This window comes from Macaca mulatta, chromosome 20 (assembly GCF_049350105.2).
Source record: "Macaca mulatta isolate MMU2019108-1 chromosome 20, T2T-MMU8v2.0, whole genome shotgun sequence".
NCBI classification, from domain to species: Eukaryota; Metazoa; Chordata; class Mammalia; order Primates; family Cercopithecidae; genus Macaca; species Macaca mulatta.
The window spans coordinates 70,311,544-70,532,623 of NC_133425.1; the positions used below are offsets into that span (position 1 = coordinate 70,311,544).

The following is a 221,080-nucleotide window of genomic DNA, read 5'->3' on the forward strand; positions in this document are numbered from 1 at the left end:
CAACACCAGGATATAGTAGGTGCACAATAAAAACCTGCTGAATAACGATGACATGATTGTATATTTAGAAAACACCATCGTCTCAGCCTAAAATCTCCTTAAGCTGACAAGCAACTTCACCGAAGTCTCAGGATAAAATCAATGTGCAAAAATCACAAGCATTCCTATACACCAATAACAGACAAACAGAGAGCCCAATCATGAGTGAACTACCATTACAATTGCTTCAAAGAGAGTAAAATACCTAGGAATCCAACTTACAAGGGATGTGAAGGACCTCTTCAAGGAGAACTACAAACCACTGCTCAGCGAAATAAAAGAGGACACAAACAAATGGAAGAACATTCCATACTCATGGAGAGGAAGAATCAATATCGTGAAAATGGCCACACTGCCCAAGGTAATTTATAGATTCAATGCCATCCCCATCAAGTTACCAATGACTTTCTTCACAGAATTGGAAAAAACTACTTTAAAGTTCATATGGAACCCAAAAAGAGCCCGCATTGCCAAGACAATCCTAAGCCAAAAGAACAAAGCTGGAGGCATCATGCTACCTGACTTCAAACTATACTACAAAGCTACAGTAACCAAAACAGCATGGTACTGGTACCAAAACAGAGATATAGACCAGTGGAACAGAATAGAGCCCTTGGAAATAATACCACACATCTACAACCATCTGATCTTTGACAAACCTGACAAAAACAAGAAATGGGGAAAGGATACCCTAGTTAATAAATGGTGCTGGGAAAACTGGCTAGCCATATGTAGAGAGCTGAAACTGGATCCCTTCCTTACACCTTATACAAAAATCAATTCAAGATGGATTAGAGACTTAAATGTTAGACCTAAAACCATAAAGACCCTAGAAGAAAACCTAGGCAATACCATTCAGGCTATAGGCATGGGCAAGGACTTTATAACTAAAACACCAAAAGCAATGGCAACAAAAGCCAAAATTGACAAATGGGATCTAATTAAACTGAAGAGCTTCTGCACAGCAAAAGAAACTACCATCAGAGTGAACAGGCAACCTACAGAATGGGAGAAAATTTTTACAATCTACCCATCTGACAAAGGGCTAATATTCAGAATCTACAAAAAAGCTTTAACAAATTTACAAGAAAAAATCAAATAACCCCACCAAAAAGTGGGCAAAAGATACGAACAGACACTTCTCAAAAGAAGACATTTATGCAGCCAACAGACACATGAAAAAAAGCTCATCATCACTGGCCATCAGAGAAATGCAAATCAAAACCACAATGAGATACCATCTCACACCAGTTAGAATGGCGATCATTAAAAAGTCAGGAAACAACAGGTGCTGGAGAGGATATGGATAAATAGCTTTTACACTGTTGGTGGGACTGTCAACTGCTTCAACCATTGAGGACGACAGTGTGGCAATTCCTCAAGGATCTAGAACTAGAAATACCACTTGACCCAGCCATCCCATTACTGGGCATATACCCAAAGGATTATAAATCATGCTGCTATAAAGACACATGCACATGTATGTTTATTGTGGCACTATTCACAATAGCAAAGACTTGGAACCAACCCAAATGTCCATCAATGATAGACTGGATTAAGAAAATGTGGCACATATACACCATGGAATACTATGCAGCCATAAAAAACGATGAGTTCATGTCCTTTATAGGGACATGGATGAAGCTGGAAACCATCATTCTGAGCAAACTATCACAAGGACAGAAAACCACATACCTCATGTTCTCACTCATAGATGGGAATTGAACAATGAGAACACATGGACACAGACAGGGCGGGGAACATCACACACTGGGGCCTGCCAGGGAGTGGGGGCAGGGAGGAGGGGGGGAGGGATAGCATTAGGATATATACCTAATGTAAATAATGAGTTAATGGGTGCAGCACACCAACATGGCACGTGTAGACATAGGTAACAAACCTGCACGTTGTGCACATGTACCCTAGAACTTAAAGTAAAATAATAAATAAATAAATATCTGTTGAATAACTCACTAACAGGCCAGGTACTGTGGTTTACACCTGTAATCCCAGAACTTTTGGAAGTCAAGCAGGGAGGATTGTTTGAGGCTAGAAGTTCAAGGCCAGCCTGGGCAAAATGGTGGAACCTGGTCTTTTTTTTTTTTTTTTTTTAATAAAACATTAAAAAGAAACAAAGAAGAAGAACAAGTGGAAAAGTTGAAAAGGGCTGACTAAGAAGAGCCCTGCTGGCCAGGTGCCATGGCTCACACCTGTAATCCCAGCACTTTGAGAGCCCCAGGCCAGCTGATGACTTGAGGTCAGGAGTTCGAGATCAGCCTGGCCAACATGGAGAAACCCTATCTCTACTAAAAATACAAAAATAGCCGGGTGTGGTGGCAGGTGCCCTGTAATCCCAACTACTTGGGAGGCTGAGGCAGGAGAATCTCTTGAACCTGGGACGCAGAGGTTGCAGTGAGCCAAGATCAAGCCACTGCACTCCAGCCTGGGCAACAGAGCAAGACTTTGTCTCAAAAAAAAAAAAAAAAAAATATATATATATATATATAGACACACACATACATATATATATACACAAAAATTAGCCCCGCATGGTGGCGGGCGCCTGTAATCCCAGCTACTCGGGAGGCTGAGGCAGGAGAATCACTTGAACCCAGGAGGTGGAGTTTGTAGTGAGCAGATATAGGAGATATAGGGTCACTGCACTCCAGCCTGGGCAATAGAGTAAGACTCTGTCTCAAAAAAAAAAGAGTCCTGCTTAGGCGTTTGAGTTTTACTTTGGACATAGATACAGATAGAGACACAGCTCTTCTAAAGCTCTCTGTCTGTGTATACATAGCTTGGTAATTTGCTTCCCACCAAAATGAGTGGGATCTAAGATCATCGTGCCTGAGCATTTCTGCAACCCTCCCCCACTCCCACCTCTTTAGTTCATATTTATCTAGTTCTCAAAATCTGCCTGTCATGGTTCATAGGCAAAGATAGTACTTTGGTTTTCAAGTCCTTGGTGCACTCTGTTCTTCCAATTTTTTTTTTTTCTTTTCTTAAGTAGGAAAAAGGCCCAGCATAATTTTGGGGAGAGGGAACAGGAGAACCTTTCCAATTGCCCCCTTGGGTCCTGCTTTGGAGTCTCCCACCCATATGTCATGACACTGTCATGAAATAGTGGGGACTTGGCCAGGTGCAGTGGCTCATGCCTGTAATCCCAGCACTTTGGGAGGCTAAGGCGGGTGGATTACCTGAGGTCAGGAGTTTGAGACCAGCCTGGCCAACATGGAGAAACCCCATCTCGAGTAAAAATACAAAAATAGCCAGGTGTGGTGGCAGGTGCCCTGTAATCCCAACTACTCGGGAGGCTGAGGCAGGAGAATCACTTGAACCCAGGAGGCAGAGGTTGCAGTGAGCCAAGATCGAGCCACGGCACTCCAGCCTGGGCGACGGAGTGAGACTCTGTCTCAAAAAAAAAAAAAAAAAAAAAGGGAAAAGAGAAAAGAAAAAAACAAAGTGGGGACTCTGGAGCAACATTCAGAGCTCTCTGGCTGCTTCTTCATTGCTATTCACCCCTGAGTTCCCCATGTAAATGTTCCTTCCATGTTGACAAAAAAAATCAAACAAAATCAAAATCAAACTTTTTGTATGTGTTTTGGAGACTGAATTTCAGGCTGGAGTGCAGTAGCAATGGTGCCATCTCGGTTTACTGCCACCTCAACTTTCCAGGCTTAAGCAATCCTCCCTCATCTTAACTGAAACATTTCTACTGACTTCAAATCTTTAGACACAGTTGAACTCTTTTAACCAATTGCCAATGAGAAAATCTTAGAATCCACCTATGACCTGTAACCACCCCCTTCAAGATACCTTGTCTCTTTAGGCTGAACCAATGTGTACATTCCATGTGTTGGCTTATGATTTTACCTACAATTCCTGTCTCCCTAAAATGTGCAAAACCAATGTATACCCTCACCGCCCTGGGCACACTTTCTCAGGATCTCTTGAGACTGTCCCCCAGGCCATGGTCACTCATGTGGCATGCATATGGGCTCAGAATAAACCTCTTTAAATATTTTACAGATCAGCACTTTGGGAGGCCAAGGTGAGTGGATCACTTGAGCTCAATAGTTTGAGACCAGCCTGGGCAACACGGCCAAACCCAATCTCTATAAAAAATACAAAAATTAGCCAGGTGTGGTTGTATGCACCTGTGGTCCCAGCTACTCGAGAGGCTGAGGCAGGAGAATCGCTGGAACCCGGGAGGCAGAGGTTGCAATGAGCCAAGATGGTGCCGCTGCACTCCAGCCTGGGTGACAGAGCGAGACCTTGTCTCAAGAAAAAAAGTTAAGATGGGGTTTCACTACGTTGCCCAGGCTGATCTCTAACTCTTAGGCTCAAGCGATCCTCCTGCCCCCTTGGCCTCCCAAAGTATTGGGATTGCAGGTATGAGCCACCACACCTGACCTCTTAATCTGTTTTAAATCCAGGAAAGTCCCAGTTGCATTCTCTATAGATGCAAAATTTCCCCCACAACAGAATGCTTTGAAGAGTCATTTCAAAATATGTCAAAGAAATATATTTTGGGGTAAAATACTTTTAATTTCTTCAGGGTCTACTATCTGTTATACGATGCTATACCAGTCCGGTTGGAATTTGGTATTTTATTGCCACAAAGCGTCTGTTCTGTCAGTCTTATGATCTCTAGTTTTACCTTAATGCGGGTCAGTTGTGCCTAAACTCCAAAAGGTAGGGGGTAGAATGACCTTCTTTCTCATGATGGCCAGAAATTCAGTTTTTCAGGTTTCTCTGGGGTCCCCTTGGCCCGGGGGGGTGGCCGGGGTGGTCCATTCTGTCAGTTGGGGGACTTAGGATTTTGCATCTGAATCAGAGGCTGGGGACTACTGAGGGTCCTTTGTCAAGTAGATCCCACTTTGCTGACCAGGCCACAGGGGATTTATCATGAAACCGTGTTTATTCAGTACACTTGCTAGCCAAGCCACAGGAAAGCAGGGTACAGAGCAAACCCAGAAATCCAGGGCCTGGGCTGGGCTCTTATCAGCAACGAGCCATGCAATTTGAACATGATCCTTTATCTTTCTATTCTTCTGTTTGCTCTTCTGCAGAATTTGGAGCTAGCTGACTACTCAGTTCGTTTACATCTGGGAACCTTGGACCCCTGCCCTGAGCCCCAGTAATAATTTCACTGTCTTCATCAATCAACAAATATTTATGAACATGGTCCCGTGCTCAGCCTCCCGGCCATGTGTATTTGGTTACTCATTATCTTGATTTCTCTAAGCTGTCTCTTTTCAAGCAAAACAATAAAATTTAAAGAGCTCCGAGAGGTCCTAGGAGGAAGTTTCTCACTGAAAGGCATTTGTCCACCCCCAGTGGGGGTGATGGGGGTGCTGGGGACGCCCTCCAAAGCTGTGGGAAACCCTCGCCTTCCTCTGGCTTGGAGAGACAGGGAGGTGGACGGGAGTTCCCCATTACTTCTCTGGAGTAGGCCCTAACAAGCCATTTCCCCTATTTTCTGAACAGTGCAAGTCCCAGACTTTCTATAATAGAACAGATATGCACTCGCATTTGCAAAGGGCTTTGGCAGCAGCAATTTTATCAGCTCTTCCCCCTGACTGTTGTGGTAAGTGGATCAGTGGTTTATTGTGAGTAAGTACAAAACAAGATAACAGGACATTTTCTTTTCTTTTTTTTTTTTTTTTTTTTTTTTTTGGAGACAGAGTCTCGCTTTGTTGCCCAGGCTGGAGTGCAGTTGCACGATCTCAGTTTGCTGCAACCACCGCCTCCCGGGTTCAAGCGATTCTCCTGCCTCAGCCTCCCGAGTAGCTGGGATGACAGGCACCTGACACCATGCCTGGCTAATTTTTGTATTTTTACTGGAGACAGGGTTTCACCATGTTGGTCAGGCTGGTCTTAAACTCCTGTCCTCAAGCAATCCACCCGGTTCAGCCTCCCAAAGTGCTAGGATTACAGTCATGAGCCGCTGCGCCCGTTCATAACAGGGCGTTTTCTGAGAAAGGCTACCATTCGGGGTCCCACAGGGCATCTAAGCTGAGTGTAATCACATTCCAGAGGGCAGGGGCTTCACCTTTGCAGTGCAAGATCTCAGCTGTTCAGTGGTGCCAGCTATGAGAGAGGTGGACTTATAATAATTAGCACACTGGAATATAAACCTTAAGGCCAAATAATTCATAAAAAGAAATACAGTTGTTAAGTAGATCTAGTCTTTTTTACCCCTTTGGAAAGTATACAGAGAAAACAAAATTGTCATTTGAAGAATTCCTCAGTTGGGTGCAGTGGCTCACACCTGTAATCCCAACACTTTGAGAGGCTGAGACGGGAAGATTGCTTGAGCCCAAGAGTTCAAGACCAGTCTGGGCAACATGGCAAAACCCTGTCTCTAAAAATATAGGAAACTTAGCCAGGCATGGTGGCACGCACCTGTGGTCCCAGCTACTCAGGAGGGTGAGGGGGGAGGTTCCCTTGAGCCTGGGAGGCAGAGGTTGCAATAAGCCCAGATTGTACCACTGCGCTTCAGCCTGGGTGACAGAGTGAGACCCTGTCTCAAGAAAAAAAAAAATTCCTTGATGGGCATGTTCATTGTGAAACTTAAGAGCCCAGCTCTGCTCTTACTAGCTGTGTGACCATTAATGTGCATGTGGTATGTTTTATCTATCATCTATCAAAATTTTTTTCCTTTTATTTATTTTATTTTTGAGATCATGGCTTTCTGCAGCCTCAATCTCCCTGGGCTCAGGCGATCTTCCCACCTCAGCCTCCCAAGTAGCTGGGACCAGAGGCATGCGCCAAAACACCTGGCTAATTGCTGTACTGTTTATCGAACAGGGTCTTGCTGTTACCCAAGCTGGTCTTGAACTCTTAGGCTCAAGTAATCTGCCTGCCTTGGCCTCCCAAAGTACTGGGAGGCCATTCCTATTGGTGCTAATGATAGTACCAATGATGCTGGTGCTAGACAGACAGTTTCTAATGATACCGAAAAAGGCTTTCCAGCTCCCCATGCCCTTGGGATGTGGTCCACACTCCTTGCCTACTCCTGAGGACCAGATTCATCTTTGGCTCTTGCCCCTTGTATTGCAGCACTATAGCCTCTTTCAGTTCCTTGAATATACCATGTTCTCTCACATCTGGGCTGTTCCCTTTGCCTGGAACAGTATTCTCATCTCAAAACACAGTTTTTTTCCCGCCCTGCCTCCTTGCCTGGCTGATCTCCAACTCACGTTTCAGGCATCGGCTTGGAATGGTCTATTCCTGTCTCTTGCCTTTCTTTCAGCACCGTGTTCTTTCTCTCTCATACCACTTAGTCATTCATTCGTTCATTAGTTCAACAATATTTACTGAGTGCCTACTACAAGTCAGGCACCATTCTAGGCTTACCTATCATACTGTATTGTTATTACCTGCTTCAGTACTTTTTTTTTTTTTAAAGACGGAGTTTCACTCTGTTGCCCAGGCAGGAGTGCAGTGGTTTGATCTCGGCTCACTGCAACCTCTGCCTCTCTGGTTCAAGCGATTCTCATGCCTCCGCCTCCCGAGTAGCTGAGATTACATGCGTGCACCACCATGCCCGGCTAATTTTTGTATTTTTAGTAGAGAGGGGTTTCACCATGTTGGCCAGGCTGGTCTCAAACTCCTGACCTCAAGTGATCCACCTGCCTCAGCCTCCCTAAATGCTGGGATTACAGGCTTAAGTCACTGCACCCCACCAATACTTATTGATCTATATGGTATGGTAGTGTAATTCAGATGCCCTAAAATTCACCCTTTTAAGTGTATAATTCAGCGGTTCTTAGTATATCTACAAGTCTGTGCAAGCATCACCATTACCCAATTCCCAAACATTTTTATCACTTCAAAAAGAAATTCATTCAATTACCAAAAAAAAAAAAAGTGATTTAAAAAAACAAGACCAGGTGTAGTGGCTCATGCCTGTAATCCCAGCACTTTGAAAGGCCAAGGCGGGTGGATCACTTGAGGCCAGTAGTTCGAGACCAGCCTGGCCAGCGTGGCGAAACCTCATCTTTACAAAAAAAAAAAAAAAATTAGCCGGGTATGGTGGCACACACCTGTAATCGCAGCTACTCAGGGGGCTGAGGCGTGAGAATTGTTTGAACCCAGGAGGCAGAGGTCGCAGTGAGCTGAGATTACACCACTGCACTCCAGCCTGGGTGACAAAGTGAGACTCTGTCTCTAAATAAATAAATGAATAAAACAGAAAGACACCTACTTTGCAACCACAAAAATCAAAAATTAAAAAATTTAAAAAACAAAAAAAAACAAAAAAAAACAGAAAGAGGCCGGGTGCAGTGGCTCATGTCTGTAATCCCAGCTACTCTGGGAGGCTGGGGCAAGTGGATCATGTGAGGAAGACTTGTCTCAAAAAAAAGAATTAGCGGCCAGGCACGGTGGCTCACGCCTGTAATCCCAGCACTTTGGGAGGCCAAGGTGGGCAGATCACAAGGTCAGGAGTTTGATACCAGTCTGACAAAACATGGTGAAACCCGGTCTCTACTAAAAATACGAAAATTAGCTGGGTGTGGTGGCACGCGCCTGTAATCCCAGCTACTCAGGAGGCTGAGGCATGAGAATCGCTTGAACCTGGGAGGCGGAAGTTGCAGTGAGCTGAGATTGCACCACTGCACTCCACCCTGGGTGACAACAGAGCAAGACTCCGTCTCAAAAAAAAAAAAAAAAATTAGTGTCACGTGGTGGCATGTGCCTGTAATCCCAGCTACTTGGGAGGTTGAGGCAGAAGAATCACTTGAACCTGGGAGGTGGAGGTTGCAGTGAGCCAAGATCATGCCACTGTGCACCAGCTTGGGTAATGGAGCAAGACTCCATCTCAAAAAATAAATAAATAAATAAAAATAAAAAAAAAGAAAGAAACCTATTAGTAGTCATTTTCCATTCTCCCCTCCCTGAAGCCATGGCAATCACTAATCTTTCTGTCTCCATGGATTTGCCTATTCTGGACATTTCATATAAGTGAAATCATACAATATATGGTCTTTTATGGCTGGCTTCCATATAGATCAATAAGTATTGATCAATATAGATCAATAAGTATTGGTGGGGTGCCGTGACTTAAGCCTGTAATGTGATTTTACAAGATTCATCCATGTTGTAGTATGAATCAGTACTTTATTCCTTTTTATGGCTGAATACTATTTCATTGTATAGATACACCACCTTTGGTTTACCTCTTTATCAACTGATGGGCATTTGGGTTGTTTCCACCTTTTGGCTCTTTTGAATAATGCTGCTATGAACATTTATGTACACATTTTTCTGTAGACATATGTTTTGCTTTCTCTCGGAACTATACCTAGGTAGGAGTGGAATTGCTGGGTCGTGTAACTCCATATTTAATCTTTTTGAGGAACTGATAGACTATTTTCCAAAGCAGCTGCACCATTTTACATTTCCACCAGCAAGGTACAAGGGTTCCAATTTTTCCACCTCTCATCAATACTTACTATTGCCCTTCTCTTTGATTATAGCCATTCAAGTGGGTGTGAAATGTTTCTTCTGAAGTTCTATGAGAACAGGGACTCCATCTGTCTGGTTCAGCACTGTATCCCACAACCTACTACAGTGCCTGGAATTTATTACATACTAAATATTTTGTTAAATACACTAAAAAACTGTTGAGTGAATGGATAAATCAAAAGCTATTTGGATAGTTACAATGGGTATCATGTATTTATCTCTCTAATAGGGATCTTCCAAGGGGTCTAATACCTTTTCTTTTGTTGTTAGTATAGTACTGAACCACTCTTCTGATACCATAGTCTTTCTTCTACAAGCAAATTGGATTAAATTTAAGCTTTCTTGTTTTGCCTCTTTAGGTATACACATACTCATATAGGCACCTACAGATAATTTATTAGATGTTGGCACATTTTGTTTCTTCCTATTTTTATTTCTCTAGCAAACAACTCTTACTTCTTTTTTTTTTTTTTTTGAGACGGAGTCTCACTTTGTGGTCCAGGCTGGAGTACAGTGGCCGGATCTCAGCTCACTGCAAGCTCCGCCTCCTGGGTTTACGCCATTCTCCTGCCTCAGCCTCCCGAGTAGCTGGGACTACAGGCACCTGCCACCTCGCCCGGCTAGTTTTTTGTATTTTTTAGTAGAGACGGGGTTTCACCATGTTAGCCAGGATGGTCTCGATCTCCTGACCTCGTGATCTGCCCGTCTCAGCCTCCCAAAGTGCTGGGATTACAGGCTTGAGCCACCGCGCCCGGCCAACAACTCTTACTTCTATAAGGCTGTTTGCTCACCTCCAGGTATTTCGTGCTTGCAAATAGCTTTCCTCCTGTTTCCAGGCTGGCGACACTGGAACAATCAATATCTGTGACAGGCTAGCCTTGCTCTTTTGGTTTTCTTTTAATATTTCTCTACACCCTGTTTTGGCCCCCCAGTTTAGAAGTATCTGGGGTCATTTAATAGGTAGAAGTCAGTTAAGCCAGGGACTGTGTGATCCTCACAGCCAGCACCTAGCACTTGATAAACAGTTGTTTAGCTGTCACAGTGGCTCATGATGTAATCCCAGCACTTTGTGAGGCTGAAGTGGGAGGACTGCTTGAGGCCAGGAGTTCCGGCCTGGGCAACATAGGGAAACTCCCATCTCTACTATATATTAATGTATGTACGTATATATATTTTTTGAGACAGTCTCTTTCTGTTGCCCAGTCTGGAGTGCAGTGATGTGATGTCAGTTCATTGTAACCTCTGCCTCCCGGGTTCGAGCCATTTTTCTGCCTCAGCTACCCAAGTACCTGGGACCATAGGCGTGAGCTACCACACCTGGCTAATGTATTTATTTTCTATTTTTAGTTTTTTAGTAGAAACAGGGTTTCACCATGTTGGCCAGGCTGGTCTCAAACTCCTGACCCCAGGTGATCCCCCCCGCCCCCCGCCCCACTCCGTCTCCTAGAGTGCTGGGATTACAAGCGAGTCACCATGTCCTGGCCTGATTTTCAAATTTTTAACAGACTTTTACTCAGGAGGCTGAGGCAGGAGAATTGCTTGAACCTGGAAGGCGGAGGTTGTCCAGCCTGGGCTACAGAGCAAGACTCCATCTCAAAAAAAAAAAAAGAAAGAAAGAAAGAAAGGAAAAGAAAAACAGGCCAGGTGTGGTGGCTCACGCCTGTAATTCTAACACTTCGGGAGGCCAAGGCGGGCGGATTACCTGAGGTCAGGAGTTCAAGACCAGCCTGGCCAATATGGTGAAACCCTGTCTCTACTAAAAATACAAAAAATTAGCCGGGTGCAGTGACACGCGCCTGTAATCCCAGCTACTCAGGAGGCTGAGGCAGGAGAATCGCTTGAACCTGGGAGGCGGAGGTTGCGATGAGCCGAGATTAGGCCACTCCACTCCAGCCTGGGTGACAGAGTGAGATTACGTCTCAAAAAAAAAAAAAAAAAAAAGAAAAAAAAAGAAAGAAAAAAAAGAAAAAGAAAAACAATTGTTCGCTGAATGAATGTGAATATAGGAGAGAAAGACGGACTGAGGTATCAAAGGAACCCTCCCTTGCAAAATGATGCAGGCTTGGTCAACAATACACCTATTGAGTACCCACCGTGTCCTTGGCCGTGGTGTAGGCCGAAACACAGAACATGGTAAACAAAACAGGGCTCCAACCTTGGACAGAAGGTTTCTATAATCACTTCTAGCTACGTAGTTCTATTTCCATATCCATATCTATTCACATTTTATGGTACCTCTATTGGTTCTGAAAATTACATTTTAGCTAAGGAATCTACTCATTTGCTTAAGCCCAAAATAGGAAGTTCTGACCTAGTGTCAGCAACACTCCGGATTCACAAGTGTCCCCATGGCGCTGTTTACCCCCAAATAGCTAAACCCCGCCAAATGTTGAGATTCCGGACCTGAGGGGTGCTTGGATGGGGAACCCCCGAAAGAATGGACATCACGTCCACCAGAGGGTGCTGTGGGGGCAAATTTGTGCCAGGAGGGGAGCTCGACTGGTGACCCTCAGAGCCAGGTAGGCGTAAGGAGTAAATCTCCTTCTTCCCGGTGTTTCCTTCCCACCCCCTCGAACCATTGCTGCCCCTCCCCCATACGTGGTTCCCCCTGAATAATTTGCCATTTTCGGGGACTTAAGAAGTGTTTGCTTTTCAAAGACATCTGGTTTCTGTGGCTAACGCCCAGTGGCTCAGGCCGCCCAGGTCACAGGCCGGCCGGGGGCGGGCGGTGGGTGGGGACTGCTGGGGCGTCAGCTGCCCGGGCGCCGCAGGGGCCGCGAAAGGGTTAACCCGACGGGGGGAGGGGGAGGGGGCGCAGGCCGCGCCTGCGCTCTGCCGCCCTCCATTGTCTCCACGGCGGCCAGGAGCGCCGGCAAGCGCTGCCCGGGACCGAGCGGGGTGGCGCGGCTGGCGGGGCCGGCGGCGACTGAAGCGAGAGCGCGACACGACGCGACCGCGGCTTCCCGAGCTGCGCCTGGCCGCCCAGCGCCGCGGCCCGCCCGAGGCCTGGAGAGGTCCGGGCCGCCGTCCATGGTCGCGGCGTCCTGAGGCGGGGGACGCGCCTGGCGCCCCCGGTCCTCCTCCTCCTCCCGCGGGGCGGGCGGCCTCCTCCGGCGCCTCCCCGCGCCCGCCTGCCTCTCGCCGCCGCCTCCCTCCCTCCTTCCCTGCGGCTCCCCCGGCTTTCGGAGCCCGGGGGCGGCCTGTGGCGCGCGGAGCCCGCGCCGGACTGCGCCTCTTTGGACCTTGAGGGGAAACATGCGTTTGGCTTGGATCGTTTGAAATTCTGAGTTTGGGATCCCCGCCCGCCCGCCTGCCTCTTCCGCCCCGCGGGTTTTTTCCTTTTTTCTTTTGCTTTTTTCTTTTCTCCCTTCGGGTCTCCTTTTTGACTCCCTCCCTCTTTATGCTCGCCCAGCCCTCCCCCCGCTGCTGAGAAGTGGGGGAGGGTCTCGGCCTCCAGGTTCCCGCCCCACCGGGGCCCGGGCGAGCATGGGGGGCAAGCAGAGCACGGCGACCCGCTCCCGGGGCCCCTTCCCGGGGGTCTCCACCGATGACAGCGCCGTGCCGCCGCCGGGAGGGGCGCCCCATTTCGGGCACTACCGGACGGGCGGCGGGGCCATGGGGCTGCGCAGCCGCTCGGTCAGCTCGGTGGCAGGCATGGGCATGGACCCCAGCACAGCAGGGGGGGTGCCCTTTGGCCTCTACACCCCCGCCTCCCGGGGCACCGGCGACTCTGAGAGGGCGCCCGGCGGCGGAGGGTCCGCGTCCGACTCCACCTATGCCCATGGCAATGGTTACCAGGAGACGGGCGGCAGTCACCATAGAGACGGGATGCTGTACCTGGGCTCCCGAGCCTCGCTGGCGGATGCTCTACCTCTGCACATCGCACCCAGGTGGTTCAGCTCGCACAGTGGTGAGTCCACGGTGGTGGAGGCCTCGGAGGGAGGGCGCGCCGGGGCGCCCCAAGCCTTCGCGCGCGTGCCAAGGTTTGGGAATATAGTGCACGACCGGGATCTGTCTGCCTTCCCTTTGGTTCCCGATGCCAAGGGATGAATGGGATACCTACCCTCTGGGAACTAGGCTTTCTGCAAGGTTGCGGAGCCTGGCGATGTAGGACTCCCGGCGTGTGTTCACTTGTGGAAGGGCAGAGCGAAGCCTACCTATTGGAGTCCCATTTATTGGCATCTCCCTCCTCAGAGAAGCGGTCTTCTCTGGCTGAGAGCAAGTCAGCCTGGGTGCTTCCATTCTGCCACTGCAGCACTGTGCCTGCCTCACCAGTAACGGAGAGATGGAGCCAGTTGGAGCAAGCAGTGTCTCCAAAACAGAGAGTATGAAAATGAAATAAAATTAGGGGCGAGTGATGCCTGGATTAGGGCTCTCACTCTTGCTGGGAGAGAGAGGTGCCCAGTTGTGCCACCCTGCTGGAGATCTGTTTGAAATGTTTAAAATGGAGCAGCCGGCAGGCGGCTGGCATAGACAGGTGTGGCTGCTGTACGGAGGGCCCAGCCGGCGAGTCTCGCGGGGGCTTTGCAGGACCAGGGCTCTGGTCACCCGTACTGCATGCAGCAGACTTGGCTCCACGACTCTCACCTCCCTCCATCTTTTTTCTTCTGCTCCATGCTAAGTGCTTGGTCTTCCCGTGAATCTGCATCTTTTTGTAACAGGGAGCCTGTCAAGGTGGGGCATTATTGCCTGACTGTTGGCACATGACTGGGGGAAAGGAGGATTCAGAGAATCTGGATGAATTCATTTTATGAACTTCTGGTGACAGGCCAGCAAAAGGTTGGAGGGGGATTTCCCAGGCTCCTACTGGGAGGGCTAAAAAGGCCTGGCAGGAGGAAAACAGGTCTGTCTGCTAGGTCAGGCTTCTAGAAAATTGGCCAAAAGGTGTGTGGGGCCGCTGTTTGCTAATTGGCAAGTTGAGTGAATAAGTTACATCTTAAGTTTCTTTTGGGTGAGTTGGGAAAATTTAGATATTGTGTAGGGGAAAGATTGCTCCTGCCTTTAGGGTACTTTATGGAGGGTAATATCTCGTGGATCACTGTTTTACCTACTGTGAAATAGAGTTGACTTTTGGGGTATCGCTTTCCCCCTCCCTGCAAATATCCTGGGGTTTGTTTTCATTTGGTTCGGTTTTTTGTCAATTCTATAAACTATGTGAAATAGAGTTGGGGGACGAACTGTTAGTGACTAATTTAGGGTAACCCTTAGAAGTAGCTTGTGAATTGTTAGGATGATATTTTAATCTCTGAACAGACCTCCGGATATCATTGGAGCTTTTCTGACCTCATCGAACTCTGACCTGAATGAGATGCAAAACATGATTGCCTTTGGCTCTTTCAGGCATTTGATCAAAATTAGGCATTTTGAAATTAATAATCTTTCCTATGAAATTTAGTTCAGAGAGTTAGCCATATTTTTGAGATGACTGGTTAGGTGTTTAAAAGAACTGTAATGAGCATCTGGTTTTGAACTTAAAAGCACTATACGAAGTTTCTCTAAAATCACAGAATTTTGTGTGTTGAAAAACATGAGATATGTAGGGAGGAAGAAAGGGAGTTTTTTTTTTTTTTTTTTTTTCTGAAATTTCTTCAGTCTGTCTCTTACTAAAAATTTATTTATTATGCTACTGCCAGGTTCCATGCTAAAGTTATGAGCTTATAATTGGATTCCAGAATTTCAGTCCTAAGCTGTGAAAGCTTATTTTTTTTCATCCTGTTATGGTGAGAGTAGGGAGAGCCACTGAACTGTGGGGACAGGAAAGTTGGAGCACATTAATCCTTTGGGGAAGGGTGTCAAAAGCGTGTATGGGAGGCTGCTATTAATATTGTAGGTAATCTGTTCCTTACTGTGTAGGACCATCATGTCCTTCTGCAAGACATTGAGCATGCCTGGCCCCACCTACTAAATGCTGATAGCATCCAGCAGTTCAGTGTGTCACCCCAAAATGTCCCCAAGAACTCCCAAATGCCCTCTGGGGTGTGGGTGGTATCACTCTGGTTGAGAACCACTGCTTTAGGGATTTATTCTTTTATTTACATAAAGTCATTAACTTTTCCTGTGCAGTTCATTTGAGATGAACCTTCGTGTGCAGCATCGGTTCCATCTCACCTGAAACAGACCATGGGATCTTCCAGGACATGTTTCCTCTGTTGCTCATTGCTGCAAGAAGCAAAACTTGTTTCTGCTTTGGAGCCTTTGAGTAAGGTCTAAGCGGCTTTTGCTGTTGTGTTGTAAGATTAGAAGGGTAAAGATTTTGGTGCACAATTGATTAGATGCCTGGAAGTTGATATGATGCGTTTCCTTGTGTTTTCAAGGTGCTCTTGCAACTCTTCATGGGTACAGAAAACAGTTGTCAGTGAAATACATGGGGGAGTTCAGTGTATCCGAGGCCATCTCAGAGAGCGTGGGCTCAGGCTGAGTCTAGAGGTAGAATACGGAAGAGCCCTGGTCCCAGCTCCTCCTCTGAGCAGCTGTGACCTTGGGCAAGATATATCCCCTCTCTGGAGCCTCATCTTTGTCGTTTTTAAGATAGTTGTGGTCATCCTCATGAGCTCCAGCCTTGCTCCGCAAATCCCGGGAGAGGAAGCGCTGTGGTCACGTTTGTCTTCTCTAGGTTCCTGGCTTCCCTGTGCTGTGACCCCCACGTATCCCATTCCCTATGCCTGGAGTGCTTTTCTGTCCATTCTTCACACGCAATCCTCTTTCTGATCTCTTAGGGCTTAGAGACCACTCTTAAAAATTGGCCCCTCCTGTTATTCTCTCCAGTCACTCACTTGTTACCTTCATCATTCTTTTTTTTTTTTTTTTTTTTTTGAGACGGAGTTTCACTCTTGTTGCCCAGGCTGGAGTGCAGTGGCATGACTTCAGCTTACCGCAGCCTCCGCCTCCCGGGTTCAAGCAATTCTCCTGCCTCAGCCTCCGGAGTAGTTGGGATTACTGGCATGCGCCACCACGCCTAATAAGCTTGGGGCTAATTTTGCATTTTTAGTAGAGATGGGGGTTTCTCCATGTTTATCAGGCTGGTCTCAAACTACCGACCTCAGGTGATCTGCCTGACCCGGCCTCCCAAAGTGCTGGGATTACAGGCGTGAGCTACTGCGCCCTGCACCTTAATCATTCTTAACATACTTTGTAAACATTTTATCTTTTACATTTTTTGCGTACAGTTTGCCTAAAGTCTAAGCTCCATGAGAGCAGGACTGTGTTCCTTGATCTCTGCTGTGGGTCCTGCACTGTGCCTTCCTCTCACATTTTTTGAGTACCTGAATTTGAGTGCTTTATGTTCATCATCTCACTTAATCATCACTATAACTCTATGAAGTAAGACTGTTCTCCCCTACCCCCATGGTACAGGTAAGGAAGCAGGTTTGGGGGAGATTAAGGAACTCACACAAGATCAGGCAGTTAGTAGGTGGTGGAGATGGGATCGGAATGCAGGTTGGCTGGTGCCAGAACCTGGGCTCTTAACCAGTACCCTCTTCTGCCTCTTATCTGAAAACATTAGGAAGTCGCGTGGTGTCCTGGAGATTGTGCTGGCCTGCGAGTCAGAGTGCTGGGCCCATTTCCTGGTTAGACAGCTGATTAGCTGCATGACCTGTGACCTTGGGCAAGCGAGTCATTTAACCTCAGTCACAATTTATTCATCAGTAAAATGGAGAAGACACCTGTCCTGCTTACCTCTCAGAGTCATGGTGAGGGTCTCATGAGATAATGTGCACAAAAGCCAAAGGACATCTAAATGGAGAGTGGTGGAGTTCCAATGGGGGCACTCTCTTATAGTTGTCTGCCTTCAGTCACCTCAGATTTTTTTTTTTGAGACGGAGTCTCGCTGTGTCACCCAGGCTGGAGTGCAGTGGCGCGATCTCGGCTCACTGCAAGCTCCGCCTCCCGGGTTTACGCCATTCTCCTGCCTCAGCCTCCGAGTAGCTGGGACTACAGGCGCCCGCCACCACGCCCGGCTAGTTTTTTGTATTTTTAGTAGAGACGGGGTTTCACCATGTTAGCCAGGATGGTCTCGATCTCCTGACTTCGTGATCCACCCGCCTCGGCCTCCCAAAGTACTGGGATTACAGGCTTGAGCCACCGCGCCCGGCCTAGATTTTTTTTTTTTCTTTTGAGACAGGGTCTTATTCTGTTACCCAGGCTGGAGTGCAGTGGCAAGATTGTAGCTCACTGCAGTCTCAGACTCCTGGGCTCAGATGATCCTCCCAGCTTGGCTTCCCAAAGTGCTGGGACTACAGGCATGAGCCACCATGCCTGGCCTAATCGTCTCAGAATTTGATGGGTGGAGAGGTTTACAGCTGTGCTAGCTGTAGTCCCCAAATGGAATCTGGTTCTGTGTCCTAAAGTCTGACCTGCATTGGTGGGCTGCTTTTACTCATAATGCCGCCGATAAGGGCTGCTTTCTAGAAGCAGAGTGAGTCCCTTCCATTCCACGTTAAAATGTAAGTTTTGATGTAACTCCTGATGGCTGCCTCGGTACTATTCTGGAGGTCTGGTCATTCTCTTTCAGTAGTTCTGTTTGTCTCAGAGTATGGATTTCCAAATGTGGGATACAAAACATGCAGGATTCACCATGTTGAAAGAAGTTGCTGTTTTCTAGGTTCTACTATAAAAGGGCTGGCCATTGAGGGCTTCACTTCAACTTCTTAGTCATATGTGTGTGTGTGTGTATATATATATGTATATATACACACACATTCAGAAAAGTCTAAACTGTTCTTTATTGTCATGAAGCCATCAACTGAGACTGATACAAGGTGAATGTGTTTTGTTTTTGTTATTTTATTTTTTTTTTGAGACAGGGTCTTGCTCTGTCACCCAGGCTGGAGTGCCATGGTGTAATCATGGCTCACTGTAGCCTCAAACTCCTGGGCTCAAGCCATCTTCCCACCTCAGCTTCCAGAGTAGTTGCGACTTAGGTGCACACCACCACGCCTGGCTAATTTTTATACAATCTTTTGTAGAGATGAGGTCTCACTGTGTTGCCTAGGCTGGTCTCAAACTCTGGGCTTTAAGCAATCCTCCCACCTCAACCTCCCAAGGTATTAGGATTATAGGCATAAGCCACCATGCCTGGCCCAAGGTGCCTTTTAATAAGTCTTTGAACATGCTAGCAGGATATCTCTTGGGTTCTATTTTGCTGCCACTGTAGGGTTCTCAAGTGATTTAATTTTCTTTTATTGTTAGCTAATGGGGGAGAGTTGCCAGCTCCCTTGGAGTGGATCAGAAAGCCTTTGTGCCCTGCCATAGGTGTGCCTGAAGTAATGGGCCTTCACCTGGTTTCTGGAGAAGGAAAAGCATTCTGTGGTCTCCAGAGAGCATGATGGGTCTCCTGCCCTACAAAACTTGTATTGTTAATGAAAACTTTTTTAAAAAAGCAGAATTTTTAGCTCTTTATTACCATGAGGGCTTATTTGCTTAAAATAGAAGTTACCCCGAGGCAAAGATACTTTCTTGAAGGTCATAGTTAACTCTTGCTTACTGAGGTTTGAATGGTGTTGTAAGAAACAGTGGCTTAGCTCTTAAAGCATTTGTTTTATGGGATATGTACATTTTGATCTTAAACAAGGATGTACCTCAATATGTCATGTCACAAGGAATACTTTGAGTTAGGCCACTCTTAGCCAAAGAAAGGAAGCAAGCTCTAGTTCCTTTCGGGAAAAGGAACATGCTTTGTATTTTACATATGTGGTATTCACCCCAAGCATATTGGGCACAGAAATTTGAGTGTAGTAGTTCCTCCTTATCCAAAGGGGATTCGTTCCAATACCCCCAGTGGATGCCTGAAACTGTGGATAGTACCTAACCTGAACCCTATATCTACTGTGTCTTTTCCTGTATATACATACTTTTGATAAAGTTTTATTTATAAATCAGGCACAATAAAAACTCAATAGCTGTAACTAATAATAGAACAATTATAACAATATGCTATGATAAAAGTTATATGAATGTGTTTTCTCTCTCCCTGTCTCAAAGTACAGTCATGCATTGCTTAATGATAGGGATACTTTCTGAGAAATGGGTCATTAAGGGATTTTGTCACTGGGCAAACATCTTAGGGCGTACTTAACACGGACCTAGGTAGTATAGCCTGCTACATACCTAGATTATATGATGCTCCTAGTGCTCCTAGGCTACCAACCTGTGCAACATGTAATTGTGCTGAACACTGTTGGCAATTGTGATACAGTTGTAAGTATTTGTGTGTCTAAACATAGAAAAGGTGCAGTATATAGTCTTACGGGACCACCATCACGTATGCAGTTGGTTGTTGACCCATGCATGTTGGGCGGTGCATGAAGGTATCTTAATATTTCAGACCTCTGTTGACCACTGGTAACTAAAACTATGTAAAGTGAAGCCTTGGACAAGGGGTACTGCTCTATACCCAATTATAAAACTAAGCTTCAATTTTGACAGTTTCAAAATTGGAAAAACTTCGTAGGGAAATGGTGGTAACTTAAATGGGATATTGATTCTGCTCCTCCTCATCCTCAGGTAGGGGTGTTTTTAATGACAGTGGATCACTGAGGTTGTGGTTCTAGAATCTTGAAGTTAGCTCAAAACCTAAATCTTAACCTCAGTCAGTCAGTTATTGACTGATTGATTGATTGATTGAGACAGAGTCTCACTCTGTCACCCAGGCTGGAGTGCAGTGGCGCGATCTCAGCTCACTGCAACATCCGCCTTCCAGGTTCAAGTGATTCTTCTGCCCCAGCCTCGCAAGTAGCTGGGATTACAGGCATGCACCACCATGCCTGACTAAGTTTTGTATTTTTAGTAGAGACAGGGTTTCACCATGTTGGCCAGGCTGGTCTCAAACTCCTGACCTCGGGTGATCTGCCTGCCTCGGCCTCCCAGAGTGCTGGCATTATTATAGGCATGAGCTATTGCGCCTGGCCACCTCAGTGTTTTAGGATGATGGTTACAAATAAATTTCAGTCTGTTTCTTTTCCAGGCTTTCTCATGGCCTAGTCTGAATCAGATGGTTCATAGTAATTACCATGGATTTAGTCTTGAGTGTGAGAAGGGGATTCTTAGAGACCTAGCAGTTTCACTTCTGAATCTTAGGTTCTCACTTGAACACAGGTTTATCCTTGAATCCAGCAGTTGGGTTTCTGTCCTTTATATATATATATATTTTAGACAGGGTCTCGCTCAGTTCAGGCCGGAGTGCAGTGGCACAATCATGGCTCACTGCAGCCTCAGCCTGTAGGGCTGAAGCGTTCCTCCTTCCTCAGCCTCCTGAGTAGCTGGGACTACAGGCATATGCTGCTATACCTGGTTAATTTTTAATTTTGTGTAAATGGGGTCTCCATTTGTTGCCCAGGCTGGTCTTAAACTCCTGGGCTCCAGCGATCCTCCTGCCTCAGCCTCCTAAAGTGCTGGGATTACAGGTGTGAGCCACCATGCCAGACCCCAAATTTAATCCTAAAACAGCAGCTGAAATAGTTTCTAGACTGATGAGACTGTTTACCTTGAGACCTCCCTAGAACTGTTAGTCTCGAACACACAGCTTTCCTCTGTTGGGAGAAAGGGGGAAGGAAGAGTTCACTGGATCCCTGTAAACTCCAAGTTAGGGGAGGCATGATGAGAATTTATAGTGCACTCGTGGATCTATAACAAGAAGGAGGCAGATACAGCAAGAGCTCTCCTGATTTCTGTGAATGATTCGAAAGGGTTCTTAAACTTAATGGTGCCCAGTATTCTCTAGGGAGGTAGTTAACAATGCAGATGACTGGACCCCACTCCCAGAATTCACTAGAGCTGGAGACCCGAGAATCTAAGTTTTTAACAAATGAACCTGAAAGCAAGTGAGAAGAACTTCTGCATCTGAAACTCAACTCCACCAAGCATTTAGTTTTTCTCTCCCCAAACACAGAAATAAACTCTGAATCCTTTTTTGATGTATTCATTGGCTTTCTTTTTATTTATTTTTTCTTCTTATTTTTCTTTAGAGAAAGGTTTTTCTTCTCTTGCCCAGGCTGGAGTGCAATAGCAAGATCACGCTCTCTGCAGCCTGGAACTCCTGGTCTCAAGCAATTCTCACGCCTTAGCCTTTGGAGTACTGGGACTACAGATGCTATGCTACCATGCCCAGATAACTTTTTTCCTTTTTTTTTTTTTTTTTTGGTAGAGAAGTTGGTCTCACCATGTTGCCCAGGCTGCTCTTGAACTCCTGGCCTCAAGTGAGCCTTCCGCCTCAGCTTCCCAAAGTACTGGGATTATAAGTGTGAAGCCACTGTGCCTGGCCTTTATTTTCAGAATTTCTAGTCAGATATTTGCTAAGCAATCTCTACAGCTCCCAGAGGGTAGGTTCAACCAGGAACAACATTGTTGGCTATTTGATGGTTTTCTTTTACATGGGACTAAGCATTATTGCCTGCATATAGGCCCAAGCCAATTCGCCTTGGTCTGAGAATTGAATTTGCTCTGAACAGAAGGTAATTGTGTCAGTGTCCGCTTTCCTTCTGGACTTTTCTTCCTCCTGACTTTTCTTCTTTGGCTGCTGGTGCTACAGAAGGGCTTCCTGAGTTACCCTCTTTCCTACATCCCCAGCCAGGCAGCTAGACAAGTCAAGAGCTTAGGATGAATCCAGGCTTTAAAGAGGTTGGAAGACCTATTTTTCCTTTTCTCTGACTGACCTAAAAATATAAGACTTTTTTTTCTTTGTGTGTGACGATCTGTTGAACAAAAACATTCATTTATTCCATTGATAGCCTCTGGGATACCAGGACCTATGGTAGGTGCTGAGAATATATACATTTATTATAGAGCGATTAACTTATTGTTTCCAAGAATCTTTGCTTCCTCACTCCTTAAGAGTCTGTATATTTTAGCTTCTGGGAGATTTCACCTTTTCATCAGCTCCTCTGTTGAATAAACAGATAAAAGTAGGTGTTTGTCCATGAGGCTGCAGCGAGGGTATATACTTCTTCTCTTCACTCATTTTTTTCCAAAGCCCTAATTCTGGGTTGGGGCAGGTGATCTTTTCTTTGTGGTTCCAGCCAAGAACCCACCAAGAAATTCCTCATATGTCTTAGTACAAGGGATCCTCTGTCCTCTCAGTGAGAATATCGAAAGAAAAAGTGATTTTCAAACTCTTCATCTGCATTTTTGATTTCAGTATCTTTGTCATCCCTAGAGCCACTTTTCTTTCTGGTCATTGAACACTATTTTCTAGAAGCATGATTCACCACTTTTTAAATCTGTCTCTGTAAAATTTATCCCAAGCCACAAATACCCAGAAGGAAATTTCCTCCTTGGTATTATAAGTCTATGTCTCTGAGCTTCATAACATCTACACTTCTGTGCTGGCTCCCCTCTCCCCCACCTCCCCAGTTTTTTTTTTTTTTAAACTGTCATAAAATATATGTAACAATTTACTATCTTAACCGTTTTTAAGTGTACAGTTTAGTGATACTCTAAATACTGCATGTAAGTGGACTCATACAGTGTTTGTCTTTTTGTGGCTGTCCTATTTCACTTAGCATAATGTCCTCAAGGTTCATCCACATTGTAGCATGTTTCAGAATTTCCTTTCTTGTAAAGGTTGAATCGTATTCCATTGTCTGTCTCCCACATTTCACTTTCCATTCATCTGTTGCTGGACACTTGGGTTGCTTCCACATTTTAGCTGTTGTAAATAGCTGTAATTCATTGTTAGAAATGTGAATTTCTTAATATCTCTTCAGGACCCTGCTTTCAGTCCTTCGGAGGATATACCCGGAAGTGGAATTGCTCCATCATTTGGTGATTCTATTTTTAATGTTTTGAGGAACCACCATACTGTTTTCTACAGCAGCTGCACCATTTTATATTCCTACCAACAGTGCACAGGCTTCCAGTTTCTCCACATCCTTGCTAATACTTGTTATTTTCTTTTTCTTTTTTTTTTTTTTTAATAGTAGCCATCTTAATGGATGTGAGGTAGTATCCCATAGTTTTCATTTGCATTTCTCTAATGATTAGTGATGTTGAGGATCTTTTCATGTGTTTATTGGCCATTTGTATGTCTTTTTTGGAGAAATACCTATTTGTATATGCACGTTTGAATCAGGTTGCTTTTTTCTTTCTTTCTTTTTTTTTTGATACGGAGTTTTGCCCTGTTGCCCAGGCTGAAGTGCAGTGGTGCAGTCTCAGCTCACTGCAACCTTCACCCCCCAGGTTCAAGTGATTCTCCGCCTCAGCCTCCAGAGTAGCTGGGATTATAGGCGCCTGCCATCATGCCCGGCTAATTTTTGTATTTTTAGTAGAGACTGGTTTTCATCATATTGGCTAGGCTGGTCTGGAACTCCTGGCCTCAGGTGATACACCCGCCTTAGTCTCCCAAAGTGCTGGGATTACAGGTGTGAGCCACCGCCCCCAGCCTGGGTGGTTTTTTTCTTTATTGTTGATTTTAGTGTAGTTTTAAGAAACTTTTTAAAGCCTTGTTTATGATAGCCAACACTGTAATGTATTCCCCTCGGGAATAAGTAATAAATCTGTGTTATATTTGAGTACATTTTGCTCAAAATAAAGAATTTAATGAATTGTTTCATGCCGAGAGATTTTATGAGTACTTTGGCTCTTGGTAGTGCCTTACTTTCAGAAGGATAATTTTTGGAGAAATTTCACCTCGTATTTAGGTATGTATGGTCTCTCATCTTGGTCTTGGTGAATCAGACTTGTCATAGCAGTGCTCCAGCTTTCTTGTTGGTAGTAGCTTGAGCCCTCTGAAAAGTAATTAATCCATACTTCATGAAGAGTTGTTCTGAAATTAGTCACCTCTGTACTTTTTTTTTTTTTTTTTTTTTTTTTTTTTGAGGAGTCTCGCTCTGTCATCAGGCTGGAGTGCAGTGGCACGATCTCCACTCACTGCAACCTCTGCCTCCCAGGCTCAAGCAGTTCTCTTGCTTCAGCCTCCCAAGTAGCTGGAATTACAAGCATGTGCCACTACAGCCGGCTAATTTTGTATTTTTGTATTTTTAGTAGAGATGGGGTTTCGCCATTTGGCCAGGCTGGTCTTGAATTCCTGACCTCAAGTGATCCGCCTGCCTTGGCCTCCCAAAGTGCTGGGATTGCAGGCGTGAGCCACCATGCCCGGCTAGGAGAAGCTTTTTTTTTTTTTTTTTTTTTGTGACGGAGTCTTGCTCTGTCGCCCAGGCTGGAGTGCGGTGGCCGGATCTCAGCTCACTGCAAGCTCCGCCTCCCGGGTTCACGCCATTCTCCTGCCTCAGCCTCCCGAGTAGCTGGGACTACAGGCGCCCGCCACCTCACCCGGCTAGTTTTTTGTATTTTTTAGTAGAGACGGGGTTTCACCGTGTTAGCCAGGATGGTCTCGATCTCCTGACCTCGTGATCCGCCCGTCTCGGCCTCCTAAAGTGCTGGGATTACAGGCTTGAGCCACCGCGCCCAGCCCAGGAGAAGCTTTAACCTGGATTCAGGAACAGAGGTAGGAAAACCCAAGATCACAGGCCTCATCATCTGACATGGTCATTTTGCCCATACTTCTTAGCTTTTTGGAGATCTTTTCATTTGTTTCCATCTTAAATAACTTTTTCCCTGTGGAGAAGGTGCCTTTTTTGGAGAGAACCATTAAGATTCTTTTATCCTGCTGCCTGCCTGAGTATTCTGGGAATTCTACAAGGATTTGGGGGAGCCCTTGGGATTCCAACCTAACAAATTAGTTTTCTGTAATATTGTTCTAGTCCATTTATATTGTGTAAACGATCTAAATGGTGTAACACCATTTAGGATCAAAAATATAACAGCAATTTAAGTCAGCTTTTCAAAGAAACTTTTATTTTTTAATTAAAAACAAACTTTTTTCAGAGACAGGGTCTCACTGTGTTGTCCAGGCTGGACATGAACTCCTGGGCTTAAGACATCCTCCCACCCTAGCCTCCTGAGTAGCTAGGACTGTGGGCACACATTACCACGCCTGGCCAAAGACACTTTTTTATAGCTCTGCCTGCTGCTATAACAAGTGTCCCTAAATACCCATGTACATCATATATTATTAGATTTCCTCAACTCTGGTTAGCTATGACTGAAACATTCATGCCATTGTAGCCAGTGCCCTGGAAAGCTATAAGCAAGTCTTAAGACCTGTGATGAGGGCTGACTTGCAAGCTAGCTGCCGTCCATCTTAATATCTGACGAGCCCAGTCATGTTGGCTGTGTTTAATTCATCCATTTCCTTCCTACTTTCTCAACCCAGAGGCCAAGTGCAGCACAAAAGGATAGTGAATCTAAATGTCTCCAGTATTTTGAGATATAGGAATCTCCTATGAAGTGGCAGACCTTTGAGAAATAGTATTATGAGCTGTTCTGTTTTGCTGTGGCTTTGGAAAACCTTTGGATTCCTCTACTGAAAATTTGTTTGAAAAAAAAAAATCTTTTTAATGAAACAGTGTGAGTCACAAAGCAGCCACCCCTTCTCATAATAGCATTTCTCACCAGGGGAATTTTTGGTAGCTGTTGGGGGAGGGATTTGAGTAGGTTGTGGATGATAAATCCCTTGGGGGGAACATAACCAAAGGCTGCCATATCAGAACACTGGTGCTTTCCATGCTGACACCAAGCCCTGAATTCAAAGTGCAGGACAGCAGAATAGAACAGAGAAGGCTGTGCCCAGTGAATTGCTGCAGTAGCATGACCAGTGAGACTGGAGTTTCAATTAAAACACCGTTGTAGTGTAAAAGGATCATGAGATGGAGGGAGGCCTTGAGTTAGAGAGCCAGAAGCCATTTATAGGCAGAACATCAGCTTTCTGGATTAAAGAATGGCTGTGGACCTAATGATGAGCATCTAGAGGTCATGGGGAATTTCTTTACTGTCTGTGCCCCCCTTTTCTATGTGGTCAGCTTGGTGCTTGGCAGTGATCGTGGCACACTTTACAGAGAGTGGATTCATGTAAGGTCATCTGTGCTCTTCTAAGATTTTAGGTCTAAAGCATTTAGAGTGCCTCCCAGAGGAAACGCCACCCAGTCAGCCTCCTTGTGGGATAGTGAAAAGGAAACATTTAGGGATACTGAGAGCTTAGAACAAGCCAGGATTATGATATAAAATCTCAGCTGCCTGTCTTAAACTTTTCTGCCAACCTAGCCTGAGTTTTAACTGTTTTTAACTTCATTGATTTACAGTTTCTCGGGACTCATGTCTGAACCAGTATCTTACGTAAGCTACAGACAGGGGGAAAGGCTGAAAGGTTATTAGAAATGTGTTAAGATTTGCTTTCCTTTGGAAAGTCATGGCTGTCTTCTGTGTTTTCCTGGCTTTGTACTTTTCTTCAAAGCCTGTTACCGGTTCCAGGTCTCCAGAGCTCAATAAAGGGGAAACAGGAAGTGAGCATTTGATGCATAAGAGCCAGCAAAACATAATAAAGGGCACAGGCATGGAACCAGGAGAGAGAATTGTGGGAGAGAATTTTCTTGAAGGCATCAGGTCTGTAGGATTACAGGCATATCCTTCAACAATGACTTTTAACTCCTTCAAACAAGGAAAAAGCAATTAGGAACCTCTGTTCAGAAAGGACCAATTTTTCTTAGGTTATGTAGTAGAGGTTCAACACTTTTATATGATGGCATACAAGTAATTATAAAGTATCTTTTGACTAAGGAGTTCAGAACACTTACAGAGAAAAGTGATGATCACCTTTACAAAGGAGTAACAATTACTTCTCTGTCTCTTTACTTGAGGGCCCACAGGGTAAGTCTTATCATGAGTTCTAGCCTGGAGCCCTGACTCTTACTTTTTCTGTCCATTCACTTTGTTTTTGTTTTGTTTTTTTGTTTTTTGTTTTTTTCGAGACAGAGTCTTGCTCTGTCACCCAGGCTGGAGTGCAGTGGCATGATCTCAGGTCACAGCAACCTCCGCCTCCCAGGTTCAAGCGATTCTCCTGCCTCAGTCTCCTGAGTAGCTGAGACTACAGGTGCATACTACCATGCCCAGCTAATTTTTGTATTTTTAGTAGAGACGGGGTTTTACCATGTTAGCCAGGTTGGTCTCAATCTCTCGACCTCATGATCCGCCCACCTTGGCCTCCCATAGTGCTGGGATTACAGGCGTGAGCCACCGAGCCCAGCCTGTCCATTCACTTTTAGTAATGAACTCTGAGTTTTAGTCCTGCGATTACTAAATGGAAAAGTCACAGAGGTTTGTGCTGTTTCAATTTTGGTTTCACTTGCACATTTCAGGAACTCAAATAGTGGTGTGACTCTGAATGGGAACTCTTTGGTGTCTTGGAATTATTATTTTTTTTTTAATTTTTTTTTTTTTGAGATGGAGTCTCACTGTATTGCCCAGGCTAAGGGGCAGTGGTATGGTTTTGGCTCACTGCAACCTCTGCCTCCCAGGTTCGAGTAATTCTCCTGCCTCAGCCTCCCGAGTAGTTGGGAGTATAGGACACGCCACCACACCTGACTAATTTTTTGTATTTTTAGTAGAGATGGAGTTTGAACTCCTGACCTCAGATGATCCACCTGCCTTAGCCTCCCAAAGTGCTGGGATTAGAGGCGTGAGCTGCCACGCCACGCATTCAAGAGAGATAATACACTCACCTTACCAAGCAGATTATAATAACTAAAACATTACAGATATAATTGTATGTACCCTGGCCTATTCCCATTTTCTCCTTCCCTTTCCAAAGGAAACGACTGCCCTCACTCCTGTTTCTCCCGCCATATGTGTTCATGCTTTTGCTCCTTGTAGCTATCCAAAACAGCATTTGTTTTCCATAAACTTTACGTAAACTGTACAGACATGGAAGGAGAAAGATATTATGAGGTATATACTACCTCAAAATGGAGGTAGTATATAAATTCATTTTACTACTTATTGCTATAGCGCATTTATTTTCACAGCGGTACTCTATTGATCTATTTATTGATCTCTTGATCTGTTATGAATGGATATTAAAGTTATTTTTAGTTTTTGAAAATTTTGTTTCCTTACATACGTGAATGAGTTTTTCTAGGGTACATCCTTAATCATGAAATAGTGGGGTTACAGGGTGTGTGTGTGCGTGCACGTGTGTGTATATATCTTTAACTCATACATAAATATTGCCCAGTAAATCCCCAATGTACTTATACCAATTTACACTCCTGAAATAACATATTTTTGCTTGTTCTGTGTCCTTGCCAAAATTTGATATTGTCATACCTTAAGTTGTGGCAAGCTCTCGTGGGTGTAAATGGTATATTGTTGTGATTTTATTTGTTATATATTTGATAATATATATTTATCTATAATTAATGTATTAATATTGTATGTTTAATCATTGTTTCTTCTGTGAAATACTTGTTCATGTCTGACTCATGTTCATATTGGGTGGTTTAACTGTTTCTTACTGGTTTTGTTTTGTCTGTGGATAATAATTTCTTTATTGTCATATGTAATGTAGATGTGTCTTCTCTCAGTTTGTGGCTTATCTCTTTATTCTTTTTGTGATTTCTTATGGTTACTTAATTTTAATATGACTGAATGTTCAAGTATTTTCTCTTATGGCTTATACATTTTATGTATTAAGAAATATTTTATTTACCTGAGGTCATAAAGATGTTATGTTTTCTTCTAAAAGTTTTAAAAATTTGCCTTTTGTATTTAAATCCTTAATCCATGGGTAATTTAAAACCAATGTTTATTGGCTGGGCACGGCAGCTCACGCCTGTAATCCCAGCACTTTGAGAGGACGGGGGTGGGGGGTGGATCACCTGAGGTCAGGAGTTCAAGACCAGCCTGACCAACATGGAGAAACCTCGTCTCTACTAAAAAAACAAAATTAGCTGGGCATGGTGGTGCATGCCTATGATCCCAGCTATTCGGGAGGCTGAGGCAGGAGAATCGTTTGAACTTGGGAGGTGGAGGTTGCAGTGAGCCGAGATTGTGCCGTTGCACTCCAGCCTGGGCAATAAGAGTGAAACTCCATCTCAAAAAAAAAAAAAAAAAATTATTTATTTCTTTAGTTTCAAGACAGGATCTCACTCTGTTGCCCAGGCTGGATTGTAGTGGCGCGATCTGCAGCCTGAAACTCCTGGACTCAGGTGATCCTCCCACCTCAGTCTCCTGGGTAGCTGGGACTACAGGTGCGCAACCGCCATATCCAACTAATTCATAGTACTGGGGTGATAGGTATGAGCCACAGCTCCCAGCCTATAATTAAATTTGCATGGGGCAAGATAGGGATATATTTTTCTTTTTCCATATACTAATAACCAGCTCTCTCAGCAGCATTTGAGGAGTAGTAAAGTCATCTATCCTTGTACTAATACTCTTTTATTTTTATTTATTTATTTTTGAGGTAGAGTCTTGCTCTGTTGCCCAGGCTGGAGTGCAGTGGTGCTATCTCAGCTCACTGCAACCTCCGCCTCCCGGGTACAAGCAATTTTCCCACCTCAGCCTCCTGAGTAGCTGGGGTTACAGGCTCACGCCACCACACCCTACTAATTTTTTGTAGTGTTAGTAGAGATGTGGTCTCACCATGTCGGCCAGGCTGGTCCTGTACTCCTGACCTCAAGTGATCTGCCTGCCTTGGCCTTCCAAAGTGCTGGGATTACAGGCGTGAGCCACTGCACCCAGCCTGTTTTTATTTTTTGAGACAGAGTCTCGCTCTGTCACCCAGGCTGGAGTGCAGTGGCGTGATCTCGACTCACTGCATCCTCTGCCTCCCGGGTTCAAGCAATTCTCCTGCCTCAGCCTCCTGAGTAGGTGGGACTACAAGCGTCTGTCACCACACCCGGCTTTTTTTTTTTTGTATTTTTAGTAGAGATGGGATTTCACCATATTGGTCAGGCTGGTCTCGAACTCCTGACCTCAGGTGATTCACTTGCCTCGGCCTCCCAAAGTGCTGGGATTACAGGCGTGAGCCACTGTGGCCAGCCTACTCTTTTATTTACTATGGTTTTGTAATAGGTCTTGCTACGTGGAAGGGCAAAACTGTGTTGGCTAACTGAATCTTTCTAAGGGACAAATAAGGGAATCCAGATAGAATCAACACAATGAAGTACAGAGTAGCAGGAACTGCTCTGTTTAAAGCGGGTATTCTTTTTTAATGACAGGACATCTGGCAAACCCACCCTAATGGGCAGTTTCAATTTTTTTCCCTACTATATTGCACAAACAATAACATTTCCTGATGTCTTTGTATTGCAAACAGCAGAATAAACAGTTCTGTATGTTACAGGCAACAACAGTAAAAGCAACAAAAACTGGTTAGCTATTTTTGGCACTCTGTGCTTCCAGATAAATTTTAGAATCAGCTTTGTTAACTTTCTGTGAGGAGAAAAAACTGTTAGGATATTTATTAGAATTAAATTGAGTTTATCAGTAAGCCATTTTTGTAAATTTGGGCTTATCCATGAATCTGATAGAATTGATTTACAGATATAAAAATAAAAATTTTAAACATTTTATTTACATTTAAACTTTTTAGAAATAATTTCAGACTTACAGAAAAGTTGCAGAACTTATACAAATAAATATTACATATCCATCTCTCAGAATTCTCAAAGGTTATCAGAAAGAGAAATCGTTGACATCCATTGCATTCTTGACTCTGGAAAGCAGCTTAAGATCTTAATAAATACAACTTCTCAAGTTTAAGAAATCTATATTGATCTTCTCCTGGGAATTGGAGAGCCATGTGATCTTAAAAGTGACATGGTGTCACTTAGGCTAGGCGTAAGACCGAGATCTCCTTTAATCATTGTTGGTCTGTATCCTTATGTGAACAGAAATAAATCCACTGCCACCCTCTGCTCCCAGGGTGCTTGAAAGATCCAGTCTGTTGAAAGAGGGGCTTCTTAGATAGTTGTAGGCTAGATAATTCAAATCAAGTCGGCATCAGGATGACATAAGAATGACTTCTGGAAGTTTGGCTCAGCTGAGCCAGAGATGCCTTTATTGCAGGAATGGGACACCCTCTCTTGGGAGAGACAGTATAGGGTAGTAATTAAGGTCACAGGCTTGGCACCAGACTGTCTTCAGTGTGAATCCCAGTGTTGCTAATTTTTAGTTTTGGAACCTTGGGCAAGTGACCTCACAACCTATGCCTTAATTTCTTTACCTCTAAAGTGAAGCTAACAATAATAACAGTATCTATCATATAGGACTCTTATATGAATCAAATGAGTTTGTAGCATATCCACATCACTCAGAACAGTGCCCAGCAGGTAGTAAGTGATCAGTAATGTAAGCTGTTAATATTTAATGTCACTGGATAAAGCTTTGTGGTTTTTTGAAGATCTTGAATTTCTTTTGTTAGGTTTATCACTAGATACTCTATAGTTTTTTGGTCCTTACTGTCAATAGTAGCTTTTAAAATTTTTTATAATTGTTTTGGGTTTCTTGTTATATTCAGCAGACTTGCTAAACTCTTGTAGGTTTCATGGTTTTAATGAGAAATATCGACAGAAAATTCAGAGAATCACACCCTTTGCAAATAATGACTGTTTTATTTCCTCTTTTGTAATCCTCTTTTGTGTCACTTCTCTTTCTTATTTTAAGGATTGCTGGCTAGTTCCTCCAGTAAAAACCGTATTAGAATCTGTGATCATGGAAATCCTTATTTTTCTCCTGCTTTTAAAAGGAATGTTTCCTGCTTTTGGAAGCATCACATATGTTTTTGGTAGATTGCCTTTATTCTGTTTTATTCCTACTTTGCTAAATTATCACAAACAGCAATTTTATCAAGTTTTCCTTGTATTTATTCAGATGATCATCTGGTCTTTCTCCTTTCAGTTGTAAAAGATTTGAATTATGTTAATAGATTTTCTAATGTTAAATTATCCTTATATTCTTGAAATGAATCTACTTGGTTATGATGTATTCTTTTTTTATACATTTCCAGATTTAATACGTTAATATTCTCCCTTGGATTTTTGCACGTGATAAAATTTCACTCATAATTTTGTTATACTGTCTTTTTCTTCTCTTACTAAGATTAATAAGGCAAAGCGTGGTGGCTCACGCCTGTAATTCCAGCACTTTGGAAGGCCGAGGCGGGCAGATCACTTGAGATCAGAAGTTTGAAACCAGCCTGGTCAACATGATGAAACACCTGTCTCTACTAAAAATATAAAAATTAGCTGGACATGGTGGCGCATGACTGTAATCCCAGCTACTCGGGAGGTTGAGGCAGGATAACCACTTGAACCCTGGAGGCGGAGGTTGCAGTGAGCTGAGATGGCACCGCTGCACTCCAGCCTGGGAGACAGAGTGAGACATCTCAAAAAACAAAACAAACAAAAAGATTAATATAGCTTTTTTTTTGGTAGAGTCTACTATGGGTTTTTTTGTATAGACTACTATGTTGCTCAGGCTGGTCGTGAACTCCCAGTCTCTAGTGATCTTCTCACCTTGGCCTCCCAAAGTGCTGAGGTTACAAGCATGAGCTACCATGCCTGGCCAAAATAGAGCCTTTTATTTATTTTCTTGAGACAGGGTCTTCCCCTGTTGCCCATGCTGGAGTGCAAAGGCGTAATCGTAATATTTTCAATTTTTTTTTTAAGTTGGCCTCTAACTTAATTGCATTATAGTCACAGAACAGTCTGTATGATACTGATTGTTTGGTTTTTATTGATACTTAATTTGTGGCATACTACACAGTCAGTTTTCATAAATATTTCATTTGTGCTTGAGAAGTTTGTATAACAACTGTTGGGTGAGGGGGTCAGGGAGCACAGAAAAATAAAAATGTTGGGTGAAGTTTTATTCTGTATATCCTTATATCAAGCTTATCAGTTATGTTGTCCAAAAATCTTCCATATCTTACCCACTTTTGATTTTTTTGTTTTTTGTTTTGTTTGTTTGTTGAAACAGGGTCTTGCTTTGTTGCCCAGGCTGGAGTGCAGTGGCGCAGTTACAGCTCACTGCAGCCTCAAACTCTTGGACTCAAGTGATCCTCCTGCCTCAGCCTCCCGAGTAGCTAGAACCACAGGCACACACCACCACACCCAGCTAATTTTTGTATTTTTTATAGAGATGGGGGTTCACCATGTTGCCCAGGCTGGGCTCAGGCGATCCTCCCACCTTGGCCTCCCAAAGTGCTGGGATTACAGGTGTGAGGCACAGCGCCCGGCTGGGTGTTCTTGATCTAACGATTCCAGAGAGAACTATGTTAACGTTTTTTTTAAATGACTGAATTTGTCAACTTTTCTTCATAATTTTGTCAAACGTGTCTGCATATAATTTGAAGTTCTCTTAAGTGAATAGTTGCTTAGAATTGTTTCCTGGAGAACTGTAGAGAGCATCTTTATCCCTAACGATACTTTTTCTCTTGGTCTTTTTTTGTCTGATATTAATGTTATCTTTCTTTTTGTAAATATTTGCCTGGTACATCTTTTCCTATCCCTTTTCTTTTTCTCTATGTCCTAATGTCTTAGGTGTATCTCCTGTAAATGACATATAGTTAGATTTTTTTCCAGCCTATTCTGAGACTGTCTATTGATTAGCATGTTTAACCCATTTAAAAGTATTATGATTACAATTGTATATTATCTTAATATCTCATTTAATACCTTATGTAATTTATTATTTAATATCATTAAATACATTGTTATTTCATATCTTACTTTGTGCTATTGACCATGTTTTGTTTGCATTTTTCTCCTTTTCAGTCTTTTCTTAGAAAGAGTTTCTTTATTGTACCATTTGGAAACTTTCAGTTCTGTTACAGGCTACTCTTAAATTTTTGGCTTGCATACTTCAATAAAATCTTAAAGTTAAATCAATGTCTCTATTCTCTCCCCAAATAGAAACCCAGTTTGTCTTACACATTGCCGTGGATCAGTATTACAATTCCACCTTGTTTTGTCTGGTTTTTTTTTTTTTTTTTTTTTTTTTTTTTGAGATGAAGTTTCGCTCTTGTTGCTCAGGGTGGAGTGCAGTGGGGCGGTCTCAGCTCACTTCAACGTCCGCCTTCCAGGTTCAAGTGATTCTCCTGCCTCAGCCTCGCAAGTAGCTGGGATCACAAGTGTGCGCCACCATGCCCAGCTAATTTTTGTGTTTTTAGTAGAGACCGGGTTTTACCACATTGGCCAGGCTGATCTCGAACTCCTGACCTCAGGTCATTCACCCACCTCGACCTCCCACAGTGCTGGGATTACAGGCGTGAGCCAGGCGCCTGGCCTTCCACTTTGTTTTTTTTTTTTTGTTTTTTTTTTTTTTGAGACGGAGTCTCGCTCTGTCACCCAGGCTGGAGTGCTGTGGCCGGATCTCAGCTCACTGCAAGCTCCGCCTCCCGGGTTCCCGCCATTCTCCTGCCTCAGCCTCCCGAGTAGCTGGGACTACAGGCGCCCGCCACCTCGCCCGGCTAGTTTTTTGTATTTTTTAGTAGAGATGGGGTTTCACTGTGTTAGCCAGGATGGTCTCGATCTTCTGACCTCGTGATCCACCCGTCTCGGCCTCCCAAAGTGCTGGGATTACAGGCTTGAGCCACCGCGCCCGGCCCCACTTTGTTTTTATACCCTGGAATTAGTTGTTGCTATTCTTATTTGATGAAATCTGCTTATTTGAATTCACTCACCTGCTTGCCAACTTCTTTGCCTTCCCTTCCTTCTTTTATCATACTTCATCCTTTCGAGTTAAATTTCCTTCTTCCAGAGGTAGGCTTTAACGCTGTTTTTTAGTGAGAGTCTATTAGTGCTAAACTCTTTCGTTTCTGTTTGTCATAAGCATTGAATAATTTCGCTGGATATAAAAGTCTGGGTTGGCAGTTACTTTGTCTCAGCAATTAGATGATGTTATTGTGTTTCATTATCTTCTAGCTTTTGATATTATTGCATTTGAAAAGTCTTCTCAACTCTTAGAGTTAACATTTTTTTCTCTTGGCTGCTTTATCTTCTCTTTACTCATGGTGCTCTCCAAATTTACTGTCATATGTTCCAGATTTAATTTATTTATATATATATATTTGCTATTTGTTCTTGAATATCAAATTTCATGTGTTTCAGGGCACCTAAGAAATTATCATCTAGTTATCTCTTCAGATTTTAGCTTTTATTGTCTTCCATCCCTCCATTTGAAAATCCTAGAAGTCATGTATTGGGCCTTCTTTCTACCTTCCTATTTCTTAAACTCTTCTATGTTTTCCAGTTCTTTATATGCTTTACTATGGGTAATTCCTTATCTCTGTTTTCAGTACACTACTCCGTCCGTCCGTCCATCCATCTGTCTCTCTCTGTTGCTGACACTGGAGTGGGCTGGTGTGGTGGTGGGCACCTGTAATCCCAGATACTCGGGAGGCTGAGGCAGGAGAATCGCTTGAACCCAGGAGGCGGAGGTTGCAGTGAGACGAGATTGTGCCACTGCACTCCAGCCTGGGCGACAGAGTTAGACTCCGTCTCGAAAAATTTTTTAAAAACTAATTAATTGGCTGGGCGCGGTGGCTCACGCCTGTAGTCCCAGCACTTTGGGAGGCCGAGGCGGGCGGATCACGAGGTCAGGAGCTCGAGACAATCCTGGCTAACATGGTTACACCCCGTCTCCACTAAAAATACAAAAAAAATTGGCCGGGCGTGGTGGCGGGCACCTGTAGTCCCAGCTACTGGGGAGGCTGAGGCGGGAGAATGGCGTGAACCTGGGAGGCGGAGCTTGCAGTGAGCCGAGATAGCGCCACTGCACTCCAGCCTGGGCGACAGAGCGAGTCTCCATCTCAAAAAAAAAAAAAAAAAAGAAAGAAAAAAAATTAATTAAAATAAATAAATTTAAATTAGTGAAAATTAATGAACAAAATTTAAATTAAATTTCTGAGTTACTCTAGCCACATTTTCAGTGTTCAGTAACCACAAATGGTTAGTGACTGCTATAATTGGACAGCATACACGAAGAACATTTCCATCATTGCAGAAAGTCCTGTTGGACAGTGCTGCTCGAAACTCTTCCCTAGTGGTCTTATAGTATAGAGAGAATCGGCAAATGTTTAATTTCAAAAAATGGATCAAAGAACTTGCCCTAGTGCTGAGAGTCTAGGAGGCTCTCTTTAGCATCACACCATTCTGCATCATCTATGTTTAGGAAAAATTCAGAGAGGGTGTTGCATTCTTAAGATGATTTATGGGATCATTGGTGATCCCAAGCTTACTAGTCTTGCCTGTAATTTGGTACCATGGGAAGAGGAGAAACCAGGTAAGCAGGAACCCCCAAGGTTGAATAAGCTTTGAGGAAAATGGAGAAAAATTTCTAAATTGATTTTATGCAGCTGTGTTTAATCTGAGACTAGAGAGGATGGGTTTGTGGGGTGACTGGAGAAAAACAGCTTAAGTTCTTACGACTTGAAATTTGACTCAAGTTGGAAATTCCTTGTAATTAAGTCATCTTTTCTCTCCACCCCCTTAAATTGCCATCTCATTCTCCTTTGTGTTGCTATAGAACAGTTAAAGATTCTCAAGAAAAGATACCTTCCCCTACCCCACTCCCCACATTCACATACCCACGCCTTCTTTACATAAAGCATCATTTTACAGTGACTGGACTCCAGATACACCAAGGTTAAGAAGGGCCGGACGCAGTGGCTCACGCCTATAACCCTAGCACTTTGGGAGGCCAAGGTGGGTAGATCATCTGAGGTCAGGAGTTCGAGACCAGCCTGACTGACATGGCCAAACCCCGTCTCTACTATACAAAAATTAGCTGGGTGTGGTGGCGGGCACCTATAATCCCAGCTACTCAGGAGGCTGAGGCAGGAGAATCTCTTGAACCCCGGAGGTGGAGATTGCAGTGACCTGAGATTGTGCCACTTCACTCCAGCCTGGGTGAAAGAACGAAACTCCGTCAAAAAAAAAAAAAAAAAAGATCATATTAGCCTGGGCCCCAACAGGCTATGTAGGAGGGAAGAGTCACAGACCCCCAACCTTGTTCTTTGCCCATGGCTGACACTGTTATAATTTACCTCATTGTTTATTATGGAGCCCTACAGGGACTCAGAATCCTTTTCTTTTTTTTTTTTTTTTTTTTGAGACAGAGTCTCACTCTGTCACCCAGGCTGGAGTGCAGTGGTGTGATCTTGGCTCACTGCAGCCTCCATCTCCTGGGTTCAAGTGATTCTCCTGACTCAGCCTCCCCAGTAGCTAGGCCTACAGATGCGTGCCACCACACCTGGCTAATTTTTTACTTTTAGTAGAGATGGGGTTTCACCATGTTGGCCAGGCTGGTCTTGAACTCCTGACCTCAGGTGATCCACCAGCCTCAGCCTCTCAAAGTGCTGAGATTACAGGCGTGAGCCACCATGCCCATCCCAGAATCCTTCTTAATACAGTACTCCAAGTGCCCACAGTCCATACTAACTGCTGGAGTTCTTGGCCTAGGGAATTGAGGCTCGGAGTTTGCTATTAAGAGAAGGCATATTGTTGCTGATTGCAGAGTACTTGTTATGAGCCAAATGTGTTAGTTGAGAATGTTTTTTTAAAAAGTCTATTGTGAGTGTTTATTACCTATGATATGAAATTAGGTGCCTAATAAAAGTTCAGTAAATATACACATGAAGAAGTACAGTTATCACAGGAGTAAAGATAAAGGTAGTTCGTGTTGGAAAAGAGTTGGGTTACTTCTTTCTGGTGATTTTTGTAGAGTTGGCAGCAGTGGCTTGGGATTGACTTTCTGCAGGAAATTAATCTCAAACAAAAAAGATGGCTTGCAAGATGACAGGAAGGGGTTTAGAAAGAGGCAGCATTTGTGGAAGGAAGAGGAAGAAGTTACAAAAGACAAAAAGCCCTGGAGCAGGTGAGGGAGTTGGAAAGGCTGAACTCGCACGCACTGTGCAGAAACAGACCTTTGTGGTTTCCAAACCAGTATTTTCTGTCTTTTAAGCAAATCTGGAAACGAAAGTTCTTCCTACTTCTTTCCTGGTCACAAAAATAATCAGAATATTCACTGTAAAGATTTTAAACATTAATGTAGAAAGCAGAAGTTTACCCCATGATCCCTTTGGTGTATATGTCTCCAGATTTTTGCCTCTAGATGAACGGGTGTGTGTAAAGCAGTGGAAAGCACATTATGCTTGTTTCACAACTTCTGTTTCTTATTTAATGTCCTCTTCATTGTTTCATGTTGTTCCATGTACATGTGTGGATTTTATTATTTTATTTTATTTATTTATTTATTTTTGAGACAGAGTCACGCTCTGTCGCCCAGGCTGGAGTGCAGTGGTGACATCTCCACTCACTGCAAGCTCCGCCTCCCGGGTTCACGCCATTCTCCTGGCTCAGCCTCCCGAGTAGCTGGGACTACAGGCACCCGCCACCGCACCCGGCTAATTTGTTTGTATTTTTAGTAGAGACGGAGTTTCACCGTGTTAGCCAGGATGGTCTCCATCTCCTGACCTTGTGATCCACCCGCCTCAGCCTCCCAAAGTGCTGGGATTACAGGTGTGAGCCACCGCGCCCGGCCTATTTTATTTTGTTTTTGTTTCTGTTGTAATTTCTGGAAACTTGTACCTGGAAGTGAAACCTATTCACAGCACACCTCTGTCTGACCATCCCCCCAAAATTGTGCCCCCAAATGCTTATACCAGTTTAGCTCTTTGCTAGAGACCATATCTACCATTTGGCCAAAATTTCTCCATAAGTTGTTATAAGACTACCACAGGAAAGATCATATAGCCCCTCCGGTAAGCTTAGTTCGTTCTTAGGGACAAATTAAATTATAAGCCAGCCAAGAGCTCGGCACCCACTGCAGAGGACATTTCGTAAGAGGGGATTCGTAGGAGCCCCACTTTCTCTTTCCCAGCCCTCTGTTCTGAAGAATCTGAATGTGTCTAACTTGTTCCAGAGTTCACTGTTTCTTTCCATTTTTCTTTCCGACGGGGTGATTGTTTCTGCCAATGGCTAGACTAGACTGTAAGAAATTTTTATCTTGGATCCACATCTGAGCAGCTCTGAAAGAAAACACCAGGCAGTGGGGGGATGGGGTGGGTGGGATTTCAAGTCAGGCCTGCAAGAGGCAGCTAGTCATGGGTCTGCACTCAGCCTGGTGCTTTTGCTTCCTTGGGGTGCTGCCAACAGAAACGGTCAAATAGGCAGCATGCTGGTGAGGCCTATACATCTGTCTGGGATAGGATCCCACAGAGAGGTCTTGTGTGGGATTGATCCAATAACCCCATGGTTTGAGTCAGGTGACAGGTCAGCAAGGACCCGAATTTTCCTCCCTCCTCCAGTGATCTGCAGAATAATCCAGTGACCAATAACTAAGCATCTTATTTGAGTTGTAAAAGAACTCTCATCTGTGTTTAAATAAACATTTAAAATATTCCTAAATAAGAAAAACATTCTAAGGTTATTTTGTTTTTGTTTTTTAAGCTGTTGCTAGTACATGTGACTGAGCAACTGTGTGGGCACAAGTAAAGGAACTGGCATAGAACCTGGAAACAGAGTTTAGAATGAAGTTGAACCCATTACCCAACAGCAAGGTCAATGTTTATGGCGCTCCCCTGAGCTCAGAGTCCTTTTGGATGACATGTGTCATTTCCCCCATGCCTCTAGAAAGTGGAGAAACAGGAACGGATTAGGAAAAGTACTTGGAAAAATTCTGTAATGATTTGAGCCTTAGCCAGGCTTAATACTTCAGTGTTTGAATTCTTCCCTACTGAGACTCTTGCTTTCATGGCAGTTTTTGTTGGTTATTGCATTAAAAACAATATACAACAAAGTAGATTGTAACAGTAGTATGTAATAAGAATATTGCTGGCCAGACGCAGTGGCTCCTAGCACTTTGGGAGGTTGAGGCAGGTAGATCACTTGAGGCCAGGAGTTTGAGACCAGCCTGGCCGACATGGTGAAACCCTGTCTCTACTAAAAATACAAATATTAGCCAGGTGTGGTGGAGCGTGCCTGTAATCCCAGCTACTCAGGAGGCTGAGGCACGAGAATCGCTTGAACCCGGAGGTGGCACTCCAGCCTGGGCAACAGAGCGAGACTGTCTCAAAAAAAGAAAGAAAAAGAATATCACTAATAGCAGACATTTATTTCATCTTACTAAGTGCCTGGCACAGTTCTAAATGCTTAACATTCAATTATTGAATCCTCACTCCTTGAGGTGATTACTGTTAACATTCCTATTTCACAGATAAGGAAACTAAGACCCAGTGGTTAGGGAACTCAGCCAGTATTACATAACTAGAAAGTGGTGTGGTTCTAGCCATGTATAGTGGCTCATTCCTGTAATCCCAGAATTTTGGGAGGCTGAGGTGGGAGGATTGCATGAGCGCAAGAAGTCAAGGCTGCAATGAGCTGTGATCACACCACTGCACTCCAGCCTGGGCAACATAGCAAGACCCTGTCTCTTAAAAAAAGAAAAGAAAAAAAAGAAGTGCTATGGCTCTAATAATGGTATCTCTTGTTGTTATTAAATTGCAATCAGTTTGGCCATCAAAAATTGAATTGTGGGAATCCTTTTTAGCCCTATAGCTGGGCCTATGACATTCTTTGTAGTTTCGTAAAATGGTGGAGGAATAAAATACGTTTTCTTACCATGTCAGCCGTAAGAGTTGCCTCCGTGTCTGCATTTATCTGCTGTTTATAATATCAGTCCTTTCAGCCATCTTTGACTCCAGCAGGAACTACAGCTCATTGATCCTGTTTTCTTCTCCCTTTCCCTCACGCCCTCATGCCTGTACTTTTCTCCTTAAATAACTTAAATTCCATGGTCAGTCATCATAATCACTGCCTTATGTACTACACTTTTCACTCCTCTTCCGCTCTTTTGCCTTGTCACACTTGCTTGGCTAAGTCACACCTCTGGTTAAATCCAAATCTCTGCCTACTTTGTGGGTGTGCTCCTGGGTTAGAAGAAACACTGAGCACGTTTGCTGGCCTCACTCTTAATTCATGATTACTAACCTTAAACAGGCCCCTAATGCTGTCTGGGAATCCTGCTGTATTTCCATAGTTCCTTCATTCTCCAACCTCCTAGAGGACTCTTCCACACTTTCTCCTCTCTTTTCAAAACTCCCTTCTTAGCCTTTGTTGATGACCTTCCTAGTTCATTGAGAAAACAGTGGCACTCTCCACCATATCCACCCATGTGCTTTTTTATCTGCCTTTTCCCCCTTTCCTGTAACTAGGTATAAGCTGTACACGCTCACTGCAAGGGCCAGTGCCTCCATTTGCAAGCAAAATTTCATTCCCACTTCCTGAGTCCATCCAGAGCACTGCTTCAACCTTCTTCTGCTCTCTGCTAAATATTACTGCTCTAGTGGTACATTCCTATCAGCATACTAACTAACTGCTGCTGTTGCTTCCATCTTGAAAACAGGAATAACAAATTAACTTACCGTGATTCTACTTCCCCTAGAGATACTAGCCTATTCTGGTTTTGTCTGTTTGTTTATTTGTTTGAGACAGAGTTTCACTGTTGTCGCCCAGGCTAGAGTGCAATGGCGCGATCTCGGCTCACTGCAACCTGTCTCCTGGGTTCAAGTGATTCTCCTGCCTCAGCCTCCCAAGTAGCTGGGATTACAACCATGTGCCATCACGCCTGGCTAATTTTTGGTATTTTCAGTAGAGATGGGGTTTCACAATGTTGGCCAGGCTAGTCTCAAACTTCTGACCTCAAGTGATCCACCGGCTTTGGGCTCCCAAAGTGCTAGGATTGTAGGCATGAGCCACCGTGCCCAGCCCCTGCTACTTCTTTTAACAGCAAAAGTTCTCAATAATTCTCTTTTCTTGGTTTTCTGATTTTTCTTCTTCCATCCTTCTTAAATCTACTCCACTCAGGTATTTGCCCTCATCACTCAATTGAAACCGCTCTTATCAAGGTCACTGAGGACCTTTGTATTACTAAATCCAGTAGCCTATTGTCAGTTCTCAGTTTGGGAAAAATGGCTGCATTTTACCCAACTGGTCATTCCCTTCCCCTTGAAACACTGTCTTCACTGCTTCTAGAATACCGTGCTCACTTAGTTTTCTTCCTACCTCTCTCATTAGTTTTATCTCCTTTCTCTCTATCTCAAATGTTGAAAGGCATGAAAACTTAGTCCTTGAACCAATGCTCATCTTTTTATATATCACAAACTTGGTGAAGTCATTAATATTAGTGGTTGTAGGCCGGGCGCGGTGGCTCAAGCCTGTAATCCCAGCACTTTGGGAGGCCGAGGCGGGCGGATCACAAGGTCAGGAGATTGAGACCATCCTGGCTAACACGGTGAAACCCCGTCTCTACTAAAAACACAAAAAACTAGCCGGGCGAGATGGCGGGCGCCTGTAGTCCCAGCTACTCGGGAGGCTGAGCCAGGAGAATGGCGTGAACCCGGCAGGCGGAGCTTGCAGTGAGCCGAGATCGCGCCACTGCACTCCAGCCTGGGGGACAGAGCAAGACTCCGTCTCAAAAAAAAAAAAATATATATATATATATATATATATTAGTGGTTGTAAATACAGTGTGTATGCTACATGTCCAACTTGACTGCAATCGTGACCTTTTTTTTTTTTTTTTTTGCTACATCTCCAGCTTAACTGCAATCTTAGCATTTTTTTTTTTTTTTTTTTTTTTTGTGAGAGACAGAGTCTTGGTGTGTTGCCCAGGCTGGAGTGCAATGGCGCAATCTCAGTTCACTGCAAGCTCCGCCTTCTGGGTTCACACCATTCTCTTGCCTCAGCCTCCTGAGTCCCCTGGGACGACAGGTGCCCACCACGCCCGGCTAATTTTTTTTGTATTTTTAATGGAGACAGTGTTTCACTGTGTTAGCCAGGATGGTCTCGATCTCCTGACCTTGTGATCCGCCTGCCTCGGCCTCCCAAAGTGTTGGGATTACAGGCATGAGCCACCATGCCTAGCTGACCTTTTTCTAAAAAACAGAACAAAAAAACTATTATTGGCTGGACACAGTGGCTCACGCTTATAATCCCAGCATTTTGGGAGGCTGAGGTGGGCAGATCACTTGAGGTCAGGAGTTCAAGACCAGCCTGGCCAACATGTTGAAACTCCATCTCTACAAAAAAATACAAAGATTAGTCGCGCATGGTGGCATGTGCCTGTAGCCCCAGCTGAGACTGAGGCTGAGCTTGGAGAATCACTTGAACCTAGGAAGTGGAGGTTGCAGTGAGCCGAGATCGCGCCACTGCACTCCAGCCTAGGTAACAGAGCGAGACTCCATCTCAAAACAAACAAACAAAAAAAACTATTATTGAGACTGGGTGCAGGCCAATCACTTGAGGTCAGGAGTTCGAGACCAGCCTGGCCAACATTGTGAAACCCCATTTCTACTAAATGTACAAAAATTAGCCAGGTGAAGAAAAAAAAAATTAGCCAGGTGTTGTGGTGAATGCTTGTAATCCCAGCTACTCGGGAGGCCAAGGATCGCTTGAACCCAGGAGGCAGAGGTTGCAGTGACCTGAGAGGGCACCACTGTATTCTAGCCTTGGTGACAGAGCAAGATGCTGTCTCAAAAAAAAAAAAAAAAGGCCGGGCGCGGTGGCTCAAGCCTGTAATCCCAGCACTTTGGGAGGCCGAGATGGGTGGATCACGAGGTCAGGAGATCGAGACCATCCTGGCTAACACGGTGAAACCCCATCTCTACTAAAAAATACAAAAAACTAGCCGGGCGAGGTGGCGGGCGCCTGTAGTCCCAGCTACTCAGGAGGCTGAGGCAGGAGAATGGCGTGAACCCAGGAGGCGGAGCTTGCAGTGAGCCGAGATCCGGCCACTGCACTCCAGCCTGGGCGACAGAGGGAGACTCCGTCTCAAAAAAAAAAAAAAAAAAAACTGTTACTGAAACATTCACATACAATATGATTCACTCATTCAAAGTAAACAGTTGAATGTTTTTTAGTATATTCTGAGAATTGTATAACCATCACCACACTTACCACACTCTTGACAGTACAGAAATAAACACATACACCTATGGTCAACTGATTTTCAACAAGGGTGTCAAGACCATTCGATAGAGAAAGAATAGTGTTTTCAATAAATGCTACTGGGAGAACTGAATATCCACATGGAAAAGAATGTGATTTGGACCCCTACCTCACACCACATACACAAAAATTAATTCCAAATGCATCAAAGACCCAAATATAAGAACTAAAACTTTGATCTGCGGTAGCTGGGAAAAAAAAAAAGAAATATTTAAAGAAAAAGAGAAAAAACTATAAAACTCTTAGAAGGAAATATAGTTGGAAATCTTACTGACCTTGGATTGGGCAGTCGTTTCTTAAATATGACACCAATAGCACAAGCAACACAGAAGAAAAATAATTAATTTTAGAACCTTTTTAAATTATTCCAAAAAGTAACCCCATAACGATTGGTAGGAGCTCTATTTTCCTCCATCTTCCCCTACCCAAGACAACCACTAATCCACTTTCTGCCTATGTAAACTTGCCTATTCTGGACATTTTATATAAATGGAATAATATATAATGCATAGCTAGCATCTGGTTTCTTTAAGTTACCATGATGTTTTTAGGGTTCACTCATATTGTAGCATGCAGTACTTTATTCCTTTTTTTTTTTCTTTTGAGACGGAGCCCTGCTCTGTCACCCAGGGTGGAGTGCAGTGGCACAATTTCGGCTCACTGCAACCTCCGCTTCCCAGGTTCAAGCAGTTCTTCCTCACCCTTCCAAGTGCTGGCACTACAGGTGCATGCCACCATGCCCAGCTAATTTTTGTATTTTTAGTAGAGATAGGATTTCACCATGTTGGCCGGGCTGGTCTCAAACTCCTGACCTCATGATCTGCCTGCCTCGGCCTTCCAAAGTGCTGGGATTACAGGTGTGAGCCACTGTGCCTGACCGGTTTTTTTTTTTTTTTTTGAGACGGAGTCTTACTGTTGCCCAGGCTGGAGTGCACTGGCGCAGTCTTGGCTCTCTGCAATCTCCGCCTCCTGGGTTCAAGCCATTCTCCTGCCTCAGCCTCCCAAGTAACTGGGATTACACACCCAGCTAATTTTTGTATTTTTAGTAGAGACAGAGTTTCACCATGTTGGTCAGGATAGTCTCGATCTCCGGACCTCGTGACCTGCCTGCCTCAGCCTCCCAAAGCACTGGGATTACAGGTGAGCCACCGTGCCCAGCCATATCCAAGTTTTTGTGTAGACATTTTCTTGTTTTACTTAAGAAAAAATGTTTTTTCTCTAAGATTTTTTATTTGTTTGTTTTGAGAAAGGGTCTCACTTTGTCCCCCAGGCTGGAGAGCAGTGGTGCTATCTTGGCTCACTGCAGCCTGACCTCCAAAGCTCAAGTGATCCTCCCACCTTAGCCTCCCAAGTAACTGGGACTACATGTGCGTGCCACCATGCCTGGCTAATTTTTTGTATTTTCCGTAGAGACAGGGTTTTTCCATGTTGCACAGGCCGTTCTCTAACTGCTGAACTCAAGCATTCTCCCCATCTCGGCCTCTCAAAGTGTTGGGATTACAGACATGAGCCACTGCACCCAGCTGTATATACCTACAAGTTGAATTGCTTGGTCAGTTCTACTGGGTCGGGTCCATTCTACCGGATCTACCTAGTAGAATTGCTGGGTAACTTTAATTGGATCTTTTTGAGGAATTGCCAGACTATTTCCCAAAGCAGTGGCACCATTTTACATTCCCACCAACAGTATGTAAGGGTTCTGATTCTCCACATCTTTTCCAACACTTATTATTACCTGTCTTATTTGATAGTAGCCATCTTAGTGATTCTCAAGTAGTATCTCGTTACAGTTTTGATTTGCAAAGGATGTTGGGCATCTTTTCGTGTGTGTGTGTGTGTGTGTGTGTTTTGTTTGTTTGTTTGAGATGGAGTCTTGCTCTGTCGCCCAGTCTGGAGTGCAGGGATACAATCTCGACTTACTATACCCTCCGTCTCCTGGGTTCAAGCAATTCTCCTGCCTTAGCTTCCCAAGTAGCTGGGATTATGGGCGCCCGCCATCATGCCTGGCTAAGTTTTGTATTTTTGTAGAGTTGGGGTTTCACCATGTTGGGCAGGCTGGTCTTGAACTCCTGACCTCAGGTGATCTGCCCACCTCAGCCGCCCAAAGTGCTGGGATTAGAGGCATGAGCTGCCGCACCTGGCTTTTTCTTGCGTTTATTGGCTCTTCATATATAGTCCTTGGAGAAATGTCTATGCAAGTCCTTTGTCAATTTTTTTATTTTTTTAAACAGTCTTGTTCTGTCACTCAGGTGGAGTGCAGCGGCATGCTTATAGCTCACTACAGCCTTGAACACCTTGGCTCAAGTGATCCTCCTGCCTCAGCCTCCTGAGTAACTGGGACTACAGGCATACACCACCATGCCCAGCTAATTTTTAATTTTTGTAAAGGCAGGGTCTTGCTGTGTTGCCCAGGCTGGTCTGGGTCTCAAGTGATCCTCCTGACTTGGCCTCCCAAAGTGCTGGTATTATAGGCGTGAGCTACTGCACCTTGTCCTTTGTAAATTTTTTAGTTGAATTGTTTGTCTTTTGGTTGTTAAGACATTTTTATACATTTCAGATATACTAATTCCTTATCAGAACATGATTTGCAAACTTTTTCTCCCATTCTGTAAGTTGTCTTATTATGTTCTTGATAGTATCCTTTGCAGCACAAAAGTCTTTAATTTTTTTGTGTTGTTTGTTTGTTTGTTTTTCGAGACAGAGTTTCACTCTTGTTGCCCAGGCTGGGTGCAATGGCGGGATCTCAGCTCACTGCAACCTCCACCTCCCAGGTTCAGGCGATTCTCATGCCTCAGCCTCCCGAGTAGTTGGGACTACAGGAGCGTGCCACAATGCCCAGCTAATTTTTTTTGTATTTTTGTAGTAGAGACAGGGTTTCACCGTGTTAGCCAGGGTGGTCTTGATCTCCTGACCTTGTGATCCGTCCGCCTCGGCCTCCCAAAGTGCTAGGATTACAGATGTGAGCCACTGCGCCCAGCCCTAAAAGTCTTTAATTTTGTTGAAAGCTAATATGATATCTGTTTTAAGTCTCTTGTTGCTTTTGGTGTCATATTTAAGAATTTGTTGTTTAATGCAAGGTCAAGAAGATTTCCACCTATGTTTCCTTCTAAGAGTTTTATACTTTCAGTTCTTATATTTAGGTCTTTGATCCATTTGGAATTAACTTTTGTATGTGGTATGAGGTTGGGGGTTCAAGCCACATTCTTTTGCATGTAGATAATTCAGTTGTCCCAGTAGCATTTATTGAAAACACTGTTCATTCTCCTTTGAATGGCCTTGACACCCTTGTTGAAAATCAGTTGACTATAGATGTATGTGATTATTTCCTTACTCTCAATTTCTTTTAATATTGCACTAGTCTATATGTTTATCTTATGCCAGTACTACACTATGTGGATAACCATAGCATTGTAGTAAATATCAAAACCAGGAAGTATGCGTCTTTTATCTTTGATTTTCTTTTTGGAGATTGTTTGGCTATTTCGGGTCCCTTGCAGTTGCATATGAATTTTGGAACGGGATCAGCTTATATCTATCTATCTCTGAAAAAGACAATTGGGATTTTGATGGGGATTGTGTTGAGTCTCTAGATCAATTAGGAGAGTATTGCCATCTTAACAGTATTAAAATGGGATGCCATGAACATGGAAGTCTTCTATGTGTGTGTTTGTTTGTTTAGAGCCAGGGTCTCGCTCTGTTACCCAGGCTAGAGTGCAATGGCTGGATCTCAGCTCATTGCAAACTGCCTCCCAGACTCAAGCAATCCTCCTGCCTCAGCCACCCAAGCATCTGTAACTATAGGCGTTGGCCACCGTGCCCAGCTAATTTTTGTAATTTTTGTAGGGAGGGGGTATTCGCCACGTTGCCCAGGCTGGTCAACTCCTGGGCTCAAGCGATCTGCCTGCCTCAGCACCCCAAAGTGTTGACATTACAGGTGTGAGCCACTGCGCCCAGCTGCTTCCGTTTATTAGGTTTTTTTTCTTTTTTTTTTTTTTTTTTTGAGACGGAGTCTCGTCCTGTCACCCAGGCTGGAGTGCAGTGGCGTGATCTTAGCTCACTGCAACCTCTGCCTCCTGGGTTCAATCAGTTCTCCTGCCTAAGCCTCCCAAGTAGCTGGGATTACACCATACCCGGCTAATTTTTTTGTATTTTTAGTAGAAACGGGGTTTCACTTGTTGGCCAGGCTGGTTTCAAAGTCCTGACGTCAAATGATCCGCCCAACTCGGCCTCCCAAAGTGCTAGGATTACAGGTGTGCCACTTACTGATTTTCTTTAATTTTTTCAGTGATATTTTGTAGTTTTCAGTGCTGCAAGTCTTGCACTTCCTTGTAAAGTTCATTATTCCCCCGGTTGTTCCAGTGTCACATATTGAAAAGACTGTCCTTTCCTCCACTGAATTACCATGGAAGCTTTAAGGGTACTATTGGCAATACATGTAAAGTCTATTTCTGGACTTCATTCTGTTTTTCTTTAATGTCTGTCCTTATGCCAATACCATGTTCCTTTGATTACTGTGGTGTTATAATAAGTCTTGAAGTCAAATATTATTTGATTTCTTTATTCTTTTTTTAAATTCTTAATTATTTAGCGTATTCTCAGGCTTTCAAATTTCCATATAAAATTTAGAATCAGCTTGTCTCTTTCTACAAAAAAAAAAAAAAAGGAATGCTTGCAGGAATTTTGATTGGGATTGTGTTGAATTTAAGGATAAATTTTTTTTTTTTTTTTTTTTTTTTTTGAGACAGAGTCTCGCTCTGTCGCCCAGGCTGGAGTGCTGTGGCCGGATCTCAGCTCACTGCAAGCTCCGCCTCCCGGGTTCACGCCATTCTCCTGCCTCAGCCTCCCGAGTAGCTGGGACTACAGGCGCCCGCCACCTCGCCCGGCTAGTTTTTTGTATTTTTTAGTAGAGACGGGGTTTCACCGTGTTAGCCAGGATGGTCTCGATCTCCTGACCTCCTGATCCGCCCGTCTCGGCCTCCCAAAGTGCTGGGATTACAGGCTTGAGCCACTGCGCCCGGCCGAGCCACCACGCCCGGCCGAAATCTCTGTTTTTAATGACTGGTCCTGGAGCTTTTAGGAATGCAGATTTATGGGCCACACCCCAGACCTACTAAATCCACATGGGAGGAGAGGGGCTGGTCTGTCAACAGGTTTTCCAGGTGATTCTTACATGTGCTGACTTTGAAGAAGCACCGTTAATGGAGAAATCCCTTTCATAGTTCTTTGCCAGAAAACCACAGTTCTACCAGAAAGTTTCCCGAAAGGTTTTCACTGTATATAGGAACCTGCAGTTAGGGATCCTCCAGATATTGTGGGATATTGGTGGTTACTGTTTTGAAACTGAGGTATAGTTGACATACCATAATATCCATACATTATAAATGTACAGTGATATTTAGTAAACATAGAGAGTTATGCAACCATCACTAAAATCTTTTTTTTTTTTTTTCTTTTCTTTTTTTTGAGATAGAGTCTTACTCTGTCACTCAGGCTACAGTGCAGTGGCATTGTCATAGCTCACCACAGCCTTGACCTTCTAGGCTCAAGCAATCCTCCTTCCTCAGCCTTCCACGTAACCGGCACTGCAGGCGAGCACCACCACGCATGGCTTAAAATCCAATTTTATAACACTTCTATCTCTCAAAAAGTTCTTTTTTATTGTTATTTTTTTTAAAAAGAGGATCTCATTCTACCACCTAGGCTGGAGTACAGTGGTGAGACTGTAGCTCACTGCAGCCTCAAACTCTTGGGCTCAAGCGATCCCCTCACCTTGGCCTCCCAAAGTGCTGGGATTATGGATGTGAACCACCACATCCGGCCCTTCTGTTTTTAGTCGATCTCTGCTCCCCACCAGGCAACTGGCCACTGCTATCTCTCTAGATTTGCCTTTTCTGGGAATTTCATATACATGAAATCATACAGTATGTATTATTTTCCATTTGGTGTCCTTCACTCACCATGTTTTTGTTTTTGTTTTTGTTTTGTGTGTGTGTGTGTGTGTTTTTTTTTTTTTTTTTTTTTGAGTCGGAGTTTTGCTCTTGTTGCCCAGGCTGGAGTGCAGTGGTGCGATCTTGGCTCACTGCAACCTCAGCCTCCCGGGTTCAAGCGATTCTTCTGCCTCAGCCTCCTGAGTAGCTGGGATTACAGGCGTGTGCCACCATTCCCAGCTCATTTTTTGTATTTTTAGTAGAGAGGGGGTTTCATCATGTTGGCCAGGCTGGTCTTGAACTCCTGACCTCAGGTGATCCACCTGCCTTGGCCTCCCAAAGTGCAGGGATTACAGGCGTGAGCCACCACACCCGGCCCACTCACCATGTTTTTAAGTTCATATGTGTTGAGTATGTATCAGTAATTTGTGCTGATATCAGTAGTTTTTATTGCTAAATAGTATTCCATTATATGAATTTACCATACTCAGTCTATCCATTCACCAGCTGATAGACTTTTGGGTTGTTTCTAGCTTAAGACAATTATGAATGATGCTGCTGTGAACGAACATTCATGTTCATGATTTCATGTGGACATAAGATTCCATATGAGAAGTTTGTTTTTAAACATTTGAGAAACTGACAGCCTTTTCCAAAGTGGCTGTACATTTCACATTTTCATGGGCAATGGTTGAGAATTCCAGTTTTGCCACATCCTTGCCAACACCGTGTATTGTTGACTTATGGATTATAGTCATTCTAGTAGGTATATAGTGGTACCACATTGTGATTTTAATTAATTTATTTATTTATTTTTGAGACAGGGTCTCACCCTGTCGCCCAGGCTGGAGTGCAACGGCGCGATCTTGGCTCACTGCAGCCTCTGCCTCCTGGCAGAGTAATTCTCCCACTTCAGCCTCCAGAGTAGCTGGCACTACAAGTGCATGCCACCATATCCGGCTAATTTTTGTATTTTTTGTTAGAGATGGCGTTTCACCATGTTGACCAGGCTGGTCTCCAACTCTTGTCCCAAGTGGTACGCCCGCCTCAGCCTCTCAAAGTTCTGGGATTACAGGCGTGAGCCACCACGCCCAGTCCTCACTGTGATTTTAATTGGTATTTCCTTAGCTAGCGATGATCCCTTTTCATGTATTTATTAACAATTCACTTATCTTCTTTGGTGAAATGTCGATTCAAATCTTTGCTTGCTTGTTGTTTTTTGTTTTTAAGACTTAATTCTTGGGCCGGATGTGATGGCTCATGCCTGTAATCCGCACTTTGGGAGGCTGAGGTGGGTGGATCACCCGAGGTCAGGAGTTCGAGACCAGCCTGGCCAACATAGTGAAACCCCATCTCTACTAAAAGAAGTATTAAAAAAAAAAATTAGCTGGGCATGGTGGCGGACACCTCTAATCCCAGCTACTCGGGAGCCAGAGGCAGGAGAATCTCTTGAACCTGGGAGACGGAGGTTGCAGTGAGCTGAGATGATGCCACTGTGCTCCAGCCTGGGCAACAAGAGCAAAACTCCGTCTAAAAAAAAAAAAGACTTAATTATTTTAATAGAGCAGTTTTAGGTTCACAGCAAATTTAAGAGGAAGGTCCAATGATTTTCTGTATATCCTCATTTTTAAAAATTGAGTTGTCCTCTTACTAAGTTGTAAGAGTTTATATATTATGAATATGTCTTTTGTCAGATATGATTTGCAACTATTTTCTCCCAGTGTGTGACTTGTGGTTTTATTTGCTTATATGGTATCTTTGGAAGAGCAAACATTTTTAATGTTGATTGTCTAATTTATCAATTTTTGCTTTTATGGATGATGCTTTTGGTATCATATGTAAAAAAAAGTGTCTAGTCCAAATTTACAAAAATTTCTCCTATTTTCATCTAGAAGTTTTATAGTTTTAGCTCTTACATATGTCTGTGTTCCATTTTGAGTTAATTTTGAATATGGTATGAGGGAGGGAGTGTCTATTTCTTTTTTCTTTTTTTTTTTGTAAATGCATGTATGTCTAGTTGTACCAGCATCATTTGTTGAAAAGACCATCCATTCTCCCTGAATTCCCTTGGCAAAATCAACTGGTCATAAATGTAGTGGTTTATTTCTCGACTTTCAATTCTGTTCCATTGATTTATGTGTCTCTTGCTCTTGTGGTTACTTGTAACTTTATGGTAAGTTTTGAAATTGGGTGGTGTACAGTCTCCATTTTTTTCCTCTTTTTCAAAATAATGTTGGGTTTTGACTATTCTAGGTTCTTTGCATTTCCATGTATGTTTTAGGATCAGCCTGTTAATTTCTGCAGAATGGTTTTTGAATCCTGATATTTTTTCATTCAAGGGTTCTTGTGACCTTTCACAGAGGGCCTGAAATTGGCTCACTGCTCTTTGAGAGGTTATAATAAGCGAAGGCCTGCTGTACGTCAATGCATGATGTGTCGGTGTTCTTCCGGGTGTGGCATGTTGGGTTTAACAGCCAGTGGGAACGCAGGCCAAGGCCAGCTCCAGAACGGTAAAGATGACCCTCGAGTGCTTCCCTTGGTGTTATACTTGGTGTCATCCCACCACTGGTAGTTGGCACTCCAAAAATACTTCAATAGAAGTGGGAGACTGTCTACAATAAAGAACAAGTTGAGACTGATGCTTTTATCATCCCTCCTCTTTTTGAGCCTCCCTTGTTTTAAAGCCATATTTATACCAGTGAGTTTTTAAGCAGCCTGGCCGAGTCTGGTTCCCTCAGCCCTGAGCTGTGGCCAGCTTCGTGGTTGATTGCATTTATCAGATTTTTTTCACCTGTTCTTGCCTAAGCCTGTAACACATTATCACTGAAACCAGACATGCTTTTATCGTTTCAGAAGCTTGTGAGAGGAAACTGGTGCTTCCCTTCCTCAGTTTTACTTTGAGGGAACATTTTATCTCTTTCTTGCAAAATTTGGCATGTTCTTTAGACATGTGTTTCTTTTGAACAGGCTGCCTTCCAAAACTGTACAGTTCTTATCTTGCTTCTACCTCACCAGGCCTTTTTGTGCTGGATTCACTTAAACCCAGCTAATACTTACTGAACATTTAACTATAGTATATGCGGCCGGGTGCAGTGGCTCACGCCTGTAATCCCAGCACTTTGGGAGGCTGAGGCGGGCGGATCACAAGGTCAGGAGATCAAGACCACGGTGAAACCCCGTCTCTACTAAAAATACAAAAAATTAGCCGGGCGCGGTGGCGGGCGCCTGTAGTCCCAGCTACTCAGGAGGCTGAGGCAGGAGAATGGCGTGAACCCGGGAGGCGGAGCTTGCAGTGAGCCGAGATCGCGCCACTGCACTCCAGCCTGGGCGACAGAGCGAGACTCTGTCTCAAAAAATAATAATAATAATAAAATAAACTATAGTATATGCAAGGAATCATTTTCAGTCCTGATAGATACACAGAAATGGATAAGACATGGTTATTGCCCTCATAGAGCTCACAATCTGATAAAATTTGATAAAATAGACAGTGTATGGTATATATACACAGATAGGTATAGAAGATAGCATCTAAGAGACATGGAGGATCCCTGGCTGGGTGGAGTACTGGTTTTCCAAGAAACCTGTTGCAAATCAGGAACCAGCCATTCTTGCTTTATACCTTTTTTTTTTTTTTTTTTTTTTTTTTTTTGAGGCAGAGTTTTGTTCTTGTTGCCCAGGCTGGAGTGTAATGACACAATCTCCGCTCACTGCAACCTCTGCTTCCCAGGTTCAAGCAATTCTCCTGCCTCGGCCTCCCAGGTAGCTGGGATTACAGGCATGCACCACCACACCCAGCTAATTTTGTATTTGTAGTACAGATGTGGTTTCACTGTGTTGGCCAGGCTGGTCTTGAACTCCTGGCCTCAGGTGATCCACCCACCTCGGCCTCCCAAAGCGCTGGGATTATGGGCGTGAGCCACCATGCCCAGCTGCTTTGTACTTTTAAAATGTGATCTTGACTTTCAGAATTTAAACTTTGGAATTTCTTACAGTGGTTTAGATGTCACCTTTACTAGGTGTAGGACAGGTAGAGCTTTTGACTTTCTTTAAAATTTATTTTATTTTTTGAGGCGGTGTCTTTCTCTGTTGCCTAGTCTAGAGTTGCACAGCTCACTGCAAGCTCTGCCTCCCGGGCTCAAGTGATCCTCCCACTTCAACCTCCCAAATATCTGGGACTACAGGCATACAGGCAGGCACCACCATGCCCAGCTAATTTTTGTATTTTTAGTAGAGACTGGGTTTTACCGTGTTGGCCGGGCTGGTCTCAAACTCCTGACCTCAAGTGATCCGCCCACCTCAGCCTCCAAAAGTGCTGGGATTACAGGCGTGAGCCATTGCACCCTACCTTTTTTTTTTTTTTTAAATAGAGATGGGGGTCTTGCTATATTGCCCAGGCTGGTCTCAAACTCCTGGCCTTAAACGATCCTGCCTCCTAAAGTGCTGGGATTACAGGTGTGAGCCACCATACCCGGCCCAAGCTCTTGACTTTTAGGCTTCCTCGTCCTGTTGACTTTTCTCTCACTAATTTCACAAGGCAGTATGGCCATGTTTTTAATTAAGTTATTTGATGGGCATACCCCTTTGCCTTGGAAAAGGGACTGCATTTATAACAAATGAACCAAATGAACCATGAGTGACATACTTAAAAGTGAAGTAACATAGTATTTTAAGCAGCTTACCTGTTATTTAATATAATTCCCTAAGGAGAGCTTAGTATGGTGCTGTGTCACCCATGGGCCTATTAAAAATGGAATTCCTTTCTCTAATGTTGCGTAATACTTCCACCAGAAGAAGAAGGTGGTAGAGTATTTGAAATAATGATGATGTTAGCTGCTGCCCCTGTCCCTTTTCTGTAATATGGGAAACAAACTTCTGGCAGGCATCCTGGTTGGATCGTGGGTGGTGCTTGTCCGGCTGCCTCAAGGATCCGGCCTAGGGACATGTTCTTTGAGCACTTGATGTGAGAGTTTTATTTGTTTGTTTGTTTTTAATTTAACCCACACCCATGCAAACCATGTTCTCTATGCCAGGACCAGAATAACCCTGGCCAGGGCTCAAGAAAAACCTGGTAACAGACCTAAAATTAAATGCATGAACTCTGCCTGCCCTTTTGCATTTGCATTATGGTTTTTTGTTAGATACTCTTGACCATTTTTTTTCTCTTAGGAAAAGGCTGGGAAGGAGAAGCTTAAGTCATTACCTTAGGCACAGAGAGGGGATGGATGAGCTGTGAAGATTACTGTTAATAAGTGGAGGTAGGACCAGTGCAAATTGTGCTGGGTGCGAGATTTTTTTTTTTTTTTTTTTTAACTTAGCAATAAAGATGCTATGACAGTATCAATCACTGGCTTTATTTGAGCTATCCATAGTAATAGTCTTTTTTTTTTTTTTTTTTTTAAGAGATAGGGTCTTGCTGTGTTGCCCAGGCCGGACTGGAACTCCTGGGCTCAAGTGATCCTCCTGCCATGGCCATAGCATGGTCTTGACTTTGAGTGTGAACCTTCATCTGGTGCCAGTAAACGTGGCTTGCTCAGCTGAATCTTCTTTTTTGTTGTTGTTTTTTTGTTTTTTTCAAGAGACAGGGCCAGCTCACCCAGGCTGGAGTGCAGTGGCATGGTCACGGCTCACTGCAGTCTTGAATTCCTGGGCTCAAGTGATCCTCCCACCTCAGCCTCCCAAATAGCTGGCACTGCAGGCCTCTGTGTCCAGCTGTCATTTAGAATTTAATGTTTGCTTTTTTTTTTGAGATGGAGTTTCATTCTTGTTGCCCAAGCTAGAGTGCAATGGCGCGACCTCAGCTCATTGCAGTCTCCATCTCCTGGGTTCAAGCAGTTCTCCTGCCTCAGCCTCCCGAGCAGCTGGGATTACAGGCACGCACCACCACGCCTGTCTAATTTTTTTTATTTTTAGTAGAAATGGGGTCTCATCATGTTAACCAGGTTGTTCTCAAACTCCTGACCTCAGGTGATCCACCTGCCCCGGCCTCCCTAAGTGCTGGGATTACAAGTGTGAGCCACCCGCCCAGCCAAGTGTTTGCATTTATATAGGCCTCAATGAGTTGGGGGGTTTGTTTTGTTTTGTTTTGTTTTGTTTGAGGCAGAGTTTTGCTCTGTCACCCAGGCTGGAGTGCAGTGGCATGATCTCAGCTCACTGTAACCTCTGCCTCCTGGGTTCAAGTGATTCTCATACCTCAGCCTCCCAAGTAGCTGGGATTACAGGCATGCGCCACCAGTCCCAGCTAAGTTTTGTATTTTTAGTGGAGACAGGGTTTCACCATGTTGCCCAGGTTGATCACAAACTCCTGATCTCAGGTGATCTGCCTGCCTCGGCCTCCCAAAATGCTGAGATTATAGGCGTGCGCCACCACACCCAGCTGTTTTATTATTATTATTATTATTATTATTATTATTACTTTGAGACTGAGTCTCGCTCTGTCACCCAGGCTGGAGTGCAGTGGCGCGATCTTGGCTCACTGCAAGCTCCACCTCCTGGGTTCACCCCATTCTCCTGCCTCAGCCTCTCGAGTAGCTGAGACTACAGGCACCCGCCACCACGCCCGGCTAATTTTTTTGTTTTTTTGTATTTTTGGTAGAGATGGGGTTTCACCGTGTTAGCCAGGATGGTCTCCATCTCCTGACCTGGTGATCCGCCTGCCCCGGCCTCCCAAAGTGCTGAGATTACAGGTGTGAGCCACCGTGCCCAGAATGAAGTATTTCAAGTATACAGGACAGTACAGAAAAATAATATAGCAAACATCTATGTGTTATCACCAAAATGAAATGTTTATATTTTATTATTTCTGTGGATTTCTCTGCATTTGTACCACTTATATGAATCCCCACAATTTTGTGTGTGTTAAAAATGGATATAATGTATCTGTCTATTGCCATTAAACAAAAATTAAGCATTATGTTTTTGAGATGTTTTCATACAGATCCACCCCATTCATTTGAACTGCTTTATAGTGTTCCTTTAATATGTGGATAAATATACCTCAACAGATGTATTTATTTATTTTACAAGATGGGGTCCCACTCTGTTACCCCGGCTGGTGTGCAGTGGCATGATCACAGCTGACTGTAACCCTGAACTCCTGGGCTCAAGCAGTCTTCCTGCTTCAGCCTCCCAAGTAGCTAGGACTACAGGTGCATGTCACCATGCCCAGCTAATTCTTAAATTTTTTGTAGAGATGGAGTCTGGCTATGTTGCCCAGGCTGGTCTCGAACTCCTGGCCCCAAGCAGGCCTCCCAGAGAGTGGAATTACAAGCATGAGCCACTGTGCCTGGCTCAATTTATTTATTTGTATTCATAGTGAGGGGCAGTTAATTGAATTCCACATTTTAGCAGTTAGAAATAGAGTCACAATGAACACTTTTGTGTCTGTTTTCTAATTGTTAGTGGCATGTGGAGGAGTGCTGTTGACTTTCGTGCGTGTAGATCTTGTGTCTAGCAACTTTGCTGAACTTGTTTTAGTTATTGCTGTTTGTAGATTTTCTTGCCTTTCCTAATATAGTCATATCACAGCTGTTTCCTCCTTTTTAGCCCTTACATCTTTTGCCTACCATGTTAGTTTGCTAAGGCTGCTCTGCTACCAACAGGGTAGCTTAAACAACAGAAATTTATTTTCTCACAGTTCTAGAGGCATGACGGCCGAGATCAAGGTATCATTGGGGTTGTTTCTTCTGAGGCCTCTTTCCTTGGCTTACAGATGGTGGTCTCTGTCCTCACATGGTCTTCCCTTTGTATGTGTCTGTGTCCTAATCATTCTTTTTTTTTTTTTAAGACAGAGGTCTGGCTTTGTTGCCCATGCTAGCATGCAGTGGCGTGATCATGGCTCACTATAGCCTCAACCTCCCCAGGCTCAGGGGATCCTCCTGCCTCAGCCTCCCAAGTAGCTGGAACTACAGGCACGCCGCCACGTCTGGCTGATTTTTGTATTTTCTGTAGAGATGGGGTTTTGCCCTGTTGCCCAGGCCCATCTCAAACTCCTGGACTCAAGTGATTCGCCTGCCTTGGCTTCCCAAAGTGCTGGGATTACAGACATGAGCCAGCCCCAGTCCCTCATCTCCTATTCTTATATGAACACCAGTTATATTGAATTAGGGCCCACCCTAATTAACTTAGGCCCACCTAAGTTAAAATGATGACTTCATTTTAACTTAATTACCTCTTTAAAGGCCTTATTTTCAAATATAGTCACATTCTGAGGTATTGGAGGTTGGGACTTCAAAATATAAATTTGGGAGGGGACGCTATTCAGCCCCTAACATTGAATAATGCTGACTTGGCTCTCTAATTCACCATTGAATTAAAGCAATGAAAGTGGGCATCCTTGTTTTGTTCCTGACCATAGAGAGATTTTAAAGAGAATGCTCTTAAAATTTCGCCATTACAAGTGGCAGTTGATGTCAGTTTCTAGATACTTTCACCGAGTTAAAGAAATTCCCGGCCGGGCGCGGTGGCTCAAGCCTGTAATCCCAGCACTTTGGGAGGCCGAGGCGGGCGGATCACGAGGTCAGGAGATCGAGACCATCCTGGCTAACACGGTGAAACCCCGTCTCTACTAAAAATACAAAAAGAAATTAGCCGGGCGTGGTGGCGGGTGCCTGTAGTCCCAGCTACTCCGGAGGCTGAGGCAGGAGAATGGCGTGAACCCGGGAGGCGGAGCTTGCAGTGAGCCGAGATCGCGCCACTGCACTCCAGTCTGGGCGACAGAGCTAGACTCCGTCTCAAAAAAAAAAAAAAAGAAATTCCCTTTTGTAACTTGTCGGCTCTCAAGAATAGAACCGTTAGGGCCTGCCTTTGCCAGTTAAGCATTTTTGGCAGAAGGACTGCACAGATGATGATGTGTCCTTCCCACTGCATCCTATCAGGAAGCTCATGATGTCCGTCTGTCCGTGGCTTGGTTCAGGTGGTCTCTGCTGGCAAAGGTGATCTGCAGCTGCCAAGTCTGAAATGGTGTGCAGCTCTCGTTTCCCAGTAACCTTTGACCAGTGGTTTTTAAAACCCATGGATAATCCTTTTTTTTTTTTTTAATTATACTTTAAGTTCTAGGGTACATGTGCATAATGTGCAGGTTTGTTACATATGTGTACATGTGCCATGTTGGTGTGCTGCACCCATCAACTCATCATTTACATCAGGTATAACTCCCAATGCAATCCCTTCCCCCTCCCCCCTCCCCATAATAGGCCCTGGTGTGTGATGTTCCCCTTCCCGAGTCCAAGTGATCTCATGTTCAGTTCCCACCTATGAGTGAGAACATGCGGTGTTTGGTTTTCTGTTCTTGCGATAGTTTGCTGAGAATGATGGCTTCTAGATGCATCCATGTCCCTACAAAGGACACAGACTCATCCTTTTTTATGGCTGCATAGTATTCCATGGTGTATATGTGCCACATTTTCTTAATCCAGTCTGTCACTGATGGACATTTGGGCTGATTCCAAGTCTTTGCTATTGTGAATGGTGCCGCAATGAACATACGTGTGCATGTGTCTTTATAGCAGCATGATTTATAATCCTTTGGGTATATCCCCAGTAATGGGATGGCTGGGTCATATGGTACTTCTAGTTCTAGATCCTTGAGGAATCGCCATACTGTTTTCCATAATGGTTGAACTAGTTTACAGTTCCACCAACAGTGTAAAAGTGTTCCTATTTCTCCACGTCCTCTCCAGCACCTGTTGTTTCCTGACTTTTTAATGATTGCCATTCTAAGTGGTGTGAGATGGTATCTCATTGTGGTTTTGATTTGCATTTCTCTGATGGCCAGTGATGACGAGAATTTTTTCATGTGTCTGTTGGCTGTATGCATATCTTCTTTTGAGAAATGTCTGTTCATATCCTTTGCCCACTTTTTGATGGGATTGTTTGTTTTTTTCTTGTAAATTTGTTTGAGTTCTTTGTAGGTTCTGGATATTAGCCCTTTGATGAGTAGATTGCAAAATTTTTCTCCCATTCTATAGGTTGCCTGTTCACTCTGATGGTAGTTTCTTTTGCTGTGCAGAAGCTCTTTAGTTTAATTAGATCCCATTTGTCAATTTTGGCTTTTGTTGCCATTGCTTTTGGTGTTTTAGACATGAAGTCCTTGCCCATGCCTATGTCCTAAATGGTATTACCTAGGTTTTCTTCTAGGGTTTTTATGGTATTAGGTCTAACATTTAAGTCTCTAATCCATCTTGAATTAATTTTCGTATAAGGAGTAAGGAAAGGATCCAGTTTCAGCTTTCTACTTATGGCTAGCCAATTTTCCCAGCACCATTTATTAAATAGGGAATCCTTTCCCCATTTCTTGTTTTTCTCAGGTTTGTCAAAGATCAGATGGCTGTAGATGTGTGGTATTATTTCTGAGGACTCTGTTCTGTTCCATTGGTCTGTATCTCCGTTTTGGTACCAGTACCATGCTGTTTTGGTTACTGTAGTCTTGTAGTATAGTTTGAAGTCAGCTAGTGTGATGCCTCCAGCTTTGTTCTTTTGATTTAGGATTGTCTTGGCAATGCGGGTCTTTTTTGGTTCCATATGAACTTTAAAGCAGTTTTTTCCAATTCTGTAAAGAAAGTCATTGGTAGCTTGATGGGGATGGCAGTGAATCTGTAAAATACCTTGGGCAGTATGGCCATTTTCACGATACTGATTCTTCCTATCCAACCCATGGATAATCCTTACATTCATTGAATTAAAAAAAATTTAATGACTATTCTTTTCATTTCTAGAAATTGTTTAGTTATTTTTCTTGTCTATTTTGTCCTTCCCTCCTTCCATTCTTTATTAGTATTTTATTTGCTGGAATTCGGAATCCTTTTTTTTTTTTTTTTTTTTTTTTTTGAGACAGTCTCACTCTGTCGCCCAGGCTGGAATGCAATGGTGTGATCTCAGCTCACTGCGAACTCCGCCTCCAGGGTTCAAGCAATTCTCCTGCCTCAGTCTCCCGAATAGCTGGGACTCCAGGTGTGTACCACCACACTCAGCTTCTTTTTGTATTTTTAGTAGAGACAGGGTTTCACCATCTTGGCCTGGCTGGTCTCAAACTCCTGACCTTAGGTGATCTGCCCGCCTTGGCCCCCCAAGATGCTGGGATTACAGGCGTGAGCACCACACCCGGCCTGGAATCCTTTTTCTTATGTCTTTAATCTTTAAAAAATTTTTTAGACCAGGTCTCGCTCTGTTGCCCAGGCTGGGTGCAGTAGCACGATCGTGGCTCACTGCAGCTTCAGCCTGCCAGGCTCAGGCAATTCTCCTGCCTCAGCCTCCTGAGCAGCTGGGACCACAGGTGTGCACCACGACACCTGGATAATTTTTAAAAATACTTGTAGGGGCTGGGTGCAGTGGCTCATACCTGTAATCCTAACACTTGGGGAGGCCAAGATATGGGCAGATCACTTGAGCTCCAGAATTAGAGACCAGCCTGGGCAATATGGTGAAACTCCATCTCTACAAAAAATACAAAAAAAATTTTTTGCTGTTTCTACTTACTTCTGTACAGTAAGACTAGACCACAGAGGGGTCCTTTGTACCTTCGCCCAGTTTTCTTCAGTGGTACATCCTACATAATTATGGTGCAATAGCAAAATGAGGAAATGGGCATGGGTGCTGTTAGTACAATCCATAGACCATATTCAGATCTCATTACTTTCATATGCACCCATTTGTGGGTGCGTGTGTGTGGTTTAGTGCAGTTTTATCACATACATGGGTTATATATCCAACATCACAATCAGGATAAAGAACTGTTCCACTACCTCACAGATCCGTAATGCTGCCCATTATAGTCATACTCATTTCTCTTCCCTCCTCCCCATCCCTAATACCAGTCAGCCACTAGTCTCTTCACCAGCTGTAGAATTTCATCATTTCAGTAATGCTATATAAATGGAATCATGTGGCATGTAATTCTTGGGATTGGCTTTCTTCACTTAGCGTAATTCTCCAAACTCTTGTGTATTTCAATAGTCAATTCCTTTTTATTGCTAAGTAGTAGTCCACGGTATGGATGGACCACAGTTTGTTTAATCCATCCGAGGATCTTTTTAAAATACTTGTGGCTGGATGCAGTGGCTCACTTCTGTAATCCCAGCATTTGGTGAGGTCAAGGCGGGAGGATCACTTGACCCCAGGAATTCAAGACCAGACTGGGCAACATGGCAAAACCCTGTCTCTACCAAAAATACAAAAATTAGCTGGGCTTGGTGGTACACACCTGTAGTTCCAGCTACTTGGGAGACTGAGATCAGAGAATGGTTTGAGCCTGGGAGGCAGAGGTTGCAGTGAGCTGAGATTGTGCCACTGCACTCCAGCCTGGACGAGAGAGCCAGGCCTTGTCTCAACAGTCAATCAATCAATCAATAGTGTATTCCTGATATTAAAAAAATAAATAAAAATACTTGTAGCCAGGTATTGTGGCTCACACCTGTAATCCTAGCACTTTGGGAGGCTGAAGCAGGAGGATTGCTTGAGCTCAGGAGTTCAACACCAGCCTGGGCAACATGGTGAGACCTCGTCTCTACAAAAAGGAAAAAAAAAACCTGGGTGTCATGGCACATGCCTATAGTCCCAGCTACTCAGGAGGCTGAGGCAGTAGGCCCACTTGAACCTGGGAGTTCAAGGCTGCAGTGAGCTATGATTGCACCGTATGGATGACAGACCACCCCCTCCACTACTACCCACCTCCAAATACATTTTTTTTTTTGAGATGGAGTCTCACTCTGTCGCCCAGTCTGGAGTGCAGTGGCAAGATCTCAGCTCACTGCAACCTCCACCTCCAGGTTTCAAGCAGTTCTCCTGCCTCAGCATCTCGAGTAGCTGGGATTACAGGTGTATGTCACCACACCTGGCTAATTTTTTATGTTTTTGGTAGAGAAGGGGTTTCATCATGTTGGCCAGGGTGGTCTCGAACTCCTGACCTCAAGTGATTGACCTGCCTTGGCCTCCCAAAGTGTTGGGATTACAGGCGTGAGCCACCGCATCCAGCCTACATCTTTCCCTTTTTTTTCTGAGACGGAGTTTTGCTCTGTCTCCCAGGCTAGAGTGCAGTGGCGCAATCTTGGCTCACTGCACTCTCCGCCTCCCGGGTTCAAGCGATTATGCTGCCTCAGCCTCCTGAGTAGCTGGCACTACAGGCGTGTGCCACCACACCCGGTTAATTTTTGTATTTTTAGTAGAGATGGGGTTTCACCATGTTAGTCAGGCTAGTCTTGAACTCCTGACCTCATGATCCACCCGCCTCGGCTTCCCAAAGTGTTGGGATTACAGGCTTGAGCCACAGCGCACAGCCCATCTTTTTTTAAACTATGTTTGTTTAATCATCACATATCTATTCATCTATCCACTTCTTTATGTATCTATCCACCTCTTATTTTGTACACATTTCAAAGTAAACTGCAGACATCTGTATACTTATCTTTAAATATTTCGATATGTATATCATTCACTGGTGTTAAATATTTCTTTATAGCTTTTCCTCTCGATGGTAAGTTTACATACAATGAGATGTACACATTTTAAGTACATGTTCACTGGGTTTTGACAAGTGCATGCATCAGCAAAACCCAAAACCCTATCAAGATAGAGAACGTGCCCGGGCGTGGTGGCTCACGCCTATTATCCCAGCACTTTGGGAAGCCAAGGCTGGAGGATTGCTCGAACCCAGGAGTTCCAGATCAACCTGGGCAACATGGTGAAACCCCATCTCTACCAAAAACACAAAAAAATTAGCTGGGTGTGGTGGTGTGTACCTCTAGTCTCAGCTGCTTGGGACGCTGAAGTGGGAGGATTGCTTGAGCCCAGGAGGCAAAGGTTGCAGTGAGCCAGCATGGCACCACTGCATTCCAGCCTGGGTGACAGAGCCAGACCCTGTCTCAAAAAAAAAAAAAAAAGATAATGTTATGTTACCCCACCTGCCTCACATTTGTCAGTAGACTTGCAGTTGGGCCCAAACATAAGACATTTGTAAAAAGGTCCCTGATTTTGACCACCACCCTTTTAAGTAAAGAACCTTGGGGATGCGAAAGTCCTCCTCCAGGTCAGCAGGCTTGTTTAAGGTGAGGCCATGTCCTCCGACCTCAGGGCTATGACTGCCGTTCTTACTTCTTCAAGGCCACCTCCATTTCCAGCAGGCAGGTGTGTCAGACAGTAAAATGGAAAGAACTGCTCAGTGAACACCCATGTAACCACCACCTTGACCTCAGCCAACATTATCTATATTGCTTTATCACAAACTGTCTATACAACCTTCCCTCCATCCGTCTGTCTGTCCAGCTTACTGTTGTGATGCATTTCACCAAATGCACTCTTAATCATTGCATGATCTCTTTTGTGATTTTGCTCTGAGGAACACAGACTTACAGAGTTAAAGCAGGGCTGGCAACCCATGTGAAAATGAGGAGAATCTGAGCCTTTTCATTTGCTGCCATTGGGGACATGATGTGAATCGGCACCCTCTGACTTAGCTCCATGGGGCCTCTGGATTGAAAGTGAGGGAGGAGCCTCCTGAGGAAATGGACTGAAATTCCTGCCCTAGGTAGGCTGATTGCCTTCCCGAAGCTCTATTTATAGACCGCAGAGGAAATCTAGGGGGGTTGATCTCACTTCCCACCCCACTTAATAAAATTGGTTCAGGTGGGTGGCTAGAACCTTAAACACCAATTATCTAAATATACATATGAGGTAGGAATAGAGGGTCAGAAAAGCATTTCTGTTCTCTAACTTGAGGACTCCAGCTAAAAACATAAAAATCGCCAATGGCTGGGCGCGGTGGCTCATGCCTGTAATCCCACCACTTTGGGAGGCCAAGGCAGGTGGATCACCTGAGGTCAGGAGTTCAAGACCAGCCTGGCCAACATGGTGAAACCCCGTCTGTACTAAAAATACAAAAATTAGCCAGCCCTGGTGGCACACGCCTGTAGTCCCAGCTACCCAGGAGACTGGGGCAAGAGAATCACTTGAACCCGGGAGGCAGAAGTTGTAGTGAGCCAAGATCACACCACTGCACTCCAGCTATCTGCGACAGCGCGAAACTCCATCTCAAAAAAAAAAAGAAAAAAGAAAGAAATTCGCCAGTGTCCAGGGGCTGTCACCATCAGGAGCTATTTGTGAGCTTCCCTGATGCCCATGATAGATGTGCTCCATGCTGTAAAACACATCCACCTATTCAATAAGCAGAGTGGACTCATGTAAGTAGTAATTTCCTCACAAGCTCGGAAAATGTCTCTTCATTTGTACTTTGGTATGTACACATCACATTTTGGAGAAAGTCTAGACTTTAGAAAAGAGCCTTTAGGGTATTCCCAGGTTGTTCCTGGGCTCCTGTACTCCCCGTTCAGGTCACGTCTGCTGGCTTTGGCTCATTGTGGCCACACAGGTTCTTCGTTACATATTCCCTTTGGTGATGGGAGTCCTCCCAAGCCCTGGTCAAAACTTTACTTTTCGTATGAACTGTGTATCTTATCCTTCAGGGAATAGGACTGATCCCATTTGAGATTAGTTCTTCCTTCCTTGTTGACAATTGCCTTTGTACTCCTACAAGGCCCTAAGCAAGGACCCTTAGTTCCCTCTGGTTTCGTGGTTCCTGTGGAAAAGGCAGAAGCCCGTGTGGAAAATCCTCATCCTGCTGTGTTTCAGCAAAGCAGAGCGGCTTTGTCTTCCAGAGTGGGAAGGACCTTAACTGTGTTGACCAGAAGTGCAGTTCCTGGCTTCAGCCGTTTTGCTCTGGAAAAGGAAAATACATGCAGTGACCTTTGTTGTGAGTGTAGGGTACTCTTGTTCTAAAAGTCCATTTGTGGTAAGGGGTGGCCCTGCTGGGAGAAGCTGACGCCACTTTGCCTCCCTGGCACCCTGCCTGTTCTGTCTGCTTTGTTGACTTTGATGGCTCAAGGGACAAGCTAGGCACTGGCTCATCTTTTCCTGCCTGATTCTCTGGGCAAATTTCTCCGTAGGGTCTGCAGGGAAGTGGGGGAAAGCTGGGCGTGGCCAGAGGGGAGATCACTATGTGGGCTTCTCAGTTCTCATGCTGGTCTGTGTCAGGTGCCTTTAATTCAGGGTCTAAGGAATCATTGCTTTTTACCCTAAGCAGCAATTTAATAATTTAGCCATCAGGTAATACTGGCACTTTGTGCTCCCCTGGCTGTTTTCTCAAGCTCAGTTCTGTGGTGGCGTTACTTGATTTCTCCCCTGATACTAATCCAGCCCTGGGAATTGGCCTTGCCTCTTCACGTGGAGTGTGACGTTTCTAGGAATGTGGGAACTGCTCCATGGTGATGGTGCTTTGGCCTTCACTGCCCACATCACTGGGACCATCCCAGGCCTCCTTGTCTCTGTGTAACCTTTTTTACAGGTCAAGTCCAGACAGGAGGATCTGACTCTCTTCTTGGTCTTTTCTCCTGTATAGCTTTCTTGTTTTAGAGCAGAAATTAAAGGAGCAGGGTGTCTTGATGAAACTGTTACTGTGATCATATCAGCTTTCCAGAGCAAATTCAGAAAGAAGGCCCTTTGTAACAGGCAGAGTGGGTGGGCAGGCGTTCGTTTGTAAAGAGATGGCTTTCCTCTCCCAACAAGCAGAGCCAGGCATCACCCCATGCTGCATTGATGGAGGAAGTGAATTGAGAAGTGTGGGAACGTCATTTGGACTCTTCCTATTGCTCCCATTTTAATGCTTTCTAAAGGAACTGTTTCTCATGTTTAAATAAAGTGGCAACACTGGCTAACTAGAACTTATTTATTTTTATTTATTTATTTTTGAGGCGGAGTCTTGCTCTATCGCCCAGGCTTACTAGAATTTAGAACCACTCCTTCATTTGTACGTATTCGTTCTGTCTTTCCAGTCCCCAACATATGATTTAGAATCTCACCTTCTTGCAGCAGAACCAGTGCCTTGATTTAAGTTATTGGATGTCTTTGTTGTGAAGAACTTCGTTCCAGCACTTTCCATACTACCAGCCCAGGAGTAGGTTGTGTTCTGTCCTCGAACATTGGAGTCTTGGGTAGACTGCAGGCCTGATGACAGACATTGCTCGTCTCCCTGTGAGAGGCCTTTTCCTTCCTTTGCCCACAGATCATTGTGGACACACCAGCTGCCTGCCTGGAGGAAGGAGCTCCTGCCTACCAGCCTGTGGAGTCTCATTTCTGCTGGAAAGGCATAAGAATGCTGCAGACTTGACCTCGGGACCCTACCATGCTTTCCAAGTCACCTTAGAGATTAAAGGTCTTTGATTTTACAGAAGAAAAACAGCATAAATACTCAGTCTTATGGGGGTAATTATTGCCTTTCCTACTAAAAGTAGCATTACCTGGGAAAGCCGGCCTTGTCTCCAACTGGGCACATCCTTGAAGGACCAAGAGGGTCTTCTAAGAAAACCATCAATGTTTCTGTTCCAGTATTTCCTCAATAAAGACATTTGCCAACCAGTGACCCAAGCGTGACCTAAGCTGCTCAGAATATAGCTCATTTCCTTTGCTGAGCAGGCATGTTACATTTCTATGTAATCGGGCATATTTGCCAATGGAGACAATTCTGAGGACGGTAATCATTTTAGCCATTAATAGCTGATGGTCAGTTCTGCAGGTGCCCCTCCCCCTATCACATTAAGACTCCTTTTTATATACAGTTCGAAGTTTAAGGATACATAAAGATGAATTGGAATCTTCTTTTTAAGAGTTATGGGCTTAAGGAAGTTGAACTGTAAAAGGATCACTTTCATTCTATACAGCCCAGCTTGCAAGCCAAGTGACAGTGTGTTCACTCACATTTTCATCAGGCAGCTCTGGCCAGAGGCCCTGAAAGGGTTGAGTATGGTGGAGGAGTCCATCGTTTTCAGTGACAGTACTGCTCATAAGTTCTAGTGGTTCTGAAAAGAATAGGTTTGAAAGTTAAGTATAATATTATGTATGATGTTGATGTTATGTGTGATGTTGATCTGGTATTGGTCCTCTGACAAGAATGGAAACTATATGTTTGGACAAAGATACTGAAGTTACAGATACTGAAGTTTACAAGTATCATGATGTGAGAGGATAGATCTTCATTTTCATTCTGAGGACCTGGCTCATGGGCAATAATTTTTTTTTTTTTTTTTTTTCCTTTGAGATGGAGTTTTCCTCTTGTCGCCCAGGCTGGAGTGCAATGTCATGATCTCAGCTCACTGCAACCTCCGCCTCCTGGGTTCAAGTGATTATCCTGCCTCAGCCTCCCAAGTAGCTGGGATTACAGGTGTGTGCCACTACGCCTGGCTAATTTTTGTATTTTTAGTAGAGATGGGGTTTTACCATGTTGGCCAGGTTGGTTTTGAACTTAGGACCTCCTGTGATCCACCCGCCTTGGCCTCCCAAAGTGCTGGGATTACAGGCCTAAGCCACCGTGCCCGGCCAGGAAAAGACTTTTTAATGCCACTAGATTCCTCTCCTGATGCATTCAGGCCTGTGGCATCCTCCAGTTCAGTGTCTTGGATAGCTGGTATTACAGATTTAGATTCTTGTTTTGATGGACATTTCTCCATACAGAGTGCCGTGATGCTGTTGCATTTTCTTTCAGATTTGTTCAGAATCTCCTGGGGGTTTCTCTCATTCAGAATCAGGTACCACCAGGGCATCTTGGAATACCGCCACCCTGCCATCCTGCTGCATGTCCCTGCTCCTTTGACTGCAGTGTAGTTCACGTGCTTGTTTCTTGCTTATTCATGCCAGATTTCTAATCTAAATGGAATTTAGTAAGGTTATTCTAATACAAATACAGATGGCAACACAGTTTTGTTTTCTTCTTTGCTCTGCTGGAATCACCAGGTTTGATTAACACTTGGAGATTTTTTTTTAACGTTTTGATTTGGTCCTGGATGAAGAGGTGCTAGATTAAGAAAAGCTTCTTAAGGAGCAGTTTATTCCTTAGCCAGGGGCTTGGCCTGTTTGGTATGGCAGAGTGACCAGATTCATTCTGGTCTTTCAGGTGCTTTCTTGACCTCTTTCATTTTTATAAATAAGGGATTCATCTTCCCTGGCCTCAGTATCGTCATAACAGCTGCTTTGCAAGGAAGTCGATGGAATTGGTTCTTTCCTTCTGCCTTGGAAACTGCTATTTATTTTTCATTTTTATTTTTTTGAGAGTTTCGCTCTGTCACCCCAGCTGGAGTGCAGTGGTACAATCTCAGCTTACTGCAACTTCTATCTCCCGGGTTCAGGCGAGTCTCTTGCCTCAGCCTCCTGAGTAGAGTAGCCAGGATTACAGGTGTGCACCACCATACCACACCTGGCTAATTTTTGTATTTTTAGTAGAGATAGGGTTTTACCATGTTGGCCAGGCTGGTCGTGAACTCCTGACCTTAGGTGATCCACCTGCCTCAGCCTCCCAAAGTGCTGGGATTACAGGTGTGAGCCACCATGTCCGGCCAGAAAGTGCTATTTAGACATGGGCTGTGTGTGGAGAAAAGTAGGGACCACTGCTATTGTAAACCTTCTCAACAAATAAGAGGCCTGAGACAGAACCCTATTCCATCCTTTCTGGTCCTCTAAATACACTGATACTTGACCTGCCCTTTTTCTTTTGCTTTCTTTCTTGTTTGCTTGCTTGCTTGCTTTTTTAAATTTTATTTTATTTTATTTTATTTTATTTTATTTTATTTTATTTTATTTTATTCTTTTAGAGATAGGGGTCTCACTCTATTGTCCAGGCTGATCTCGAACTCCTGGTCCCATGCAGTCCTCCCACCTCAGCCTCCCTGGGACTACAAGCATGTGCCACAATGGCCGCTCCTTTGCTTTCTGTGTGGGAGCATTTAGATCTGAGGAGTGCTGTGGCTGGTCCCTTGAGGTGGGCTGTTCTCATCCATTATGTGCAGCTTTTTCTACTTTGGCTTTCAGTAGCTTTGCTTGCAAGGAGCCCTCTAAGAATAACAATAACTGTTAGACCCGAGGATTATTTCCCTAAACCTGCTGGCCCAACACTGTTGTAGGCAGCAGGAACTAAGGGGAAGAACAGAGTGGCCAAGGCCTCTCGAAAGAATGAGATAAATTGTTAAAGATGGGACAACTACTCTAGACCAGAAATGACTGCCATAGTGGGGATCAATTAAAGGGGAATCAGAGCCCTACTGGACAATAGGGCTCCCAGCACTTGGGCAGAAAGTAAGCAGCAAACCTCATCGTGCTGCTTTGGAAAAGGGGTTTGGGTTGAATTTGGTAACCTGATGACAGACGAGGCAGAGGGTACATGGCAGTGGGTGTTGGTACTCATCTTGCTCTGCTGGTTGGACTCAGGAGAGTTGTTTCACATCCTCGTGGTTCCTTTCCATTTCTCCTTTAAATAAATCGGTCTTACGCCCCAGGATATGAGCTGGGCTTTTTGTGTGCCTTAGTTGAGAGTGTTTGACCACCTTGTGTTTTCCTTGGACTGTTGATGAGCTGCTGCCAAACGTTTCCCCTCCAAGGGGCTGCTACCCGCTAGGCTTTTCATACTTGAGTATAAACAACTAGATACTGGCCTTGATCCCCAGCTGTGTGAGCATCTGGGAGCAGTGAAGGAAGCCTCAGAATGTGTCAGGTCTGCCTGCTCTAGGAAGAGCCCGAGAAACTGCCCACCGTTAGGACTGTTTCCAGAGTAGCTCTCAGGACTTTGCAGCTACCCTTCACCCTTGTAGGCTTGGCCCCAGATATCTTGGATTTTCTTTTTTCTTCTCTTTACCTTTCTTTTCTTTTCTTTTCTTTTTTTTTTTTTTTTTTTTTTTTTTTTTTTGAGAAAGAGTCTCACTTTGTCCCCCAGGCAAGCTGGAATGCGGTGGCGCAATCTTGGCTCACTGCAATCTCCACCTCCTCGGTTCAAGCGATTCTCCCGCCTCAGCCTCCCAAGTAGCTGGGACTACAGGCATGCACCACCACACCTGGCTAAGTTTTGTATTTTTTGTAGAGACAGGGTTTCACCATGTTGGCCAGGTTGGATTTTCAAAAAGAACAGCATGATGAATTCTGATCAAGCATAAGAAATCTCAGATGCAGTGGGGGTATCAGAGAAAACTACCCATTTTCTTACTTTTGTTTGTGGTGAAATGGCTCATATCTCCTAGGAACCGGTTTTTCAACCCTCAAAAAGACTCCCATCTATCTCTTGAAGTTTGTTCTCAGGTCTTATCTGATCCTTCCATTTCTGAATGTGAGCAGAGTTTGGAGCCAAAAGTTCGAAGTTTTTACTCTACCTGTAATGTTTGGAAATTGTATAAATCAATTTAAACGTGGACTAAAGGTCTTAGGCTGATGGATTTGACTGCTCCTTTCTCTCCTTCAGGCTGGCTTTGTTTCATTTGACCCTTGAAGTCACATTCTTTATGTTCCTTCATCTCATTTCTCTCTTCACTCCTTTGCAAAGTCTAGGGGATGAGACAGACAGTTTGGCTGGATTTTATGACTAGGCCTGGTTTGATTATTTGGTACAGCCCAGGATATTAGGAGCTTCTCTCAGTTGTAGGAAACCCAGCAGCACTTGGACTTGCTGTTATAAACCAAGGTGATGTGACAGTTTTCTTTTCTTTTCTTTTCTTTTCTTTTTTTTTTTTTTTTTTTTTTTGAGACGAGTCTCACTCTATCACCCAGGCTGGAGTGCAGTGACACAATCTCGGCTCACTGCAGCCTCCGCCTCCCGGGTTCAAGAGATTCTCCTGCTTCAGCCTCCCGAGTATCTGGGACTACAGGCGCATGCCACCACAACCAGCTAATTTTTGTATTTTTAGTAGAGACGGGATTTCACCATATTGACCAGTCTGGTCTCAAACTCCTGACCTCGTGATCCACCTACCTCGGCCTCCCAAAGTGCTGGGGTTATAGGCGTGAGCCTCTGTGCCCGGCTGACAGTTTTCTGAATTAGGGTAGTCCCACCTTGCCTGTGGCAGGAGCAGGGAAATATATCCTATCTCTACATTTGAGCACCATGACCGTGAAATCGACCCTAGCATATCAGACTCAGAAAATACATATATATATTTTTAAGACAGTTTCACTCTGTCACCTAGGCTTGGAGTGCAGTGGTACGATATCGGCTCACTGCAATGTCTGCCTCCCGGGTTCAAGTGATTCTCCTACCTCAGCCTCCCAAGTAGCTGGTAGTACAGGCACACACCACCATGCCCGGCTAATTTTTGTAATTTTAGTAGAGATGAGGTTTCGCCATGTTGGCCAGGCTGGTCTTGAACTCCTTGACCTCAAGTGATCCACTTGTCTTGACCTGCCAAAGTTCTGAGATTACAGGCGTGAGCCACTGCAACCGGCCAGAAACTTGGATTTTAATCTTGGCTGCACCTTTGATTTTAATGGTAGACTTCTGAGGTCATCTCTGTTTTTCCCCTGTACTATCAGGGTACTAGAGTTTTATAACTGCATGAGGAGGAGGAGGAGGCTAAGAAAATGGGGAAGGAAGTTCTCAAGAAGGCTGTGCAGTGGCGACTCCCCTTCATGGGACACTAACGAAGTCAGACCCTAATATGAAGCTCTGATTTAAAAAAAATTTTTTTTTAATTTTTGTGGGTACATAGTAGGTATACATTTTTATGGGGTACATGAAATGTTTTGATACAGGCGTTCAATGTGAAATAATAAGCAGGTCATGGAGAATAGGGTATCCATCCCCTCAAGCATTTATCCTTTGAGTTACAAAACAATTACACTCTTTATTTTAAAATATGCCATTAAGTTATTAACTGGCTATAGTCACCCTGTTGTGCTATCAAATAGTAGGTCTTATTCATTTTTTCTATTATTTTGCACCCATTAACCATCCCCGCCTCCCCCTACACCCCTACTACCCTTACCAACCTTTGGTAACCATCCTTCTACTCTCTGTGTCCATAAATTCAATTGTTTTGGTTTTTAGATCCCACCAGTAAGTGAGAACATACAATGTTTGTCTTTCTTTTCCTGGCTTATTTCACTTAACATAATGATCTCCGGTTCCATTCATGTTGTTGCAGATGACTGTATCTCACTCTTTTTTATGGGTGAATCGTACTTCATAGTGTATATGTACCATGTTTTCTTTATCCATTCATCTGTTGATGGACAGCTCTGATATTTTTGCCAGCATGTGTGTGTGATGGCGAAGTTACCTAGGGAAGAAGACATAAGAAGTATGGGACTTCTTAATTCATCCCTGCACCACAGTATGACTTTCACTCCTCCAGGTTTCTTAACACGAGTCGTCTTGCCACCAGCTTGGTTTAAGGTGCTCATCTGAGGAACCAGGTGCTTTGCGTCAGCTTCTGACCTGGCCGAGACCTTTTACTGACAGTTGGGCCAGGTGTAGTAGAGTTGGGAGAGGCTCCCTTGCCCAAGAACCTGCTGCCGAGACAGTAGAAGATGGTGGTTTATATTGTATTTCCCTCAAGGTAATCTGTGAGAGAAGCTTAAAATTAGGTTACACTTTTGACTTGACAAAGTGTCAATGAAAAAATATTCATGTTCTCGTTGTTATGCTGCAAGATCTAAGCCAAGTGAGAAATCTAAGCAAATAGTTGTTCAATCACTTCAGAAGAATTGAGACAACTTACAGAACTTGCTTTGACAGAGCTGTTCCAGCTTATTTGTAATAACATGCTTAGAACCTTCTGCGTTCAAGAGCATGTCAGAAGAAGGGAACGCCTGGTCGTTGTCTCCCTGGGAAGCAGCGTGGAGCATAGCCCCGGGAGATGAAGGTAGCAGAGGCCCATGCCCATCGAGCACCAGCCTCTCAAGGCATCTCTGAAGGCAGCTGAGAAGTTTCCATCGACAGTGGCTCATGGCCAGTGCTCTGACCTTTTGCTAAAGTTGGCAGTTGCTGAAGTGAAATGAATTCTTTATCAGAAAGAGTCAATTAAAAGAGCTAAGTCAGGCCGGGCGCGGTGGCTCAACCCTGTAATCCCAGCACTTTGGGAGGCCGAGACGGGCGGATCACGAGGTCAGGAGATCGAGACCATCCTGGCTAACATGGTGAAACCCTGTCTCTACTAAAAAAGTACAAAAAACTAGCCAGGCGAGGTGGCGGGCGCCTGTAGTCCCAGCTACTCGGGAGGCTGAGGCAGGAGAATGGTGTGAACCCGGGAGGCGGAGCTTGCAGTGAGCTGAGATCTGGCCACTGCACTCCAGCCTGGGCGACAGAGCGAGACTCCGTCTCAAAAAAAAAAAAAGAGCTAAGTTAAAGAGAGTGCAAATGTGGACTGTCTTTACCTTTCCACAGCAGCTTTGGCCGCATGCCCCCAAGCTCCCTTTGTCATCTATGTGTATAGCAGGGTTACCCAGGAGGAGCAGGGATGCTCCCTTATCAGGCTTCTCTTGGCCGCCTGCAGCAAGATGAATGTTCCTGCGGTCTTCAGTCTTTCATGTCTTTGTGAGAGCCTCCGTACGTCACGCCACTGTGGGTGATGGAGGCTCATACCGGGTGGGGCTAGTGCTTGCTAGGAGAGACGTCTGGAGGGCCTGGCCGTATGCCACACATGGGAGGAAAGAGGAGGAATCTTCTAAGTTATAGGCTGTGTGTGAATAGCAAGTACCCCCTTGCCTTTTCTAAAACAGACTTTTTTTAAGTGAGGTGTCAGTTCTGACAATATTATAGAACATTTACCACGTGGGAGGCCTTGGGGCTTCCCAGCTTCTTGTGCTCACCTGGAGATAGTGCCCCCTTTCTTCAGAGCGGAAGAACCCAGGGTTCTTCCGGAACTTCCCCTTGAGGAGACCTGTGGTAGGAAAGAAACATGACAATAATCTCTAACTTTCCAGAGGCTTTATAATGGGAAGGAAACTTAGAGGCATAAGCCTCACTTTACAAGTGAAAACAGGAGACAAAGCTAAGATTTGTGCAGAGTCATGCGAGTGGTTAGGGACAGGCCTGGATGAAAACGTACCTGCTCTCAGCTCCCCACGTAGCCCCGCTTGCCCTGCGCCACGCCAGCAGCAAGCTGGGTGTTCACAGCTGGACACTGGAAAGCCCCAGGTCATTCCTCCCACCCTGATCTTCAGGGAGTGCCTTCAGCGAGGCCCGAGCAGACCCTCTAGCCTGCCTGTGGTGTGTGCACATTCCTGGAGGTGAGGGTTTAATTCCAGCCTAGATTTGGGGTGGGCGCCACCAGCCAGGCCCCACCTGTTTTATCTCCCTTCATCTCTGACATCTTCCACCTCCATCCTGCTTGGCATCCTGGGCGCTGCATTCAGTGTTTGCTGTGGATAGGTGTGCATGGCATTTAGCTTTGGAAAAATACATGGTGATATTTTGTTGGCGTGTTTTTAATTTTAGCCCAAAGACCTTGATCTACTCTTAAAAGTATTTGAATTAATAAATCAAGGAAGACACTGCTGGTAGTTTCTAGAGTGAGTGATGATGTTTGTGAAGTTACTGTGTGAACTCTGAAATTCAGTGGCTGTCAAGGGAGGTGAATGCTTGCTAGCACCTTGCAGACGTGCACCCGCCACTAAGCTCTGTGAGTGGAAGACTCAGAGAAGGAATGAGAGGAGGGAAAACTCCAGGCACAGCACAGTCGCTGCCTTTGTTCAGCAACGAGGAGAGAAAAGTGGCCTTTTGGGTTGGCTGTGACCTCCCTGTGTGTGTCTGCCCCCGTCATGCTAGGCGGCCCTAGAGAATTATTGGAGATAGTCTCCTGGCTTAGGATTTTTGTTAAAATACAGGGCTCCATTCTTGATATTTCTTTTCTTTTTAAAGAGACAGGGTTTTGGCCTGGTGCAGTGGCTCACGCCTGTAAATCCCAGCACTATGGGAGACTGAGGCAGGCGGATCACTTGAGCTCAGGAGTTCAAGACCAGCCTGGGGAACATGGTGAAACCCCATCTGTACCAAAAATACAAAAAACAGCCGGGGTGGTGGTGTGTGTCTGTAGTCCCAGCTACTCGAAAGGCTGAGTTGGGAGGATCACTTGAGCCGGGGAGGTTGCGATTGTGGTAAGCTGAGATTGTGCCACTATATTCTAGCCTGGGTGACAGAGTGAGACCCCATCTCAAAAAAAATAATAATAATTAGATACATAAGAAAACTCCTGAGGTCAGGCCAACCTGGGTGACAGAGTGAGACTCCGTCTCAAAAAAAAAAAAAAAAAAAAAAAAAAAAAAAAAAAGATGCTTAGAGCCAGAGGTTCATGGGATTAAATGCAACAATGTAAATAAATCTCCCAGAAACCTGCCTGGCACATAGGAGTGGCTCTAGAAATGTGGCCTGCGGCTCTGGTCTTTTCTTCCTCCTACTCACCCGCCCCACTCCATGGAAGAGCTAAATGAGCAGTGGACTCAGAGCTGCTGTGGAGAGAATAGAGACCTTTTCAGGCTGCCCCTGGCCCTTCTTGTAATACCTGACACCCTGTGTGTCTTGTATCAAGGAAAGCCAGAGAGGGCTTTTCGGAAGAACCGACTGCTGGGCCCTGCCCCAGCTCTCCCTGCTGCTCCCTCAGCAGCGGGTGTGCCGTCCTTTGCCCCTCACAGGGCCCAGCAAACCAGCAGGTGCATGGGGTTGCAAACCTGGTCCTGCAGGAATGTAGAGTAGGCCTATCTCGCCCCACTTCACTTGAGAGATAGGCCGTGTCCCTGTGATCCTTGCTAAGTAACTCTTGTGTGTTCAAATAAGGAAAAACGGGAATGTGTTTTCATGGCACGAGAAATTATACTAATTCCATTGCCTTGGTAATTGTAGTATTATAAGTGATATCTGGCAGCCAGAGCTGAAGACGATGAAAAGCAAAAATGATAAGAAAGCTTGGGGGAGGCTGTTCACGTCTTACTCTAGTATAGTCACCCAACCCAGAGGCACCTGCGGCTGAGGCTCCTGCACTGGGGTTGGCAGGTCAGCCCTGCGTGTCGCAGAGTTGGACGTGTTAGCACCTCCCTGAGACGGGGATACCTTAGACCACTGCTGTGGACAGCAGCGCCTCAACTCCTCCAGGGTTTTGTTGTTTTGTTCTGGCCAGAGCCACGCTCTAGCCGTTTGTTACTTATGCCTTTGTAGTAGCAGTGCCAACTATTGTGACGTTTAGCTGAGATCCAGGGATAATTAGGGTAGGGATTAGGGTGTGGGGCGACTTGTTTTTAATTAATTATAAAAGTAATTTGAATTCATCGTCACAAAATCAAACAATATAGAGAGCTTAAAGCTAAAGGTGTTATCCCTTCTTCTGCCCTGGTCTCCCTGCTCTTGGGTGACCAGGTAGCCCTTGTGAAAACATGGGTGTGTATGCTCAGAAGTGTATCCTTCCTTATGCGTATGCAAGCAGGAATGGGTTTTGTTTGCTAAGGGTGTCACATTCTTCGTGTCTGTAACTTGCTTTTTTTCCCTTTAATTCAATTTGTGGACAAGTCAGTATATGGAAGTTTCACCCTTTTGGGGGCTCCCGGTAGCCCCTCCTGTGGACACTCTACCAATTATTAGCCAGATCACGATTAACCTTAGAGACAAGAGGACTGTTGGAAAGTCCTGCATGTGGAAGCCACTGCTGCTCCTCTTGTCAGGTGACTTTTTCCGAGTCCTGCACCTGTTGGGAGAGCTCCTCTGGAGAGCAGGAGTGTGTGGACTTGGCCAAGCACCAGGAAGGGAAGGTAGTAGTGCAATGCCAAACCGCAGGGTCAGAAGGCATCTCTGCAGCTGGGCTCCAAACTTGTTTCCCATTCAATTCCAGAAGTTCAGGGGTAGAGACAAGAGTTTGGAGGCTTGCCCTTTGAAGAAACTGAACACTACAGAAAAAAGACTAAAGATATACTAATGTTTAATCACAAATGAAACAGCCCCCTGTTACCTCTGTTACAAAAACCCCAAATAAAGTCAGATAACTGACCTAATAGTGTATTGAGGACATATATTACAAATACTGTTTTCCCCCAAAATACAAGACTGGTTCAACATCAGAGACCCTGTTACATCAATAGACCAAAGGAGGGGAAGATATGATTATCTCATTTGATGCAGAAAACAAATTTGATGAGTTCAGTACCATTTTATGTTTAACATTCTCAATAAAATATTGACTAAGGAACATTTAATTTGATTTTAAAATCCTGTACCAGAAATCTACAGCAAACATTGCATTCAATGGAAGATTTTTTTTTTTTTTTTGAGACAGAGTTTTGTTCTGTCACCCAGGCTGCAGTGCCTTGGTGCGATCTCGGGTCAACGCAACCTCCACTTTCCGGGTTCAAGCAATTCTCCTGTCTCAGCCTCCCGAGTAACTGTAAGGCATGTGCCACCACACTTGGCTAATTTTTGTATTTTTAGTGGAGATGGGGTTTCACTGTGTTGGCCAGGCTGGTCTCGAACTCCCAGCCTCAGGTAATCCACCCGCCTCGGCCTCCGAAAGTGCTAGGATTACAGGCGTCAGGCGTGAGCCACCACGCCCAGCCTAGATCTAGTATTATAAAATGAATCTTCCTTTCTCATTTACTTAGAAATTCAATGCTATTTCAGTAACTGGGGGGTAACAAATTACCCCAAAACTTAATAGCTTAAAACAGTAATAATCATTCTCTCTCACAGTTTTTGTGAACCAAGCACTTGAGAGCAGCTCTGCCAGGCATTTTTTGGCTGTCGAAGCCTCTCTTGAGGTTGCAGTCAGATGGTGGCTGTGGCTGCGACCATCTCAAAGGCTTTTCACTCACATGCCTAATGCCTGGTCTGGGAAGACTCAAGCAGTTTGAGGCTGGGACAGCTGCAGTTCTCCGTCATCTGTTTATGTGTACGTTTTCCATGTGATCTCTCCAATGTGGTGCCTTCTGGGTCACTGCACTAAGTACATGTTGACTCAGGGCTCCCACAGCCCTTGGCCCAAAAGAGAACCAAGTAGAAGCCATTTTGCCTTTCTGACTGCCCCTTGGAAGTCACACAGCATCTGCCACATTCCGTTGGTTGAGGCAGGTGGGAAGGTCACTCTAGGTACAAGGGAACATAGACCCCATGTCTTGATAGAGGAGTGTTAATATCACTTTGTAAGAAGGTCATGTGGGATGAGATATATATTGGTGCAGCTATCTTTGGAAAATACAGTCTGCTACAAGTAAAACCCATTCAGAATTCTAATTGGATTTTTTTGAAGAAATCTTATTTTTAAATGCATTTGGATTACCTAAGTTAAACTTCAGAAAGAAGAGAAAAGGAAACTTTAACCTTCCAAGCCATCTGCGCAAAAACAGGTAATAGACAAATGAAATAGAATAATGATCTCAGAGGAAGACCCATATATATACGGGAATTTAATATATGATAAAGGGGGGCACCAGGAATCAATGGGAAAAGGATGGACTGCTTAATAGAAAATGTTAGGAGAATTGACTAATTAAAATGGAGAAACATAACTGGATCTGCACAGAATATTATACACAATGGTATACTCTAGAAGGCGTTAAAGACCTAAATGAGAATGGTAACACCACAAAGTTAATACATCTCTTACCTACAAATCTGAAATCCAGAAAGCTCTGAAAACTAAATGCTTTTTCTTAACCCACATGGCAGCAAAACTTGAGCTGAGGTGAAGCTATTTATAATTATTTATTTATCCTGCTTAATGTGAATATCATATAATTCACTGCAGTTTTTTAAAAAAACTATTATTATAAAAACTTTCATTCGGAAAAATTTTAAAATAGTATGAAAGGGCCAGGCACAGTGGCTCATGCCTGTAATCCAAGCATTTGGGGAGGCTTAGGTGGCAATATCACTTGAGGCCAGGAATTCAAGACCAGCCTGGCCAGGAAGAGCGAGACCTTGTCTCTATGGAAAAAAAAAAAAAAAAAAAAAAAAAAGCTGGGCATGCTTGCATGCACCTGTAGTCTCAGCTACTCCGGAGTCTGAGGTGGGAGGATTGCTTAAGCCTTGGAGGTCAAAGCTGCAGTGAGCTGTGATCACGCCACTATACTCCATCTTTGTTGACGGAGCAAGACCCTGTCTCAAAAAAATCATGAACCAATTAACCCTGGACCGGCCAGGGTCTCAGTTTGCGGGGGGAGCACAAGCAGTGGAGCAGCTGTGCTGCTGTGGCCAATCCCTTCCTCCGGCAGCAGAGTGGGGAGTGGGTTCTGATCCATACCTACCGCTCCTTTTTTGTGGATTGTCTAGTTAATTGGTTTTGCCTATTAAAGCCAAACTCAAATATTTGTCCAAAAAGCTACACACCCAGTGATCCTGCTGTATAGCAGGACCTTTGGAGGAAGACTACCCCAGGTGTGTGTGAGGGCCTCTGAGACCAGCTGCCACAGTGGATGGGCAGGGCTGGAGCTGGCCCTGGGGTCTAGCATCTGTGCAACAAGCTCCTCACCACTTCTGTAGACACGCAGCCCACCACCTCTAAGGCACGAAATGAAATCGCCCTGATCCACACTTAAAATTTGGCCCTAGTAGCCAAGGCCAGAGAACACACTTCCCTTTTCACCCAACATCTATTCCTTTACTTGTCTGAGTCTTTTTTTTTTTTCCTCTTCTGTGAAATGGGCCAGAAGTTCCTCACTCAATTATTTTGAGTGCATTAAAAAATATGAGGGTCCCAACCCGTCGTCCCTTGCTTCATTCAGAAAATGAATGGAATCAAGTTGATGCCCGAGGAACATCAAAGGGACCCAAGAAAGTCAGAAAAATGGTACTTTCTGCTGCTTTTTAGCCAAACGGGTGAACAGGGTTAATTGGCTCATCATTGTAAAGATCTGAGTTGTTCAACCAAAGTTAGGAGGTAATCTTTTAGTAGCACTATTGCCTTTTCAGAAAAGGAAAAAAAAAAAAAAAAAAGGAAGGCAAGAAGAGTTGCTTTGCACATAGACATCTCCAGTTTGGGAACATCATTTGTTTGGTGGGGGGGTTATTTTTTCCTCTGACCCTGCTGTAAATATTCTTCACTGCTCTCTTCTATTTCGTGTATCCACCATCTTTGCCCAAGTGTTTAACTCTGTTCCCTTAAATGGTTTCCCTTCAGACTTAGTCTTGGATCTTTGTACATTCTCCTGGAGTGGGCTCATCTGGGCTTTTGTTTTTTGAGACAGAGTCTCGCTCTGTTGCCCAGGCTGGAGTACAGTGGTGTCATCTAGGCTCACTGCAACCTCCACCTCCCGGGTTCAAGCAATTGTCCTGCCTTAGCCTCCCGAGTAGCTGGAACTACAGGCGGGCACCACCACGCCCAGCTAATTTTTGTATTTTTAGTAGAGATGGGGTTTTGCCCTATTGGCCAGGCTGTCCTCGAACTCCTGACCTCATGATCCACCCGCCTCAGCCTCCCAAAGTACTGGGATTACAGGTGTGAGCCATTGTGCACAGCCTCATCCAGGCTTTTTAAAACTGTTTGTATCCTAATCCATATCTCCAGTCCAGATCTTCCCTCTGGGCCTCAGCCCCTCACACCAGATAAACCAGCTATCTCCACTTACATGTTTTTCACATTCCTAGAACTTGGTATGCCCCAAACTGTACCATCATTTTCACCCCTGCCCCCTTTCTAGCAGCCCATTCCCCTTGTAGAGTTCATGTCTCCACGAAAACCACCATTTACCCAATTGCCCAAGCAAGCCGCTTGAATATCATTAACTTCTACACCCCTAATTCTCTGACTTCTAAGCTAATAACATGTCCAAGAGAGTAAACCCTTTAAAAATCTTTTTAATCCATACACTTTCTGCCAGACTCAGGCAGAAAATATAAGGGGATGCCAAAAAACTCAGTAATCAAGACAAATAATTGTTCAGAGTCGAGTTGACCAGATGTCCCTTCTGGATTCTAAGTCCAGCAGATGGCCCATTGGGCAGCTAGCCCAGGGGCCCCAGGAGCATAGGGACCTTCATGTTTGGCAGGGCAGCAGGGCCGCCTAGCCCAGGCTGGCCTCTCCATTCACACCACCAATAGCCTGAATGACTGCAGTAACTCCCCATTGCTCTGCAAGCTTTTCAACCCCTCCCAATCCATTTACTGCACTGTGGCCAAAGTAATATTTCTGAAATAGAAGCCACCTCTGAACTGTTCGATAGTTCTGCAGTGTTTCTGGAATGATGCACCTAAACCCTCAATGGGCCTTGCCCACTGATCCTGCTTTCCTCTTTAGCATCCACGTGCACATTTTTTTGCCACTCTGTCAGCATTTTTTAAAAGGAAACCTATTTATTGCCGTTTACTCTCCATACAAAGGAGTGCTTATATTACATCATAAGCATACATCCTGATGCGTTCACAAACTAAACACCTCTGTGTACTGGCATCCTAGGAACCCTCCCCCCACCCCGCCCGCCATACCCCTTCCCAGTTGCAGCTCCCATGGCGGGTACTGCTTTCCTGACTTGTAACAGCATGGACTTGCCTTGCCTGTTTTGTATCTTAAGTAGATTGGATCAGATAGTGATCCCCGTGCACTCATATGTCTGCTTCCTTCATTCACATCGTGTGTGAGAGCCGCCCATCTTGTTCTGTATGGTTGTAGAGTTTTCAACACCTTGCTATAATAGTTTTCCATTGTGTGAATAAAATATGCTTTATCCATTTATTCTCGTACTGGTGCTGCGTAACAAAATACCCCCGAACTTGATCACCTACAGCAACTATTTATTATGCTCATGGACTCCGTGGGTCAGGTACTGTATTTGCATAGGGCACAGCAGAAGCAGCTAGTCTCTGCTAGCCTATGATGTCTGGGGCCTCAGCTGAAAACTAGAAGGCCAGGCACAGGTGTCTTTTTTTTTTTTTTTTTTTTTTTTGAGACGGAGTCTCGCTCTGTCACCCAGGCTGGAGTGCAGTGGCCGGATCTCAGCTCACTGCAAGCTCCACCTCCCGGGTTTACGCCATTCTCCTGCCTCAGCCTCCCGAGTAGCTGGGACTACGGGTGCCCGCCACCTCGCCCAGCTAGTTTTTTGTATTTTTTAGTAGAGACGGGGTTTCACCTTGTCAGCCAGGATGGTTTCGATCTCCTGACCTCCATGATCCGCCCGTCTCGGCCTCCCAAAGTGCTGGGATTACAGGCTTGAGCCACCGCGCCCGGCCTTTTTTTATTTTTTTGGGACAGAATCTGGCTCTGTCACGTAGGCTGGAGTGCAGTGGTGCGATCTTGGCTTACTGCAACCTCCGCCTCCCAGGTTCAAGCGATTCTCCTGCCTCAGCCTCAGAAGTAGCTAGGATTACAGGAGGATTACCCACCACCACACCTGGCTAATTTTTATATTTTCAGTAGAGATAGGGTTTCGCCATGTTGGCCAGACTGCTCTTGAACTCCTGACCTCAAGTGATCCGCCCGCCTTGGCCTCCCCATTACTGTTGTGAACCACCATACCCGGCCACAGGTATCTTTTGATGGCTCATTCCCTCACATGTCTGGTTCTCCACTGAGACCTCAGCAAGGGCCATCAATCCAAATACTGACGGTGGCCTCTCCATGTGGCCTGGGCTTCCTCACAGCATGGTGGCAAGCTTTCAAGGGTGAGGGTCCTGAAAGCTAGGCAGAGGCTGCATCTTTTGTGTGACTTAGCCTTACAAGTCATAGCATTTTGGTTGTACTCTGGGTCAGAATAGTCCCAGGCCCACCCAGGTTCAAGGGGAGGGAAAACAGACCCCAGCGATTGATGAAGGGTGGCAAGGTTCTGGAAGTGCGTGTGGGACAGGAAATAGTCCTGGGACTGTTTGGGGAAAATACAGTCTACTGTACCCCCAGCTGCTGAGGTGTCTACCTTTCTGATCCAACCACATCATTACTCTTCCAGTGCTTGGAAAGAACAATCTCCCTGTCACCCCGGGGCTTTGCACAGGATGCCCCCTCGACCGGGAACTCTTTCCTTTTCACCCCTGACTCCTGCACCTGGGGTATCCCTTGTCTGCCTGGCTAGCTGTTGCTTATCTTTTATTTTTTATTATTTTTGAGATAAGGTCTTTCCAGCTTGAGTGCAGTGGCACGATCATGGCTTACTTCAGCCTCAATCTCCTGAGCTCAGTCGCTCCTCCCACCTCAGCCTCCCGAGTAGCTGGGACTACAAAGTGCATGCCACCATGCCCAGTTAATTTTTTTTTTTTTAATTATCAGATACATGGTATGCAGTCAGATTTTCTGTATTTTTTGTAGAGATGGGGTTTCACCATGTTGGCCTGGCTGGTCTCGAACCCCTGGACTCAAACAGTCCTCCTGCCTCAGCCTCCCAAATTTGCTGGGATTACAGGTATGAGCCACCATGCCTGGCCTGCTTGTCTTTTAGTCTCAGCCTAAACTTCCCTTCTTAAAAGAATGCTTTCCTCACATCACTGTCACCTGAACCCACTGGCCCCAAAATGGCAGTGCAGGCCCCACTCCTCGTTCCTTTTGGGACCTTGTCCTGTCCCTGTCATAATGCTGATCACAAGGTAGTACTCTGGCTTGTTTACTTGTCTGGATCCCTCATTAGGTTTAAGCTCCAGAAAGGAGCTGAAACTGCCCCTTGTACTGTTCAGTGTCCAGTCCAGTGCCCGACACAGAGTAACCTGCAGTTAAATGGAGAAAGTGGATTCAGCCTTCAGTGTCCACCCGCTAGAGACAGTAACATATGCACAAAATTAAGCATTAACACAGTTTAGAACATAGGATTAGCTATGTTGTAGTATACACAAACACATGTACACTTGTGCAAGTGTCAAGTGTTAGAGCAGGAAGCAATTTTAGGTGTAGATTGTCCCATTGAACCCCTCCTTTTGCAAGTAAGAAATGTAAACAGAGCTGTGACATGGCTCACCCAATTGGAAGCAGGTGGCCCTGTGACCAGCAATCCCAGGCCCTCACTGCGAGGGAGGCATTACAGTGAAGGCCTCCATTTGAGCCCCTCCATCTTCACCTTTGAGATGCAGGTACTGTGTTGGTGTAGTGATGGGCCCCAGTGCTACTGTTCTCTAGTTGGTGAAAGAAAACATTTAAAAAATTGAGGGGCCAGGCAGGTACGGTAGGTCATGCCTGTAATCCCATACTTTGGGAGGCCAAGGTGGGAGGAATGCTTGAGCCTAAGAGTTAAGAGACCAGCTGGGGTAACAAAGTGAGACCCCATCTCCCCCCTACCTTTCTCTCTCTCTCTCAGTATATACACATACGCACACACACACAATGTATATATATATACACACTATATACGTGTATTTATGTATATTTATGTATTACATAAATATAAAATTGAGGCAAGTTTTTTTTTGCACAATCGTTGATTGCTTGCTAGTTTTTATTAATAGCTCTTATTTTTCCTTTCTTTTTAGACCTCCCTCCAGTGCATGGTGTTGAGTTAATGCTATTACATGTGTGACACACTATTGCTGGTCTCACTGGTCTTGACAAGGCTGCTGTCTTGGTTTTATTCATTCATACATTGATCTGTTCTTTGATTCCTGTTGTCCATTCCCCTCCCTGCCATAGCCAATTGAATATGTTTGGTGTATTGGTTTATTATTAATTGCTGATTTCTGTGCATACATGGGTTTTGTGTGTATGGTTTTGTTAATCTAGGGTTTTCGTTGTGTGCATATGTTTTTAACATAGGTAAAATGGCACAAATGGCCTGGTGCTACAGATTCTTTTGTTTCTTTTTTTCTCTCAGCACTATTTTTGGATCTGTCCAGTGTGCACATTGAATCCATTGCTTGTGGCTGCTGCATAGTATTCATCGTGTATATGCTCTGCAGGGACCTTGCCCATTCCCGTGGGGCTCATCTGCTACCTGACATGGTTCCGTGGCCAACATCCTTGTGCTGTCTTCTGATTGACCTGTGTGAGGATTTTGCTAGGAAATATACCCAGAAATAGAGTTGCCAGATCATAGACCAGTGAACTTTGCGGTTCACTTCTGAGGACTCAGAAAACATGATTATGTCCCTTTTCTCTCACTGTTTTCTCGTAAATGTCAGGAAGGTAGGTTGCTTAAAATACCCTGTCATCCTAGCTCTAGAATCTTACAGTGATACCACCCAGAGAGCAAAGATAAAGATTGGGATTTTATTCTCTGTGGGTCGGTTTGAGGTTTGCATTTTTTCACTCTGAATGATTGAAACTCGTGCTGCTCCTTCTGTGTGCATGTGTAAAATGAGCCACAGACTGCTGGTCTGTTCTGCTCTCCTGCTGTCCGTGACCATTTCTAGACCTCCTGTATGGAGGCAGCGTGGTGCCATGGAAGGAGGCGATGCAGTGGAGTCAGGCTGGCATAAGTCTCTTCTCTGCATGTGTGTCAGCCCCATCCCTAAGCTGGGGTCTTGCCACCCGGTGGGGCTCCATGTGCCAGCATGTGGCACAGAGCCTAGTGGGTGACCCTTCCAACAGCCCCTTGAGAGGAGAGGGCACAGTGCTGCATAAGTGGGTTCTAAAGGGTGTGGAGCTGTATTTAAGCCTTTACTACCACATTGTGAAATATTCATGGGTGGATTTATTTAGTGTCTGGAATTTTCTTCAAAATAATCTGGATCAGGGAGAGTGAGTTGGGATAAAGATGTAATTTATCATTGTAATTTATCATTCAGTCCCAGGCATGTCTGAAACTGAAAGAGGGAGCTATTACACCAAGACGACAAGCTTGAACGGGGGTTGTTCCAGCAAACGAAGACGTGGACACCTCAGGGGAAAATCAGATAGGACTGACCCTGATTTGATCATTGTTGAAGCTGGGTGATGAGTACCTGGGAGCTCACTTTATTCTATTTTTTTGTTCGTCTGAAAATTTCCATAATAAAGTTTTTTTAGGCCCATTGCAGTGGCTCATGCCTATAATCCCAGTACTTCGGGAGGCCTAGGCAAGAGGATCACTTGAAGCCAGGAGTTGGAGGCCAGCCTGGGTAACATAGCAAGGCCCTGTCTCTATAAAAAGTAATAATTAAAAAATATTGAATAAATGTATTAAGGAAATGTTTCTATCAGAGTGCAGAAGTTCCCGCTGTCCGGGAAATGGCTGTTGGGTCCTTTGCCAACCCCTGCCTGGGGTCATAAGCCCAGGTCACCGTGCTGGCTGCTTTTCCCCCCTGGAAGTGTCTCTGGGCACTGTCAGGACCTGTCCAGGTGGCAGCCGAAGCAGCTCCCTTCATGCCCACTGCACACCACAGCATGGTGGCAGGGGCACCCGCAGTCTGTGCACATGCACACATGATTGTTATCTGCACCCCTTATCAGAACCGCGGGTTGGGCAGGAAGCAGCATGACCGCAGTGGGTTCCTAACCGACATTCTGTCTCACACATGCTTCACTGTCCTACTTAACCCTCGCTGTGGTATGGCAGTTACTGGAACCTTGACTGGTAGAAGGTAGCCTCTGCTGGGAATGGACTCAGACAGCAGACTGACTGCCCTTAATTTGTTATCTCTTTCCGGTTGTACAGCTGGGCCTTTTTCACACATTTCCATGAAGTGTGATGTTCATTCATCCAACACATATTTTCAAGAGCCCATCATATGCCAGGCTCTGGGGCTACAGCAGTAAAATAAACAGACTCTGCCTTCAAGGGGCTTATATTGTAAGGGGGCCACAGACAGCAGGTGCAGCAAAGGTGGAAGAGGAGGGCCGCCTTTCTCACATGGCTGCCGAGTGCTCAGGAATCGATGTTAGGATGCTATCATGTGGAGGTCGTTGGCAACTGTGGAAAGGACGGTTTTAGAGATTGGAGCAGGTTCAAGAGGAGCTGGGAGAGGAAGTGAAGATGGCCATTGGAGATGCTTCATTGGAACTGGGGCAGTTGCTGCAGGTGTAGGTGGGATTGAGAGAGCGTTGTGTGAGGTAGAGAATAGCTTACATATGCGAACGCAGGAGAGAGGAAAAATATGCTTAACGGAACTTGTTCTGAATGACCCTTTTGTATGCCCTAGCAGATATCAAAACAACCCTGATCATGAGATGTAGAGCTGTGGAGGGGCTGATTCAGTTTTTCTCTTCCTTCAGAGTCCCATCTTCTCCATACTAAAAGTAAATCACAAATATTTGGATTGTTACTGAAATATCTATTATGTGTTTTAATCTTCTGTCTATAATCTTTCTCTTGTTATATAAATGGTTCTGAACTTTCGGGTTCTGAGCCCAAACACTTTTGACATCTAACTCTATGAATCTCCCTTAGAATGTGGCATCTTATTTCAGGAGGCTGATGGATCTGCTGATGTCCATCCCCGTAGGTTTCAGAGCCTGTGTGTGGGACACATTCACTAGACAGCCACTTTGGGATGTGAAAGAAATGAGAACTCTGTGGCCTTGTCTTTTCTCCTCTCCCCTAATGGGTCATCAGTTCACTGAAGGGAGAAATTGTATTTGTTTTGCCATTTTCCTTACAACTTAATAACTAGAATACATATGAATGGATAGACTGATTGATTTGGCTGCTTATCCTATTAAGTGTGGCACATTCAGTCCATAGCCCGTGGCATCCTCTCTTGGGGCACAGTTTTCAATGGTTTCCCAAGAGAGGATGCCATGTGCTATGGACTGAATGTGTTTTATCCCCCTACTCCCCCAAAATTCATGTGTTGAAGCTTAATCCCCAATGTGATGGTATTTGAAGGAGGACTTTGGGAGATAAGTGAGTTTAGAAGAGGTCGTGAGTGTGGTGCCTTTGTGATGGAATTACTAGTGCCCCCAAAAGAAGAAGAGACACCAGCGCTTTCTCTCCAGCATGTGAGACACAGCAAGATGGTGGCCATTCGCAAATCAGGGAGAGGCCCTTCACAAGACATCAGACCTGGCAGCACCTTGATCTTGGGCTTCTCAATCTCCAGAACCGTGAGAGAGAAATGTTTATTGTTTAAGCTACCAGCCTTCAGTATTTTGTTACAGCAGCTCAAATTGACTAAGATATCCTGCTTCATAATTTTCAGCAGAGCCAGGGAACCCCAGCTACTCTCCTTTAAGAGTTGATCCAGGCTGGGCATGGTGGCTTGAGCGGGTAATCCCAGCACTTTGGGAGGCTGAGGTGGGTGGATCACGAGGTCAGGAGATCAAGACCATCCTGGCCAACATGGTGAAACCCCATCTGTGCTAAAAACACAAAAAAGTAGCTGGGGCCGGGGGCGGTGGCTTATGCCTGCAATCCCAGCTCTTCGGGAGGCCGAGGCGGGCTAATCACCTGAGGTCAGGAGTTTGAGACCAGCCTGACCAACATGTACAAACCCTGTCTCTACTAAAAATACAAAATTAGCCAGGCGTGGTTGCGCATGCCTGTAATGCCAGCTGTTCGGGAGGCTGAGGCAGGAGAAATTGCTCGAATCTGGGAGGTGGAGGTTGTGGTGAGCCAGGATCACTCCACTGCATTCCAGCCTGGCAACACAGCGAGACTCCGTCTCAAAAAAAAAAAAAAAAAAAGTTGTTGAAGAACAGCCATTTCTCTTAGAAGGTTTTACATTCATTTCCTATTGTTGCTGTAGCAAATATCCACAAATTTGACAACACAAATGTATTTTCTTGCATTTTTGGAGATGAGAAATCTGCAGTGGTCTCGCTGGGCTGAAATCAAGGTGTCTGCAGCCAGTGCTGTGCTGCTTCTGGAGGCTCTGGGGGAGAATCCATTTCCTTGTCTTTCCCAGCTCCTGGAGGCCACGCTTTCCTTGGCTCATGGTCCCTTCCTCTAACTTCAAAGCTAGCAGCAAAGCATCTTCAAATCTCTGTCTGTCTGCTTCCATAGTCATATCTTCTTCTCTGCCTCTCTCTTTCCGTAATAAAGACCCTGTGATTCATCGGACCCACCTGAATAAGGTCCTGTATTCATCACATCTGCCAAGTTATTTTCGCCACATAAGATAAACATTCACAGGTTCTGGGGCTTTGGAGGTGGACTTGTTTAGGGAGCCATTATTCTGCCTACCACATCTTTGTACAGCTGGTTACACACATGTTCCCATGTCATGGCTGGGGTGGTAAAATGATTCCTGTTTTATGGAAGTTCAGGGAGGTTCAGGGACTTGCCCTTGGTCACATAACTTGTGCGTGGAGAAGTCAGCACTTGAATGCTGGAGTTCTGAGCCCAGATCCATGTTTTTCCATTATATTTGGCTGCTTGTTTTTTAAATTATCTTCCATACATTTCTTTCTTTCTTCCCTCCCCTCCCCTCCCCTCCCCTTCCCTTCCACCACTGTGCCTGGCCGAGCTGATTGTTTTAATGAAATGAATACAGCAGCACACGCATTCTGCATCCCAGGATTATACTGGGAGCCGTGCAAGGAGCCTTCTTACAGACCTCCAGTGACAGAAAGGCTGGGCTGTTGGCATCAACTGTTATAAGTTACATAGTGCAAGGCAAATGGTTTCATTCCATATGAGCAGTCACTTAGATGTGAGTGTCTTGTTCGTTCGCTGGTGAGTCAGATGCTGTGCTGAAGATGATCTAATAGCGTGTTCCGGCATTTCCTTTCTTGTTGGCGAAAAATTCCTATCAGCCAGTAGGGTGGACAGTAGGGTAGACAATGCCTTTAGGAGCCCAGAAATCAACTATTGGTCCCGTATAGATTCTCTGTGAAAGTTTCCTTCATTGTCCTTTTCCCTTCCCTAACTCTTTTTTCCCTTTTGCCCTCTAAACACCTCCCCTGACCCCACACACACTCCACAAAAAAAGGAAAGTTAGTTGAAGGTTGGGATTTCTAATGACATCAATAAAGACTCCAGCTGGGCGCGGTGGCGCCCTCACTTGTAGTCCCAGCTACTTGAGAGGCTGAGGTGGGAGGACTGCTTGAGCCCGGCAGGTGGAGGTTGCAGTGAGCCAAGATCCCATCACTGCACTCCAGCCTGGGCAACAGAGGGAGACCCTGTCTCTTAAAAAAAAAATCAGGGCCGAGTGTGGTGGCTTACGCCTGTAATCCCAGCACTTTGGTAGGCTGAGGTGGGTGGATCACAAGGTCAGGAGTTTGAGACCAGCCTGGCCAATATGGTGAAACCCCCGTCTCTACTAAAAATACAAAAATTGGCCGGGCGTGGTAGCGGGCGCCTGTAGTCCCAGCTACTCGGGAGGCTGAGGCAGGAGAATGGCGTGAACCCGGGAGACGGAGCTTGCAGTGAGCCGAGATTGCGCCACTGCACTCCAGCCTGGGGGACAGAGCAAGACTCCGTCTCAAAAATAAACAAATAAAAATAAGGACTCCAGGACTTGGAAAACAGTCTATATCCAGGGAAGAAGCAAGCTGCAAATGGGCAGTTCCAAGGCCAGTCCTGTTTTTCTAGGAAGATCTTCTGAGGGCATCTGCCAAGAGTGAAGCCTGACCTGCATGGCTGGTCCTACTTGGACAGAGAGTTCCTTCTGAAGGTGGAGGAAGTGACACTTTCTTCTGCTGTATAGACAGCCCACAAATCCCTTGGGAGTGGTAACTGCCGTTTTTACCTAGAGAGCAGTTTTTGTTGTTGCCTTTGTTTTTGTTTCTTGAGGGAAGGTGGTCCTTGGCTCCAGTTGTTGCTGATTTTATGAGGAACAGGCAGGGGAATTCATCCCACTCTTAGGAGTGTTCTCTGGCATTGCCCAAATGCTGGAAAGTCCACACCACAGCAGCAGTGGGTTTTGGGTCCAAGAGATGTAGGTGTGCAGTGTGTCGGCCGTGGAAACAGAGGTAGAGCAGCCATGTGCAAGGAGAGCGTGATGTTCATTTGAATGACCAGGCATTTCCTGACCAGACCTGTCTATCCTACTGCCTAGCTTGTAGGTAATCCCTAATGTCTAAGAACTAGAAGAAATTCTTGGGCTACTGCACCAAGAGGAAGAGGATCTCCTTTTTCAACAGATGGTCCATCCTTTAAATAAGACATCTCCAAAATACAAGCCAAGTGTTTCCCTGGAGACTTTACATCCACACTGTTTGAGTCATAATTGAATGCCCCTAAATTTGCCCAGGCTTGGTAGCCAGGTGACAAGGAGTTATAAATCGATATTCATCTTTCTTAGACAGTAGTTAGAGACTTGATTCACATTTCACACTTATGCTGACATTTTCAGCTGCTGCTACTACTGCTGCTGCTGCCTTTTTTTTTTTTTTTTTGGTAGAGATGGGGGTCTCACTATGTTGCCCAGGCTGGCAGTCTTGAACTCCTGACTTAAAGCAATCCTCCTGCCTCAGCCTCCCAAAGTGTTGGACTTACAAGTGTGAGCCACTGCACCTGGTCAATTTTCAGCTTCTTGTATCTGCTCAGACTCAGGTCATTGGACCATCATGTCCCTGCCCTTACTTCCCCGTCATTTCCCTCCTAAGTAGCCCTTTAAGGGCCTCTCTTTGGAAGAAATGGGCTAGAGGGTCAAAGGGAAGAGGACCAATGAATGGCCGTAGCTCCTGCTCCTGGTAGGTGCTTTCCCCATTCTTCATGTGACTGGAATGCTGTTGCTGAGGCTCCACCTGGCAGGCTGTAGCCTGGACTTACTGTACAGCAGGGTGGGTTTGATGTCCTCATGCTCACTTCCATGCACACACTGTGCAGTCCTTCCTTTTGTTCCTAGCTGTAGACAAATGTCTTCACTCAGGCTCTTTTGGTTTGCAGTAAGTGGAAAGGAATAAGTTTGAGACAGGGTCCTGCTGTGTCACCCAGGTTGGAGTGCAATGACCCAATCAAGGCTGACTGCTGCCTCAACTTACAGGCTCCAGCCATCCTCCCGCCTCAGTCTCCCAAGTAGCTGGGGCCACAGGCACGTGCCACCATGCCTGGCTAATTTTTATACTTTTGGTAGAGACAGGGTTTCACCGTGTTGCCCACGGTGGTCCTGAATACCTGAGCTCAAGTGATCCACCCGCCTTGGCCTCCTAAAGTGCTGGGATTAGAGGCATGGAATAAATGCACCCGGCCAGGAATAAATTTATTGGGTCTATTATTGGAATTCAGTCTGTATGATTTTTCAAATATTCATATATGTATTTTCATATGTTCGTTGATTCTAAGGCACAGACACTTCACAATTTAACAACTTTAAAATCGAGATTTGTCATATAATCACATCTTAAAATTATAAATATCTGTGGAATACCATATCGAAAAAAATTGTTGGCAGTTTTTCTTCCCTTTCTTGGAGTTTTATAATGGTGCCTCTTACAATTGATGGCATCTTGGAGTCCACAAAATACATTATGTAAGTTCAGCTCATTTTTCACTTTTTTTGCCTGAAGAATTTGTGAATTTCCTCGAATGGACAGATTTACCAGCAAGCTTCAGTATATTTGAGCAGTACCAGATGCAGCCGATAAAATGGTTTACTCTGCACAGAGCATTCACACATCCATCCTTGGTTGGACTTTAAAACAATTCTGGAATAGGAAGGGCACTACTTGACTATTACTAAGTATCTCGTACAAGGCCATCTGGCTAGTGACTGGGAAAGCCTGTTTTCTTCTGATGCCTAGTCTGATTCTCTTTCTTCCATACCAGTCAGTGTAGAATTCAGAAACAGCAGAAATATGTTGGAGTGGAATATACCATGCTTAGAGTAGAAAATGAAGATCACTACTAAGAGGATCTTTATAGTTGGTAAAAATTGAGAATCCTAACACCCAACAGAAGAAAGTGGCTAGGCACAATATTACTAGATTATCATATGGAATACAAATATTGAAAATGACAAGTACCTAGATTGTAGTTGATACAAGGAAGCCTATATTTGTAAAGAGCAGAGTATAAATATCCTAACTCCTTGACTCCCAGTGCCAACCATTTACCTCCTTGAGCCAAGCATGGGGGAGGCAGTTGAGGGCCAGGCAAAGTTAGAAAGGCTGAGCTCCAGAGAAAATGCAAAGAGAAGTTAGGAGAAAGAGATAAGAGACCTGGAAGATAGAACCAAGAGATTTGACATACAAGCAGCAGGAGTTCTAGAAAGAAGAAGGTTAGAGGAAGGGTGCCTGAGGCAGGACTGGCCAGGACTAGCTTATGCTGTCATAATACACGGTCCCAGAAGCTCGCTGGCTCAGTTCGGCACATTGATTTCTTCCCGATGCTGCCGCAGACAGTGCAGATCCAGAGTGGGGACTCTGCTCACTGTTGTTACTCAGGGACCTGAGCCAGCAGGGGCTTCTTCACAACACCTGCTCCCCGGTCCCTGCAGCAGTCAGGTAGAATGGCGGGTCATGCCCTGGCCCTTTTTTTTTTTTTTTTTTTTTGAGACGGAGTCTAGCTCTGTTGCCCGGGCTGGAGTGCAATGGCCGGATCTCAGCTCACTGCAAGCCCCGCCTCCCGGGTTCACGCCATTCTCCTGCCTCAGCCTCCCGAGTAGCTGGGAGTACAGGCACCCGCCACCTCGCCCGGCTAATTTTTTTTTTTTTTTTTTTTTTTTTTTTTTTAGTAGAGACGGGGTTTCACCGTGTTAGCCAGGATGGTCTCGATCTCCTGAACTCGTGATCCGCCCGTCTCGGCCTCCCAAAGTGCTGGGATTACAGGCTTGAGCCACCGCGCCCGGCCTGCCCTGGCTCTTAAAGTCCGCTTGGGTGTGTGCACGTTCTTCCACTCACATTTCATTGGCCAAAGCAAATCACAGACCCACTCTTAACTTCGAAGAGAGCGGGCACATACAGTCATTATATATGGATGAAAGGAGGAAGGCTAGAAATATTTGGTGAACAGCATTGATGACTTACCACCAGGGGAAGTAATGAAACATATAGAAGAACATTTCCCTAAAGAAGGAAGACTTGAGTCTGCATAATGAAAGGTAAAACTGATAAGAGAAGACACTCTAAGCATGTCCTGGTAACATTTCTGAACTCTTAGGATGAAGAGAAAAATCTTCAAGCTTTCAGAAGCCAAAGGAACAAATTATTAAGGAAAAAGAGTCACACTGGCACCAGATTTCCTATTTGCAACACCAAGAAGCTAGAAGATGCTGGAATTTCATCTACAGACCACGGGGATAAAAGGAATGCAACTCAAGCATCCTGTACCCAGGCAAGCTATCCATTCAGCTGTCAGAATGAAAGAAAGGTATTTGAGCATATACAAGGATTGAGAGTGAGAGTGTGCCCCCAGCTGTCACCCACTGCCCTTGTCCTTGCGGTGCCTGGATGCTCTGCCCTCACTGTTCTTCTAATACCTCAAGGGCTCTGCACACCTGTCACCTCCTCAGAGGCTGTCCCTGACCGCTGTATCCAAATTAGCACCCCCACCCACTCTGCTTGGCTTTTTCTTCACAACACAGCTCACTGCTTGACACTTTGTTCAATGTTTATTAAAATTTCAAACGTTTGGAAAAGTTGGAAGAAGTTTAACTTATGCATCTTATTTTTTTGTTCATTTTATTGCAGACATCAGTGTACTTCCCTGATATAGATCGTTAACTACAGTTCCACACTTGTTTACAGGTTTTTTTTCTGGTTGAGGTAAAATTTGCAAACAACGAAATCTCAAATCTTAAGTGTGTATTTGGTCGATTTTGACAAACACATACACGTGTGTAACACAGACCCTCCTCATGATATAGAATATTTTTGTCATCCCAGAAAGTTCTCTCATTACCTTCTCAGTGAATCTCCATCCCCACCCTGACCCCTAGAGACAACCACTGTTCTGATTTCTTCCACAGTAGATTAATTTTGCCTTTTCTGGAACTTCATATAATTAGAATCATGTGTGCACTTTTGTGTCCCTCACTTGGCATGTTTTAATTCATCCATGTTGTTGCGTGTATCCGTAATTCATTGCTTTTTATAGCTGAGTAGTGTTTCATTTTATTCCATGGATGTACCACAGTTTCTATATCCATTCTGTTGACCGACATTTGGATTGTTTCCAGTTTTTGCTTGTTAGGAATAAAACTGTGATGAGCATTCTTGTAAATGACTATTTGTAGGCATATGTTGACATTTCTTTTGGGTAAATACATAGATGAGAAATTGCTTGGGTCATAGGCTAGGTGTATGTTTGTTTTGTAAGAAACTACTAGACCTTTCCCCAAAGTGGTTGTGTCATTTTATATTCCCTCAAACACATGTGAGAGTTCCGATTGCTACACATCTTCACCAGCATTACCAACATATGATGTTGCTAGTCCTTTAAAATTTTTGTTTGGTATTTTAATAGACAGATTTATTGGTCAGTGTTTTCTGGAGAAACAGGTCCAACAGAGTGAGTGAGTGAGAGTGTGTGTGTGTGTGTGTGTGTGTGTGTGTGTGTGTAGAGATGTATTATAAGAAATTGGCTCACATGATTATGGAAGCTGAGAAATCCTATGATCTCCCAGCACTTTGGGAGGCCGAGGCGGGTGGATCACGAGGTCAGGAGATCGAGACCATCCTGGCTAACATGGTGAAACCCCGTCTCTACTAAAAATACAAAAAACTAGCCGGGCGTGGTGGCAGGCGCCTGTAGTCCCAGCTACTCGGAGGCTGAGGCAGGAGAATGGCGTGAACCTGGGAGGCGGAGCTTGCAGTGAGCCGAGATCGCACCACTGCACTCCAGCCTGGGTGACACAGCCAGACTCCGTCTCCAAAAAAAAAAGAAAGAAATCCTATGATCTGCCATCTGCACCCTGGAGACCTGGGAAAACTCGTGGAGTATGTAGTTGCAGTTCGAGTTTGAAGGCCTGAGAACCAGGAGAGCTGATGGTGTACGTCCTAGTTCAAGGGCAGGAGAAGACCTGTGTCCCACCTGAAGCAGTTAGGCAGAGAGAGAGTGAAATTTCTCCTCTTTGCCTTTTGATCCTATTCAGGTCCTCAGTGGATTGGATGAGGCCTGCTCACCTTGGGGAGGGCGGTCCGCTTCACTCAGTCTATGGTTTCAAATGCTGATCTCATCTGGAACCACCCTCACAGACACATCAGAAATAATGTTGAGCCAAATAATCTGGGCACCCCATGACCCAGTCAAATTGACGTATCACAACAGGTATGTAAACACACACACACAGATACATTAAACTTTAATTGTCAGTATGGCTTCTTCTGATGTCTGCTTATGAGAAATTTCTGGGGAAACAGGTGAACCTCCAGGCCCCAGAACAGAACTGCAGAGGTTGAGTCCAGAAGAGAGGTTTTGGAAGAGGCAAAAGCCAGAATTCCTGGGCCTTTCCCAGTCGAGAACGTTCTCTAGGAGAGACTGACTCACACCTCAGCAACTGATAAATTGTGCATTGGCTTTCACTTATTTCTGTGTTGACAGAGAGGGAGTCTGTGTCTTTGAGGGTGAAGAATGTAATACCTACAGCTTAGAAATGTAAAAGAAAATCATCAGGGTTACCCCTTGATCTTTATTTGTAATAAATCCCATTTATTAAAATTAGTTTCTTCAAGTCCCATTTTATTGACACTAAGCACCATGAGGATGTGACAGAAAGATTGAGGCTGGAAACTAAGAACTGAATGCTAAGGACAAAGTCAAGGAGTGGGCGCTCTCTGAGCTCCTCGGCCAAGAGGCACCCTCATCTGCCCGTCTGCCCCAGGACCTCCCATCTGCGTGGCGTGGCTTTCTTTACCCTGGTTGCTTCCTTTGGTTCTTCTACCTTTAGGTGATCCCAGAGACAGGCAGAACTGGGGCAGCCTTTAAAATAGCGCATCAGCATGGGGAGGGGGAGAAGGGAGGGCTGGGGAGGGAAACTGGAGCAACACGCCGCCAGCACATGGTCCCGCCCTGAGAAATCAGGTCTTAAAGGAAAAGGTTGCAGCTTTGGAAAATGAGAAGTGTATCGGTCTCCAGAGCACAAAAACGCGAGTTGATATTGCATGATAAATGTTGTAGTGGATTGGGAGAGTTCTTGTAGCTTGAACCAGTTGCCCCCATCCTTCCTCGGCTGCTCTGTCAAATGGAAGGGCCTGGGTGAAGGGACACCCAGTTACCCTGGTCCAGGAACATGCTTGATGCACATGACCACATCAGCATTCCTGGGATCACTGTTGGTTCACCTAGCAGTGGGCTTACCCAGACATTGTGAGTGTCCCTTTGACCTGACAGTAAGAGGTCATAGATGGCAAGTGCAGTCTTGTCTTCTCTCAAGAGCTTTGTCTCTGGTACAGCCAACCAAATGGCAAAGGATTCCCCACTTAAGGAACTTTTTGAAAGACAGGAAGCAGCTGGACTCTGGCTGATCCAGCTCTCTGCTCAGCTCTTCTGGCTGTGTAAACAGTGAGCTGATCTAATGACAAGAGAAAGAAAGGAAACCAGGTCTCCATTAGAAGGACTCTCTTTGCTTCTCTTGATCGGAAGTGGAGGGATCCTATAGACGCATTTGCTTGGCAGAACCCACCCAGAGCAGAACTGGGTGATTAAGGACACATTCCCCACAGTGCTCTGTCATTCGTTCCTTCCTCATTTGAAGATACTGGCAGAAAAGGACAAGGAACCAGGGGTACGTTCTCTGCCTCTGCCTCTGCCTCTGCCTCTGCTCTGTCTGGTGGGAGGAGATGACAGCCTACAGTGAACCAGTGTCAGGCTTGGCCAGCAAGCCTGACCAAACTGTGACATCTCCCTTCACTGACGGTCGCAAACTTTTGGCAGACACAGCCCCTGTGCAGGGAGCTGCTGGAGCGCTGGCTGGCTGCCCCCCTGGCCTCCAGGGTGTGACGCGCAGAGCCTGGTCTCAGAGGCTTAGGGAGTGTCCTGTAGCTTTCTCCTGAAGGAAAATAAAAAGCATCTCTTACCTGCTCTGAGTGCTGATGAAAGTCTCCTAGGAAATTTGACAAAATCATGCGAGCTGGATGACTTTGCAGACCTTTGGTTTACTTTTGTTTTGCAGGGCTGATTTTAATTTGGTGAGAGCTTTTTTCCAAAATGGACTCAACATTTCCTGGATATTTTAACCTTCAGGTAGCTCATAAATGTCACAGGATTTATCATTCTGTAGGGCTGTAGTGGACGCTTATGGGAAAAGATTTGGGCAGCAGAGTGGGAGAATCCATCTTGGTCATCGGATGACCTTTCAGGAAAGAAAGTGGAGATATTAGTCTTTTCTAGCTGTCTGTGGTTTTCTGTCCTTCTTACCTTTTACCCTTTATTTTCCGTTTAAAAGGTAATCTGCAGATTCAGCATCTTACAACCAGTGCTATAGGCTCAGTGCCAAACGGAAAGCAGAACTCCAGATTAACAGAGTTCCTAAGGAAAAAAGTGTCCATTGTTTCAGGCTACGAGGTTAGTCAGGACCATAGGGCACTTAAGGAGAAATTGCTGGGACAATGTAGAAGGTTCATAAATGAGTATTCGGTAATAGCTGGTAGTATTTTTGTTCTTTCTGCCATGTAACTCTTCTGTGCTAGTCAGTCAGTAGCACAGCATATGAGCAAGATTGCAGACTCTTGGTGTCCTGGGCCAGCTCTAGCTCTTTCTGGCCATGTGAATCTTGATCAGGTTATGTACTCTTCTGAGCCTTGATGTCCTCATCTGTAAAATGACATTAATGGTAGATAGTACCTACCTACCGTATATGAGAAGACACGTAAAGCACCATGGTTGTCCATAGTAATGACTCAATAAACATAAACTATTATTATCATATGCAAGAGTAGGTGCTGCAGAGGTTAAAGAGAGACTGTTGGTTTCCAGTTGGCAGTGTGGCAAGTGCCAGTCACAGTGCACAGTGCTCGAGAAGTTCAAAGGAAACGCTGATGGCACCCAGCAGAGATGGGGCTGCTGGCCACCCCCTAGTGGACTCTGCATAGCCCGTGGCCAGTGTGCCCTTGCCATGGTCTCGAGGATGGCAAAGCCAGGTCGTCATGCAATTTCCCACTCGTGTAATAGACACCAACTTATTCATTTTTGTTTTTTGTTAAGACAAGGTCTCACTGTGTTGGCCAGGCTGGAGTGTAGTGGCATGATCATGGCTCACTGCAGCCTCAACCTCCTAGGCTCAAGCAATCCTCCTGCCTCAGCCTCCCAAGTAGCTGGGACTAGAGGCGTTGCACCATCACACCCAGCTAATTTTAAAAAAAATTTTTTTTTTAATAGAGACAGAGTCTCCCTATGTTGCCCAGGCAGATCTCAAACCCCTGGGCTAAAGTGATCCTTCCACCATGGCCTCCCACAATGCTGGTATTACAGGTGTGAACTACCATGCCCAACCCAGAGTTATTTCTTGAGCTATGCCAAAATAAAACAAAACAGAAACACCAGAGGTAGTAGATACTGGTGTTACTAACCCTGTTTTAGTTAAAGTGTAGGCCTCTTCCTACACCAGTGGTGCTTCCTCTCCAGCTAATATTTCCCAACCTACCTCATTCTTAAAACCCTATGACCAACTCTCCCTACCCTGATGGAAAGGACTTTAGATTTGAAGCACAGAACCCTGAGGCTAGTCTCAGCTGCACCTCCTCAGTTGTGTGACAGTGTGCTACTCAGAGGCCTTCACCAGGGCCCCTTCCCTCACCTGGGCAGTGAGGGGATTACTCTAAACATGTGAGTCTCAGCCCTTTTTTTCTAGGACATGAGTGTCTGGTGACATTCCTTTATAGACCTTCTTGTTGGGTGGCCTACTTCCTAGCACCTTAGCTGTAACTTAACCCCGCTCCTGCACTCAAGGAATCACGCTGGAATACAGGGGAGTAAATGATGCTATTATAGGGATAACCTTGAATCTGTTCTGAGTTCTCAGAAATGTGAGTACCCGTGAGGTGTAGTTTTGTTCTTAGTCACAGGTCACTTGAACGCTACGCAGTGAGAGTGTCAGGGCCTGGAGGCAGAGGGCCTGTCCTAGACCACATCCCTCCTCTCCTCCCACAGCCTCAGCCTGCAGGCAGGTGCCACCTTCCCAGGGTAAAGTGCAGGTATCCTTTAGTTATTTAACGGGTTGCAAAACCTTGGTCTTTGGGGTTGACAAAAACCCCGTGTGACTGTAGAGGGACTTAGGCTGGATCGGAAAAGCATCTTCCGTCTGTGAGACCACCCCATCGAGCTGTGACCCTGGATCTGCATATTTCTAAACTGAGTTAGAAAATAATCAGCCTGGTGTGTTTAGATCCAGCTGTGCAAGAAAACTGGATGGAATTCCCCTCCTTTCTTTACTTTCTTCTGGGGTTTGTTGTTGTTGTTGTGTCCTTTTTGTGGAGAACGGGGTCTCACTGTGTAGCCCGAGCAGGTCTCAAACTCCTGAGTTTAAGCGATCCTCCCATCACAGTCTCTCAAAATGCTGGGATTACAGGCATGAGCCACCACACTAGGCCTGGTCTTCTAGCTTTGTTACTGATGGATTTGTAACCACCCAGAGGTTAGAAATACAGCCCTTTCCCAGAGGTCCGCCAAAGTCCTTGGATTGGTAGCATTTCCAAGACTTTTTAGCTGAGATGCTTATATGCTAAGAATCTCTGAGGAAAGAGGTGTGCCATGGAGTCAAGTGTCCACTTTGTAGTTAACCAGGCCCTGAATTTTCTGCCTGGTCGCATAGTTCAAAGCACTGCCAATGAAGGGGAAAAAAAAAAAAAGATTTGGAGAGGACTCTAAGCAAAGTGGTGCATCAGTTAGCCTCCCGTCTCTTAGCACCCTGGGCCACCAGAGTCACGGCTTTTCATGCAGAGTTAGGCACCCAATTAAATAAAAATTTATTATTTTATTATTTTTTTTAATTGTAGAGGCAGGGTTTCACTATGTTGCTCAGTCTAGTCTTGAACTCCTGAGCTCAAGTGATCTCCCCGCCTTGCCCTCCTAAAGTGCTGGGATTACAGGCGTGAGACACCGTGCCCGGCCACATTCAGCCTTTTATCTGTTTCATAAGAAACGTTGGATGGGCCGGGCGCGGTGGCTCAAGCCTGTAATCCCAGCACTTTGGGAGGCCGAGACGGGTGGATCACAAGGTCAGGAGATCGAGACCATCCTGGCTAACCCGGTGAAACCCCGTCTCTACTAAAAAATACAAAAAAACTAGCCGGGCAAGGTGGCGGGTGCCTGTAGTCCCAGCTACTTGGGAGGCTGAGGCAGGAGAATGGCGTAAACCCGGGAGGCGGAGCTTGCAGTGAGCTGAGATCCGGCCACTGCACTCCAGCCTGGGCGACAGAGCAAGACTCCATCGCAAAAAAAAAAAAAAAAAAAAGAAACGTTGGATGACTCATGCCTGTAATCCTAGCACTTTGGGAAGCTCAGGCAAGTAGATCACCTGAGGTCAGGCGTTTGAGATCAGTCTAGCCAATGCGGCGAAACCCCATCTCTGCTAAAAATACAAAAATTAGCCGGGCATGGTGGCACTCACCTGTAATCCCAGCTACTTGGGAGGCTGAGGTGAGAGAATCTCTTGAACCCTGCAGGCAGAGGTTGCAGTGAGTGGAGATCGTGCCACTGCACTCCAACCTGGGCTGCAGAGTGAGACTCCATCTCAAAAAAAAAGAAAAGAAAAGAAAAGAAGAGAAATGTTGTAGATGGTTATCACTAGTGTGAATTAAAACTGCATATGGAGGGCCGGGCGCGGTGGCTCAAGCCTGTAATCCCAGCACTTTGGGAGGCCGAGGCGGGTGGATCACGAGGTCAGGAGATCGAGACTATCCTGGCTAACATGGTGAAACCCCGTCTCTACTAAAAATACAAAAAACTAGCCGGGCGTGGTGGCGGGCGCCTGTAGTCTCAGCAACTTGGGAGGCTGAGGCGGGAGAATGGCGTGAACCCGGGAGGTGGAGCTTGCAGTGAGCCGAGATCACGCCACTGCACTCCAGCCTGGGAGACACAGCGAGACTCCGTCTCAAAAAAAAAAAAAAAAAAAAAAAAAAAAACTGCATATGGAAAATTTGACGAAAAATGAACACACAAGTCCAGTCTTTACGACAGTACAGTGAACTCTTGAACTACGTGGGGGGCTCTGACTCCTACACAGTCAAAAATCTGCATATAACTTTTTCTTTTTTGTTTTTTTTTTTTTTTTTTTTTTTTGAGGCAGGGTCTTGCTCTGTCCCCTAGGCTGGAGTGCAGTGGCAAGAACATGGCTCACTGCAGCTTTGACCTCCTGGGCTCAAGCAATTCTCCCACCTCAGCCTTCCAAGTACCTAGGATTACAGGTACACACCACCACTCCCGGCTAATTTTTTTTTTTTTGTAATTTTTGTAGAGACAGGCTTTCGCCATGTTGCCTAGGCTAGTCTCAAACTCCTAAGCTGAAGCAGTCTGCCCGCCTCAGCCTCCCAGAGTACTGGAATTACAGGCGTGCACCACCACACCCAGCCCTGTGTATAACTTTGGACTCCCCCACAACTTAACTACTAATAGCCTGCTGTTGACCAGAAGCCTTACCAATAACATAAACAGTCGATGAAGATGGATTTTGTATGTTATAAATGTATTATATACTGTATTACAATAAAGAGAGTGAAAATAAAATGTTATTAAGGAAATGATAAGGAAGTGGCCAGGCACGGTGGCTAACACCTGTTGTAATCCTAGCACTTTGGAAGGCTGAGGCCAGGAGACTGTTTGAGCCCAGGGGTTCAAGACCAGCCTAGGCAACACAGCGAGACCCCATCTGTAATATTTAAAAAATTTTAATAACATTTAAAAATATATATAAGGAAGAGAAAATATATTTACTGTTCGTTAACTGGAAGTGGATCATCATAAAGGTCTTCATCGTCTTCACATTGAGTAGGCTGAGGAATAGGAGGAGGAGGAGGGGTTGGTCTTGTGTCTCAGGGTGGCAGAGGCGATAGAGAATCCACATGGAAGTGGAGCCCCGCCATTCTAGCCCATGTTGTTCAAGGGTCAGCTATTGTTAGATGTGCCACATAAGGAAGTCCAGGCTGGGCGGTCAGGAATCACAGTCACAAAAGAGAGAAGCTGTGATGTGCACAATTTAATGCAGACAAATAATATTTCAGTGGCAACAGATCTTTTTGATAGAATTTATATGGAAAAGAATTGATCCATTTGAAAATCATTTCAATGAAAGTAGAATGGAAAATATTAGAAATAATTCATCTGTGTTGTATGGAAAAATGGATCAAGGGATTAGGTTTGCTTAACAGAGTTCAACTCAGAAGATTCTCAACCAAAATTCTCCAGTATGGGTACAATTCTGTATCATTTGAAACTCTTTGGATGTGTAAGCAGTTCATACTGCCTTGGGAATGAAACGGCAGGATCACAATACCCGATACTGGCCTGGTACCATGAAATAGCTGTTACTCTTGGTGGCATTTGGCTAAGGCTCGTGTGGCATCTGGGAGCACTTTGGAGGGCCACCCCTCAGCTCACACACATCTCAAAGGACAGTGGCCTTAAGCCACAAGGGAGGCAGAGGGGGCTGTGAGTGAGGGAGAGAGGTGCTACCTGGCATGGGCGGCCGAGGCTGGGAGCTGGGTGAGGGATGAGATTCCTCCCAGGGTGATCCAACCAAGTGGCTGAAAGGCTGTGAGGCAGAAGGATGTTAAACTGTTATGCAAAGGCTGAGTTTCCAGGTGCCTTAGTTTGATGCCTCCCTACCCCATTGTCCACCAGACCCCTCTGAGAAAGGGTCTAAAGCAAATAAAATTCAAGTCAGGTGTCAGTGACCTTGGTTAAACCTTAATGAGGGACATAAGGCAGGGAGAGCCCTAGTGAAAGCTGGTAGTCAGTCAAAGGCTGCAATCAAAACGGCAAATGCCACTGGGCACGGTGGTTCACGCCTGTAATCTCAGCACTTTGGGAGGCTGAGGCAGGCGAATCACCTGATGTCAGGAGTTCAAGACTAGCCTGGCCGACATAGCGAAACCCCATCTCTACTAAAAATATAAAAATTAGCCAGGCATCGTGGCGGACACCTGTAATCCCAGCTACTTGGGAGGCTGAGGCAGGAGAATCACTTGAACCCGGGAGGCGGAGGTTGCAGTGAACTGAGATTGTGCCACTGCACTCCAGCCTGGGCGACAGAGTGAGACTTCGTCTCAAAAAAAAACAAAAAAAGGCAAATGCTCAAATGAGTCCTTGAAGGAGGACAGATCTAGGGTCTGTTCCAATGGTCATCCTCTACATTGACCCTGAGCCCACACAGCTGTCATTCGAGAGTGTCCACATGTACTGTGGATGTACTGGATCTGGAGAAAACATTTCATCCCGTTCTCCTCTCTTGCAGGTTTCAAGTGCCCCATTTGCTCCAAGTCTGTGGCTTCTGACGAGATGGAAATGCACTTTATAATGTGTTTGAGCAAACCTCGCCTCTCCTACAACGGTAAGGGCTTGGCTTGCCTCACCAGCCTCCAGAGCATCCATCGGGGGAGCCGGCCAGTTCTGGGGGGAGCCTCCAGTCGAGGGTGGCTCTGGGCCGTATTTTCACCCTGCCCTCTGGCAGGTGTCCTTGAGTGGTGGTGAGGAAGTGGACTGTTCAGGGAGCCTTGCTGCTCAAGTCAGAGAGGAAGAGGAGCAGGACAAGGAAGGAAGGCCCAGGGGTCAGGTCCGAGGCCTGGGAAGGCTCTCAGGTTGCTCAGTTAGTCCCCTGCCTCTCTGCAACTCAGTTCTGAGGACTTTGGCTGGGAGATGCAGCCATTCCTTCACCCGTCACACACTTGACTGTGGAAGGCCCCAAGACAGCCAGATGTCCTCCACGGCTCAGAGGAGGGGCCCAGAGCAAGCACCCACCCTCCTTGGGGAGGTGGGTGCTATGTGCTGGTGGCATGTACAGAGTGCCGGGAGGCTGGTCATCTCATTGTCATGTTCGAACTCAGACGAACACCTGATTTAGTCCTATGACTCCACACCAGAGAGCTTGACGGGGAGTATGTGTGACGTAGAGATGTTCTGGGGATTGAAAATGCGGATGGGCCACCTTGCTGCTCCACCCCGGCCATGTTGCCTCCTACCTTGGAGGCTGCCTCAGAGCTGAACAGCGAATACCGCAGTGGGTAGGATCCTGAGGGCAGGGGATTTCAAAACACCCAAGTTAACCTAACAGGACGCCTCTGGGGAACAAAATGACTGTCAACATCTGCCTAGCATGCTGTGCATAAGACTTTGGAGTTCAGCTGATGTGAGTTCGAATCTCCCTCTACCACTCACTGTCTACAGTCTTGCAGTGTACACTCACTGTCTACAATCTCAGCTTAGCGGAGCCTCAGTTTTCTGGTCTGTAAAATGTGGATAGCAATACTTGGTTCATAGGATTGTCAGAACTGGGTAAGAGATGGCACATGAAGCTCTTTGGTACAGAGTCTGGCACATGGTCAGTGCTTGGGAAGTTATAGCTGCCATGAAAGATGTGAGACCTTCTATAGGTTTCTTTTTGCAGTTTTCCAGAGCCCACAGACTTCTGCTCAGTGCTGCTCAGCCCATGCCATGGCTGACCCTTGGTTTTCCATGCTTAGTGTTTAGTCTGGTCTCCAAACCATGTTCATCAGAAAACGGCGTCTTCCACTAGAACAGGCAGTGGACCTGAGTGCGCTCCAACCCCGGTCCTGGCCCACCTTCCCAGATTCAAGTCATAGTAGTGGTTGGAAAAAGAGTTCTTGGATTTCCGAGAGCATCTGAGGACTGGATGACTTGCAACCAGCCCGGCAAGAATGTTTCCTGGGGAGACTCTTCTCTGCCCTGCAGCCTCTTCACTCCCAGAAGGCTCTTTCCCCTACAAAGCATGAGCCTAGGAGGGATCATGGTCTCAGAGCATCTCCTGGGAGGTAACTGACTAATGGCATCCACTCGGGTCTCCTGAAAACTTCTCTTTTAATTACTTGTTCAGCCAAAAGACTCTGGATGCAGGTGGGCATATTACCCACGTGGCTCAGCTCTATGCGTCTGTTAGCCCATGCTCAGGTGGGAGGACCAGCACGGCCCTCCCCTGGGCATCATAGCTGTGGTCTGGGAAACCCCTTTCCTCCCCAGGGGACAGCCCCTCCTTTCTCCTGGGCTGACTGCTGCTGAGCCTCTAAGTCTGTTGTCACATGTGCTTCAGGCTTCGCGTCAGTCCTGTCGCGTGCATGCTGTCAGGACGCTCAGGCTCGGCTTTGTCCCTGTTTGCCGTCTCCGCCTGGGACCAGGGAGGGAGAGGAGCCTTCCCTGCGTCTCACAGCCCTCCCCAGCCACGGCCTCAAAAACCCTATTCACTTCTTTCCCACATGTGTGGAGACCTCATGAAGTCCTCCGTTTGTCCTGTGGGTTGCTAGGGCGTTCTCTGTAGACACTGCGTTTGTTGTAGGAAGAATACAAAGAAGCCTCAGAGGGGCTCAGCCTGAGAAAACCTGGTTCTCAGCAAGAACTTTGCAAGAGCAGCCGTGGAGGACAGAGTGCTCTTGGGCCCCCATGCCCCAAATGCAGAGTTACCCCCACTGCCCTGTAGAGAACAGGGAAGGTGAGCCTCTCCAGCTCCTCTGCCAGAGAACTGCCTGGGACGCCACCATGTGTCCCCATGTCCCCCTCTGTATCAGCACTTGAGTGCCTGGTGCTGTTGGTTCACCCCCCTACACCCCACCACCGGCAGCCTCACCCAAGGCTACAGAAACCACACTGGGAGCCGGGGCCCCCTTAGAGGAAGGGGAGGTTGGCCAGCCAGCCTGAGGCATGACCACTGCTCCTCTGGTTCTGGTTCTAGTTTTTCCTTTGTCCTGGAATTGAGAAGCAGGCCACCTCCTCAAGGGTGTGTGTGTCTCTGTATGTGTACGTGTGTGTGTGTGTGTGTGTGTGTGCGTGTAAACTAGAGGCTTTAAACCTAAGGATCTTTTTTGCAAAAGCCAGTCCTTTACCACTGAAGGCAAAGAGAGGCCGGTTGTCTCCAGTCCTTCCAGTGGACTTTGTCTCAAGGTGGTGAAGTGCTTTGTTCAGAAACAATGGTCCGGCCCTCTGTGGACACTGTTCATGTGGTATGGACTCCTCATGTTCAGTCTTTGTCTTCTCTGAAGACCCTAAACCTTCCAGGTAAGAAGAGAGCATTTGCTTCCGGGGGTGTGTGTGGAGTGGGCATCCCCAGGCACGCCCAGGGCCTGCTCCAGCTCAGAGGGAGCACAGACCGTGGGCCAAGGTTCAGGAGCTCCGATGTTTTCTCCGTGATTTGTCATCATCCCACCCTCACCTGCTGCATGTTACCTTTTCTAATTTAAAAAAAGACTTCAGAGTCAGAGGTGTGAGTTCTTGGAATCTTTCTGGAAAGGAGGTGAGGTGGGGCTTTCTTAGAGAGTGAAGAGATTTCTTATGAAGATTCACTAGAACTCCTGGTCACTCCCCTGAAGACTTCCCATTTACACACACACTTTCTGTGGTTGTTGGCACCAATTGCGGAAATTTTTAGAAAATTTATGATGGTTATATAAGATGAAATTTAGTTAACCACCAAAGGAAAAAAGTAGAAACCTCCTAAATGAGGCAGATAGAAAGTAGTATTTTTCTTATTATGAGGGTTGGCCTGAGTGGTGGGTTGGAAGGCCTCCAGTAGCTGCCTGCCAGCTTAGAAAAAACACAACTTACGAAAGGCAAGACTAGTTTAACTGGTTTAGCCAGTGCCTGATGCTCTGAGGACAGGCACCTGGCTGGGGAGGTTTGGGAATGTGCTGAGCCCCTGCTGGAGGGGCAGGGAAGGGCAGTGCTCTGGGGTCAGTGCTCGACCCCAGAGCACTGAACGTTAAACCCCCGTCCTCCTAAGTGCCTTCCTGGAAGGTGAGGATAATGTATAGAAGGGAGGGAGTTTGTTGGTTCTTTTTTGTGGGTAAGATGGATCAACCCGAATGGGTCTTTTAATTTCTCTCCCTTTCTAACATCTCTGTTTGTGACTCTGAGAGTGAGGGACCGTGCCCTAAAGAATACGCACTCACATTTTTACCCTGAGTCTCTGGGCTAGCAGAACAAGCGTGGAGATGGGGGTCTGACTGACGATGCTCTGAATGGAAGAGCATCGTAATCCTGTGGAGTCGTGCAGATGACCTGCTGTTAACTGAAAGCTTAGGGGTCCTCGGCCTAGGGAGAATCTGGGGGGCGGCAGGTTCATTTGCCAGCAGCACCAAGGAGAGCTCCCTTCAGCTGTGTTCTGGGGGGGCGGAAGCCCATGCCCAGCTTCTTAAGTCATGATGCCCTCTTCCTCCCCTCTGCCAAAGGCCATTGCCCCCATCTTCAAGGCTCTTGAGATGCTAAATGTCACACAAGCTATCTTTTAAAGTCAAAGGAGGCCGGGTGCAGTGGCTCACGCCTGTCATCCCAACACTTTGGGAAGCCAAGATTGCTTGAGCTCAGGAATTTGAAACCAGCCTGGGCAACATAGTGAGACCCCATTTACTAAAAATAAAAATTTTGTCTGACATGGTGGCAAGCGCCTATAGTCCCAGCTACTCAGGAGGCCGAGGTGAGAGGACCACTTGAGCCCAGGAGATCGAGGCAGCAGCGGGCTTGATCACGCCACTGCACTCCAGCCTAGGCAGCAGAGTTTGACCCTGTCTCAAAAAATAAAATATAAAATAAAAATGTGAGAGGATCTGGCTTCCTGGAAAAGCAGAAATGGCTCCGGCTGTAGCCTGCCCTGTGCCTGCAGGCACTTCTTTGTCCCATGTCTCCTCCTCTCAGAGACCCTGTGGTCAGGATGAAAGCACCCTACCCTTTCCCTGCCTGGGGAAACTGGGTGCTGGCTGAGGAGTTTGCCCAGCCTTGCTTGGGGCACTGCCCAGAGCCATTGTTAGATGCTATAGGGGCTGGAATCAGGCTGGACAGGCTGGAGTCAGACCGCGGAGGTGTCTGTCCTGTTACTCCTCCTACAGGAGGGCAGGGAGGGGCAGGCGACCGCTCACCCAAGGTGTCCAGTTGTTGCTGACCAGCTGCACCAACCGCCAGACTGGCCACTGCTGGGTGCATGAGGAGCGAAAGCGATGAGGGCAGGCCTGCGGGGCCCTGACACAAGTGGGGAAACCAGAAACAGGTGGCTACAGGAAAGGGGACTGTGGGAGGGAGCTGTGGCGGCCTCAGTAGGAAAGTATGAAGCACTCCAGGCCTGAGCTTTAGTTGGCTGTCCCCACTATCCTCATTGCAGGTGACCTAGCTCACCAAAACAATTGTATTGCACTTCAAAGGCCTGGGGAGTTGGATGGGCCGCTGCTAGTAGGCCATGCTCTCTGCTCAAGGTCACCCCGTTGCCTGAAGAGCACAGCCCCCCAGATTTCCCAAAAGGGGAGCTGACAAGGCCTGGCATGGGTGGCACTGCCCTGTCCTGTCCTTGGCAGACTGGGCCAGCAGCTCTGCATGCTGAAGAGGCGGCAGGACCAGGCACTCCACCGAACCTAGGCTGGAAATGAGGCCAGAGGGCGGAACCTGAGCCTCTGCGTCATTTGCTAGGGGTTTCCCCTCTGACTCCCACCTACCTTCTCTGTGGGCCCGTAATGTCCACCAGGCCCAAGTGGAGATGGAGAGGTATGTTCCTGCATTCAGCTGCTGCCTCGGAGCTGCACGAGCTTTCCCTCCCAGCCAGGCGCAGACCTGTGTCTGCAGCTGTGTGAGCCTCATCCCTCCATACTTCTAGCAGCTCCAGGGTCTCTTGAGGATGTGTTGCCAGAGCTCTCCGCAGGACACTCAAGCCTGGCGTGGTGGAGGGCAGGTGTGTGTCTGTCCTGTCTGGTCTGTTCACTCAGTGACCAGGTTCCTGCATCCACCTTGGGCCCCCTGCACACACTTCACAGAAAGGGGGAGATGTGAGTGAAGTGCCTGTGAGATGGGTGGTGTTTTCCAGCCCTGAGGGAAGACACCCTTATGGACTGGTCTTTTAAGGAAAAGGGGCCGGTCACTGGGTGGCAGAAACTTGGGCTTGGGAGTCATCAACACTTAGCAGCTGCATGAGCTTATCCGGAGATCCCCACAGGGGTTTTAGGAGTCATGATCTGTGTGTCTGGGGAGTTACCTGCATATAGCTGGCTCAGAGAAGTAAGGCTGTTTTTCTCCTCCTCCTGGATATCTTTGCTTTGACAAATAGCAGCTGTCAGAAGCACCGTGCCTGGATCCCAAGGAGGGAGCAGAAGATGCCACCGCCTCCCACCCCCAGCCCATCACAGGCATCATCCCTCCCTCCTGTTTTGGCTCTAGGGCTGTGCCTGCCATTCTGGTTTGGTTCCCTGGTCTGGTTAGAGGGACAGGCACTGGCACCATCCCCGGCCAGGCCAAACACACTTCCAAGCTCCCCCTTGGGCAGTGACATTGGCTGGTGTTGTACAGTGGTGTCAGGAAACTTGGGAGGTGCTTGAGAGCTAGTAAGAAAAGGGCAGAACCCAAATGGCAGAACGTTTGGCTTTGTTCCTGTGTTCTTATCCGGCAGCATTTGGTTTTTTGTTTGTTTGTTTAATTTTTTTTTTAATTTTTTATTTTTTTGAGACACAGTCTCACTCAGTCACCCAGGCTGGAGTGCAGTGGTGCAATCTCGGCTCACTGCAAGCTCTGCCTCCCGGGTTCACGCCATTCTCCTACCTCAGCCTCCCGAGTAGCTGGGACTACAGGTACCCGCCACCACGCCCGACTAATTTTTTCTTGTATTTTTTAGTAGCAACGGGGTTTCACCGTATTGGCCAGGATGATCTCGATCTCCTGACCTTGTGATCCACCCGCCTCAGCCTCCCAAAGTGCTGGGATTTCAGGTGTGAGCCACCGCGCATGACCATCCGGCAGCATTTGTTGAACTCCTTCTCTGGGGGCCTGGAGATACCAGGGGACATTTGACTCCATCTGCCACAGAGTCTCAGTTTGTGTGGGCCAGGAGCCTGGGTTTTGTGCTGCAAGGCCGCCGCCATGGCTTTTCTCTAACTGCGGGCAGCAGGTTCGCATCAGATGCGTCTGGAAGTCTTGTAGGAACCAGTTGATAGTCAAGCATCAGCTTCAGCCATTTCCACTTCCCTGCTAGGATCCCGGGGACATCCGGAGGCCACTAACTCCCACAGCCCCAGGGGTGGGGACAGGAAGTTGTACTCGGCCCACTCCAACCTCTTGCTGGGTTTGTGTGCCTCCTGCCTTCTGCCATGGAAGAATGCTGCTCCCTGGGCACTGGGCTCTGTGTGGGCACTGCTGGCTTCCCCATGCAGTCTGAGTGGAAGCCCACGACTCCTCCCTATTGCCAGGAACCTCCAGGTGGCCTTTTGCAGCCAGTGGCTCTTGGTCCCAGTGAAATGTGCTCCCTGCCATGTGCTAGCCTGCATGGGGTGCCTGCACATTTTAGTTCTTCCCACCAGTGCCGCAGACTCAGGCCAGCTGGTAAGGTACAACACTGCACTGCATAAAACCGCCTTGTGGAGTGGTGAGGAAAAGCTGCCTCTAACCTTCCTGTGCTCAAGTCCGAGTCCTTTAGTGCACAGGCCTTCTGTCCCAGGACAAGAAGAATCGCCCTCGTGCCCCCTGCCTTTCCCCTTCCCCTTCCCCTTCCCTTTCCACCAGTGAGGTTCAGTGCAAAAAGAAAGGAGAGTGAAGTACAGTCTTGTTATACAGCGCCTAAGCCTTATCCTCGTACCTGCCTGTCCCTTCCCTGAATCCATCACCTCCTGTGGGGTGATGAGGGAGACCGCCTGTGCCCTCCTGGAGCTGACACAGATGGGGAGAGAATATACCTGGTGTGGGAAGCTGTATGGGACGCAGAGAATTCTAGCTAGTCCCTTCGGCTCACAGTGGAGTTACTAATCAGTAGGAGAAAATGCAAAGGGAAACTACTTCGGAATCAGTAATTGCTGTGTTCCCAGGAAATCCTCCTTAAGTATGGAGGGGAAGGAATGCTTTAGAGGAAACTAAGGGCTGTAGCCCATACACTCATGTCATAGATGAGGTGCCCAAGACAAAGAGAGTAGGGAATACAGGTCCAAGAATGTCAGCAGGATGACTCTGTCCTCACTAAGCTATGCCGTTTTTCCTCCCATCTATGTTGAGGTTTTTCCCTCTGTTTTATTATGAAGAATGTCAAACACACAGCAAAGTTTTTATGTTTTTTGAGACAGTCTCATTCTGTCACCCAGGCTGGAGTGCAGTGGCACAATCTTGGCTCACTGCAACCTCTGCCTCCCATGTTCAAATGATTCTCCTGCCTCAGCCTCCCAAGTAGCTGGGACTACAGGTGCGTGCCACCATGCCTGCCTAATTTTTGTTTTTTTGGTAGAGACAGGCTTTCACCATGTTGGCCGCACTGGTCTCAAACTCCTGACTTCAGGTAATCCATCTGCCTCAGCGTCCCAGAATGCTGTGATTACAGGCGTGAACCACTACACCCGGTGTACAGCAAAGTTGAAAGTGTGTAAAGAACACCCCTATTGCTGGGGCATGATGGCTCACACCTGTAATCCCAGCACTTTGGGAGGCCAAGGTAGGTGGGTCATGAGGTCAAGAGATCAAGACCATCCTGGCCAACATGGTGAAACCCTGTCTGTACTAAAAATACAAAAATTACCCGGGCATGGTGGCGCACACCTGTAGTCCCAGGTACTCAGGTGGTTGAGGCAGGAGAAACGCTTGAACCCGGGAGACAGAGCTTGCAGTGAGCTGAGATCCGGCCACTGCACTCCAGCCTGGGCGACAGAGCGAGACTCCGTCTCAAAAAAAAAAAAAACGAGAACACCCCTGTTAGACAACACAGGCACCACCTGGAGTCTGCAGTGTACTAGACCCGTTTATCCATCCACCAACCCATCTTATCCTTCTGATGCATTTCATAGTAAAATGCAAACACCAGTATGCTTCCCTGTCGGGGTTTTTAACTAAAGTAGTGCACATTCGAGGCCGGGCGCAGTGGCTCACACCTGTAATCCCAGCACGTTGGGAGGCCGAGGCGGGTGGATCACGAGGTCAGGAGATTGAGACCATCCTGGCTAACACGGTGAAACCCCGTCTCTACCAAAAATACAAATAATTAGCCGGGCGTGGTGGCGGGCGCCTGTAATACCAGCTACTTGGGAGGCTTAGGCAGGAGAATGGCGTGAACCCGGGAGGCAGAGCTTGCAGTGAGCCGAGATCGCACCACTGCATTCCAGCCTGGGTGACAGAGCAAGACTCGGTCTCAAAAAAAAAAAAAAAAAAATAGAAAAAAATAAAGTAGTGCACATTCGAACACTACAGAAGTACATAAAAGGATTTTTCTCCAGGTCCTCCTTTCCTCTACCACTATGAAAGTGTGTGCATCCTTCCAGACGTTGATCTGTGCCTACACACGCATTTGAATATGTATGGTAGCTAGTGCTTTCAAGCAGGGGGATCATGCCCATGTGTTCATCCACTACTTGCCATGTTTGGAGTCTGAGGGGACAGACACTCCAGCAGCAGACTCTGTGCCATCTCCCTTCTCAGTTTGTGTCGCCCTTTCAGGCGGGCCCTCAGGCTAGCCAGGTGTTCCAGACAGAAAATGACCACAAGTTGTCCTGGTGGCCAGGGAGCGAGTGACTTCTCTCGCAACTCATGTGCCTGGGGACTTAAAGATCGAATCGGTTCCATTTTATGCTTTTTCCTTGGGGTTCCTGGTAGGGGGCTTTGAGGAGTGGAAGCCATAGGCTTCTGGGCCTTGAAGAATCTTCATTTTATGGGCCCCAGGTGTTTGCCTTTCCACCGAAATAATAAGAGAACACAAAGAAACAGCAATGAGAAGGCCTCTCAAGCAGAGGGTCCCAGTCCCAGCCCCACCATCTGCGAACCCTCTCATGAGGTGTGTGACTTCCTTGGGCTTCCGGATCCTCATTCGCAAAATGAGAATAACACCGGGTGACCTGCCCAGCTTGGAATATGGTGAGGCTCAAAGGAAAACACGCACACGTGTTTGTCATTGGCAGTGTTCGGACAGTTAAGCTCCTTTAGTGATGGAGAAGGGATCCTGCCACAAGCTCTGCCTTCTTCACAGCCGAGACACCGCTCTCCTGATATTTCCCCTGTGGCGTGGAGAACTTCTGGGTCGCCTTTTGTTCACACCGCCTCTTTCACCTGCCCTTCAAATTCTCATGTCAGCCTGGGTTTGTCTTCTGCCTTCTTTGGATTTTGGTCTGAACTTTCTCCCCGGACTGCCTCTTTATCCCACATCCATGCCTGGCACCCATGTCTCTGTTCCAAACCTCAGCTCTAGGCTTCAGCAGCCTCCTGGAGGTCTCCATCAGCTGGCCAGGCCTCCTCCCACCCAACTCAGAATCCGTCCCTTCCTTCTCATGCTTTCCTTCTGGGCACCCTCCCTTAGCGCAGGCACCTGCTGTTTGCCCCACTGCCCCCATCGGCACACGCAGGGCTGCTGCGCACTCCTTGTTGTCAGCCCCAGTCACCACAGCAGAACACAAGGCTGTTCCCTGTGCCCAGAATCTCCCGTCACCACCCCAGCCTCATCCATCCTCAGCCTTCTCCAAAGCCTTCCTGGAACAGCCTGATGAGGCCTCTTTCTCCATTCCCTCGCCCCTGGGCCTGCGCGTCAGAAGATGTCCTGGAAGTCCTCACGCTGTGCCTTTTGGTCTCCTCGTTCGGCATCCCTACTAGTCTGTGAGCTGCTTGAATCCCAAGATCACGACTATTCACTGTCGCCGGCACGCAGAATGTCATAGGACTTAATAAAAACCACTGGGTTCCCACAGGTGCAAGGAGCTTCCTTCCATTTCTTCTTTTTGGGATGGTGAGCAGGGTCATTTTTGTTTCTTTCTTTTTAAACATTGAGATGAAATTCACCATAAAATTAACCATTTTTATATGTGCAATTTAATAGCATTTAGGACATTCACAACCCCCATCTTTATCTGGTTCCAAACACTTCATTGCCCCACAAGAAAACCTCTGATGTGATTCCACTTATATGAGGTAGCTAAAATAGTCAAACTCACAGAAGCAGAGAGGAGAAAACTAGTGGCGGCCAGGGGCTGGGCGAGGGGGAGGGGAGTGGTGCATTAATGGGTGTAACATTTTAGTTATGCAAGATGAGTAAGTTCTAGACATCTCCCGTACAACATAGTGCCTACAGTTGACAATACTGTATTGTATACTTGAAGATTTATTAAGAGGATACAGCGGCCGGGCGCGGTGGCTCAAGCCTGTAATCCCAGCACTTTGGGAGGCCGAGGCGGGCGGATCACAAGGTCAGGAGATCGAGACCATCCTGGCTAACACTGTGAAACCCCGTCTCTACTAAAAATGCAAAAAATTAGCCGGGCGAGGCGGCGGGCGCCTGTAGTCCCAGCTACTCGGGAGGCTGAGGCAGGAGAATGGCGTGAACCCGGGAGGCGGAGCTTGCAGTGAGCCGAGATCGCGCCACTGCACTCCAGCCTGGGCGACTAAGCGAGACTCTGTCTCAAAAAAAAAAAAAAAAAAAAAAGGAGGATACAGCATATGTTAGTCTTACCACAAAAAAGTTTTTAAAAGGGGAAAAATGGGTCGGGCGTGGTGGCTCATGCCTTAATCCCAGCACTTTGAGAGGCCAAGGTGGGCAGATCACAAGGTCAGAAGTTCAAGACCAGCCCGGCCAACATGGTGAAAGCCATCTCTACTAAAAATACAAAAATGAGCCAGACGTAGTGGTGGGCGCCTGTAATCCCAGGTACTTGGGAGGCTGAGACAGGAGAATCACTTGAACCCAGGAGGCGGGGATTGCAGTGAGCCGAGATAGTGCCACTACACTGCAGCCTGGGCGACAAAGTGAGACTCCACCTCAAATAAAAGGGTGGGGGAAAGAAAACCCCTTCCCCATTAAGTAGTCACTCCCCGTTTCCCCCGTCCCCAATCCCAATCTCCTTTCTCTCTATGAATGTATCTATTCTGGACATTTCATATGAGTGGGTTCATACAATAGGTGGTTTCTTTTACTTTATGTAATATTTTTGACATTTATCCATGTTGTAGCATGTGGCAGTTCTTCCTTTTCCTGACTGAGTAGTATTCCATCGTCTGGATACATCATCTCTGTGGATCCGTTGCACAGCTGGTAGACACTGGGTTGTTTCCACCTTTGGGCTGTTGTGAACAACGCTGCTGTGAACCTCCATGCACAAGGATTTTCTTGGGGACCAGTTTCTTCCTCTCATTCTTGCCTCCTACCACTCTCTCCATTACCATATTTTTCTAAACCAGACATCAGCGCACCAGCTGTGTGTGTGTTTAGGGAAAGCATCTGTGGAGGGAAACAGCTTGCCTCATGTTGCCCCTGCTTCGTGTCTACCCTTCACCAAGCCTTTTTTGTCCACTGTCACCTAGGCTTTTGGTTAATTGCGTGTTGGGATTAATCCCATTTTGTCTTTGGGTAATTAACATGTGGTGTCCACGCATTATCTATCTCCATGGTGAGAGTCAAGGTCCCTCTTGGGTTTCTGTGTCCCCTGCAGAGCCGAGCACAGCTTGGGGCAGCTTAGCAGTTCCCTAGTTCCTAGGCTCTCACCTGCCCCGTGCCACCTGTCCACTGGTGACTAACCCTCTTGCACTCTCCCCTGTCCCCCTTGCAGATGATGTGCTGACTAAAGATGCGGGTGAGTGTGTGATCTGCCTGGAGGAGCTGCTGCAGGGGGACACGATAGCCAGGCTGCCCTGCCTGTGCATCTATCACAAAAGGTAGGAGGGTTTGGCAGGGTAGCTCAGTGCACCCCACCTCCCAGAGGGGCAGACCCCTATCTCCAGCCATTCTGTTTCCTTTGGTTATGGGATGATCTCTCCCCCAACCTCTGGCTCCGAGTGGGTAAGAGCAGAGGCTGTCAGACAGGTGTCCACTGTGCCGGCGGGAAGGTGCGAGCATCCCAAGCGCAGGGCAGAGCTGAGTTGCCAGAGGTGTGCTCTGGTTTGAGGACTCAGGTGGTGGGAGCTGATGGGGAGGCCTGTGGAGCCTCACAGGTTGGAGGAGCTTAGGATGCCACCGGGAAGGTTGGTTCTCCGTCTGTCTCCCTGCCTCTTCTTCTTCTACGGGCCCTCTGCTCCACGGGGGGAGAACATCAATCTGTGCGAGGAAGGCCAGGCGGAGGGTGTGCCCACTGCCTTGCACTGACCTTCTCCCTAGAGGGCCAGGAGGCAGGAAGAGCCATTTCCTGTGGGGCCACAGCACTGGGAGCAGTTGTAAGTAGCAGGCCCAGATTCACCCTCAGGCTCCAGTGTGAGCCTGGTCCTTGTTTCCAGCCAGAAGGAAGGCATCCTCTTGCCCAAGAGAGGAGGACACTGTGCTGCCTGTCGCCAGCACCTGCTGAATCCTTGAGCCCAGAGCTGCTTCCTGACACTCAGGTCTTTCAAAGCCTGACTCTCAGGGCCACTGCTGCACAGGATGACAACCAGGCACGACACGCGGCATGGCTGGTGCAGAGGAGGCTCAAGGCTGGCCTGGGAGAGATTCTTGGTCTAGCTCCCAGCACGGAGCCTTGCTTGTGTCCCAGGGAGGCACTAACCAGAACCAGAAAAGGAAATCTTTGACTCTCAGGGAGAATTATGCAAATTATCTGTCTGGTTCCTGTCTTTGAAAATGCCCAGATGTTGGTTTACAAATCAGGAAGCTGTCTTGGGGCAATCTCTGTTCCCTCTTTGATGCAGAGGGCCTTGCTCTGTAAACACTGGACACCAGGGCTGACTGTCTCTGGTCTGACTCCCCTCCTGCCTCTTGCAGTAAGGACTAGATGCTGCTATCAGCTGATCACGGCTGAGAGGGTAGAGCTTGGGGCTCTCCTAAGAGGTCACCCACTGGGAGGGAGCCTCACAGCTGTTCTTTTGACCCAGGAAGGAGCTCTTTCAGGACCCTGGCGCCCAGAGCCATGGCCCTTCTGCCGTGCCATTGTTCCCATTTCCCTGTCCTTGGAGTCTTAGAGACAGCTGACTAGCTGCCCTGCGGGGTCCACCGCTCTCACCTCACTGGTGGCTGCTGCCATCCTCCTGGGCCCTGTGCACAGAAAGCTTTGGTCCTTCTCAAGGCCACTCTCCCCCTTCCTACAGCACCAGATCCCCCTGAGCCAGTACCCACCACCACTGCCTCTGGCTGGGCCAAGACTAATCTTGGTGTTCTCCCTTCTTCGTGCTTCAGAAAGTAGCCATGTCTGGGGACATGATTGTGTTTCTCTGGGGTCCTTTCAGAAGAGACTTAGGAAGCTCCTGCTCAGGAATCTGGCCCTTTGAAAGAGCCCCTTCAAAGCAGCCTGGGCAGCAGGTAATGTGGTTTCCCTTGCGGCCCCCTCCCCCCAGCTGCATAGACTCGTGGTTTGAAGTGAACAGATCTTGTCCGGAACACCCTGCGGACTGACCTGCGGGCTTGCTTGCTGACTCCTCTCAAAGGTGAGCCCGCGTTTGGGGGTGCTCCCGGCTCAAGGCTTGGGGTCAGGTCACTTTGGGGGCATGCAGTTTAGGGAGCAGGGCTGCCCTTATGCCACTGAGAAGAAAGCAGGAGCAGAGGGAAGGAGAACCTTATCAATTAGTCATCTGGAAATGATTTTCCCTGGGAAGGACAAGAGATACAAATCAACATGGGCAGTTATGAAGAACAGGCTCAGAAGAGTTAGGATCAGCTGGGGAAGAGACCAGTACATTCTACATTCCTAAAGAAAGTTCAGGAATATCCCCTGGGAATGTGCACGGGCAGGAAAAGGAGCCTGAGCGCTGGGTTTGTGCCTGGCATGGTCTCATCCTCGCTGAGCTCTGAGTCTCTGCCTCTTCTCTGGTAACGGGGATAATCTCACTCCCTGTTGCCATAAGGACATTGCACTTACTAAACAGACAGCCATGGGCAGCGGTGCATTGTTCCCTACAAAGTGCTCGTCAGTGATCATTTGACCACTGCTTCTTCCCATGCCGCTTCCAGATGAATCTGAGGCCTCCAGGCCAGACTCGATCTCGATCCCTCCATCCCACAGCACTGGGTGCTGACTCCACACATCGCTCTGGCTCACCGCTGGGTCTGGCCTCCCCATTTCTTCCCCAAGGGTACCCCGCTTGCTGCCAGCCATCCACCCCTGACCCCCATCTCACCTGTCCCTTCCAAGTTCTGGGCTGGCATTTTCCTTTTTCTGGCAAACAAGTAGACAAAACCCCCATAAAAACCAAAAGCCGAACTCCATCTCACAGCCAAAGGTTTTGGGGCCTCTCTTCTTCCCCTCCCTTTCTCTCTCTCTTGTTTTTGTTTTCTTTTGTTAGGTTTATTTTATTTATTCCAAGTAAACTCTCCCAGAACAGCTGATGATGTCAGACAAATCAGGGACATTTGCTTTTTTTTTTACCTTCACCTCAAAAACTGATGACAAGGGGAGAAGAAAGAGCCAGGGGGAGAGTGAGGCAGGGGAGTAGAACCTGCCCAGGCGCATGGCTGCAAATTCCCCATGTGCTGTTTGACTTCTGGGGTCCTGTGTAGTAGATGCCCCAGCCCCGCCTGCCCTCTCGGGATGCAGCTGCCCTGGGATGCAGCCGCCAGCCCTCGGCCCGACGGAGCACGACTTATTTATTACGGTCCACACAGGGACAGAGAGCCCCTGCTCCAGGGAGGAGGCTCACCGGACCCTGGGGCGGAGCTGAGCTTGGGACACCAGCGGGAACAGGGCACCCCTTCTGCACTGACTTCCAGATCATGGTTCTCCCTTCCTCCCTGAGGACACCAAATTGGATGAGAGCAAGTTTGAGAGAAGAATGAATCAACTGCTATCCTTCCCCTCACCCCTCAGCCCAGGAGGGAAAGGGCATTTTCTTTTTCATCTTTGAAAGGCATTGTGGGTCTGTCTTTAAAGTGTTTACAAAAAAAAAAATTATATAAAAAAAAAGTCTAGTGTCGACTGGTGTTTTCCCTCGTGATGTTTACAGCTTGCTGTTTGCTGCCCAGCCATAACCCACTCAGTGACAGACGAACACAGCCAAGCCCTCGCCGCCAGCCTTCTGACGGTGGGCGAGCACACAGTCTCTTCCCCTGCCCCAACTGGCCTTCTCCACCACCAACTTGTCTACTTTGGGTTTGGTTTTTTTTCTTCTATTTTTCTGGCTTGGTTTTTTGCTCTTTTCTCCCTTTGAGACCCTAATATCTTGACTTCATTGCCAAAAAACAACCCATCGAGAACTTTCTTCCCACTGATCCCATCTCTTTTTCCCTTCTTTCCTCCTGGTTCCGGTCAGTTCAGAGGATTTAACAATCACAAGTGTCCTGCAAAAATGCCTGAACTTTATTCTTAGGCCCTTGTGGATTTTTTTTCCCAGAAAACTTAAACAAAAAAAGACTTACTAAGAAATATGTACAGCTACCCCTGTTTTCAGGCACTATGTTTGAGAACATTTTAGCCATTGATGTTCACACGTGGCATCAGCCCATGCAAGATAGGTTTCTGTATTTATATATTAAAATACAAAAAAAAACTTATAAAATGTTTAAAAAAATGTTCAAAGCTTGGGAGAAAAGCTTTCTTCATTAGTCAAGGTGTTTTGATATGGTATTAAAATGTCTAATAAAAGATACACTGTGTGATTTTATTTTAATGAGGTGTTGTTATACAACCAAGAAATGGGGGCAGGGGCCTGCCCCCCAATCCCTCACCTACCTCCTTAGCATTCCTTCAGGCTGCTGCTCGGGGCTCCAGGTGTGTGAATTGGTCCTCAGACAGGCCTGGGTGGAGGGAGAGTGGCAAGTCAGGCGTGCCTCCTACAAGCTTCCTAACCTCTTAAGCATCATGGAACCAGTCAGCCCTCCTCTGTGGAGTCATTGTGCCGGACCTCTGAAAAGATCTGCAGGGGCCAAGATGTTGCAGCCACTGGAGGCTGCAAGGATGTGGGTTCTTCCAGGTGTGGGCCCAGCCCCCCTCCTTCCAGCCTCTGCTCCCCATCCCACGTTCCACTCGCCCTGCCTGTTGTTCAGTTTGCATCTCAGTGCTGACTCACGGGCATGCTTCATTGAGGCCCAGGAAGAGGCCCTGGTTTGGGGCTGTGCCAGTTCAGAGCCCTTGAACCAGAACCAACTGCTCAGGCTCACAAAAGTTGGCAAAATGCAGGCTGGGCGGGCAGCTCGGGGCAGGGAGCAGCAGTGCAGGCCTGGCCTGTGTCCCCATGCCCCGCGGGCTCCCGGAGCAGCGTTCCAGAGCCTCCTGCAGAGCCAGCGAAGGAAAGCTGTGGAGGGAGATGACTCCACCGCCTCTCTGCTCTGACCCTTCTCAGGCCCGCCTGATGTCTGGACCACCCCCCTGCTGCCACAGCCCCTGGCTCCGCAGTCACCCTCCATCAGATGCTTCCAGAGGCACCTACTGTGTGCAAGGGCATTCACAACAGGCCAGTGGGCAAACGTGAGCCAGGGCCAGCGGAGAAACACTAAAGACGACTCGGTGGTTCAGAGCCTGGGCCTCAGCGCGGGACCCGTCTGGGGTGAAGACCTTGGGGCTGTTGTGAGTCGACGGCAGGAACGTGGGCTCTAGACTGTGCATTCAGGCTCTCCTACTTGGCAGAATGATCTTGGGGAAACGACTTCATCTGAACTTCAGATTTTTCACATGTGAAGTGGGGACAAAACCATGCAGCTCAGAGGTCCCTGTGGGGGCCGGGGGAGCTGCCCTGCAGGTCCTGGCACATGCACAGCAGGCTCCCCATAGCTTTGTCACCACAAAGGGCACTGTTCTATTCACAGCACCTCCTGCTTCTGCCTGGCAACTGTGTCTCCCTGTGCTATATTTAATTCCACCAGCAAAGCTGGCAAGGCAGGGCCCAGCCCTGAAGGAGATCTCCTTGCCTGAGCCCTGGATCGGGAAACGGAGGCTTCCATGTGCCCACCTTCGCGGCTTAAGCCTGCTGCTTTGGCAGTGCCACGGGTGAGCCGAGCAGCTGTGAGTTGGGTGGGGCAGGGCTGTAGCCCACGCCGGGTGCTATTCCAGGCTCCAGGGGCTGGTGCTCATCCCCACCCCCAGCGACTTCAGTCCTACCTGGCACGCTGCAGCCCTCTGCCGGCTGCGGGGTCCTCTGATTCGAGACCCAGGTTGCCTGCTTTTGGTGTGGGGGTGGGATTGGGGCTGTCTGAGCTTGCCAGGTGGAGCTCATGTTTGTGATCCTCTGTCCGGACAGCTCTCCAGAATCCTGTGTTGCCCCTGCTCTGCCTTTCTGGGATGGGAGAGAACGTGAGGGAGCCGGCGAGCAGGTTCTACCCACTCTGCTAAGGGCCTAGCACACTTTGATGAGGTTCCTAGATATGAGCCCCTCACAAAGACCAACCATTCCTCTAACAGCCATTTAAAGGTACTGAAGTTCATGGGAAAATGTCCTCATTCTTAGGAGATAGATGCTGAATTATATAGGTGAATGTCTTCAAGAAATGTGTAGTTTAATTCCAAATGGTTCCCCCCAAAATACACAAAGCAAATAAGGCCAAAATGTTCATTGTTGAATCTGCAGTGGCTGGTATTTCAGTGAACAGTGTACTTGTTCTTTCAACTTTTCTGTATGTTTGGAATTTTTCTTAATAAAAGATTGTGGGAAACGGTCATTTGCTGAGCGCCTCCTAGTTGCCAGGCGCTGGAGGGCGCATCAAAGAAGAGTCCTATCCAGCTGCTGCAGGATTCCCACCTGGAGGAGTGGGTGACTGGCTGGCTGGCTGGAAGGGGAGGGGCGAGAGGGCTGTCTCGGTGATGAGCACACGTGTGCTGGGGTGGTTTGGGGAGAGGGCTGAGATTTGTCACCAATCAGCCCTTGGCACGGTCTCTGCTCCCCACCAGGGCAGCACGGGACAGAAACGTCACAGAGTGGCCTCCAGGCTCAGGTCGGTGTCACCGCTGTCGGCGGGAGCCCAGTGTTAGCATGGAGCGGGGGGGTTCCGAGAAGTGAAGTTGGACTGAGGCGTCTCACTGCAGCTGCCTCTGCCTAAGGCCTAGCAGCCTGCCTGAGCACTGAACAGCTAATGGGAGGAGGAGAGGGGCGGAGGCCAGGGAGGGCATGGGGTGTGGCATGCCCCTTTCCAAAAGGGACCGAAGACTAGAGGGGCCTGGAAGATGAGACAGCACTACAGGTTCCTGGGATCTGCGGGGGTGGAGGACTTAGCTTGGCTTCTGGGCTGCCAGGCCTTCCCTGACCCTAGGAGGAGGTTTGCCCAGGGCTGAGAGCTGCAGGCCCGGGGCAGAAGTGAGTCCTGAGCCGCAGCTGCCTGGAGCAGATGCCGCGTATCTGAGCTTCATGATGTCGGGCGCCCTCCTGTGGGCTTAGGGGGAACAACTGCCAACATCTCAAGACTAAAGACTGAGGCTCTGGCCCAAGACAGGGCCTCCGGTGGACAGACCTTGAGGGCAAAACAGCTGGTGGTACGATACATAACCCCATGAAGAGGTGGGTGCAAAAATAGTTTCATCTCTGTTTCTGAAGACGTGGCAGCTGCTGAGGAACACATTCAGTGTGTTCAGAGGCCTGGTTCAGGTCCAGTTGGAGAGTCCATCCAAGTGACATGCCGTGGGCAGGTCCTCAGGCCTGAGGCCGAGTAGCTGGGACAGGGACCTGGGTTCCTTTCCGAACCCTAAGCACCGCCCCCCTCCTCAGGCTATAACAAGTCAGAGGACAGCCCCAAAACAAAGGGGTCACTAGCCAAAGGACAGAGAACCTGGAGCGGGAGGGGAGGAAGTGCTGCCTGCTGACTTCCAGGTCGCTGCAGGTGGGTTTCAGGTTTATTCCAGATTTATTGGGGGAGGCTCCAAGGAGAAGACCTACCAGCATGGCACGGGAGCTCACGTCCCATACCAGGAAAGGAGTGCCTGTCACCAGGTGAAGAGGGAAGGGTCCTGGGACCCCAGCAGTGGGAGGCCTCAGGGGAGGAGTGTCATCAGAGTCTTGAGTGGACCCAGATGGTCTCTTCCAGCCAGGACAGGATGCGTAGAAGCAGAGAGGAAGCAGCTTTGCTGGGAACCACCCAGGGTCGTTTACTGAACCAAAGGCTCCTGGAGCCAGCCAGAAGGACGGGGAGTAGCACGGTGCTCAGGCTTCTCTCTGGGCGCTCTGACCTTGGGCCCAGATACAGTGGACTCACTGGCAGCAAGACTGCGTCAGCTACTGTCTATTCCCTTGCAGGGGCCGTGGCATGAAGAAAAGTTCCAGAGCAGGGGCTCCGTAGTCTTGGAACTTGTGGGCTAAGTGCTCAGAGCCCCTCACAGCACTTTGCCCGGGTTCATGAGGCCTTGAGGGTCTAGCACAGCCTTGAGCTGCCGCATGGTCTCCACGCCCACGGCGCCCACCTCCTCCCGCAGCAGCTGCCGCTTGCCCAGTCCGATGCCATGCTCCCCCGTGCACGTTCCGTGGAGGGCCAGTGCCCGCCTGGGGGCGGGAAGGAGACATCCTCATGGGGCCCCCTTCCCTCTGCCCTCAGCTATTCCCCTCCCTGACTTTGCTCCTACCTGCCCAGCTGTTCTGCAAAAGCCTTGACCCTACCCAGTTCCTCAGCGTCATCAGGGTTGACCAGCAGGATGCAGTGGAAGTTGCCGTCACCCACATGCCCGACAATGCTTCCTGGAGGCCCAGAGGACAGAACTGTTCACCCTCCCTCTTGCCTCCTGCTGCCCCAGGCTCTGGTCAGCCCCGACACCCCCCCACCTCTCCCCAGCAGCAGGGTGGGCAGAACCTGTGAGTCCCGAGGCGTTCAGATCCTCCTTGGTCTGCACCAGGATCTCCGGCAGCCGGGAGATGGGCACACACACGTCCGTGGAGTAGCCCTGGTCAGAGGGAGGCCTGTGAGTTACCCCTGCCTGCCTGGGGGTATGGGGTCACCGTGGTCAAAGCTGAGGACAGGTCTGGGGGCACTGGGCTTCAGCTCTTGGCCTCGCACAAGGAAATAATCCTGCTCTTCTCTAGGCCTCAGCCCTCACCTCCCCCCAGCACAACACAGGAGACAAATGGCCCAGGCGTGCTTGCCACACCTCCCGGTAGAGGCTGTTCCCACTCCCCTGTGGCTCCCACCGCCAAGCTCCAGGCTGCTAAGCCTTTGCACAGCTGCCTGGAGCCCAGATTCCCCTTCCCCAGGTTAGGCTAACATCCCCCTCTCTATCATCTCTTCCTCCACGAAGCCTTCCTTCCGTTTACAACTCCCAAGAGCACTACACCGTTCCCACGACCTGGCTCACAGGAAGGGCTTTTGAGGGCTTAGCAGACAACTGTGCTTTCCCTGTAGACAGTATCTGAACAGCTGGGTGGGGCGACCTGCAGCCCCCGGTTCTAGCACCTGCTCAGCCAGGCCCAGCCCCCTTGTTGAGGCTCGGACTGTTGCTCTGTGCAGTAGAGTGGTGGGCTGAGGAAAGGGTTTGTGGGCTGAGCTGTGGGCCCCATCTGCACCCCAGTCCCAGCTCACCTTGCAGCCTGGCCGCATGGCCAGGGCTGCGTACCAGGCATTGTGCCGTGCTGTCCAAAGCTGGCTGCGCTCCTCGGCCGCCTTGGCCCAGGAGAAGTCAGAGGCTCCGTTCTGCTGGACTATCTCCTCTGCAGTTGGGGTAGGGAGGCTGACACCCGGCTGTCGCTGAGGCAGCCCACCCTGCTGCCCCACTCCACCCCAGCATACCTGTGCGTTGCAGCTGCTCCTCCAGTGCCTGCTGGGAGCCATGGAACTCCAGGAAGAGTGTGGGTGCCACTGAGCAGTTCAGCTTGCTGTACCTGTTGCAGGCATCCATCATGACTTCATCCAGGAACTCTGGATCCAGGGAGAGGGCAGGCCAGGTGAGTCCTGGCCTTCCCAGGGGGCCTCTTCCAGGGAGCCCACCCTGACTGCCCCGTCCTCAGCTCACCAATGCGGGCTACGGGCACTGCAGCCTGGAGGATGTGTACAGTGCTGTCCACAGCAGCCTGGACACTGGGGAACGCACACGTGGCGGCCACTATGGCCTCAGGGACAGGGTGCAGGCGCAGGGTGGTGGCTGTGATGAGGCCCAGCGTCCCCTCAGAGCCCACGAACAGCCCAGTGAGGTTGTAGCCGGCTGCACTCTTCCTAGGTCCCAGGGACACGCAAGGTGAGTACCAGGCTGTGTGATGAGGGATTTCTGACCAGAAGCCCAAGCTGGAACCCAGGACACCGACCCCAGGCACTGAGGTCTGGGCTGGCCTCCCTCGGGCCCAGATTCCCTGGCCCAATTCTTTCTGCTCCACAAAGCAAATCGGCCTCACGCAGGGAGAGCAAACCCTGTTCCCATCCACTTTGGCCCAAGTGACAGGGCTTCAGAGCCTGGGGAAGCCTAGCCTGCCAAACCAGGAGGCCGGCAGGAGGTGTCTTTCACAGCCCGGGCAGCCCCCCAGCAGTGCCCAGGGCCAGGGCCCCCGCAGAGGGCACTCACCGGAAATGCCGGCCTTGGCCCGCCGTGTGCAGCAGCCGCCCGTCGGGCAGCACCACCTCCAGGTTGAGCACGTTGTCCCGCATGGTGCCGTAGCGGACCGCGTTGGTGCCCGACGCCCCGGTGGCCGCCATGCCACAGAGAGAGGCGTCCGCACCTGGGTCTGGAGGGCGGCGTACAGGAGAAGGCAGCCTCAGAACGGGAGGTCCTTTCCCTCGGGCTGGGGGAGGAAGGTCCCCTGAGCCCCAGACACAACCCTGCTCCCAACGTGCCCTCAGGGCCCCAGGAAAGGTTCGCGAGTCCTACCCACGGGAAACCAGAGGCCGCTATCCCGCAGGTGGAGGTTGAGAGCTTTGCGGGTGACGCCCGGCTCCACCACCACGGAGAAGTCCTCCAGGTTCAGCTCCAGGATTCGGTCCATATGCGTCAGGTTAATGCAGACGCCGCCCTGGTGGGAGCGGGTGCTGAGACCACTGCATATCTAGGTCTCTGACCTGGCCACGTCCCCGGGTCACAGCCCGCGGGTGTCCCCCCAGCAGCCAGGCCAGACCCCCAGAAGCGGGCAGCCCGCGGGCGGGCGCAGACCCAAGGAGCTGTGTGCGGCGGGGGAGGCAGCCACAGGTGTGCCAAGGTGGGGGACCAGCCCCGAGGCGGGCAGGGGAGCCACACGGTACCTGCACAGCGCAGACGCCACCCTCAAGCCCGGTGCCGGTGCCGAATGGGATAATGGGCACACCTTGGCGGTAGCACAGGGCTGCCAGCCGGCTGACCTGCTCCACGTTCTGGGGCCACACCACAGCATCGGGAGGTTCGCACCTAGAACCAGACCCTCAGTGATTTACGGGGGCGTGGCACCCTCTGGTCCCGAGGTGTTGCAGGGCCTGAGGCTACAGCGAACGAGGGGCAGAAAACATGCCAGAGCACCCCAAAACAGGTGAGTGAGGGGGAACGCAATCCAGGACCCTCGCTCTCAGCTGGGGTTGAATCCAGAAGATGGGAGGGGTCTGCGAGCCCTCCCATACCTGTGCACCGACTCATCGCGCCCGTGCTGCTCTCGGACCACCGTGGCAGTGGACACGTGGGAGCCGCCCACCACGGCCTTCAGAGCCTCTACGAAGTCCCTGCAGAGCTCGCCCTGCAGGGGAGAAACACACTGCCAGGGTCCCCCGAAAGACACCTGGGGCCACAGCCCTGCCCCAGTGTCAGCGTGGAGGGCTGGGGGCTGGAGTGAGCTTCCCCTGCCGACCCCCGGCTGACAACATCCTTGCCAGGTAGGCCCTCTTTAAACAAACCCACTCTCCAGAAATGCCTCTTTTCCAAACACAGCCATTGGGGTCAAAGTTGCCCCTCAGAAAAAAAACGCTACCAGAATTTTTTTTAATGTTTTCTTTTTTAATAAAAACAGGGTCTTACTATGTTGCCCAGGATGATTTCAAACTCCTGGGCTCAAGCGATCCACCTGCCTCGGCCTCCCAAAGCGCTGGGGTTACAGGCATGAGCCAAGGCGCCCGGCCATCCAAATACAAAACCAGAATTCGCTCTCCAAAAAGGCTATCAGCAGTGTTCCTTCAATAGCCAGCCCAGCCTGAGCCAACTGAAAAGGTCCCTCACTTCCTCCTTTCTCCAGGGCCAACCAAGCACCACCCCCGCCACAGGCGACTCAGAGCTTGATAAGGGAATGACAGGGAGGAAAAGCTTTCACTGCCCCCTCCCCACTCTGCCCTGGCTGGGGCTTCTGGAGCCCTTCATGGGGGGCTGGGGAGGGGAGCAGTTTCTTCCCATTTTACAGATGAGAAATGGAGGCCAAGTTAAGGACAGAGCCTGGCCTGGAACCTAGATCCTTTCCTCCAGGGCCTTCTTCCACAGGTGTGTTTTATTCCAGAGCCACCCAGGGGCATCCATTTGACTCCCCCAGCCCCACTCATGGTAGCAGTGGGGACTCAGCTGATCTCTACACTCACTCTACACCCACACTTGCCACAGGGTAAGCCCAGTGCCCTTTTGCCCAAGGTCAGGTCACTTGGTGCTGGGGCATCACAGAGCCCAGGAAACTTGGGATCAGAACCCCCTGTTCCCCGCTCCCCACCTCATCCCTCCAGGGGACTTCTCTTCTCTCCCGGTACCTTTGCCTTCTGGGAGCAGTAGCCCCTCCAGGGGAACAGCCCCCAGGTTGCAGCCCGGAGCAGTCGGGCCATAGCCAGGCACCTGCCAGAGGGTGTGAGCGCTGGGTGGCAGGGTGACCAGTCAGCTACTGTGGCAGCAGCTGCGGCTGCTGTCAGCCCATTGGCTAGGCCGGGGGTGGGGCCTGCTTAAGGTGGCATGGGCTTTAAGGTGGCCCTTGCAGATCTTGCAGACATTTTCGTGGGCGCCAGGGATGACACTTCTAAAGGAGAAGTGAGGTTCACTGGACGTTTAGGGAAACTGTAAGGCAAAAATAAAATTCTAAGCCTCCCAACCGACCGAATGGACTTTCGTCTCAGCCAAGGGCATTCCAAAGTAAACCTGAAAAATTAATTCAGGCTGTGATGGGAAGGGGTTTAGGACATGCCTCATTATCCCCCTCCTCCCTTTAGAATTCAGACACAACTGACTAGCATTAACACTAAAACAGAGATCTTAAGGCATTCTGATCTTCAGACACAAAACACTCTTTGTAGCAATAAGATACCAGATTCCAACCTGACTCTAGCATCACCTGACAGATAGCAGGCCCTGAAAGAAATTGATGTCTTTTACCCCCAATATCTATTCCTTTGGTATTTTTAAAAATAGCTCCAAAAAGCTGTCTTTTGTGGGGAAAATCTAGAATCTGTAGAGAAGCCCCTCCCCCTGCCAGGAATTTTTTTTTTTTTTTTTTTTGATGGAGTCTCACTCTGTTGCCCAGGCTGGAGTGCAGTGACGTGCGGCAACCTCCAGCCCCTGGGTTCAAGCAATTCTCCTGCCTCAGCCTCCCAAGTAGCTGGGATTACAGGTGCCTGCCACTGTGCCCAGATAATTTTTGTATTTTTAGTAGAGATGGGGTTTCACCATCTTGGCCAGGCTGGTCTTGAACTCCTGACCTCGTGATCCACCTGCCTCGGCCTCCCAAAGTGCTGAGATTACAGACATGAGCCACTGAGCGCCCAGCCTCTTTCCAGGTTTTATCCTGATCTAAGGGAGATTTAACTAAGAGTCTGGCACCTTTTAAGGCCTTAGACATTTACCATCTATGTTACATAATAAGAACCTTGGGCCGGGCGCGGTGGCTCACATCTGTAATGCCAGCACTTTCAGAGACCAAAGTGGAAGGATCACGAGGTCAAGTGATAGAGACCATCTTGGCCAACATTGTGAAACCCCATCTCTACTAAAAATACAAAAATTAGCTGGGCATGGTGGTACACGCCTGTAATCCCAGCTACTTGGGAGGCTGAGGCAGGGGAATCGCTTGAACCTAGGAGGCGGAGGTTGCGGTGAGCCGAGATGGTGCCACAGCACTCCAGCCTGGTGACAGAGTGAGACTCCGCCTCAAAAAAAAAAAGAACCTTGGTCTCCACAACTCCTTATCTTAACCCAGATGCTTCTTTCTATTGATTCCAGGTTGTCTTTTTAAAATTTTTTAATTAAAAAAATTTTTTTGTTGTATACCAAGATTCCAAGTCTTTGGATAATAATTCTTTTTTTTTTTTTTCTTTTTTTTTTTTGAGACGGAGTCTCACTGTGTCACCCAGGCTGGAGTGCAGTGGCCGGATCTCAGCTCACTGCAAGCTCCGCCTCCTGGGTTCCCACCATTCTCGTGCCTCAGCCTCCCGAGTAGCTGGGACTACAGGCGCCCGCCACCTTGCCCGGCTAGTTTTTTGTATTTTTTAGTAGAGACGGGGTTTCACTGTGTTAGCCAGGATGGTCTCGATCTCCTGACCTCGTGATCCGCTCGTCTTGGCCTCCCAAAGTGCTGGGATTACAGGCTTGATGGATAATAATTCTTTCAACCAATTGAAAATCAGAAAAAAAATTTTTTTTTTTTTTTTGAGACAGAGTCTCACTCTGTTGCTCAGGCAGTGGCATGATCTCAGCTCACTACAACCTCCATCTCCTGGGTTCAAGTTGTTCTCATGCCTCAGCCTCCCAAGTAGCTGGGATTACAGGTATGTCACCATGCCCAGCTAATTTTTGTATTTTTAGTAGAGACAGGGTTTCACCATGTTGGTCCAGGCTGGTCTCGAACTCCTGACCTCAAGTGATCCACCCGCCTTGGCTCCCCAAAGTGCTGGGACTACAGGTATGAACCGTGCCCAGCGCCAATCAGAAAAGTCTTTGAATTCACCTATGATCTGTAAGCTCCTCCCTCCATCGGAAGGAACCAACGCATACCTTGCTCATATTGATTAGTGTCTGATGTCTCCCTAAACTGTATAAAAGCAACTATAACTCGACTCTCTTGGATACATGTTCTCAGGACCTTCAGGGAATGTGTCACAGGTCATGGTCTTCATGTTAGTGGTGGCAAATCCATACAGGTCTACAGAAACCTCAATGCTTGCCTTGTCAGAAGAAAGAATTCTACTGAAGAGTTCTGAAACGAAAATATCTTGAGCCCCCAAAATTACTAAGCTAAAGGGAAAAGTCAAGCTGGGAACTGCTCAAGGCAAACCTGCCTCCCATTCTTTCAAAGTCACCCCTCTGATCACTCAGCTAAATGCATATCTGACTGCCTCCTTTGGAGAGACTAATCAGAAACTCAAAAGAATGCAAACATTTGTCTCCTATCTACCTATGACCGGGAAGCCCCCTCCCCGTCTTTCCAGACCCAAACAATATTCATCTTACATATGTTGATTGATGTCTCATGTCTCCTCAAAATGTATAAAACTAAACTTTGCTGGCCGGGTGCCGTGGCTCATGCCTGTAATCCTAGCACTTTGGGAGGCCTGGGTGGGCAGATCACGAGGTCAGGAGATCGAGACCATCCTGGCTAACATGGCGAAACCCCGTCTCTACTAAAAATACAAAAAATTAGCCGGGCGTGGTGGCGGGCACCTGTGGTCCCAGCTACTTGGTAGGCTGAGGCAAGAGAATGGCATGAACACGGGAGGCAGAGCTTGCAGTGAGGCCAGATCACACCACTGCACTCCAGCCTGGGTGAAAGAGCGAGACTCCATCTCAAAAAAAAAAAAAAAACTAAACTGTGGTCTGACCACCTTGGGGACATGTCATTGGGGTCTCCTGAGGCTTTATCACAACATCAACATTGGCAAAATAAACTTTCTAAATTAACTGAGACCTTTGTCAGATTTTGGGGGTTCATATTTTGGTAACCACGGAAGAATTCTGACTGGAGACGCCCCTATCAGTGCTTGGTACCAGCTTGAGCTATCTTTATGGCTCAAACCAGTAAGACAACTTGCTGAGACCCGGAAGCACCCCCTCCAGAGAATACCTTATCTCTCAAAATCTGGTCAAGATCTAAAGTTCATTTTACAGTACAACTCCTTTTTTTTTTTTTTCCCTTTGGGGTTTTACTTGCTTCTAACACAAGGAAGGCAAGTTTTTCCTGCTTCCATGACGATGGAAGGCAGGTAACTCCTTTATGGTGTTTGAGCTTGCATCTAACAGGGAAGATGAGGTTTTTTCCCTGCTTCTAGGACGGTAGAGAGCAGTCTTCAGCCTGAAAGCCATCCCTAGGTAAGTAACTGAATTGGGGTTTGTCTTGGCTAAAGTTAAGATTACAACCAGCTGTTCTTAATTTCTCCTGACCACTAGAGAGCTCAGTAATCATATAAATTGTGTGATCATTTGTTTTGCTTAACTGTTGTGTTGTTGTTTCTCTTTTTGTTGTTCTTTCAGTCTTTTTCCCATTGGGTTTGATCAACTCTATCTGAATTTATCAAATCCAAAGGAAGTTCCAAATTATGGGGAAAGAGGCCTCTGAGGTGGCTAAATTCACACACACACACACACACACACACACACACACACAAGATGATGCGATGGGGGTGAAAAACGGCCAGCAAAAGGAAAAAAAAGAGGAAAGATTTTTTATTTTGACTACTAAGGGGCTTTACTTACGTAACAAGGCCACCTTTTTGCTAGCCAGGCCAAACTGAAAGAGCAATGGCTGTATTTCTGAAATAGCAGCAATTTGTCCTAGTGAGAGCAGCCCTCGCTCTCGGTGCCTCCTCGGCCTCAGCCCCCACTCTGGCTGTGCTTGGGGAGCCCTTTAGCCTGCCACCGCACTGTGGGAGCCCCTCTCTGGGCTGGCGGAGGCTGCAGCCGCCTGCCTCTGCTTGCCGGGAGGTGTGGAGGAAGAGGCGCCGGCGGCAACATGGGCTGCGGCAGCGCCGGTGGGCCAGCGTGAGTTCCGGTGGCGCGTGGGCTCCGCGGGCCCGCACGTGGAGGGGCCGGCCCAGGGCAGTGAGGAGCTTAGCACCCAGGCCAGCAGCTGAGGAGGTTGCGCCGGGTCCCTCAGCGCTGCCTGCCCGCATGCACAGTGCTCGAATGCTCCCTGAGCCTCAGCCGCCTCCCCGCGGGGCAGGGCTCAGGACCTGCAGCCCCCCATGCCCGAACCCCCGTCATTCTTGAAGTCAGCAAGACCAAGAATCCACCAATTCTGGACACACTAGCTGAAATATGGTAATGAGATTTTAAGGAGCTCAATGATTAAAAGTCAGCTTAATTAAAAACTAACATCCAAGGTGAACATGCACGTGTGTGTGCGCTTGTATGTGCGTATTTAAAAGGCCTTCTTCATGTTTTTGTTTTTCTCCAAGGATCTTTTTTTTTGAGCAAAAGTTTTTTTCTTCTGAGTTGACTGAATTCTGTTTTCTTCATTTACTTCTGCTGCCTCTCCTTTCTCTTGCACCCTCTGCTGCATGAGGGACCTAAAATAGTTTATGATAGCAAGGGGTTCCTTAAAGAAAACAGGGAAGGCACCAGGCTCCGTTTAGGGGAGAAAAGTCTGTTTTTCCTTATGCAATCCCAAGAGTATAAACAGGCATGTTCGTCTCATCTCTTAAACTGCTTACTTTTGTATTGTGTTACCTGTTTGTGTACGTTTGCTTTTTTTTTTAAACTAAGATAGTTATTGCAACAGAGGTTACCCTTGGGGTATTTTTTTGTTTTGTTTTCTTTGTTTTTTGTTGTTGTTTGTTTTTTGAGATGGAGTCTTACTCTGTCACCCAGGCTGCAGTGCAGTGGCGCGATCTCTGCTCACTGCAAGCTCCACCTTCCAGGTTCACGCTATTCTCCTGCCTCAACCTCCCGAGTAGCTGGGATTACAGGCCTGCCACCACGCCCGGCTAATTTTTTGTATTTTTAGTGGAGGTGGAATTTCACCGTGTTAGCCAGGATGGTCTCAATCTCCTGACCTAGTGATCCACCCGCCTCAGCCTCTCAAAGTGCTGGGATTACAGGCGTGAGCCACTATGCCCAGCCTACCGTTGGGTTTTTAAGGAAGACTATGGTTTAGACACTTAGAAATGTCTTTGTTTAAAAGCTGTTTTTTAAAAGTGCACTGTAAAAGCATTGCATGGTCTAACCTCATAATAATTCTCCCTTTTTGGAGACCCAGGATTCAGTGTGGGCTCTGCCCAGAGCTCAGAGATCCACTTAAAAGATAGGTAGTCCCTATCTAAATAAAATTAGTCTCCTTAGGCAATCCTATGATAAATTTCTTCTTCTTTTTTTTTTTTTTTTTGAGTTGGAGTCTCGCTCTGTCGCCCAGTCTAGAGTGCAGTGGCACGATCTTGGCTCACTGCAAGCTCCGCCTCCCAGGTTCATGCCATTCTCTTGCCTCAGCCTCCCGAGTAACTGGGACTACAGGTGCCCACCACCATGCCCAGCTAACTTTTTGTATTTTTAGTAGAGATGAGGTTTCACCATGTTAGCCAGGATGGTCTCGATCTCCTGATCTTGTGATCACCCACCTCGGCCTCCCAAAGTGCTGGAATTACAGGTGTGAGCCACCACGCCTGGCAAGTTTCTTTAATTTTATGTTTGATTTGGCATTCATCTTTAATCTCCCTCTAGCACCACCAGACTTTTTCTCTCTGTATCTTATGATGTAAATTTTGCTATTTGATTTTCACCTGAGTTGTTTCCATTACTATGCAAACTTAAGGCTATTTAGCTGACAATTGCCTAGGGTTGTGAAACAGGTTATCAATAATCTGAGTATATCCATAAGATGTACTTCTATCAGCATGCCTAATACGTCTATGTATTTATGTGTTGTGTACACAATGCTTCACTACTGAAAATACATAAAAGAGCTCTAATTAACTGGTTTAAGAAAATAAAAGTGCTTGAATGAAATGCTTTATCAGGAAAAAAGACTAGTCAAATGTTTTTTCAAGTTTATGTAACTCAGTAAAATTGTTAATAAATAAGCTAGACTTAAAATTACTGGTAAAGTAATACTAGAAATATCTTAAGAATTGTCAGCATACATTTTTGTTTGCATTTATTAATAAAGCAGTTTCATACTTATCCCTGCCAAATACTATATGGTGTCAAAATTTGTCATAGGGGTTACAAAACTATAAATGCAGCCCAAAACAGAATGATCTTTGCTTGTGTAACCTTGTTAGAAATGCAAAATGCTTGTTCCCCAGTGCCACAAAGAAATAGCACTCGAACATAAATTTAATTTTCTCAGCAAGGCAATTTTCACTTTCTGCAGAAAGGGTGCCCCTCGCAGATGAAACAATGGTGAGAGCACACCTGGACAGGGGAGAGGCAGGAGTTCTTATTCCTGATGCAGGTAGCCCCTAGTGCTGTGTTGTTTCTCTATTGGATAGGGTTGGACCACACAGTCTAAGCTAATTCCGATTGACTATTTTAAAAAGAACAGGAGTACCAGCTGGAGTGACAGGGTAAGTAGTTTGACAGGAAGAGCGGTTACAGAACAGGTGGCTCAGGATGAATCAGGGCAGAGTAGGTGACCAAGAGTGACTGAGGTCAAAGCAGGTGACCAGATGTGAGCTACTGATTAGGAGTGGTGGGAAAGTTGTTTACTGAAACTAGAAGCAAGGGGGTAAAGAGAACCAGGAAGTTAAACTTTAAAATGGAGAGTCAAAGAATAAGAGAGCTGAATATACTGATATACTGATTCTTTGAAGAGAAACTTGGGGTTCACTGTGTTTAACAATCTTTAATAAATAAGACATTAATATTGGTTTAATAAAAATAGCTACATCTTAAATTTAGTAAGATTACCATAACTTCTCATCTTGTGGCTTTAGGCAGTCTAGTCTACAGGCAATAGAGTTTGTTTTGGAAAAGCACTGTTATCATCTTTGTTTCAAAGCAAAACTATAAGTTCCTCCCAAAGTTAGTTTCGCCTGTGCCCAGGAATGAACAAGGACATCTTGTAGGTTAGAAGCAAGATGGAGTCACTTAGATCCAATCTTTTTCACTGTCTCAGTGATGACTTTGCAATGACAGTTCCATAATTTAAAATAATGACAACCACAGTTTTTATAAATAATCTAGGTAAATAATTAAAATAAAATTAGTAAATATTATAGAATATTATAGGATAAATATAGACAAACTCATAATTTTGAATGTAAAGTTAAATAACAGATATTTTGTTATTTGGGTATTTTCCAATAAAAAATATATTTGGGTCAAGTGCAGTGGCTCACGCCTGTAATCCCAGCACTTGGGGAGGAAAAGGCGAGGGGATCATGTGAGGTCAGAAGTTTGAGACCAGCCTGGCCAACATGGTGAAACCTCATCTCTATTAAAAAATACAAAAATTACCTGGGCACAGTGGTGCATGCCTGTAGTCCCAGCTACTCAGGAGGCTGAGGCAGGAAAATCACTTGAACCCGGGAGATGGAGGTTGCAGTGAGCCGAGATTACACCACTGCACTGCAGCCTGGGCGACAGGGAGACTCTGTCTAAAATATATATATATGGGCCTTCCAGAATGCTGGGGTTATAGGCATGAGCCACCACACCTGGCCAGTTAAATGAATTCGTTTACAATAACTTGTAATCCTATTTTGTAATATCAAGTGTTTTATGCATTTGATATTTAAAAAACTTTCCAAGATCAAATTATAAATTATGCTTTTTTCTGACCTAACTACTCCTTTAAAATGTTATTAATAGGTTCCCTAAAATCCAAAAATGATGTATTTGGCTTATTTGGTCTAAAAATTGTACAGGAAACATTGTCAAACATAAAATGGTGTTTGGTTTTCTTTGGGCTGTATTTGTATAAATATGTTGTTGGTACGTGTTCCAAAATTATGGGAAACTCCTATAATTCTGATCTGACTTAATGTACATTATCAGTAATAACTATCATTGTTATGTTAAATTATTGTGTGCTACAGAAGTAACAGATTTCCTTGCCAATTGTATCTTTGACTATGGCTGCTCTAAAACTTTTTGTCATTCACGGACAATTGTTGTCTTGTTTTGGTCCTCTTTGGTTTTACAATCAGCTATAAAACTGATTTTATAGAAGGTGGTTTTACAATCAGCTGTAAAACTCAAAAACTCTTAACAGGTGCTCTTTTTTGGGTGAGGACAGAGTCTTGCTCTGTTGCTCAGGCTGGAGTGCAGTGGCGTGATCTCGGCTCAATGCAACCTCTACCTCCTGGGTTCAAGTGATTCTTAACTCCAGCCTGGGCAACAGAGCAAGACTCTGTCTCAGAAAAAAAGCATAAGCATGAGGAGGGAAGCATGAGGAGATCAGCCTCCCAAATAGCTAGGACTACAGGTATGCACCACCACGCCTGGCTAATTTTTGTATTTTTAGTAGAGATGGGGTTTCGCCATGTTGGCCAGGCTGGTGTCAAACTCCTGGCCTCAAGAGATCCACTGGTCTCAGCCTCCCAAAGTGCTGGAATTATAGGCATGAGTTACCATGCCTGGCCTGACAGGTGCTGTTGAATACAGGTTTCTGATAACTTTGGAGATTGTGACATCAGCATAAAGGAAAAACTTTCAGGATTCATGGAGGGCTGAAATGTTCATGAATATCAAGCAGAACAGGAATTAACTGCAGGGACTAAACTAATAGAAGTCTGAAGTAATCTTTTTAACTTTTTGCTGAAAACATTGCTGATCTTTGTTTTGTTTTTCAGAGTCAAGAAAACTTTTAAGCTATTTACAACTTTTAACAATTGAGTTAAGTATACTCATGAACAAAATTTGGAGCATATTTGTTTCTCTCTACCTGGTTTCTATAGAATTTGGAAACTATTTGTGAGTATTCTTAACTTATGATAATAGTTATTTGCATAAGTGCAAAAATAATCTATTTTCATTTGTAACAGGACACAATTGGAGAAACTAGTTATTTTACCAAGGCTTTGACCAGAACAGTGTGCTTTCCTTTAAGGAATCAAACTTCACTTATGGAGCCAGTAAAAGTCCCTTGAAAAACTGGCCTCATACCTTTGTCTACACAGTCCGTGTACAGGGTTCCTGACCTGTGGTAAGCAAAGAATCTCACTTTCTGACAGACCCAGGAGCCCCAAGTTTATCTTGGAACCTCAAGAGGAGAAGAATTCACCCAGCTCATCAGTATTTGATGGTACAAATTCATGGCTGGGTTTGGCTTTAAAAAGTGTTATCTGCCAGGCACGGTGGCTCACACCTGTAATCCCAGCACTTTGGGAGGCCAAGACGGGTGGATCATGAGGTCAGGAGATCAAGAGCATCCTGGCTAACATGGTGAAACCCCGTCTGTACTAAAAAATAGAAAAAAAAAGCCGGGTGTGGTAGTGGGCGCCTGTAGTCCCAGCTACTCGGGAGGCTGAGGTGGGAGAATGGCATGAACCCAGGAGGCGGAGCTTGCAGTGAGCTGAGATCGCTCTACTGCACTCCAGTCTGGGCGACAGAGTGAGACTCCATCTTAAAAAAAATTAAAAAGTCTTATCTGAGATTCCTTCTGTGGGACAGAGTTCCATCAAAACTAGTTTAAAAACCTATGTAAACGTTAATTATTTTTTCTGCAGTGTATACAAATAATTAGGCCAAGTATAATAAAGCAGATCAATCCTACCATGATCTGTCTTTAGTAAAAATAGGAAACTGGAGAGAGGAAAGTTCTGTTTCAAGAACTATAGTACACCCATTGTTAGAGTCTAGTCTTGCCTAATATTTTTCAATTTTTATTATCTACCATTTGAACCAAATTCTAATTTTTCTTGGCAATGTGTCTTCAAAATAATGTTTTCATATTTTTCCTTCTTTTTTTCACCATTTTTCCTGATTAGAGTCACTGAAAACTAAGTTGTGTTTTCATAGAGCCCTGTGAACTGAAGCTAGACAACTTAAACTTCAGAAGAAAATAACAGCAACCTATTTACATTTATATACATAAGCTACTTTTTTTGTTTGTTTATTTTTGAGATGGAGTTTTGCTCTTTGTGTTGCCCAGGCTGGAGTGCAATGGCACGATCTTAGCTCGTCGCAACCTCCGCCTCCAGGGTTCAAGCAATTCTCCTGCCTCAGCCTCCCAAGTAGCTGGGATTACAGGCATGCACCACCATGCCCGGCTAATTTTGTATTTTTAGTAGAGACAGGGTATCTCCATCTTGGTCAGGCTGGTCTCGAACTCCCGACCTCAGGTGATCCACCTGCTTTGGCCTCCCAAAGTGCTGGGATTACAGATGTGAGCCATCGCACCCGGCCAGCCACTTTCGTATCTGTCTACTGATGTATGGACTTCAGAGTAAGTGGCCTATATCAATTTTTCAGGATTGTTCTTTTGTTTGTTGTTGTTGTTGTTGTCCCTTCCTCCCCCTATTTTCTCTTCAGAGGACATGAGACTTCACAACCTTCTAAAAATGAGCTTTCCTAGTAACTGGGGACTTACCTGTCTAGGAATAAACCATCCTAGCCATGAGAGATCAGATGAAACCTGAGATCAGAGACTCATTTTCTTCTAAAATGCTTTCTCTAAAAGATTTTTAAAAAGAATAAGGGGGAAATGTGGAAGGAAAATATCTTGAGCCCCCAAAATCACTAAACTAAAGGGCAAAGTCAAGCTGGGAACTGCTTAGGGCAAACCTGCCTCCCGTTCTATTCAAAGTCACCCCTGTGCTCATTGAGGTAAATGCACATCCTTTTGCCTCTCTTGGAGAGACTAATCAGAACCTCAAAAGAATGCAACCATTTGTCTCTTATCTACCTATGACCTGGAAACCCCTTCCCCACTTGGAGTTGTCCCACCTCTCCAGACAGAACCAATGTTTTTTTTTGTTGTTTTTTTTTGAGACGGAGTCTCGCTCTGTCACCCAGGCTGGAGTGCAGTGGCCGGATCTCAGCTCACTGCAAGCTCCGCCTCCCGGGTTCACGCCATTCTCCTGCCTCAGCCTCCCGAGTAGCTGGGACTACAGGCGCCCGCCACCTCGCCCAGCTAGTTTTTTGTATTTTTTTTTAGCAGAGACGGGGTTTCACCGTGTTAACCAGGATGGTCTCGATCTCCCGACCTCGTGATCCGCCCGTCTCGGCCTCCCAAAGTGCTGGGATTACAGGCTTGAGCCACTGCGCCCGGCCTGACAGAACCAATGTTTATCTGACATAAGTTGATTGATGTCTCATGTCTCCCTAAAATGTGAAAAAACAGACTGTGCTGTGATCACCTTGGGCACATGTCGTCAAGACCTCCTGAGGCTGTGTCATGGGCATGTGTCCTCAACCTTGCAAAACAAACTTTCTAAGTTAACTGAGATCTGTCTCAGATTTTTGGAGTTCACAGAAGCATAAGGCAGAAGGAGAGACCAAGGCAAGTTTTAGAGCAGGAGTGAAATTTTATTTAAAAAGCTTTTGAGTGGGGAAAAGAAGGAAAGTACACTTGGAAGAGGGCCAAGGGGGCGACTTGAAAGACAAGTGTGTGGTTTGACCTTTTGACTTGTATTTTTTTTGTTTTTTGTTGTTTTTCAGGCAGAGTCTCGTTCTGCTGCCCAGACTGGAGTGCAGTGGCGCAAGCTTGGCTCACTGCAACCGCCACCTCCTGGGTTCAAGCAATTATCCTGCCTCAGCCTCTCCAGTAGCTTTACAGTAGGATTACAGGTGTGCGCCACCACACCTGGCTTTGTATTTTTAGTAGAAATGGGGTTTCACCATGTTGGCCCAACTAATCTCAAACTCCTGACTTCAGGTGATGCACCCGCCTTAGCCTCTCAAAATGTTGGGATTACAGACGTGAGCCACCTTGTCCAGCCTGACTTGGGGTTTTATATGGTGGCGTGCTTCTAGGGGTCTTGCAGCCCTTCTCCCCTGATTCTTTTCTTGGCATGGGTTGTCCGCAAGAGCGGTGGCCTGCTAGCGCTTGGGAGGGAAACGTGCAGTGTGTTGACTGGCGTTGTATGCATGCTCACTTGAGGCTTTCTTCCCTTACCAGCTGGATGTTCCTAGAAGGTTATATACCAGTTAAACTCCACCATTTTGCTTCTTAGTACGCATGCTCAAGCTCACTCACCCAACTCCTGAAAGCTTATGGGAAACTGATTACCAGTTTCAGGTTTTTTTTTTTTTTTTTTTTTGAGACGGAGTCTTGCTCTGTCGCCCAGGCTGGAGTGCAGTGGCCAGATCTCAGCTCACTGCAAGCTCCGCCTCCCGGGTTCACGCCATTCTCCTGCCTCAGCCTCCCGAGTAGCTGGGACCACAGGCGCTGCCACCTCGCCCGGCTAATTTTTTGTGTTTTTAGTAGAGACGGGGTTTCGCCGTGTTAGCCAGGATGGTCTCGATCTCCTGACCTTATGATCCGCCCGTCTCGGCCTCCCAAAGTGCTGGGATTACAGGCTTGAGCCACCGCGCCCGGCCCAGTTTCAGGTTTTTGTATCTATTGGGAAACTGCCTTTCCCTGGAGCAGGCTGCCACCAACTGTTACTTTAGAGAAACAGTGTAACTGCCTGACCATCACCCGAGGGTGGCCTGACTTTCCTGTTGGGTGGAGGGGAAGCCTTCTCTTGCCCTGTTCAGGCCTGCCTAGCTACCTACTGTAATACTCACATGAGTAAATCCCTTCAAGTATTTCACAGTTTGATGCTTTTTTTTTTCGGTCCAGAAAACTGAGGGATAAAGACCATTGCATGGCCTAAAACACTTCAGTGGCTTCCTGTGGCCCCTCAAACAAATGCAACCCCCTTGCAGTGACCTTAAAAATCCTGCTGTGCCCTGCTGACCTCCCTATAGATCTGGCACCTTTTAGGGCCTGATATCCATTTACCATCTTTTCTGTATCCCACTTCCTCCCAACCTCCTCACTGACCTCTCAGATCCAGCGTTCCTTTCTGTCCCTTTGGACCCCAAGCTCCAGCCAGGCTTGGTCTTGACACACGCTGTGCCCTCGGTCTGGCATGTTCTCTAGGCTCTCCACCTGTCCAGTTCTTCCTCACCCTACAAGTCTAAGTAACAGTGTCACACTTAGAGTGGGCCACCCTCAGGAGCATGAGCAGGGAAGCTCAGGGAAGGCTTTCAGGATGGGATGGGGTAGGGCAGTGGGGCAAGCCAGGCAGGCTTCCTGAAAGAGGAAATTTGAGGATGAGCAGCAGTTTTCCAGGTTGGTGAAAGAAAAGATTTCACACCTCTTTCATATTCACCCTCCCATGGGCAGAGCTCAGGACCATCCTGGAGTGATGTGGCTGCTGTTCTTGAAGCTAATTCCTAGCTCCATTTTCCTCCCACAGCAAATGAGAAACATCATGTTGCTAACATCATGGAGACAAAGCTCTACCTACCTTTGTTTTTCTTCCCATCAAATCAGGAGTACACACTCCCCTCTCACCCCTAGCTGGGTCCTTCACCCCTGCCACATTTGAGTGAGCTTATACGTCCACCTCAGTTCATTGCTTACCTGAATTGTCTCAAAAAATGTCTATTTTGTCCAGGCACAGTGGCTCACGCCTGTAATCCCAGCACTTTGAGAGGCTGAGGTGGGTGGGTCACCTGAGGTTAGGAGTTTGAGACATTATACAACCCTGTCTCTACTAAAAATGCAAAAAACTAGCCAGGTGCAAAAGTAGTCCCAGCTACTTGGGAGGCTGAGGTGGGAGGATCACTTGAACCGGGAGGTGGAGGTTACAGTGAACCAAGATCACACCATTGTACTCCAGCTGGGATGACAGAGTAAGATTCCATCTCAAAAAAAAAAAAAAATGTCTGTTTTACAGTTGGTTAGTTCAAATCTAGTACAGTGAAGATCCAAACAATGCATTTGGTTGATGGGGCTCATAAATCTTTTTTTTTTTTTCTTTTTGAGATGGAGTCTTGCTCATCGCCCAGGCTAGAGTGCCGCGATCTCGGCTCACTGCAAGCTCCACCTCCCGGGTTCATGCCATTCTCCTGTCTCAGCCTCCTGAGTAGCTGGGACTACAGGCGCCCGCCACCACACCCAGGTAATTTTTTGTATTTTTAGCAGACATGGGGTTTCACCGTGTTAGCCAGGATGGTCTCGATCTCCTGACCTCATGATCCGCCCGCTTCGGCCTCCCAAAGTGCTGGGATTACAGGCGTGAGCCACCGCACCTGGCCTAAATCTTTTTATCTGCAAGTTTCCCCCTTCCTTTATTCATGGCATGTATTTGTTAAAGAAACTGGGTTGGCCAGGCATGGTGGCTCACACCTGTTATCCCAGCGCTTTGGGAAGCCAAGGTGGGGGTATCACTTGAGGTCCTTTGGGAAGCCAAGGCGGGGGTATCACTTGAGGTCAGAAGTTTGAGACCAGCCTGGGCAACATAGCGAAACCCCATATCTACCAAAAATGTAAAAAATTAGCCAGGCATGGTGGCATATGCCTGTAGTCACAGCTATTTGGGAGGCTAAGGTGGGAGGATCGCTTGAGTCTGGGAAGCAGAGTTTGCAGTGAGATGAGATCATGCCACTGGGCAATAGAGTGAGACCCTGTCTCAAAAAAAAAAAAATGGAGCTGGGTCATTTGTTCTATAGAAATTTCCATATTCTGTATTCGGGTGATTGCATCCTTGTGGTATTGAATATATTTCTCTAATCTCTGTATTTCTTATGAACTATTAGATCTAGGTGAGATGCTGGCCAGTACAACTTTCTGATGGAACCATTCTAGATCTGAGCTTCCCACTTGGTAACCAGTGGCCACGCGTGGCTATGGAGCATTCAAAAGGTGGCTAAGGTAACTGAATTGTCTATTTCATTTCTGTTTTGTTTTTTCTTTTTTCGGGACAGAGTCTCACTCTGTTGCCCAGGCTGGAGTGTAGTGGCCCAATCTCGGCTCGCTGCAACCTCTGCCTCCTGAGTTCAAGTGGTTCTCTTATCTCAGCCTCCTGTGCAGCTGGGATTACAGGCGTTCACCACCATGCCTGGCTAGTATTTGTTTGTTTGTTTGTTTGTTTGTTTTTGTTTTAGTAGAGATGAGGTTTCACCATGTTGGCCCGGCTGGTCTCAAACTCCTGACCTCAGATGATCCACCCACCTCAACCTCCCAAAGTGCTTAATTGCAGGCATGAGCCACCATGCCCAGCCTCATTTCATTTTAAGTTTTTTACTTTTTTTTTTTTCGAGATCGAGTCTTGCCCTGTCACCCAGGCTGGAGTGCAGTGACATAATCTCGGCTCACCACAACTTCCATCTGCTGGGTTCAAGCGATTCTCCTGCCTCAGCCCCCTGAGTAGCTGGGATTACAGGTGCGTGCCACTATGCCCCACTAATTTTGTATTTTTAGTAGAGACAGGGTTTCGCCATGTTGGCCAGGCTGGTCTCGAACTCCTGACCTCTGGTGATCCGCCCACATTGGCCTCCCAAAGCGCTGAGATTATAGTGTGAGCCACCATGCCTGGCCTTTAACTTTCATTTTAGATTCAGGGGTACATGTGCAGGTTTGTTACATAGGTAAACTCATGTCATGGGGGTTTGCTGTATAGATTATTTCATCACCCAGGAATTAAGCCCAGTATTCAATAGTTAACCTTTTCTGCTCTTCTCCCTCCCACCCTCCACCCTGAGATAGACCCCAGCATCTGTTGTTTCCTTCTTTGTGTTTATAAATTCTTATCCCATTTATAAGTGAGAACCTGTGTCTTCTGTTCCTATGTTAGTTTCCTAAGGATAATGGCCTCCATCTCCATCCATGTTCCCGCAAAAGACACGATCTTTTTTATGGCTGCATCATTTTAATTCTTTTTAATTTTGAGTGACTACTGTATTGGACAGCACATATCCAGAGGTTTGATTAAATTCAGATTCCACTTTCTTTGGCAAGACCACTTCATAGATGGTGTTGTGTGTCCATGTACATTTTAGAATAACTTTTAGATCTTTTGCCAGGCATGTTAGCTCATGCCTGTAATCCCAGCCCTTTGGGAGGCTCAGGCGGGTGGATCACTTGAGGCCAGGCATTTGAGACCAGCCTGGCCAACATGGTGAAACCCCATCTGTGCTAAAAATACAAAATTAGCCAGGTGTGGTGGCGCATGCCTGTAATCCCAGCTACTTGGGAGGCTGAGGCAGGAGAATAGCTTGAACCCTGGAAGTGGAGGTTGCAGTGAGCGGAGATCATGTCACTGCACTCCAGCCTGGGCAACACAGCGAGATTCTGTCTCAAAAAAAAAAAAAAAAAAGTCTTTAGCGGCCGGGCGCGGTGGCTCAAGCCTATAATCCCAGCACTTTGGGAGGCCGAGTTGGGTGGATCACGAGGTCAGGAGATCGAGACCATCCTGGCTAACACGGTGAAACCCCATCTCTACTAAAAAATACAAAAAACTAGCCGGGCGAGGTGGCGGGCGCCTGTAGTCCCAGCTACTCAGGAGGCTGAGGCAGGAGAATGGCGTGAACCCAGGAGGCGGAGCTTGCAGTGAGCCGAGATCCGGCCACTGCACTCCAGCCTGGGCGACAGAGCGAGACTCTGTCTCAAAAAAAAAAAAAAAAAAGTCTTTAATGAGCTGCATGCAGTGAGGCTGAGGCAGGAGCATCACTTGAGCCCAGGAGTTGCAGGGAGCTAGGATTCCATCACTGTACTCCAGCTTAGGTGGCAGAGTGAGATTATGTCTCCAAATAAATAAATAAATGATTGAATACATTAGTGTGTTTTGTTCTTATTGTTGTTGTTGTTGTTGTTGTTCTTTGAGATGGAGTTTTGCTCTAGTCACCCAGGCTGGAGTGCAGTGGGGCGATATCGGCTCACCACAACCTCCACCTCCCAGGTTCAAGCGATTCTCCTGCCTCAGCCTCCCGAGTAGCTGGGATTACAGGCATGCACCACCAAGCCTGGCTAATTTTGTATTTTTAGTAGAGATGGGGTTTATCTGTGTGGGTCAGGCTGGTCTCCAACTCCCAGCCTCAGGTGATCCGCCCACCTCAGCATCGCAAAGTGCTGGGATTACAGGCGTGAGCCACCGCGCCCGGTTCTGTGAATACATTAGTAAATGGGGAAAAAAGACAAGTCTCACCTGCAGAATTCCAAATAAATTATTTAGGTACCTCACCCTAAAGAGAGGGCAACATAACCTCCCACTTCCTTTTTTATTTTTATTTTTTGAGACGGAGTCTCACTCTGTTGTCAGGCTGGAGTGCAATGGTATGATCTCGGCTCACTGCAACCTCCACCTCCTGGGTTCATGTGATTCTCCTGCCTCAGCCTCTCGAGTAGCTGGGACTACAGGCACGTGCTACCACACTTGGCTAATTTTTGTATTTTTAGTAGAGACGAGGTTTCACCATGTTGGCCAGGATGGTCTCGATCTCTTGACTTTATCATCCACCCACCTTGGCCTCCCAAAGTGCTGGGATTACAGGCTTGAGCCACCGCACCCGGCCAACTTCCCACTTCTTAAATGTGGACTGTGCAGAGTGACTTCCCTCCAAAGAGTACAGAATAAAAAGGACAAACAAAAGGAGTAACTTTATAGTGGAGACACACCTTCAGCAAGATGATCAAGGTCCATATCAACACTCATAAGCCAAGTAGATAGCATGTACCTTTACTGGGTAAAATCACAACCTCCCAAAGCTCATGTCCTCCCTGCAACCTCAGACTCTGACCTTATTTGCAAACAGTGATTGCAGACGTAATTAGCTAAGATGAGGTCACGTGGCAGTAGGGTGGGCCCTGAATCCAATATGGCTGGTGTCCTGATAAGAAGAGGTGAAGAGGAATGGACCGCAGAGGTGAGAACGCTACATGAGGGAAGTGACGCAGCGCTAGCCGCAGCAGCGAGGGAAACCCCTGGAAGCCAGGAAGAAGCGTGGAAGGCCGCCCCCTGTGGGTTTCGGGTGCAGCAGGACCTTGCCAACGACACCTTGCCTTTAGACTTCCGTTCTCCACAACTGTGAAAAAATAAATGCATGTTGTTTTCAGCTGCCCAGTATGTGGTCGTTGTGATGACAGCTCTAGGAAATTAATGCTGGATCCTTGCTATGATGATGTAATCGAAGTGGCACTTTACCTCTAGGATCTTCCTCCCCAAAACCCACAACTCCATTCTAATCATGAGAAAAACATCAGATACATTTCAATGGAAAAGCATCCTACAAGATACCTGTCTAGTAATCCCTTAAAACTGTCAAATCAGTCGGGCCTGGGGGCTCACGCCTATAATCCCAGCACTTAGGGAGGGTGAACCAGGAGGATTGCTTGAGTCCAGGAGTTCCAGACCAGCCTGGGCAACAGAGAGAGACCCCATCTCCATAAAAAATAAGTAAGTTGGGCATGGTGGTGCACACGTGTGGTCACAGCTACTCAGGAGACTGAGGTGGGAGGATTGCTTGAGGCCAGAAAGTGGAGGCTGGGATTACAGGCGTGAGCTACCACACCTGGCCAGGAGATCCCTCTTGATAAGAGTGGCTTTGTTTACGTGGAGGCCTTGGACAAGCCAGGTAGTCTATACTTAGAGTCATCAAGAATCATAGAAACAGGAAGAAGAATGGTGGTTGCCAAGGGCTAGGGGAGGAAGAAATGGGAGTTAGTGTTTCATGGGTAGAGTTTCAGTTTTACAAGATGAAAAGAGTTCCAGTGATGGATGGTGGGGATAGTTGCATGATATTATGGATGTATTTAATACCTCTGAACTGTACAATTGAAAATGGTAGGCCGGGCGCGGTGGCTCAAGCCTGTAATCCCAGCACTTTGGGAGGCCGAGACGGGCGGATCATGAGGTCAGGAGATCGAGACCATCCTGGCTGACACGGTGAAACCCCGTCTCTACTAAAAAATACAAAAAACTAGCCGGGCGAGGTGGCGGGCGCCTGTAGTCCCAGATACTCGGGAGGCTGAGGCAGGAGAATGGCGTGAACCCGGGATGTGGAGCTTGCAGTGAGCCGAGATCTGGCCACTGCACTCCAGCCTGGGCGGCAGAGCGAGACTCCGTCTCAAAAAAAAAAAAAAGAAAATGGTTAAGATGGTAAATTTTATTATATGTGTATTTTACCACAATAAAAAAAGGTGAGGCTGGTCAGGCTCAGTGGCTCATGCCTGTAATCCCCCCATTTTGGGAGGCCGAGGTGGGAGGATCACCTGAGGTCGGGAGTTAAAGACCAGCCTGATGAACATGCAGAAACCCTATCTGTACTAAAAATACAAAACTAGCCGGGCATGGTGGTGCACTCCTGTACTCCCAGCTACTCAGGAGGGTGAGGCAGGAGAATCTCTTGAACCTGGGAGGTGGAGGTTGCGGTGAGCTGAGATCGCGCCATTGCACTCCAGCCTGGGCAACAAGAGCGAAACTCCATCTCAAAAGAGAAAAAAAAAAAGTTGAGGCCAGGTGTGGTGGCTCATGCCTCTAATCCCAGCACTTTGGGAGACTGAGGCAGGAGGACCACTTGAGCTCAGGAGTTTGAGACCAGCCTGGGCAACATAGTGAGATCTTGTCTCTACCAAAAGAAAAAAAAGAAAAAAAATTGAAAAACAATGCATTGCCCCCCCAACTCCTGCTATGACCTCCTTAGCAATGAACACCATCTGATGTGCTATATATTTTACTTATTGTTTATTCCTATTGTCTCCCCAACTACAGTGTAAGCTCCACAAGGACAGAGAGCTGTGTCTTAGTCACAGCCGTGCTCTGGCATGGCGCCTGCCACCAGCAGGTGACAAGCTTGACCAAGCATTGCAGGAATGCTGAATAAAGGAGTAGAAAATAAAAACACTTGGGGGAGGACGGGCGCGGTGGCTCATGCCTGTAATCTCAGCACTTTGGAAGGCCAAGGCGGGCGGATCACAAGGTCAGGAGATCGAGACCATGCTGGCTCACACGGTGAAACCCTGTCTCTAGTAAAAATACAAAAAAATTGGCCGGGCGTGGTGGCAGGTGCCTGTAGTCCCAGTTACTCGGGAGGCTGAGGCAGGAGAATGGCGTGAACCCGGGAGGCGGAGCTTGCAGTGAGCCAAGATCACACCACTGCACTCCAGCCTGGGCGACAGAGCGAGAATCCATCTCAAAAAACAAAACAAAACAAAACAAAACACTTGGGGGAAAAGCCTAAACTTATAATTCAGAACTTCACAAAAAATAATCATTTTAAAACCTGGCAAGGAGATAATCATTGGTAATATTTGGCCAAAAATTGTTCTTAAACATTGACTTTCTCTGGTTCAGAGTCCAGAAGAAGGAACAGAAAATTGGGTGAAAGTTGATTATAGAAACTGGGTCATTCCTGTCATATCCAAGATATGGGGCACATAGCACTTATTCCAGGAAATAAAATGTCTGCGTGTAGTGACTCACGCCTATAATCCCAGTGCTTTGAGAGGCCAAGGTTTGGGAGGATTGCTTGAGACCAGGAGTTTGAGACCAACCTGGGCAGGATAGGGAGACTCCGTCTCTGCAAAACAAACAAATTTTTTAAAAAAGAGAGAAAAAAAAGGCTGCACCATGGTAGCTCAAGTCTGTAATCCCAGCTGAGGCAAGGGGATCATTTGAGGTCAGGAGTTCAAGACCAGCCTGGCCAACATGGTGAAATCCCATCTCCATTAAAAATGCAAAAATGAGCTGGGCGTGGTGGCAGGCACCTGTAATCCCAGCTACTTGGGAGGCTGAGGCAGGAGAATTGCTTGAACCCAGGAGGCAGACGTTGCAATGAGCCGAGATTGCGCCACTGCACTCCAGCCTGAGCAACAGAGAAAGACTCCATCTCAAAAAAAAAAAAAAAAAAAAAAAAAAAAAGAGGCTGGGCGCGGTGGCTCATACCTAAAATCCCAGCACTTTGGGAAGGTGAGGCGGGCGGATCACAATGTCAAGAGATCGACACCATCCTGGCCAACATGGTGAAACCCTGTCTCTGCTAAAAATACAAAAAAAAAAAAATTAGCTGGGCGTGGTGGTGCGCACCTGTAGTCCCAGCTACTCAGGAGGTTGAGGCAGGAGAATCATTTGAACCCGGAGGGTGGAAGTTGCAGTGAGCTGAGATGGCACCACTGCATTCCAGCCTGGCGACAGAGCAAGACTTTGTCAAAAAAAAGAAGAAAAAGAAATTTTCTGTGAGGCCAGCTCCTGAAACGATCTGCTGTAACCCTAAGACCAGTTATACCTAGTAGCTGCTGAAGTGACCTGCCATGCCTCTAAGACTAGTTTAATCTACTGTTGTCACTCACCAATTTGAGCTTGCTAGCTCCCAAAAGCGTATCTAGCACCAGAGAGCTTCTTTCAAAACAATTCATAGTATTTCTCTTGCTCATAAAATTCCCAAACTTCACTTTGTTCTTCTGACACACTGAAGACTACCCCGTCTATATGGATGCCTCTTGCAATTCTTGCTTCCCAAATAAAACATGTTATTTTATTTATATTTTTATTTTTTGAGACAGAGTCTCACTTTGTCATCCAGCTTGGAGTGCAGTGGTACGATCTTGGCTCGCTGCAACCTTGGCCTCCAGGGTCAAGTGATTCTCCTGCCTCAGCCTCCCAAGTACCTGGGACTACAGGTGTTCATCACCACATCCAGCTAATTTTTGTATTTTTAGTAGAGATGAGGTTTCACCATGTTCACCAGGCTGGTCTTGAACTCCTGACCTCAAGTGATCTGTCCACCTTGGCCTCCCAAAGTGCTGGGATTACAGGCCTGAGCCACTGCACCCAGTCCCTAAATAAAACATTTTAAATTTAGAGATTCATTTCTATATTTTATTTGACTTTGACAATTGATATACAAAATTAAACATGGTTAGGAAAATCCAGACCATATGAAAATTCCTTAGAATAAATAACCCAGTGTTTTCAACAACTAAATGGCAAAGAAAAAAAAGATACGGGCCGGGCGCGGTGGCTCACGCCTCTAATCCCAGCACTTTGGGCGGCCAAGACGGGCGGATCACGAGGTCAGGAGATCGAGACCATCCTGGCTAACACAGTGAAACCCTGTCTGTACTAAAAAATACAAAAAAAAATTAGCCGGGCGTGGTGGCGGGCGCCTGTAGTCCCAGCTACTCAGGAGGCTGAGGCAGGAGAATGGCGTGAACCCGGGAGGCGGAGCTTGCAGTGAGCCGAGATTGCGCCACTGCACTCCAGCCTGGGCGACAGAGCGAGACTCCATCTCAAAAAAAAAAAAAAAAAAGAAAGAAAAGAAAAGATATGGAGGGGAAATATATATATGAGAAGATATCAAACAATCAGAGTATGTGGATTCATTGGGCCTGAATTTTTTGTTTTGTTTTTGTTTTTGAGATGGAATCTCACTCTTGCTGCCCAGGCTGGAGTGCCATGGTGTGATCTCGGCTCACTGCAACCTCCGCCCCTCGAGTTCAAGCAATTCTCCTGCCTCAGCCTCCCGAGTAGCTGGGACTGCAGGTGCATGCCAACAGGCCCAGCTAATTTTTTTGTGTGTTTTTAGTAAAGACGGGGTTTCACCATGTTGGCCAGGCTGGTCTCGAACTCTTGACCTCAGATGATCTGCCCACCTTGGCCTCCCAAAGCGCTGGAATTACAGGCGTGAGCCACCGCACCGAGCCCTGTTAATTTTTTATGTGTGATAATATTGTTACTACGTTTAAAGTATGATCTACAGACCCTGGGGTCTCCAAGACCTTTTCTGGGGACCCAGGAGGTGAAACTCTTGTTTTTCGTTTTTTTGTTTTTTGGGTTTTTTTTGACTCTGTTGCCCAGGCTGGAGTGTAGTGGAATGATCACAGCTCACTGCAGTCTCAACCTCCTGGGCTCAAGTGATCCTTCCACCTCAGCTTCCAGAGTAGCTGGGACTACAGGCGCATGCCACTGCGCCCACGTAATTTTTGTTTACTTTTTTTTGGTAGAGTTGGTTTTGCCATGTTCCCCAGGCTTGTCTCAAACTCCTGGGCTCAAGGGATCTTCCTGCCTTGGCCTCCCAAAGTGCTAGGATTACAGGCATGAGCCACCACACCGACCGCCAGTGGTGATATTAATGTAGTTGTTTGATACTGTATAATAAAAGGTGTCAACATTTAGAAGCTCTGCATGAGCTGGCCAGGTCAGTAATGTGTTTTTCAAAAACACCCTCTACACTTTCTCTTGATTTTTCAGGGAAAATTAATAGAGGACAATGTGGTAGTAAATTTTAGAAGGGCTTGAAAAATACAGCCCCCCCACATGGTGCTTACTCAGTGCTGTTCCACATAAGGCGGTAAGGGGAGTTTATCTTGTGTGTGTGTGTTATAGTGGGGGGTTCTCCATTCTCTTTGTATAGTTCAGTGTTTAGTCTTTTTAAAATATGCGTAGTTTTTTACAAAAATAGGATTACGCTCCACATATTCTTGTGTGATCAGTATTATTTCACTTCTCAATGAAATAACCCCCATGTGGGTAGTACACCTTATCCTTTTTAGTGTGTCCCCAAATTCTCCTTACATATCACCACAATTTATTTTACGTATACCCACTAAAAGATTTTTAGATCCTTTCCAATGTTTTGCAAATATAAATGGCAATGTGAGGAACATTCTTGAATATACATCTTTCCGTAAGATTATAGGTTATGGTAGTTTATAATTTTTGAATTTTGGTATAAGATCTTCAGAAAAATTTGATGTATACACTCACATCACAATGTTGTATATCCATCACCGCTTTCTCCTTCCAGAACTTTCTCTTTATCCCAAACAGAAATGCTATACCCTTTAAGCACAAACTCCCCATCCCTTTTTTTCCCAGTCCCTGGTAACTCTGTTTTAATTTCTGTCTCTATAAATTTGCCTATCGTAGGTACCTCATATAAGTGTAATCATACAGTATTTGTCCTTTTGTGTCTGACTTCTTTCTTTTCTTTTAAGAAACAGAGTCTCATTCTATTACCCAGGCTGGAGTGCAGTCGCGCAATCATAGCTCACTGCAGCCTTGAACTCCTGGGCTCAAGTGATCTTCCCGCCTCAGCCTCCTGAGTATCCGGGGCCACAGGCACATGCCACTACATCCAGCTTGGCTTATTTCACTTAGTGTATTTTCAAGTTTTAATCACGTTGCAGCATGTACCAGAACGTCATTCTTTGTTTGTTTGTTTTTTTTTTTGAAACGGAGTCTCGCTCTGTCGACCAGGCTGGAGTGCAGTGGCCGGATCTCAGCTCCCTGCAAGCCCCGCCTCCCGGGTTCACGCCATTCTCCTGCCTCAGCCTCCCGAGTAGCTGGGACTACAGGCGCCCGCCACCTCGCCTGGCTAGTTTTTTGTATTTTTTGGTAGAGACGAGGTTTCACCGTGTTAGCCAGGATGGTCTCGATCTCCTGACCTTGTGATCCGCCTGTCTCAGCCTCCCAAAGTGCTGGGATTACAGGCTTGAGCCACTGCGCCCAGCCTCAGAACGTCATTCTTTGACATGGCTGAATAATATTGCAGTGTATGCATTCATCAGCTGATGGACACTGGGGTTGTCTCCACCTTTGGATATTGTGAATAATGCTGCTGTGAACATTGATGTAAACACCTTTCTATGAACCTGTTTGAGGCTACTGTTTTAATTAAAAGTGAGCTGCTACCACTGCATACCTATTAGAATGGCCAAAATTCAGGACACTGACAACAAATGCTGGTGAGAAATTGGAGCAACAGGAATTCTTATTCATTGTTGGTGAATGCAAAATGTTGTAGCCACTTTGGAAGGCAGTTTTGACAGTCTCTTACAAAACTAATGACATGGACAGGAGGCAGGAGGGCGGGGGTCCCTGGTGAGGGCTCTACCCTCAAGCCTGGACCCATGGCCCTAAATGAGAACAGGCATTCCTGTTTTCACGCCTGTATGTTGCCTTTTCCAAGACCACTCTGGCCCACCCCACTGTCTATCCTGTGCCCATAAGAACCCCAAATCCCAGGCTCCACAAGCAGAAGAGTGGCAGAGCAGCAGAGCAACACGGTGGAGAAGGAGAAAAGAGAAGAAGCATCTGAGCATTGAAGAGGCAGCTGGATGGTCAGAGAGGAATTTGGCCAGGGACAGCAGAACTCCAGGGGATGAATATCTTCCCACTCCATCCCCTTTCCAGCTCCCCATCCTGCTGAGAGTCATCTCCCTCACTCAATAAAACCTCCACATTTACCATTCTTCAAGTCCATGTGACCTGATTCTTCCTGGATGCTGGACAAGGACCTGGGTATCAAGAGTGCAGGGTGTAAAAGGCTGTCATCCTGACTCTCCACTGAGCTGGTTAACACTTAGCCATCCATGGATGGCAACTGCTAAAAGAGCATTAATTGTGACACACCGTTAGATGCTACCATGGGGCCAGAGCCCAAAGGGGCTCACCTTGGCCGTGTCACCCACTTGCCTGTGTGCTCCCTCTCCCATAAGGGGTTTTAGTGCAGTGGCTGAGTAAGCTTGCCACGACAAGTCCTGCGAAGGGGTCCAGGGAACTCTCCTGTCTCACTAACATACTGTTACCACACAATCCAGCAACCATACTATTTACCCAAATGAATTGGAAGCTTATATCCACACAAAACCTGAACTTAGAGCAGCTTTATTCATAGTTGCCAAAACTTAGAAGCAACCAATGTATATTCAGTAGGTGAATGGATTTAAAACACTGTGGTACATCCAGACAGCAGAATATTATGCAGCACTAAAATGAATTGAGGCTGGGCACAGTGGCTCATGCCTGTAATCCCCGCACTTTGGGAGGCCAAGGCAGGAGGATTTCTTGAGCCTAGGAGTTTGAGACGAACCTGGGCAACACGGTAAAATGCCATCTCTACAAAAAGGCATGGCTGTGCACGCCTGTAGTTTTAGCTACTTGGGAGGCTGAACTGGGAGGGTCACTTGAGCCCAGGAAGTGGAGGCTGCAGTGAGCCATGATCACGCCCCTGCATTCCAATGTGGGTGACAGAGTGAGACCCTGTTAAAAAAAAAAAAAAAAAAAAAGCCAGGAAAAGACATGAAGGAAACTTAAATGCATATTACTAAGTGAAAGAAGCCAATGTGAAAAAGCAGCATATGTATGATTCCAACTATCTGACAACCTGCAAAAGGCAAAACTATGGAGACAGTAAAAATATCAGAGATATCCAGGGGTTGTGGGATGGATGAATAAATGGAGCACAGATGATTTTTTTGGGGGCAGTGAAACTATTCTGTACGATACTGTAATGGTTATGTAGCAGGACGAGCTGCAGACAAAACTCCTCAGACACTGGATTAAAGACGGAAGGGGTTTTTTATTCGGCCGGGAGCGTCGGCAGACTCGCGTCTTAAGAGCCGAGCTCCCCGAAAAAGAAATTCCTAGCCCTTTTAAGGGCTTACAACTCTAAGGGGTCCACACGAAAAGGTCATGATAAGTCAAGTAAGCGTGAAAAGTGTGACTGGGGGCTACATACATCAGCTAGCAGAAAAGTTTTACAGTGCTTTTTCATACAACGTCTGGAATTCACAGATAACACCAGTAGTTTTGGTCAGGGGTTAATATTATTGTTGTTATTATTTTAACCACCAGGGCCAGGTGGTGGTGCCAAGGTCGTCTAGCTATTTATCTTACTTTTGTTTCTTTCCAACTTTTTGCTTTCCCCCTTCTCTCCTGTCTTATAAACTAGGGAAAAGGGGAGGTGGGGGAGAAGCTGGGAAGGACAGCAGGAGAAGTGGTGGTCTCATTCCAGTTACCTGCATTTGTCAAAACCCATAGAATGTACAATAACAAGTGAATACTAACGTAAGCTATGGACTTTGGGTGCCAGTGATTTTGTTTTTTAATTTATATTTTTTGAGACAGGGTCACCCAAGCTGGAGTGCAGGGGGACAATCTTGGCTCACTGAAACCTCAGCCTCCCAGGCTTAAGTGATCCTCCCACCTCAGCCTCCCGAGTAGCTGGGACTACAGGTGCGTGCCACCATGCCCGGCTAATTTTTTTATTTTTATTTTTTGTAGAGATGAAGTTTTGCCATTTTGGCCAGGCTGGTTTCGAATTCCTGGGCTCAAGCAATCTGCTGGCCTCAGGCTCCCAAAGTGCTGGGATTACAGGTGTGAGCCACTGAGCCTGGCCAGGTGCTGATATTTAACTGTAGGTTCACCAATTGTAACAAATATACTGTTCTGGTGTGGGGTATCGACTTTGGGGAGGTTGTGTGTGTTGGGGGGACAAGGTTATGTGGGAATTCAATGTACTTTCTGCTCAAATTTTGCTGAGAACCTAAAACTGTTCTAAAAATAAAGGATAAAAGGAACTGAGAGTGAAGGGAAATGGGAAGATGGTGGTCAAGGGGTACAAAGTCTCAGTTATGCAAGACGAGTAGTTCTGGAGAGATGCACAGCTACGTGACAATAGTTGACAATATTGTATACTTGAAATTTGCTAAGAAGATCTTAAGTGTTCTCATCAGACGAAAAAATAGTAACTATGTGAGGTGATGCACATGTTAATTAGCTTATGGTGAATATTTCACAAATGTAGATATCAAGTTATCTACATTTTATATATGTATAAATATAGAGATGTCAACAATATATACCTCAACAAAGTGGCCCGGGAAGAAAGCTAGTTGCAGCACGATACCTGTATGGCCAGTTTTGTAACAACAAAAAAATCAAAGTGTGACCTTAAAGTTACACGCTGCTAATCTTTAGAAAGTGAGATTATGGATACTTTTATTTTGTACATCTATTCTAATTAAATACAGTTATAGATTGGTGTAATGTTTAAAAGCCAAGTTGTTGTATTTAACGGGGAGGTGGTTAATTGTAATTCGCGACCCACTCTAGGAAAAAAGAAAACAGTGCAGGACACGAGATTTTTTGGTAGGCTCATCAGACTCTTCCTGAGAGTTCCTAAAGCCACGGCCCCGGAGACTTGTGGGAAATGTAGTCCCGAACGTGGATGGACCACCCCTCCGAGGACCCTGGGAACGGCGCGCGCCCCGGTATCTGCGCATGTGCAGTGCTGCGAGCGCGCCGGTGGCCGCCCTTCCCCCACCACCAGCCGCGAGTGGGTGACAGAGCCCCCGTCTCCGCGCGTCTTCGCCGCCCCGCGCCGTGACCCGCTGTGGCACTGGGCCACGAGTGGAGACTGCGCCCCTCCAGGTACGAGAAGGCCTTCCAGGTAGCTCCGCGCGGCCTGGGGCCGAGGGGAAGGAGATGAGGGATGGGCTCGTGCCCGCGCAGGGTGGGAGCCCAAACTTCGGCGACTCATAGGCGGCGGTGACCTTCAAGGCGGCGTCCGAGGTTGCCTGGCGCCCTCCTCCGAGCGGGGCCGGCGGGGCAGGCCTCGCCGAACGTTCAGGGGCGGGGACGGCTGCGGGAGGGCGGCTGCCAGGCTTCGCCTTCTTCTCTTTGTCAGGAGATGCGCCTCAGACGGGCGGCGAGGGGCTCGGGCCGCGCGCGAGCGAGTCCGGAAGCTCCGGCGGGCGCGCGCGGGGCGAGGCCCCAGCGGGGCGTGGTGGGGGCGTGGTCTGACACACCTGGCCACGCCCCAATGCCCGGAGCCTCGCGTGTGGAGGAAGGACTGGAGCCTGAGCAGGTGCTGATGGTGGAGAACCGTGATCCCTTTGTCAGAGGGTCTTCAGTGAGGTGTCCCACTGATACTTGCATCCACCCCGTGACTTCCAGCGTTATCATCTCCGTCGCTACCCCAGGAACACGGGAGGCTCAGAAGGGGAAAGTGATTTCCCTAAGGTCTCACAACCCAGGGGTACTTTATGTGAGCAGCAGATATTTTTTCTTTTATCTTTTGGTTTTACTCGCTGGTAGATTTTGCCATGTACACGTTTTGAATTTCTCTCGGGTGGAATTTACAGTTCTTTCCGTTTGGGGCACCGAAAGTCTTCACCACTTTGAAATACGAAAGTTTTCCCATGATTCTGGTACAGTCATGCTCTGCATAACAATGTTTCTGTCAACGAGGGACCTCATGTAAAATGGTAGTCCCATGTGATTGTAACACTGTATTTTTTTATTGTACCGTTTCTTTCTCCTTAGTTTTTTCTTTTTTTTTTTCTTTTCTTTTTTGAGACGGAGTCTCACTCTGTCGCCCAGGCTGGAGTGCAGTGGCGCGATCTCGGCTCACTGCAAGCTCCGCCTCCCGGGTTCAAGCAGTTCCCTGCCTCAGCCTCCCAAGTAGCTGGGATTACAGGCCTGAGCCACCACGCCTGGCCAGAAACAATTTATTGATGTAACTGTTCCTCTAAATACTGCTTTAGCTACATCACTTAAATTTTTTTTTTTTTTTTTTTTTTTTTTTTTTTTTTGAGACGGAGTCTCGCTGTGTCTCCCAGGCTGGAGTGCAGTGGCGGGATCTCGGCTCACTGCAAGCTCCGCCTCCCGGGTTCACGCCATTCTCCCGCCTCAGCCTCCCAAGTAGCTGAGACTACAGGCGCCTGCCACCACGCCCGGCTAGTTTTTTGTATTTTTAGTAGAGACGGGGTTTCACCATGTTAGCCAGGATAGTCTCGATCTCCTGACCTCGTGATCCACGCGCCTCGGCCTCCCAAAGTGCTGGGATTACAGGCTTGAGCCACCGTGCCCGGCCTCAGATTTTTATATCTTGTATTTTTATTTATTTATTTTTTTTGAGACAGAGTCTCACTCGGTCACCCAGGATGGAGTGCAGTGGCACTCACTCAGCTCACTGAAACTTCTGCCTCCCAGGTTCAAGCAGTCCTCCTGGCTGGGATTACAGGTGCCCGCCACCACACCTGGCTGATTTTTCTATTCTTAGTAGAGACGGGGTTTCACCATGTTGGCCAGGCTGGTCTCGAACCCTTGACCTCAAGTGATTCTCCTACCTTGGCTTCCCAAAGTGCTGGGATTACACGTATGAACCACTGTGCCCAGCCTTTATGTTGTGTTTTCATTACCATTCAATTCTAATTTTTTTACCTTACCTTGTGACTTCATTTTTTACCCTTTAGTTATTTAGATTGTATTGCTTAATTTCCAAGTCTTTGGAGATTTTCCAGATCTTTTTATATTATTGATTTATAGTTTAATTCTGATTTGGTCAGAATACTGTGTTACAAATTTCAGTTATTTTAAATTTGTTGTGATTTGTTTTTGTATTTTTGTCTCATTTTGTTTTAGTAGAGACAGGGTTTTGCCATGCTGGCCAGGCTAGTCTCAAACTCCTGGTCTCCAGTGATCCCCTGGCCTTGGCCTCCCAAAGTGCTTTACAGGCAGAAGCCACTGCACCAGGCCTGCTGTAGTTTGTTTTAAGGTCGAGGATGTGATGATCTCCCTGGGTAACTGTTTCATGCATATTTGAATAAATATTGGGCTGTTGATGGTAGACTCTTCCTTGATTGATTGATTGAGACAGGGTCTGTCTCTGTTGCCCAAGCTGGAGTGCAGTAGTTCAGTCACAACTCTGCAACCTCAAACCTTTTCCCTCAGCCTCCCAAGTAGCTAGGACTCCAGGTGTGCGCCCTGATCCTTTTGCCTCAGCCTCCCTAGTAGCTAGGACTCAAGGTAGGAGCCACCACACTCGGCTAATTTTCTGTATTTTTTGTAGAGACGAGTTTCTGCCATGTTGCCCAGGCTGGTCTCAAACCCCTGGGCTCAAGCAGTCCACTCACCTTTGCCTCCTAAAAGTGCTGGGACTACAGACATGAGCTACCATGCCTGACCCTCTTTTTTCATTCTTTTTTTTTTTTTTTTTTTTTTGAGACGGAGTCTCCCTTTGTCGCCCAGGCTGGAATGCAGTGGCACCATCTTGGCTCACTGCAAGCTCCGCCTCCTGGGTTCACGCCATTCTCCTGCCTCAACCTCCGAGTAGCTGGGACTACAGGCACGCACCACCACGCCCGGCTAATTTTTTGTATTTTTAGTAGAGACGGGGTTTCACCATGTTAGCCAGGATGGTCTCGATCTCCTGACCTCGTGATCCGCCTGCCTCGGCCTCCCAAAGTGCTGGGATTACAGGTGTGAGCCACCGCGCCCAGCTTTTTTCATTCTTTTATCTTTTTTTTTTTTTTTTTAATTTCCTGACTTCTACAACTGATCATCCTTTTACTTTGAATGTAGCTATGTCTTTATATTTAAAACAAATTGCTTATAGACAGCATATGGTTTGGTCTTTTTTTTTATATAATTTGACCTCTGTTATTTAATTGGTGTGTTCATACCAATTATTGATATAGTTGTATTACAATATACCATCTTGCTGTTTTTTTTCTGTTTTTCTCATTTGGTCTTTGTTTCTGTTTTCCTTTTTTCTGTCTACTTTTGGCTTAAGTGGGTCTTTTTTATAATTACATTTTATCTCCAGTGTTGTCTTACTGTGTATTTGTAAACATTTAACAAAGTTTTTGGTTGTTGCTCTCAAGTTTAGTGGAACTTTAAAGATATCATACTGTTTTATGTCAGTATACTTGCAGCATTATACTCCCAATGTCACCCTCCCGTCTTTTTTGTTATCGTTGTCATACATTTTACAGCATATTGACATATGCTGTAAACCCACAAAACTTTGCTACTATTCTTGCTTTAGATAATCTTTCACAGTGATTAAAAGCAAGAAAAAGTATCTATTATGTTTATCCTTATTTTAACCATTCTCAAGAGATTTTCATTTGTGTAGATTCAGGTTTTTAATATCATATTTCTTCTATTTAAATAACTTGATTAAACATTTCTTCTAGTACAGGTCTACTGATAATGAATTTGTTTGCTATGTTTTTGTTGTTTGAAAAAGGTTTTTGACTTCAGTATCATTTTTGAAAGATTTTTTGCTGAGTATAGAATTCTAAGTTAATAGTTTTTGCTTTAGTTGCTTTTTTGTTGTTGTTAAAGCACTTTAAGGATGTCACTACTTTATTTTCTGGCTTAGTTTCTGATAGGAAGGTGGCTATGATTCATTATCTTGATTTTTCTATATGTAATATGTCTTTTTTCCTCTGTCTACTTTGAAGATTTTAACTTTGGTTTTCAGTTGTTTGGATACGATGTGTCCATGTGTTTTTGTTTGAGTTTAGTTTTTGGTATTTTCTCTGTTTGGATAAATTATCTGAGTTTCTTGGACCTGTAGTTTGATATTATTATTTTTGGAAAATTCTTGTGCATTATGTCTTCAAATACTTCTTTTCTCCTTTTGGAATTTCAATTACATGTTTATTAGACCATTTGGTATTGTCTCACAACCCTCAGATGCTCTATCCTTTTATTTTTTTCTTCCATTTCTCTTTGTATTTCAGTTTGGGTAATTTATTCTGACCTATCTTCAAGTTTACTGAAACTTTTCTTAGCTCCTTTGTCTACTAACGAGCCTGCTGAAAGATCATCTCTGTTACTGTACTTTTCTTTTATTTATTTATTTATTTATTTTTGAGACGGAGTCTTGCTCTGTCGCCCAGGCTGGAGTGCAGTTGCTGGATCTCAGCTCACTGCAAGCTCCGCCTCCCGGGTTCACGCCATTCTCCTGCCTCAGCCTCCCGAGTAGCTGGGACTACAGGCGCCCACCACCGCGCCCGGCTAATTTTTTGTATTTTTTAGTAGAGACGGGGTTTCACCGTGTTAGCCAGGATGGTCTCGATCTCCTGACCTCGTGATCCGCCCGTCTCGGCCTCCCAAAGTGCTGGGATTACGGGCTTGAGCCGCCGCGCCCGGCTGTTACTGTACTTTTCTTTCTCAGCATTTCCATTTGATTTTTTTCTTGAAGTTTCCATCTCTGCTGAAATTCCCTATTTGTTTATTCATGTTGTCCACCTTTTCTAGTAAAGCCTTTAGTATATGAATCATAGTTGTGTTAAATTCCCTGTTTGATAATTTCAGCAGTTGAGGGTTCTACTGATCGTTTTGCCTCTTTTGAAAGTGGATTATCTTAGTCTTGCCTTTATGGGTGTCTGATAATGTTAGATTGAAGATAGGTGCAGTAAGTATGATATTTTCTGCCCCTTCTGAAGAGGCAGAGGGACTATCCCAGGAGGTGGTATGTTCCCAGGTGGTCTCTAGGGATTTCTAAACAAGTCACTCTAGGAGTTGTAAGGCAGGTCAGACCTTTAATAACAATGCCTTTCTTTTTCGTCTATTCCAGTTTCGCCTTCATAGTTCTCTGCCTCTCCCAAAAACTGCAGAAAATGAACAAATCCCAGGTGAGTTGTTTGTTTATTCCCCATTTTGCTTTTCAGTGCATTTAAGGAAGTTTATAAGGATCCAGAAAATGAAATAGAAAAGTATGAATAAGACACAAGGGAAACACAGTAAGAATAACTGATCAATACCAGCAGCCAAAAAGCAAATTGAGTTAATTAAATGTCTTGCATTGGTTATGAATACTAGTTCTTTGGTTCTGTACATTAGGTCTGAATGCATTTTATGGACCTTCATGTAGATGGTGTTTTGGACAGCATCCCCAGAAACAGCCAAGTTTGAAACGGTTATCACTTTATCTATGGTGGTTTCATATAACATTCCTCAGTGCAAGTGCAGAAGATTACTGTATGTATTTGGTTTTTCCAGTCAGATTAGCCTAATGCCAGAGAATGCAGTAAATATGTGGGTTTGTATTTAAATCCCCCCACCCCAAGCAGGTGCCACTGTCATTACTTTCTTGTGTAACTATCCAGAGCTTATTTGTACATATTTACACAAGTACAAATAAAAGCACAAACATAAGATAGCATGTTAATCATACTTTTCTGTTTCTATGCGTTCTGTTTGAATAGATTTCATTTTTTTAGAGCAGTTTTGGGTTTACAGAAAAATTGAATGGGGAATGCAGTGTGTTCTCATATACCCCCTCATTCCCAACCCCTACCCCCAGTTTCCTTTATTATTAATATATGTATTAATGTGTATATTGTTACAGTTGATGAGCCAATATTGATATGTTAAAGACTGTAGTTGGCCGGGCGCGGTGGCTCAAGCCTGTAATCCCAGCACTTTGGGAGGCCGAGACGGGCGGATCCCGAGGTCAGGAGATCGAGACCATCCCAACATGGGCTAACATCGTGAAACCCCGTCTCCACTAAAAAATACAAAAAACTAGCCGGGCGAGGTGGCGGGCGCCTGTAGTCCCAGCTACTCGGGATGCTGAGGCAGGAGAATGGTGTGAACCCGGGAGGCGGAGCTTGCAGTAAGCTGAGATCCGGCCACTGCACTCCAGCCTGGGCGACAGAGCGAGACTCCGTCTCAAAAGAAAAAAAAAAAAAAAAAAAGACTGTAGTTTACAGTAGGGATCACTCTTCATATGCATTCTGTGTATTTTGACCAATATATAATGACACGTATCCATCACTATGACATCATACAGAATAGGTTCACTGCCCTGAAAATCCCCTGTGCTCTGCCTATGCACCCCTCCCTCTGTCTCCCTAAGTCCCTAACACCCACTGATCTTTCTACTGTCTCATCTCCCTAGTTGTGTCTTTTCTAGAATGTCATGTAGTTGGATTCATGCAGTAGGTAGCCTTTTCAGATTGTTTTCCTTCACTTAGAAATATACATTTAAGGTTCCTCCAAGATGGAGAACATCCTGGCTAACACCGTGAAACCCCGTCTCTATTAAAAAAAAAATACAAAAAATTAGCCAGGAGTGGTGGCAGGCGCCTGTAGTCCCAGCTACTTGGGAGGCTGAGGCAGGAGAATAGGTGAACCCAGGAGGCGGAGCTTGCAGTGAGCCAAGATAGTGCCACTGCACTCCAGCCTGGGTGACAGAGTGAGACTCTGTCTCAAAAGAAAAAAAAAAAGAGAGAGAGAAGGTTCCTCCCAAGTCTTTTCTTGGCTTGATAGCTCATGTCTTCTTAGTACCGAATATGTCTTGTTGTGATGTACCATGGTTTATTTATCCATTCACATGTTGAAGGAACCCATAAACTTAGTGGCTTCCAGGTTTTGGCAATTATAAAGAAAGCTGTTGTAAACATCTGTGTGCAGGTTTTTTGGGGGCATGTTTTCAACTCATTTGGATAAATACTAAGGCCCCTGGATCATATACTAAGAATATAATTAATTTTGGCCCGGCGCGGTGGCTCAAGCCTGTAATCCCAGCACTTTGGGAGGCCGAGACGGGCGGATCACGAGGTCAGGAGATTGAGACCATCCTGGCTAACACAGTGAAACCCCGTCTCTACTAAAAAAATACAAAAAAAAAACTAGCCGGGCGAGGTGGCGGCGCCTGTGGTCCCAGCTACTCGGGAGGCTGAGTCAGGAGAATGGCGTAAACCCGGGAGGCGGAGCTTGCAGTGAGCTGAGATCGGTCACTGCACTCCAGCCTGGGCGACAGAGCAAGACTCCGCCTCAAAAAAAAAAAAAAAATATATATATATAATTAATTTTGTAAGAAGCTGTGAAACTCCCATGTGGCTGTACCATTTTCCATTCCCAACAGCAATAAATGAGAGTTTCTGTGACTCCACATCCTCACCAGCATTTTGTGTTGTCAGTGTTCTGGATTTTAGCCGCTTTATTTATTTATGTATTTATTTAATTTAATTTTTTTTTTTTTTTTTGAGACGGAGTCTTGCTGTGTCACACAGGCTGGAGTGTAGTGGCACAATCTTGGCTCAGTGCAACCTCCACTTCCCGGGTTCAAGTGATTCTCCTGCCTCAGCAGTAGCTGGGATTACAGGTGTGCACCACCATGCCTGGCTAATTTTTGTATTTTTAGGAGAGATGGGGTTTTACCATGTTGGTCAGGCTGGTTTCGAACTCCTGGGCTCAAGTGATCCACCCACCTTGGCCTCCCGAAATGCTGGGATTACAAGCATGAGCCACTGTGCCTGGTTATGGTTTGTGTTTCAATCTCTTAATTATGTGATTTGATTTTGTTTTGTTTTTGAGACAGGGTCTCGCTCTGTCACCTAAGCAGGAGTGCAGTGGTGTGAACGACTCACTGCAGCCTCGACTTCCTGGACTCAAGCAGTCCTCCCACCTAAACCCCTGCAAGTAGCTGGGACTACAGGCACATGCCGCCATGCTCAGCTAATTTTTTGTATTTTTTTGTACAGATGGAGTTTCGCCCTGTAGCTCAGGCTTGTCTACAACTCCTGAGCTCAAGCAATCCATGCCCACCTCAGTCTCCCAAAGTGCTGGTATTACAGGTGTGAGCCACCGTGCCTAGCCCAATTCTGTGTTTTTTAAATCACTCAGTAACGTATCTTTGAAGTATTTCCATATCAGAGCATAGAGAGTTTACTCATTCTTTTTTTCCCCTAATCAATTGTGTAACACATATACAGAATAGTATATTAAAACATAACACTTTTTATATGTGTTATAACAACATGTATAACAAATATATATCCATTAAAGAATAATAATAAAATGGGTGCCCGTGTATGCACCCAAGTTAAGAAATAGAACATTATCTGTTCTTATGAGAAATTTTCTGATTGAATCCACCTAGTAGATAGCCACTATCTTGATATTTTTCTTATTAGTTCCCTTGCTTTCCTTAGAGACTTTGCCACTTAGATATATTCTGTTTTTTTTTTTTTGAGAGACAGAGTCTTGCTCTGTCGCCCAGGCTGGGGTGCAGTGGCCGGATCTCAGCTCACTGCAAGCTCCGCCTCCCGGTTTCACGCCATTCTCCTGCCTCAGCCTCCCGAGTAGCTGGGACTACAGGTGCCCGCCACCTCGCCCAGCTAGTTTTTTGTATTTTTTAGTAGAGACGGGGTTTCACCGTGTTAGCCAGGATGGTCTCGATCTCCTGACCTCGGGATCCGCCCGTCTCGGCCTCCCAAAGTGCTGGGATTACAGGCTTGAGCCACCGCATCCAGCCAACGCCACTTAGATATATTCTTAATCTAATATTCAGTTGATAACCTATAACTGGAATTAATATCACTTATATATAGTCTTAATATAAAATTTAGTTAATAAACTATAACTGGAATTAATATTGCCTTGGTTTGTTTGCATAATCTTTTGTCTGATTGGTGGAGGTTTTTATTTCCTTTCAGACGTGAGATCTAAAAGATGCAACCGTGGGCCCTTTGCCAAGACTTAGATTATCATTTATTTTTAAATTACACTAGCTAGTGTTAGCTAAGAAGAAGTGAAAGCGCTCATGTATTGCTGGAGGTAGTATAGAATGATACAGCCTTACTGGGAGCAATGTGGCAACACCAAGCAAATTTAGCAGTGCAAAGCAACTGTGTCTAGAAATTTGGCTACTGTTGGGGCCAGGCATGGTGGCTCATGCCTGTAATCCTAGCACTTTGGGAGGCCGAGATTGGTGGATCACTTGAGGTCAGGAGATCGAGACCAACCTGGCCAACATGGCGAAACCCTGTCTTCACTGAAAATACAAAAAAAATTAGCTGGGCGTGGTAGCATGCGCATGTAATCCCAGCTAGTCCGGAGGCTAAAGCAAGAGAATCACTTGAACCCAGGAGGCAGAGGTTGCAGTGAGCTGAGATCATGCTGCTGCACTCCAGCCTGGGCAACAGAGTGAGACTCTGTCTCAGAGAAAAAAAAAAAAAAGAAAGAAAGAAATTTTGCTACTGTTGGACAAAGGCTCCCAGGAGAAGATAAGCTGAGTTGAATTTCCAGGTATAGCCTGGCTTTGACTTTCCTGAGAGTTTACAGAAGTCCTGTTTGGGGAAGTCATTGGCAAGATCATGAGAAGCAGAGGGCTCAACACAGTTGGGCCATGTGACTGGGTCAGAGTGTAGACCAGGTATTGAAGTTTTGGTGGGAATATAATTAGAGGGAGTGGGATGCTGTGCGGTTTCTGCATCTTGGTTCACTGGTGAATGGCCACCTCGCAGGAGTAGATTAAAGCAGCACACTTCTGTGACATGAAATGAGTGTTCTCATCTGATCCAAGGCAGTCTGGTGTGGAGGGGAAAGACAGATGCCGTCAGAACATGTTCGCGATCAGCCAAACCAAGTACAGATAAGAATCTGGGCCAGGCTTACCCAGGCATTCTGCTCTCAGGTTAATAAGAAGTTGGTACAGTGGCCGCAGGTATCTTGTTGATGACAACCCTCAAAATGCCAGCTTTTGAATCACTGTGTTCCAATCTTTACTACAAGCAATGTGGTGATAGTAGAGAATCAATGCTATTCTGCCATCTCCCATTCCGCCATCTCCTTCCTACTCCTCCTAGGGATTTCCTTCTGGTCTCTCGTGGTGATCTTTTGTCTGCCGCCTCTCTTTTTTGGATTACTGTTGTTTTATTGAAGTACATGCTTCTGTAGCTTCTTGAGAAAGGGTTTGTGAGAGGCACAGTTTTTAGGATGAATTTCCGAAAATGTCTTTTTTTTTTGAGACAGTCTCACTCTGTCTTCCAGGCTGGAGTGCAGTGGCACAATCTCGGCTCACTGCAACCTCTGCCACCGGGTTCAAGCGATTCTCCCCTGCCTTAGCCTCCTGAGTAGCTGGGATTACAGGTGTGTGCCACCACATCTGGTTAATTTTTGTATTTTTGGTAGAGATGGGATTTTGCCCTGTTGGCCAAGCTGGTCTTGAACTCCTGGCTTCAAGTGATAGGCCCTCCTCAGCATCCCAAAATGCTGGGATTACAGGTGAGAGCCACTGCACCTGGCCCTCATTCTGTTCTGGTATTTGATTGATAGCTAGGTATGAATGTGGATTTGCCCATTCATCTCTTTAGTTCTGTCAGTTTTTGCTTGATATAATTTGAAGCTTTGTTAGTCATTGCATATATGGTTATGGATGTGTGCACACATAAGATTCTGTCTTCCTGATGGATTTATCCTTTTATCATTTTGGAATTCCCCTCTTTAACCCTGATAATACTCCTTTTCTGGTATAAATAAAGCCATTCCTATGTCTTTTTTTTTTTTTTTTTTTTTTAGGACCAGATCTGGCTCTGGTACCTAGGCTTGAGTGAAGTGGCTTAATGTTGACTCACTGCAGCCTTAAACTCCTGGGCTCAAGTGATCCTACCAGTAGTTGGAACTACAGGCGTGTACCACTATGCCCAGGGAATTTTTGTATTTTTCTTTTTGGTAGAAATGGGATCTTGCCAGGTTGCCCAGGCTGGTGTCAAACCCCTAGGCTCATGGGATCTCCCTACCTCAGCCTCCCAAAGTGCTGGGATTACAAATGTGTACCACTGTGCCTGGCCCATACCTACTTTTTTAATGATTAGTGTTATGGTATTTTTGCTTCAACCTATTTATGTTCATGTATTTATAGTATATTTCCCCTAAATAGCATGTAGTTTGGTCATGGTTTTGATCCAGCCTGTTTCTTTTTCCTTTTCTTGAGACAGGGTCTTCCTCTGTTGCCCAGGCTAGAACTTAATGGCATGAACACAGCGCACAGCAGCCTCAACTTCCTTGATCCAGCCTATTTCTGTCTATTTTTTTTTTTTTCTTTTTGAGACAGGATCTCTCTTTCTCACCCAGCTGCTGTGCTGGAGTGAAGTGGTGTGATCTTGGCTCATTGAAGCCTCAACCTCCTGAGCTCAAGCACTTCCCCCACATCAGCCTCCTGAGTAGCTGCGAGTACAGGCCTGTGCCAGTTAATTTTTATTTTTTAATTTTTTTGTAGTGTTGAGATCTTGCCTCCCAAAGGGCTGGGATTATACGTGTGAGCTACCATGCCTGGTCTATTTCTGTCTTTTAATTGATTTATTATTTTATTTGTGATTTATTTTTTATAGGCATGGGTGAGTTTAAGTCTGTCATTTTGCTATTTATTTTTAGTTGTCCTGTGTGTTCCTATTTTCCCTTTTATCTTAAGTGGTTGCTGTAGAGATTACAGCTTATAATCTTTACTGAGCACCTCTATAATATTTTGCATAGTACTTTACAGGTCGTCTGAAGTGTTTATGGGTTAACTAATATATTGGTACTCTCTGCATCTGCCTCTTTTGGGTTGTTTATCTCTTGATTGTTTTTGTCTTGTCTTTTTTTTTTTTTTTTTTTTTTGAGGCAGGGTCTTGCTCTAGGGGCTTGCCCAGGCTGGAGTGCAGTGTCTTGATTTCCATTCACTGCAACCTCTGCCTCCCGGGCTCAAGTGATCCTCCCACTTCGGCCTCCTTAATAGCTGGGACTACAGGCACATGCCATCATGCCCAGCTAATTTTTGTGTTTTTTGTAGACATGGAATTTTTCTGTGTTGTCCAGGTGGGTCTCGAACTCCTGGGCTCAAGCAATCTACCCACCTTAGCCCCCCAACCTGCTGGGATTTCAGGTATGCACTGCATGCCTGGCCTCATTGTTTTTGTTTGCTTGCTTTCTTTTTCTTTCTTTTTTTCTTTTTCTTTTTTAACAGGGTCTTGGTTACCCCCAGGCTGGAGTACAGTGACACGCTCACAGTTCTCTGTAGCCGTGACCTCCTGAGCTCAAGCAACCCTCCCACCCCAGCCTCTTGAGGAGCTGGGTCCACAGACATGTGCCACTATGCCCAGCTAATTTTTGTACTTTTTTTAGATGGGGTTTTGGTATGTTGCCCAAGCTGGTCTCAAACTCCTGGGCTCAAGCAGTCCACCTGTCTCAGCCTCCCAAAGTGCTGGGATTACAGTCATGAACCACTACACCTGGCCCTGGTTTTGCTTTTTCACATGTCTAGCAGTTTTGTTTGTACGCTGGATATGTTGAATGATACATAGCTCCTTCTAAAAAATGTTAGGTTTTGTCTGCCAGATAGCTAAATTATTGGCAGATGATTCTGATCCCGTTGGGGCATGTTTTAAGATTTGCAGGTGTGGGTCTGTCAGTTTGGTCATACTCCTTTCTCCTAGGGTATGGTCCATCCTTCTAGGGCATGGCTTTTCTGGCATCTCAACTGTTTGCCAGTATCTCTATCTTGCTGGATTCAGACTGTCCTAGCTCCTCAGCACTATGCAACCTCTGATATCTCTACTCAGCTTTCAGTCTCCCAGTCATTGCCACTAGTTCTCTTGGAGGCCTGTCTTCCCCCTACACATATTAGGAACTAGCCAAAGATCTGAGGTGAATCTTTATGCAGAATGTTAAGGCTTCTTCTCTATGTCTTTCTTAGCTCCATCACCCTGTGTCTTAATCCATTTTTGCTGCCATGGTAGAATACTTGCGACCAGGTAATTTGTAAAGAACAGAAATTTATTTTCACGGCTGGACAAGGTGGCTCATGCCTGTGATCTCAGCACTCTGAGAGGCCAAGGTGGGTGGATCATTTGAGGGCAGGAGTTTGAGACCAGTCTGGCCAACATGGCAAAACCCCATCTGTACTAAAAATACAAAAATTAGCCAAGTGTGGTGGCACTTGCCTGTAACCCCAGCTACTTGGGTGACTGAGGCACGAGAATCACTTGAACCTGGAAGGTGGAGGCTACAGTGAGCTGAGATCACGCCACTGCATTCCAGATTGGGTGACAAAGCGAGACTTTGTCTCAAAAAAAAAAAGTAAGAAATTTATTTTGTCACAGTTCAGGAAGCTGAGAGTCCAAGATCAAGGTGCCGGTGAAGGCCTGGTCTGTTTTTCCAAGATGGCACTTTAAATGCTGCATCCTTCAGAGGGGAGGAGTGCTGTGTCCTTGCATGGCAGAAAGCAAAAGGGCAAAAAAGGAGATGAACTCCTTTCATCAAGCCCCTTTAGAAGGGCACCTGACCCCATTCACAAGGGGAGGAGCCTCCATGACCCAGTCACCTCCCAAAGGCCACACTTCCCAATACTTAATTGGGGATTAAGTTTCAACATGAATTTTTAGAGGGGACAGAAATACTCAAACCATAGCCCTGCCCCTAGATCCTAGTTGCTTTACAGACCCAAACACCAGTTTGTGTTTTTTTTTTAATTTATTAATTTTTGAGATAGAGTCTCGCTCTGTCACCCAGGCTGGGGTACAGTGGCATGATCTTGGCTCACTGCCACCTCCATCTTCTGGGTTCAAGAGATTCTCCTGCCTCAGCCTCCCGAGTAGCTGGCACTACAGGCACGTGCTACCACGCCTGGCTAATTTTTGTATTTTTAGTAGAGACAGGGTTTCTCCATGTTGGCCAGTCTGATCTCGAACTCCTGGCCGCAAGTGATCTCCGTGTCTCGGCCTCTCAAAGTGCTGGGATTACAGGCATGCGGCACCGCACCCGGCCAACGACACTCACTTCTGCTTGGGCTTTGTTTTTCTGTGCCATGGTTCAGCATCATTGTGAATGCGTGGCTCTCCTCTCCTCGTATATGCCTTTTGGTAATTGTAGCCCTACAGTGATTGCTCTTCTGTGCTTGCAAGTAATTATTTTATTTTGTCCAGTTTTTATGGTTTGCCTCTCTGATAATTTTGAAAATACTGCTTTCCGGCGTAGTCAAGAGGTCTGAAGGCTTTCAATCTACTTACTTGTAACCTGTTCTCTCCTGAAACTCACAGGCTTTTGTCTTTGCAGCCAGTGTTCTGAGATTTCCTTAGGAATTTTTTTCTTCTGTTTTACGTGGTAGATTATAAGATTTATTTCACGGAAATACAAATAAAGCATAGTAGTTTTATGAAAAAAATTATGAAAATTATGAAAAAATTTTATGAAAAATATATGTGTATATATATACATTTTTTTTTTTTTTCCCCGAGACAGAGTCTTACTCTGTCACCCAGGCTGGAGTGCAGTGACACAATCTCGGCTCACTGCAGCCTCTGCCTCCCGGGTTCAAGCGATTCCCCTGCCTCAGCCTCCCAAGTAGCTGGGATTACAAGTGCCCGCTACTGTGCCCGGCTAATTTTTGTATTTTTAGTAGAGACGGGGTTTCCCCATGTTGGCCAGGCTGGTCTCGAACTCCTGACCTCATGTGATCCACCCGCCTCGGCCTCCCAAAATGCTGGGATTACAGGTGTGAGCCACAGCGCCCAGCCAAAATATTTTTATGTATTAAAATAGTTGAAAGTAACTTCATGGCCGGGCGCGGTGGCTTAAGCCTGTAATCCCAGCACTTTGGGAGGCTGAGACGGGCGGATCATGAGGTCAGGAGATCGAGACCATCCTGGCTAACACGGTGAAACCCCGTCTCTACTAAAAAATACAAAAAGCTAGCCAGGCGAGGTGGCGGGCGCCTGTAGTCCCAGCTACTCGGGAGGCTGAGACAGGAGAATGGTGTGAACCCGGGAGGCGGAGCTTGCAGTGAGCTGAGATCCGGCCACTGCACTCCATCCAGCCCAGGTGACAGAGCGAGACTCCGTCTCAAAAACAAAAAAACAAAAAAAGAAACTTCACTATGGTTCAACTTTTGAGACAGAGTCTCACTTTGTCACCCAGGCTGGAGTGTGGTGGTGTAATCTCAGCTCACTGCAGCCTGGAACTCCTTGGCTCAAGCAATCCTCCCACCTCAGCCCCTCATGTAGCTGGGACTACAGGTGTGCACCATCATGCCTGGCTAAGTTTTTGTATTTTTTTTTTTAGAGATGGGATCTTGCCCTGTTGCCCAGGCTGGTCTTGAACTCCTTACCTTAAGTGACCCACCTGCCTTGGCTCCAAAGTGCTAGGATTACAGGCATGAGCCACTGCATCCGGCCCAAGTGTAGGTCAACTTAATTATCCGCCTGTTTTGCTATCTAGTCAGTGCTTAACATTTTGACATGTTTCCATGTATTGTGTATGTTGAAGTTTTTTTAAAATATAATTTCAACTTATTTCAGATTTGGGGGTACATGTGCAGATTTGTTACATAGATATTTTTCACGATGCTGACGTTTGGGATATGATTGATCCTGTCATCGAGTAGTGAGGATAGTACCCAATAGTTTTTGCTTTGTCCCCCTCCCTTCTCTACCAGTAGACCCCAGTGTCTCTTGTTACCATCTTTATGTCCGTGAGTACCCAGAGTTTAGCTCCCACTTATGAGGATATGCACTGTTTGGATTTCTGTTTGTGTTAATTCACTTGGGATAATGTCCTCTATCTGCATCCATGTTGCTGCAAAGGATATGATTTCATTCTTTTATATGGATGGGTTTTTAAATTTATATTACTTGTATTATATTACATTTTAAATGTGTTAAAATGTAATTTTTTTGTTTGGTTGGTTTTGTTTTCTTTGAGACAATCTCGCTCTGTCATCCAGGCTGGAGTGCAGTGGCATGATCTTGGCTCACTGCAACCTCTGCCTCCTGGGTTCAAGAGATTCTTCTGCCTCAGCCTCCCGAGTAGCTGGGATTACAGGCACCCGCCACCATGCCTGGCTAATTTTTGTGTTTTTAGTAGAGACAGAGTTTCACCATGTTGGCCAGACTGGTCTTGAACTCCTGACGTAATGATGCGCCTTCCTTGGCCTCCTAAAGTGTTGGGATTACAGGCATGAGCCATTGCGTCCGGCCAATGTTTTTTATATTACAAAATTCATACATTAATTTTGTCCCTTACTGTCTCTGTCATATGAGGATCTGCCCTCCCCAGCATGCTGGTTTTTTTTTTTTTTTTTTTTTTTTTTTTTTTTTTTTTTTTTTTAGTAGAGTCTTGTTCTGTTGCCCAGGCTAGAGTGTAGTAGTGTAGTGGCGTGATCTCGCTCACTGCAACCTTTGCCTCCCGGGTTCAAGCAATTCTCCTGCCTCAGCCTCCTGAGTAGCTGAGACTACAGGTGCCCACCACTATGCCTGGCTAATTTTTGTATTTTTAGTAGAGACTGGGTTTCACCATGTTGACCAAGCTGGTCTCGAACTCCTAACCTCAGGTGATCCACCTGCCTTGGCCTCCCAAAGTGCTGGGATTACAGATGTGGCCACTGCACCTAGCCTTTTTTTTTGAGACAGGGTATTGCTGTGTCTCCAGGGCTGAAGTGCAGTGGCATGATCACGGCTCACTGCAGCCTTGACCTCCCAGGCCCAAGCTGTCCTCCTACCTGAACCTCCTGTGTAGCTGGGACTACAGGTGTTCACCACCACGTCCAGCTAGGTGTTTTGTTGTTGTGGAGACAGGGTGTCGCCATGTTGCCCAGGGTGGTCTCAAACTCCTGGGCTCAAGCAGTCCTCCTGCCTCATCCTCCCAAAGTGCTGGGATTACAGGCATGAACCACAGCACCAGCACTGTTCATGTCACCTCAACTCAACCCTAACATTTTGACCATTACAGTCAGTCTTTCCATCTTAGAGATAACCAGTATGTTTTGTGTGGGTGTACCCATGCCCTTTGTTAAATCACTTTTATATTGCATGAACAGGATTATATAGAATTTTGGGTCATATTATGTGCATTTTTTGGAATTTTAATTATTGATGTTCCTTTGACAGCTTTCAGTGCCTTCTGTTTTTAGGCTTTGTTACTTTGTTTATATTTTAGCTAGATCATTGAAGTTTGTGGTGTTTTTAAAGTTTGCCTCTTGTAAAAATTATATATAAGTTTTTGTTTTTTTGTTTTTTTTTTTGAGACGGAGTCTTGCTCTGTCGCCCAGGCTGGGGTGCAGTGGCCGGATCTCAGCTCACTGCAAGCTCCGCCTCCCAGGTTTACGCCATTCTCCTACCTCAGCCTCCCGAGTAGCTGGGACTACAGGCGCCCGCCAACCCGCCCGGCTAGTTTTTTTGCATTTTTTAGTAGAGACGGGGTTTCACCGTGTTAGCGAGGATGGTCTCGATCTCCTGACCTTGTGATCCGCCCGTCTCGGCCTCCCAAAGTGCTGGGATTACAGGCTTGAGCCACCGCGCCCGGCCAAAAATTATATATAAGTTTTTAAACCCTGAAGGTCTTAGTCTTTTAGCAGAAATTTATCCCATTTTAGGCCGGGCGCGGTGGCTCAAGCCTGTAATCCCAGCACTTTGGGAGGCCGAGACGGGCGGATCACGAGGTCAGGAGATCGAGACCATCCTGGCTGACACGGTGAAACCCCGTCTCTACTTTAAAAATACAAAAAACTAGCTGGGCGAGGTGGCGGCGCCTGTAGTCCCAGCTACTCGGGAGGCTGAGGCAGGAGAATGGCGTGAACCCGGGAGGCGGAGCTTGCAGTGAGCTGAGATCTGGCCACTGCACTCCAGCCTGGGCGGCAGAGCGAGACTCTGTCTCAAAAAAAAAAAAAAAAAATTTATCCCATTTTATTTTGATTACTGATTTTATCTCCTTTTCCTTCTCTGCTTGTCATATTTCTACCCTTTAAAGGTTTACGTTACTTTTTCAGTACTTACCTATTTTAAACAAAAGTTAATTAGAATTTTTCTTCCAAACGTGGTACTTCTTCCTGCCCCAATGTCTTTAAGTTGATGACATGCGAAAATTAGTTTAATACTTCGTTCCCCATTCCATATTTGTATACTTTTAATATGTTTTACTGGTTTGCTATTGCTTTTTTTGCACATTCAACTGATTCTTGCTAGGGTTAATTTTGGTTTTGGTACATCTTTTAATAGTAGTAATAATGCCTAATACTTGACATCTGTTGTGTACTAGTCATCATTCTAGACTCTACATCAGGGGGTGTCAAACTCTGGCCAGTTGTCCAAATGGGCTGCTGCCTTGTTTTTGTATGACCCACAAGCTAAGAATGGTTTTTTTAAATTTTTTGAGACAGAGTCTTGCTCTGTCACCCAGCCTGGAGTGCAGTGACGCAATCTCTGCTCACTGCAAGCTCCGCCTCTCGGGTTCACACCATTCTCCTGCCTCAGCCTCCCAAGTAGCCGGGACTACAGGTGCCCACCACCACTCCTGGCTGATTTTTTGTATTTTTAGTGGTAACAGGTTTCACCTTGTTAGCCAGGATGGTCTCAAACTCCTCACCTTGTGATCTGCCTGCCTCGGCCTCCTAAAGTGCTGGGATTACAGGCATAAACCACTGCGCCTGGCCAAGAATGGTTTTTAATTTTAGTGGTTGGGGGGGAATATCAAGAGTATTTTGTGCTGTGAAAATGATTTGAAACAAAAATGATAGATCAAGTTGGTTTTTTTTTTTTTTTTTTTTTTTTTTTGAGGTGGAGTTTCACTTGTTGCCCAGGATGGAGTGTAATGGCACCATCTCAGCTCACCGCAGCCTCCACCTCCCGGGTTCAAGCGATTCTTCTGCCTCAGCCTCCCAAGTAGCTCGGATTACAGGCATAAGCTACTATGGCCGACTAATTTTGTATTTTTAGTAGAGATGGGGTTTCTCCATGTTGGTCAGGCTGGTCTTGATCTCCTGACCTCAAGTGATCCACCCACCTCGGCCTCCCAAAGTGCTGGGATTACAGGCATGAGCCACCACGCCCAGCCTCCATAAATCAAGTTTTGTTGGAACACAGCCATGCCTATTTGTTGATGTGTTGCCTGTGCCTGTTTTTTTTTCTGTTTTTGTTTTCTTTTTTGAGATGGAGTCTTGCTCTGTCTCCCAGGCTAGTGTGCAGTGGCGAGATCTCAGCTCACTGCAAGCTCCACCACCTGGGTTCATGCCATTCTCCTGCCTCAGCCTCCCGAGTAGCTGGGACTACAGGCACCCGCCACAACGCCCGGCTAATTTTTTGTAATTTTAGTAGAGACGGGGTTTCACCGTGTTAGCCGGGATGGCCTTGATCTCCTGACTTCATGATCCGCCCGTCTCGGCCTCCCAAAGTGCAGGGATTACATGCATGAGCCACCGTGCCCGGCCGCCTGTGCTTCTTTTTATGGTATGACGGCCAAGTCGGTTTGTTTTAGCAGAGACTACATGTAGCCTGAAAAAAACATCAAATAGTTACTTGACCCTTTGTAGAAAAAGTTTGTCAACCAACTCATTCTAGATATTTTCAGCACTTTGAAGATTTGTCTTCTGACTTCCATTGTTTATGTTGAGAAATCAGCTGTCAAGTTTTTTGTACCTCTGAAGACAATACCTCTTTTTTTCCTCTGGGTTTTTTTCTGAGACAGTCTTGCTCTGTCACCCAGGCTCAAGTGCAGCAGGGATTACAGGCGCCCGCCACCACGCCCGGCTAATTTTTATATTTTTAGTAGAAACGGGGTTTCACCATCTTGGCCCTGAACGCCTGACCTTGTGACCCACCCACCTTGGCTTCCCAAAGTGCTGGGATTACAGGCCTGAGCCTGGCCTCCTCTGGGGTTTTAAAATCAGTTTTGTTATACTCTGAGTGGGTTTTTTGGTTTGTTTGTACTTATTGTACTTGGGGTTGGTGGTTTTAAAACTATAGCCTGTTGTGAGGTGTGCTGGAAAATTCTCATCTATTCTCTCGTCAAATATTGTTTTGACTGCATTTTGCCCCTCCTCTTGGGACTCCCGCTGCAAGTATATTAGACCTTCTCAGCTCGTCCCATGTATCTTTTAGGCTCCTTAATGTACCTTTTGCATTTCAGTGTAGATATTTACTGACATTTTTTGACTAATCATTTCAGCTGTGTCTGGCCTGTTAAATTCAATCATAAATTAAAAAAAAATTTTTTGTACAATTTTTATGGCTTCAATAGGGGGATGGGGGGACAGAGATCCTTACTTGTACCTGATATTTTATAGTTGGAAGTTGATTTTCTGCCTTTAAGTAGTCAAAGTTTTAACTCTTTAACATCGATATCACAGAAATAATGCCTATGTGAGCTTTATTAAAAGCACACTGGTAACACTGAATACCTAATGTGCTTGTCTCACAGTACACATCTTGAGCGCAGAAACAGTGGTGCAGTCTTGGCTCACTGCAGTTTCTGCCTCCGCCCACCATGTAGCTGGGACTACAGGCATGCGCCACCACGCCCAGCTAAATTTCTTTTAGTAAAGATGGGATTTCACCATGTTGACCAGACTGGTCTCGAACTCCTGACCTCAAGTGATCCACCCCACCCCCCACGCCCAGCCTCCCAAAGTGCTGGGATTACAGGTGTGAGCCACCATGCCTGGCCAACAGTGTTTTATTAATCTGAGACACCTATCAAATATGACAGTGCCAGAGATAATGGGAATCTGAATAAATCTCAACTATTTATAAAAATATATTTTGGGCCGGGTGCGGTGGCTCAAGCCTGTAATCCCAGCACTTTGGGAGGCCGAGACGGGCGGATCACGAGGTCAGGAGATTGAGACCATCCTGGTTAATACGGTGAAACCCCGTCTCTACTAAAAAGTACAAAAAACTAGCCGGGCGAGGTGGCGGGCGCCTGTAGTCCCAGCTACTTGGGAGGCTGAGGCAGGAGAATGGCGTGAACCCGGGAGGCGGAGCTTGCAGTGAGCTGAGATTTGGCCACTGCACTCCAGCCTGGGCCACAGAGCGAGACTCCGTCTCAAAAAAATAAATAAATAAATAAATATATATATATTTTGGAAGATATGAAAAAAACGGTGAACAAGATGTATCGTTGGTGTAAATATATAAATTTTCATGGTGAATGACTTACAAAGTTTTCATCTATCCTTTCTGTATCACCAAATGATCATCTTAGGATGAATAACAATATGCTGTTTTAGGGATCAGTTTCATTCACGGATGTGACTGTGGACTTTACCCAGGAGGAATGGGAACAACTGGACCCCTCTCAGAGGATCCTATACATGGATGTGATGCTGGAGAATTATAGCAACTTACTTTCAGTGGGTAAGGATGGTTTTCAGGTACAGCTCACCGTTTTCCTAGAAGTATTTATGTCCTGTCTCAGTGAACAGAAATGAGCTTCTGAATTACTAAATGTTTTTGGCCTAAGTCTTCAGGTGTTAAACCTGAGAGATCTTGCAGCCTTTAAAGCTCTGTCTCTCCTTTCCTTCAAGGCTTCTGAAGTCCGAGCAGTTATGAGCTACGTCCCATTAGTAAACTGCTGTCAAGCCATAGGCAATTTTCAAGTTGGAGCAACAAGAAGAGTTTTGGGTAGCATAGAGTTGTCAACTCAGAACGTTTTAGGGGAATATGACAGGAGAAAGGGAGAAGCAGAAGCCAGTGGAATTAGTATCCAGGAGATTATGAGCAGCTCAGTACCTTTGAAATACTTTTCAGGAATCTGTTTTTCGAGTCCCTAACCCTTAAATATAGCTGAGGAGACATGACCTGTACCTTAAGTCTCTGAATCATACCTCCAAATGTCCGTCTCCCCTGCTTACCTTTTTTTTCCTGTTTAACCTTAGATATTTGCCTTTCACACTTGAACCCTGGTACTTTCCCAACACGTCTTAAACTTTTGTTGTAACTAGTTGCTCTTTCATTAGCATTCTCGTTTTGCCAGAATGGTAACATTTGTATTTTAGCTCTTAGGAATCGGTGTGGTGGCCTTAAGATAGGTTTTTCAGTGTGAGAGTGACAGTGTTGTCCTGGAAAAAATGGCAGCAGGATCACAGTAACATAACCAATAATAACGTAAGATGACGGTCTGGGTTGTTGCTGGGTAATTTTAAATTGATTTTAGCTTTTTAGATGTAGGGGTACATGGGTATATTCTGTGATGCTGAGGTTTGGGTTTGATTGATCCTGACACCTAGATCGTGAGCATGGTACCCATTAGCTTTTCAACCCTTGCCTCCCTTTCTCACCAGCCATTCTGTCTACTATTGCCATCTTTATGTCCATGAGTACCCAGTGTTTAGCTCCCATTTGTGAGCCTCCATGTTGCTGAAAAGGACAGGATTTCATTTTTTATGGCTGCGTAGTGTTGTATCTTGTACATGTACCGTTCTTTTCCAGTCCACCATTAATGGGCACCTAGGCTGATTCCATGTCTTTGCTATTGTGCATAGTGCTGTGATGAACCTACAAGTGGGCATGTGTCTTTTTGGTAGAATCTTTTTTTTTTTTTGAGACAGGTCTCATTCTGTCACCCAGGCTAGGGTTCAATGGTGATATCATGGCGCACTGTAGCCTCCACCTCCTGGGCTCAAGTAATCTTCCCACCTCAGCCTCGAGTATCTGGGACCACAGAGGCCCTGTTAATTTTTACTTTTGTAGAACAAGTACTGTAGATCCTGACCTCAGGCCAGGCGTGGTGGCTCCTGCTTGTAATCCTAGCATTTTGGAAGGCCGAGGCAGGAGGTTCATCAGAGGTCAGTTCAATACAAGCACCAACAACATGCAACCCCATCTCTACTAAAAATATAAAATAAGCCGGGCATGGTGGCGTGTGCCTGTAATCCCACCTACTTGGGAGGTGGAGGTTGCAGTGAGTGGAGATCACACCAATTGTACTCCAGCCTGGGCAAGAGAGAGAGACCCCCATCTCAAAAAATAGTAAGAACTCCTGACCTCAAGTGATCCTCCTGCCTTGGTCTCCCAAAGTGCTGGGATTACAGGCATGAGCTGCTGTGCCTGGCCAAATGATTTTTAATGGGATTGCTGGGTGAAGAGGTAGTTTTGAATTATTTGAGAAATCTTTAGACTGTTTTCCACAGTGGCTGAACTAATTTATAATTCTCACCAACAGTGTGTCTTAGCCTTGCCTGTATCTGTTTGACTTCTTAATAATGAACCTGGGTAACTTGATCCTTAAGATTCTGAACACATTAAAAGTAGGCTGGGCACGGTGGCTCATGCCTGTCATGTTGAGAGGATCCTTTGAGCCCAGGAGGTCAAGGCGCAGTGAGCTATGATTGTGCCACTGCACTCCTGCCTAGGCAACAGAGGGAGACCCTATCTCAAAATAAATAGGAATGGAAGAAAAGTAGGATATGATAGTGCAAACATGTTCACTCTCCCAACAACTTCAGTAGGAAAAAAAGCAATAAAACCAGCAGCCGTCAACGATCCTGTTGTAAGGGTTGTATTTTTCTTAGAGAATGAGTTTCTAGGTTTTACCATTTGCAAGATTCTTACTTTGAGATTTGGAGCTCTGCTGTATGGCTGTCACTGCAAACCTAATGAGAAGTGCTGCTTTCTGGAAATCATTTTGGTAAAGATGAACAGAAGAGAAAAAGGTGAAAAAGCTTAGAACCATGCAGACTGGTGCTGGTTCTACCATAGTAGTCTGAGTTTAGCAAATAATACTCTTGCTCGAGATCTGCGTAGGTATTTTCCCTTAATTCCCTCATCTACTTACTTTCTCCGTCTCTGTGCTAACTGCAGTGTCCTCAAGAATACTATATATCTCCATCTCTGGAATTGCCAGCCTTCTCATATTATTTGTGTTCTGTTTTCTGTCTTATTTCACCTTCTCTGCCCACTTTAAGGTCATTTTGTCATCTGGCATTGCTACTTGTATTGATTTTGGTTTTGTTTTTTAACCACGTGGGAATTTAGCATAATCACTGGGAATTTGAAATTCTTGTCCTCTGTGATAATTAGGACATAACAAGATTTTCTATACTAAACATCACATGTGTTTTTCAGTATCTCTGCAATCCAGTATGCGTTCCAAATCTTGCTATTATCTTTCTCTTTCAAAGTTTGAAAGGAAACATTTGCGCTGGGAATTTTTTAATATTGGGAGACTGGGTCCCAAACTAAAGAGTCTGCCCTGTGATTGAACACTTGTGAAGACTTCGCATCTGTAACATGACAGCAGAGGCGTTGACAAGGTTCTTTTCATTGTGCTCTATCCTAGAAGTGTGGAAGGCTGATGACCAGATGGAGAGAGACCACAGAAACCCAGATGAGCAGGCAAGGCAATTTTTAATTCTTAAGAACCAAACCCCAGTTGAGGAAAGAGGTGATCTCTTTGGAAAAGCACTTAATCTGAACACAGACTTTGTTTCTTTAAGACAAGTACCCTATAAATATGACTTATATGAAAAAACTTTGAAATATAATTCAGACTTGCTTAATAGTAATAGAAGCTATGCAGGAAAGCAAACTGATGAGTGTAATGAATTTGGAAAAGCACTTCTCTACCTGAAGCAAGAGAAAACCCACGCTGGAGTACAATATTCTGAATACAATAAAAATGGAAAAGCCCTCAGCCATAAAGCAGCCATTTTTAAACATCAGAAAATAAAAAACTTGGTTCAACCTTTCATTTGTACTTACTGTGACAAGGCTTTCTCCTTTAAGTCACTCCTCATTAGTCATAAGAGAATACATACTGGAGAAAAACCATATGAATGTAATGTATGTAAGAAAACCTTCTCCCATAAGGCCAACCTCATCAAACATCAGAGAATTCACACTGGGGAGAAACCCTTTGAGTGTCCGGAATGTGGAAAAGCTTTTACCCACCAGTCAAACCTCATTGTACACCAGAGAGCACATATGGAGAAGAAGCCCTATGAATGCAGTGAATGTGGAAAGACGTTTGCCCAAAAGTTTGAACTCACCACACACCAGAGAATTCATACAGGAGAGAGACCCTATGAGTGTAACGAATGTGCAAAAACCTTCTTCAAGAAGTCAAACCTTATCATACATCAGAAGATTCACACGGGGGAGAAACGGTATGAGTGCAGTGAATGTGGAAAATCCTTCATCCAGAACTCACAACTCATTATCCACATGAGAACTCATACAGGAGAGAAACCCTACGAATGTACTGAATGCGGCAAAACTTTCAGCCAGAGGTCAACTCTTAGATTACACTTGCGAATCCACACAGGAGAGAAACCATATGAGTGTTCTGAATGTGGGAAGGCCTTTAGCAGGAAGTCCCGACTCAGTGTCCATCAGAGAGTTCATGTCGGGGATAAACCCTGAAACTCCAGCCAGGTTGTACTGTGGAAAACTCCTGCCAGAACTCTTCAAGCGGGTGAGAAGCCTCATGACAGTTTTGAGGAAACATGGGAATTCATACTGAGATGCAATCTCTCAACTCAAAAATGTATTAAAAATAGGATCCCATGAGAACATTATACTGGAAGTTACATGTGATACCCAGCTAAAGAATACGTATCAGAATATATCCAGTTGTAAATAGCCATACCCAGTTGTACTACAATGAGCTTTTAAAAATCTTGAATGAATTGAGTATTCTAGACAGCAGCATAAGAGATATACAAACAGTATCCTATGAATTTAGTGGTTTTATGTGGATATGCCACAAAACACAAGTGGTATGTTTTAGATCTGCACATATGAATTTAGCATAATCACTGGGAATTTGAAATTCTTGTCCTCTGTGATAATTAGGACATAACAAGATTTTCTATACTAAACATCACATGTGTTTTTCAGTATCTCTGCAATCCAGTATGCATTCCAAATGAGATTGCATTCCAAATGAAATGTGTAACAGATTTAAAGTAGCATGGAACCTACGTCTTTCCCTACTGCTTGCTGGCATATATAAGTTGGTATGAACATTGTTTTTGAGCTGCCTCTTACGAAACAGAAGACAGTGTTGAAGTTTTCCCTGCTTCTGGTTTGCTGAAGATTTTCTAGAAGCACTATTTATACAAATATGCAAATGTGAAATAATTGATCTATAGCGTGAAGCAGGCAGACATGAGTTGTACTACTCAGTATGCACCACAGAATAAGAGTTTGCCATGTAAAGACAATATCCCCATTCATCATGCTCTTATTTTCCAGTGGGATATTTGCATACAAATGCATGTCTATTACCAAAATATTGTGTAACACAGACAGAAACTACCTGTTGTCTTTCCTTGTTTCCCTTAATATTTCATGAATTGTCTAGCAAAAATGGTAGGATGCTTCTATAGTTCACAAATGTTACATTTCAGAGACCTTAGAGGAAACATTATTTTAAGTAACTATCAAACTGTTTCATTTTTAAATTTTTCATGTGTATAACACCCCTTTAGAAATGATTTTTTACGGCCGGGCGCGGTGGCTCACGCCTGTAATCCCAGCACTTTGGGAGGCCGAGACGGGCGGATCACGAGGTCAGGAGATCGAGACCATCCTGGCTAACACGGTGAAACCCCGTCTCTACTAAAAAATACAAAAAACTAGCCGGGCGAGGTGGCGGGCGCCTATAGTCCCAGCTACTTGGGAGGCTGAGGCAGGAGAATGGCGTGAACCCGGGAGGCGGAGCTTGCAGTGAGCTGAGATCCGGCCACCGCACTCCAGCCTGGGTGACAGAGCGAGGCTCCATCTCAAAAAAAAAAAAAAAAAAAAAAAAAAAAAAAAAAAAAAAGAAATGATTTTTTACAATATTTTGTTTAAAGGAGGTTGTCTACTTCCTTGAGTTGCACTATTGCCAACCTAAAACATTTCCCTTTGGAACATGACTTAAAAGTTATTACCTTTCCTTTAAATGTTTACACTTTTATAAAAGTCAGATTTTTCAGTGGTCTCTCCATATATGAAGAATTTTTGTGTAACTCAAAGATATGCTTTTATAGACTTGATTTCAAAATTTTTTTTTTTTTTTTGATATGGAGTCTCACTTTTTCACCCAGGCTGGAGTGCAGTGGCCCTATCTCGGCTCACTGCAAGCTGCAACACCCGGGTTCACGCCATTCTCCTGCCTCAGCCTCCTGAGTAGCTGGGACTACAGGCGCCCGCCACTGCGCCCAGCTAATTTGTTTGTATTTTTAGTAGAGACGGGGTTTCACCATGTTAGCCAGGATGGTCTCGATCTCCTGACCTTGTGATCCGCCTGCCTCGGCCTCCCAAAGTGCAGGGATTACAGGCGTGAGCCACCTCGCCCGGCCTTGATTTCAGATTCTTAAGTTCAGCCGTTCCCTGTCAATCACAAATCATGTATTGGAAATTATAAATGGCAACCAAAAACTGGCTTTTAAAAAATATTTTTGGATATTATTAACGTGCTGTCACTATATATGAATTTGAGTGACTTTCTGAACAGATTTATCCAGAACATCCGTAGCCCAATAAGCTTTTGTCTAAGTTATCTTACCTACTCACAAAGGAGGGGAAAACATTTTCATATGCTGCTTTTAGAAATGTAAATTGTAACAGCCTCCTTAGAAAATATTGTGACTCTGTTTTAACATTAATATACTCTTCAACCTAGGAATCTCCTGGGAATCTATCCCTAAGGAAAAAAAAGTGCCAGTACTTAAGATTATATGTTTACCAATGTATATTGTATTTTTTGGTAAGGACCGAAAGAAAAAAGACCATCAGTAAGGGAATGGATGAATAAATTGTGGTAAAAACATACCATGACTGATGGTATTTCCTTGAAAAGAATGTATGGGAACAAACTCCAAACTCCTCTAGGTCAAATGAGGAAAGCAAGAGGTGAGAGAGAGAGTGTATGTGTGTGTGTAGCAGTTTTTATAAAATAAAGATAAACCCATATATATGTGTGTCTTTGTATATGATTTTATGGGCCTGGTGAACAGAATTCCTTCCATTTTTAACCTGTGGACCTCACCAGCTGTATCAGTGAGCGCTCTGGCAGTAAACTGAATTAGCCCCATATGAAAGGATAACTTGGACAATGAGAGAAGGATGATGGTAAGGAATCCAGAGACCAGCAGTGCCAGGAAGCTCTTGTCTCCGTAGGGACAAAAGGAAGAAATGGTGTTGCAGAGCCCAGTGAGAGCCAAAAATGTTGTAAGGTCTCTTTCCTGTAAGAGATAGGAAAAATACAGAATAAAAAGAGAGTCTCTTAAGTGGATGTCGAAGCTCTAAAAAGATGCATCTACTGTGAGAAACACAGAACTGTCAGGAAAGGGAGGGCCGGGGGAAGGGGGGATGGGGGATGAGCCTCAGCTCTTTATTGCTTCCTCCTGAAGATACCTCCTCGACTTAACCTGATCAGAAGCCCGGATGATGCTGTCCTCCTGGGATAAAGTAGGGTAGAAGGATGGAAGATGGACTAAGAGGGCAAACAGCACAACCAGCAAATTTCCCATCTCAGTTTCAGCCTTGCTGGTCTGACTGTAATGAGGCTTTCCCAGAAGGACCCTTCTTCCCCTATGGTCATTCTAAGTGGCAGCTAATTGTCTCATGCCTCTTACGCATTTAGAGGTAAGATGACTCTGAAACCCAATTTCAGAGGAAATAAAAATTCGGGAGTTGTCACAGGGTTAATATTTTAAGCCATAAAGCTAAATGAGATTACCTAGGAAAAAAGTATAAAGAATGTCAAGGACTGAGCCCCAAGCACTCAATCCCAGTATTTGCTGGGCAGGAACTGGCAAAGGAAACTGAGAAGGAACCAGCAGGGTTAGGGTGAAAACCAGGAGAGGGTGGTATCTGAAGCCAAGAGAAAAACTATTTTGAGGCTGGGCGCGGTGGCTCACGCCTGTAATCCCAGCACTTTGGGAGGCCGAGGCGGGCGGATCACAAGGTCAGGAGATCGAGACCACGGTGAAACCCCGTCTCTACTAAAAATACAAAAAATTAGCCGGGCGCGGTTGTGGGCGCCTGTAGTCCCAGCTACTCAGGAGGCTGAGGCAGGAGAATGGCGTGAACCCGGGAGGCGGAGCTTGCAGTGAGCCGAGATGGCGCCACTGCACTCCAGCCTGGGCGACAGAGCCAGACTCCGTCTCAAAAAAAAAAAAAAAAAAAAAAAAACTATTTTGAAGTAGAAGAGTGGCCACAATATCGAACACTAATCATTTTTATGAAGTTGGATATATACTGAGATTAACCATCAGTGAGGTCATTTTGATAAGAACAGTTACAAAGGAGTGGTCAGGGTAAATCAAGGAGGATTCAAGATCAAATTGGAAACGGGAACTGTGAATAAGGGGCAAAGTGTTAAGGACTGAAAAGTCTGAGATTTTGTCCTACTTGTAAGGTAACAAGCTACCAGTTTTCACAGATGCTGGCAGAAGACCTTGTGTTGACCTAGAATACACATTCACTGGGTGGAGTTACAGGAGAGGAGCTCCAAGTTTAGGGAGCCTGAATCTTAAACAGTGGTCTAGAAGTAAATCTGTCAAACCTTTGTCTGCAAGGAAGACACACTGGATGCTAAACCATTGCTCTGGAGAGCGTATTACCTATCTAAGGCTATTCATTCATCCTGAAAACAGCCTGTAACAAAAGCCATCACCATCTGTACTTGTAAGATAGGCGGAAATATGGAAAACCCATGGAGAATTGTCTCCCAACACAGAGAAATGGATGGGTAACTGAAGAGATAGGGGCTTTGGAGGATTTGGGTGTTTTAAAATATTAGAAATTCTAGGATAAATTTATATACTCACGGGAATGACTAGTAGAAAAATTGACACTCTAGAAAAGGAGGAGGAGAATGGACCAGAGCAGAGTCTGAGCAGGTGAAGACAGCGGGATCCAGGGTGCCAGTGAAGAGGTCAGACGGTGGAGCACCAACCAGGAGGAAGGCAGAGTGTGGACACAGAAGATGCGAGAGCTTGTGAGTGTTCTTGTCTGATTTGCATTTGCTCTGTTAAACTGAAAACATGGCTATTAGCTGAGAGAGAGGATGGTGGAGGTGGTTTGAGAGGTTTGGGGGATAGGGAAGAGTGAAAAAATTAAGGAAATGTACGATACACTAAAGGCCCACTTGAGGTTAGTGGTCATGAGTTTAACATCAATCATCAAGGTTGTATGTTTTGTTCCAGCCACATTCAGCAGAGTTGGATTTAGCCTGGATTGACTGGTGTGAAATATATGAACCATGGGACTTAAGCTGATGAGGTGAAGAGTCACAGCTTCAGGGAGGGAAATCAGAGTGAGGGATATTAGCAAGATGGCAGAATAGGACTTTCCAGCACTTGACTCCCTGCAGAAACATCAGTTTGAATAGCTTTCCATGCACAAATTTACCTTCACAAGAGCTAAAGAAATGAAGTAAGAGATCACAGCACCTGAGTATAGGATAGAAATAAAGGATGCGGCCAGGCACGGTGGCTCACGCCTATAATCCCAGCACTTTGGGAGGCTGAGGTGGGTGGATCACCTGGGGTCAGGAATTCAAGACCAGCCTGGCCAACATGGCAAAACCCCATCTCTACCAAAACTACACAAATTAGCCGGGCATGGTGGCATATGCCTATAATCCCAGCTACTAGAGGGGCTGAGGCAGGAGGATTGCTTGAACCTGGGAGGCTGAGGTTGCAGTGAGCTAAGATTGTGCCACTGCACTCCAGCCTGGGCAACAGAGTGAGACTCCGTCTCAAAAACAAACAAACAAAAGATGCATTGAAGAGGGCAGGAAGGACAGTGTTAACGTTATTTTTGTTACCTCTTCCCCAACCCCAGGCACCACTGTGTAAACAGAGATAACGCCCCCATACAGGGGAAAGAGAAGGAAGTGGACACTGGACTTTGGCTCCATCCCTAGCACCAGCTCACCTGGGTAAAACTCAGTGCTGGGCAGGCCCCCGTTGCCCTAGACCCCAGGCCACTCACTACCCACAGAGTGAATTTCCAGGCCCACCCTACCATAAGGTTGAATCCCATAGCCCCAGGCCAGCAGAGCAGACTTGGTCTGCTCACCTCACCTCCAGATCAACCTCAGTGGGTCAGACTCACCCCAGCTTCAGGTCTGGTCCCACAGTCTGGGGTTCTAGGCCATCCCCAGGCCTGCAGATGCAAGGCTTCAGGCCTGTCCCGGGTCCTAGACCATTCCCGAGCCAGGTCAGCACCCCTGGCCTCAGGCTCCAGGCTGGCCCCTGCCTCACCTCAGTCTACAGGGGCTGACATGGTGCCAAGGCCTGCCCAGATCTACCCTGGCACACTGTACACAGCCTGGGGCCTACCCCAGCACCATGTAAACCCCCATGGAACCGGGCTTCAGGCCAACCCAAGAGGATACAGGTTCCAGGTTTACCTTCAAGAACCCAAGTTCCAGGGTTATCCCCACGTACCCAGTCAACAGGTCCACCCCAGTAGATCCAAGCTTCAGGCCCAGTTCTATAGACCCAAGCACCAGGTCTGGCCATCTGTTGATGCAGGTACCAGGCCAGCCTGGCTGAGGACTCCAGCAGCAAGCCCACTTGCAGATCACACCAGATCGCCTCTTCAGAATCTCAACCGGCTGACTGGTGAAGAGCTTTCCCAGACAAAGCCAGTTGGCAGACTGGAATACTTATTCCCTATTTCTTCAAATGCCCAGACATTAACACACTACAGCGATCAAGGACAATCAGGGAAATATGACCCTCTAAAAAAGGAACAAAAACACCAGTAATTGACCTTAAAGAAATTTAGAAGATTTGGGTGATGTATGAGCTGCCTGATAATTCAAAATAATTATTTTAAGGAAGCTCAGCATATTAAATTTTCTTATCTAAGAAAATAGAGAAACAATTTGATTAAATCAAGAAAATGACCAACATTAGAAACATAAATTATAAAAATAAATTCTGAAGTTAAATAATACAATTAATGACATGAAAAATGCAATAGAGAGCAGCAACAACAGAAGGTATCAAGCAGAAGAAAGAATCTGAGCTCAAAGACATTTTATTTGAAAATATCCAGTCAGAGGAGAACAGAGAATGAATGAAAAGACTTGGGATTTATGGAATAGCATCAAAAGAACAAATGTTTGACTCTCAGAAGTTCAAGAAGGAAAGAGAGACAAAAGGGCAGGAAGGTTACTTAAATAATAGGGCCAGAGTGGGGGTAGTTCACGCCTGTAATCCCAACACTTTGGGAGGCCACGGCAGGATCACTTGAGCCCAAGAGTTCAAGACCAGTCTGAGAAATACAGTGAAACCCCCATCTCTAGAAAAATACAAAAATTTAGCCTGATGTGGTGGTGTGAGCCTGTAGTCTCAGCTACTTGGGAGCCTGAAGTGAGAGAATCCCTTGAGCCCAGGAGGTTGAGGATGCAGTGAGCCATGATCATGCCACTGTACTTCAGCCTGGGTGACAGAATGAAACTGTCTCAAAAAAAAAAAACAAAAAAACAAAAAAAAACAAATAATAGCTATAAAATTTTAAGGGATACACACTATAAAAAGATGTAAATTGTGACATTAAAAACATAAAATGTGGGAAGGGGTAAACATGTAGTTTGGTTTACAATCAAAGTTGTTATCTACCTAAAATAGCCTGTGATAACTATATTTTCTGTAAGCCTCATGCTAACCACAAAGCAAAAATCTATAGTAGATACATAAAAGATTTTAAAAAAGAAACCAAAGCATACCACAAAAGAAAATCACCTAATTACAAGACAGCAAAAGAGAAAGAAAGGAACGAAGCATCTAGGAAAGAAGCAGTTAACCAAATGGCAGTAGTGGGTCCTTGGCTATCAGTAACTATCTTAAATATAAATGGATTAGGCCGGGCACAGTGGCTCACAGCTGTAATCCCAGCACTTTGGGAGGCCGAGGTGGATGGATCATGAGGTCAGGAGATCGAGACCATCCTGGCTAACACGGTGAAACCTGTTTCCACTAAAAATACAAAAAAATTAGCTGGACGTGGTGGCGGGCGCCTGTAGTCCCAGCTACTCGGGAAGCTGAGGCAGGAGAATGGCACGAACCCGGGGGGCAGAGCTTGCAGTGAGTGGAGATCGTACCACTGCACTCCAGCCTGGGCAACAGAGCAAGACTCCGTCTCAAAAAATAATAACATTATATATAAATGATGGATTATTCATATAAATGGATTAAATTCCTTGGTTAAGAGTGGCTGAGTAAAATTTTTTAAAGACCCATTTATATGTTGCCTATAAAACTCACTTCACCTTTAAGGTCATATATATACTGAAAGTGAAAGGATGGAAAAAATATTCCATGGAAATGGAAACCGAAGGAGTAGGGGTAGCTATACTTAAATCAGATAAACTAGATTTTAAGTCAAAAATTGTGACACAAAGGTCATTATAAGATATAGGTGTCAATTTATCAAGAAGATATACCTCTAAATTTATATACATTCAACATCTGAGCACCTAAATATGTAAAGCAAATAATAGATCTGAAGGGAGAGATAGACTGTAATATAATATCAATATGAGACTTCAGTACCCCACTTTCAGCAACAGAGAGATCATCCAGACAGAATCAGTAAGGAGATGTAAACTACAGCTTAAACCAAATGAACCTGACAGACATACACAGAATTTCCATCCAAAAGCAGCAGCATGCACATTCTTCTCAAGCATACAAGGAACTTCTCTAGGCTAGGATGTACATTAGGCCACAAAACAAATCTTAAATGTAAGAAGATTATAATTATATCAAGTATTTTTTTCCTACCACAATAGTATAAAATTAGAAGTCAATACAGGAAGAATTTTGAAAAATACACAAATATGTGGAAATTAAACAACATGCTCCTAATCAATAGATCAGAGAAGAAATTTAAAAACATCTTGAAACAAATGAAAACAAACACAACATACCAAAATTTATGGGATTTGTAGTCAGCTGAGATCGCACCACTGCACTCCAGCCTGGGCAACAGAGGGAGACTGCATCTCAAAAAAAAAAAAAAAAAAAAAAAAGGATTCACTAAAAGCAATTCTAAGAGATGTTTATAACAATAAATGCCTATATCAAAAGAGAGCAAATAATATTACACCTCAAAGAACTAGAGAAAGAACAAAGCCCAAAGTTAGAAGAAAATATCAGAACAGAAATAAATTATTCATAGATTTATTCATTCATTTCTTAGAGAAAGACAGCAGGAAAAAACCTTAAGAATTGTTTAAGATAAAATTGGGAAACTTTTAGGTAAAATAAGAAAAAAGACGACTCAAAATCAGAAGTGAAAGAGGAAATGTTACAACCGATACCACAGAAATACAAAGGATAAGAATACCATGCACAATTATACATCAACAAATTAAAGAACCTAGAAGAAATGGATAAATTCCTAAACACATACAAACTACCAACAATGAATCATGAAGAAACAGAAAAACCAATAATGGGCTGGGCATGGTGACTCACACCTGCAATTCCAGCACTTTGGGAGGCCGAGGTGGATCACTTGAGGTCGGGAGTTTGAGACCAGCCTGGGCAACATGGTGAAACCCCATCACTACTAAAAGTATAAAAATTAGCCGGCCGTGGTGGCGCACGCCTGTAATCCTCACTACTCGAGAGGCTGAGGCAGGAGAATTGCTTGAACCCAGGAGGCAGAGGTTGCAGTGAGCTGAGATTGCGCCACTGCACTCCAGCCTGGACAGCAGAGTGAGACTCGGGGGCAGGGGGGTGGGGAAGGCTAGACACAGTGGCTCATGCCTGTAATCCTAGCACTTTGGGAGGCGGAGGCAGGCGGATTACCCGAGTTCAGGAGTTCGAGACCAACCTGGCCAACATGACGAAACCCTGTCTCTACCAAAAATACAAAAATTAGCCGGGCATGGTTATGGGCACCTGTAATCCCAGCTGCTTCGGAGGCTTAGACGGGGAGAATCACTTGAACCTGGGAGGCAGAGGTTGGGGTGAGCCAAGATTGTGCCATTGCACTCCAGCCTAGGTGACAGAATGAGACTCCATCTCAACAACAACAACAACAAACCCAATAAGAGGCTCGATTAAAGAAAAGTCCATCAAAGAAAAGCACAGGACTTAATGGTGTCATTACTGAGTTCTGCTTAACATTTTAAGAACTAGTACCAGTTCTACTCAAACTCATCCAAAAAAATTGGAAAATAGGGAGCACCTTCAGACTTATTTTATGAAACCAGCATTACCCTGATACCAAAGCCAGACAAGGGCACTGCAAGAAAAAAAAATTATAGGCCAATATCCCTGATGAACATAGATGCAAAAATCAACAAAATAGATGCAAAATCAACAAAATACCAGCAAACCAAATTCAACAGCACATTGAAAGACAGTTCACTATGTTCAAGTGGGATCTATCCCAGGGATGTAAGGATGTTTCAACATACACAAGTCTATAAATGTTATCTACCACATTCACAGTATGAAGGACAAAATCTATTTTGATCACCTTAATAGATGCAGAAACAGCATTTGACAAAACTCAACATCTTTTCATAATAAAAACTCTCACAATAGGTATAGAAGGAATGTACCTCAGCACAAGGCAGGCCGTATATGACAAGCTCACAGCTAACATACTTAATAGTGAAAAGTTGAAAGCTTTTTATCTGGCTGGGTGCAGTGGTTCACACCTGTAATCCCAGCCCCTCGGGAGGCCGAGGCAGGCTGATCACTTGAGGTTAGGAGTTTGAGACCAGCCTGGCCAACATGGCGAAACCCTCTGTCTACTAAAAATACAAAAATTAGCTGGGTGTGGTGGTACAGCCCTGTAATTCCAGCTACTCGGGAGGCTGAGGCAGGAGAATTTCTTGAACCTGGGAGGCAGAGGTTGCAGTGAGCCAAGATTACACCACTGCAGTCCAGCCTGGGCAACAGAGTGAGACTCTGTCTCAAAAAAAAGAAGAAAAAGAAGAGAAAAAGGGAAAGCTTTTCATCTACTTTCATGAACAAGACAAGAATGTTCACTCTCACTATTTCTACTCAACATAGTATTGGAAGTCCTAGCCAGAACAGTTAGGCAAGAGAAAGAAATGAGGCTTCCAGATGGGAAAGAAAGAAGGTAAATTGTCCATGTTTGCAGATGCTATGATCTCATATAGAAAACAGAGTCCACCAGAAAACTTTCAGGACTAATGAATGAATAAAGTTGCAGGATAAAAAAATCAGCATACAAAAATCAGTAGTGTTTTATGGTACAATGACCTATCTATACAAGGAATCAGTAAGACAATCCCATTTACAACAGCTACAAAAAGTTAATGAATGAACCTAGGAATGAATTTAACCAAGGAGATGAAAGACTGGTACACCAAAAACTGTAAGACATTGATAAAAGAAACTGAAGATACAATTAAATGGAAAACTATCTTGTGTTTGTGGGTTGGAGGAATATTGTTAAAATGCTCACACTATCCAAAGCAATCTACAGTTTCAATGCAATGCCTTTCAAAATTCCAATTATATTTTCCACAGAGATAGAAAAACAATCCTAAAACTTGTATGTAACAACAAAAGACCCCAAATACTCAAAGCAGTCTTGAACAAAAAGAACAAAGCTTGAGGCTTCATACTACCTGCATTAGTACATTCTCACACTGCTATAAAGAACTACCTGAGACTGGGCAATTTATGAAAAAAAGGTGTAATTGACTCACGGTTCCACAAGCTTAACAAGAAGCTTGACTGGGAAGCCTCAGGAAACTTACCATCATGGTGGAAGGCAAAGGGGAAGCAAGCACCTTCTTCACATGGTGACCAGACAGCATGCTAGCAAAGGGGGAAGTGCCACACATTTGTAAACCGTTAGATCTCATGAGAACTCACTATCAGGAGAGCAGCAAGGGAGAAATCCACCCCCATGATCCAGTCACCTCCCACCAGGCCCCTCCTCCAATTCGACATGACATTTGGGTGGGGACACAAATCCAAACCATATCACTACCTGAATTCAAACTACACTACAAAGGTATAGTAACCAAACAATGTATTAGTATCAAAACAGACACATAGACCAACAAAACAGAATAGAGTTCCCAGAAATAAATCCACGCATTTACAGTCAACTGAATTTTGACAAAGATGCCAAGAATACATAATGGGCAAAGGACAATCTCTTCAATAAATGCTGGACATTCACATATAAAATAATGAAATACAGAAAAATAAACCAAAGACTTAAATGTAAGACCTGAAACTGTAAAACTACTAGAAGAAAGCAGGGATCCGTGACATTGATCTGGTCAATGAATTTTTTTTTTTTAATCTGACTTCAAAAGCACAGGCAACAAAATCAACAACAGACAAATGAGATTACATCCAACTAAAAAGCTCCTGCAAAGCAAAGGAAACAATCAACAGAGTGAAAAGATAGCCTTTGGAATGGGGAGAATTATTTGCAAATCATAGTCTGATAAGGGATATCTAAAATACAGGGAACTCAGACAACTCAATAGCAAGAAAACAAATACCCCAAGTAAAGAGCAAAGGACCTAAATAGACACTTCTCAAAAAGAAGACATACATGTGCCTAACAGATATATGAAAAAATGCAGCCGGGCGCGGTGGCTCAAGCCTGTAATCCCAGCACTTTGGGAGGCCGAGATGGGCAGATCACGAGGTCAGGAGATCGAGACCATCCTGGCTAACACGGTGAAACCCCGTCTCTACTAAGAAATACAAAAAATAGCCGGGTGAGGTGGCGGGTGCCTGTAGTCCCAGCTACTCGGGAGGCTGACGCCGGAGAATGGCGTGAACCCGGGATGCGGAGCTTGCAGTGAGCTGAGATCCGGCCACTGCACTCCAGCCTGGGCTACAGAGCGAGACTCCGTCTCAAAAAAAAAAAAAAAGAAAAAAAAAGAAAAAATGCTCAGTGTCACGAATTATCAGGGAAATGCAGATTAAAACTATAATGAGGTATCATCTCACACCTTGTTAGAATGGCTGTTAGCAAAACGATGAATGAAAGTGTTTGTGGGCCAGGTGCAGTGGCTCACACCTATAATCCCAGTAGTTTGGGAGGCCGAGGCAGGTGGATCACCTGAGGTCAGGAGTTCGAGACCAGCCTAACATCGTGAAACCCCGTTTCTACTAAAAATATAAAAAATTAGCCGGGTGTGGTGCCCTGCACCTCCTGTAATCCCAGCTGTCAGGAAGCTGAGGCAGGAGAATCGCTTGAAGCCGGGAGGCGGAGGTTGCAGTGAGCCAAGATCACGGCATTGCTCTCCAGCTAGGACAACAAGAGCAAGACTCCGTGTCAAAAAAAAAAAAAAAAAAAAAAGTGTTTGTGATGATGTGGGGAAAAGAACTCTCACACAGTTATTGAGAACGTAAATTAGTACAGCCATTATGGAAAACAGCATGGAAGCTCCTCAATAACTTAAATAGAACTACCATGTTATCCCCCAATTCCACTACTGGGTATCTATCCAAAGGAAATGAAGTTAGTGTGTCAAAGAGGTATCTGCACTCCCATGCTCATTGCAGCATTATTCACAATAGCCAAGGTATGAAATCAACCTAAGTATCCATCAGTGGATGAATGGATAAAGATGACGTGGTCTACATACACAATGGAATACTACTGAGCTTTAAAGAAGGAAACTCTAGCCAGGTGCAGTGGCTCATGCCAGTAACCCCAGCACTTTGGAAGGCTGAGTCAGGGAGATTGCTGAAGTCCAGGAGTTCGAGACCAGCCTGGCCAACATGATGAAACCCTTTCTCAAAAAAAAAAAGAAAAAAGCAAACAAAAAAAATTAGCCAGGCACAGTGGCACGTGCCTGTAGTCCCAGCTACTTGGGAGACTGAGGCAACAAGATCATTTGAGCTTTGGATACAAAGTTGCAGCAAGCCTAGATTGCACCATTATACTCCAGCCTAAGTGATAGAGCAAGACCCTGTCTCAAAAAATAAAGAAGGAAGCTTATTTGTAACATAGATGAACCCTGGAGGACTTTATGCTAAGTGAAATAAGCCTGGCATGGAAAGACAAATACCACATGATCTCACTTATATGTGGAATCTAAAAAAGTTGAACTCATAGAAGCAGAGAACAGAATAGTGATTACCAGGGGTTAGGAGTGTGGGAGGGGATAAGAGATGTTAGTGAAAAGATACACAATTTCAGTTCAATAGGAGGAATAAATTTAAGAGATCTATTAAGAGATGGGGTCTCACTACATTGCCCAGGCTGATCTCAAACTCCTGGGCTCAAACAATTCTCCCATCTCAGCCTCCCAAGTAGCTGGGACTACAGGTTGTATCACTGTGCCTGACTGTAATGTATTCTTGAAAAATCACCGAGAGTAGATTTTAAATATTCACACCACAAAAATACATGTAATACAAATGCAAATTAGTGTGATTTAGTCATTCTACAATGTATACATTTGTAAACATCATGTTGTATACAATAAACATTTTTTTTTTTTTAAAGACAGTCTTGCCCTGTCACCCTGGCCGGAGTACAGTGGTGCAATCTCGGCTCACTGCAACCTCTGCCTCCCAGGTTCAAGCGATTCTCTTGCCTCAGCCTCCCAAGTAGCTGGAACTACAAGCGTGCTCCACCGTGCTTGGCTAATTTTTGTATTTTTAGTAGAGATGGGATTTCACCTTGTTGACCAAGCTGGTCTGGAACTCCTGATCTGCGGTGACCCACCTGCCTTGGCCTTCCAAAGTGCTGCGATTACAGGCATGAGCCACCACAACTGGCCCCAATAAACATAATTTTGGAAGTGAGTTTTTAAAAGTTAATTAAAAACAAATCTAAAGAACTTGAGGGGATAAAGGAGTGTGAAAAGTGGTAGAGTGAAAAGATTGTATGTTTCCGTGGGGTAGGATTATTAGGGTACTAAAAATCTGGTTGAGTGTGGAATGCATGAAACAGATTAGGAACAGGTTGCTATTACTAGTAACAAGATAAATATGTTTGAGAATAACTGGCTGAAGGAGGGAGGAATACAGGCTCATTGGAAAAGTGGAGATCAAAGAACTGAAAAGCCAAGTATTAAATCTACATAAACATTAAAATTATCAAAAATTCAGATGGTAGTGTTAGAGTGGGAACTAAAATTTAAGAGATCCAGGGATCAGAAGATGACTGCTTTAAGTATTAGGTGGTATAGTCTGATGGCCTGAGCGTCCATGCCAAGGGGTTTCAGAGAAGATGAAAGGAGAATGGTCTTTCTCCTTTCAGCCAGAAGGACATCTTCCCCTCCCAGGCCCAGTGGTAAGGGTGAAGTAGAAAAGTTTAGGGAATGTTCATTAATACACAGGGAATTCTGGCCAGGCGCGGTGGCTCACGCCTGTAATCCCAGCACTTTGGGAGGCTGAGGCTGGTGGATCAGTTGAGGTCAGGAGTTCGAGACCAGCCTGACCAAACAGTGAAACCCAGTCTCTACTTAAAAAAATATAAAAATTAGTCAGGAGTGGTGGTACATGCTTGTAGCCCCAGCTACTCAGGAGGCTGAGGCAGGAGAATCACTTGAAACCGAGAGGCAGAGGATACAATGACCTGAGATCACGCCACTGCACTCCAGCCTGGGCAAGAGAGCAAGACTCCATCTTTTTTTTTTTTTTTTTTTTTTTTTGAGACAGTCTCGCTATCGCCCAGGCTGGAGTGCAGTGGTGTAATTTCGGCTCACTGCAACCTCCACCTCCTGGGTTCAAGCGATTCCTCTGCCTCAGCCTCTCAAGTAGCCAGGACTACAGGCACGCACCACCACGTCCGGCTAATTTTTGTGTTTTTAGTAGAGACGGGGTTTCACCATATTGTTCATTCTGGTCTCTATCTCCTGACCTCGTGATCCACCCACCTTGGCCTCCCTGAGTGCTGAGATTGCAGGTGTAAGCCACCGCACCCAGCCCAAGACTCCATCTCAAAAAAAAAAAAAAAAAAAAAAAAGATATAGGGAATTCTGCTTGTAACCCTGTGGTAAGTTTCAGAGGGCAGAGGAAGATCTCTAGAAGTTGGGGAAAGGCAAAAGATGGAATCACAAAGGGATATAAGTAGAGGAAGTTTAGAGTGGCGTCAGGCAGGGGGTGACCCAGAAATCCTGAGCCTCTTATAACTGAGCAAATAAGGACAAAAGCTTTAATGAGATCAGACCCGATAGTCTCAGAAAATGGTGGAGAAGCTGGAGTCTTGGGAGGAGAGAAAGGTAGGCATCTTGCCAAGAACACCCAGAGTTCTGGGCCCTTCTTCATTCCTGCTAATAGAAATGTGAAAGCCTGGGGAGGTGGGTCTGACTTGGAGCACTTGAGGCTCCTTCTTGATCCTTGGTACGAGGTCATACGAGGAATATTTGAATACCATATGGTTCCTTGCATATGGTAGATACCATAGAGCTTGTAAGAGTGAAAGTAGTCAGACTAATTGTGTTGACCTGGAAAAATGTTTGATAGAGTTTTAAAAACAAGTTACCAAAAATGTGTGTACACACACACAGACAGTTGGCTTTCTGTATCCATGGATTCTGCATCTGAGGATTCAGCCAACCTTGGGATGAATATTCAGGGAACAAAGAAAAAAATTGTTGGTTGCATCTGTACTGAATATGCACAGACCTTTTGTCATTATTCCCTAAATAATATAATGACTATATAATATTTACATTGTATTAGGTATTATAAGGACTAGGGATGATTTAAGATATACAAGAGGATGTGCGTAGGTCACAAATACTGTGCCATTTTCTATTAGGGACACTTTAGCTTCTGATTTTGGTATCTGTAGCAGGTCCTGGAACCAATTCCTTGTGGATTATCAAGGGACACATACACGTGTATACGCATACACAGAGGGGGAGAAATGAGAGGGAGGAAGGAAGATGTGACAACATACAATCGGCAAATCTAGACGAAGAGTGTATGGATGTTCATTATGTAGTCTCCTCTGTAGAAAATTCTAATTTTCTAATTTTGAAAATGTGGAAAAATGTTACAAGATATTATGTATAGCTTTTTTATAGAATATATATTTATATACATATGGATATAAACTTAGACAAAAACCAGGAAGTATAACTGCCTGACACGTTCTCCTTGCCCACAGGCCAGATACAGCCAATTTATCAAGACAGGGCAATTGTAATAGAGGGAGTTTAATTCATGCAGAACTGGCTGACCAGGACCGGAGTTTTACTACTCAATACGGTCTCCCTGAAAATTTGGAGACTCAGGTTTTTTTCAGGATAATTTGGCGGGTAAGGGGTCAGGGACTGGGGAGTGCTGACTGGTTGGGTCTAGAGATGAAATAAGGGGTCAGCGGGCAAGGTGGCTCAAGCCTGTAATCCCAGCACTTTGGGAGGCCGAGGCGAGTGGATCACCTGAGGTCAGGAGCTCTAGACCAGCCTGGCCAACATGGTGAAACCCTGTCTCCACTAAAAACACAAAAATTAGCCAAGGCTTGGTGGCTTGCACCTGTAATCCCAGCTACTCAGGAGGCTGAGGCAGGAGAATCACTTGAACCCAGGAGGCGGAGGTTGCAGTGAGCCAGGATCATGCCACTGAACTCCAGGCTGGGCAGTAAGAGTGAAACTCCATCTCAAAAAAATAAAGAGGTCAAAGTGGGCTCTTGCCATCTTCTGTTCCTGGGTGGGATCACGAAACTGGTTGAATGACATGACCAGATTACCATTCTGGGTGGCACTAGCTGGTGCATCAGAATGCAGGGTCTGAAAGATACGTGAGCACCAATCTTAGATTTTACAATAGTGATGTTATGGGGAGATTTGCGATCTTGTGGCCTCTGGCTACAAGATTCCTAAACCATAATTTCTAATCTCATGGTTAATTTGTTAATCTTACAAAGGCTGTCTGGTCCCCAGGCAAGAAGGGGTTTGTTTTGCAAAAGGACTGTTGTCTTTGTTCCAAAGTTAAACTATACATTGCAGGTCAGGCACGGTGGCTCACACCTATAATCCTAGCACTTTGGGAGGCCGAGGCAGGCAGATCATGAGGTCAGGAGATTGAGACCATCCTGGCTAACACAGTGAAACCCCATCTCTACTAAAAATACAAAAAAATTAGCCAGGTGTGGTGGCAGGTGCCTGTAGTCCCAGCTACCTGGGAGGCTGAGGCAGGAGAATGGCACGAACCCGGGGGGGCCAGAGCTTATAGTGAGCAGAGATCGCACCACTGCACTCCAGCCTGGGCAACAGAGCGAGACTGTCTCAAAAATAAATAAATAAAAATAAATAAATTCCTTCCAAAGCTAGTTCAGCCCATGTGCAAGAATGACCAAGGGCAGCTTGGAGGTTAGGAGCAAGCTGGAGTTGGTTAGGTTAGATCTGTTTCATTGTCATGATTTTCTCACTCATAATTTTTGCAAGGTGGCTTCAGAAGGACTTGGAGCAAGCCCTAACAGCGTTTACCTCTGGGATAAGGACCTTTAGGTTTTAAATAGATGAGAGCTATAATGGTGACTTCTACATTGACATATTTTCTAATCAATATTTGGAAGATAAAAAATCAGTACAAAATACTGTACTCTATTAGCTCAGTTTTCAGATAAAGACTCCACACGTATACGGAAAGCAAGCGACGAGGAAGGGGTGTTCTGTGGGGGAGAACAATTATTCCAAGAGATGGCTGATGACAGATAACCTGCTGGCATGTTCCCAAATACCTCACTCCCTGTGTAGCCCAGCAGCATGTCATGCCTGCACAACCCAAGACTTCCCTCTAGCGCCTGCCTCTTTGCAGACAGCCCCTCCTCTGCTGGGCTGCCCATTGTACGCTTGCAACTTATCTTCGTGCTTTCCCTCTAATAAATCTGCCTTTTTTCTCCCCCATGACTGTCTTAGTAAATTTCTTTACCGCCTGCCACACCAGCCATAGCCTGTTGCACCCGCGACATTTTGGTGGCCCGTATGGGAAGTGCTCGGGGACTGCTTCGGGAGTCCTCCCCTCCTGTGTCCCTTTCTTCTCCAACCCCAGCCTCTCAGTGGACAGCGCCCGAGCCTGGAGACAGCTGAAGGCCCCCAGCCAGGTCTACTCCCTAATGCATCAGAAGGTCCCGGTGGAGAGATGCCTGATTCAGTAAAAGTTTAGAGGTTTGCCTTCCTTTTCAGTCTTCCAGGGGACAAATTCTAGTATCCCTCTGACAATTCATGCCACTGGCTAGGGCCACTCCTTTGTGTAGCCTGGAGGCCAAGGGGTAAACAGGTTTGGCTACCTTGCTGGGAAGGGAGGAAGGCCTCTCCTATCCTTTCTAGCCAAAAGTTCACAATCCCTACATGTAGTGCCATTGGCAGCGGAAGCTCAACCAGGGCAAACCTACACACATTTTGGGGAACTCAGAGCCCCCCTTTCTCACGCTAAATTCTCCCGTGAAGACAGCAGCCACGCTGCTCCGGACCTCTTAAGCCAGGTGATCCCAAACAGCACCAGGGCTAATTCAACAGTTTCACCTTCAAATGATGCTGCGGATGGAATATCGGTCTCCCCAGTGATGCCAGCTGCCTTTACAAGGCATCTCCCCTGGATGCAGCTGGACATCAGTTTCACCTTGACAGGCTCCCCTTCTCCAACAAGTCCCTTTCTCCACCAAGAGCCAACATCCTAGGCCTCACAACCCAGGACAGTGACCCACAGGGTCTCCTGACAGACCAACAGGCATAGGTAGGGTCAACTCTACGCCTCAGGCCAGCAGGAAGTAGCTGCAAATGAAACTGCCACCCCAGTGCCAAAGCTTTGGCATTGTTCAGTTAGGGGGGAACGTGGAGTCCTGGTAAGCTATGCCAGCAACAACAGGAAAGGGGTCCCAGGTGAGGGAGAGCAAGTATTCCAAGAGAAGGCTGATCAGACAACCTGTAGACACAACATCCCATTCGTTCCACATGCGGCCCCTTCCAACATGACCCTGTAAGACTTCCCTCAAGCCCCTGCCTCTTTGCAAGCAGCCCGTTCTCTGCTGTGCTGCCCATTGTACCCTTGCAACATGGCTTCCTACTTTTGAGAAAGGGTTTGGCTCTGTCACCCAGGCTGGAGTGCAGTGGTACCATCTCGCCTGACTGCAACCTCTGCCTCACAGGTTCGAGTGATCCCCACCTTAGCTTCCCAAGTAACTGGGACTGTAGGCACCAGGCACCACTCCTGGCTAATTTTTAAATTTTTGGTAGAGGAGGATTTTGCCATGTTGCCCAGGCTAGTCTCGAACTCCTGAGCGCAAGTGATCTGCCTGCCTCCACCTTCTGAAGTGCTGGGATTACAGGTATGAGCCACCATGCCCAGGCCATATTCTTCCTCTAATAAATCTGCCTTTCCCCACAACTGTCTTGGTGAATACCTTTATTGCTTGTGATTCTAGCCCCAGCCAGTCACACCCAAGACAATATGTGTATTTGTATATATTTACATTTCTAGATATGCCTCCAGTTATTAAACATTTAATAATGACGTGGTGGCTGACACCTGTAATCCGAGCACTTTGGGAGGCCAAGGCAGGTGGATTGCTGGAACCCAGGAGCTCGAGACCAGCCTGGGCAACATAGTGAGACCCCCATCTTTACAAAAAATACAAAAAATTAGCCAGATGTGGTGGCTCATGCCTGTAGTCACAGCTACTCAAGAGGGTGAGGTAGGAGGATCACTTGAGCCCAGGAGGCAGAGATTGTGCCACTGCACTCCAGCCTGGATAACAGAGTGAGAATCCCATCGCAAAAACAAAACATAAAAACATTTAAGAAAACTTTGTGCTGTGCAGTCTGATGTATTTTTCACCTACATTCTCCTGCTTTAAAAGGGTAATTTGTACATAAAAACCACTCCTAGGATGAATTCTCCTAAGTGGAGAATATAATTGCCATTAATTCCAGTGGAAAAATTTGTATGCACACCTTAGTCCCTAAACACACACTCATTTATCCTAAAATACCATAAACCCATTAAAATGGACACAGATAATTGACCTCCACTAACACAGCACAACATAAGCAAGGTCTCTTAATTACCCTATAAAATGGCTGTCTACATACATTAAGCTGCTCATGCATTGCTATAAATACCTGAGGCTGAGTAATTTATAAAGGAAAGAGGTTTGTTTGTTTTTGTTTTTTAAGATGGAGTCTCACTCTCACCCAGGCTGGAGTGCAGTGGCATGATTTCAGCTCACTGCAACCTCAACCTCCCAGTTTCAAGTGATTCTCCTGCCTCAACTTGCTGAGTAGCTGAGATTACAGGCACCCACCACCATGCCCAGCTAATTTTTGTATTTTTAGTAGATACGGGGTTTCACCATGTTGGCCAGGCTGGTCTCGAATTCCTGACCTCAGGTGTTCCGCCTGTCTCAGCCTCCCAAAGTTCTGGGATTATAGGCGAGAGCCACCACACCCGGCCAAGAAGAGAGATTTAATTGGCTTGTGGTTCTGCAGACTGACCTCTGTTCAGCTTCTGGGGAGGCCTCGGAAAACTGACAATTACGGCGGAAAGTGAAGGGGGAGCAGGCACATCGTGTGACAAAATTAGGAGCAGGGTGAGGGGGTGCCACACACTTCCAAACAACCAGCTCTCACAAGAACTATCTTGAGGACAGGACCAAGCCATGAGGGGTCCTCCCAGCAGGCCCCACCTCCAACATTGGGGATGACATCTCAGCATGAGACTTGGACAGGGACAAATACCAAACTATATCACTACACTTCTCCAGGTCTTTCGGAGCTGCATTGTACACTTGAGACTATACTACCAAAGAAAGCATATTTGACATCCGTCGTTCACATAAGAGAACGCTTTATACAAAAAAGGTAAAGTAATAGAGGCAGAAAAGTCAATAGAAACAATGCAAGGAGTGCCAGGGTTGTCAGTATAAGCTAGCAAGTTACAAATGCTGAGAACTTCACACACCCCACTCGGACTAGGAAGGTGACCACAGGGGTTACTCTTATCTCAGCTGCATGTTCCCAAGGCTCTAAAAATCCAGATATCGGGCCGGGCACGGTGGCTCAAGCCTGTAATCCCAGCACTTTGGGAGGCCGAGACGGGCGGATCACGAGGTCAGGAGATCGAGACCATCCTGGCGAACACGGTGAAACCCCGTCTCTACTAAAAAAAATACAAAAAACTAGCCGGGCGAGGTGGCGGGCGCCTGTAGTCCCAGCTACACAGGAGGCTGAGGCAGGAGAATGGCGTAAACCCGGGAGGCGGAGCTTGCAGTGAGCTGAGATCTGGCCACTGCGCTCCAGCCCCGGCGAGCGAGACTCCGTCTCAAAAAAAAAAAAAAAAAAAAAAAATCCAGATATCTTTTTTTTTTTTTTTTGAGATGGAGTCTTGGTCTGTCACCCAGGCTGGAGTGCAGTAGCACAATCTCAGCTCACTGCAACCTCCCTCTCCCAGGTTCAAGTGATACTCCTGCCTCAGCCCCCCCAAGTAGTTGGGATTGCAGGAGTGTACCACCACACCTGGCTATTTTTAGTAGAGATGAGGTTTCACCATGTTGGTCAGACTGGTCTCCAACTCCTGACCCTCAAGTGATCCACCCACCTCTGCCTCCCAAAGTGCTGGGTTTATAGGAATGAGCCACCACACCTAGCCTCTGATCAGAACTTTTTTTTTCTTAGAAACAAGAATTCACTATTTGAGGGAAAAAAAAAAAAAAAGATATGCTGCTACTGCAATTTAGCCACCGCTGTTTGGTGGCTAGCCTCTTCTCTCGCTTCAGCAATAGTAAGTCGGATGCCCTCTCTCCTGGGCAGGGAAATCCAAGGTTTACTGCCATTGCCAATGACAAAAATGTTGGACAGCCTTGTGGCAAAGCTGTTGCCATCAGCGTCCCTCACATGCACATTGAGCGAACCAGCATGTCTTTCCCTGTTGGTGGTCACACCAACACGACTGAGGCTGGCTCCACCCCATCACCATACAGACACTGCCTGTGTGGAATTTGATAAAGTTGATTATCTTGCCAGTCCCTAAATCAATTTTCACAGCATGGTTCACCTTGATGAGAGGATCTGGGTAGTGGATGGTTCCAGTATCATGAGTCACCAGGTGTGGGATTCCTTTCATCCCCACAGTGCTCTTCCTCCCTTTGCACAGGTTGTACTTTGCCTCTTCCACTGGGATGCGGTAAACAGCAAAACAGCCCTTGGTGTCATAGACCAGGCAGAAATGCTCCCCTGTCTTCTCGATACCAATGACATCCATAAATCCAGCAGGGTATGTGATAGCCACTCGAACCTTGCCATCAATTGTGATGAAGCACTGCATACGTATCTTCTTTACCTCATCTCCAGTCAATGCGTACTTGAGTTTATTCCTGAGGAAGACGATCAGGGGAAGACATTCCCTAAGCTTGTGGGGATCTGTCGATGGACGAGGTGCAAATACACCTGTTAGTTTGTTGAGCATCAGTGCTTCGGCACTGCAACACACTTCAAGTGCTTCTTAGGGCTCTATGGTGAAATCCTGCGACGGAAGATCACAGCTCTTTTTAAGTGCCCTGTAATCCTCATAAACCACAGTGCTTTTAGATGAAACTCCTCTTAAAGACAAGTTCTTGCAGCCTGGGCATATCTCAAGATGTAACTGTACTTCATTTAATCCTCACACAAGCCTGGGAGGCAGTGGTTTTTGCCTTACTGGTGAGGCAGCCAGCCAAAAGCAGCAATGCCAAGAACAACAAAACCCAGCTCATCGAGTGTATTTCCAGTTGAGACCTCTTCCTGTTCGACTCAGTCCATGCTCACTGTATTTGGCCATACAGCCCATTTTTATCCTGGTATTTTAGAGATTTTTTTTTTTCACTTGATAGATGTTTTTCATAACCAAACTGCAGGCCTGGCGCGGTGGCTCAAGCCTGTAATCCCAGCACTTTGGGAGGCCAAGACCGGTGGATCACGAGGTCAGGAGATCGAGACCATCCTGGCTAACATGGTGAAACCCCGTCTCTACTAAAAAAAAAAAAAATACAAAAAACTAGCTGGGCGAGGTGGCGGGCGCCTGTAGTCCCAGCTACTCGGGAGGCTGAAGCAGGAGAATGGCATAAACCCGGGAGGTGGAGCTTGCAGTGAGCTGAGATCCGGCCACTGCACTCCAGCCTGGGTGACAGAGCGAGACTCCGTCTAAAAAAACAAAACAAAACAAAACATAACCAAACTGCATATTGGGTTATGGCTTTATTTGTAAGTCTGAAGTTGGGACTCACCTATTTTGGCCTCGGGCTGATGTGGCTGAATCTAACTGGCCTCCACGTACTGTTGGTAAATCCAGGACAAGTCAGAAGGGGAATGAGGCCAGGGAATCCCAGGCTGCCGGCATAAGACTTGCAATGGTGTAGAAATAAGATGCTAGGGGTCCCCAGCGTGGGTGACAGAGGGATGTTGTGGGAGGTAGATGGAGGCTTAGCTGGTGCCACACATTCACCACCCTTGGCCACAGTCTGCCATTGTTACCTCCAGTTGTGTGACTGACAGAGCCCTGCCCCGCCAGGAGCTGGCCTGTGAAGTCATGGGCCTGTGGCATCCTGAGACCTCATTTGGGTATAGTTTCTCTTGGCTCAACTGCCCATCTCATGGTCCTACTGGCCCAAGTAGGACTAGACCCTTAGGACCTGGTCTCCACTAGGAGGCTTCCAGCTTCACACTCTGTGCTCTGGTGTTTTGAGAGGGAAGACACCCATGAGCCTGTCCTACTGAGCCATAACCAGTGGGACGCTTCCAGGACCCCTCTGCTTGATGCTGCAGCTCTCAGCTCATCGTTAGTGGCCTTCTTGGCCTCAGATCTCCTCTCCTCCTGGCCCTCGAGGGCAATTTTTTTGTTTTTTGTTTTTGTTTTGGCGGGGGTGGGAGATGGAGTCTTGCTGTCACCTCAGCACTGGAGTGCAGTGGCTCACCGTAACCTCCGTCTCCCAGGGTCAAGTGATGTTCTTGCCTCAGCCTCCTGAGTAGCTGAGATTACAGGCACACACCCCCATGCCCGGCCAATTTTTAGTAGAGATAATGTTTCACCATGTTGGTCAGGCTGATCTCCAACTCCTGACCTCAAGCGATCTGCCCGCATCGGCCTCCTAAAGTGCTGGGATTACAGGAGTGAACCACTGCGCCCGGCCCTGCAGAGAAGCTTCTACCTCAGACATTGAGTAATTTCTCATGTAACGCACGTGTGAGTGAAAGAATCTCCCGAACGCACGCTAGCTTTTCTGAGGACTGTCAGAATGTGAAACAAAAGACAGCAAAGCAGACATGCCTATGAAGGTTAGCATGACTTGCGTGCCAGAGCCTGGAAATGGGGACTCCAAATTTCAGCCACTAGAGAGTAACGAGAACACAGAAGCCAAGGAGAGGCCCTGCCCATGGCTGTTGGCACTAATCGTGGAAGTGGATGTGGGATCTTCACTCCTGTTGGGCACCGACTATGAAGCAGGCACAGGAGGCTGCTGGGCGACACACTGGTGAACAAGATGACTGACAGAAGGGCCCTGTCCACAGGGGGATTCCACCTCAGCAGTACATCCCAGGAGCAGACACAAAACCCAAGTAGAGGGCAGGCCATGTGACAAAGCCAGAAACACATGAGGGCCGGGCCTGCCCATGAGAAAATATGAAGCCCTGGGAGGGTTCAGAGTTAAGAGCAGCATCAGGCTGGGCATGGGGCTCATGCCTATAATCCCAGGACTTTGGTAGGTCAAGACAGGAAGTTCCCTTTAACCCAGGAGTTCAAGACCATCCTGGGCAACATAGCAAGACCTTGTCACTCCAAAAAAAAAAAAAAAAAAAAAGCATCATCTGCATTTTAAAAAGTAGGTGAGCTTGGCCAAGCCTGGTGGCTCACGCCTATAATCCCAGCACTCTGGGAGGCCGAGGTGGGTGGATCACCTGAGGTCAGGAGTTCGAGACCACCCTAACATGGCAAAACCCCATCTCTACTAAAAAAAAAAAAAAAATTAGCCAGGAGTGGTGGTGAGGACCTACTACTGTAATCCCAGCTACTTGGGCCACTGAGGCAAGAGAATCGCTTGAACCTGGGAGGCAGAGCTTGCAGTGAGCCCAGATCGCACCACTGCACTCCAGCCTGGGCAACAGAGCAAGACTCTCTCAAGAAAAAACAAAACACACACACACACAAAAGTAGGTGAGCTTGATACTAATCAGGAAGAGAATTTGGGTAAAGTTGCACAGGAGTAGAAACCCCCACTTAGGAAGAGAAGCTAAGAGATGGAGTTCTGCCAGCTCAAGGCAACCACTTCAGTTGCTTTCAGTAACACCCCTTCAAGCAGGAAACAAGTGTTTTTTTTTTGTTTGTTTGTTCTTTTTGAGACTGAGTATCACTCCCAGGCTGAGGTACAATGGTACAATCTCGGCTCACTGCAACCTTGGTACCCTGGGTTCAGGTGATTCTCCTGCCTCAGCCTCCCAAGTAGCTAGGATTACAGGAACCTGCCACCATGCACAGCTAATTTTTGTATTTTTAGCAGAGAGGGGGTTTCACCATCTTGGCCAGGCTGGTCTTGAACTCCTGACCTATTGATCCGCCCGCCTCGGCCTCCCAGAGTGCTAGGGTTATAGGTATGAGCCACTGCACCTGGCCAACAAGTGCTTCCTTCTATCTGGTGCTGATAGCTGGCAGTTGGAAGCCATACTGTGAGGATCCAGGTCACTCGGATTCCTCCTGTGTTTCTAGAGCAGTTTCCATTGTCTTGCGGGGCTGCCCCAATCCACCTGTGTCCAGCCCATCCAGATTTTCAAGCGTTACTCACCCCCACTTCCAAACCCTGGAATCAAGCCTGGCCAACATGGTGAAACCCCATCTCTACTGAAAACACAAGAATTATCCAGGTGCAGTGGCTTACACCGGCAACCCCAGCACTTTGGGAGGCAGCAGGCAGGTGGATCACTTGAGCTCAGGGATTTGACACCAGCCTGGCAACACAGTGAAATTTGTCTCTGCAAAAAATAAGCTTAGCATAATAGCGCTTGCCTGTAGTTCCAGCTACTCAGGAGTCTGGGGTGGAAGGATTGCTTGAGCCCAGGAGGTTGTGAACCATGTTCCTACCACTCCACACCAGCTTTGGGGACAACGTGAGACTCTGTCTCCCCAAAAAAAGAAACAAAAAACAAAAAAACCCTCAAAGAAAAGAAAGGCCTAGAACCAGATTCCCAAAAACCCATTAGGAGTGGTTGCACAGGCTGCCCCCAGGAGGGCTAGTGCTTCCATTCTGTGGGACTGATGCTGAGTGTGAGAAGACAGCATCCCCAGAGGCCTATGTCCCTGCAGATTGCTAAAGCCATCACTGCGAGTGAGAAGAATGGGCAGCAGATGGAGGCTTGGACAGAGTCCAGGAATGTGAAGGGCATAGGGAGGACTGCAGTGGTGGAAATCAAGCCAGGCTTTTTCTGTGATCGGCCTGGCTGGGTCAGCTGATTTGGCTCTGCCGGCCCAGGAGCAGCCTGAAGAGGGGGCACAGGATGGTCAGGTCTGGGCAAGGAAAGGGCAGCTGAGAGGTGCCCTGGTGAGATACCAGCATCCCTGAGGGGCAGCCATTTAGCAGAATAGGTGATCACAGCTGGTGGACACATGACCCCCTGCAGTGGGTCTGCCGCTGGGGATACTCAGTGGTGGCTCCATGTGGTCTCAGGAGGCCAGTGCTGATCAGAACCACACTCTTTAGTGGCAGGACTAGTGTGGGGAAGAGAGAGATCAGCCTGTTGCTGTGTCTGTATAGAAAAAAGTAGACATAAGAGACTATTTTGTTCTGTATTTGAGATGCTGTTAATCTGTGACCCTACCCCCAACCTTGTCCTCGCAAGAGACATGTGCTGTGGTGACTCAAGGTTTAAAGGATTTTGGGCTGTGCAGGGTGTGCTTTGTTAAACAAGTGCCTGAAGGCAGCTTGCTGGTTAAAAGTCATCACCATTCTCTTAATCTCAAGTACCCAGGAATACGTACACTGCCAAAGGTCGCAGGGACCTCTGCCTAGGAAAGCTACGTATTGTCCAAGGTTTCTCCCCATGTGATGGTCTGAAATATGGCCTCGTGGGAAGGGAAAGACCTGATCGTCCCCCAGCCCGACACCCGTGAAGGGTCTGTGCTGAGGAGGACCAGTACTAGAGGAAAGAAGGCCTCTTGGCGGTTGTTGGCAGTTGTGATAGAGAAAAGCATCTGTCTCCTGCCTGTCCCTGGGCAAAGGAACCCAATTGTGTGTTCTGTTTACTGAGAAAGGAGAACACCGCCTTAGGGTGAAAGGCGGGACTTGCTAGCGCAGTGCTGCTCTTTATACACTAAAAAGGTTTATGGAGATGTTTGCATATGCATATCAAGGCACAGCAGTTTTCCTTAAACTTATTCATGTCACAGAGATCTTTATTCATGTCTTACTGCTGACTTTCTCCCTACAATGATCCTATTATCTTGCCACTTCCTTTTCTTTAAGATGGTAAAGATAATTATCAATAAATACTAAGGGAACTCAGAGACAGGTGCTGGCGTGTGTCCTCGGTATGCTGAGCGCTGGTCCCTTGGGCCCACTTTTTCTTTCTCTTTACTTTGTCTCTGTCTCATTTCTTTTCTCAAGTCTCTCGTTCCACCTAACGAGAAACGCCCACAGGTGTGGAGGGGCAGGCCACCCCTTCAGACTAGGATCAGCCCTGACAGTCAACAGGCATTGCTGTTCTGCCCTTGGCTGTATACTCGGCTTGAGTTCTCTCATCTGGGAGTCAGATAACCCATGAGAGAAAGTCACCATTCTCATCTTATAAATGAAATAACTGAAGTTCAGAGAGGTTAAGGGATTTTCAAGGTGCATGAAGTGGTACAATACTAAGAATATGAGAAGTTAAGACCCTATTAGAGCAACCACCGAAGAAAAAGAACAGCATCTCCAAAACGCTAGTGGATACATTAAAACTGAAACTAGTATTTTTAGGCCCGGTCTGGTGGCTCACACCTGTAATCCCAGCACTTTGAGAGGCCAAGGCAGGCAGATCACTTGAGGTCAGGAGTTTAAGACCAGCCTGGCCAACATGAAACCCCATCTCTACTAAAAATACAAAAATTAGCTGGGAGTGGTGGCAGGCGCCTGTCATTTCAGCTACTCAGGAAGCTGAGGCAGGAGAATTGCTTGAACCTAGGAGGCAGAGGTTGCAGTGAGCCAAGATTGCGCCACTACACTCCAGCCTGGGTGACAGAGCAAGACTCCATCTCAAAAGACATATTTTTAACACAAAAGAGGGCAAGAAAGAAGATGGACCAAAATAGGGGAGGGAGTGGGAAAGCAAAGTGGAGAGTGAAATGGTAGACCTAAAACAACCATATCAAAAGGCAGAAATTGTCAAAGGGATCAAGATTCACAGGCAAGGCCGAATGATATATAAGAGGCATTTTAAATATAAAGACATAGGCGGACTGGGCACGGGGCCCACACCTATAATCCCAGCACTTTTGGAGGCTGGGGCAGGTTTGCTTGGGCCCAGGAGTTCTAGTCCAACCAGGGCAACATGGCCAGACCCCCATCTCTTCAAAAAAAAGTTTAAAAGAAAAACCAGCTGGCCACGGTGGTGTGTGCCCATAGTTCTAGCTATTCAGGAGGCTGAGATGGGAGGACTGCTTGAGGCCAGGAGTTTGAGGCTGCAGTAAGCTATGATAGCACCACTGCACTCCAACCTAGGTAACAGAGCAAGACCCTATCTCTGGAAAAAAATGAAAGATTTGCCCAAGCTAAGGACAGTCCAGACTTCGTTGGGGCTGGGAAGCAGGGAAGTGTAGGATGGGGACAGGTCCACGGCCGACAAAGGATTTGGACCCAGAGTTGCCAGATCGTAAAATCTAAGGTCTTTAACCTGTCTGTCCTACCTTCTGGCATGTTCCATGGCAGCGCTCCGAGTCCTGCTGGGGAGCAGTCCTCAGATGTGACACAGCTTCACAGCTGTGCTGCCTTCCCTGGACTAATAATTCCCCACTACTGGCCAAAAATGAGGTGACATTTCTCTTAACCTCCCCTCTGCTTTAATACACCCCTCTGATCCCTCCAGCCCGGGGATTCATTCTTCCAGCAGCCGCTGAACTCCTCTGTATCAGATTCTCACACTTGAGCATGCATCAGAATCACCTGGAAGGTGTAATGCACTGACGGCCGGGCCCTGTCCCTACCATTTCTGCATCTGTAGGCCGGCGTGGGGCCTGGGAATCTGCATTGCTAACAAGGTCCCCAGGTGTTCACACTTGGAGAAGCCCCGTGGGCAATTAAGCCCAATACTTAATCTGAGAAACAGCTCCCGCCTCGAAACCCACCATCGAGCTTGAAGACGGTCGGGTGAAGAGGTGGATCCAAAGGAGAGTAATTAGTTTCCAACAGAGGAAGCCCAGGTGCCCTGTGGGAGCACACAGGTGCAGCACCCGCCTCTGGTCAAGGGAAAAGCCCGAGACAAACTTCCGGTGCCACAGAAAGCCAGATGTTCTCATGGAGGCCACCTAGCCCCCTGTCACCCATCATGACTTTGCTTGCACAGTTTGAACAATACCACTGGTTTTGCCATGTGGCCAACTCTTAAGCATCTCCATAGGGCCACAGGGCAGGCCCCCGGCTGCTGGCATCGCCTGGTCTTATGATCTCAGGCTCCCAGCACCCTCATCACCCAGCAGCCTGTTCCATAGCAGCACCTCCTACCTTCTCCCTGACTTCTAGAGGGGAGCACCCCATGAGCTCAGCTGTGCCGGCCCCCTCACCAGCACTGTCACATTCCTGCTTCCATAGATGAATGAATCTTCCAGGCCTTCCCGTGGGTGTTCTGCCTCACAGGGTACATTCACACAACTGCGCCCGCCTCAGCCTTTTAACGCCTCTTTCCACCATCTGACAGCAGCGCCAGCATCTCTCCTTTGCTTAGTGTGCTCTGCCTTCTGCCTGCTTCTAGGAGCCATCCGGCAGCACGGTGGCCCATCCCCTAGGGTCCCGAGCAGGACATTAAGTCCTGTATCCTGGGGAGTACTCCTGAATTGAGAACCCCCACCTTTTTCCAGCTTTATGAGCTTTCCCCTTGGTCCAGCTCTCTCAGCACCCGGTTCCTGTCACGTGTGCCCAGTCCCTGCAAGCGCGTTTTGGCTCCATTCTGCAGCTCCCTTGGTACAAGGTCCTTTTCCTCCCTTACCAGGCCTGGTGCCTGGTGCCTGATGCTGGGGGTAATATCCTGCAGGAGGGAAGCCTCCATCTCCTGGGGGGAGGAGGATACTCTCACCCCTGGTGGGAAGAGTGGCCACTTATGTGCACTCAGGGCTTATGGGCTCTGGGGATTTGAGGTTTTGGGAGCACATCAACCCAGACGTCCGCATCTCATGAACTAGGGCCCTGCCTCTGGCACAGCAGGCTGTCTAAGTGGAGGATTTAACCTTCTTGGAAGATTGGCTGATCTTACAACTAAATCCTGGGTCTAGTCCTCAGCTTTCTCTACCTTGCAGCTGCAAGATATAAAAACCTTTACGTGCTCCTAAGGAGGCTTTCACCCTTAGCTTTTAATTGCCTGTTAATCACTCTCAGCTTTTTTCATTTTCCAACATCTTTGTGTTTAGCTACAACCACCTAGTTTCACTGTGGTTTTGGGGTTTTTGAGACGGGGTGTCTTGCTCTGTCACCCAGGCTGAAGTGCAGCGGCATAATCACAGCCCATTGCAACCTCAACCTCCCAGGCTCAAGAGATCCTTCTGCCTCCGCCTGCCAAATAGCAGGGACTACACCACCACACCTGGCTAATTTTGATTTTTTTATGGGGACGTGGGTCTTGGTACGTGGCCCAGGCGGGTCTTGAACTCTTGGGCTCAAGCAATACTCTTACCTTAGCCTCTCAAAGTGCTAGGATTCCAGGCGTGAGCCGCCGCTCCTGGCCCGACGTTCTGTAGGTATTGTGTCCACTCATATCTCAAACTCCTGACACAGGGAACCCACTAGTGAATAGTCTTCCCCAGAATACCATCGCATTTCATCAGCAGCGGACGTTTTCACAACCCCATTGCTACCGTATGCCCGAGCTATCTGCGCTCCCCCTGCCAACCATGAAGAGATCGTCACTGCTAGCCCACTAGTCAGCAGTCCAGCTCCAGAATCCCACCTCAGCATCCGCGTTCTACAGCCCACTCCTGGCACACATGATCATAGCTGAAGGCCCCCTCAGGAAGTAGACTCTGAGATGAAGATGACCGCACAGTTTACCGGTACACCAGGATCAATACCTGTGAAACCGAAGATACGGAGCGGAAGGGAAAGAACAGCGTTGAGCAGAGGTAGATGGAGCCGCAACACTGTCCCAGGTTTGGGTGAAAAGACTCGGCCTTTAAAAACCCCACTGACCAATCACTGGCTGCAGGCTGCTCAGAAAGGACGCACGACCCGAGGTCAAGATGATGCTCTTCAGCTGAGGAAATTGCCAGAGAGGACAGCAGCTGTGGACTGTCTGCTGGCCACAGCAACACTTGGGGAGGTCGGCCTGCAGTCCTGGAGGGAATCTGGGTGACTGATTACGCAGCCACTAGATTAGGTACAGATGCAGGCTGGTCCCAGACCGGATTCTCTTGCAACCGCTCCAGACGTTTCTGTTAGTAGAAAGCCAGATCACCCGATGGGCAGGGAGAGGCGTGTGCCCAATGTTTAACTGAGACCAAGGGTGCGGCAACCCCTCCCTGAGGAGGAATCTGTCTTTAAGCTGAGATTAAATCAAGTGAGACCCCTGATTAAACTCGGAGCCTTTTGCTCAACTGTACTTGTCAATGTAACACCTAATTGGAAGCTTTTAAGCGTATTTGGGACAATTTGGGTGTGAGTCTGCCTTTTCAACTGTAAGTTTTACAAGTTGTAAATGCAGATCGAATATTTCTCATCAAAATGTAGCATCCAGGTGGAGAGGTGATGGATGTGCAAATTACACACTAGGTTTGAAAGACAGTTTAAGAATGTAAAATATATCAATAATTTAAAAACATTGATTACATGTTGAAATATGTTGATATATTGGGTTAAATAAAATGTATTATTATTATTATTTTTTTTTAGAGACAGGGTCTTACCACCACACCCGGCTAATTTTTGGGGTTTTTTTTGTAGAGAAGAGGGTCTATGTTGCCCAAACTGGTCTCGAACTCCTGGGGTCAAGCGATCCGCCCGCCTCAGCCTCTCAAAGGTGCTGGGATTACAGGCGTGAGCCACCGTGCCCAATATCTTTTTACTTTTTCAATAGGGCTACCAGATAATTTAAAATCATCCATTTGGCTCGCCTTGTATTTCTTTTGTGTTTCTTTGAAACAACGCTGCGTTAGGAACAGCAAGGCATAGCCATACAGTTTTCAGGTTGGCCACCAGGTGGCAGCCTTATACCGGGACTGTCGTTTTCAGACTCTGGGGAGGCCGGTGGGTGGAGCGGGCGACAGACGTAGATTTCACCAGCAAATGAAAAAGTCGCTTAGCCAGGTTTGTGGTTGCTACTCCGTTTTTATATTAATTACGACTCACATTTATTTGTATGTAGATGGTTGCTGACATAATAAAATATATGTCCTTTCCCCTCTGTTTAAGAGCAGTTCTCCCTCACTGAGCTGGCAGTTTCCTGAAAACACCTGGCTCTTTATAGAGAGACTGGGCGCGGTGGCTCTAATTATATATAGAGACCAAGCGCGGTGGCTCACGCCTGGGATCCCAGCGCTTTGGGAGGCCTAGGTGGGTGGATCACCTGAGGTCAGGGGTTCGAGACCAGCTTGACCAACATGGTGAAACCCTGTCTCCACTAAAAATACAAAAATTACCCGAGCATGGTGGCATGCACCTGTAATCCCAGCTACTCAGGAGGCTGAGGCAGGAGAATTGCTTGAACCTGGGAGGCAGAGGTTACAGTGAGCTGAGACTGCACCACTGCACCCCAGCCTGGGCAACAGAGTAACACTCCATCTCAAAAAAAAAAATAAATAAATAAATAAATCACACACACACACACACACACACACAGACAGAGACAGGATGATAGGGTGACAAGGTCTTGCTCTGTCGACAACCCATGCTGCAGTGCAGTGGTGTGATCATAGCTCACTGCAAGCTGGAACTCCTGGGCCCAAGAGATCCTCCTGCCCCAGCCTCCTGAGCAGCACACTACAAGTGCAAACCACTGCATCAGGCTACTTTTTCTTTTTTTTAGAGAAAAGGAGTCTCACTATGTTGCCCAGGCTAGTCTCAAACTCCTGGCCTCAAGTAATCCACCTACCTCAGCTTAATGCTTTTTTTTTTTTTTTTTTTTTTTGAGACAATCTCACTCTGTTGCCCAGGCTGGAGTGCAGTGGCACCATCTTGGCTCATTGCAACTTCTTGCTTCCTGGGTTCAAGCAATTCTTGTATCTCAGCCTCCTAAGTAGCTGGGATTACAGGCGTACACCATCATGCCTGGCTAATTTTTTTTTTTTTTTTTTTTTTTTGAGACGGAGTCTCGCTCTGTCGCCCAGGCTGGAGTGCAGTGGCGCAATCTCGGCTCACTGCAAGCTCCGCCTCCCGGGTTCACGCCATTCTCCTGCCTCAGCCTCCCGAGTAGCTGGGACTACAGGCGCCCGCCCCTGCGCCCGGCTAATTTTTTCTATTTTTAGTAAGACGGGGTTTCACCATGGTCTCGATCTCCTGACCTTGTGATCCGCCCACCTCGGCCTCCCAAAGTGCTGGGATTACAGGCGTGAGCCACCACGCCCGGCCGCCTGGCTAATTTTTGTATTTTTGGTAGAGACGGGTTTCACCATGTTGGCCAGGCTGGACTGGAACTCCTGACCTCAGACGATCTGCCTGCCTCGGCCTCCCAAAGTGTTGGGATTACAGGCATGAGCCACCATACCCGGCCAGCTTAATTTTTTTTTTTTTTTTTTTGAGATGGAGTCTTGCTCTGTCACCCAGGCTGGAGTGCAGTGGCGCAATCTAGGCTCACTGCAAGCTCCACCTCCCAGGTTCATGCTATTCTCCTGCCTCAGCCTCCCAAGTAGCTGGGACTACAGGCACCTGGCACCATGCCCAGCTAATTTTTTGTATTTTTAGTAGAGACGGGGTTTCACCGTGTTAGCCAGGATGGTCTTGATCTCCTGACCTCATGATCTGCCCGCCTCAGCCTCCCAAAGTGCTGGGATTACAGGCATGAGCCACCGCGCCCGGCCGGTTAACACTATTTTTAATAGTCGATTTTGGGCCTCACTCCTGTGTCCAAGCCCTCTCTCATTTTGCTTTTCCCCTTTTCACACATTCATTCTCCACATCAATTTCTCTTCATGTCCTTAGAATTAAATTGCATCTATAACTTTAATTTCAACCTATTAGATGCATCATTGGAACGTCTGATATTGCAAGGGCAGAGAAAGGTATTAGGAAAGCCAGTGAAGGAGAAAACGCAGGAGGGAGCCCATTCCATTCCTGCCAAGATGCCGGGTTAGTGTGGATTGTTGGCTGCCCCGCAAGACCAGCCATGATGGATTTTTTTTTTTTTTTTTTTTAGATGGACTCTCAGTCTGTTGCCAAGCTGGACTGCAGTGGCGAGATCTCGCCTCACTGCAACCTCTGCCTCCCGAGTTGAAGCGTTTCTCCTGCCCCAGCCTCCTGAGTAGCTGGGACTACAGGTACCCACTACCATACCTGGCTAATTTTTGTATTTTAGTGGCAATGGGGTTTCACCATGTTGGCCAGGATGGTCTCGATTTCCTGGCCTCGTGATCCTCCCTCCTCGGCCCCCCCAAACTGCTAGGATTACAGGTGTGAGCCACCACTCCCAGCCCATGATGGATCTTTAGAGGGAAACATTGAGAGACAGGAAGACCTGGGAGAGGAAGCGAAGGTTGTGTGGGGAGGCCAGGGCTATGGCCCAAGGCAGGAGGCTGTGGACTCGGTTGTGGGAGGAGAAAGCAGTAAATGAGCGCCAGAGTTCTGCTCTGCTTCCGACCCAGCTTCAGGGCTTTGGGCGATGGGTGCCTGGCCCCAGCCTGCAGGTGTCCTCAGGATAAAGCGGGTCATGCAGAGGCTCTGTGCAGGGGAGGAAATGAAAAATACTTAGAACTACAGCATATCAAATTGCAATAAAAAAGGCCGGGTGTGGTGGCTCACACCTGTAATCTCAGCATTTTGAGAAGCCAAGGCAGGTGGATCTCTCTCTTGAAGTCAGGAGTTCGAGACCAGACTGGCCAAGATGGTGAAACCCTGTCCCTACTAAAAATACAAAAATTAGCCAGGCATGGTGGTAGGCACCTGTAATCCCAGCTATTTGGGAGGCTGAGGAGGGAGAATTGCTTGAACTCAGGATGTGGAGCTTGCAGTGAGCAGAAATCATGCCACTGTACTCCAGTCTGGGTACAAGAGCAAGACTCCATCTCAAAAAAAAAAAAAAAACCACCCAAATTGCAATGAAAGCAGTGCTTGGAGGAAAGCTTGCCTCCTGAAATACTTTTATGAGAAAATAAGAGACTGAAAATTAATGAGCTGAATATCTAAATTTGTGATGTGAGAAAATCACAAATGGATACATACAGATTAGGAAGCGAGCATTACCCGTGATACCAAAGCCAGAAGAAAAGAAAATCACCAACCAGTATCTGTCATGAATATAAGATGCAAAAACCTTCAATAAAGTACTAGCAAACTGAACCCAACAGCATATTAAAAGGATTATACACCATGATGAAGTGGGATTTATCCTGGCATGCAAAGCGCTATAGGAAATAACAAGAAAATCCATCAGCGTAATATGCCACATTAATCGAATGAAAGGGGAAAATCACGTGATCACTTAAATTGATGCAGAAAAGGCCTTTGACAAGATCCAACACCGTTCATGATAAAAAGCACTGAGAAATGTAGGAATAGAAAGGAACTTCCTTAACACGATAAAGGGAATTTTTTTAAAACCCACACATAGGCTGGGGGTGGTGGCTCAAGCCTGTAATCCCAGCACTTTGGGAGGCCGAGACGGGCGGATCACGAGGTCAGGAGATCGAGACCAGCCTGGCTAACATGGTGAAACCCCGTCTCTATTAAAAAAAAAAAAAAATAGAAAAAACTAGCCGGGCGACGTGGCAGGCGCCTGTAGTCCCAGCTACTTGGGAGGCTGAGGCAGGAGAATGGCGTGAACCCGGGAGGCGGAGCTTGCAGTGAGCTGAGATCCGGCCACTGCACTCCAGCCTGGGTGACAGAGCGAGACTCCATCTCAAAAAAACAACAAAAAAAGAAAAACCCATACATAACATATTTCAATGGTGAAGAGCCACAAAGCTTTTTTCCTAAGGTCAAGAATTAGACAAGGATGCCTGCTTTTACCACTGCTATCCAACACTGTACTGGAAGTTCTAGATAGAGCAATTAAACAGGAAGTAAAAGTCATCCAAATTGGAAAGGAAAAAGTAAAACTACCTCTAATGGTAGATCACATGATCCTGTATATAGAAAACCCCAAAGGATCCACAAGAAAGCTACTCAAATAAACAAATTCAGGAAAGTTGCAGGGTGCAAGCTCAATACACCCAAATCAGATGTTTCTTCACAGCTGCACCTGCAATGAGTAATCTGAAAAGAGAATTTAAAAAGCAGTTCCATTTACAATAGCACCGAAAAGAGTCAAATACATAGGAAAATAGTTAACCAAGGAAGTGAAAGACTTACACACTAAAAAGAATACAACACTGCTGAAAGAAATTAAAGAGCCAGGCACGGTGGCTCACACCTGTAATCCTAGCACTTTGGGAGGCCAAGGTGGGTGTGTCACCTGAGGTCAGGAGTTCAAGACCAGCTTGGCCAACATGGCAAAACCCTCTCTCTACTAAAAATACAAAAGTTAGCCGGGCATCATGGTGGGCGCCTGTAATCCCAGCTACTTGGGAGGGTGAGGCAGGAAAATTGTTTAATCCTGGGAGGTGGAGGCTGCAGTGAGCCGAGATCATGCCACTGCATTCCAGCCTGGGTGACAGAATGAGACTGTCTCAAAAATAGAAATAAAAAAATAAAAATCAATCAGTATAATATACAACATTAATCGAATGAAAGGGGAAAAAAAAATCGTATGATTACCTCAATTGATGCAGAAAAGGCCTTTGACAAATTCCAACACCTTTCATGGTAAAAAGCACTCAGAGGCTAGACATGGTGGCTCACGCCTAATCCCAGCACTTTGGGAGGCTGAGGCGGGTGGATCACATAAGGTCAGGAGTTTGAGACCAGCCTGACTAACATGGTGGAACCTCATCTCTACTGAAAATACAAAAATTAGCTGGGTGTGGTGGCTCACACCTATAATCCCAGCTACTCAGGAGGCTGAAGCAGGATAGTCTCTTGAACCCAGGAGGTGGAGGTTGCGGTGAGCCGAGATCACGCCACTGCACTCCAGCCTGGGCAACAAGAGCAAAACTCCATCTCAAAAAATAATAATAAATAAGCCAGGCATGGTAGCATAGGCCTGTACTCCAAGCTACTTGGGAGGCTGAGGCACGAGACTTATTTGACCCTGGGAGATGGAGGTTGCAGTGAGCTCAGATCGAACCTCTGCACTCCCACCTGGGCAACAAAGCAAGACCCTAAAAGAAAAAAAAAAAAAAAAAAAAAGACTAAGAACCCCAAGCAGGCTGAGTACAAAGGAAACTAAGAAACTAAGCATCGGGCCGGGCGCGGTGGCTCAAGCCTGTAATCCCAGCACTTTGGGAGGCCGAGGCGGGTGGATCACGAGGTCAGGAGATCGAGACCATCCTGGCTAACATGGTGAAACCCCGTCTCTACTAAAAATACAAAAGCTAGCCGGGCGTGGTGGCGGGCGCCTGTAGTCCCAGCTACTCGGCG

The 221,080-nt window shown here is 46.3% G+C and overlaps 3 protein-coding genes and 1 pseudogene across 26 annotated transcripts; 2 read left to right on the plus strand and 2 right to left on the minus strand.

Annotated features, from left to right (window-relative positions):
• The first annotated feature begins 12,357 nt into the window (after positions 1-12,357).
• ZNRF1 (zinc and ring finger 1) lies at positions 12,358-123,269 on the plus strand. 4 transcript variants are annotated; one of them, XM_015126610.3, is made up of 5 exons: positions 12,358-13,423; positions 105,078-105,173; positions 117,313-117,418; positions 119,021-119,110; positions 121,958-123,269. In XM_015126610.3, the coding sequence occupies exons 1-4, from the start codon at positions 13,000-13,002 to the stop codon at positions 119,076-119,078; spliced, it is 684 nt and encodes a 227-aa protein (XP_014982096.1). In that variant the 5' UTR covers positions 12,358-12,999; the 3' UTR covers positions 119,079-119,110; positions 121,958-123,269.
• Positions 123,270-124,426: 1,157 nt separating this feature from the next.
• LDHD (lactate dehydrogenase D) lies at positions 124,427-129,332 on the minus strand. 4 transcript variants are annotated; one of them, XM_077984701.1, is made up of 11 exons: positions 129,198-129,332; positions 128,097-128,209; positions 127,749-127,890; positions 127,381-127,522; positions 127,078-127,237; positions 126,535-126,734; positions 126,312-126,440; positions 126,105-126,232; positions 125,382-125,472; positions 125,192-125,269; positions 124,427-125,077 (listed from the first exon to the last, which is right to left on the minus strand). In XM_077984701.1, exons 1-11 carry the CDS (start codon positions 129,267-129,269, stop codon positions 124,950-124,952), a joined length of 1,383 nt encoding a protein of 460 aa, XP_077840827.1. In that variant the 5' UTR covers positions 129,270-129,332; the 3' UTR covers positions 124,427-124,949. The 4 variants fall into 4 exon arrangements, with proteins under 4 accessions (XP_077840827.1, XP_014982113.3, XP_077840826.1 ...); XM_015126627.3 differs by having other exon boundaries at positions 125,158-125,269; XM_077984700.1 differs by having other exon boundaries at positions 125,158-125,269; positions 126,535-126,803.
• Positions 129,333-157,325: 27,993 nt separating this feature from the next.
• ZFP1 (ZFP1 zinc finger protein) lies at positions 157,326-185,244 on the plus strand. Of its 17 annotated transcripts, none has more exons than XM_015126612.3 (6): positions 157,326-157,445; positions 157,702-158,061; positions 162,388-162,445; positions 178,573-178,699; positions 181,623-183,757; positions 184,608-185,244. In XM_015126612.3, the coding sequence occupies exons 3-5, from the start codon at positions 162,431-162,433 to the stop codon at positions 182,702-182,704; spliced, it is 1,224 nt and encodes a 407-aa protein (XP_014982098.1). In that variant the 5' UTR covers positions 157,326-157,445; positions 157,702-158,061; positions 162,388-162,430; the 3' UTR covers positions 182,705-183,757; positions 184,608-185,244.
• Positions 185,245-204,864: 19,620 nt separating this feature from the next.
• Positions 204,865-208,042, minus strand: LOC144337744 (small ribosomal subunit protein eS4 pseudogene; annotated as a pseudogene). The gene has a single exon (XR_013411238.1). The product of XR_013411238.1 is annotated as a small ribosomal subunit protein eS4 pseudogene (transcript).
• Between the last annotated feature and the right edge of the window lie 13,038 nt (positions 208,043-221,080).

Bases quoted from the DNA above. Each gene is read 5' to 3' on its own strand.
- ZFP1 (XM_077983976.1), top strand. The intron at 178,700-181,622 runs GTAAGGATGGTT...GCTCTATCCTAG, and splicing joins TAGCAACTTACTTTCAGTGG to AAGTGTGGAAGGCTGATGAC.
- ZNRF1 (XM_015126610.3), top strand. From the start codon at position 13,000: ATGGGGGGCAAGCAGAGCACGGCGACCCGCTCCCGGGGCCCCTTCCCG. The intron at 105,174-117,312 runs GTAAGGGCTTGG...TCCCCCTTGCAG, and splicing joins ACCTCGCCTCTCCTACAACG to ATGATGTGCTGACTAAAGAT. The intron at 117,419-119,020 runs GTAGGAGGGTTT...CCCTCCCCCCAG, and splicing joins CTGTGCATCTATCACAAAAG to CTGCATAGACTCGTGGTTTG.
- LDHD (XM_077984700.1), bottom strand. From the start codon at position 129,269: ATGGCCCGACTGCTCCGGGCTGCAACCTGGGGGCTGTTCCCCTGGAGG. The intron at 127,523-127,748 runs GTACCGTGTGGC...CGCTCCCACCAG, and splicing joins GTGGCGTCTGCGCTGTGCAG to GGCGGCGTCTGCATTAACCT. The intron at 126,804-127,077 runs GTGAGTGCCCTC...CCTGGGTTCCAG, and splicing joins GGCCAAGGCCGGCATTTCCG to CTTGGGCTTCTGGTCAGAAA.